Below are 288,358 nucleotides of genomic sequence, written 5' to 3' on the forward strand. Positions count from 1 at the left end.
GAGCAGAGGGAGGCCAGAGCAGAGGGGAGTCTGGGAGGAAAGGCACTCAAGTGAAAAATGAACCGAGCCAAACAGGATTGAGAAAGAGAGAGAGAGAGACATGCAGGGGAAGGGGGTGAAGGGGCCATATTATAAAACACAAGACAAATGTCCCCACTGGCAGCAGGGTTAGGGAAAGAGGGAGAGGGAAGAAATGAGGGGGGGCAAGGGAGGAAAAAGAAAGAGAGAATAAAGACACTGCCTTGTGGCCAGCGCTATCCTAGTGGGATCAGGGATGCACATGTAGTCAGAAAAATAATTCTCAGTTTAACAAAGCAAGAAGAGGGGGGCGGGAGTGGAGGAAAGCTACAGATCCAAATGGAAAGTGCCCCAGGGTGTCCAATCTGCTGGGTTTAAAAAAAAAAAAAAAATCATTTTGCCTCATCCCCCCTCCTTCCCTCACCGGGGAGCCAGCTCCTTCCCCGTCCCCCCAGCCGCCACCACCAAAAGGAGTGGGACTGGGGAGAGAGCAGAAGGTCTGTTTAGAATTTCACATCCCTTCCATCCTGCTCCCTCAGTGCTAAACTTTCAAGACAAAAATCATAAAACGAGGTGCTTTGTTGGTGAGGCAGATTCAGAGATCTTCCTGTTAGGAACAAGAAAGGGAAGAGAGAGACAGAGAGTGAGACAGAGAGATAGCTAGATGGAGGGCTGGCTTTGTGCTTGCAACAAGCCACTAAAGGTGCATTTTTAATTAAATTTATACAAAATGTGTCAGTTTTATCTCTATGTTTCAAACCTGACTCTTTTCTATCAAAGTAAAGTATTGATCTTCACTGCCCCGAAGCTACCTGACTGAATTAAACAGAATAAATAGAAGAAGGACTGAAAGGGCTTAGAAACAACTGCAGAGAGGCGAATGTTTAATGGCTCCACAGTCATTTGCTGCAATTAAAAAACAAAACCGTTTAGAGGGACTGTTAACACCTTGAAGTCTGAAAATCCTCACTTCAAAAAAGCCCCAAAACAGCTTCCAGGCAAAACATTTTAATTGCCATAAATACTTCCAACCTCAGCCATCACTGGTGCGTGTGCACGATGTACAGATAGACAAACAGATCCCTGGGCCCAACAGGACGGAATTCACTCAACTGGTGAGATACAAGTGTGCTCTATATGGCACAGAGACACCTCCAGCCAAGGAAAGGTGTGTATCCAGTATGACCCAGATACATACTCACTTTATGTAAGCAAAAAGCCCCATTTATCTGAGAAGTTAAGCATGGACATTTTAGACCCACCCACATATTCCAGGTCTGTTTGCCTAATGTGATGTTGCCCATACTGAACATTATTCTCCAAACTGGTCACACACAGTTGCATGTCATGCAAGTCATAGGCGTCTTGCAAAGCTCTTTCTGTGCCTGGCTTATGTCACAAGAAGCTGTCACAGACTTTGCGCGACGACCGGTCCCACTTGATCAAGAACTAAGTGTGCTGGGGCTGGGGTACCTTGTCACAAGAGCCTACAGCCCCTGGGACAGACAGGACCCACAATTCCATTAAAGGCTCTTGACCATCATGTGACTGAAAAAAGAAAAAAAACAAAACAAAACAAAACACATTTGCTTGGTTAATCTTAAGGCAATGTGGTACTGTGTGACTCACCAAAGCCCTTCTCAGCATGAGCGCAGCAGAAGAGGACCATGAAGTAAGGATGGGAAATCTCCATGCGGAGAAGGACTTTGGTAAGTCCTGCTGAGATCAGGACTCACGAAGAGCTTCATTTTAGGGACTCTGTAGAAGGAGACATCAGCAGGCTGAAGAGCCCTACCAGCTTCAGACTTCCAGAGTTTGCACTGCAAGATAGTTTGGCACATTCACAACTCATCTGTTTCCCTGGGTATTTCTGGGATGAGGGGAGCGGGTTTATGGTAGGAAGCTGTTTTTGCAGGAGGTGGTTACAGTTTCCTATCTCAGTGGGGGTACTACCAGCTGGGCAGTGTGCTGTGCTGTTCCGGGGGAAGGTGTTTTCTACAAAGACTGAGAAGTTTTACTTCATGTTTTTGAAAATCTGGAAGGAGCTCTATAGCCTGAAACGAGCTTGTGGTTCAAAATCAAAACAAACAAATATACTGGCCTTGTGCATAATTTCAGTGAGTTAGTGAAGTAACGTGGCTGCAGCACTGCATAGGTGCTTGGAGGGGCTGGATTCAGTTCCTAGCTGTGTCACAGTCTCACTGGGGGACCCCGGAGAACTTGCATTGTCAGCCCATGACTTTGGTCCCTACATATGAAATGAAGAGCATCCAGTCCCCTTCACACAGGGTCTTAAGTCTTAGGCACCATGAGTTTGAAAGTGAGTAAGAGTATCTCTATGGGGCATAAAGCAATACAGAGGGGCAATACCAGAGATGGCTTTAAAAGAGCTATCTCAGATCCCTGAAGAAGAGGAGAAGCCACAGCACTCAGCTGGGCAAATCCAGGCTGCTTCTCACCTTCTGAATTAGACCGAGTTTGCTGTCTGGACCAGCTTTGAGTGAGCCCAGGTATAGCTACAATAGCCTGAACTATTATCACCTATTTATTTAGCAGGTTGATTCACCAAGCCACACAACCATCTGTATGCGTAACCCCACAGGCCACAGGGAGGCACAAGCTTGACTCCAGTTTGGCTTTGGAGCTCGAAGCGCAGAGAAGGTTGCTTGACTTGGATCAAATTCTTTGGCAGTTTCCCAAGGCACTTTTCTGGCTTTGTGAGTAGTTCTGTTGATCAGGGTAATGATCAAAGCAAGACTTCAGCCTATCACATGGACTGCAAGTACATCTTTTTTGGCTGATTCGAAATGTCCCACAACACCAAAAACGGTGTCCCTCATCATTTCAGGGCCAAAAACCATCCTGAGAATTTTCCTTACTTGGATCTGAAGGGGGGGGTGTGTGATTTTTGCTGAAGGAGCAGGGTCAGATAATAAAAGCTCTGACCAGTTATTAGTGCGTCAGTTTAGGCAAGTGAACCCTGCATTTTCTCATCTTTCAAACATTTTGTTCAACATTAAGTAATGATGAAAAGATTTTCTGTGAGCAGCAGGACATTTCACATGGAAGCAACAGCATGAATATCACCATGCACAATTCTTGCCTGTGATTGTTACAGAATCATGTTTTTAAAGGATCTGCTAAGCCATGCACATGGGTTTGTATTGTGGCAGCTCCCTCACCAACATCCAGGCTTCAGGTTAACATTCATCCCAGTCAGCTGAAATGCTCAAAAGCACAGAAGCACAGGGATAGAAGCCAGCATGGCTCTGCTTGACAGGATTTCAGAGCTACACTCTCGCTTGAGCATCAGGAAGTTCTGCCCTATACCCTTCCTGGGCCTGCAGTCTCTCAGGGGTGAAACAGCCCTACAAATCTGAGCCAGTTGCCATATTCTGTAGCAGAGGGTACATACGCATTCAGTCAATGCTGCAACTTGTGCATCTGAAATGAACCGTTTGGGAACCAAAGAATATGCATTTTTAGCGCTAAGGTTGAATACTCCTGCTGCTTATGGCCAAGCTCCTGCTGCTTCACTTCAGAGCATTTTCCTTTGTTACGGACCCTTGATTAACACTTTCTAAGCACTTCAGCCCACACTCCAGTCACTTTACAGATTGCAATGAATGCAGATTTGAGTTTATGTGTTCATAAAAGTGTGAATTAGCACAACAATTTTCCCGCAGCCTATTTGCACAGCCCTTCCTCCAGTGACCTGTCCCTTCAGACAACACAAATATTTCAACTCAAGCGAACTGCCTGGCGAGGCGTTTTTAAGAGACTAGAACAAGATCTGTGGCCCCAGGAAGCAACGCCTGTGGGAGCACAAAGCGGGAGCATTGCTGTGAAGCCCAGCACTTGCATCCCTTGGCAACATTAGAAAGTGCTGAGAAGCCAAGTCCTTTAGCCCCTGTAGAACTACAGTAATCCCAGCAGCACTGGCAGTGCCCCCCGTGCAGGCTCTGAGCCTGGCGTCACTATTGCCACCCATGCTAAGCAGAGAGGGGCGAGCAGACCTCCCTGCCAGTCTTGCCACTGGTGTAGCAGTGCCTCTCGCCTGCAGTACAGACGTAGTCGCACAGCCCTGCACCAATGCACTGGGTCAGACACAAAGGCCCCAAGACGAGCACCTCAGAGCACCCCAGTGCTGTGCTTCTCTGCACACGTAAGAGATTAAGACATCTCTTCCAGCCTCTACTCCGACATCCCATATCTTCAGGCTGTGGAAAACACTGTCACCCAGTAATCTGCCCCTTTTCCTGCTCTGTCCATATCACTGGTGTGATCAGTCCTATCTCTGCATGGAGGAGGGGCTGGCTGACCAAATTTCTTTAATTAAAAGAAAAAGGATCAGGTTTATTCCAGATAAGCAGGCAGAATTAAAATAGACAGAAAGAATAGACAAGGGGCAGCTGTCAGCACTCCAGTGATCCACCGTGATTATTAATAACGATAAGCAGAAGAGGGCTAATAAAAGGATAATGAAGTGGTCCTGAAAGTGACAGGAGATGGAGTCCGATAAGAGGGCCCGTGGCCTGGAGCTGCTCTGGCCTCAGCAAGGTCTGCGCACAGCAGCCTGCTTGGGGCAGGCTCAGGTAGAGGGGCACTAGGAGGAAAGGTTTCATCTCCCCAGGGACCATGGCAGAGAGATTAATGGGCTCAGGAGCTCTGGATGTCCATGTCATGCAGCATTCATGACTAAATCAATCAGGATGCTTCCCAGGCTGTGGCCACAAGGAGTGTGGGCTGTCCCCCCAGATAAAGCACGGCCCTGGGAGGACAGGTCTCGCCAGGGCGGCCAGTCGTGGAGCCCTCATGGTGCCTCGCAGCTGGGACCCTGCCTTGGCCCTCACTCAGCACTGCACAGTCCCAGCACAGCCTGGGACAGGGACGCCACATTTTGAAAGGGAGCACAAGCAGGAGAAGCTGCTGAGGTGTTGCTGGGAGAGCACAGAAGCAGAGTGGGACATCTCTGCCCTGTGTGGCAATCACCCACTGCTTCAGTCTCTCCTGGTTCTGTCAGCTCTCCAGGCCAGGAAAGTGCCCCATATCCCAGGCAGTTGTCCAAAAAGGTGGAAGGATGTGGCTGAAGAAAGAGCAGTCAGTGGAGTGTTGGCTCTGAGTGCCCTTTCCCAAGGGAAAGCTCACACACAGAGCTTGGAGCACAGGCAAAGACTGCTTTAGCCTAGAAACAACGCAGTGCAGCCAGCTGTACTAGCTGGATACTCAAGGGGAAATAAGGTGTGGGAAGTTATTTCCTGGGAGCCATTAAAGAGAGAATGAAATCCCACCTAACAGCAAATACAACCTCTGTCCTCTATGTCAAGAAGAGGATCAAATAATCTGTAGAGATGCAGTAGAAAAGAAGGAAGAGGGAGACTGAGGAGTCAGAGCCTCACAGCAAGCCACAGAACAAGTCAGATGGCTGGAGAAGGGAGGACTTGGTCAGGGAATGCTGTGGGAGGAATTAAGGCTGTTTGGGACAAACTAGGTTAGTTTCTATTTGAATTGGTCTCTTTTCTATCCAAACTTCCCCTTCTCCCTCCCAAGCCTAGAGCATGTCTCCTTCTTCAAAGGGAAGAAGACTCTGGCCACGGGCTGTGACACGCTCAGCCACAAGCAGGCAGCGAGCGAGGCCCAAGAGAGGAGTGGGGAACATGGGCTCTGGCTCGCGCTGCCTGGCGCTGTGCTCCCGCCACTCCGGGTCACTGCGGCAGATGCTGGGAGCATATGCCATGAATTAATTCCACTTTCCCTGAGACGCTCTGGCGAGAGGAACAGTGGTGCCTTTCCAACTTATTAACATAGGAGCTCCCCCCCACCTCCCATCACTTTGTCACACTTAATAAAACAGCCAGCCAGAGTCCCTGTAAGAGGCTCTTTAATGGAAGGTTGTTGGGTCTGGCTTTTTTTTTTCAGCTTTTATTTTCTACATTTTTTCCAGTGCTGTGTATGCTGTCTCTGCGCCGACACCCCATCACCACCAAGAAACCATACTCTAGTAAAACATCGCCACCAGGAAAGCCTATAATCCACCAAGAAAGCCTATAAATATTGTATCTGTTATTATAAGCAAAACCAGAGATTCCTAAAACTGATAGGACCTAGAATTAACTTTGCCTTTGTGCACTTCTTTGTCTGTGATGAGGCTGGAGTAGCCTACCGAGGCAGGAGTAACCTACCGAGCCTGAGCCTGCAAGAGGCTATCTGCGGGTAGATATTTACACTCATCAAGAATCCCAGCAAGTCCTCGGGCAGACACTCCAGATCAGCTCACTGACAACACGGATTTGCACCTCTCCCTCAGCAGCGTATGAACAGAGAAGGACAAAGAGCAAGCAGGACACGAGACAGCCTGCATTGAATTGCCATCTTCAAATTGAAGATGGGAAACACTCACCAGATATATATGAAAGCCAGGTTTCAATCAGGCACTTGAGGTTCCTCATTTCTAACCCTGATTCTGCCACAGATTTGCTTTGTGGCCCCAGGCACACCACTGTACCTTACTTTATCCCTCTGTGATACAGCTCTGTGGAGATTGACAAGGATCTTGGCTAGGCACAGCCTGAAGGGCTGATCTGAATTCACTATTCTGAGAACCGCTCTCACTTCTCACCTCACCTGAGGATCAACCAGAGGTGTAGACTTTTGCAGGCTACAAGAAAATATTTGCACCTGCCGTTTCTTCCTTTACATGCTCTTTCCACGGGACTTTTCAGAAATGAAGGTTCCTGAGGCAGCTGTGTCACAGCCAATACACACCAGTGCATCATCACGAGTCAAGAGCTGGCCTGGGCACGCAAAAGCAACTCATCATTTCTTTTTAGCAAGGAGAGTAACAGGAGTGGGTTCTCCTCTGACAGCACCAAGACTTGAGAGAGGAGAAGCAACTGATCTCAGTCACCTTCCCAGCACTACAACCAAAACATGACTGTGGAAGGAAGGTGGGTAGGAACAGCTTGCTGGAGGAAGGCCAGGAGCCAGACACTCACCTCCCCTCCTCCAGCTGGGGCAGGAATTGAAAAGACATGGAAACAAGTCTCAGTCTATTAAGTTTATTGAAGGAAATTAAAGAGACAACTTGATCACAGTGCACATAAATACTGAGGCAAGGAGAAAATATCTGACAGCACAGCTTAACTGAGAAGGTGAAAGCATAAGCAGGCTCAGGGAACAGAAGATGAAACTCAAAAATTGAGTGTAGAAATAAAGCAGATTTTGAACCATAAGGGCAATTATCTATTAGAAAAACTAACCAGGGAAGACTTTCAAATACATTGCCTGCCTTTGTAAAAGACAGGGGAAGCTCAGCCACATCTCACTGGACTCTGGCATGACCTGTATTATAGCAGGTCAGACTAAGTGATCAAAGCCACCTCTTCTCACCTTAAAATAGATGAGGCTGTGATTTTTTACAAGCCCTGCTCTCAAACTCTGCCTGGGTATTTGCTGGGCTCCCAAGGTCCTAGAGTGGGCACAGGCCTGGCCTGCACACACGTGCCTCCCACCCCAGAGCATCTCTACCCAAGGACCCAGGCCAGAGAGGGGTAGCCAACAGCACCCAGCCCCAAGCACACTCCTCTGCAAGATTTTATGCAGCTTTAGAGCAGCTCCTCCAGCACAGTGTGACCAGAGCTCATCAGCAAAGGCCTCATTCAACTCCCACTATGCTCCTCCTCCGCTCTGTTCTCTCCTGGCTCTCCACCAGCACCTGCTCTGGCCTGACTCTCCTCCAAATTTTATGCGTACTCTGTTCCCAAATCATTCAACCTCATTGCTCCTCTTGCCTCTACCCTGCCTCTCCCACAAACCCCACTCTTGATCCTGGCCCTGTCCCCCCCCCCCCCCCCCCCCACTGCCTCAAATAGCCCTCCCCAAGCCCTCCCCCCTTCCTATCTCTCACCATCTCCAGGAGCTTCTCCAGGGTCCAATCTTCCTCCTCCTCTTGTTTCAAGGGGTGCTTTCCTCTTCCTCTTGACTCTTGAAGGGCCCATGTGGCCTCTGATGAGCTGAGCACCACTGCACAGCCCAGCTCCACTTATTCCTCCCCTCTGGGAGAGGAGCCAGACAGGAGTGCTCTGCCCACCCAGGATGATCAGAGCAGCTCTTGGAGGCAGAAGATGGCTCTGCAAGCCTTCCTGGAGACAGCCCAGGATTGTTGGTGCAGCACACAGTGCTTGAGGAGCAATAGGCTTGGCATGACTCCTGCCCAGAGCACTCAGTGGCTACTACTGCTTAGTTATCCACTCTTAGTGCTCCACAGCCAGCAATGCCACCTCCCCAAGCCCCAAAAGAAAACACAACACATAATATGCCACATATGACATGCCGTACTTCAGGCTGGGCAGCCAGAGACACTGGATTCATAGTTCGCCCACTCTTGTACCTCAGGCCTGGGCATCTTCAGGTTTTGCGGTCACTGAAAACTGATTGATTTGCACTGGGTGACTGTGGTTTTATAAGGTGAGTCAAAATGCAAGGCGACACAAGGCCTTCTATGCTTGGTGACAGTGACTGAAGGGAGAAAGGTGAGCTCACCTCTCAGCCTCCCTTTCTCTCTGTGCTCATGTTATTTTCCTGCCCGCCTCCTCAACAAACCAGAGTCAAGTGCAGCATTGTAGTAGGAAGACAGTTACTTCGCTGGTAGGGACATGGTGCAGAGACTCAAGTTTCAGTGAGGTTCAGTGGTAGTCTGTTCTGGGCCGCTCCTGCAACCACCAAAGATCTGTCCTCTCATTCTCAGGGCACGAAAAGTTATGTTCACTTCATGCTTCAAAATGACTAGAGTTTCACTGGAAGCAGATACCACTGAGTAAGTGAATACCAGGCAAGCAGCTTATAGGGGCAGTATGGATTAGAGCTTCAGATCAAGTAGAAGGGAGAGAAACCACACTAAATAGTCCTACAGTTTGCAATTGAGAGGAGAGTGTGCCTCCACTTTCTCTGTGATCTTTGAGGGATGAACTGAGCAAATCCATGTCCTGTCCCATCCTCTCCTCCATTTACCACCTTCTTCCTCTCAGGCTGGCTTGGGTTTGTCTGATTTACTAAACTATTTTAGTTTCCTGAATTTAATTGTTTTTAAATGCAGGAAGCATTCTAAATTCTCTTTGGCCAAGAACCATAGGTGTCCCAGAAAAATAGACACTAGCTCAGCTGGGAAGTTTCTGTTCATACCAAAACAGGTTTCTCTGCTCAGAGAAAGACTTTGGGATTATCCTCCACACACTGGCCTCCCAAGCGTCTGTCTCATCTAGTTTTCTAGTTATAGGGGAGATTTCTCGGTTGTAAAAAACTTAGTATTTCCTTGAGACAGATGAGCTTCCCCTTATCTTGGTGGCCCCCCACACAACTGCTTCTCTCTTGTTGGTAGAATTGTTTGGCATATCAACTCTGATCTGAAATTTTGGAGAGCACTGAATTCACAGCAAGTTATTTGACCCGTCCTGCTGTCAGTAGAAGAATGGGAATGCAGTGCTCTAGTAGACCAACCAAACAAGCCAAGAAAAGCAGCACAGCAAGCCTTCCTCCCAGCACTTGCACTGCCCCCCAGAAGTATCTAGCAAGATTCTTCAGCGGGACAAGGCTTTGAAGGACATTGGCTTAGAAGTAATGTTACTGTTTCCTGCAAATAATGTCCACGGTTCTATGGGGACAATGCATTAAAAGCTAAATGGATTTTTCTTTAGATGATAATAAGAGTGGGTTACTTGGTTCCAAGGAGACACCCACCAGGGAGTTACCTTGTTTCAGAGCAGCAGGCTCTATTCTTTCACATGCGTGGAATAAACAGTATTTTCTTTGCAAACTACCTATTGCCTGAAGCTATCTCTGTTCAGGCTGTGATCTCATCTGATTGCAAAAGCTAAGCGGGGTTAGGCCTGGTCAGAATTTAGCTGGGAAACCTTAAGGGAAAAAAGAGGTGCTATAAGAAGTGGTGTTGGCAGTTTAATAGGTGATGCTGCTTCCTCTGAGTCAAAGCAGAAGTAGTGTTCCAGGAGAGAGGTTAAACTAGCAGGGGATGACTGGAGGCTGCTGGATGAAATATAAAATGGGTATTCTGACAACTTGTGGCACCTGTTGTGAGGAAGATGGTAATCTTGAAGTTGTAGGCAAGCAAATTGTATCAGCCTAAACTTCTCTGATAGCCACCACTAAAAACCACACTCCATTGTAAGATGGTCCACTCCAGAGAGGCTGCATTTCTGTAGAGGAAAGATCGACCATTGCAGTTATCTGTAAAGGTGCTAGTGAGGTGGAAGTGACTGTTCATAGGTAACAATTTTATTGTGTTTAGAATTCTTAATCTCTGTTGAGAACAAAGATTCTTAGTACAATATACCCAAAACTTCTCCCGAGCCAGTTTTCCTATGAAGCAAGTTTCTATTTATTTTCATGTCTGAAATAAATTCTCAAATACAAACAAGTGAATAGAAAAATAAAGGGCTAAACTATTTACAGGGGATGCATGTATGAGATGTCTGATGTGCCAGTGCTCTAGGGCAGACCAAGGTGGTCCTCTCTCTCAGAATGTCCCAGGTCCCACTCAGTCACTAGTTCTGAGGACACCTCTGTGAAGAGACGGTCCCAATCCCAGCTGACATCATCCTACCAAGAGGAAAAAGACAAACATGCTGAAATGTTACTGGTGACACCCAAAGGTCTCTGAACGATGTCAAATATTCAAGACGAACAGCAAAGAGACAAACTAAATGGCAACTGCCCTGGCCAAGGAAGTCCCAGATTCAGTTGGCTAAAACAGGAATCCTAGCCAGAATGAAATGTGAATCCCTACTACAATTCAAACATGCTGACAGAATTATTCATGTTACAAAATTCCAGAAAGGACAGACTTTTTGATACTTGTTAATCTTAGGTACTTCCAAGCAGGGCGTAAAGAGGAGCCATAAAAATCTTCCACCCTGCTGCACTTCTGCTGAAGCATCTGCAATTCTGAGCTGCAGAAATCCTTTGTTGCAAGTCCTGAGCTCCTGCCTGCCCAGTTGTATTGAGGTTATTCTGTCCTGCTTTAAGACATTCCTCTGCCCAAACCACAAATGCTTTCTGCCTTTCTCCTTCTGTACCATCCTGTAGAACCACCTGGAGCTCATGGTGGCTACCAAAAGACAATACACAACAGGGCACTGTTTCTGCAGGGATCTGTGACAGTGCTAGGCCCTTCACATTTTCCTTACTAGCTCTTTCATACTGAAGGGTGTCAATCATAGTGATGCCATAATCTCACACAAAGAAAGCCCTATATATCTTTAAAATAATCTGCTGGGGAAATCAAACCTCCATCAGCTTAGACAAGCTCCTCCTCACCTCTCTCCTCCACTCCACTGACAAAGGCTTAGTTTCCAAGTACAGTGCAAGACACATAAGAAGCTTTTGCCTTGTTGGTGTTCCCACAAAAGAAAGACTCACCTCTCGTAGTTCATGCTCTGGAGCCAAAACTTTGGTGAGAAGCTTCAAGTCAACCTCTCCATCCTATGAACGCACACACAGTTACAGTCTTACAGACAGTGAGGAAGTGGACACCATAATTTCACTAGGTAGGTCTTGCTAGAGACAGGCACATTTGCCTCATAAGGGACATATACTTTGTCCAGGACAAAAGCAAGAGCCTCCTCTGAGCAGCAGATACCATACCCACACTATTTACAGACACAAACAAGCACGAAAGCCACACTGCAGAGAGGAACAGACTTGCAGGCAGACTGCAAGTTGTTTGGATGATAGGGCTGTGTATTTTGTGCAGCTGAGTATCACTGTAATGGGACGATGGGAGCCTGGAAGGAGGGGGAGCCACATCGGTCGCCCCATAGCAACATCCACTTACCAGAGTCTGGAAGGCAGCATACTTCATCAGATCTTTGTCCAGGTCATGATAGGTCAGCACTCGGTTTACCTGCACACTGCAACCAGAAAGGATCAAAGTACAAGCCTGGGTAAGTGTGGAAGCACACCTGAGAAGAAGGGCAGCATGAACAGTAGCCTGGTGACACCTGTCTCAAGTGTCCACGTCACCCATGTGGATTCTTGAGATGGATGTCGCCAGACAGAAGCACATCTAATTCAGCAAATGAACAGTCATTCACAAACGTGTGTGCCAGACTGAGCAAGTGCATAAAATTAGGATGCAGAGCAACCACAGACTCCTTCAGAGAAGCCAGCATGCTGGAGAGAAGATCCACAGACCAGCTGCAAGAGCCAGAAAGAAAACAGGAATGTAGTGAATATTCAAATAGCCCCAGTGCCACAGCAAAACAGCCTCTGAGACCCCCACCACACAAGCTACAGAATAGTCGGGACTTTGTGATTTCCACGTCTGAGTCACAGCTATCATATACAATTTCTTAAAATGTAATCTTCAAAGAGAAACGCGGCATAGGGGGATAATATACTGTCGTGCCTCGCTTCCCTTCACAGGTGATGCAATACTATAGGAAAGACCTATATTAATTTAATTTCTGTTTGTGTTTGTCCATGAAAATCGCTTGTCTTTTCTATTGCACAGAGACTATGGATACAGAAGGATTAGACAGGATTATAAAAAAGAGAGAAAACAGAGAAATTAACTCTGCTGAGAGACAAAGTAATTTTAAATTTACTACTATAAAGTGTCGTTCATTTTTGTTAACAGCTATTTAATCACAATAACTACTCCATACTTGTGTGAGAGGCATCTGTGGTCAGGAGTAAGGTATCCCACCTCTCCAAATAAGGGTCAACAGAAATCCAAGCCTGTGATCCTGGCAATAGGCCCAACAGAAGAGAGAAGATTTTCCTGATATGTTTAAGATAAAACCACCAAAACTTTCATTTCTTAGAACTCGCTGGTCTCCCCTGAGCTAACCCCAAGACTACTCTTATAGGATTCAAACAGGATTGTACTTGGCAAATTAACTAGGCACTCGAGTAAGACAGGTACCCTGTAGAGGGCAAGGCAGCCTACGACCATGCATAATCAAAGTGTGTGTGACAGTGCAAGTGTACTGGAGGCATTTGAGGTTACACAGGCAACCTTAAATGAAGTAATTACTCACTTTTGCGAGTTTGATTTTGCAACATCAAATACGTGACTCTAATGTTTTATATACAGAGAGAATATGCAGTAATTGCTTTCTCTGTGTAACAGCAAACAAGAAGTTTGCACTTTTCAGCTTGGAGCCCTGCTGCTACAATACACAGCACCAAATCCTGCTGAACGGCACTGCTGCTGACATCCAGAAAGCATGAGGTAAGATGGAGTTTAATTTCACCAACAATTTTGCACTGCTCATGAGAGCCTCGAGAGCACCTGGCAGTGCTCTTACCTGGGAGGAGCTGCCACTTGCATGGCCAGATCTTCCTCCTGGACTTCCTCCAAGTCAGGGATCACAGGAATGTCTGCAACAAGAGAAAACAGCAGCAGTAAGTGCGGAGTGTTGTGCTCTCCTCTCACTAGAGACAAAGGGTCCCTTGCTTCACAGATATGAAACAGCCAGTTTCTTATTAGAGGAAAACACAGAGTTATTTAGCAATGATTAAAAATACATTGTTTAATATTAAAACAGCAATAAAGCTTTGAAGCTTGAGGTCAAAAAAAATCTTGCAAGAGGAGCAGATTTGGGCTGGGCAGGATTCCATAGGCCATGAACCATGCATTTGAACACGACCTTGAAGGTGAAAGAAGCTGGTTGCACTAAACCCTGCTGCCTACCTGCCATCACCCTAAGACTGGCAATATTTGCTTCTTATGAGATGTGCATCATTTGCTCAGCTCAGCCACCAGTCACCTAGACCCTGTTAGAAATGAAATGTGGGGCAGAAACTAAGAGAAGCCATGTAAAACTACACACTGAAGGAGCTGCTGGTGGGGTCTCAGGCTGTGTAGAGGCCTGTGACCTTCCTGATAGCTGAGGAAGGAAGTGCTGGTGGTCTAGCAGATATAAAGACTGGATGCAGGGAAGATGCATCTAGTTCTAATGTCACAAAACTTCTCATGATTTCCAGTGTGACCCTGGAATGCCTGATGTCTAGGTCACTGGGTATTCCCAGCACAAAGACTACGGCTACTCCACAAAAAAAATGGAGGAGAGGAGGAAGGACTGGGTGTACACTGAATCCTGCTAAAGGAGCAAGGTCTGAGAGCACTCTATGCTTTTTGATTTGACAAAGTAATGCAAACAGTTAGAGATGGAGAGAGCAAAAGAGGAGAGAGGAAGAGAAGGGAAAGTAACTGGAGATGCAAAGCAAGGGCAGCGTACACTAGCACAGAGCGCCTTTAAAGATTCAAGGCCACAAAGGTTCTCCAGAGACCCTGAGCCCTCAGGCCGTGGAGAAGCTGGTGTTTTGGCTCTGGGAAGAGTTTACAAAAAGCCATGACTCTGTCTCCAACCTCAAATCCTTTCACGCTATCTCCAAGAGCTTCTACAATTCCAGAGCATTCAAACCCAGGAACAAGTGGCGTCTTAGAAGGGTCGTCCATATGCCCTGTTACACCATCAAATCAATAAAGTTCAAACCACAGGCTTCGACGCGGATCTTCAACTCCCACTGAAACCACTTGCACAGTGTGGAACAGAGCTGGCCCTGGAGCGAGCAGGCTGCTCCCAGCTCTTTCAGCAGTGCGGCCATGCTACTGTTGGACGGCAGCAGGCGGCTGGGCCTGGCTTTGCCCCTTTTGCAGCCCAGGCTGAGATGAATATTCAGAAGCTGGAAAGACGTTCCCACCCATGGCGCTCAGGGCTCCGGGCAGGGTCTTTCTGAAAAGACCCTTGTCCGGCCGCCTGTCAGAGCTCCGCAGGCCCTCGGCTGCCTGTCCACCGCGCAGCCCCCCGGCCGGCCAGCCGGCGGGGCGGGAGGCAGCCCTCGCCCAGCTGCGGCAGGGCACGGGTCAGCCCGGGCCTTGGCGCGGTGGCCGATCAGACCTGGCCACACAGTGGGATCTCTCGCTAATTGGTCTGCCTGGCGGAAGGCTGAGCGGGACACGGGCTGCCGCGAGAGCCTGGCCACTGCAAAAGGCAGTGACAGCTTGGCCGGCCTCAGCAGAGCTGTGCCTTCCAGCTCCCCAGCCGCCCAAGGAGCAGGTGCCTGCAGAGGCTCTCCAGCTACAGCAAAAAAAAAACTTCCCAAAGACATTTAAAGGAGAACTGCAGCAGCAGGCCTCAGGCCATCCCTTAGATGGAGAAGGGGGCATTTGGGGCAGATCTCTCCCCACTCTGCTTGTAGAGACAACACACAGTAGAAGATGCCATCCCGCTGGCTCTTATCTGCAGGGGCTACCAGCTTTCGGTAAAGCTTGTAGCAAAATGCAATTACGGGACAAAAGTATCTCCCATGGACAGACAGGCTGACCTGTGGAGGCAGCTGGCAAAACCTGCTCAGTGACAAGGTGGGGGAAGGCCCCTGTAGATAAGCAATAAAGACCAAGGAGGGAATGGACTGGTGAGACTGGTCCAAGGGGAGGAATGAAGCACTCTGCAGAGGTGTCCTGTTAAGTCCAGGCAAACAAGCATGGGAATGAGAAACAGTCTAATCTCTCCTGAGCTAATTTATCCTTTTCAGCAAGAGACTATGAACGTTGCTCAGCAAACACAACTAAATGAAGAACTACCTGGGAACAGAGCTGCCCTCACCCATGGAGCAGCACTGCCTGTAGCAGGAGAAGGTCAGATCCTTATCCTCTTTTGACAGTAGAAATGTAGAAGTGTTCACAGTAAACTGAATTTCTTCACTCAGTGCTCATTTTGGCAGCTATTTCTGGGGTCTCCTCTTCCCAGTTTCCTTTTGCTTTTGTTGATCTCTTTCTGCACTAGAAAAAACTGTAAACTTAGGGCCTGGCTCAGTGATGTCCCTTCCATTTTGCAGGTTCCTGAAGACTCCTGAATTCTCCAGTCTTTATTTTATCTCATCGCCATTGAATTCCATGGAGAGATTCCCAAACCCCTTGCAGAGTGCTACCTCTACTCTGTATTAGCAAAGTCCAGGCAATCATGTAGAAATTCTTTCTAAAAGAAATTCAAGGCTCCGATATTTTATAGATGCTTTGAAAGTATTTCAGACAGAAGAGCTGGAAATGCTCTGGGGGCTCCTGGCAGCCCCTCCAACAAAGGCCAGAGCATGCTTGTTCTTACTGCAAAGTGTGGATGATGTGTCCATTTCTAGGCAGAAGCAATGCCCTTTAGGACTGCCAGAGACTGCCAGGAAACAGAACAAAAATGTCACAAATTATAAGAAAATATCAGCTCCCCAGGCTAACTGCTATCAGTGGCAAATCAGCCCTGAAATATTTGGGTCTTTAATTCATTTGTTACTCATAATTTCCTCTTCCCTCTGCCAATTCCCATGGTGCCACCTCTCCACAATCCCTCCCTCTCCCCTCTCTGAACAGTTTGCAAAGTGTCTCAGTTCTCACTTTATCACCAAGGAGCCAACCTTTCCCCTCACTCAGTCTCCAGCCCCCTAATTGTTTTTGTTGCTCTTCTTAGGTCTCACATCTTTTTTTCTAGTAAGCTCTGGTAACACAGCCAAGTCATGGCACTATGTCAACTGCAAGGGGAAGAAGCACGTGGGCTATTGTGCTGCAAGAGTGTAGGCTTACGCTCTAATTTTAATATTGCCGTTAGCTGCAGAGAGGCTACTTACATATAACATTAGCACATGCAGAAATGTTTGCGGTGCCATGTCCTCCCAGTCTCGCACTGCAGCTTTTTCCAATTATGAGGTTACAATACAAACCCCCACTCTGTGTGCTTTGCTCTGTAAGACACATTTTTCCCCTCCTGTTCAGTGTCAGGGCTTCAGATCATTTTCCATAATACTGTAGTTTTGGTGCAGAATCTTGACATACACTTTACTGTCAGGGCTCTCATGCCTGAATTCAGTGCCCATGCAGGTAAACCTTAGAAATGACTGCATAATGCACCTACGTGTTAAGGAGCTGCCTGTGTGCAAAAGGAAACAAATACCAGGTCACTGCAATAAAGTGAACAAATGGCCTGTGCATTAAAAAACATTTCGCAGCTGAGAAGAAAGGGTAGCTTCAAAACATGGAAACAAAAAATTATCTTCTGCAGTCTAGTTATAGGTTTGGGGGAAGGGATTGCTTTTGGGGGGGGGGGGTGCATAACTCAGCTGCATTTTGGAGGAGAGAGCAGCTTCCATATTTTCTTTAATATCAACCAATTTTAATCAAAACTGTAGGTGAATCTCAGAAGCAACATGAAAATCTTACAGCTTCAGCTGTTCTCCCACTTTCACAGCCCTTCCTGCAGACTTTGAAATCGGAATAAAGTGATATGATACTAATAGTAAGAAACATTAAAATAAAAGTTGAGTTCCTCGTAAAAAATATTAAAAAGGGGAACAAATTGAGTACAAACCATCTTACCAACCTCAGTCTCTCAGCTGGCCTCTGAATACTGTTCTGCAAGGTTCTGTTACCTATGCCACCTCCCTCAACCAGTCTCCCACAGGCAGAACTCCTCTGAATCTCCATTTCATACTGCAGGTAACGCTCCCAGAGCGAGTGCTAAAAATGACACTCACTCTTCCCCTGAAAGCGAGTCTCCAGCTTTCACTTTAGCTGACGGGAGGGGAGAACAGGTAGACACACACATCAGGTGTGTTTACAAGCAGAAGAAATGAGTATATGCAGTAGAAGATGGAGAGGCGAACATAAAAATCCAGGAATGGATGAGGCTTCTCTTTACGTATCAAAATGACTGGGAACAGAGTAACGCAAAGCCTTTCCCCATGGATTTCTCAGCCCATAAAGAAACAAGATGCCGGCTTTAGAAACTGTTCATGGTAGGGATGTGAAACACTGAGTAAGCACCAAATGCTAGATGACAAGTGTAAACTCCCCTCCGTCTCCCAGATGATGGTGAACGAGAGCGAACAAAGAATGAAAGCAAAATGAGTGTATCCATGCAGAAGTTATGGTGGGGTAGGAGATACCAGTACCAAATGTTGGCTAACAGGAGACTTACAATATACTGCACCAAACTGATTGCCTCAGAACATCTAAGTCCCAGCATATAAATAATAATACTGTTTTCATTACAATAGCTGGATTGAACTAGGTCTTACACAAAAAGAGCTTCATGGCTAAGTTACAGCAAGACGCCAATAGCATAAGGCAGAAGTGTGTGCATGGCAGGAGGAAAAGACAGAGGGGAAAGACTGAGGGTGACCCATGCTACATGCAGACAGCTAAACAATAAGCAAGGAACAGCAGATTTTCAAGTCATAAACAAAGGTGGCCTTTATGTGTTCATATTAGAGTACATGCAGTAACCATCACCTTTTTTACCTCTTAGCAAATAACTTACAGCTGAGAAAGACAACCACAGAAAGCAACAAGCAGGTGGTGAAAGAACCTGCACCACCTTAATACCCAGTTGATCCTGCAAGTTGTTGAGTTGCACTTCCCCTCCCAGGCAGAGATGATTTTTGGTTTAGCAGCAACACCTGCAGGCTGGGTCCCTTAAAATCCTGTAAGCTCACAGTAAGATCCGGTCCTAGCCCCAAAGAACTAAGTTCTCTGTTAAATACAAGACAGCACATAAGTGGGGACAGACAGAATCTGTTTGAGGTCAGGCAATGAATCAGTGGCAGAGCTGGATCTAGAAACCATGTCCCAGGTCAGGCCTGCAGTTAGCAGTGTGGTTGCCACTTTCTCCCTGAGCTGCTTTAAGACTCTCCCAAGCCAACACCCTGACACCCAAAAAAATGACTCCATCTCACGTAGTCTGATTTGCCTTCTCCAACTGGGTAAGCGTTTCGAAAAGGCCAGTTCAGAATGGACCCTCTTGCAGTGGGGACTGTGCTGCCCTCCCTGTCCACACACCACCATATCAAGAGAACACAAACAAACACAAAGGGTGTTGGCTTCTGGAGCCGGCAGTCTTCCGCCACTAAGCAGCCATAAGAATGAAACTAACTTTAAGTTGCTTGCTCATAAATTGTAAAACTGAAATAATTACAATATCTCTGCTGCTGCAAAACTTTGTTTTACCGAATGCTTTACCTTCTGCATCACGTTTGGGGAATTTTAAACAGGCAAATGGAAGAAGGTCTGATTGAAGATGAAGTTAAGTGAAAGAAATTGGTCTCATTTAGCACATGACAGGATTCATCTGTGTTCCCAAGTCCACTGAGGTAGCATCATGGGCGTTTCATATTCATGAGCTGCTGCGACACTGTGTCCCCTCATTTACAAAGCACCGTGTTCAGCAAATTCTGTCCCTGTGGACACTCCGTGCATTTCATGGTCTTGTCAGAGAGACATCAAACACTTCAGTAACCAAATACCAGAAAATGGCTTTAATTAGCGCATCTCAATGCAATAAATAATTTTTCTCTCTAAGTGAAAAATGGAGAATTAAAAAAAAAAAAAGAAAAAAGTGGAAAGCAACAGGCAAAAAAAAAAATCTTCAAAAAAACATAAGGAACAAGGGACACAGACAGCTTCTGCTGAACACACAAACAAGCCTGAAGCCTCTTGGAAGCTTTCTCAGGAGAGCAGCAGGCAAATGGAGAGGATAAAGAACACTTCTTTGGATGCCTGGACATTAATTTCACAGGGATGCCTTTCCCTGACTGAAATTGCCCTACTAGTAGGCCAATACGGAGCAGCGTACCTGCCTGATCAGCCAGCAGGGAGATAAAAACAGTAGAGTGAGAAGCAGGCAGGGCACTGCCTCAAAAGCTGAGACAAGCAGAAGAGAACCTGAATGTCCTATGTCCCAAAGCACCCTTTTGAGATGAGAATGGCAACAGCACAACCTGGCCAAGCCGATGGGAAAAGTCACCCAGTTAGCGGGTGCCAGAGGATTCATAGGATCTAGGGGAGGGAAGCCATGCAGCAGATTCAGTACTGACCATCCAGTCTTGCCTTAAAAAGATTATGCATTTGCCTTGCATCAGACAAAATAATTTTTTCTTCAGCCACCAAGCTCTGATGATACTGTCAACTGGGAGGTCGGGTGGTCCATGAGACACTCTGCTCGCTTCGATAGCATTGTGCTTTCACAGGCTGCTTGGCGTGGCATGGCTTCTTCCTCACCTAAGAGCTTGCTGGGGACAGGCATCAGGCATATTTGCTACTTCCCAAGGCCGCTACTGACATAAAGCCTCTGCCTAGTTTCAACCCCACAGAACAGCCCTGTCAGGTGAGTCGCTGGGCTCAGTGCAGGGCTTCAACAGGCAGTAATCCATGGCTTGTATTGTGCAAGAAGTGAGAGCAGATACTGATGGCTTTAAAGATGAAGTATCTCTTAATGCATAGGTTTGTTCAGCAGCAGCAGAAGACAGGAGAGACTGGAGGCCAGGGTCAGGACCTGGAGTCCAGCAAACTCCTGAGGTTACCAGCATTTAGAGTGGTAACACACCTCCTAGCCTTACCCACAGCCCCCTGACAGAGCATTATGCCTATTCTCCTTTTCAGTAACTTGTTTTCCTCTTTTCAAAGGCTGTTCCCTGTTCCTTTGCAGTATTCCCCTGCTGAAACACACTCAGAAGGCGGTGGGGCAGCAGATGAGAAGGCATAAGGTGCTATGGGAGGGTCTGGTGAACTCAGAAACACAAAACTCTCCTCAACAATGCTGGAGATGAGTGTTTTTCCATTAGAGCATTACTGTGGCAGGGAAAGCAGCTTCTCAGGATGCTCCTGTGGAAGTATGTTCAGGAGCAGGCGTGTCTGATTCTATTTCATCCTCTTCATGTTACGCTTGAAAAACAAGACAAACTACATTTCTTTTATGCTAAATCCTTAGGTTTTTATTTTTTCTTATATATATTTATTAAAAAAATGCCTCTTTGATCGGCAGCACCCATGACACTTCCACATCCAGCAACTCCTCAGAAGCCTCCCTCCCTCCACACAAGGCCACCGCTGCTGACAGACAGCCGGGTTTGATCAGAGCCACTCAGAATCGGATTTTCATAAGACAGATGAGGAATCTTACTGCTGCTCTCTCTCATATCAGATGAGAAACTGAGGGGGAGGGGGGACGGGTCCTGAGGGAACAACACTACAATCAAGGGCTACGTGGTTCTTTCTCTGTCCCTCCACTGCTGCAATTTTCAAAGGAGTTTGCCTCAGGCAGTTTTAAATGATGGTGTCTCAATTCTGTAATCATCTTTCAAGAGCTTTTTCTTAAAGGGTATTTTAGGTAAACCTAGTCCGTCAACTACACTTATGGACTCAGCAATCACAGACCCAATAGAACTGTGTATCTACCATATTGTAAAATTTAGTGATGGAAGATGCTTACCCAGTCCATCATTTTCAGCCCCCAATAAGCTGTGTGTGCTCCCTTGCAATTAAGCTGCCCACCGCCGCTTGGCCAGTGGTCTACTGCTTCAAACAGGACTTCAGACATATCCCTTGGGACGTATTCTCTGCTCCCCCCAGCCCACTCTGGCTGTCAGGAGGGAGCTTTCCTTGAACACCAGAGGCTCTAGATCACAATGCCAGCAGTCACTGGAGGAGTTCAAACTGGCCTGGACAAACAGCTCAGTGGAAACCATCAGGCTGGGCTGAGTCCGCCCCTCACTGACCTCGCGCAGAGATTCGGGGTAGTGCATTAGGGGAGCAGCCAAGGGGAGGACTGCAGTGTGCTGACAGAGCCACACACGAAATCACAGTGCAGAATCCCAGAAACTCAGCAGTCACTGTCACTCTCTGCCCCGGGCCCCTCTCTTCAGCCCATTCACACAACTTCCAAAACACCATGTTTTTCACTCCATCTCCATTTTCACTGATGTTCAGAACTTCTCATCCATTTAGCTCTCCCCAAACCACTCCACCACTGCCTCCTGAGCCTCTGAAATACCCACTGGCCATATTTCTGACTGTTCCTGCAAATTCTCACCTCTCTTACCCTCATGCTTAGCCAACGCAGCTGTCCTTACAGCTCACAGCCCCTGGAATCCACCAGCACTTGGAACGTTCTGTAAAAACAGCAGCTCACCAGGGAAGCAAACGGCAAACTTTATCAGGAATAATAAAGCCAACAATAACCCACACTGTGTTCTATTCTCAGCTCTGTTTGGAGCCATTTCATCATCAGTGTGTATTTGCATGCAGCTCAAGAAGTGTTTTATATTTTATGGCTGTGAATTCCAGGTGCCAAATATCCCGTGAGGGCTGTCTCGCACCTGACCGACAGACATTGCTCCTCAGAAGGATGTGGGGACCATGGCATATGCCCACTTCCTCTGCTGTGCATAGAGCCTAGACTCCCATCCTGTTCAAATGCAAAGGAGCTGCTGGCACACGCCAGAAGGGTAAGAAGTCCTTCTAGAGGTTTGACATTTTATAGAGAGGTCTAATCGTCAGCTCTGCTTACTTGAGGAGGCTTCCCAGCAGGCAGGAAGGGGTTTTGCCTTGAGGGCACAGATCTAGTGACTGTCTCCTGGCAGCTTTCCTCACCTGCAGGTCAGGTTTGGGTTGTCTGTGCAGCATAGTCAGGCTTTCATTTCAATCAGCTGTCTCATTCACACACACTACCTGCTTTAAAATAACAAGCCGTTGTTCCTGCAGACAGAGAATCACACATCACATCTCAGTCCTCCAAGCAAAGCCCCGTTCTGGAGCTATGCATCCCAATGGTAAGAGAGAAGGGGGGAAGGGACTGCTGAAGATGGGGCAATAGTCTATGGGGGAAGAATACCTGGGAGAGAGATGACAACTTTAGCTAACAAGCCCCTGTAGAGTACTGAGGAGAAAAATCCAAGGGCAATGTAGTGAGGAAACAGGCATCTGGGGGAGTGCAGAACTCATGGACAAGAAAAGAAAAAGAAAAAGAAACTTTTAGCCAAAAGGACAAAGCAGTTTGCTGATGGAGAGGGCGGGGGGGGGGGGGAGTGGAGGGCCGGTGCCAGCATTTCTCACCCCAACAGGAAACAGCCCTTTGTAGCTGCATGCCCGAAAGAGACACAAAAGCAAAGTAAAGTCAAATGAAATACCCAAGCAAAGTCGAAGCAGAGACTCTACTGCCCTGCTGGAGGAAGGAGCAAAGGGAGGGGAAAGCCCTTCAATGTGAACTTGGTTGTTCTGTCTTCCCTCCCACCTCACGACAAAGAATAGTCTGTACTTGGAAGAAGCTTTTGGCTGCTATAGAAAAGGACACAGCATTTTGCAGATAGCACTTTTAAAATTCCACTGGTAGTCTCACATCTCCCATCTCATGCAGTTTCCGTGCCATACAGAGCTCAGTCACTGCTGCCCATTTCCCCTGTTGACATGGACAGAAAATTGAGCAATTACCCTTAAACTCCTCTCTCTCAGATTGACCAGATTGCTACATACACAGCATTAAGCCCCCAATTGCCTCTGGCCAAAAGTGACTCAACTAGGCCTGTCCTTCAGGAATTAAACACTTTTGTGTTGCTTGTGAAGGTTCATTATTCCCCACGTTGTGATGCATTAAATCCTGCTAAAGCAGGTTTCACACCATGCAGAGGAGCTGGGCTCCCCCATGACAAGGTTCAGCTGGACACACATCCACCTAGCAAAGGTGTGTTAATCCATTTGCTATGCCTGTAGCATGTACCAGTGTGTGTTCAGGAGGATGGGCACTAAGCTCATAGCAGGTGCTGCAGAAAACCCCACTATCCATCAAGTAGACACTCCAGAGCTATTTCTGGAGAGATTGCACTTTTTCAAAACAGTCTTTCCAGCCTGGAGTTTTACTGGAGCAAATGGTGCTTTTAGTCAAACACAAGTCTTTGCTTTCTTGTAATTCAAAACTAGCTCCTCTTTAAAGTGGCTCTCTTGTCCTGGACTAGCCTCTATGAAGAAGAAATATGGATTAGAGAAAATGAATTCTGAGCACGACCTGAGCCAAGGTACTTCACTGCTGTATTTCAGTGGTTCATATCACGCAGCATGGATGACTTGCACCTTCTGGGTTTCCCTGTGCAACTGTAAGGAATGGCTGAAATTGCAGATGGTTCACACATGTCTCTGTCTGGTCCACCCACTTACAAACTCCCATATCACTTCAGTCTTTCCACACAGCCTGAGAAGCAACTGTCCTTCTCTCCCAAACTCCCATACTGATGAGGAATTAGGTCCTATTTCATGCACAGGGTGACTGGCCAAGAGCAGTGAGAGAATTCTACTTTCATTTCTGAAACTACAAGGCGCGTCAAGCCTGAAAGTCTTCGCTTGGCTGTACAACCTTCTCTCCATTCTCTACATGCCAAACTAGGCTCCCTCCAGGCCCTATGCTTTTTCAGCACTTTCTCCAATGAACTCCAAATTCTGAGGCTCTGGGTGTTAGTGGTGCATAAACAATCACAACTGAGCACATTTCAAACACACAAGAACACCTTTTTAAGGGCATATGGTTTTGTCCTTCATTCTTCTAATGAAAAGGTTGGATGGGGGACAAACAATGTTAATGGAATGGTACAGCTCAGCTTTCTAATAGGTTAAAGGAAAGTGATCCAAACGTATTGGTTGACAGCAGCAATCATTACGCAACTGTGCCTGTTCATATTAAGGTGTACAAGCTAACACATTATGCAGCACACAATAACCGTGACCCATCCTTGGGGATCCATACACCAATGTCTTGATTTTTGTATGTTTAGAATCTGAGCTTTACTGTTAAGGACACAAGCTCAAGTGCAGTTCTGTGCAAAGGGGAGGCTGATACAGCTCAACTTACTGCACAGCCACAGCAAGTTATTCCCTGCCTTCTACACTGGGCAGTTATTTGTATCTCTCTACTTATTCAAAAAAGTAATTTTATTCAAGTTCTGGAGTTTGTTTATATGTCACTTTTCTTCACTGCAATTGTTGAGCCCACAAGGAAAACTCCTCTCCCAGAATAGTTTGCTTAATCTCACTGTAGAAATACGACCACAAGCATGCAACGCACTGATCCATTTAGAGATTTTCCATATGCAAATCAGACCCACAACCCAGTGTATTTGACCATACCAGAAACTGCCTGCGTAGGAACCATAATCAGATTGGTGGGAACTTTCTTCTAACACATAGATTTAATCCAAAACTGAACTTTGGTTTGCAAACAATCCAAATTCAACTGTTAACCACAGGTTAGGCACAGATAAGTAAGTAAACTGTATTAGGACATGCCGTGTCTTCACACCACATTTTGCATCAATTCTACTCTATTTATTACCCAAGGTGTTGGAGCACTAAAAGTCACATGCTACAAACATGTGGCAACCTTTTTTATGCCTGGTTAGCAAAGACAGTTACTGTACTCTGAATACAAGACCAAAGTTCAACAGGAAGGACAGCACATATGCAAACAGTCAAAGAGCTGTTCAGAACAGACTATCAGCCTCAGTGACATACGCTAAAATTTAAGAAGCCCAAGAAACTTCCCAGGGGGAAAATTAAGTCTATTCTGAAGATGCCAATGCTATAAAGGTGCCACTTCTGGCAGTCATATGTTGCAATGCTTAATCTGTCTGGAAGACCCAAATAAGTCTTCATTTAATCTCATTAACCATACTGATGTCTGATCCTTTGTGACTCCTGGTAATTCTTCTGATGCTTGCTGATATTTTACAAGTGCAACTTTTTACACACTGTATAAAATTCTCAGCCCTTGAAAGCTGACGTAGCTCCTAGAGACTTTAATGAATTTCTGTGCTCCCCACAGTTCTCTAGTGCTTGTCCTGAAATTCATACTGTGGATTTTTCCTGAGATTTCTCTTGCCTCATCCAGCCTTAGAAGAGCAGGTGATATACACTATAAAGAAAACTAGTGCTAAGTGAGGAGTCCAGTAGATTTCACAGCAGCCTGTTCAGAGATGGGATGGGATGGGATTACCCACCAGTGCCTATGTTTAGCTTATGATCTATGATCTTGGGTTAAGGCAAGCGGGTTTCTTAATTTAAGAATTCCTTCACAACAGAGACCCCAGGAGAGTAGTACAGGCACTCGTCCTGATGGGAACAAGACAAGGATCTTACCATAAAACATAAGAGAGGCTTAAAGTAGAGCATACGATCACCTAAACTAGGGGACAGCAGTGACTTCTTTGCCTGCTCTTAACATTTTATTGCTCTTCTAGCTCCCTCTTTGCCCCAGTCCACTATTCTCCATGTGGAGATAATCACAGCATGTCCTCAACACTTTCCTTCTTCCCAAAGCTTCATAATTCTCTAATTAATGAAGATGCAGAGTTAGACTGCAGTTTCACTTCCCCACCCTCCTCTCCATCTCCTTTGCTTTCTCTCCCTCATTCAGCAGCTAGGGAGATGTAAGCAGCTCCCGCATTTGTTTACCCTCAGGGTGCTTCATTTTCTTGCAATTTCTTACAAAATGCCTCTGCTCACTTTATTGGAGAACACCCAGACATGCATGAAGGCACTTCTTGCAGTCTAGTAGGTGATACCTTACCTCCTCCATCATCTGATGCCTCCAGGCTCTGCTGTCTGAGACGATGGCTGCAGAAAAACACAAGGAAGAAGGAATTTAAATTGCAAGCCCAGAATTGCAATTGTTGTGTCCCCTTCCTCCCCACAAGCCTCATGGCCTGTCAAGGGAAGAGTTCCCAGGTACATTTAGCTGGCCAACAGACCTTCTTCCATACCCCTCCGTGCTGGACTCAGAAGAAATCTCAGCTTACAGTGCTTAAGCAAGATGCCTTGTACCTGAGACAAATCCCTAGGCTGCAGACAGTAAGGCCTGGGGTGGGTCTGGGAGGAAAGTGGATGTTTTCTACTTTTCCTTCTTTCTGTCTTATGGGAGTGGCAGAGCCATTACCTACTCCATAATCAGGGAACTACGGAGGGACCAGCCCGGCCCTATCCCAGGACACAACATGAATTCATGCCAGGCTCTGCACCATTCCCAAGTTTCAGATCTTGGTGTGCTGGTGCTTAGAGTCTCATGTCCCTTCTCCATGAGATCAGATGTAAAAGTTGTGGAGGAAGTCTCAGCAACAATGGGAACTTACTCTTCTACTTCTTCTGCATGTTTTCTTCCTGACCTGCAAGACAAGAAAAAGTTTATGCTTAGAAAAGGCTAGAGAAAATTTAAAACCTGAACTTTTCCTTCTATCACTGTTATTGTGCAAAAGATATTCCTACACCAGGTCCAAGATAACACATCATACCTTTAAAGAGTTCTGAGTGACCATTAAACCAGTGTATCAAAAAGTCCCTGAGTGCATCAGACCGACGCAGAACCATTTGGGTCCAAAAAGACAGCCATGCCCAGATACAGCAAGAACCATACTCCCTGGTTTTTAGCTTCCCAGGTACTTTTTCAGCCCCTCTGCCATCAGCTGCAGGTAAAGCTTGCCTTACCTGAGTAGAGAGGTTGGCACACTAAGGAGTGAAGAAGATGCTATACTTTGTCTGCCTACCCCAGAGAGATCAACAGGTCCTTCCTCCCCCTGGTCGTGCATAAAGATTATCTGGTCGCCTTGGAGGTGAGGAGCTCCACCTGAGCTGGCCAAGTTCAGGTCAGACATGCTGTTGCTGCAGTAAATCAGGGTTGATCTGGCTGAGTTAACAGGAGTTCATAATGATAACGGGGCGGGGGAGGCACTGGCAAGTGGCAGCTCCCTTGCTCTCCACCCCAGCAAGCCCAGAAGTAATTCAGTCCCGATTAGGGACGCTTGTTCAATATTCAAAATGTAAAACATGGAGGTTGCTGAACCAGCACTTTGAAAAGTTAATTAAATGCCAGGTTTCTTTTTAGCAGATACTCCATCACTCGCTGATTGCTTTGGCCATTTTGCAGAGTGAAGTTTCATCTCTATGTGTCGGGAATAAATATTCTCCCCTCCCTTGAAGCCAGGGTGCCATAACAAAGAATACATGGATCTCTCCCCTACCATACGCACTGTCCCAGGACACACCAAGATGTAAGAGAAGTTGCTTCATTGCCTTGCACCGCTCCTTTCAAAGCACTTCTATGAGATGGGACAGGCGTCTCCTTATCTGCTCTCTGTTCTAGCAGGTTATGGTCCTCATCTATCTCTCCTGTGAGTAATCTACACTTCTAAAAGCAAGGAGCAGGGCACAAAGGATGTTTAGCTATGAGGAGAAGGCGGCCTCCTTGTCTCCACCACTCTCCCTGGAGCCTGCAGTCTGTGCGAAGCTAAAGATTACACTGAATCAGTGATCTGAGCCCAGTAATACCCACTGCTATAACCAGAACTGCAGCTGTGTAGGTGACATCTGCACCTGGGCTTTCAGCTGTATCTGCACCCTTCTGTTCATCAGAAGAGGCAGAAGTGCAATGAAGCTGGGGAACTTAGGAAAGAGCTCTTCCAGTGAGGAGTAATTGTCCAGCTCCATCCTTCTCCACAGTTTAGAATCTGAGAAGACAGAGATGGAAAGGTGATGCAAGATTTATCCTACTTTATCCCTCCCTTCTGCCTTCACAGAACTGCTTCCACGCTGTGTCTTCACAACCTTGCCCACACTGAGCTGAAACATCCCAAATGATGGCTATGCACAGTGAGATGGTTTCCTGAAGGTTCAGTCTAACCTCTTCTTAGCATGATCCCATCACTCTTGATAATTGTCCAGCCCCAAATAACACTCTGTTCCTTCAGTACTGACACTCCTTACATCTTTGCCCAACTCCTGTCTCCAGGCAGGAGTGAAACACTCCACATGTTTGTACTTCCCAGGAGAGGGTCACTCCTGCTACACTCATAAGCAATTTCTGTTTCTTTTTTTCCTGAGCTCCCTGTCATGACAGATATGCTGGTGGCCCACAGGGAAGGCAGTCATATGTTAGTCCTAGAGGCAGAAACTACTTCACTCGTGTTCTGAGACAAAGCTTTCTCAACTTTTCCGTGTTATGTTAGAAAAGGACTTATTCAGGGCAACAAGCAAATACTTCATTATGAAATAGCTGCACTATATTGGAAAAAATAGTAATTTGGGGAGCAATTCATAAACCGTGAGGGGAGAACAGTACTGACCCCTTTAGTCCGAGAGCCCAGGTGTTAGAGCACTCTCCTCTCAAACAAGATAGTTTTCCCCTTTCCCTAGGACAAGCTGAAGTCCCACAGCCAGCCCCCCAGGAGAACGCCCTAGTCCCTATGCACAGGGTCCAAAGGTGGCAGTAAGTGGTGGCAGTAGGTGATGCCAGTCTCTCATGCTGACTGTATGGCTGTTTATACAGAGCACTTAAATACCAACAGCACTAGAGCAGGAGCTAGAAATGACTGATGTTCTGTTTAGGTGAGACATCTGCTTCCAGTCACCTCTACTAGATATGTTTGTTAATACATGATTTGGAATAGCATTATTTGATGAAACTGGCATTTCGAACCAGCTGATAAGCTCATAGGTAGAGAATTATCCTGCAAATATAGTATGAAACTTCCGAGGCATAGGAAGGAATTGCATGTTTTACACTCTCTGTGGCCTTAATGATTGAGCTATTAGCTAAAGAAGACACAATCAACCTACTATTTCCTTTCTTTTTTTGTAAGGCTTCCTTTCAGTTTGTTTGATGACAAATTACTTTTTCATTCCTTGTTTCAGATTGGGGAAAAAAAAATAATCACAAAATATTTTTGATTTGTTCCTGACTAATCTTTTGCTTTTTCAGACCAATTGTGTTACCTAGATCTATCTAACAAAGTGACCCTGAGAGAAAAGCCAAGTTTTGCTTTGTGTCCTAAGGTTAAAAACTTTCAAGGCAGTAAGGGAAGTCATTAATAGATCCTCAGAAGGTGCCCTACCTTCAACCCTGTCCATTCCATAAGCTTAGCCGTGGGCTAAGCTATACATGGAGATCCTATTCCTGCAGAACCAGTCACCTGCTTGTCTCTTTGCTCTCCAGGTGCTATGGGAAGCCCCGCAGGCATTCTTCATGCGTTGTGGAGTACCCCTTCCTGAGAACTGCCTCCACTTATCAATGCCAGTTGCAACACGTCGAGAGCAACATGTCACCCTTCAAGAATAGCAGGCCTGGGTACACAGCATTCTCTTCATTCACCACATGGGCACAGCTTTCTAGTGGTGAGTGAAAGCAGACATGGAAGAAACCAGACTGTAAACTCAAGCCAGCATAGACAGATTTCCTACTCTTTTCTTATGTTCTCAGCAATAAGGAGTGCACTGCCCTGGTTTGTTTGCTCCAGTAGGAGCACAACCCAGGGAGAGTAGCAGCAAGATGAGCAATTGTATATGAACTATAGATACACTCACTCAAGGAAGGGCAAACAAAACAATACAATCCCGAGGGCAGTGCTCAGAAATGCGTTCAGTTTGCTGTATTATACACCAGCCACCCCCAGATTTTGTGAGACAGTGCTACCTCTGTTTCTTTCATTTCTTCTGATAAGCCCATCGCACCTGAAGGGCCCAAGAACAGGGCCTGACCTCATCACCTGGACAGCACCATTTAAACTCCCTTTCACTGCAAGGCTGGCTGTGTTCCCAAACATAACCAAAATCCCAGAATATTTCCTCTGGCTTTGGCCAATTGCTGACCCCCTCTCTGTTTCAGGGTGTTGAATAGCTGAGGAACCAGGCAGAAGACCCCAGCAGACCCCATGTGACCCTATGCTATTTAACTCCTAGTAAAGAATACCTATTTCTCTCCTAGCTGTGTCCTGGGGCAGAGGACATAGGTCTGATCCTGCTCCTGAGTGCTGTCTTTGCTCAGTCCTGGCCAGCAGGAATCCTCCCTCCACATTAATGAGAGGGGGTTAAACCTCAAAACCGAGGCTTTCCCCCCCACACCCCTACTGTACAGCTGAGCTGCCTTGGAGTCGCCTGAAACTTTGTGCTGAAGGGTGAAAGGCAGTTCTAATGTAGACATCATTTCTGTTAAACTGTTTCTTTCCCATTTAATGGACTACCACGGAGATCTAAATGGAGATAAAGTAGCAGGGCTCAGAGAACAGCCAGGATGCTATCTTTATGCAGCATGACAATGTGCAGTGGTTAATTAGACACCGTTAACCTATTTTAGCAGGGGACGTAACCGGGATGAATGGGGGGAAATGTCCTTGAAATCTTTTAATGTCCACAGCTCACGGGAGCTCTAGACACACTTGCGTCCTGCACCGCGCCGCAGCCAGGTACCAGCGGGCCGGTGTGCAGGACCCGAGGCTCTCCCCTGCGAGCCCCGGGAGGGGTGAGGGCGGGCCACACAGCCAAGGAAAAGGGAAGCGACCACGGTGGCTGGTCAAAACGAGCATCGAGGGGGCTGGACAGGGATGCCCTGGCCCAGCGCGGCGGGGGCGGCAGCCGAAGGGGGGCCAGGAGGGCGGGCAGCCCCCTCGCCCGGCCCGGTGGCCCTCTGCCCGGACGGGCAGCTCTCCGCTGGGCGCCGCTTTGCTCCCCGCGGCGCTCGGGGCTGGGCGCCGCCGGGCCGGGCCGGGCCGGGCCGGGCCGGACCGCGCTCCCCGGAGGCCGCCCGCCGGCGCCGCCGCATCGCCGGGCCGCGTCCGCCCTCTGCCGGGCCCTGGCGGCGTGGCGCCCGCCCGGGCCCCCCGCGCCGGTCCGCCGGGACTCCGCCGGGCGGGGAGGGAGGCGAGCGCCGGGGCTTCGATGCGAGCGCTTGCAAGCGGTGGCACCGGCCAGCTAGAGGGGCGGCGGGCTGTCCCCGGAGGGCGGGCCGCGGAGGTAGCTCGGGTCGTTCACAGGGCCCTGGCAGAGGGGGCAGGATTCCACCGGCCTGCCAGCGCCTTTCCCGGCAGGTCTCAACCGCTGCTTCTTACGAATCGCGTGGAACCAGAAAGCTGCTTCAAGCCGCCCTCTTGCTAAAAGAATTAAATGGGGGAAAAAACCCGGAACAGTCCTGATGTTCAGAGGTACATTTTGTTTCGAGAGCGCAGAGGGATCAAAGGGAGAGCAGAGAGATGGGCTGCCTGTGCAGGGAGCTAGCCGCTGGCCAGCGTTCTGCCTCTGTGCTTCCATCCAAACCCATACCCACCCCAGCACCGAAGGCTTGGCTCAGCCCACAGGGAGACATGAAGCCTTTTGCGTCTAGGGCACAGACTGTAATTCAGGTCTAGGCCTGAGGGAGGAGGGAAAAGAAAAAAAAAAAAAAAAAAAAAAAAAGATAAAAAAGGACATTGTACTCTCTTGCTCTAGTATTTTTTTAGTGCCCATCACCACAGCCAGTGGGCAGCAAGCTACGAGTTGCAGCTTGTTCAATAGCCTAAGGCACAACTAAGTTACACATCCAATATGATGCACAAGTGCTAACTGATCAGTTCTCCTGGCTCTCCAAGCGTGGGTCTTGGTCATTGCTTGTTTGCTGAGGCACAGGAAGAGAAAAAACACTCATCAAAGCTGTATATAAACTAGAACTGCAGCCCGTGCTGGGAAGCGCTACCACAAGGTGTCTTCTCACCTATTCCATTGCACCTTCCTTGGGGCTCTCATCAGTTGTTTAAGCTTCCACCCCCTCTCCCTGGACAGTGGCAGCCTGGAAAAGCCAGATTTGCCTTGATTAAATCAGGGAGTTCAATCTTCCCATCTCCTAAAAATCAAGGCAAGTTTTGCCACAGATTTCAGCAGAGCGAGGACTACTATTGAGCCTTTACTTCTATCATCGAGTGTCACCTCACAGCCCTCCACTTCCAAGCCCTGGGGCACATGGCTATCTATATCTTCACAATGGGGTTTTGGGCAGACGCATCTTTTTAAACTGTAATGGTCCCACCATCCACTTTTTGGCCCCTCACAGGCTCCCTGGACCACATGTTTAACACACTGCTCTTGAGCACAGCACCAGAGGAAGAAGGGCGCAGCGATGAGCAGGCAGCAGTGGGACGGGAGCTGACAGACCCTGCAGCTAGCCAGCTCCAGCTGAAAAGGGCTTGTGAGGCACTAATCAATCTCTAGCAGAAGTGCTGCTGTTTCTCCTCACATCCTAATACATGGGCTTCCTTAACAGAAACAACAAAGGAGGAAAGCTCTGGCAAGCAGGACTTTAGGAACTGGCACGAAAGAACAAGCTGAAACAGAGAGTTCATGGGGGTCACGGAACCTCAGCCTACTCACTGCATCATCCCCATGACAGATGTTCCCAGGGTTTCCCTGCTCACTCACTGGTAGAGAGCTGACCGGCAGAGCTGTTCAGAGCTCCCACTGAGCAACAGAAAAAACAACAACACTCGATACAAATTCCTGCTGCGTGGGAAAACAGCACTGCAGTTTCTAGAGGTATCCACCACACATCTTTGGTCCCTGAGAACAGGGGCTCCTATCCAAGTGATCACATCTTCAGTCTCCAGTAAGCACCAGGGCCAACTCTCACACCAAGTGGCTCTTGAGGTTACAGGAGCATTTTGGTTTCCACTTAAAGGGAAAAGCACACTTCTGATCCTCACAGTTACATGGAAGAACTGACAGCTAAAGAAGACAGAACGAGAATACAAAGAAAAAGTACCTAAGGTTTTTTTGTTTTTTCGAATCCCACAACAGAGAACAAACTCATGATTCTGAAGTACCAGGCTGAAGACTTTTTACTTGCGATTGGCCTCACTGAAAACATTTAAATGAAAAACACTAGAAAGGACTAGATGTTTATTACTGAACAGCACCTTGTGCTGTCATCTGAGAGCAACAGCTTCTGAAAGAAGATCTTTTAAGAACTTGGATCAAAAACTTGAGAACAGTAGAGAGGTTATATGGGGAGGGGGACCAGGGGAAGGGGAAATAGGGCCAAGCAAGCAGATCAGGTCATCTTAGGTCTCTTTCCACAGATAAACTGCATTAAGCTAGACTTCACAGCCAATTTAGAGGTGACCTACAAAGGCCAGAGAAGTTTTTAGCCTTGGCTTTGACAGATACAAAAGAGTTGCAAGTTGCATATGTTCTTCAAGAGGGTTTTGCTTTTTTAAACTAGAAACATTTGGGACAGCAAAGATAGCATCCCCCTGAATTTGCTGGTAAATTCCTTGGAGATGCAGAGAACTAAGGAAGGAAGATGCTTTGTCCTCAATCAAAAAAAAAAAAAAAAAAAATCAAAGAGACTTCACCCTAAGCATGCTCTGCCACCTCAGCAGCTTACGTGGACTGTTACCAAAAATGTCACGCTCCTGTTCTGTTTTTGTCATGCAGGCTTCATTTTCTAGGGAAGCAAGAGGCTACAACCCTGCCAGTTCTTCTGTTGCCCAGTATCTTTCAGGAAAAAGAAGTGTCTACGTTTAGCCTGTACCCAGGGCTAAAGTATATAAACTATAACAGTCACTCTATCACCTGATGACCCTTCAACAGCCAGGGAGGGGAAGTGAGAAAAAGGAAAGCAGACTTGTGGGTAGAAATGAAACAGTTAATGAAACACCACCAATACCAACAGAGATATACGCAGCCAAAGGAATTTCCAGTCACTACAATCAACAGGAGAGCAGTCCTTGGGAGGAGCCAGACGAGCAACAAGAGGAACCCCAGCAGAAACCCGAGAGGAGCTCCCTCTCCTCAGCAAACCTTCCCCCTTTCTAATGACCGTGAAGTTCTGGTATGGGCTACACCTGTAGGTAACTGAGCTCAGCTGCCCTGGCTGACTTGAAACTGCTAATGGCCTGCCTAGCGTGTCCAGACAAACTAGGACAAGAAGTCAAAGAAAACTTCATTAACGGAGGAAAAAATAAACAGAAATCTAGCTTATATATTAAAAAAAAAAAGGAAAAAGCAAAAGCCCAGCTCTTTTTCCAGGCTCCTCTGGGCACTGCAAAGACACAGGAATGGACACAAGTCTAGCACTTCCCCTCTGCAGGAAGCCCCTGCAAGTCACACTAAGCAGGATTAAAAGCAAAAAAAACCCCTCACCACAGCCACAGTACTGATTCTCAGGTGATGCTTCTGTCTTTTAGGGACTTTGCTTTTTCTGCCGGTTATCTTAATGAGTCTAAACAGAAACACCAAGGAGACCTCACCCCAGCAATGACATGGAGGGACAAGAGGACAAGAGCCTGTTAGCATTCCTGCAACATTCGGCTTATTAAAAAAAATGAAAAAAAAAAAAAGTGGGGCGGGGGAGAGAGAGGAAAAAAAACCCGCCCCGGGCCTGCACATTGCAGCTTACCGCCATCTTGATGTCCTTGATGCGTGCCGATGGCATGGAGGCGGCTGGCACCAGATCAGCCCAAGAGTAGGAATGAGAGGCCAATGGAGATTTATGTGAGGAGAGTGAGATGGACAAGGTAAAATTGTCAGGAGGAGTTGTTAGAAAGTAAAATATATTGTGACAATTCCACTCCTGCCGTTCATCAATAAACTGACAGATCATTTAGTGTCAATTAGGAGTGATAGATGGACAAGTCCCCATGATCCTGGGCCAAAATTAATGGCTGGGAGGGAGAGGGTGATTGAAAATGACGGCTGACATTGAGAGGAAAGTCCTGAAGGTCCCCAAGGGGCCATTACTTGCCTCATTCCCTTGCAGATCAATGCAGGGACAAACCCAAAAACAGACACTTCAAGACAAAACTTAATCAGACTTCCTTTTCTTTCTTCTTCTAAGTTGTGCCCCCTCACTTGGCAGCCTTGATCCTTTGTGCCAATACTCCTCACATCATTGAGGACACTCACAGATGGCTGCAAGATGTGGAGTGAGGCTGTCGCCTTCCCCACAGCCAGAAGCCTGGCTCTGCTCCTAACATGGCAGTGTCACAGGGAAGCCCAGCCTGAGATTTACCTCAACACTGCTGGACTGGGAGTAGAGGGCAGAAACAATGACACAAGCTTCCCCCTACCATGTAAGATAGAGAAACTCATAAGCAATTTACTACTCCCACTTGCAAGCCAGGGATGGCTAGAGGTTCTATAAACCAGGCATTCTCAGGGGTCATTTAGTGCAGATACAACACAGGATAGTTTAAGCCCATATTTTTGAAACAGGAAGTTTTTAACTTTACTTACCTCCAGAGACCTTGAATCATAAACCCCCTTAATCTCTTAAATAACTTTCCTCCAGCTCCAGGGTGCAATCTCACCATTGCCCACCCTCCAGAGCCCTAAATGATATCTGCACAGAGGCTGGTTTACCCTGCTCTAAAGGTCACCTCGACTGCATCCCCTTCCTTCCTACAGTCCCTTAACATTTCCTTCTTGTTAAATGCACTCCTAGACACTGTACTACCACTTCTGTTCCAAAATACTTCAGCATGGTCATTTTCCTAAGCCAGCCTTGATTATTCCATATTTGTATGACCAAGGAGTCAGGAAGGAGAAATTTCAGTTGTAGCTGGAGCACCTGTTGCTAAACTGCCACGGTCCCTGTAGAAAAAAAGAGGCACACATGCAGTCACTGGAAGGGAGTGGAAGGCAGCACTTGCGTTTGCTTGCAGGGCCATCTGAACAAACTGTGTTTATTTCACAACCACCCTAGCTGCTGCCTGCAGAACTGTATGAATTTTAAGGGACTGCTTGTGAGACCAAAGGGATCAAGGACCCAAGTAAACTGGAAGTGCCCCAAGAAGCATAGAAATAGATACTAATAGAGTGGGGGGGGGGGGGGGGGGGTGTGGGTGTGGAATGAAGAAATTCTATAAGGAAAGTCAGACAGATGAGATCAGCAGAAGCTGGAATTAAATGAATCCTGGAAGAACCTCTTTTTTTTCAAATCCTCACCAGTATGCAAAACTGAATACCCTCTTCCCATTGGCAGGCACTTTGTGTTTCTTCCTTCTGATGCATGAGATAACCTGACAATAAACCTCTGCTTTGCTTGTCTCAAGTGTCAACACTGATGTCATTAAGGACATCAGCACAGCATTCAGAATGGCACTTGGGCTCCATCCAGTGGTTAGAGAGCTGCTTCTGTAGCAAAACCAGCTGTAATTACTATTATTTATGTAATCTCAGCAGGGTACTAGGCCCCAAGCGGCTGCCTAGGTTCCTGGCTGGTCCCCTTTCCTCTAATACTGGGGCTAGAATATTGCTGGGGGAGCAATGGGACTGCCGCTTCTCATAGAGAGTGATTCTTCTCTCTGAGTACAAATTTCAATAAATACAGCAGATTCAGGTGCAGAAGTCCCCGTCAGTAAGGAAAAAAGACTGCAGAGGACCAGTCTGAGGGTTTGCTCAGACACTCACTTTCAGTCCTCAACATTCATTATCCAGATTTAAAAAATAGGACTCCCAGCAACAACAGCTGTTCCACAGAGATACTAGGGGTCCAAAGTAATCTTCCCATGCCTGACTTTTGAAAACTTATCAGCATTTTGATAGTTCTTGGGAATTTAAATATCTGACACTTGTTAATGCTATGCTCATGATAAAATACTTTATCCTACTTGCATACCATCTGTGTGAATTAATTTCAAAACTAATTACACGTTGGAAGACTTTAAGGGCCTTCCTCCTCTTCCTATCTTGCAACAGTCTTAGACAGCAGTAGTCTGATGGAAAGAATCAGCAAGATGGTGAGAATATTTGCAAGTTTTCGTAGGTATGACAAGAGCTGGGCAGGTAAGGGACTAAGAGGGAGCAGTAAAGGTAGAAAAACAGATTGCAAATTAAATTCTAGTCTAACGTGCCAAATAGAAACACAAAGAACAATTTCAAGTGATCACTTTACATTGGTAAGACTCTAAACTAGGAATACAGCAGAAAAGAGTTTTAGTATCCCTGCAGGAAAAGCAGCAAGTGTGCAGCTGCAACTGGCTGAATCTGTCAGAATGAAAAGCTTAGATCTCAAATGGGGAGAGAATAACACATAAACAGCTACAAGACCATTTCACAAGTGGCTGCAGTATCACATCTGACCTGCAATATATTTACACAACATAGAAAATCTAATTGCAACCACTCTGTTCATCCTTCCTTTCTAAGTAAAAAAACAAAACAAAACAAAACAAAACAAACCCACAGATTTTAACACTGTCAGTTCTGAAAACCAAATTACTTAAAGCAGCACAATTCCCAAGTGTAGGCTCAGTTACAATGGCATAAAAGTGCTTATAACTATATCAGATATATCAATAGAAGCATGTTATTCTAACTACATCTACACTAGTGAAACTGGAGCAAGTTAACTTGATGGGCTTCCAAACCGAGTCAAATTGCTTGAAAAGCTGTGGGGAGATAGAGCCTGAGAAAACAGAAACAACAAAGCTACAGCAACATTGGTATGACATCAGCCGATGACTCAGACTTTTCACATGAAGGCTTTACTCTGGGATATGTCACAAAGACAGCCCTACAGGCCAACATCTCAGACTTTTTTAAGGGATAGAAGGAGAGAGATCAGCTTGGGAAGAATATACAGCTGAAGGAAAGAAAAGACAGGAACTAGTTGTACAAAATCCTTGTACCTCATATGACTAAAGAAAGTCAGAACAAACATCCCCTTCATTATATTTATTCAATAAGAGCTCTTAATACAAATTAAAAGAATACTGTCAGATATGACATGATATCATATGCATGACAGAGCAGGGGGCACACCTTCATCTCATGCCCCATTGTGCAGGGTCTCAGAGGTAGAAAGGTCTGCAGCCCTCCAGCTCCTGTTCTGCTTCTTCAGCTGAATTGCGTCCAACCTCGCAGGAGCATCTGCTCCAGACACCTGCTGTATCTGTAAACCATGCAATTGGGATGCTGGAGAAGCACCACTGATAGCTACTGCTCCAAATCCATCAGATGAGGCTAATGTCAAACAATGGAAAACATCCTAAAGTGGCACATGACACAGTGCTGTTACATCAGGAACCTGTATGCTGTCCTTCAGGGCACATTAGGCACAGCCCTGAATAACTGTATTACCTCCAATCCAGTCCTTCACCTCGCCAACAATTACATAATTTATTTTTCCTAAACAATGCAATTCACCCTTGTTCTCTGCTGTCACATTTCCATAAAACTTCTGCTTGGTCCTACAAAGATCCAGGATCATTGGTGCCATTTTTTTATAACCCTGAGGTGGATGCATCTTTGCAAAGGCAACTTCTAGCTGCAGACAGCCTATGAAAAATAATACCATTATCAGAGTTAAACTGGAAACAAACAGAAGGAGTTCAGACTGAGATCTTTATTCCTGTGCTTTACTCCAGTCTCCAGATTTTCAGCTGATTTATTCTTCAGAGACAAACAGGATGATTATTTTCCCAGAAACATACTGTTTGCCAGAAAGGCTACCCCAGAATATAAACCACCTTCTTCACCTCCCAAGAAATACTGACTGTATAACAGGTTTCTGGATGTCCTCTCCCATTCTCAGAGTTCCAGGAAAGAAAATACACAATTTTTCCATAAATCAGATTGCCTCCGAAGTATATGTCCAGATATACACACTCTTATTATAGGCCTCAATGTATACAAGCAATCTCACACCACTCCATGACTGAATAGGAAATACAACAGCATAACTTTACAGCTTGAAAAGTAACAAATCGCTTGAAACCAAGTCATCTCCTCCCAGTCTGAACTGTTCTTTAGTTTTCATAACCATTCTATTACCATGTCCAGATATTTCCTTTCCCTTAGGTGTCCTTCATAAGCATCAGGCTTCTCAACAATCAGTATACTTTTTTCCTCCCGTCTCTTCTTGCTGACCATCTCCATCCATCTCCATTATACCATAACCCTATACACACATAAACATTGACAAATTTCACCTTTACTGTCAAGGCTGATCACTAAAACCCAAACTGTTCATTGCATTCTTGTCAGTGGGGTGCTGTCACGTGTCACTCTCCTGGAAAGGACGCAACCAGTCAAATCCTCCCCCCTGCCCCAGCTCCTGCATTTAACATGCTTATTATGTTCTGGACTTCCAGCTGCTGTACTGGGTAAGGAATACACTGCCTCTAGCAGACAGTGACATGTACACAGTTCTGAGCCCCACCAGGCCAGTTTATAAAGAGCATTAGCCAGCGGAATCAAGCAAGAGCAATACTTCAGATAGACTGAAGGAGTTACAATGGTATCTGAAACATATCTACAAGATCCAAGAAACCTGTTCCAATGCCTGTGCAGCAAACACAACTAGTGGTGTTCACTTAATCCATGCCTAAGCCCCTTTCAATAAGGAAAGAGGTGAGGACTCACTTGGTAGGTGCCAGTACAGGATCATCTGCCCAGCCTCCTTGCCGGCGTGGGGGTTTAGGTGGTGGACCCTTTAATAAAGAGAAGAGACGTTACAGCCAGCTCCAGTCAAGACAAAGTTAAGCCAATTGAGACACCGGGTCCACACATACTAATGTAACCCTTTACCAAATAACAGATGGAGAGATAGTGTTTAAAGTTTATTCATAAAATAAAAGGAAGACAAATATTGCAGGATAGGTTTTTAAGTGTCTCCATAAGCAAAAGATGTACCACTCTTATCAGTATCTTGACAAGTTTCAGCTCTGTGTGCCTTTGATTTCTCCAGGACACGCAGTACAGTAGCAGACTGATCCACAGAGGATGCGCTCTCCTGTCAAAATATGGTTCACTGGGAACTCATTCATTACTGCTGCCCACACTTCAGTGGGAGGTATTACATCACATCTTTCCTAGGGTACAAGTCATCTTGTTTTAGATGAGGAATTGTTCCTAAAAAGTGTCTGCTTTTGCCTGCTGCCTAGAACAGGAGGTTAGATGCCAAGTTCAGACACAGTCAGCTATACCAAACACCTCTAAAGTTAGCTGAAATGAATCCCACCACGGCCGCCACTGAAATGCTAAAGGGGAAGTTCATGTGGAGCTTAAAGACACCCCCAGCTATTTTCTTGCATTGTCTTGTGTGGCATTCTTGTCACGCAGCAAGAGAAAACAGGAATGGGGCTTACAATGGGAAATTTCAAATAACGGGGCCATGAATTCCTACGTGTGGGAGCTGCCCATTGCCTTTTGCAGTTTTGGGCTCAGTTCCCTTGCCTGAAGCACCTCGTACAGCAGTGCCTTCAGTGTTTTGCATGACAAGCAGTGGTGAAAGCAGAGTGGCAAGGTGAGCCCAGGGGATGAATTTCAATTTATATAGCTCCCAACTGATGGTGCCCAGCGAGGGAAGATGGGGTACGGGACCTGTGAAGGGACTGTCATGAGAGAGGACGATTGGGTAGAAGATGTCCTGAAACAGGGAAAAACGGTAACTGCAAAGGAGTCTAAGCTGGAGCAATGGTGGGGGCATAGGTGGCTCCCACAGCTTTTATTAAGAAAGGGAACGGGCTGGGTGACTCCTGAGGATTTTTGATTTGACAGAGGGGACCTTGCATGTGTGGTGGGGTCAACCCTGAGCCAAAGCCAAATTACCTCTTGCTACAGATGAGGAAGGGGTTGAGCTAACCCCTAATGGTAGGGGTCTCCCGTGTTTATTTCTTGAAGCAGAAGCATTGTTTGTGAGTGTGGGAAATGAAGAGACCCTGCCAGGGGCAGCCGCTGCCTGCTGCAGGGAGGGGGCACGACCCTGCATAGCTCCCTGATAGGAGCAAAAATAGTCATCCTCCAAAAATAAACAGGGAGCAGGAATGAGGCAGGAGCTGCAGTCCCAAAATACCAGCTTTCTTCAGCAAAGGGAGCACAGGAGGGCAGAGGGACAGGCAGGGAGCGTGAAACGCAGGAAATAGCCTCCTTATATGGGCTCATCCGCAGGGGACAGAGCTCAGTCGACTGGAATGACCATGTCACAGAATGTGAAGCCTTCAGGGGCCCAAGTGAATGGAGTTTTCTGATCTTTAAATGATTCCCCCAGATTCTTAACATGCCAAACCAGAGAAGAGGCTACAGTGCCAAAAAAGGAGCATTTTGAATTCAGTTGATCTGGACACACCCAGAGCCCAGGAAAAATGGTAAAAACACACCAGATATGGGCGTGCATGCCCACATAAACATCCCTATTCCCATTACACACACCCCTACCTCAAAAACACACTCCCTCCCACACAGGTCCTTCCCACACAAACAACGCTCCTCCCCTCACGCCATCCCTCTGATAGCCAGGAGGCCATGTTCCCGACACACAGCCTCACAACTCCTCGCAAAGGTGCACAGAGTTACACAAACATCACCAAAGAACCTGGGCCATAAGGCTGCGGGGAAATGCAGCATCCCCAAGGCATTCCAATGCACCTGCAATCTAATTCCCTCCTCATCAAAACTAGATCAAACTACAGATCAAAGATATCTCAAGGGGGGCACTCCAGATCAAAGGGTGATGAGAATGACTGCCCCAGTCTTTCCTCAGGGCATGACTCCATGGCATCTAGGGGTTTGATTCCAATGTCGTATGAATGTTATAACATCTTCCCATTGATCATACACACCAGGCAACCCCGAATGTCTGTCAGACCCTGACAAACACCTCACATATACCTACAGGTCTTTTATCCCTCTTGCAATAAATCAGGTAGTGCTTTTTGAACTGCCTAGAGGAACACTAGCAACAAGAAAGGCAATGTTAACTGTCAGCTGAGGATAAATAGCTTTTGTTAGTTGCCTGGAAAGTGTCGTAATAAGGTCACATGCCACATGCACTTTTGTCAAGTAAATAAACTTACCTTCATATACTTTCACATTTCCAAAAGCTCAGCATAATTTACAATTGAGAATGCAATGTTGTGCATTGCCATAATACGGTGACAGGTAGGAATGTTGGAGCTGCAAGCAAGAGCTTGAGGCAGAAAGTGGGAAGAACATCAACCCCAGAGGAAACAGAGCAGAAACAGAGGACATTGTTCTGTAGTGGAGCAAACGTGCCCCTGAACACACCTTTTTGGTGAAAAAGACTGGGGGCTTTAAATGATCAGAACTTGGGTTATATCTTGGGCAAGATTTTTATGTATGTTCCCAAACGCAAAGCTAAGCTATACACCCGAACGGTTTGGTGTTCAAAACACTGAGATTCCACCAGCTTCTGACGACAGTATTCTCTCTCAGCTCTTGCTGCTCAGTCTCTTTCACAGCACTAACTAACCACTTGCTTGCTGTGGTTTGCCTTTCCACTTCTGTTTTGTCAGTTATTTATTTCCAGAAGATTCTCTCTACGTTAGTTTCTGCAGATCATCTATTCTTTCAAGGAACATTGTCATGGTCTAAGCTTTTTTTTTTTTCCCTCAGAAATTCAGTTCACCATTTTTATGATGGCACTTTTGCTGTATTTCTAAGGCCACCTTCCTTACCAACACTTTCATACTACCACCATAATCAGTATTTTATCTCTTCCTTTGAAAAATGACTGGCCTGAATTCCATCTCTTTTGCATTAAAGTAGAAACTCTACCTTCTTCTTTATCTGTAGTCAGGCCCTTTCTTATCAGACAGATGTAGCATTCTAATTTGGCTTCCCCATTAAGGCAGAAATTTCCAGGCTACTTGTCAGATCATGTCTGCAGTTTTGAAGGTGCTAGTTGGATGATGCTTCCCTCATGGAAGCAACTACCCTGTGTGTCTCTGGATCCTGAGGGTCCAGCAAAGTTTCTTTTAGGACCTACCACAACACAGGCATATTACAGACATGTTGGGTCCCTCAGATTCTCAGGAGGGTCTGGAAATATGGATTAATTTACCTTCATGAACATGACAACTCCTTTGAAACAGCAAGCACTCTGTGCAGGGAAACAGGGACTCAAATGACATTGACAGTGTGCAACAGAGGACACACAATTTTTCTGTCATGTAATACATCTCCTAAGATGTGTGGGATCTATGTTCTGCCCCATATACAAACACTGTGAGATTTTATACAGTATGTAGGTGCATTGTTTTAATCCAGTATTGACCATGGAATGAGGTATGGCCAGTCTAGAGTTTCCTCTATTCCAGCAAGTTGCCTGAGGCTCCCCTGACTGAACTGAAAGCAAATTTCCACAAACAAGCCTGATGAATTAGTTTTGACTGCTGCCAATTAAGGAGCTGTAAGTCAAATAGCCCCACTGCTTCCAAGGAGCCACATAACACTTACAGAACATATATGATATCAAAAAGGGCTCCATTCCCAGATCTACGCAAGCCTCGGCTTTTCGCAAAGAAAAAACTCATCGCTGTTAGCCCTCTTTATCGTGTCCACAGACGGTTCAAGTCATGCATCTGATTTTAATGAATACCCTCCAAGGACTTCTGCATGTTTTAAACATCTAGCAGAAAATACTGGATTTCCATTTCATCCAGAAACTGTCCTTCTTCATGGTCACTGACCTTCCTTTACTAGGGAAAGCGCTATCGAGACAGAAAAAGTTCTTGGGGGGCTTCAAATATTCTGTTACCTATTGCAGCCAGTAAAGAAGCAGCTCATATTGTTAAACAGTTATCTAGAATTTCTTCCCTAAAACAGCGGTCAGCTATCTAGTCAGCTTACACGTGCACCTGCTAGGACTCTCCCCTGCATGAAAACAGCGAAGCAACACACAACAATCTGATTCTCTGAACAAGGGGTTACACCAGGTAGAATCCTTTCACAACCCATAGTTACAGGGAAGTGCCCCTCCAGCCCTCCTAGGTATGAGTATCTCTCAAACAGTTTGATACTACCTTGTGCTACATACTGTCAGACATGCTCCCATCCTTCTCCACCGCTCCTACAGTTCTTTTGTTGCCTTCAGCTGGGTCACGCTTTTCTACTCAAAGCATGAAATAAATGTGTGCAAAAGGATTTTTGATGGGATTGTCCCTAGTTGAGGGACATCAAACCTACATCAAGGTAGCCAAGCAGGGAGGATACTACTAGAAAGGCTGGGAAACATGGCTGACTAGAAATGCTATTTCAGTAGATGTCATCAAAAGGCTAGTAGATAAGCTCAGAAAGCTGAAAATAACTGCCCTGCTGGCCAGCCACTCGGGGTGCACGGGAGAGAGGCAGCACTGCAAGGCCTTGGGGAGCTCCAGGCCACGCAGTGCTGGGGCTCACACTGGGGAAGTTGGCCTAATTAGGGAACAAAAGTTCAGCTGCATTTTTGAGATTCCTCCTGGAGAATCTGGCCAACTTCCAGCTGAGCGGTCCCCAGGAACAGGCTGGGAGCCCAGCATTTCTACAAGCAACCAGAAGACCACTGGAAAAAAGAAGCAATCTCTGTAAAATGGAAGCAGGTAAAAAAGCCAGTGCTTCCTTGGATGCTGGTTCCCTTTGGTGGAGGGTGTTTACTAGCACAATGCAAGAATCCAAACAGATGACAGAAACTCTGGGACATGGAGGGACAAATTCAGCTCAGCCCAGGACAAACATGCAAATGGGAGGGCATTCACAATGCGCAACAGCTACAGGAAATTCTGCCTCAGAGAACCCTCCCAGGTTCTCAGAGATGCCAGTTGCTTCAAGAGCTATCTACTGCCAGTCCTCCCCACTCCCAATTGCATGCCTAAGAAGGCAAAACCCTGGAAACAAGCCATATACAAAATGCAGCTAGCCCACGGTGAGGGCTTTTCTACAAGCTGAAGATCACAGGGGAGAACAGGATGCTAGAGAAAAACAATGCAGCCAGACTGTAAGGTCTTTGGGAATAGGAATTTTTGTTCCAGGCACACACCAACACTCTCTAGATCTTACTGCAATGCAAGTTATAGATACAAAAAGGGCTATAAGGGACAGCATCACAATTATACATGACTTCTTAGGTCATGAACTCTCTGAACTAGAGTGGCTGGACAGTGCCTAAACCACTGTGACTGTTTTTACAAAACCAAGGTCCACCAGTAAGCACCCAGATGAATGCAGCCAGTGCTGGGCTCCTCAGTCGCATGTTTCTGTTTCAGGGTATGTGGGGAAGCGCACTTGGCGGGAGGCTGCTGTGCAGATCCAGACCAGACAATGGAATGAGAGTTTGGAGCTGGGTGCCAACCGCTGTGTGAGGGTAAGAACTGGGTCAGGAAAATACCGCTCTGATTAAAGGCCCTGATCATATCAAGCCCCAGGCCATGTCTACACCACAGGTGCAGACACACCTGCAAGCAAGATCTGTGTGAGTCAGCTTGAGTCTGGAAACGGTTTAGCTTTACATGCTTCTGGTAACCAAGCTGGTACCTCCCCAGGTAGAGCGCAGGGGATCTCTGCATCACTCTGCACTATATTTTAGGATGCAAATGCACTCACTCAAACAAACCCACTGAACTGGGCAGCCTAGCAATGTAAGTCCACAATTGACTTCACATTTCAGGTACTTAATTTTTTATGATAGTTGTTCTTCCAAGAACCATTAACTGAAAACAATTGTTCCTGACATGTTGTCTTAACCTAAAAAGTAACAACCCATTTTTCCACCCAAATTGTTTTAAAAGCACTAGTTCCCAGTGCTTCAGAAGGACTTCGTTGCCTCCTCTGGAAAGGTCAGGTCCTCAAATCCTCTTTCCAATTGTTGCCTTAAAGGATGTCATCACTCAAACTTTGAGTGATATAGAACCACAGAGGTCAGAATCCACCTAGCTAAGAGTCAGAAATCAGGTGCTCTCCCTCCTTTAGTCCATGAAGGACCTTGAGACTACCTATGGCGTATCTACTAAACCACAACTAGAGAACAAGGTCTCGGCTGGACTCATTAGGACTGGAACAGATGCCTTCCTACTCAAATGTTGTTGCCTTCAGTTAGGAAGTCCTTCCCTGCAGACCAAAAATTCTTTCAGTTCCATTTGCAAAGCAGAGTGGCTTCAGGAGAAAGGACTGAGAGCCTTCCCAGACCCAGAATAGCTCACAGCTTTGTCATTACAGATAATATTCTCTAGGAAGGTGGGAAACTTTACTTGATACATCTTTCAGGAGGAGGAAGAGGACAATAAAATCAGTATCTTCCAGCTTGGAAAGGAAATGGTGGGTTTAATTTAGAGTTTCTGTATAAAGCACGTGGCTTCAACATCAAAATGGTCACCTCCATCCCTGGAGGTCCCCAAAGGCAAGGAAAAGCCCTGCTCCACTGCTGCAGGCTACAAAACACAGAAGGCTACTGCAGGGATGACATGGGCTCTCAGTGGCCTCAGAATAGGACCAGAACTCCACAGAAGGACTGGGTTTCAGACACACTGCAGTCCCCAGCCACTCTTTACCACCTTAATAGATCCACAGGCCCATCCTGAGACTGTCTACATACTACACAAGCACCTAATTACAGGCTGTGGATTTTGCTATGAGGATGAGGCAACCCCCTGTCAATCTGTGTTTAGGGAATCCCCACAGTTCTCCTGCATAAAGCTCTAGCCCTGCTTTCAGACAGGGACCAAAGCAAACTAGAGGAGGGACTACTCCAAGGCCCCAAAGCAAACCTGTGGCAAAGCCAGGAAGAAAACCCAGCAAAATCTTGGCTCACAACCACGTTCATACTCCTCCTGCCTATTCTGCCTCCACAAATTAACTGAGATATTAGGATACACCCTTTATTATACCATTGATCAGCCTTACAGCCTTTGGCTAAATGTCCCAGGCAGCCTTGGAAGGTGCAGCCAAATGAGTGATTCAACTGGCAGAAATTCAGATCCAAGACGAGTGGTTTGCCAGGGGATGCAAAACAAGTCTCAGAGCAGGCAGATGGCAGGAGGGCAGGACTTTAGCAGGTCCGTTCACATCGACAGCCCAGATGGGGCTGGTTTTGCTCGCATTCGGGCAGCCACAAAGTATCTTCAGCGCAGCAAGAGGAAAGGGACCAAATCCAGGAAGAGTTCAGATTGTAACACTCAGCACAGCCCAAAGGGAGTTCAAAGAAGGGTTACATGAGGCATCAGGGGGATGAAGGGGCCAACTTCGGACAAATGATTCAAGAAGCCAAGTATTTCAGCTTGGCGAGGCCATAACTAAGGGAGGGATATACTGCAACAAGTTTTGGATCACACTTTTATAATATAAAGTTCCACTAATAATTGGTTTGGAAGAGACTTATGATACAATTAACAGAAGTTTGTAAGCATATAGTAATAAGTTACAAGCAGCTTACTGATCAGTTAGATTTCTCAATGCTCGGTTAACCATTTTGTTACCCTTCACAGGCATTTACAAATGGAAAAATACTATAAAGTGCGACTGTGATGCCTAAGAGCACAAGCCTGAATAAAAGGAGCAGGAATTATACAAACAAGAGGGGTTTCAAAGCAGGGATCACATCATACTAAGGAAAATCTCCTTGCCAGGCACCATTGCATAACATCCCTGAAGCAACAATTGCTCATGTGGAAGAGTCACATCAGTTTAGTTATTTTAATGAAATTTAGCAGCCAGGAGCAAGAAGGCGCCTGTGGCATGTGACCAGCCACCACTCAGTACAGCAGACCTTGGGAATCAATCATTCAGGGCACTGTATGGAGGTGGAATTAGTTCCAGTGAAATGACTGCCAGGACTGGTTCCAGGAGAGAGGGGGGTGGGGGGCAGTTTAGATCAATTATCAGGAAAAATTTCTATTGGGTAACAAGTCCCCAAAACTATACCCATCAGTGGGACGTCTTTTTGCCTGGTAAATGGAAAAGTGCTCTGGGCATAGTCCTGAACCATCCATCACTGACGAATAAACCCAGTGGATCTTTCCTACAATATCATCTCTAGCATTACCAAGAGAAAACTGAGCTAGTTGGAGTAGTCTTGACACCTTGTGATGAGCATACCCTTCTGAGGCCAGAGTTAATGAGATGGGTAATACGGGTTTCTTTTTTGGGCTTTAAATTTCACAAATTAATCTACTGTGCTACCACTGCTGGGCTAGCGCTTCAGCAGAAGGAATTAAGAGTACGGGAGAGGATGGTTTAATTGTCTAACATACACAGAGAGCAACTCCACCCAGGAAAAATTGGGCAACACCAATTCTGTGGTTGGGATGAGTGCTAACTGCAAGACAGTTAGCCCACAGACTTTAACAGAAACAGGCACTAGTTCTCAGGTTGTTCTGAACAGCACCACTCCGGCTTCTAAGGCTTCTAAGGCAAAATGAATGCTGAGATGTATTTTAGCTTGATGAGAAAGTGCGTGTGTATTCCTCTTCTCTGTATAACAGGAGCCTGGTAAGAAGCACTACTCCATCCTATTGACCACAGATATTAGCATTCCAGCACTAGTGCAATAAAAAGGAAAGTCTTGTAGAAAATACAAAGGCACGCATCCTTGTTACTACTGGCTGGCCTTCTCCTTTGGGGCACCAGCAAGACTTCTTAATCCCTGAGGACAAGTTTTCATGTTATGGGAGCAAGCTAACTATACTAGACAGCAAATCTAGGCTCAGTCAGGTTGTGTACTCTACCAGCTAATTGCTGCCCTGACTTTTAAATGAAAATAGAGTATCTTTCCAATGTCCACATATACATCTGTGACCTCAGAACAAGATGCAGCAGCTGATAAGAGCATCTGTTACAAAGATAATAAAAAAATCTGTCAGCAGTAAGAACAGAGGATGCAGGAAAGGCACTGCATCTGAGGCAAACTTTGTCTTATTCTCCAATACAAGAGTACCCTCTTAAGGTAGCCTCCAGACACATGAATAGATTAGTCCTACTAGTCCCCTTCGGAGAAGCCACCATCTACCTAGAAAGCCTCCAGTCTTACACGGTCAACCTCTTCCTCAGGGTCTTCATCCTAGGAGGACCAGGAGGGAAAAAGAGAGAAAGAAGTTAAAAGGAAGAAGTATGGAAGCCTGTACAACATAGCTTGAAGACTGACATGAACAGCTGTCCTGCAGCACATGCTTTACATCCTTATTCACCTGAACAAAGTGCAAAGTTGATTCCACCATTGTAAGATTTTTATCCACAGTCATTTATGCATATACCAACTGTGATACTACAAAGCAGGTCTGTCTGCAATGGCAGGAAAGTCTACCAGCAATCAGACCTTGAAAAGCACACTAAAGGAAAAAAACTACAAATGACAGCAAGAATAGAACAGACTTAGGTCATTCTCCCTACAGCATGAGAAAACCCAAATTATTCAGGTGTGTAGGATACTAGAAAGATTTGCATGGATAGCCTCTGCAACCATGCCAGAGACCAGAAATGATGCTGGATCGGTCACACTAGGGGTTATACACTGTAGCAGGCTGCAGCCCTTTTTTCAGGAGCTACTGTTTCTCAAGGCAACCTCAGATCCTCCACTGGGAGCAGGAGCCATAGCAGTCAGCATAAGATAGGCCTAGCTGACAACAGTGCTAGCTTTAGTAAATGAACTTTAGCTAACCTACAGTGTAAGGGAGTAGCTTGGTTATGGGGTAGACAAGTAACTCAAGGAAAGCAGCCTGTTAATCACTGTGAAAGCTGCAAACTGGTCGAGAACCTTTCTGGTGAGCAGACTGCCAGCACGAGCAGTGGCAACAACCAGTTGTCAGGCACCAAATGCAAGAAGGAGAACCCGGTAATCTCTATGCTATCCTAGAAATGACAGCACTCAGAATCACTCAGGGAGACAATCTAGGGGATCCCATGACCCTGCATCAGGCGTATGCACAGGATGGCTGGAAACACTACACTAACCCACCTGGCATTTCTTCTAGACTGCATCATCTCTCCTGTGGAACAGGGAAGCCATGTGACTCATAAATTTCATGATTAAAGTGGTTTGGCATCTGAGCTCACTTAGTGTCTGTGCTATCATCTGGTCTTATGGTCTGACCATGACAGGAGCAGAGGGAAGCTACATGCAGGTTAGGGCAGCTGCAGCACAGAAGTGTCCATATCAGTGATCAGCGTAAATGAAAACAGATTTGCCCAGCTGGTAAAATCTGTTGGAAGCATGTATCCGAAGGCCAGGGACCTACTTGTTCTCACACCCGACAGCAGAAAGGCTTCTGCAGGGTCCAACACGACCTAAGCTTCTCTGGATGTGTGGAGCCCAAGTGGTACAGGACTCACAGTAGCACGGAAGGAAATCCAGCTGGACAACACATGTTGGAAAAGCATTTAAATAACCAGTTCTTTGATCAACCTTCCACGTGGATTTCACCCTCAGCAATTGATTTGCAGTTGTTTATTCACTTGCGTTAGATAACCAAGTCCTATTTAAACAATGCCTGGATGTCAGCCTAAAGAATCCCTGCCAGGAATGTTTGTAAGCTGGGTGGTGGAAGTCCAAATAGCTGCTTTGCAAAATTCACCTGTGAGAACATCGTTCCAATATGGGGTGGAGGTGGCCCAAGCTTTTGTCTGTCTACATGAACCTATCCTGAATAAGGTATTTTTTACAGCATAGAAATACTCACTTTTTAATTGTCACCCAAGGACCAAAACTATATAGACAAGCTTACAAATACCAGGTAGGACTGCAAGAGAAGAACATACTTTCAGAAGTGAAAGCAGAGCCTTTCCCCAGGTTTTGGTGAAATGTGGGGAAGAGAACCAGCAGGGAACTTGGATGATTTTTGGGCAAACCCTATTATAAAGTGATCTTCTCCTACCTGTGTGGAGATATTTTCAACATAGCCTGGAGAGGCCTCATCCTTTAGGCTGACATATTGTCTATTAAAGCAGTCTCCACAAAGCGCTGCCAGAGAGACACCAACAACATCACATTGAGATTGTGAAAGCTAGAAACCAGGGAAGTCTTGAACGTGGTCCCAAGGGAATCCTGTCACTGTAGGATGAAGAGAAAACAGACTGTGGAAGCAGGATAACATTACGATATTTTTGCATACTGATTTCTTAGGGAACAGTAAATAGTTCACTCTTGCTGAGAGGAGACACAGAAAAAGAAAAAATTGCTGATATATTTTTAAAAAAGGCTTTTCCCGTCAGCTTTCCAAATCAATCTTCTCAAGAGCTCCAAACCTGGCCAAACAGCTTCTTTTGGTGGATGTCATCAAGCCAGCATTCAGGCTGCTGGATGCAGTGATGGAAAGCCAGGAAAAAGGTTTACTTTTATTCTATAAAAGCGTACAGAAGTCCTGGTAGGATGGGACAGCAAAGATCTTCAACAGATCTCATTATACGATCTGCCCCTCCCATTATACAAATAACATGACCAGCTTGAGTTTGTCCCATTGTCAGAAATAGCATCAAGATGAGTAAAAAGTAACACATCAAGCCAGGGGCTTGGAAAGGCCTCTCTCCCAACGGAAAAATGGATACATCAGCCCTCTGAAAATGAATGTTTGAAACGTGGAGCTCTGGCATGCAGCAAGCAGATTTATCTCTAGGAATTCCCATTTACAGCATATTCCCCTGGGTGCCCAAGAAGTGCCTGCCGATCTGCCAAGGAGCTCTAAAGGCCAGCAACACGCACAGCCACTGCTGCAGGAGGATGCTGACTGCACCAATTACAGTAAATAATCATGTTCCTTCTTGCCTCATGAAGTAATACATAGCTGCAGTGTTGTTAGTACTTGTACTTCTGAAAAGGCAGGAATGCTCTACATGTCAGATGGCAGAGCGTGAGCTTTGCGACCCTTAGTGAGCCCCTTGAGGAGACGGAGGTCTAAATTTGAAGGTAACGGAACTTCCACATAGGAATGGGAATTATCCAACAGAGATTTGGGCAGAGGAATTACAGATACACCGCTGTAGTTGAGGAACTTACTATGGGCAAGGCACTGAAAAGATACTAAGATACCATACTGTTTTCATAGAGCTTGGGGGCAGTGTGTTAGGCTATAAGGCACAAGAGATTGCAGTTGTGCCCTAGGGTACGAGGTTTTAACAACACATTTGTGAGAGCAGACACACAGCTGAGGAGATGTACCATTGTCTGGAGTCTCTTTGGAAGACAGAGTCCAGGTCAAGGAGAGAGCAGCAGTAATGTGCTAAGATCTACGCTCCAAGTCAGATGATTTGCCGATTGACTTCAAAACAAAGATCTTTTTAATTATGTTAAATGAGTTGTTCACCCCTTGTGGATTTTCTTGTAACAAGCCTAAATGTTGAAACATGGATAGACAGGCACTTTTTGCTTCCCTCAAGCAAGCTGCTCTGACTGGAAAACACTTCCTGGATGGTTCTCAGTGTCACAAAAAGACCAGAACAATAGTACAAATGGTATGTTTATACCAGACACTTGAGCTGGGTGGAAACCGGGTGGATTGACATGGAATTTAAAAAAAAAAAAAAAAAAAAAAAAAGTCAAGGTGAATCCTAAAAAAGTTTTAAAACTCTGAGGAACTGCTGAAAGCAGACTCACCATCCTGAACGTGAAACTGCACATGACGGTGTGAATATGGCAAAGGTTTAAGACAAACGCCTTTGTCTTCAAAAGCAGCAATAAAACCTCCTATGATGAAACTGTTTACATGGGGCCTCCTCCACTACTCCCAGTTCCAGAAAAAAGTACTGTCTGTTTTTTTGGTTTTTTTTTTAATTTTGTATTTCTTTTGGGAAGGTTCCTTAAAAAGGTTTCAAGATGACTAGGTGGCTGAATGAGACATTGATTGTAACAGCTGACCCCAACACTTGGAGGCAAGCCAAGGCCAAGCTTGAAGGCAAGAAAAGTCATAGGTGATTGCCAATCTAGGGTGAAGGAAAAAACAGTGTTAGTTCTATCAAATGCTCGCTTTGGTATCAAATACAATCACATATAAGAGCTCTCCAATTCTGGAACAAAGGAAAAGGCTGAGGCTTATTTATAGTGGATTTTGCCTCTTCTCCAGTAGCTCCAAGGTTTTCAGTTAATAGCAACATTTAGCAACAAAGAACTGTCTGAAGGGAGACTATTGACACAAACGTTTCTTCCTGGTGGTTAAGATCCAGTAATAACATATTTGAATCTTGTAAGGCGTGGAAGGCCTCACCCTTCTGCTGCTGAAAAGCTCGCTGCTTTCAGAGAAGACTGTAACTATTTCTTAGTCCTCTCCACGGGTGCCCAAGGACTGGAAACTTTATGATCTCTTCCCAGCTATTTTAACGGCTACAATGCGAGACACACGAAGTACAACTGCAGTAAGTTACAGTCAGGCAGCTGTACCCCTACATCACGCCCTGGTCTTTCTAACCAGGGAATCAGTCCATGAACTAGGATGGCCAGTTCCAGTTAGACAACATGACAGCAAGCCACCCTAATCTGGATGCTAACCAACAATTACACCCACTTAAACCACCAGCTGGTTTCTTTAAGATTTTCTTTACCTATGAGGCATTTTGATTATTTCTGGTTATTGCAATTTCTTAAACTACGCCCTCTGCAAACTCCCTCACAGAATCCCTCCTGAACTTCCACATAGGAATGGGAATTATCCAACAGAGATTTGGGCAGATACACCGCTGTAGTTGAGGAACTTACTACGGGCAAGGCACTGAAAAGATACTAAGATACCATACTGTTTTCATAGAGCTTGGGGGCATACCTGGGGAGGGGAGAACGCATAGGTGGGAGATGATTCTTTGTTACGCCTGTCAAAGGAAAGGGCATACTTTCTCCAAAAAAAAAAAAAGGCTATTCTATGAGGTGTTACTGTAAGTTAAGCCATGACAGTGTATTTTCAACAGTATTGCAGGGACTCCAAGGAAATATCCCCCACAAAACCATTTTGGCACAGATGGCTGGGACACAACCACTAACAGCAGAGTTTTGTCACGGCACAGAGGATCAGGGAGTAGCCACTCCCAAGACAGAAGGTCCCATGGCTCCAAGTACAATAGCTTGAAGCACAGTTGGTGCCAGGGAAGATGACAGGGCAAAGTGGGTTTGCAATTTAAAGAAGCCAAGAATATGGTATGCTGGAGACCACGACTGGCATTGCAAAAAGCTAAGTATCACCTCATTTAAACAAGTACCACTGTCAATAAGGTAGAAGTCTGATGATGCTTTTGTCCACGTGAAGGTGTCAGAGAGCAAAATCTGTATGTCATTTCTTGACAGGTGCTCCTTCCAGCAGGAGATGCCTGTGGAGAAGCCATGCTAACATCTGAGAGCAAACTTCCAGGTAGAATTGGAGCATTCTGCAGTGCTAAGCAAGAAAGTGAATTGAAAGGGTTCAGATTTAATCTTTCTGGGTATTAGAGGACGTTGCCTCACTCTCCTATGAAAGAGTGGTTCCAGCCCGTCTTCTGCTTTTTGAAGATGTACTGACAGAACAAACCCTGAACAAAACTTTTTCTCCAAAGCCAAGCTGGAACTGAGTTTGCATATTGCTACCCACAAGACAAAGCTGGCTCCTAGCATGACCTTTGCAGCCTGTGCATGGAGGAAAGGAAAAAGATTGTCACTCTAAAAACTTGATACTGACCATCTCCGATACCGTACTCTGGCTCTAGCAAAAGCAAGTGCAAAAGTAAGGCATCCATTTACCTGTACTCTGTCTTGCTATCATAGATGTTGGCAAAACTGGTCACAAAATGATGTGCCTGCTCGTATTTTAATTTCCATTGAGGATATGCAAGTACAGAAGGGAGAGGGCCCAAGTCCCATTTGATGCTACTCTCCATACCTCACACGTGACAAACCATAGGCCCAGGCATGACCTCATGTGAAAACTACACATCATGCAGAGGTCAACACCAGAAAAGGGACAGGGCAGTCACGTGGGTCCCAACTCTAAGGACAAACTTCAAAGGACAGAGCACACCATGCTGGAAGGACTCTCAGAAGAAACGAAGAACCCTCCACTGGAGACACCAGCAGGATTACAGACAGGTTCTCCTGACAGGACACCCACCTCTCCAAGAGAAGCAGACAGGGAATTCTTCCTGCTGAGACTTTCGGCTGGGAAGAAGTCCTGGCGGGCTCGACGGCCCATCTTTAGGACCTGTAGTGCAGGGGGAAACGTGAAGGAGCGGAGGGCACACGGTTACTGACAAAAGCTGCTTCAGAGCAGGGGGCAAAACATAAGCAACAGCTCCGCGGTTACCCGTGCCCTGCGGCGACACGTCCCCTAAGCAGAGCAAAAGCACCACCAGCTGCGGGCGTTAACCCTGCAGCCGCCCCCCAGCCCGCCGCCGGTGCGGGCTCCCACCCGCGGGCTCCTCAGCCCTTCCCGTTGCACAGCGCCTCACAGGAGCCCAACCCCGCGGCGGTACCCACGGAGGGCCCGAGCAGGCCTCCCGGGGGACGGGCGACGCCATCTCCCCGCTGCCGCCGCCGCCCTCGAGCCCAGCCCCAAGGCTCCCCCGGCCGCGCTCCTCCCGCTCGCCCGCGAAGGGACAGCGGCCGAAGGCCCCGGAGCCCCTGCTCAGAGAGGCGGGGGCCCGCCCCGGCTCCGGCTCCGGCTCCGGCTCCGGCCCCGGCCCCGGCCCCGGCCCCGGCCCCGGCCCCGGCCCCGACGCGGCCGCTCCCGCCCCGCGCCCGTGAACGGCCAGCTCGCCCCGTGGGCGGCAGGGCGGCCTCTCCGCCGCCCCAGGCCCGCTCACCCCGGCGACGCCCCCGCGCCGCGGCGCCTCCGCTCGCTCCGGCTCGGCCTCCATCCGCCGCCGCCGCCGCCGCCGCCGGTGCTTCCGGCAGACAGCCCGCCCCCGCGGGCCCGGCACCCGCCGCCCGCCGCCCCCCGCCCGCGGCGGCCGCGCCGCCGACCCCCGCCGCGCCGCGGACCTGGCCTGCGCCGAGTCCGTCCCGCTTGTCGCTGCGTCCGCCCCGAGTGCCGGTCCCGCGGAGCCCGGCCTGCCCCTCCGGCGACCCCGCGGCCCCTACGCGCCCGGCGTCTGCCCTGCCCGGCCCCTTCCCCTGGCAGCCCCGCCGGGGCCGCCCCGCCGCCGGGGGCCCGGCCCGGGAGCAGCCGGCAGGCCGCAGGCCTCGCAACGGCTGGCTCGATGCAGGCTGGGTGTTCTGCCAAACTCGGCGACGAACTTCAGTGCTGGGTGCTCCTGGGTAGCCGTGTAAATACCCAGCCCCGTTAGCAGTCTTAAAACCTTGGCCTGACTAACGGTGGCAGCGGTGCTACAACACGTCATGTAAGTACTCTTTTATCGGTTTTTCATTTCGCGTGCGGTAGGGGCAGGTTGAAAGGAGCCTGCCACTCCGCCTTCTCCAGCTCTTTACTGTAGAGATTTTCCCACTAAGGCAGACAATCCCGGCCCTGGAGATCTGTCTCCTCATAGCGGGTTTTGCCAAGTCTCCCGATCACTTCTGATGCTCTTCCCGACTCTCTCTAGCTCTCTAACACTGCTCTCCGGCCAGAGCGGCCGGTCCCCAGGGTGCCTGGTGGAGGCAGTCCCAAGGATTAAATACAACTGCCATGACCGTTACACGCTGCCTCTGAGGCGTGAGTTGTGCAGAGGTTGCCACTGAGCTGCATCAAACAACCCCTGGTCCCTTTCTTGGCTGGACAGATGTATAGATTAATTGTACATAGGTCTGTTTTTTACCTCCACATGTTAAATAAACATTATATTCTCCAGTGCTTTGTCTATGTGCCTGTATTTTTCTGTCACCTCTGACATTCCTCACAATCCTCACCCATCCTCATTAGTCTAAATACTTGTCATCCATTTATTCTGCTGCTACAATCAAGAACTCTACCACACCACAAACTATACCGTTAACACTTTGCCATGATGAAAACTGACTATGTAACCCTGAAGTTTTAAGCCTTCCAGGACCACCTTTTACTAAAGGCACCAGATCTCACTCCGTACCTGCTTAGCTTTAGTAGAAGCTCATGGTCTGGCTGAAGAACTTTAAGAAGTCTAAATAAATTGGGTCAAATAATTCTCCTTTTTTCCATTCCTTACTGACATTTTCAAGTAGTTGCGCTGTGACTGTGATGATCTAAGGATTAAGTGAAATAAGGTTTGTGGGCAGAGGTAATAACTTTTTATTAGACCAACAGATATAGCTGGAAAAAAACATACAAGAAGTGTTTCTGTGCCTGAAAGCTTGTCTGTTTTTTCCAGCTGTATCAATTGGTCTAATAAAAGATATTATCTCCCTTTACAAACCTTGACATGTTCAAGGAATTCAATGTGAGACGTGATTTTCCTTTTTTGAAGCCAGGCTGGTTAGGCTCTATGAATTTATGATCTTCCAGATACTTTGTTCTTCTCTTTTAATTACAGATTCAAGTATTCATGAGGCAGTAAGGGCAGTTTTCACCTAGGCCCATGCTTCACCCCAGGGCCAGGGGAATATGGCCCTGCATTTCCCAATTCCCACCCACTCCTCCGCAGAGCTGCTGCAACACTGCAGCTACGCAGATACCAGGAGACGGAGGGGACTGTAGCCCCCAGGTTGCAGTAGCTACTGCAGGATGTCCAAGTGCAAGCGAACACTTACAGCTGACCTTCTTGGTCAGAAAAAGAGCATCCAAAGAGGAGCATGATGGCGTGCAGAGCAACGTCTGCTAAAGCAGGAGGGCATCCTCGGGGAGGAGCGCGTTGCCAACAGATCACGAAGCAGCAGGACCCATGTGTTCGCTCGTCTGGAACTGACCCCCCAAGCCTCACGATTCCCCCGGGCGCCCATCCCAGACACCACCCCAGCAGCACACCCCCACTCCCCCCAAGACAGGCTGTGCTGCTCACTGCCCACCTCAGTGACAGGACTCTCAGGCCGATTGAAGGAGGGTGGAGTCCACGTGCGGGAAATAAAAAAATTTAAGCACTTGGGGAATCAAGCCTTGCCTCAGAACTTCGACTTCTGACTTCAGAGATTCTCGATGAGGCAGCAGATGTGCAAAAAGAATGAACCCTAAAATCAGTCCTGCCTTGAGTCCCCATGGACTCCTTCCCTCTTTGGAATGGGGTTTGTCACCCACCTTGACACATTTTTGCCTCCTTGGGGAGGGCAACAGGGGAGAAAGAGTTTTCATCCATCGTTTCATTCATCGGTGTGGCTAAAGTGGATCTCGCTTGTTTTAAACATGGGGGTTCACCTTTTCTGAACAGCCTAATTCTCCTCTGCCCTACTGGTGACACTGCAGGCAGCACTGATCCCGGGCCTAGAGCAGCCCCGCTCAACCGAGAAGGGGACAGTTAACAGGACACACGTCCGGTGCTGCTGTGGCTGTCTAAAGCCGTTTTCTGTGCCTGCTTCCTGTCCAGTTCAGGTCCCGGTGCCAGGGTTTCTCTTTCCCAGCGTACGGTTTCAGGTGTACCCTCAGCTCTCGGTCTGTCGTACTTGTTCAGTTCTGTCCTCACTATAAATCACACTGCCACCACCCCCTCTCATCTGAACAGCAAGTAAGAACCACGCAAGCATTCCTTTCACGGACAAGTTCTCACACCTAGGCATGGACTCTCTCCATCTGGTTTCAACCCAAACCCGATCAGGCAGAATAGGACTAACAGTCCCCCACCAGTGCTGTTTGCTGTTGATTACTCCTCGACTGGACCTGTGAATAGAGCTTGTGTCTGGTCCTGCTTCTACCCGAGAGAAAGCTGGGAGAGTCTGGGAAAGCAATCACACTTGAGCACTCCCACATGCTTCTGGTCCTAGACCACCTCTAGAGCGAGGGCACACACACATACAGCTACAGCTATGGTGGGAAGCCCACACGGCAGCTCTCTGTGGGAGAGAACAATGACCACCTTATTCAGAGTGGCCAAAGGTTTTGTTAAGCAGCTCCCTGGCAGCAGTAGGATTTATGGGATGCAGGGCAATTCCAGTAGCAACCAGTGACACAGCGCTGTGCCTTTCTTCCTCACCCAGTCCTCGCGTCAGGCAGCCAGCCAGGCTCCCGATTTCGACGTGGGCCAAGTCACTGAAAACATTACGCTTCCACTGGGAAGCGAAGCAGTTGGCGAAGACTGCTGCCGTAGTCTGCTCCATTCTAGCAGCACGCTGGCAGCTCCAAGCACCTCAGTTTGATTTTTCTGCATTGTTTTTTTTAATTCATGCACCTCAAAGAATTTACCCCATCTCTAAGGGTTTTTGGAGTAGGGAAACAACTGCAAGTATTCTGTTATTTGTGCAGGTTCCAAGACAAAACCTCCTAACAATTGCAAAAGTTTCAACAAAAGGTTCCTCCCTCTGGAAGGTGGAAGGGGCTTTGACAGGCAGAAAAGGGCCACGCATTTGCCTGACTTGATCTCCATGAGAACTGACGCTGTTTGGGTTACATCAGCCCCAGCTCAGACTGTCAAACCCCAGTCAGCGTTGCCAAGGGTGAAATACTTCCTGCAATACTCGCACATTCAGTAGCCCTGTTGGGCTCCCCCTCAGCCCAGCTGGGCTCCAGCACGTCCAGGATGTGCGGCCTGCGAGCGACCGCCACTCACAGCCACCACCAGCAGTTCCAGCGCACGTCGGGCCACGGAGTTTCCCCACCTCTTCTCAGCCCAGAGAGAGCAACACCCAGAGCAGAACCTGAGTGGCCGGTACTGTAACTGGCACCACACCTACATCCTCCTTCTCTGCTATTACCTCCAAGCGGTAAGTCCCCACTGTCAGCTCACAACAGAAGAGTCTGCTCTCGGCCATTAACAACATAACCTTACACTTTGTACTACTGCATTTCATCCCATTTCTGCTGTCTCAGCCATCAAAATTACCTACCCCCTCCTACAGGATACCCCAGTCCTGTATTGACAATGCCTCCCAACTTTGGACAAGCAGCCAATTTCATCAGCACATCCATTTTGGTGCGCCAAGATCATGAATGAAATCTGGGCCTGGGACCAGCCGTTGGGGAGCTCCTTTAGTAATCTCTTATAATTCCTGTACTTATCTCCATCTTAATAACTCGCCATGCGGCACTGCAGCAAATGGACCACTGAAGTCCAAAGCAATCAGTTCTACTGCATTGAGTGTGACTTCCAACCCAATGCGGGGTAGAGGAGGTCCAGAGCGGGAAAGCATCCAGAATTCGTTTCAGAAGTGCCTGGGGAGCTCTAGAAACATCCATCCCAATCTACATCAAAATACTCCACCAGTAGTTAACAGCAGCTGTAAGCTGCACCTTACTCCAAGTTGTGATTTGCCTGATGTCACCTTAGAGCCAATTAGATCTCGTTACACCTTTGTCTGCTCCATCAAGGAACTCAAATTCCTCTTCCCCAGGAAAAGCACACACAAACTGCGAGCAGCTCACCCTCTGGTCCCCACAGAGAACCGGCTCACCAGGCATCCAGCACCCCCAGCTGCCCCATGGATTTCCTCTGAACCTCTTCCACGCTCAGTGTCTTCGGGTGAGCCACTGGCCTCTGAGCTGGCAGTGTTCTCCCAGCCCCAGAGCACGAAGACCCCAGCAGCTGCTGCCGCAGAGAGCTCTGCCCAGCTCGCCCACAGCCCTCCAGCAGCCGTCCCTGCTGCATCTGGGTTGGGAAGGCATGGAGCCGCCATCCCACCCCAGACTCCAGGTATCTCAACAGCTCATGGGAGTTTGGCCCCTTCTCTGCGGGCCCCCAGGAGAAGGGCTGGGTGGTGGGGTGGGGAGTCCCTGCATAGCTGGGGTAGGGTCCAAATGAGGGCAAGACAAGCGGGTTTGCTCCAGAGGTCAGGAGCCCCCCGGGGCTTCAATGCAGCAGGCACAGGCCCAGCCCGGGGCAGGGAGGAGGGAGGCTGGTGTGGCGGGTGGCCGTGGTCAGGGTGTGCCCCAGGAGAGGAGTCCGCACGGGCCCAGGTCACGGGTCTGAACCCCAGCTGGGGCCGGTGTTTTGTCTCCCGCGGGTGGCCCTGGCCCCTTTCGAAGGCAGCTGGTGCCCGAAGCAGCCCCTTCCCCTCAGCCAGGGCTGCCGTGCCGGGGGACCCCTCTGCTCCCCAGTGGCCACCTGCCTTCAGGGCCTCAGGGCGTCACCCCGCCTGCCCGCCACCTTCCCGCGGCCTCGCCAGCCCCGCAGCCGGCCTGGGCCCCGCCGGGGCTGCCGCAGCCCCTCGCCCAGCCCCTCCCTCCCTCCCTCGGAAAGAAACTGCATCAGGAAAGTATTCGGGGTATTTTTAGCCGCTTTTAATGCGATTTCGCAGCTGGAAGCGGGAGGGGCCTCCCTGCGCCGCCCGCCAGCGCGCGGCAGACCACCGCGAAGGGCTCGGCCGCCGCCGCCCCGCGCCCGCCGCTACCCGGGCGGCGCCAGCAGGGGGCGCCCGCGCCCCGCCGCCGCGGTGGTGCGGCGGCCACGTCGGAGGGCGCGCGGGGCCGCCCCGCCGCGGAGGGGCCCGGCCCCGGGGCGCGAGGGGTCCGGCGCCGCCGGCCGCGCGGGGGGCGGCGGCTGGGCCCGGCGGGCGGCGGCGGCGGCGGAGAGAGAGAGAGAGAGAGAGAGAGAGAGAGAGAGAGAGAGAGAGAGAGAGAGGGAGGGAGGGAGGGAGGGCGGGCGGGCGGGCGGGCAGCGGTGGCTGCGCGGCTGCTGAAGCCATTAGCGCGGTGCTGCGGGCGAAGGCCGGGCTTGGAGCTCCCTCCCCCGCCCGAGCCCCGTCCCGGGGACGTCATGGGAGGGAGGTATAAAATTTCAGCGGCGAGGCCGAGGGAGAGGCAGTGTGCGCGGGAGGGGCGGCGCGGCGCTGGGCCGGGCCGGTGCGGTGCGGTGCGCGGCCGGGGCACGGCGGCCAGCGGAGCCCGCGGGGGCAGCGGGCGGCTCGGCGGCGCTGCTCCCGGCTGGGCGGGGAGCGCCGCGCTCCCGGCCGCCGGGGGCCGGGAACCGGGCGATGTAGGGCGCGGGGCCCGGCGGGGGCATGAATGGTGCAGCGAGAGGGGCGGGCGGCGCGCTCCCCCCGCGGCGGCGGGGCGGCGCGGGCCGCTGACACGTGCGGCGGCGCGGCGCGGCGGGGCGCCCCCGGCTCCGCGGGACGCGGGGCGGCGCATGGGGAAGGAGCCCGGCGCGGCGAGGCACGGCGCCTGCCGCTTCTCCTTGCGGAGCGCTGCCAGCTCTTCCTGGAAGTCCTGAGTCGCGCACGGCGCAGTGAGTTCATGCACCTCCTCGCCAAGCCTCAGCCTGCGGGATCTGGGGAGGCTGCCGCCAGCACACCGCCCGGTCCCCCGCGCCCGCTCGCCGCCGCCCGGGGGTCTCTCCCGGGGGCCCCCGCCGCCGCCCCCTCGCACATGAAGATGTACGTGCAAAGGGCTCTGGTGCTGCTCTCCCTCCTGAGCTTCGCCACCGTGAGCCTCTCGCTGTCCTCCTGCACCACCTTGGACCTGGACCATATCAAGAAGAAGAGGGTGGAAGCCATCCGGGGGCAGATCCTGAGCAAGCTGCGGCTCACCAGCCCCCCGGAGACCGTGGGGCCGGCCCATGTGCCCTACCAGATCCTGGCCCTCTATAACAGCACCCGGGAGCTGCTGGAGGAGATGGAGGAGGAGAAGGAGGAGAGCTGCTCTCAGGACAACACCGAGTCCGAATACTATGCCAAAGAGATCCATAAATTTGACATGATCCAGGGCCTCCCCGAGCACAGTAAGTGCTGGGCTCCCCCGTGCCGGCGGAGGGGCCGCGCCCGCGGGGCAGGCTGCCCGGGACCCCGGCGGCGGAGGAGGGGCGGCCGGCCGGGGCCCGGGGCCGCCGCGGGAGGGGCAGCTTTGCTGGTGGGGCGGGGGCGCGGCGGCGGGAGGGGGCCGCGGCGGCGGGTGGTGGTGGTCGCGTCTCCGGCTGCTTGTGCGCGCTGGGGCGCGGTGGCGATGGGGGGCAGGGGGCGCACGGCGCTGTCCCGGGGCCGGGGGAGCGGCGGGGCGGCGAGCGCTGGGAGCAGGCGGAGAACGGCGCGGGGCTTGGCGGCGAGCGGCCCCGCCGCAGGTGGAGAAGGTGGGCGCTGGCAGCGGTGGGGTGCGGGGTCCGGGAGCAGCGGCGGCCCAGGCCCCGGGCGGGAGCAGCGAGCCAAGCCCGTGTCCAGAGCCGTGACATCTGGGGGAAGGCGGGGAGGGGAGAAGGGAAGGCGTGAGGTGGGAGGGCGAGCAGCGGGAGGGCAGGCAGCTCGGGTCCCGGGGTGCGCGCTGCGCGCCGGGCTGGGAGAGGGCGCAGGGTCTGTGTTTGGGTGACGGGCAGGTAGACGGGCTCCTCCCCGCTGAAGCTCCAGCGCCTGCCGCAGAGATACGGGCAACCTGTTCGGTTTGTGCGGCACCCGCACTGGCTGTAGAGAAGGTGCGGAGGCACTTGCCGAGGAGACTGCTGCCTGGAGGGCACTGTCGAGGGTGTTACTCGCATAGCGTGAGGCTTCAGAGAGCGAGTAGAAGATAACGGGGATGCTAAGCAGGTGCAGAGCAGACAGTGGTGTGAAGGGGACCCCCAAGGGAACAGAGGCATTGAGGAAGCGTGACAGATGTTGTGCAGGTGTGGAGCAGATGATGAGCAGGCCCAGATGCGGACACTAAACAGATTCAGGTGCAGAAGCTGAGCAGATGCAGATGCAAAGACAGACACTGAGCAGACATGAACCCCAAGCAGATTGCAGATGCTGAGCACATGTAGGGACAAGCAATCATTTTGGGCTGTGCCTAGGATTCCTTAGGACTGGAAGATGTTGGTGGGCATGCAGTCATACCACCATCAAGGGTGTCCTCCTGTGATGTAGTGCAGCGTAGTCTTGGGGACACAATTTGAATGCCAGCAGTTCTGAGGAGGAGCTGTGACTTGGTGCAGGCAGCCTCAGAATGCGGTTACGCTGCCAGGTTTATGTTAATCTTGACATATGATGAGCTGGAATAAGAGCTACAGTGTGGTAACGCAACAAATTTCACTTAATCTGTAGCAGACTGCACTCCATATGGTTATATGATTAGCTCTTAGCTCAGGAGACACCAAGACTCACGGAACACAAAGTACACAGGGTATAGCAGCTTACCCGTATTTCAACATCTTTGTTCTACTGAAGTGTTGTTTGTGAAATTCTAAAAATGTATGGGGAAACCAAGCATCTGTGCAAAATAGTACAGCCACACTATGAACTGTGTGTTTTGGGGAAGGAAACTGGGAAAGCGTAACAGTGGGAAATGAAGTCAGAGGAGTGGATTTGGATAAAGTAGAGGGGAAGGAGGAATGAAGACGTATGGTGCACAAGAAGGAGCAGTGAGGAGGGACTGTGGGTTGGGGAAAATTCCTATGGAGGTGAATGAACCTGTCGCATGTTCCCATAGGATGCGGGCAAGGTGCTGAGCAGCAGGTTCAAAAGACCAAGTAGTGCTGAGACTGAATTCCCAGGAGTGGGCAGTGTAGATGCCACCACCCAGAGAAAGAGGAAACTTTGGAATAGCGTCACACTGGGAGAGACTACCACCAGACAGGCCATGGTGTCAAGAGGCGCGCTCCTTTTGAAACCTGGGGAGTTTCTTTCATTGCTTACACCATGGCTGAATTTGGCCCTGTGTCTTCAGAAGTGGCTGATGTTCAACTTTCCCATGACTCTGTCACTGTGCCAGGTGGTGATCTCAGAGCATGCTCTGAGCCAAAGCCAGTCTCCTCTCGGGGGGAAGGGGAGGACTGCTCCATTGAGGGAACTGCGAGGATGATACAGACGAGTCTGAAATGTGTGCGCACGCACACTCACACGCACACGAACTGTTCTAGCTCCGAACTATTAGTCAAGCAGCTCGTTGGCTCAGAGAACTCCTCCTTCTCGAATCTAAAGGCCCAAAAGTGAGGAGAGCTGGGGAGCAAAAATAGCAGTGGGGAGAGCCCCATCCTTCTAGGAAAGAAGGAAGGATATTCAGGACCAGATTCCCATCCCTACTGTGAGCTGTTTGGTGACTCACGGAATGGTCTTTCTCCTGTGCCTGTCAGGCACATTGCCTGAATTATAAGGGACTTTCTTTCAGAGAATAACTCACTCTTGACCAGCCATTCACTCCAGGGATCTCCTAAAACTCATGGGGGTTCAGACCCCCCTTAAGCACTGACTTGGTTAGATTCAAGCTCAGAGAGCATCTGCAACAGTCCTGCAAATGGCTTTGCTTACTCTCCTGAGGAAAAATAGATGCCATTTTCCAAGCCAGCTTGAGAGACACGGCGATTAAAGCCATGGGTCGCTGGGGCCAGGCATCTCTTCCCTCCAAACCTGCTGTGTGCACTGTTCCAGAAGGATATCCTTTTTTTTTCTCCAAAGTTACGCAGCTTTGGCATGAAACACCTTGAAGTACCAGTGGTATAATACAGAGTGAGGCAATACCTGCTCACAGACAGCTTGTCCTTCCTTGACATCAAATCCTAACTGCACAGCCATCAGCCTTCTTTGGGCTTGCCAGAAACAGCAGCTATGTAGGATCAGCAGCACATGGAGAACCTGCACCTCGCTGAGAGCAGTGATAGGAAGAGGGAAACTCCCAAAAGAACCTGCTCTCTGTATCACATTGACCATGCTAAGAGGCTACTGGTCTTATTGTTTGTGCAGTCAACAGCTCTGGGCTGTCTGGGCTCCACAGTAGTAGCAGGCTCCGATCTTGAGGATATATCATGTCACACATAGCCTGGCATGAGTGCACAGGGTGTCACAGGTTCCCTGTCTCCAGGCTTGGTTACAGCCACTGAGTGTTGTGGACTGGAAGAGCTTGCAGGAATATTGCCTCCGGGCTTTGTTCCATGCTGGTAGGTGGACATGTCCAGATTCCAGTGTGATTAACACACCTGAGCTGGGACTGGAAAAAATCAGTTCCCTGAAAAAATCACCTCACCCCCTTTGCCTGTGACCTCTTGCAAAAAGTACTTTGCCCCAAAGCAGTCAGCTTTCTGAGGGCGAGACCTGTATCCTGGAGACCCTGCTATGAGAAGCAGGCTCCAGCCTCGCAGTGAAACACAGAATGCAACACGATCTCTCCATCACAGAGGGCTTGTTCCCAGTGTACAAAGGGAACATGAAACTTCTTCTTAGGGAAGATAGCTGTTACTGTTTCCACTAGGAAGGTTTCCCAAGACACCAGCACCTTGCTAGTAAAGTAGGTAGGTAGAAGGTGGTGTGGGGACAGCAGGCGAAATAACAGTAGATACAGTAATCCCGTACCACCATGGATGCCTAACTTAGCCAGAAATCTTAAAAAGATGATAAACAATACATTATTTTGTCTCTCACTTGCACTGTGCTGTAGGACCAGATCTGCAGTCTCTAAATAGATTGTCGGATAAAGCACTACTGTTGGAAACAGATACTGGGCTAGACTGACCATTGGTCTGATCTAGAAAGGCATTTCTGATGATTACTGGGACAGCCCTCGTGGACAGGCAGTCAGGTCTGAAATGGAAGGGCAGGCTGTTAACAGCACTATTAATAGCGCTAGGAGTGCAAAACAGCTTAAGGGGGTATTAAAACACAGTATCTGCCTAGGTCTAGGACACAGAACAATTATCAGTGTTAGTCTTCAGCTAGGAAGATGCCTTTGGGCATTTAATGAGATCCCAGAGCTTGGGTTTTTTGCTGTGCTTTTCTGTGGCTTAAAACCTAGAACTGGTCACAGTGGTGGAGTCCCCACAGTGGGTGTCCTTGTGTGGCTCGGTGTACTCTTTGCACTGCAGGGCTGTTGCGTGAGCATACCTGCTCATGGCTGCAATGGGGTCTGGTCTCCTGGGACTAACAAACGTCCATGTCTTCAATAGCAGCCAGAGCCTTTCCTGTATGTTCCATTCAGTAGTACAAATGACACAACCCCCTCCAATTAAAGCCCATCTGATCATTACCTTACTGAGTAAAACTTCAGCACCCTAAGAACGCATCCTTGTGAACTGGCAGGCTCCTGCGTGCTGAATCTGAGTGTAGCACAAGAGGAAGACCTTCATCTTCATGGAGATGACTCTGGAAGTGTATCAGTGTTGCTCAAAACAGAATTTGGCATGGGAGGTGAACTTCTGTGCTCAGGTGCTGTTTCACACTGGCCCATCTTCAGAAGCTGTTTTCCTGGGGAGATAGTGGTAGTGTTGTGAAGAGAGGAACTGACTCCAGGAATCTAACCTGAAAGTTCCTTCAACTAGGGCTTCTAGCTTGTTTGTCACAGGCTGGAACTGCGGTGGGAACAGGCAATTTTATCGTTTTTCTTTGTTTCTTTTTTGTTGTTGTTTTAAAACAATTTAAATATTAGCTTAAATAAGAGTCCTGTGTTGCATTGGACAACAGTCAGAGGTCATATGAGAGGCTCTGTAGGGCTGTAGACAAACCTGCACATGGGCGTAGAGCAGGAGCTGCTGTGTCTTGTCTGCAGGAAGCCTTAATGATGCTAGAGCCTTGAAGGCTAACAGAGGTCAGTAGGAGAGGAACAACAGTGACAACAAAGACTTTTCCATGGGACCAAAAGGGTCCAACTGAAGAGAGGCATGTTTTCTTTTGAGGACTCTGTTTTGGCCCTCATAGCTTTTATCTGCTCTCCTTTGGGCATCTGTGAAATGGACTTTTCTGTTCAGCAGGCACACATGGAGGCAGAGAATTGCTGTGTTATTTCCTGCCCATGTGTCTGATCTCTGCAGGCCTCAGCACTATTACTCTGTCCTTGAAGAACTCTGTGTCTAGTACTATTCATTAATTCCTTCTCCAGAACATGAGTGAGAACTACACACTGTCACTGCCCCAAAAAGTCTTTCACGCCTCATGCTTTATGGACACTTGGCTGGCTTTCATTCTAGGAGACAATGTCAAGGTTTGTAAAACTAAGATTCAGTGGCAATGGGATCACCTTCTCTGTGGCTTCATGTCTCCAGCAAGAGCAGAGTCACACCATCATCATTATTGAGAATGGGCCCCTCTAGCTGCAAATCAGGTTGCCGCAGTGCCTTGGCTGGCGTTGTCATTTGGGATGCAGCAGACTCGTGAGCAGAGTTAGAAGAGATGATATTAAAAATACTGTGGTTGATCTCTACTGATTCTCTGGCTTGTAGTATTGAAGTAACGGTGGCAGTATTGGGAAGATTTTGCAAAACGCTGCAATGTAGACTGAATTTGAGTGAATTCATCCTCTGTTATCTTTAGCTAGATAGCCATGCTTCACAGGTGGTAAGATGTTTGAAAGACAGGCTTCTACTGCAAAGCTGTTTCTCAAACAATATTTATTTGAGATCCCGCCCCTCTGACCTGTGGTTCTGTCTTTCCATCTTTCTTTCTCCTTAGATGAGTTGGGCATTTGTCCAAAAGGCATCACCTCCAACGTGTTCCGCTTTAACGTGTCCTCGGCAGAGAAGAACAGCACGAACTTGTTCCGGGCCGAGTTTCGGGTGCTGCGTGTGCCCAACCCGAGCTCGAAACGCAGCGAACAGCGCATTGAGCTCTTCCAGGTGAGTATTCTGGAGCCAAGGCTCCTTAATGGTTGCCTCAATTGATATGTGTAGGGCCACAGAAGAGAGAAAGAAATCCCATGCTGTACCCCAGGCTTCTTCCAGCATATGCAGTGATACAGTCACCTTTCTTTCCTTTTACAGTGTGGTGTTGTCCTTTCCCCACTCACATTGGCTGGCTGCTCTGGGCACCCTGGCATGGTGCCCACTGTAGCTCCTTGCTGCACTGAGAAGGGGGTTGGAAGGGGAGCCCCTCACCAGTGGAGCAGCCCTGACCCTTCTGTCACATCTGCATGCCTAGGTCCATTGGCAGTTTTGTTCCCTCGACTATCGCAGTACAGTTGGTGCTAATCCAATGGGTGGAGCTCTCTGTCCTGTCACAGATTTACTGGAAAAATAATGCTTGCTTTCAGTGTTCTCTTCAGCAGTAGCTCCTCAGGTGCACAACTCATGGCACCATTAATTCAGGTACTTAGCTGGTGTTTGGTTTTAAACCATGGACTCCCCTGGCAGAATAAGGTCTGGTTTCAGGTTTGGAAGTGGTCTTGGGCTGGGCTGGACCACCCAGTCCAATGGTACAGTTTGGCATCCAGGCAGCACATTCCCACAGCCTGGTGTCTGTCCACTTTGCAGTGAGAGTGCAGCTAAAATTGCCCTGTGACTGGTAGCTCTTGAGGACTTCCTGGAATTCAGCTTCAAAGGTCAGAGTGATTCTTCACCAGATGACACAACTGACAAGGAAGCAATCCCAGAGCTTCTCCACAGGTTCAGTGCTCTGTGGAGTGAACCTGGGGTCCTGCAGGAAAGAACACCTTGCACAGGCTGTTGGTGTTTGTCTGGAAGCAGGAAGACATGTCAGGGCAGGGGGAGAGGTCTCCAAACCTGATCAGCCCTGGTGTGTTTTGATAGAAGTTGAAGAGTGTAGGACACATGAAAATGCCATGCTCAATAGGCTTGCTGGGCAAGGGACCTGTGGCAAGATGCTCTATTGCCCACTACTGGTTCTGTTCTGAAATCCAGACCCACATCCCACAAGTGTCTAAAGAAACAAACCCGCCCTTTAGATCAATTGCTGTGTGCTTCTGCCTCTGGATACGTGCCCCAAAACAAGAATGAATTGAGAGAGGTGGGCTGCTTAGGACACAGAAATAAGCGTTGTGTAGATCTCTGGAGTTTGGGTTGGTTGTGAAGCATGTCCTTCTCACATGTGCCCAGGTATTCCTGGTCTCTCACTTGGGAGGACCAACCTTCTGAATTAGTTTTTAGCAAGCTGTGGAAGGAAAAAGACCCAAGGCTATCCCTTCCGTATGCGAGGCACTGGCTGATTCTCTCTACCACTCCTTCCGACACAGATCCTTCGGCCGGATGAGCACATAGCAAAGCAGCGCTACCTCAGTGGCAGGAATGTGCAGACACGGGGCTCCCCTGAGTGGCTGTCCTTCGATGTCACCGAGACTGTCCGTGAGTGGCTTCTGCACAGAGGTAGGGGTCTTAGCTGGACTGGGTGTCAAGGCATCCATAGAAACGTGGATCAATGTTGACAGGAATCTCTCTCTGCTCCCCTTTTTTCCAGGAGCTTGGCTCACATAGAGGACAGCTTCTTTCAGTCTGAGAACAAGCCTTTCCCCAGAGAGCTACCTCAGTGCGTGACGTTTGCTAGATTCCTAGCTCTGTCCTGGAGTCCCCACTGTGTAGCTCTGTGGGCAGAGTCAGAATGAGAATTCATCCTCTGGAGGAGGAAATTGTTTTCACTGACAGATGCTGGAACTTCTTTTGGTTCTTCAATTCTAAGCCCAGAGGGGACTCCTCTGCTTGTTTAAACTATAATCTGTAATACATAGAAAATGAGGATTGCTCTGGTTTAATTTTCATGTGGACTAGAGCAAATCTAGTAGGGAAAAAACCCCAGCAAGGATCCTCATTTCTTTAGCTGTTTACAGCTTGGCAGGTATAAAGGTGAGGAAATACCAGAGGCTGACACACCTAGACAGATAGAGGCTTTAGCACTGCAGAAAACATACCTCTGCCACCACTGGGCAGCCCAAAGGATAGTTATGGGGCAGTTCCCAGCAAGAACACTGACCCCATTCACAGCTGGAGCATAGGCACCGTGACTCACAGCTGGATTGGCCCCACAGATAGAAGCTAGGTGCCATTGAAAACTGGAATGCAGGTACTGGCAAGCAGCCGCTTACTGGAAGGGTAAGCTGTAGGCTTGTAGGCTGAGCTGATCCTTTTTCAAGCAACCTAAGTTGTGTTCTGATGGCTGGAGTTCAGGGCTGGAACTGCAGCAAGCTCTGGGCAGGCACACTAGCTGACAAGACATCACAGAGTATGCAGTGCTTAGGAAAAAAGGTGCTAGGCACCCTGTCAATGCCCCAGGGAGCCAGATGTTTTAATTCATGACACAACATAAAAAAGGAGCTTTCATAAGAGTGTTATGTTCCCTTAAGTCAGGCCCACACAGCATGACTGGTCCAGGAAGTTATTATGAAAATAGACTTGCCTCTGGAAAGTCTGTGTGACTTAGACTGCTAGCAGTTCAACAAAACAGGAGGTTGCAGCTGCTGAGAAAAATGCTTCCAGTGAAATTACTTGTCCATATCTAGCTCACTCATTTTCAGATCTCTCCTTCAGACACTAACCAGAAGCCAGATAGTAGGCAGGTACTGAGGATGGCAAAACTGATTTAACACAGACACTGCAAGCCAGCTCTTCAAAATACTTGTTTTCCAGTGGAGCTCCTTGAAGCTCAAAAATGCTTTTGGATGCTGGATAGCCCAAGAAACATAAGCAGGAGCACCCTTCTCACCTACCCAGGAAGCTCCTTTTAGCAAGAGCATGGCTTTTGACACAGGTGAAGCCACAAGATTTTGCTTCCCATTCTCCTTTCCAAGGCAGCTTCTGTTCCCCAACTCTGATAGCACCCCTGACTTTGAGACCGACCCTCAGTGAAACTTCCCTGAGCCACGAGCTGTCCCAGCTGAGGAAGACTGTTTCTCACAGAGTCATCTTCTTTGCAGAGTCCAACCTCGGCCTGGAAATTAGCATACACTGTCCTTGCCATACTTTTCAGCCCAACGGGGACATCTTGGAGAATTTGCACGAGGTCTTGGAGATCAAGTTCAAAGGTGATAAAAGAGCTTGGTTAGGGGAGGCTGTTGGGGAAGGGAAAGTCTTGACTATCTAAAGAAAAAAAAATGAGTTCTTGCTTTGCATATTTGAGCATTTTACGTTGCATAACATTTGTCTTAAAGCATACACATCTGGATTTGCGTGTTGATTATATGAGTATATCCACTTTGTACGTAGGTTAGAAATGGAAAAAAGTAAATGTAGGCTGGGTGGGTTTGCATGAGTGTCTGCAGAAAGGAATAATTTTTATTTCAATGTCTCTCTCGGAAGTTCAGCTTGATGCCTTCTCAGATTTCCATGGAGGCTCTGCTTTCCAGTTAGGGTGACTGAAATACAAGTCAGGCATCCTGTGTGAGGTGGCCCAGAGAGTCAGTGGCTTGGCTGGCCTAAGAACTAGGAACCTCCTGGCTTGCAGCCCTGGGCTGCAGCCACTGACCCCCACAGGCTCCATTTCTGAGGCTCTTCTGCAGAGTGCCAATGATCTGACATCTTCTTTAAACCATTCATCTTCCTGCCTGTCCTGGGACTGAAGCCAGGAGTGAGTGGGATGGATTAATGGCCCCACCAGCAGTTTGCAAATGGTAAAACAGGTGGCCCGTAAGCCTCTATTTCAGACCTGCAGCAGTCAGATTCACCGGGAGTAAAGGGGTCCCTGTGAGAGAAGAAGTCCCAAAGTGAGTGGATGTGGTGCCTGAATCCCTTTCACCCTGGTTCAAGGGCAGGCATGAGAGTGTTAAATGTACTGAAAAGTCTTGTTGCATCATCCACTTCCACACTGATGTCATCTTTGTGGATCCTCTTTTTCTCTGAAGGCATTGACAGTGAGGATGACTATGGCCGTGGGGACTTGGGGCGCCTGAAAAAGCAGAAAGACTTGCATAATCCCCACCTCATCTTGATGATGTTACCCCCACATCGGCTGGAGAGCCCAGCATTGGGAGGCCAGAGAAAGAAACGGGCCCTGGATACCAACTACTGTTTCCGGTAAGTGAGAATCCTGCCTGGGGTGACCAGGTCCCATGCCTGAGATGGGCAAGCCTGGAAAGACTCCGTGCCACCGGAAAAGGGGGTTGTGGGTCACCATGGTGCCACAGGAGCCACATGAGGAGCACAGCTCAGCCAGCTGCTCCTTGTGGCATCCAAGCGGAGGATGCTGGCCAGCTCAGCAGGGTCACTGTGTGCTTCTGGCTGAGGGGCTGGCTAGAGGGAGACTTGCAAGCGGCTTCCTGGAGCACAGCCTGGGCAGGGACCGACAGCAGCCCCCTGCTAGCTCTAGGTGCTGGAGAGCAGCCAGGTGCTGCTGTGCGTGAGCAGGGTGCTGCCTCCCTGGGCCAGTGGCTAAGCTGCCTGCCAGCAGGCATGACCAGTGCCAGGCTGCTGAGCTGCCCACCACTGCTCGCCTGTGCCGCTGCTCTGCACTTGACACAGGCACTGCTGGTATTTCCTTCTGCTCGGGAAGCTGCATCACGCAATCACATATAAGGCCTCTCTTTAGATTCACTGTGTTCCGATGCTGTGTTTCAGGAACCTGGAGGAGAACTGCTGTGTGCGTCCTCTGTACATCGACTTCCGACAGGACCTTGGCTGGAAATGGGTCCACGAGCCTAAGGGCTACTTTGCTAACTTTTGTTCGGGCCCTTGTCCGTACCTCCGCAGCGCAGACACCACTCACAGCACGGTACATCTAGTATATTATCCTACCAGGGCTTGTGGCTGTGACTGCCTAAGTCTGATCGTATCTGGTCTCTTCAAAGCAGCAAAAGCAGTTCAGATCAATTCTTGTAAGAAACTGTCCAAGAGAACTGCAGAAAAAGTTCAGCAGGGAAAATGTGCATCCTTTGGAGTCAATACTGAGTCCATGCTTCCAGCCAAATGTCGAGGAGAAGGATGCTGCTGTCTCTTGGATGAGATGTGAAACAGCAGGACTGATGGTTTTAGGGACTGAATTGTTCACATCAAATGTCAAATCTGGTAATTAGCTTCTCTTTAAATTTCTCCTGCAGTTTGCACTGGACAGAGGATTTTTCTACACTCTGTGCCAGGTTGTCATGCAAAACTCTTGTGGCGTGGCACACAGCTGCCATCTGCTACACAGGGGCAGCTGTAGCCTGAAAGTGAAGGGAAATGCATGTCCAGAGGTAAACACAGCCATGCAGTAAGCCCTCCTTTCTGCACAGGCCTCCTTTCCAGCTGTATAAATCCCACCTGGCCTATGGCAGGGAGACCTACTAGGCAGCGAGATTCATGAGTAAAAACTGGCAGAAAGCAAGTGTCTTTAGGTAACTTATGCATAGCCTCTGTTTAACAGGAGTACACTAGGCAGTCTTTGGGAAGAATACTACCCAAGCCATGCTACTGTCTAGAGTGGAAGAAAATAAAAGCAACAGAAAAGCACAGGCATGGGAGAAGTACCAAGGGGAGAAGACAGACTAAGGAGCAGGCAGTCCATTGCTGAAGCAAGGAAAGCCAGAGGAAAACCCTGTGCTTCTGTCCACAGAAGAGAAAAGGTGGTAATCCAGGCAATGTAACAGTTCACTAGCAACTTAGCTTCAAGTTTCACTAAAAATGTTACTGGAAAAAGCAGATTCAGCTGAAGAGTAGATAACTAGGCAAAGATGATATTACAGAAAAGATGCTAACATTTTCTGGACAGCTTGAGAGTTCACAGCAGCAAAGCTTGCGGAAGCTCAAGGACTAATGTCAGTGGGAACAGTCGATCTATGGAAATGAAGGAACCAACAGATGCTGGGCATTAAGCACAAGACAAAGCAAGGGAATGAACAGCTTTGAAAGGGTAATGGGCATGTAGCTTTACCATCTGGTTGTCCTGAGAAGCTCTCTAGTAGATAACTGGACTGAATCAGGGTGGGAGAAGGGAGATTTTAGAGTAGTCCCTAATGTTCTTTTCTTGAGCAAGAAAGAAATGATCAAGCGTTAAGGTCAGCTGAGTGATCCAAAACCCTTTAGAACAATATAGCTGCTGACAGCTTGCCAGCACCACCCAGGAAAAACATGGTGAAAAGAAAATTTCTCACCAGTCTGTTTAACCTACTGTCTCTGTTGAGTAGAGCACCCCCAGAGCATGTGGTAGCCCTGTGGTACAGCCAGGGGTACTTTGCTTAGTACAACTGTGATTACATGGATCTGGATGATAGAACAGGATGTTTCCTTAGCACCTCTCATCCCTGAAGACTGTAAAGTAGTTAAAAGACCATGTGCCAGACCCTGTCGTTTATGCCAGATAAGCACTAATGAGACCACAGTAGTGCAGGTGAGATCACGTTTTGGCCCCACAACTCAAGAAGTTGCTTACCACTGAGAAGCAGCCACCTCTGGCAAGAAACATGGCAACTGTTCTGTAGCGGTTACATGGCTGAAGTGTGCAGTCATCTGTGGGCTGGGGCCAGCTGGGAAGAGGAATCCAGTGGGGTCCCACAGGACATGCTCCTGGCTCCAGCTTTATAGTGTAATGACTTGGAGGATGAAGTGGAGGGAGAAAGCATCAGACAGTTCAAAGCTAGGAGGGAACTGTGGATACTTGAGAGGATTGGCATCCATCCAGTGCTATCTAGAGATGTTGGTTGAAATAAGCAGCGCTGATGTTCTTTCTTCTGGTTTCTCTAATGGAACCCAAGACAGCATGGCCACAGGCTATTACACCCAGCATTGTTAAAAGCAAAAATTGTGACACTACCCACCATGCCAAATTAGAGATGAACTAGAGACAACTACTTGCACTCCCTCAATCCTTAGTCATCAGCCACAGAGCAAGGCTACTACAATTGAAAAAAAAAAAAAAAAAGTCTTAAAGAGTCAGGCCAGGGCAGGTGAGACCTTTTAGAAGCAGGCCATGATCAGGAAGTGACAGGTGAGTATTACTTGCCTCAGGGAAATACTCTCTGATGAGCACAGTCCAAACACCTAGAGACCTGTTGGCTTTGCAGTCTCTTCCTGTCCTCAACCAACTTAAACGTATTCCTGACTTTGTCACCACATTTACTTTGTTTCTGCAGGTGCTGGGCTTATACAACACGCTGAACCCTGAGGCATCCGCTTCGCCCTGCTGTGTCCCCCAGGACCTGGAGCCGCTTACTATCTTGTACTATGTTGGGAGGACCCCCAAGGTGGAGCAGCTCTCCAACATGGTGGTGAAATCCTGCAAGTGCAGCTGAAAGGCACCCTGGCCCGCCCAAAGCCAAGAGAGAAACTGTCAGCACCCACTCTCCTGCTCCCAGGCTAACACAAAAGCAACTGGGGGTCAGAGACTACGCATGCTGAGGGCCGAGTGCCAAACCCTGTGGCTTAGGGTCTGGCAGCCCTTGGGGATCTCTTCTGGAACATTTCTTGGTCTTGTTGGCAGTGTCATGTTCCTTCTGGGAGTTACTTTGGTGACACGAAGGCCACACTCTCCAAAATGGCTGGACAGTTGGTGCGGAAGAGAAGGATAGGGTGGAGGAACTGCTGTGTATTTGAATGCTGGGTGGTTGAGCTGGGAAAGCGAAGAAATGAGAAAGAGCAAATGAAAGGGGGAATGGAAATGGGGAGATGTTTTCTATTCTAGCTTTAGCTATCTTAGGACCTCAGCCCTCCCCACTGTCCTGAACAATTAAAGGTTTCCCCTGTAGGAGGAAACCCTGAAAGTCTCTCTAGGGTAAGAAAATGCACCAAGAAGGGAAGCTGCTGAGAGAAGAAATGCTCAGAGATAGACTTTTGTTCCTCAGAGCTGTGATCCAGGAGTCCTGCAACTGAAACTATGCCTGCCAGACCTGTAAGTTCAGTTGGCAGATCCTGGCTATTGGTTTCTAAATACAAACTGCAAGGCTCCCAGCCAGCCTGCTGAGGGTGGGCACATACAAGGAAAGAGGGTGCCAAGTCCATTTTCAGAGGGACTGATGTCTCCATTCAGCTCTTTTCCCTTCCTGGAGTTTCTGAGAGATGGTTTCTGAGTCAGGGCAGGAGCAACATCTGTGGGTACCTGAATATTGGGCCCATTCATTTGTGAGCTGATACACCCCGAGGACCTCTTGTCTGTTGTGGTTGGTGAGGTGCTTTGGAGTGTTCTGCACGATGACCTGAATGTGGCCCAGGCCTCACCTGCCATGATCTAAAAAATAGTAATCTCAAAAACATTGTAAAAAATAAATGTTTGGGGAGGGAGATGATCTTTTTTTCACCAGCAAGTTGTTTGTTGGAGGGTTAGATGGTTTGCTGTATTTAAACTGCTACTGCTGTGGCATACTCAGTCAGTCTAAAATCTTTCCCCTTTCCAATGTGTCTCTTCAAAGGAATAGACAGAATTTAGGTCAGCCAGAGCACCCCAGAATGGAAGTTCCTTGGTACCCTCAAACCATGCCTGGTGTATATGTGCCCTGTCGCACCTTAGTCCTTCAGACATGTCCATCACCTCTGGCATCTGGTTTTGATAGACTGATATAAAGGTCCCCTTCAAATGTAAACCACTTCCAACAATACTGTTTAAATAACCAGGGCAGTGCAGTTGCCACAATTGACAAATGTCCTATGCCCGTTTGAATATACATGGTCTGTCAGTACAAACTTGTACACAAAGGTAAATAACACCCCCCTCCTCCTGATTTACCATGAACGTTGCAGATGCTCATAAAAACCTCACAGATGTTGCCCAGGCAATAAATCCATGTACTCTTTTAAAAGTGTGGGCTTTTTAAGCCATAGATACTCCCACAGGTAAAAATCTCTGCTGTTTGCATGCCACATGAGACTCAGAGGCTGCCCCTCTGGCTCTCCAAACCACAACCACTTAAAGTCATGTTCTAGAGACCACAGAGTTTCCTCCCTGTCCCAGTTCCTGGTCCCCAGCAACTGAGTATAAAACGACACCTAGCTCGTTTATCACTGGTGGCCAGGGCTCTTTGTGATCAGGTCAGAATTCAGCTCTTCCTTCAAGCCCTTCACAACAGTGGCTGCTTCCATATACCTCACATGAGGCTGCCGTAACATGTAATCTCAAACATCTTAATAAACTGTAAACAACCCTTCCTGCACCATCACCACCTGGCTAGAGCTTAGCAAGCGTGGGTCAGTGGAGGGAGCCTGCCAACCTGTATGACCTTTTGGCTGGGGCACACATACTCTGGTAGAGGCACGCCCCAACGCTTAGTTTTATTCCTTTCATCTCTCTGGGGCTCCTTGACCTGTCATCGGTGTGATAATGAAAGGTGCAGCTCTGATTGCTCCTGCAGCACTGCTGTGTTAGTGTGCTCTGTACAGCCCTCCAGGCCCATGCTTTCTCCTCCACCCACCCAAGGAGGGAGCAAATAAATGTGTTACCACTACACTACCAAGCTGATAGGCCAGAAATTTAGTGGCTGCAATGGGGGTGGGGGGAAATCCAGATGCCAATTGGTGTAGGAATTCTCTCTAATCTCCTTTTAGCAGCAGCCCTGGGGAGGTTTTGGTTTACAAGCTGCAGTCTGTTCTTTGGTCATTGTTCCTCCTGAGCCCTGGGCTGGCTCTGCTGCCCATCCAATTGAAGGGCTTCCTCGCTAGTAAAGGGGGAAAAAAAAAAACCAACCCCAAACCCAAGGAGAGGGAGCTGCAAAGAGCAGAGCTAGAACACTTGCACAGCTCACAGTCCTACGTGGCACATGGAGCACGTCAGAACCACCCACGGATTAACCCTGGCAAGGGCCTTGAGGTGGGTCTGTCTTGCTAGCCCTTGTTCACTGCTGCTCCTCAGTGGCAGCAAGGGGTGGCTGAAGGACCAAGCCATTTGTTTCCTTGGAAAGGAGGCAAAATAGCAATGGCAAATCAGGGGGAAAGAGTCTTGGCGTCTCCAGCCAGTGGGGACACAGGTAATCTCATGAGTACCGTAATCCTTGAAGTCAAACAGGCACATTTCAGTTACTGCTTCTCTGTCCAGCCTTCCGTTTCCCTAGCAACATTTGAGAATTAGATTTGTGAGACAGGATCTGAATTCATTTTCTTAAGTTAAAATAGCTTTTCTAGAGGTGTTTTAGCCGTAACTCAGCAACAAACTACACTATCTACGTGGGGTTAATAACAGATTGAATACACTCCTGGGCACAGGCTTACCAAAACGTTTCAGGACACTTGTGTGAGAAGGCAGAGGGCAGTTCTCTATATGCTCTGTTACTAGCTGGCAAATTGAGGAAGACAATGGGAAAGAAAAAGTGGGATCTTCGCTGCCAACACTGAATACAGCTCCCAACAGTTCCCTTTTGTTATTCAAAGGAACAAAGAAAAGCTGATGAAAACAATCCCAGCACACTTTCTGTCTCTCTAACAAAGATCAATGGTTAGAAAGTGAAAAAACCCTTTCTGCATTGCCATAAGGCAGATCCTACACACATGATCAAACGACCATCTGTGTCTCCCTGCTTCTCTGGGGCATGCTCTATTATAGCATGCAAGAGGCTTAGTCCTGAACCTGAAAACCTTGTTTTTCAGGCTGTAGTCCATTATAGAGCTCTGCAAGGAACACTGCTTCAGTAAGTACAAGAATGTACACTGATATTTCAGCAAAGAATAGTCTTTGCAGACTGAATAAGTCTTTGTTCCCTGGTCTTTGGGCTGGATGGTATCTAGCTATCTCACTGCACTTACAAAAAGTAGTAGCAAACCCTGGTTACCACTATGTGAACTGGCATATGCTGCTTTGTGTTTCACCTTTCCATAACCAACAGACATCAATACACACAGTAAATGAGACGGACTGTGTCCAAAAGTAATAAATATTTACAAGTGACAAACATACCTGTCCACTCCTCTGGCAACATCATAGCTCTGTTCTGCTCTGTCCTGTGATGTCTCATGTCTCTCTTCGTTGTAGCTACCAAATTTCCATTCTCTCAGTTCACAGATCCTTATCTTCCTGTGCTGCTCTGAAGCTTTCCTTACCTATGACTAGAGTGTCTTCATCAGAGCAGAAATACAGGTCTCCAGGCTCAGAGTACTTTGTAAATGAAATCACTACAGCCATCCCATGACAGAAGAGGATCCATTGCAATGTCTTATGAGGCAGACATCTTCAACATGGTCCGGGGTCCAATGCAGGGCAGGTTCAGTACCGCAGGATGAGCAGGATGCAGCTCTAGGGCTGGCTCCATTGTGCAGAAAAGGTTTCTTACCCACTACAAGTGTGCCTAGTGGCATGCAAAACATCAGCTGTATAGTACTGGGTTGGTAGTAATAGGTGACTGAAAGGCAATGAAATCAATCAAGAAAATACAGTTTTCAATACGTATGGAGCCAACAGTAGAAGTGCAAAATAATAGATGGTTGTATGGGCTGCCTATAACCTACATTAATTATGGTTTAGAGTAACAGCAGAAAGCTGGATACAGTGCAAGGAGGAAAACATGCCTTCTAATTCTTTAAAAATAACATCTATTAAATTTTTTTTTTTTTACATTCAAAATCACTAGAATATATCAGTCAAAAGCTGTATAAAATTAACAACTAACATGCATACTATGGTGTTTACTAAGAACACCTGGACTTTCAGGTCTCTGCTTTACCAATATTTTCTTTTGCATACAGGGTAGTTCTTTAAGCCCTGGTTCATTTTTGATGCAGCTCCAGAAGGGGTAGATGGAAGCAACTAAGCTCAGTGTCTTTCATCCTCTCTTGAAGAGCAGATGCTCTGTACGAATGAGAGATCCTTTATCATGCAACAAGTCAACATAAAAGAGATGAGACAGTTTTAGTCATTGGGAAATAGATTATCTTAGAAATTAATTCAGATACATCAACAAGAAATACAGCAAATGAAAATTGCTGATTAATGGTTGCCATTCTCTTCTCTAAATGACAGTAATGCATTTGAGATGCCACTTATGGCCATAATTTCAGAAAGAATAAGGTACAGTATTTTACATGTCATAGTGTGTTTCCTGGAAAGACTAATTTCAAAGATTACAGACCTCAGTTACTCGCCTGCTTTTAGAACATCCTTATCTAGGGCTAGGTTGCATAGGGAAGATGGCAGAGATGGTCTGAAGGCGTTCAACCAAGCAGCTGGGCCTTTTCCAGTACTGGGCTATGATTTCATGGAAAATACACTTGGGGATAACGACCTTTGTATCTAGTACAGAATAGAGGTTTCTTTACAGCTGTGGTTTGTGGCAAAAAAACCCCACACATTATTGGTTTCCCACATCCTGCAGATTTAGTGAACAGCTTTCCGGCAGAAACTCTGTCCCCTGTGGTATATGCTGGCACTGTTGAATTATACCAATGAAGACCAGTCTTTCAAGCGGTATCTTCTGAAGACAAAGATTTATTTCTCCCCCTTTCAGGGGGGTAGTGGTCATTCCACTTAGTTGGCTAGGCAAGATGATACCTCATTGCTGACCACAGAGACCAATGCAAGAAATAATTACATGCAGGGCTTATGCATGTTGCAGAAAGCAAAGGTGACTTCCTTTTCTGGTCTGCCAACACTCAGACGTTTCTCACGAGCTGTTTACAGATATTCATTCATCACATACAGAATTCAGCATGAGGCATTATAATAATATATCATGGCCAGTGCATGTACGTCACTTGATGAAAGAAGCCAGCTGGGTCACATCAAACCAGAGATTTCCTGACATTCTTCAGGAAGGATTTCTTTTTTCTCCTGAAGTTATCCTCCTCTTCAGGAAACAGACAAAACAAAGATTTGCTGTGCAGCCAGGGGCAAATCTTACAGGATTTGTGCAATGCATGTAGTGTAATGTCTGGGGAATGTCTTGGTAACCATGCTCTGGACCTTTCTTGAAACAAAAATTTATGGTCTTTTGAAGTGCTGAAACCCTCTTGCAGGTAGACTAGATGCTTGGGAAATCTCCACTGTTTTCAAGGATTTGTAATAAACTCCACTTGTGAGGGAAAGCAGCAGCAGACAGTCTGACTCCCAAAAAGAGTCTCTGGAAGACATCCAGCTTGCAAGAAGCTGCCTTGTGTGACACAATTTGACATCTGCCCACTCAAAGGACACTTGCTACGAAATCTCTAACTGTACTTCAGGATCTGAAGATCTCACTTGGGCACTACCATGCTAAAAGTACTTTATTGTGCTAATCTGAAGAACTGGAAAAAACCAAACAGAACAGACAACAAAGAGAAACAAAACAAAAGAGATGGCAAAAAAATCTCAGGGAAGTATGATGTGGCAGCAGTTACAATGTGCCGACTACACATTTTAAATTGTCTTTCATTTTTATCAATTTTACCTCCCTCAGGCAAGCCATCATTCAAAAGACCTAAGAAACTTGCAGAGCCACAATTTGGCAGGAAGAGCCATCAATCTTTATTCTTACGTTTTTCAGAGACATTTTCAGTAGACGTATGGAGACAGGAGATTTTTAAGTCTGTGGAGAAGAAAAAGTATTCCTAGCTGATATCGTAGCCAAAATGTATTCCACATTGAATTTCTGGAATTAGAAATGGTGGAGAAAACACACTTTCAGGAGGGAAGACAAGCCCAATTTGAATGGGGGAAGCATCATGCAACTGGAAGTCTAAGTACTGTAACTAGTGGCACTAATGGGATGCCTACTACTTCACTTGCCCTCCCAGTAGATTCACAGCTGTCCATCTGCACACCTTGAAGAATGGCATAGACATGTATTAAATATATCTGACACAGCATGACCTTTTCAGAAAGTCATATAAATAAGGCAAAACCACTTGAAAAACATGAGGTGAATCCTGTAGAGTAATTACTGGAAACAGTGAGGAAAAATCCCTTGTCATTTTTGTTCCCCAATTTCAGAAAAAAACAGATTTTATAATAGAATGAAAGAGCGATGACAGTCAAGCACTTGCACTTGGCAGTAGAGAAACTTTTCAAAGATCTCTTCCTGACTTGACATGGTAGTACTCAAGACATAGGGATTAGATCAATAACCCCAAAACATTATTTTGAGAAGATTTTATGACTTTTGAACATAACTATACTAAGTTCAGTAACTTGTCTCCTCTTAGTCTAGTGGAAGGAGACTACACTTTACCATTGCTATAACTATGGTGAGATGAGATTTTCTAAAATACTCTTGCAGAGACACTAATGTTCTGGGGTTGTCTTCTGTTGCACATTCCAGCACACCAGTAGGCAAAAGGCCAAATACAAGACTGAACTTGCTTATAGAGATAACAGCACCTCTTCCACCTGTCCCAAACAAATGATAAAAATTCTGGTAATAAAAGATGCATTTTTTTTAACAGTGCCCAAATTCTTAACAATTGTATCAATTTTTTTTAAGGCAAATTCAATTTTTTTGTCTGATAGGTCCGATAAAGAAGCCATTCGTTTTCAAAAAATGTAGGATTCCTCAAACTTATTGTGTGTGCTGTAGGCGTGGACTTGTAGAGAAGAGGCCCTGTCAAGTATACTCTTTTCCCTAGGGAATCACTATGATTCACTGAATACTACTGGCAACGGCTTCACACCAGGGTCTCCACAGTGCTCAGTGATTCTTTCCTTTAAATTGGAAACAGCAGTGAAAACTCTTTTTCAATGTGAGCCAGTAAAATCCTTTTTCGGTAAGGTAACAGACAGAGCAGACTCCTCAGGGCAAATTTGGTGTCCTGTTTGTCACCTTTAGTTCAGTGGAGTTTGTCCTGTCTGTTAAAACTGCACAGAAGGGCTGTTTCAAAACTCAGAATCTAACAATTTTGAAGAAGATCAGCTCGCATTTCCTAACTACTCATCTCTAAGGCAGCAGGGAAACTTAATCTCATTCTTTGGAAAAAGACAGTAGGGTTCTAAAGCAGGAAGAAAGCAGTTACCAGGTACTGTATATCTTTAAGATGTGCTGTGGTTGTGCACACATTTGCCCTGAAGGTGCTTTGCACTCAAGCCTTTTGGAAGACAAAGATGGTGAGAAGTGAAATGTGTATGAACAAGATAACTTAAGAGCTTCAGTTAGTGGTAAATATTTTCTTTTCCATAGTTAAGCGATTAACCATTTACAAACATCATATTATGGATGACTTCTATACAGCAACCTATACTCCCCCAAAATCACAACTGTCTAGAGATGGATCTTGGTGTCCTTTATGCTCTTGTAAGAGCTCCATCATTCTGAAACCCTATGCAATATATAGTGCCCACCCAGGTGAAGGTGTAAACAAGCTGCATATGACAACTTGGCAGAAGTCAGCAATGGACACTTTTCTTAGAGAACCCATCACCACAGAGTGAATTCTGGTGGCACATGCCTGTCATGAAAGGCAGCTTTGCCTTCGCTGTTCTGGTAGGCTGTACTGCAACTGTCAAAATAAAACGTCCATACAAAGTCAGACTACAAGACCATCTAGCCCACCTCTTGTCTCTGAACATGGTCAACAGCACATGCCTGATAGACAAGCTAAAAATTGGAAAAGCCCATTGTGATACTTCCCCAGAATAGTCACTGGAAAAGTCTTAGAAACTTCTTGCTTGTTTTTAGTTTTAATATTTAATATGGCCTCATAGATTACTCTTTCATGGATCTGTCTACTTGTCTTTTCATACCACACATAATTTTTTGTATTCAAAATATCTTGTGACAAGCAGTTCCATAGGTCAATTACATACTGTGGGAAAAAAAAAAAAAAATTGCAGCACCTTCCCCCTTTTTTTTTTTTCCCTTTGAATCTGTTATCTGTTAGTTTCATTTGATGCTCCTACTTCTTCTAGTGGGCAAGACTGTGAACAATTACTCTCTTTTCACCTTCTGCCTTACACTCCTCCTTGACCATCTCTTTTCCAATTAACCACTTTCTGCATGAAGAGAACTATGAACATTAAGTTTTGTGGTCTTGGTAGAACCAATGTCAAGGACTGTTTCACCAACCTGATTCTATAAAAATAAGGTAAGGTCCTCCTGATGTTTGGCATAAACAGCGATGTCTTAGCTCTAGAAACATGAGGTTCTAGAAAGAAGAAAAGTAGGTCAAGTCCCAGGTTTAAGTAAAGCTCAGAAGCTTCTTTTGGAAGAAACTCTTAAGAGATCCATAGGAATAATGTGTCCAGAAAGGAAACAGTATGAAGAGGATCAATCAGCCAGTTACTTACTGCAACCAAAAAAAATCCAACTATTTTAACATCAGCAAATAACCCATTCAGATTCAAACAGCGAGCCCAGGATTATCATGAGCAGCAAATGTAGGACTGACTGGGGAAAACAATCCTTGGCAGTTTGATCAAGTAAACCTTAACAAAAATAAGTCAGGAGCCAGACTACTTTTGTTTCCAGCAAATAATTACTTGAACTGTTGTATTAGTACAAGGTACAGGACTGAAAGAATGCAAGCTGAGAATCCAGTCTGTTCTGTAAACTCATCTACAAGTCGATGATCTCCTTCACGGGTAAAGAAGAGAAATAGTCCAGCATTGCCAGCCATTCAACTCCAGGCAGACGGAGACTATCCATATTGTGGTATGAGGAAGAGGCACAGCATTGAGATTCCTACTAGTAAACAAAGGTCTTGATACCAAAACCTCCTGCCACAGTGTGGAACCAGTATGTATGTCGACCTTCCAGGCATCATAACAAGGAGCACTTCCAACAAACCATGATTATCCAAAAGCATACCTAGTCTTGAGAATGGAAATTTCAGTATGTCTCACTGGCATCCAAGACTAAGTGGTCTATCTAGTGTCGCAACATGATCTCCCGCTGATGGCACTCATCCACTTGTGAGGCTAAGATGAACCATGCAAAAGTGAACTTAATACTTCACGTACTGATGCAAGTCAGCTGCTTTTGGAGAGGAGAGAATCTAATATCCCTCCCTTAATTTTTATGTTGTGGTATGCACATTACCTAAACATAGCACAAAACACTTGTATGAACTCTGCATTACCTCAGCCTCCAGGACCCTGATGTGCACCGTATTCCTTTAGAGACTAACAAGCCTGATTCTCAGTCATTGGAACAGGCTCCTTAACTTAGAAGTGATGCAAACATCACAGAGTAGGAGAGAAGAAGAGGACCCCTTGGTTTCATTATCCAGTCTCACAACTGAAGTAGAAGCTGAATGATTGTTGGGGCTTTCTATTGGTAATTTTCTTTTCTCACAGTAATCAAAGGCACTTTTGTTGAAACTCTTTGATGAATGCAGGGAAGTAAATGTCATAAAAGCAGAGACAAACTAATCCCCACTTGAGGAGCATGCATGTAATTGTACTCCCCTCATGTGCAACTACTATAAATCCAAAACGATCTTTCTCCTTCCCTCCCTCATACTAGAAAACACTTCCTGTAAAATGCCTTCTCTCCAAGATGTGTGGTAAACAGTTCTATGCCTCCCCACCGAATCTCTTAACTAAAGCACTCTCCGAGAGGTTATTAAAAGGAACAGACATGGAAGCAGCAGAGCTGCAAAGAGACAAAATACATATATTATCCTTCAGTACACAGTATCCGCCATGCACAGACATATATGGACTCCAGGATGAAGCATACAGGGAGATGGGGAAAAAAAAAAAAAAAGAGGCTGGAATTGCAAGATTTGTTCCTGATTCTCTACCGCACATGCTCCCAAGGTAGCAGCATTTGTGCTCACAGCTGGGATCAGCAGATGCCCAAAGCAAAGGAATACTTCTATCTCCTTTGATGCTCTGGCTGCCCTAACATATCCTGAGGCTGAAGAGGAGTTCAAGGTCTAGGTGTTCGGCCTGAGGTAAAGGCCCAGTGTTGATATCTCTGGGGTTTTTTTATTTCTTGGAAGCAGAAGAAAAATTTTCCAGGGACAAAGGATGCAAGACTTCACTGCTCCTAAAGCTGACAAAATTAATCCCTTTGACTGCAATGTGCATTTCTCCGAGTATTTCAAAAATCTTAAGAGACAAGATATCCAATCTACTGCTACTAAGTCATCACAGTTACAGATGTGGTGTTGGCTACATCTAACATGCAATGCAAAGGTTCAGAAAACATGCTGGCTATAACTGAGTACAAATCATTATCCCAAAATGAGTGGGTGAGAGACTAGCAAAGCTGACAAAACAATTAACCTATGTTCCTAATAAGCCAGCACTAATTTGTAACTTGCCAGACAAAGATGTAAGAATGCTGTTTCTGCCAATGATCCTCTGAAGACAATCACCTTTCCTGGGCTAACTATTCATTTAAATCGCTATCCTCCAAAACTCTCTGTAGCTTTCAGTGGTGGCTGTGACAACCTGAACTAGAAACTAGAGAACAAAAACAGAGATGAGAGTTCCACAAGGATCTATATCCTATAGCTACTCGATCCTGCACACGAAAGGCAGTAGAATAAAGGAAATTCAGATTCCCTGGGAGGAAGAAAGGAATGGAATCCATTATTTACTGAAGCTAAATCTTACAGGGAAATAGCCCCTCCAACAGTTCTGGAACAGAGCTGGCAGGTATAGCCAATATTACACATAGCAGAGCAGGCTATGTCTTGAAGGTCTTGAAGCCCAAGCTGCTGAAGATGCGCAGAAGTCTGAAGTAACAATTTCTGCAACTAAATTTTCACTAATCACGAGCTAACAACTCAACAAACCAGTAGAAACCTCTATCTCTGAGACCCATGGGTGTAATTCAATGATTACAGACAGAAGGGACATGATCTGAAAGTAACTTCACAGGATTTTACAAATCTATTGGTCACTGCTGATATTGATGTCAGCACAGGCAGCAGACAAATGCTGTGGAGATTCTTGAAGAACACAGCTGAAAATGCAGAGAAGGGGAACGGGATCATGACTGTCTAGGAAATGAAAGATAAGCCAGTGAAGTAAGAAAGGCAACAGCTACACCAGACAACTCCATTTTGGACAAATGAAATATTCAATATCTGTCATATGCATGAGTGGAACAGAAATAGAAATATGCATGTTCTGTCCTATGAATTCATGCCTGGAGCACATGATAGTGAAGATAATGGGGTATAAACATAATTATTTCATCTTCTCACAATTTATATGGTCTTGAATGACAGAAAGTATGCACAATCCAAGAATGAACATGAACACAATAATTTCAAGAGAAAACACTTTCCCCCTCTGACACTGTTTCTTCTGTCAGCCACTTGGGTTGATCATTATCTACTTGCCAACACATGAGAATGATCTCTTAACACTGACTATACAGGTTAGAAATGACAAGGGAGCTGTTGCGTAAGAAAACAGACCAAACAGGCTATTAGAATCCAATCTTTGAGGGCTCTGACACAAATAACAGGAGATTTTGCACCGTTTTAGAATTACAATCATAACACTTCCTGTTTGACAAGGCAGGAGCTGCAAAATACTGAGTTTTCCTTTAACCTGGCGCTAACGAAGCCAGAGCTGAAGCTGCTTCCTGTTCGTTTTAAGGATGGGTGGATCTTCTCTCCAATACATTTTCCAGCTGCTGATGTTTTCTAACACAAGCAAATTAATTTTCATAGCATTAAGCAAATTTTAACTGGAGTGCTTCACCAAGCCACTATTGCAACTGATAGGAGCCACCTGGGCCTTAGGGTTCAAGCTTGGGTCTGAAAACATCAGCCAATTTAAAGTTTATAATGCCTAAACAAACAGAAATCAAAATACAAAAATAAGCCACACAGAACATAAGCATCCAACAGTGAAACATAAAGACAGATTTAAAATCTTGTCCAACGTAATGACAGCAAATATTTTGGGGGTGTGAATTAATAACTGAAATCATAACCAAAACAAACAAATGAAATTACTTTATTCAAACCAATCATTTCTATGGCTCTGTGCCAAAATTCAAGATGGCAACCAACATGGATGTCTCCAGTCATATGTTCTAATATTTTTCTCTGCTGATGGTTGCCGTGTGATGACAGCAGATAATCTTGGCTGTTACCAGACTAGGACAGACTGAAATGGCTGAGCAAATGAGACTTTATGTTCAAACTTGGACCTTAGGAAGAATAATACAGACAGCTGGAGGACCTCTGTCTTATAGAAAGACCTCACAGTTAGTGATCAGAAGAGGTGGGAGGAAGGGACCCCAAGACTCAGCAGCAGAACTCTCAAGGGCAATCATTCACCTCAGCTTGCAGGTGTATCACCAGCTTCCACAGATGTTCAGGTACTCTTCTCAGTGGATTGTCCTCTCACCAGGGCCTCCTCTTCACTCCTTCCTGCATGTTATGGGAGCATGGCGGTATGAAGTCACTGCTGCTTTTTCCTTTGCTCCATACTTGAAGCAACAGCCTGGATTCCTCACCTGGTGTTCATTGCTAGTCCTTCTCTGCAAGCAGAGGCTGGAAAAAGCACAAAGCAAAAGATTTTGAGTAATCATGGGGGACTGTTTTGTGGGTGAAACCGCTGTACTGCTCTGCAAATCCCAGCCATCACCAGAAACCTGGATCTCCCTATCACACAACCTCTCCCTACAGTAACAGATGAGATCACAGATCAGTTTGACAAAACCTAACTGAATAAGCTACTGTGTTAAAAAGTACTCTTGGTATTCCTCTCAAGCCCCAGAATACCTTCTTCATTCTTCGCCTCTGACTCATCTGACTATTCTCTTCACACGCTCCTCCAGCAGCTCTAAATCCTTCTCCCATATCAGTATGCTTTGTCTCTTTCTTTGTGTCTTTTACTCATTCTCTTGCATGGGACCCTACTTCCCAGCTCCCAAAGATGCTGAGGACCTTGGTGCAAGAGACATGGGGATGTGAAAAGGTTGATCTTTAAAAGCAATGAAATGGGGATATGGAAATTTTTTTTCATCCCATTATCATAGATATAGATTTTAATTCTACATACTGGGACATTTTCCTACTTAGGTACGTTATGGGAAAAAGTCAAGGCCATCTTCACTTCTTTTACTTAAAAATCCTTAGACAGTCCTTTAAAAAGAAAAATCCAAAACACTTAGAAATGTACCAAGTTTATTTTGGATAGTTTGCATTCTATAGCTAATCTAGTAGGTAAAGCTTGTTCTGTGTATTTAGCACATCAGGTTGCTCCTAAATGTGAGTGATATTTGTTGAGAGCCATTTATTAAAAATATTGCTATATTTTTAAAAATAAGCTCTCCTTGAAATCCCAGCGTTGAGCCAAACATCACACAGCACAGAGGATCTGGAAAGATGTTTAGAAAGCAGAATTGCCAGCTATGCCACTGCACAGCAAGTTTGGAACCTGAATTAGGAACCAAACTGTCAACCATGTGTGCTAAGATAGGATACCAGTCCAGAAACCTATACCTCGGCAATATTCTGAAATTAAGGAAACAAAGGCACATGAGAGATGAAGCCAACTTCATCCTCATCTCATCTGTTTTGAAGAGACATTTGAGCTTTTCCTACAGAAATGCACAGTACAGTTTGTCTTTTCTCAGAAACTTAATTAAAATAACTTTGTGTGAGTTCCAGTTGTACGGCTGCCTTGAGGACTCAACACAGAGAGGGGCACTCGTATGTCTACAAGTAAATATGTAGGTTCCGACCATGAGTGCAGCTCATGGCCAATTAAATCATTTCATAAATATTAATATATGTAATTCTATGAAGTTTTATCATTTCAAAGCTACTGGTGAGCATTCCACCTCCTTCTGGTTGAGTAGGTCGAGGTTCTGATTGAGTAGGAGGGACAGAAAAACAACTAATTCCTGACAGTAGCCAACATTGAGGGTTCATTCGCCCTAGTGATAAAGAGTCACAGTGAATCACCACATACAACACAATGAATCTCCTTTATTCTTTGCCTGCCAGGAGGTGTTAAAGTATCTGCCTGTATGTCTGTCCACATGTTTACACACTATTATGTCATCCACGACTGTACCTCAAAAACTTTTAACACTTTTGTACTTAGAACAGTTACACAGGGGGAAGAAAAAGATTACCTTCATTTTATGGATATGTTTGTGTGTCACAAGGAAATCAGAGGAGAGGCATAGCATCATTTACGGGATACCTGCACACCAAAATTCAGTGCCATATAGACTTTCCCAGCACAGATGTACACAGCCTTGGTCAGACACCAACACCTAATCTACTTTGCTTCCAAGCTGCAGGAATGAGACAGAAGAGAGCACTAGGATGACAGTACTGGGTCAGGGACCCCTGCTAACTTTTTTTAGAGCTTGTTTGGGCTGTTTCATCACACCCACAGCAAGTCTAAGGCAGAAAGGAGAAGCATGTTGAAGCCTCCTGACTCTAGTGCTTCCTTTTTCCCTGAAAAGCTCTGATAATCCTAGAAATTCAGATTTTTTTATCCCAGAGCAGAAAGACTTTCTAATCCTAGAGTGATGCCCAGCATTCTCTTGATAATATATAGTGCAACTAAGAAAGGCAATAAATAGATGGAGTTTATTTATATCCATGGATGACTGACACTAGCAAGCCAGGACAGCTGACAACAGAAGGCCAGCCTTCCCTCCCCCATCTTTTGGGCACAATTTCAAGTTGGCTTCCTGGACTGGGCAGGCAAGGGAAAGCAGCAGTTCCAAGTCATTAAAATTTACTGGGGTGGGGCTGGGGCGGGGGTGGGAGGTCCATGACTCAAACAGTACACACCACTGTATTTGAGTGAAGTCCCCCTCCGTGAAAAGAGCAGTGAGCAGCCTCATCAACAAGTGGCAAAATAGTAGTGGAAGCCAGCATGAGCCTTCCTGCTCCCCATGTTACAGAGAAGACACTGGGTGGGCTCCTCACTGACTGCTAATGCCCTTCTGTACTTAATAGCCTGCATTCTGATTTCTCTTATTCAGCTCCCTACTCCCTGGTTTGTTGTGGCTCTCTCTTCTCTGGCTCTTCCCCACATTTCATTTCATTTCATTTCATTTCATTTCATTTCATTTCATTTCATTTCATTTCATAACTTCAGACACTCCTTTTACCCTATTCACACACATTTTGGCTTCTATTTTTAGTCTCAATAAAATAATGCCAGATTAAAACAAAATCCAATTTGGATGGGCAAAGTCATCCTCTCTATAGGTAGCTTAATGCCAAAGGGCCAGATGTGAGAGAGAAGTAGCCAAGATATTATATAAACTCTCCCCAGTCTCTGCACACCTGATCTTGAATGACATTTCCAACACAGCAAGGAAATACAGGCAGTTTGCCATCACCTAACTACTGAGAACAAGCAATGCTCAGCCTCCAGGCAGGCAAAAATGCCAACTGCCTGAAGTCATTACTTATCCTACTTTGGAGTTTTCTTTGAGTCTGTCAGAAGTGATGGCTCCTAAAATTCAAGCTGGATTCTAGTTCTTAAACAGGGAAGCCAAATTCTAGTGGGTGTCCTTTCCTTTTTCTCCTGCTTTCCCAGTGGTCCTGAGACTTGGAATGTCCTTTCAATGGCACGAGACCAGTATCAACAGGAAAAAGCTCCTTCTTTTCATAAAAGAAAGGCAAAAGGTTGACTAAAGGTGTGAGAGGCAGGCTGCTCTCACAAGTTAAGGGATAAATGTAATTTCTGATTATTAGAAGTGAACACTGACCCTCAGCTCTAGCTGAGAGGCAATGGTTTAGACGTGATCTTCTTAACATCATCTGAGAAGGGCCAGGAACGCTGCTTGTGGCAGAGCTTTACACTCTGCTGGGATTTAATGAGACTTACATACAGTTTTCTGAGAACTTGAGAAACTCAAACATAGTCATGCCCTGTTGGTAATTTGTATCTCTTTTAAAGGCACTGGTTAGAGACATCAATATTTCCTCATTGCCAGTCATAAGGTAATAGTTCTCTGCTCCTTCGGAGTACCAAGAGATGAGGCAAGGAGAAGACCTTTCTTCACCCTTCCTTCCTTTCTGGTACTACAGGCTTATCTGTCATTATCTGACCCAAGAGAGATGCAACAACCATAGCAGGGAGAGAAATCTTTTCGCCCTCCTGTTTGCCCTCTTTATGAAACTGTGAAAGTCAGCAGGTGAGAGAGAGATGATCCAGGATGTTCTCGTGATGCATGGAAGAACAATAGCTTTAGGAAGATAATTCTAACAATAAATGTGAAACCAAATATCCTCCATTGTAACTGATTCTTTGCCCTCCCAAAAAAGGGAGGCACAATAGTAAGATTCACCTGAAGCTCCACTATTTTCCAAAATACAGTAAAATGGACTGATTCTGTTTCTCAGTAACCCTTTCTCTGCATGGAGATGACACTACAGAAAGATGCTGACAGAATGTTATTACTGCTGTTGACAAAGGCTGTACACAGGGTGAAAGGCTGCACTGGACAAGTTTCATGCAAGGTGCTGGATATCACATTGCTGTTCCCTTTCAGTGACCCACACAGAGGTTCTCAGCCAGACAGGTGGTTCTGGAAGGATTTATGTGGAAGAGCTCATCATTACCCCATTCCTGGACTAGGATAAGTAATGAGGTGACATCAGAAGTTGCTCTTTTGTGTCATAAGGTATCTTGTGCCTGAGTAGCCAAAGTAGTCTGAGGTAGAGGTTACTCGAGGTGCCCATTTGAAGGTCACCTTTCAAAGTCAAGGCCACTTGTGCAGTCAGTCACAGGAACAAGAGAGAACCAGGCGGGTGGCAAATGAAGATGAATTAACAGGATTAGTGGGAGGGAGGAGGCGTACCAGCAATGTGCTGTGCAGAAACCTGAGTGATTCCTTTTCCCAGCTGCTCTTGATGAAGGATTTGGACAGTGTGGTGAGACCAGCTGAAATCATAGCCAAGGTTTCTTTTGGGAATGTGGTAACAACATAAAAATAAATGCATTGGTGTTCAACAATCTATTGCCTTTCGAGGCTGCAGGGGAGCCTGGCAGAAGCTGAGGAAGCCTGGACAAGGCTGGGCAGCTGGGAATTCCACCCTCCTGTAGCAAATGGCTGGGAGTCTGACACAGCCCATGCACAGTGGCAACAGTATATATCCCATCCCATCCCCACCCTTTACGCTCCAAGGGAGTTGAGAGACACTACATAAAAGAATCTCCAAATCCCAGGCATTTTCTTTGTTTAGATCTGGCAAACAATACAAAGTGATTGTATGCATCTTGTTTAAATGCCTGTTGTGCTTACTTGCCTTTTTTTTTTTTTTTTCTTTTGCTGGTGCAGGACAATTCTGAAGCTTATACTTTTGCATATCTGTTAAAAGAATCTCTTGTTTTCTTTCCTTAAGCTTATATAAAAGAGGCTGCATTTCAGGAATAATGTTAGTTCAAGCAGTGGATAGATATTAGCCAGTCACAGCTTAGCACCTCCAATGTTAACTCTAATTTCAGGTCTCCAATAACAAGAGATACATGACCTTCTTACAAAGGACCACACAATAACGTGGATATAAAAAACCCTGTATATTTCTACCTGTCTACCTGTATATTTCTTGTAAAATGAAAAAAAAACCCTGGAGCATGCTAGATGCAAAGCAGAGTAAGTGCAAAAATGCTCCTTACTATCATTAGTTTGCAAGCAGGCTCCATTCATTGTTCTGTCCTGGACCACACTGCTTGCACATTCATCTTATTTGGATGGCGTTCAGACACTGCTCTCCACCTTAGCCTAAAGAAGGAAATCACTAGAAAACTAAGAACAGCAGCCTGACTTCTACATGGATTAGATCCAAACAAGCTTATTAATCCCCATATTCTTCAACTAGTCTCTTGGCAGTTCAGGATCCAGTTTTAAGCCCTTACAGATGATGACACTTTTTTCAAAGAGTTGCATACCTTTGGGACTTGGCATTCATGCAGATACAGGGGCCAGGTGAATGTCCAAAGTAAACAGACATCTGTGCATCATCCTGCAACTAAACTCAGATACAGACCTGGGAATCACAGGCAATAAAATCAAATCTATACCACCTAGCTCAAGAAGTTTCCTCCCTAGCTTCAGATTGTGTTTTGACATTCACCTTCTGTATGAAGTATTCTCAAGAGAACTAGAATACAAATAAATTAGTTTTGGACTCATGCTTTTAAACCAGACTAGGTAGAGATCTGAGACTTTGCACACATTAGCAGCCTTCACTGCTGTCAAACTCCAATAGTATATTACTAACTTTCACCTCCCCTCATCAGCAACTGTAATGCTTTTTTTCTTCTCCCAGCACACGCAGGGGAAAACCCATGTGAACACTACTAATGTTAACATTAGCACAATAAAACTGCATCACTGTTAATCAGTCTGAGTAAGAAAAGCTGAAAGTCCTGTCAAGTCTGGAGCCAGGCATTGGTCTTGCCCAGTTTTAATCAGGATTCATATTTGTTTGTAATATAGGTTATTAGCACATTATATTTTTGCCATAGCGAAACAGAACCCCAGAGGCATTCTGCCTTCTGAAGCTTTTAAAATGAAAATTTCACAAACTCTCAAGAAGTTGGCAGCAAATGAGAGAAGCACAAAGACAGAAGACAGATTTCACTCATAGTTGCTGCTACCGTTACAAATCAAACCAAACCAAATAAAATCAGCTGGGGTCATCACCTTGTGCATCCACTCCACAACTGCACTGAGGGGTTAACTATACTTTCAGATTGTTTCTGTCTCCAGGCTCTTGCAGACAAGAGTCTAGCTCAGGAGAAAAGAAGCTGCCTGCAACTATGCTATTATATCTTCACAGTGCGTTCTTTATCCTCTATTCTCCCCCAAACCTGCTTTGTGTTAGCATTTTCAAAAAGGAAGGATAATAAATATACTAAATTTCTAACTATGAGGTCTTCCACATAGCTACAGAACTTCCTTGGTATTTCTTGCCAGGTGTTCAAAAGCTAAATTCTGGTGGAAAAATGACACCTTTTTTACCTAGAACTTCACTTTCTTGAGAAAAATAATTCATGCGCTATTCACCTAATGCCACTAGAGAGGAATAGAAAATAAGGCAGTAAAACGTCTCCATATACCTTACATTGCTAATATATACAGTTAAAAAAGTGACCAGCCTGTAGGTTCCTTCCTTCATCATCTGAACTCGCCATATCAAACACAGCCTCACGAAGACAACCTGGAACTGAACAACTCACCATTCTACTTAGCTTAGCTGTTACTCAGCAAGCTATAGTCTGAAGAAGACTTGGAAAAGATAATTCATTTCTTAGTTCACAATCACCCTATATCACTAATACTAATTGAATTGCTAAAAATCCATGAAGCAGGAAACAATCAGTGTAATGCTGAGGGACCCTCAAAGTAATACAAAATAAAAAAAACAATATGATAATGGCTGTATTTTCAGAATGTCTGATAACCCACTAGCGGCTGGGTGTTCAATTTCAGTGAAAAATCAGGTCAGAAACATTTCGCATGTTCCCTAGAGGTAGTAATTCTTAGTATTTCTTTAATAGAATAAATCCTGTTAAACTTTCAGTAACTTTGACAGGAAACTGTCTGTTCAGACACTGCAAGTACCACTCAAATGATAGCTTGCAGATTTAGCTTCCTGTCTGTAGATACGAGAATCTCTGCCTTCTCTCTCATTAGGCCAGTGGCACACAGCTCGTACACAACTTCTGCTTCTCCATGAAATGAGGATGAGAGGCTGCCACACCTTCATTGTAGTGGTGGCTTGTTTCAGAATCCTGAGCTGCTTTGCAGAAATGCTGACTCTTATTCTCCCTTTTCTTTCATCTCAAGGGATCTGTCCTCAAGAGCTTGAGCCCACTGCACAACAATATCTACAGCTTGTATTCTCTTACAGTTGCACTACTAACCACCAGTGAACTGTTTTTCTGGACAATCCAGTTAAAAGTTTCTATACTGCCTCACTCCCTCTTCCTTTGAGCATCATTCTTACTTTTGGTTAGATCATTTGTGACACCTTTATGCTTCTTCTCTGCAGAGCCACACAGCTAGTCTCAGATAGGCTGTTACAGGAGAAGGTCTATTCAAGCTTCTCAGACATTTTTGAACATTTTTGTGCGTGTTTTTACAGAGGTTCTGCCTGGTTCCTCTATTATCTCTGCAACTTTTCACAGCCTTCTATCTTTAAATGCTTGCAGTTTATTCTGTAATCTGCTTTATGACTTGTGTCTCCAAGCCCTCTAGTTGGTATCTAGGATAGTAAATACATGTGAAACAGTAACCCCAAATAAGCTGCTGATGCGGGAAATCAGGGCCCTAGTGTAAGTAATCAATGGAGAGAGTGAAGAAGAAAAACAGCTGTTCCTGCAGGAAGGACCAGAGTAGTTTCTGTGACACACAGACTGGGCACAGCAGCCTCTGATGCATACCAGTGGCTTGGTGCAAAGCTGAAGAAAATATCATTCCTTGGTTTCCAAGGACAAACATTTTGCTCTAGTTAGTTCAAACACTGCAATATTTAGCACTTTTCTTGGAGCTATATACCTCTTCTAGTAACAAGGAAGCTGTGAGTGACCCACCCACCACAGTTCTGCTAGCCTACCCCTAGCCAAACTAGGGTTCTACCTAAGCACTCACACTCTTAGCTAAATGGCAGGCTAAACCCTTTGTTTCAGCTTCAGAGAGGATAAGTTTAGTACAGTGGAGCTTGTCTAGTCCTATAGAAGGAAACATGAGCTGAAGTTCTCAGTTCTCACTGGATTAACAAGTATTCCCAGAAAGGGGACCACTCTGAACTTTGTAGTTGTTATCTAGCCTATATTCTTCCTGCAGCTCTGGCTGTTGCCTTCCATCATTAATATCATCAACAATCCTCATGCATGCTCTGCATAAAAATTTACAGAAAGAGGGAAGAATAAAAAAATGCTACCTACAGTTACCACAGACACATGTTAACAACAACGGTACTGAGAGGAGATGGAGAGAATCTCTTGCAGATATTAAAATTACAGGGCGGCAACTGTGAAAGTGTTCTTAAAAATGTGAAAAAGAAGGCAGAATTCAGCACACAAGCACCTTCATGTAAGTCCACTCAGCCAATCAGTTTGGTCTAATACATTGAGAACTCTATTTTTACATTAAATTGTAAATTTATGTGTAACTGTGCTTTATATATGTACTAAAACTCAACTTGAACTGTACAGTAGACCAAAGCTTTTACCTCTACTATACATGTACTGCAGTGTTGATATAACTTTTTTTTATGTTGATAATCCCATTATATTCCATTCCTACACTGTCATGTTCCAGTGTGCTCTAGGGTCTTTTTCATTGACTGTGGCTATTTAGACTATGAAATTTCTGGTAGGATAACTGGAGTTTTTGGCAGGTGGCAAAGTGTGGGAGGCAGTTTGGATCTGTATAAGTACATTAGCTGAATGTTTGGGCTAGAGGATCAGCAGTAAAATCCCTGACATTAATAATGGAAATGTCACCTTTAAGTTTCAGTGCTAAATATCCAAGAGATTAATTGGGCAGTTCACCCCTATGCAAACTTTTTTTTTCAGCCTGTGAAAACACAGAGATCACTGCATTAGTGATACTCAAGTCATGTTTTCAGGGTTTTCACAGCAAAACAAAAGGTCAGAAACATAATCTTTTTAAAGCATTCTAGACCATAATTTGTCTGTATATTCCATCACAGCACCATCACAAATTACTGTGGGCCATGGGTAATACGGGTTCATCAAGACTACATTCTACTGCTAATAGGTCTGCATCAATCAAAAGTGGATTGGGTCCTCAGTTACTGAGACCTTAACAGCAGATAAACCAGTTTGAATTAATTACCCTCTAGGGAACGATGAAGATTTGATTCTGTAAGTCTCAGTGATTTTCCTTTGGGAACTTTCACCTCTCTGATTGACTGCACTATGCAGCTGATTCACAAGTCTCAACTATGTCTTTCTGAACTAAGGGGCTTTTCTGCAAGACTCAAGAAAAATGTAAAGAATGTCCTGGCCCTTTATTACCGGCCAAGATTAAACAACAGAGAATCTTTGAGCCAAAGCCTAAAGCAAAGAGGAGCCATTTTAGCCAAGTTTTTTTTTTTCCCAGCCACATTTTTAGGGATCTTCCTCTTCCAACTCTATGAAACTCAGCCTTTGCTCCCTTCTGTTTAGTCTTTTTAATCCCAGGAGGAATAAATTCCCTGCACAGCTGAACCCAGACTGTTACCTAGGAACCACTACATGCAGAGTAGGCAGCTGTGTTTCTTCTTGCTGAGAAAGTTTTTTCCCTGCCAGTTCTTGAGAAAGATGAAAGTATCCCAGCATGCCCACCCCCACTTTCCTGGTCTTCAGCACCGGCACTCACCTGTAGAATTTGTCCCTGGCTCACATGATGCAGGACTGTGAAAGTTGTTCTGGAATCCGTTCAGTTGCCTTTCAGTGGAAGTCACCCTAACAGGTAAAAGCATCAAATTAGACAGATATAAGAAGGGATACACCAAAGAAAACCAAAAGTCTCAAACAAAAGAAAAAAGACAATTTTCCTAGTTTACATAATCTCACTGGGATTGTAGCTATGTAGCTGTGCCTGAACATGGTATGAAAAAGGCAGTGACAGGAACCGACTCCAAAAAGGCAGAGCAAGACAGACAAACACTCAAGCCACCAGCAAGGCTTCAATGTGCCTAAACCACTTAGTTGTCCCAAGTGCCTTGAAAGATGATTCTGGAGGAAAACAGAGATAGTAAATGGTATTTGACCACCAAAGCACAACTCAACTAGTAATGCTGTGGTCATCTTATTCCAGTGATATTGAAGTAAAATGATTAAGCAACCTTAGATCAGAAATGTGAACACTGGCAAAAACATGCTACATTAAAAGTTAAGTCCTTGCATCTTGTCTCAGCATCATTTAGGCAAGATTCCTCACTTGTCTTGGAAACTGAGACCCATGGGATGCATTTCATCTCCAGTAGTCCAGTGCTAATCCTCAAGCAGACACTTTACAGAAATCCTCCTGCAGTTATCTCAGCATTTGAGTTACAGCAAAACTATATTCTGTGGAGTACAACTGTGCTTCCTTTAACTGTTACAAAGATTCATTACCAAACTGAGACCATGCCCTCCTACAAAAAAAAAAAAAAAAAAAAAAATGGGGCTACTCACAAGGTGAGGTCAAGCTATACAGCTGCAACGATCTATTCTGTCCTTAAAATCTATACAATTGATCCATCTGTTCCTGGTTTGGCCTCTCCTCCCTTATCTCTCCTTGCCTTCCTTCCTGCCCAACTCTGTTCTGATCACTCCAGACCTCTGCTGTGCAGTCCTCTCTCTCTGCCAGAGTTGTTCTTCGCTCATTCAGCTCTGCCGTGTTACACAGTTACTGTGAGCTCTTCCCGAGAAGAGCACTATAATCTCCAATCCCCATGTGATGCTCTGATGACTAACAGACCCAGGCACATGTGTGCAGTTTCTACAGCTTTGACTGAAACCTTTTGCTTTCAGATTTCAAAGACAGCAAGTTGCCAGTAATCCAGGTGCTCCTGGCAGCTAAAAGGCCAGTGAGGGACTCCTGTATTTTATCTCAGCTGGATTTTAGTGAAATAAATTGGAGTCCATACAGGAAGGGAGAGGGATGCAGATATGGCATTTGCAAAACACAACTCCTTACTTCAGTCAGCCATAATTTGAAATGCTATTGTCAAATGAGGTGCCTGTTTCTATGTTTATTGTCTCTTGGGGAGAATTTTGGATCTGTACTTATGGTTTCTTTTGCTGCTGATACTGCATGATCCTTCTGGGAGCTGAGAATCCAGATGGATCTGTATGCTCCTTACATAGAGATTCCATGCTCATAATTAGCTTGTCCACTTTGTTAATGCAGCACAACTGACGGCCAAATTCAGCTCACCCTTCTGTAGGTAGAATGCAATAGTAGTAGTTGAAAACACCATCAAGAATGCCAGCAAATACAACAAAAAAAAAAAAGCCAAAACAGGGAACAGTCACAGCTCTACATTCAAGTGTGGTTTATGTTTAGAGAATCTCTTTCTCTCTACAGACTTGTCGTCCTTTTCTGCCTACCCACAGTCTACCTTGATTCTTGCAGTTGCAACTGTCACCTCCACACAGCTCATTCTCAGATCTGCTTCCAGGTCATTGATCTCCCACCACACTAAACTCGCCCCTCAAGTTCTCTCTGCTGTCCTGATGGAACCTCCAGTACCAGAATATATTCACTACTTAAACTGAGTTAATCCCTTTCCACTTTCTTCTCCTTGGGTTGGCTGAAACCCTACTGCCTTTCTCAGTTTCCTGCTTTTAATGTCTGTGTTGGTTTTGCTTCCACTTTTCCAGTTCAATCAACATTGTTATGTTTTCCATTTCTTCTTCTTCAATACTAACAAAAACACAGTCCCCACAGTCCCCTCCACTTAAATATCTGTCATTTCCCTTTTCTATCTCTTATACAGCTAACCCCTCCTTGAAACTGATACCAACTTTGTTCATTTAGGCACTAAACCAGCCCTAAGCTGCCCAGCCTTGGAATGCAAATTTGGAGGATGCTCTTGTTCCACAGGTGACAAAGAAATACTTTCTTGACTAAATTTTGAACACTTTTGTTTTAACAGCCTATTCCTGGGATGCTATGAACGCATCTAACGGTCCAGGGGGGGACAGAACTGACACTAACAAATTCACATCACAAAAAGTCCAGGTTTGACAAGAGGACAGCAACATATGTGAAGACCCAGAGCCAGGAAGGCTTGTTCCTCTTTGTTGCTCTTGGACAGGGTATCTCCGCATGTGTATCTGTGTGTATGATCTGAGGCTAGCCAAGGGCTAAGAGCTACAGGCTTAGCGAGCCCAGCTGTGTCAGGGTGTTAAATCAAGGCATGTCTCTCAGATGCACTGCTTTAGCTGCCAAAAATGTCTAAGGGTCATGCAGCCTGATTAACCCAATACTCAGGAGCTAAAAAAACAAGTGTGCCGCAGTACAGCAGTAGCAAAAAAGCAACAGGGGTTCCAGTAACAGTTACATGCTTGCTCTCCTGCTGCCTGTCCTCTTTTCAGTGGGCCCTCCGTATGTGTGATGTACCCAGCTCACTTAAGACACTTCACGCATGACTATGAATAAGCACGCATGGGCAAGACAGGATACAAACCAGAACCACAGTGTTTTACAGGGCTTGCTTCTGTGGCCATCATCCTACACTTGGCACATTTGCCAGGCTTGGCCAGCCTGTCCTAGAACAGCTGGCTACTGCTGTATCCAGTTGCAGTCAGGACTCCTCCCTGCTGTGGGATGGATTTCCTGAACCCTGGAGAAATGCATCACCTCTACCCTATTTCTATAGTAGTTACAGTAGAGCAGAACTTTGGCTCTTCTGCTGCTGGCACCATGCAAAGCAAATATACAAAAGAAGAACAAGGTAGAAAGATTTTATGCTGCAGTGTTGGGACTTGAAGGGAGTATTTATTTCTAAAGGTTTCCTGAATAAAGTTGTTGGAAATTACATTCACAGAGAAGTTCAGTACAAGAAATTATGCCATGTTGATCGACATCCCCAATAGTTTGTGATATTCCAGTCTATTGCTAGTAAACTTGGTGATCTTCTTGGCTTTCTCTCTCCCTGGTAATATCTTGAACTATGTGGTCCATTTCTCTACCTGACATTTCCTCTCTCTATATACAGTGGTCTAACATTGACAGCTGAATTTTTCTGAGATCCTTTCTTTGACTGACAGTTCTGTTCACAGGCTGTTCAAGGCCTTGCTCCACTTGATGCTGTCATAACTAGAGAGCAGGTTTCTGAAAAGTTACTATAGGAATGACAGCACAGAAATTTGTACTTATTGTGACTTGTCATTCCTAAAAGCAGAAAGATTTTCTGTCTGCCACCTGTACCAGTTCACTCTGGGTTCTGACAGTTGAGCTAATGTATTTTTCTACTTTGCATGCTGTTGTCTGTAATATGAAGATTCAGTACACCAAATGCTGCTCCAGAGACATCTGCTTCATTCCACAGCTTATGAATACTGTATCTGTGATCTCAGACTCAAAATGTTGCGCTCAGCTATCAGCAGGTCTCTGCATGGTTCACAGACCATGCCACCAATAGTAGTGGCAACATGAATAGCGGAAAGGACCCAGTCTGACTCTTGGAAAGAAAGAAGAGATTGCTGTGTTAGCTGTTCAAAAACTATCTTCCTACTTGTGATATGAGCACATTTGATCAAAACTATGGAGCCCCATGAGACCATTTTATGGGGCTACATTTCAGTGTAGAGCTACATATCAAACCATTTGTCCCAGTTAATCTTTTTCCACACCCTAATATGGGCCTCAGTTTTCCACTCTGTTAGCTTAAGCAAGGAGTCCTCTTTGGACACAATCCATTATAAAGTCAACCTACCACCTTTTACAAGTTGAGAGACTGAGAAAAAAAGAGAGGCCAAAAACTGAAAAAAGACTGAATTGTCTGTCTCTTCCATTACTTTTTTCCTTTATGTTTTAATCAGGGAAGTGTGCAAGTTACTAGATAGTTTTTGAATTAGTCAGTAATGTTAATCTGTAGCATCTCATTCTGTTTGTAGTTGAGTTTTCTACTACTTATTCTTTTCTTCCTCTTCTGGAAGCCACGTGTGCTGGCTGGGAGAGAATTGATAACGCATGCAAGGAAGAGATAGGTCAAAGAGACAAAAGTTGATTTTAGTTTGTCTTCACAGTCCAGTCTCTGCAGAAATTCTACAAACAACTTTAAAAAGATGATTTTTATTAAGATGTTAAACAAAAGCCAGGCAGTGCAAGAGCAGACAGAGAAATAAGGTCTGGCTTACTGAAATAGATGAGGGGGGGGGGGGGGGGGGGGAAAAGAAAAAAAAAAAAGAGACATGAGAGCTTTAACAACAGAATGGAATTAGTTTCAGTGAGTCTTGTGGAAATAATATATAGCACTGAGATCTTCTTTGAGGAAAGAGATCAGGATATAAGTCAACAAGTATTATGGGTGAGAGTAGGCAGCAAATCAAAAGTGACCTGATGGAGAAATGGCCAAAAAGCCAAAATTAGATTATATGTTATGGAGAGGGATATTTGCCATGTCATAACCTAAGGATATGGTAGTCCCCCACTGGAAAAGTACAATTCTGGGTGCCACAATGCAAGCACTCTAACAAAATGAAGAAAATACAGTCAATTCAAGACAATTAAGGACTTGGCAGGTGGAACTACTATCTGAGGTTAACAAAACCTCAACAAGTCTAAGCAACACCAGGAAACTCCAAGAAGTAGAAGAATATTCAAAAGATGAAAAGTATTTGCAAGGGAGAGCATTTAGGGTGGTTCAGGAAGGAGGAACAAGGTACAACAGGATGAAACAAAGGAAAAATTCAGATTGCATATCAGGAGAAACTTTCTGATAATAATATTATCTAGATTCTTAAATAGTCTTTTATAGCACATGGTGGCGTTTCTGCCACTGGAGTTTTTTGAAAGCAGACTACACACAGTGTCCGAGAATACTTTGTACAGAATAACCAGGGACTGTAAAGAACAGACTGGAGCATGAAAGACATCTTTTTCTTTTCTAATCTATATTCCTTTGACACAGAGGCTTCTCTCCATTCACCATTCACTCTGCTCTGTGGATGCATCTCTGGTCATTTCCTGACAACAATGAATGGATTAAATTAGACTGAGACATAGCAGTTTCTAAACGATGAACTCTCAGTATGCTGGAATATAGCTGGGCATTGCTGTTTTCCATGTAAGTGAAAAAATGTTACTGCAAGATCCCATGAATGGCAAGAATGGGTTTGGAGCCTTGTGCTGGAGACTGAAAGGCAACTTGGAAAGTATTTCCGGAGTGGCTCCTTGCAGCCTTCAATACTTGGATTAGTTTTCTGAAATTCTGAAGGAATCTTTTGCTTTTTTTCCCCCTTCTGTGCATTTTTGGTGCTGAACTTTTTCCGGTTTTCCCACACTCCTGCCTGTCACAGAGCAGAAACCACAAAAATGCAGCAAAGTAAAGTCTGTCCAAGGAGCTGCAATTCCATCTCACAAGGATAAACATTTCCTCTGCCAAAAAGTGAGCACAGCACACCGGCATCTTCAAATACACATCCTTGCTGCCCAGCAGAGAAACCCACTGACATAGCCTGTCACCTGTACTAACAAAAGCTACCCAACATAAAAGAAATCAGAGAGCAAACCCACCAGCATATACCTGCCAGACCTGATGCTCACATCTGCATTTGCTGAGTTGACAAAGTCTACTAACATCTTGTTTTCTTTTTAAATAGTTTTGGGGGATTAATTCAGTGTGCTATCTCTTAAGATAGCAAGAGTACAGGCAGGAAATACACAAGCTTCCCCAAAGCAGTTCTGTCGAAGCTCTTTAAATATGCCTTGCAGTTCCAGATTTGATCCACACACACTGACAGTGCCCTAGCGTCTTCGTCAGGTGTCTTTCATCAGTAATCTCTTACTAAAATGTCTTTCTTTAAACAGGAAGAAAACACAGAATCAGGAGACCTCACAGGAACCTGCTCTGAAAGCTTTACAACTCTTCTGGCTGTATGGCAAGTATAAGAGAGGAAGTTATGAATGCAATTTTTGCCCTTCAGTGTTCAGGGATGAAACAAGTCTAAGGATACATGAGGAAAAATCTGATGAAGGATTTAGTCTAAAGCAGTTCTGTCATTTAAGAGGAAATAAACAGAGAGGTGAGGAAGATACAAAGAAAGGTAAAGTATAACAAGAAAACCCAGAAGTCTTGCTCACATTCTCTCATAATGCACAAAAGAGAAGACACACCAAGAAATGGAAAGGAAGGAAACTTACAATCAGTAAGCAACATTTCATGGTGAATTTTTTGTTGTTTTTAAAGGTAACACACGTCAAATCCATCTACCTTCGAATGGCAAGCACTATATAACTAAAAGCTTAGTAAAAGTTAAAAGAAGGATTTCTACAGATAATGAGGAAAGCTATTGTTACATTAGGCACAATATAAACACTTTAAATGAAATAAACACTTGTGCTTGAAGGCATAAGTCAGTCATTGTGTGTTAAATTTATGGGGAAACTTGGCTCAAGGGCAGATTAGCTTGTTAAGGATATTGGGGGTTTGGGGGGTTTTTTTGGCAGCCTCTTCTGACCCACCAGATTCTAGTCCCCATCAAAGATTAAACATGGAAGGAGTGACTCAAGTGCCTAAACACAGATGTCTCGTACCATACTTTGTACTCTCAAGTTATTTGAGACATCTGCATGGGACAGCAGATACAACACAAGATCTGCAAAAGACTTGTGCTCATCTGGAGTAGCAGCTGGAGGTCAGGCAGAATAGCCCTAGGCATCTAAAATGTCACTAGCAACCTGTGTTAAGGTAACTGAATCCCACTCTGGATCAGATATTTCTCCAATTCAATCTGGCAGTTCCTATGTCCTTATGTTTCTATGATTTCACGGTCTTACCTACCTTACCATTGTGAAACACTGCAACATAGTTCACACCTATTTCAGTACACACAGCTCAGGTTATTCTGAGATTTATCTTGGACAGCATAGCCAAAAAGATCTATGTCAGAGTGGCATGTAGACAGGTTCTTCAATATTCCTTCTTGGGGGAACCAGTGCCAACTCCCTGTTGTGGATGGAAAGAGATAAAACTTACTTGGAAATCCTCTGGGCTGCAGCCTTTCTGACCACTGCCTGTCTGTGGTTTGCTGGAGGCTTTGGAACCAGCAGAGAAGGCATACCCTGGGATGGCATCACTTTATGCAAACTGGTTGCCTTCTGGATACTAGAAGTGGCACTTGATGTCTTGCGGGCATCAGAGCCAGCTGGCATAGATACATGGCTGGTGCTCGATTGGGAGTAGTTGGCAAAGACAGCCTGGTAAAAAACAAAAACAAAAACAAAGAAAAAACCCACAGTAATTGGTGATTACCTCCCTGAATATTGTTGAGAGCTGACGGAGGTGGGTGACATTTTTGTGAGGGATAATACCTGCCTGGTGAAGGCAACCCCACGACTCCCAGGACAGTCCCACGCATAAAAAGAAGAGTTAAGTGGTCAAGTCAGTGAAGTAGTTTGTAGAGCTGAATTTTATCCCCTTGGAAGCTGGGACTAGCTTCTAGGAAGGCAGACAAGCTCTTTACTGCCACAGAATGGTACTGTTCTGGATTAAAAAACAAGAGGTCCTATCCTCAATCTAATCTTGTAGTGGGCTCCCATCCACAAAGAATTAAAGCCTTTATTGCTTTGACTGACTTTCTGCATTTATCTTGCTAAATTATTCTTTGTGTGGGAGATAGGATTGAGACACAGTTCTAGGAAAGAAAAAGGTTATGGGGAAGGCTTTACAATGCCAGTTCTTCAGTCTAACCCTGTAAGTGCTTGGAATAACAGAAAGGCTCTAACGTACCTTCTCTGGAAAAGGGACTTTAGGTCAGCAGTTGACAAAAAGGAAATCCCCAGTAATACCAGGAAACAGAAAATATTTCTATTCCTGTAGCAGGTGGGAGAGTAACTATGTTGGAGTTTTGTCACAGGGAACAAAAGAATCTGCATGTTACGAGACACTGGAGAACTGAGCAGTGGACTGGCAAAGCAGGGAGTGGGAAATGGTTCCCTACGGGAGCTCTGCAAACTGCTCAACTCTTTTCAGAAAGGAGTAACCTGCTGGGAGTTCTGCCTTGTCTTTCCTCGAAGTCAGTCAGATTCCCAGGGCAAAGAGGCAATACCGTAACTGCAGTTTGGCAGCTAGAGGCCACTGATAGGAGATGAGGGGAATAGCTGAGCAGTCGCCAGTCACCTCAGCATGACCCTGGGAGCAGTGCCCTTCATTGCGTTTGTCCTCAGTTTCTTCTCTGGTGAAAAACACACAAAGCCACAGCGAGCGGGCTCCAGGCTCCAGAGAAAACCACAGTCTGAGCGCTGGCTGAGTCTCAGCGCACAGACAGGAAAAGCCCCTCTCCCCCGCAATTCTCTGGCAAATGGCAGGGCAGTGGTGTGTGGGAAGGTGTTTCTGACAGGCAGAGCTCTAGGGAGAAAAGGAAGCGCAGGAGCCAAAAAGGCCTGTTTCCTAACTACAGCTCACTAACAAGATGGCCTTGAGCTCCCAATCCTTCTTAACCTCTCCCTTCCCTGAAGCTCTATCTTGATCACAGCTTTCAGATTTTGAGTAAGTAGTTGGTACAAGTGCAGAAGTCTGGAAAATAGCAGTCACACCCCACCTCCCCCCAGCAAAACAAACTACAATGGAACTCAGTTTAGTCTCTTGCATCTTCAAGTCTGAACATCATGGAGCTGGGATGGAGACCCTCAAGTCACTGCACCCCTTTCTTATTCAGGGGTGACATTTCATTATGCTGTTTGATATTATGTATATTTCCTGTAAGTTCTTTTTCTTGTTATTAAAATCACTAAGATCCTAGAGTCCACAAAGCATAGTCTTAACCTCTTCCCTGTGTTAACATGAATTGTCAAGGAGGTCCATTACTCTGAAGAAACAGCAAGCATGGATGCTCAAACAAAGTCTGCTCAGCAAAAGCTGGGCTGAGACCTGCCTAGAGAAAATGTTTTTCTTGGGGGTAATGGACTTCCAAAAAGGTCTTTGTCTCTACACTGTGCTGAGATTCTGGCTGCTTTCCAGGCAAGGATGGGGAGACTGGAAGCTGACATGGACCATGACTTCTGGATTCAGCTACAAAGCATACTGCCCTGCTGTGAACTCCATGGGGACAGGACAGGAAACCAGGAGAAGCTACCGTGCAAATAAAGAGGGCAGCTGGGGAGAGCAGAGCCTGACCACACAAAGGAAGGGTTGGGAAGACATTTCAGCACATCCAAAAAGTAAGAGACAGACCTTATCACTCAGGATTCTGAAGGCTCAGGGTCTAGGGAGAGCAGGAGCCTAAACAAACCCTGACAGAGGCAGTCCTGAAGCAGGTAGCACTCTACAGCTATTGTGGCTGCAAGTGAAAAACTTTGAACCACCCTTCCCAGGCTGGCACATTTAACTTGGTATTGAGGAGACACTTGCTTCCCTGACAAGTTTTTATGGCTACAAATCTGAAAAACACTTAGAACACTATGAGACTTTTTAGTTAAAAATCATGTAAAGCATTAGCGCATAATTCTCTGGGGAAGCAGGACAGCATTAACCCTGTCTTCCGCATGATGAATGTTAGCACTGACAAAGTGATTTTCCCTAAACCACAAACTGAAGCAATATAAAAAGCTACGTTGAGAGGTCAGACAAGATGCTGACTCCCAATTCCATGTTTGCCTCATTATATGACACCTCTCCTTGCCTCCACATCTGCACATGAACACCATACACAAAGTGCTATCTGTACAAAATTAGTAGTTTTTAATTAGAAAATCTCAACATGTACAGCTTGTTAGTAAGGACGATGGACATCTAAGAGTATTAGCCAGTAGCAGCTGAGCTCAGGCTGCTCATGATTAAAAGCAGGGAGGTACTGTAGTACTTTGAAGAAAAACAGATATATTCATGATCTTCAAAAACAGAAAGAATGTTCCTGGCACTTACCATTCCTGTATCTAACACCCATCCCTAGCACACTAACAGAACAAGTGTTGCAAGCAAAAACATGTTCATTCTGTGACCAGAGGAGGTAATGAAGCTCATTTCCTGTGAATCTGACTTGGGGCTGAATCTTACACTATCTAATATAAAGCGTGCCCCAAATTATGCCTCCCTTCATCGGTTTGGACCATTCTTGGGTTGATTTTCTGCTGTGTAATTAGGAGTGGCCTCATGCTGCAGCCTTTGCCTTAATGGGAACAGTAGTTGAATCCCCTTTTCAAATATATAGCTCTATTTTCATGAAATTAATATGAAACACAGCTTTGAGATTCCTGTCTCAAAGTCATTCAGTTTAAATTTGATCAGCAAGTCTGAAAATGCTGAGAGACTCAGCGGTGTATGATAACTGACAGACAGATGCACACACACGTGTATTACATAAAGATCTGTGCAGCTAGTTCCAAATCACTAGTGCTGGAAACTGAGATGTTTATAAGCAATAAACAATGACAAGAATTTATGTTAAAAAAAGAAGGGAAAAAAAAAAAGCAAACCCAACAAAATAAAACCCATCACTTTTACAAAAGCAACCGCATATTAGATGACACTGCAAAAAACACAAAGAATTAAAAGGCTTGGAAGACCTTTGGAGTCATATAAATTGTTTAGTGGAGATTGTTTTGAACACATATTAATGCATTCAGTTAAATCAGTTTGGATACAACACTCAGCTGAGTTGAAAAGTCACAAAGTGGTAATAAAGAACAGTCTCAAAACGTACTATTAACTGCCATAGTGTGAAAACTGCAGTAAGAGGAACATCTTGGGGTTATCAAGAAATTTAAAGACCAGCAGCAAATTCATGGTATGCACAGACTGTCCTGAAGCATGTCTTCCTTGCTAAATTCTTCAGAACAAGACTAAAATATACTAAAATAAGCTGACTTGGTGCCATCTCTTTTGTCTCTCTTTTGGTACTGGGAGCTCTCTGAAGCAAGGATTGGGCCATAGCATTGTACTGGAAAGATACTTAGTAAATCTGGGCCTTAACATAATCCTAATAATAGTGACAGGATGAGAAACATGGGGACAAAATTTCAGCTGGTATAAATCAGCACAGGCTACTACTTTCAGAATAGTTGTTCTGAAAGACTGAAACTTTGACTCATCAGTATCACAAGACTCAAATAGGAAAAATAGCAGTTAGCACATTCAGTGGTAAAACAAACTGAGGGAGAAAGCTGCAAAACAAGAATGAACAGGAGACTGAAGGGAAAGAGAAACTGCAAATCTGACAGCAGTCCAATATATAATAGTTTAGAAAACAGTTTAATGATGTTTAAGGCTGCATTCAAAGAGGCCCTGTGTCCTCAGGCAGGAATAATGTAGTTCGAGGAATACTATTCTGAATATGCAACATTCCCAGTCAGATCTAAATAAACTATGGGGATTTCAGAAGAGTCACATACATTAAATAAAAATTTTGCTGAACTTCACAAAATGAGGAATATTTCAGAGAACATACCATTTTTAAATGATTGATAGGAGAATTATTTAAGATTAACTTAGCCTAATGTTTTATAGCATAAAATCTACTTAAACTTCTGATTGAAAATGAGATCACAACTGACCACACAACTCATTAATATGATTTATGTCTCATATAATATGAGTTTTTTTGATATCAGCAGGACTGATGGGGATCAATCCACTATATGACTGTACTTTTCTTGTTTTAATTTAGCTTTTTTCCCATGTGAAATGTTTGGCATAAAATTCTAAACCCAGTAGATGCTAGGCTAAGCAGACAGAACATAGCCACACAGAGGAGGAACCTCCCTAACAGCTAATGGCATCTTTCCAGTACAGGAAACAATTAGAGAATAAACAATGATGGTATATTAACTGCCTTGCCAACTGCAGCAGTGATACTAACATCTAGGTCATAACATGTCACATGAAGTCTCATTTGAACATTAAAAATACTGCTATAAGCTTGTTTTTCTTGTCTTTTGGTTTTATTTTGTAATTCTTGTTCCTTGATTTTGTTGGTATCAGATTTAAGCTTCTTGTCTCCACTTTCAAACTCCTTTCTATTTTTTTCCTCTTTTCTCAGGCTCTGTATTGTCTCTGTTCTTGGGCCCTATCACTGTATCTAGTTGCTTGTTAGATTCTCATCCAGTTTGTCGTCTTTCTTTTTGTCCGGGGAATGAATTACCTATTCTGGTATCAAAAACCTATTTCCACCATACTACACTGCATGAACTAACTTCCACATACAATGAGTGAAAATTGTTGATTATTATTCCTCTTCCTCCACCTACACAATATTTGCTACTCTGCAAACTGTTAAATGCCTGAAGGAGAAATCATCATTCTTAAGTGTCTGGAAAGTGCTCAACCAAGAGCGGGCGCTGCCACAAAGAAGTACGCAATAAGCCTTCATGATAAGATACATCCACTGCATGGCAGAGAGGAGTATTCCTATTACACAAATACTTGACTAGAAACTTCCATGCCTTCCAACGCATCCATCTTCTCTCCAACATATCAAACTGGTTAATGTACAGGCATGTTCTCCTGTGTTATTAATGATGGTGCTTCTGTTACTTGTTCACATGCTATCCATACACATATGACTAGTCCATTTGTCACAGAGAGAAGGAAAAACTGGCATCTACTCATATTGTATGGTTATGCCATGCTCAGGGTGTGCCTTGAGATATATTAATAAATGCACTTCAGCTACTGACAAATGGCTAGCCTGCCTTCCAATTGTAACAAGAACTTGAACAATCAGATGAAACAAGCCTGGAGATATCCTGCATGCATTCGCCAAAGTAGAGAGATCGTGACACTCTTTCAGGTTGACAGGCCTTCTGTTTCTGGGGATATATTTCTTCTGTTGAGAGGAGTCTGAGGAACTTGAATGTAGCAGGCAAGACAATGAAGAATGGAGTAGATCTCAATAGGTGGGAAGGAACAGAAGGGAAAGAGCAGGCAACGGGAGATAAGTGGCTTAGATGACACTGACTAGGAAATGGGATAAAGCCATGTAGACTAGGATAAGCTACATCAACTGTGGGGGAAAAGAGAGGATGAATGATGGCAAGCATGAAAAGGTGGGATGGAAGTCAAAGCAGTGTGAATAGGAAGGAGATGTAGGGCAGGGAGTGTGTAAGCAGCAGAAAAGAGAAGGCAGTTCTTGGAAAGGCCAAGTCAAAGGACCGAAGCCTAAGAAGCTGACTAGCAGAAGGAAGAGGTCAGTTACAGGAAGCTAGAGAGGGAGCAGGGGATAGACAGATGAAGATGAAAGTAGTGCAGTGACTGGGAGGACATCAAAGGATTGGTGCAACTGTGACTGGAAGTGGAGGTCAGGCAGGCTCCATGCAATGCCTAGTGGGAGAAGGAGTGTCCCAGAAACAATAATTTTATTAAGATGTGGTTTTCACTACAGACAGTCTGAAAGCCCCCATGTGCCAGCAAGTACCTTTCTTTGTTAATGGCAACTGCAGTGCAGCCTGAGCCCTGCAGCATGGCAATGGCCTCGATACTGCAAGTCCAAACTGCTTGGCTCAGAAGGAGAAGGGAGGGAGAGAAAGGAGGGGGACGTTGTGGGGGTGAAAGGAGGTTTAACAAAGAATCACTTTAACAGAAACTCCTGAGTAATGGCTCTGCCCTAGGCCAAGAATAACATCAGCTCAATGTCAGCAATTAGAAGAGGGCTCAGCCAGGCCCCATGGCCAGCTCCAGCGTCCTCACAGGCTCAAGCCAGCTTACAGCCCTCTCCTGAGCTCATGAGCAGCCACAGCTGCCCACTCAGAGCCCCCTGGATGGAGATGAAAGGAAGACCTCCTGCTCAGAGCGGGAGCAAGAAGACTGTAGGTGAGGGAATTTGGGGATGGAAACTGTGTAGTTAGTACACTGCTAAGTGTAGGCCTTGAAAGAAGGAGTGCAAGCAGCAAAGGCAGAAGGGCCTCTCCTTCAAGATGCTCCCAGAAAAGGATGAGGGCAATTTGCCTATAACCTATTCTCAGAGACCCTGACTAGTGACTCATCTGCTTCACAGGAGAGAGAGAGAGAGTGGGTGTTCAGACCTCTGTGTGTTAGCTCAGTTCATGATTTTCTTGGAGTCCAGTCCTGCCAGACTGCCCAGAAAACAGCTCCTTCCTAACAGAGACCAATCTCTTTTGACCGAAGGTTTGTTCACCCAAAGACTTCCTTCCCTTTAGCAGAGAAGCCTTTTGGACATCATTCAGAAGAAAGAATACACATCTCTCTCCCTAATAACAATGAAGATTCACCAGGCAAGATGGAAATGCTGTTCCAGATACAGTGGTCCACCCTTGGCATCTAGGTGTCATCCAGAACATCAGTAACACAAACACTTTTTCAGATTTCCTGTAGCTCTTGGACATACAGCCCATCTTTTCTCTTTCCATTGTAACAGAGGAGACATGTATCCCTCAGACAATTCTGTGCAAAGGAGATCTTAAATGTAGGAATAACAAAATGTGTAGGAGGCCTGGAGAAGATTTTCAGGGTTGCAGAGAAAACTTGCATCTGGCATCAGGGTCAGAGGTCTGCTCCTGCACACTGAAGGCTCTTAAAATAAATTAATACATTTCTTCAAAAGAATGAAGATTCTCCTAAATAATTTTTGAGTCCCCTGAGACATCCAGGAGGAGGAGAATTTAGTTAAGAGGAAACCTTGGGGGTCTGTTTGCCACAGAGGACACAGTTGCCAACACAGTTTCAAGACCCTATGTTTATAAATGTCGAAATACAACAGTGACCCAGCTTGAAGCACTACTCAAGAACAACTCAAGTCAAAACAGGAACATACCATCAGTGACGAGATGAAGTGACAAAGAACTGTGGAGACTGTAGACTGTTCTAAGGCTGTCTGAGGCACTATAAGGGGGTGCCCTGAACTGGTGCAGAAAAGGAAGCAGCAGCATGCCAGTAGTCAGATGGACGAGGATGCCAATGCAGTGGAAGAAGCCACTGGGAACTGCAGGATCAAATTGCCATCAAAATCACTGCAGGTAACATTAGTTTTGTTGCAACCCACTTGAAAAGCTATTCCTGCACAAAAGCTGTGCCATATGTACTGGCTCTGGGATGGTTCTGCACATCTAAGACTCAGACAGCACTGCTACATCCCAGGTAGGATTTTTTCTTAGTTACCTGGTGCCGGCCTTGGCTTTGCTCCAACAGCTGTCGTGATTGAAGCTTCTGCTGCTGAAGTTGCTGCACAGCAAAATGGAGCTGATAGTTGGGATGGGCCAGGGGACTCTGTGTCACCTTGTTGCACACACCGTTCTCCATCTCTCCTTCCCAGGCAAAGTGGTGATTCTCTGGAGCCCTGAGAAAAGAAGAGCCATCATGCTTTCACCACTCTGCATGTAAGGACTCCTGCTTAAAAGGCACACTGCTTCCTATAAATCCCTTTAATACTCAACCAGATATGAATTTGTATTAAGTGACTCCAGCAAGCACAACACCAACTAGAGGTGCTATGTGCCAACTGCCATCTTGCTAAGGAGTTTCTTGAATTCCAGGCTGGGACTATATTACTAGCCGTAACACCATGCTTGAGGAAAACAAAGGAAAAGAGAAGAAAAACTCTAAACTGAAGCATGTCTGTGGCTGATTAGAATTGAAGAGAGGCAGAGTTGCAGCAGGAAAAGAGCTAAGGATTCCCATCACTAATGAGATAATTCTTTACTCAGATTTGTAGAGATTTTGTTAATACACTAACACAAGGCTTATGCCGAGCACACACATGCTGCAGTGAGAGTGGAATAGAAGACAGACAGGCAGTACAATATCCACAGAGAGGATAAAGGACTGGTAGGGTGAGGTTGCATCTAGGGCACATATTGACTCCATACAGTTACAATCCAAAAAGACCTGAGGGGACTGAAGCTAGGCTCATTTCTTCCATCAGAGTAATACAAGCCTTTCACAGAGGAGAAAAGGCCTCCTGCAAAGAGGCAGGAGCTCTTACAACCCAGGCTTATACAGTGGGAGTTCAGCTGTGGCCTGCAACATGATAAGTATCAACAGGAACTCACTGGCTTGCTTTGAAGTTTGTAACCCTTGGCAAGAAGGCAGCACCAACACACTTCTACACAAGGCCGAGGGGCTTTGCACAGAGCAGGTGGCAGACTGACAGGACCACAAGGTGTCCTGGAGAGGCTACAATGGCCCAGCAACTCACACATCCTGTGCTCACAAGACAGGATGCCATATGACCCACTGAATCCTGACACTCTAGCTAATAAACCTTCAAGCCTCAATGCTTGAGCTTCCCAAGTTTCTGCTGATCTCTGTCATATTTCTCTCAGCCACTCTTTCCAAATATTTCCTTTGGATTCCCAGCGCAGACTTCCCTTGTATTTCCTATGCATGGCATAAGTAACTGGGATGTAGAAGATACTTGGTGTCTTTTACATTTTATGCCATGATTCAAAGTATAGGTCATGGTTTTGCAAGGGCATTAACTGCAATCTCCTTGCTTCAGGATCCTCTCAACACAACCTAGATTCTTCGAACATCACAGCTTCCCTTGAAGGTGTTGCACCTTCCCTCATAAACTTCATCATCACAGCAAACCCTTAAATATCCAGAAGGATGTTTCAAACAAGAGTAGAAGCAACTGCCAGCGCTACAACCCTTCCTCAAAAAATAACCTAATGCATCCCTTTCAAAGCAAATTGAGGACAACGACTCAAAACACTTAAAGGGTCACTTTCCATACTCAGCTCCTCAGCAGCAGAGGAGTAAGACAACCCAGTGGAAAAGGAGTTCAGCTGCCAGCACCTTCACCCTGCATCCTCTGGGCCTCCTCCTGCCTGGAGCACCACTACCACTTTTGCTCTTATGGACCACTGGTAGGTAGCCTTCTCTAGATTTCTCTGTTCAAGGGATCCCACCCATGCTTCCTCAGTCCTTTGCTTCCATTGTACCCCAGCACAACACTGGATAAATGACTCTTATTCCCTGCTTCCTTTTGTACAAGATTCTCAGTCTTTCAGTTATTTTCCTTTCACCAGTGCTTGGAAAAGTGACAACTGTTAATGTTGCTGACAGTACTCAGGCCTTTAAACCCACATTGCATAGGTCCAAATCTGGCTTTGTGGTTAAACTTGGGAGAGCTGCTCCCCTCTTCTGAACCTGCCTTCCCCCTTCTGCCTCAGTAATGGGGTCATGATCCTCTACTACTATGGTTTTACTTGCAGTTGCTCAGGTCCGGATCCACGGACGCATGTGTGCAGCTGGCCTCCCAGCACTGTCCCCTGACAGGCACAGGATGCCACAAAAGGCATAACTTAAAAGGACATGACAAGGCACAAGGAATCTTTGAAACAATTCCTATCTGTCTCCTGTCCAATCCCACCAGCTCACCACATGGGTTATTAGTAGGTTGCTGTCACCTGAACTCAACTCCCATCCCAAGGGTAGTATCTGCTCCTTCCACTGCATAGATACAGACTCCACCATCCATTCTGATGTTAAAGCTCATTGGACTTTTCCCTTGTGTGAAGCAGCTGGAGTTTCTGTTACTTCCCACAGTAAAGTCAGGTCATGCTGACAGCTAAAAAGCACAAAAGACTCTGCTGGGACTGGGATGCACTGTTTGGGAGACAGCTAGGGGTTACTGCAGACCAGTCCTTGAAACAAACATCAACTGCACCAGATACAAAGCTGACGAGCATTCAGGAGCTCCAAAGTCATGTTAGTGCTCAGTAAGCAGCCTGATTAATACCTCATCAATACTACTGAAAGAGTATGATCTTCAATACCTCTGTTTTGAACTAAACAACAATTATATTTGTCCATTTGCCTAGAGTAACTTCTTCACATCAGCAATTACGCAGCTGAGAAAATTTGCTATGTTCATTCAAAATGCTCCTAAATAAAGTAAGCCAATGTATGGTAGATGACATTCAATTTAATAACTATGAAGTCATGTACCCAGGGAAACACCACCCTAGTTTTATGCAGTGATGGACTTTGAACCAGTTATTCTATTCAGAAAGGAGACCTTATAACTACAGCTATAATGGATTTTTCTATGAAAACATCACTAAAATACTCTCAAAAAGCAAACTCAGTGTTAGGAATTATTAGGAAAGTCATAAGGAACAAAACCAAGGACACTACTATGCTACAATATAAAGCAAAATTGCATCCATCCCTTGCATACTGAGGATATAGTTCTAACCCCGACCCTCCTCCCTTCTCAAGAAGCATATAGTAGAACTGGAAAAAGTACAAAGAAATGTTGTAGAGATGATCAAAAATATGGAACAGCTTCTATTTTGAGGAATGACTAAACAAATGAGGACTCTTCAGCTTGGAAAAAGGACAACTGAAAGGAAATATAAAAAATATCTATAAAATCATGAGCTTCAGGGAGAAGGAGAATAGGGAACAATTACTCACCTCTCATGATAAAAGACACAGGAAAAAACAAATTAAGTCATCAGGTGGGCAGGTTAAAACAAAAGGAGGTAGTTTTTCTCGTAACACCTAATTAAACTGTGGATGCTCTTCTTACTATGGGAAGCTACGGATACCAAAAATTTACAAGGGTTCAAAAATGACTAGACAAACTCACAGAAGCAAGTGCCACTAACACTATTCATATACAAAGATACCATCTCCTGGCCAGAAAAATCACTGATTACCAAGTCCCACAGAGTATTGGAGAAGTATCACCATTCCATAACATCACCTAGTGCTCTTCCCACACAATCGTCCATGGGCATCTGGTCTGCAAAAATGGAGCTAGTATTTTTTATGCATCAGGAGTCTGAAACTAAACCTGTCTCAGGTCTCCATCAGGAGTTAGAGAATTCAGTCAGGCACTCTTAGGTATTCATTCAAGTTAATATGATTAATTCTAGAAACTAATATCTGTTCCAGCTTCTTTATTACCTACCTCCAGCTCAGAACCTGCAATGCATAAAACTTATCCTTTGATCCAAAAGAATGCTTGGGAAGCTAAAGATTGAGTGATTTGTTCTAAAACATAAAAGTCAAGATGAAATGAAGGAGATAAAATTGATGCAAAGGAAAACTCCACTAAAGCTGGAGCTGCTGATAGCCAAACTGGCTTTGTGCCACAGAGACGATGTACAGCGACTGCAGTCTGTAGTACTGCGAGGGCCACTAATTGAATGGTGAAACTCTAGTATCATTTCCTTGATCCTCATTTCTTTTGTTTTGAGATATCTGGCAAAAGATTAACTATTATGGAAATACAAATACTGAAGACTGATGGTCCAATTTTTAAAAATACACTGGGATTGCTGCCTTGCGCCAACCTTTGTCCACTTCAATGAACTCTCAGATGCTTTCATTGGTTTCTAACCTGTTTTAATCCACTTGTTCTGTTTTAACCAATATATGACCTATAGCCCAAAATACATTTTTTAGGTTATAATATTGCCCAGATAAGCTTGGTTGAAACTACCCTGTTTAAACTACTCAGGAAAACACTGTTGAAACTATATTATTAAATCCTTAGCAAGAACTAAATTTAAAGAACCAAATGAAACCACAAAAAACTTTGGCTAGCATTTTCTTGCAACATAGACAGGCTTATACACAACTCCATGCAGTTCCAATACCTTCTCTCCACACGATGCAGCACAACAGCACTTACTTTTTTTTTTTTTTAGGGACTATAATGAAAACTGTTGCTTGCTTGATTTTATTCTCATGGCCTGCAGAATCCTTCTGGACTGAATACGCTCCTGTTAGCCTCCATGGGTTTTGCTTCTTTATAGATAGAAATCAATATAAATTAATTTAAGATAACTTTAACCTTTTATAATACAACATTAAATATTTGACAACAGAAAGCCTGCATAATTTGCAAGTCTTAGGATCACTTTTGTAGAGAGATGTTTCATCTGCAGTTTTGGAAAGTCTCTATATAACATGTTATTAAGTTGCTGATATTACATCCAAGGCTAAGCTTGCTCTGGTACAGGAGAACAGGGCTTAGGATCTGACACTCAATATGCTGAGGCTGGAGACACGCTCCGGCTCTGAATCTGTTTGCCACACTCACAGGAATGCATCATGGTGCAGCTCCTATTCTCAGTCTCTGCCTGTCAGATGATTTATCGAAGCATGACAGCACCTCTGCATCCTTCCTGAAGTTAGCTCTTCTGCTTAAGGAATTCTACAACAGGCTCAGCACAGTAATGAAGGCTGGAAAAAAGCTGTAGAGGACCTCACACCTCAATAGATACTACAGAGTTCACGTGGTAGAGAGACTATACAAATACCCCAAACTGAAGTAAAAGCTTTTTCACAACTCACACCATTTTAGGCAAAGCCAAAAATAACCAGAAAAAACCCAACTTCCCCCAATGGAAATGAGGATCGTAGAGTTAGTACTCACAGACCTGCTTTTTTTTCAATTCAGGATTATTGCTTGAACACTAACACTTGATTGAATACTCATTTGCTCCTATGTACACATGACAGACTTAGGTATAGATGCACACACACGTAAATGGGAAATAGAAATTCCTGCCTCTGCCACCAGAAGAGATTGGTTTTCATTCTGTCAGCCAGGCTGGTTGTGAGCAATCTTCTCACAGCTTGCTCAGGATTATTTATGAGTTGCTTAGTTTAGAGACCTGGCCAGGATTCAGGCCTTCACTATGTACAGGAAATCTCAGCCTTGGCATTATGGCCCATCCTTTGTAAGCAAGATTCTGTCCTTCCAGCAGCTCTTAGGGCTACTCAGTATTTTTGGCAAGAAATTCACTGTGTTCTTTTCTTTCAACTGCAGTTTTCATAAACCCTCTTTATGGTTTATGGCCAGAATTCCCTCTTCCTCTTCACTGACAGCATAAGACCTCTCTGCTGCAGCTTTCTGCATCACAAAAGATATAGGTTTGTTTCTGAGACTAATTTCAACAGATCTCCATGCTATTATGATTGCAACCCAGCCTAAAAGTGCTAGAAAACGATGCACTCATCTCCAGGTTTTCTGGTTCCAAATTCCCTTTCTGCTCTAGTTCTCTTTTCCAATTCATTAGCTCTTTTCCACTGTAAGCAAGCCTTATGCAATCAATTCTCTACACCTGCACCAGGAACTAATGCTAGTCCACTAAAATACTAAATACTAATAAAATAGGAATACATTTATTCATTGACTACAGAAAAAGAAGTCTGAATGAAATCCAGCCTCTGTACAGAAGGGATGTCGTTATCAGCTCCTACCAGAAAGGACAAGGCGGTTGCCTTCTGTTCTCACTTGAAACAGATTTGAAGGGAATACCAAGGACTGAAGCTGCAGACAAGCCCAGAACACAGAATACCACTCGCCGAGAACCTCATAGTTACAAAAAGCTACCTGACAAACAGCAAGTCCATACTAAAAGAATGACACTAGTAACTACTAGTGATAGCCCACACTTCCAGCATCCACCATTCCCAAGTAACTCATTCAAATATCTGACAAAGTGGGGTCTACTACAACACAACTACTGCTAGGATGAGTAATACTGGACAATAAAAGACAACAGCAGAGGACAGGGCAAAGAAAAATCTTTACTAAAGTGAAATCACAAGTAAATAATCAGGGGAAGGGAAGGCAATGAAGGAGAAGTGATTCAGAGTGTAACTTCTTAATGTATAATTTGGAAGCTTCCAATGTTCTCAAAAAAAATTTAAGGATTTTTAAGTATCATAAATACTACACACAGGCCTTTCATTTATATTTCAACGGAAGCCTTCTTCCAATGGCACAGCTGGGCACATGTTTGATACCAGCTGCCATGTGGCAGGCAACACCACCAGTTCATGAAGTATACTTGTGTTCCCCATATATCACTTACTAAGCAGGCACTTTTGAAACGTTTGAAAAGTGCCTATATCCTATTGAAAGGCAATGCAAACTAGGCTCAAATTACTCATGAAAATGAAGCTTCAGCATTCTTGAAGAATATTCCTTTATGTTTAACCCTGCCTAGTTTGTGAGAACTGATAGGATCACAGCAGGAGCCAGTATAGCTGGGGGTATAGCAAACTGAAAAAAAGAATTATCCTCCTTTTAAACGAGGAAACAAGCTGACAGTGAAAGTATTTTGCATCCTTTCCTGTAAAGGCTGGAACTAAGGATGAATAAGGGCCACTGTTGGCAATAAGAGAACCCAGTGCATTTATAAATCAGTGCTCCCACCTTGCCATGGAATGCAAGACAATTTTGGGCAGCAGTTTCTTTCCCACAGGGCATTCAGGTGATATGACAAGTCCAGGAAGCTTTCAGTACAAAGCCTTGGTGGGCACCAGCTGCTAGAAAGCAGTTGGCATAGTAACTAATGATTCTGTCTAGTGTGGCAGCTCCCAGCATCCTGCTGACTTATGTTCAGGCACTCAGAAAAACACAGAACATTTTCTTTGGCACACTACATGCTTCTTCCATCCCTAACAATAGGCCCTAGATTGGGGCTGGCTATGGAGCAATGATAAACATAGTGGGACAAAGCCCAGGACGCTGGGGGCCTGGCTGGGATGCAGGACTGTCGGGCCTCTCACAGCGCAGCTTGCCTCAAGGCCTTTCTTTGTCTTTTCTCCCTTTTTCCCTCCCCTCAGCTTCAAAAGCAATAAATTAAAAATTGAAAAACAGAGCAACAAGTCTTTGAAAATGGTTTGCTCCTGGCCTCTGCTGTTATCAGGAGCATCTATGAAAGAGTGACTTTGGTCCAGTTTAGTCAGCAAGAGTCTACATTTTAGCACGGTCTGTAGCTCTGATTGCTGGAACATGCAAGCCCCCAAAACATCCAGCAGCAGCAGCTATGTTACAAAGGTAAAGAAAGGTAGCTTTCCAAAAAATCAGGGACGAACAAAGCACTTTTAATATTCCTAAAAGAGCTCTGCCTGGGACTTTGGAGATCTTCTGAGGCACAGGGAGCTGTCCAGAACTCGCCACAGTGCAGGTACTCGGAAACAGGGAAGGGGCAGGAAGCAGCTGGCCTGTATAAAATGACAATGCCATCACCTGGCCTGCAATCTGCTTTTGAGCTCTGCAAGAGAAGCCACAGAAAAGCTTTTAAAGTTAATGAGCAGCCTGTCAAGGGTGCACCGGCACAATAAATGTGTGGAACGACATTTTGGGTACAAATCCAGTTCAAAGCGACAATTTCCCTTGGTAAAGGTGTTGCAGAGATGTAGGAAAGTTTCTGTCCCCCCCCATCAATCAGACTTTCTCTCCTTAGTGATGAGGCACAGATGCAGGCATCTTGTAATAGTTTCAGCCCTAGTTCTTCAGCTCCTCGCATTCTCAGCAGCTCAAGCTACTTTTACCTACACAAGAAGCTCTTATCATCAGTATCTTTGTGCCATAAGACTACAGAAGATGTACAAGGTCCACGTGAAAAGCTTTGGGACTGAGTTGGTTTAGGCAAAGAACATGAAAAGTTCTGTGTATTTTACTACAATTTCCAGATCTATTCACAGGTTAACTGTAACAGCTACCAGAAGCACAATTCAAGCATCCCAAGACATTTTCATGTGCATAATTACTAGCAAATGTCAGGAGTCTCCCTCTGCTATTCTCACAATTCCCCCTTTCAACTGAGAGAGTTGACGTTGTTACAATAATTTTATTCAAAAACAAAGATGTGAACTAAAGCATCCAACTCGGCTCCTTGTGGTGCAAGATTAGCACATTTCAGTGGCTGGAGGAGTCCATGTGTTGCACTCTCAGCTGCACAACTCCACAGGCAGGTATACATTCCGTGTCAAGAATTTTCCCTGCAATTCCCAATTGAAGTTGTATTTTTTCTGTTTTATTGCATGACCTTCCTCTTACTTCAGGCCTAAACCTTCAACTACTAGAGCTATGTCTCCTTCGAGCTTAGCCAGCCTTGGCACATTTAACTCCCTTCTCTTTTTCCTTAACTCAGTTCCTTCTGGCCTTTGGTTGTATACTGCTTTTCTCTGAACTTTTTCCACTGTATCAGTATTTGGGACTAGGCAAGTGATCAAAACTGAGCACATTATTCCAGATGTGCATGCACAACAGCTATACTGGGAAAGGCCACTGCCTTCTTGCTCCTTCACTTTATTCTACACATACTATCAAAGTTCATGGGCTTCCTTCTGTTCTGGTATATGCTGCTATAAAATTTATTTCCTGCTCCCTGGCTTCTGAAAATTATTCCTGCTATTTTCCTGCCATTGAGAAACTTCAGTTTTGGAGCAAAAAATATTTTCTTACAAAAAAGGCAATGTAGGGCCTACTCAATTCTGCTGCAGATCAGGAATTCAGTGTATTTTAGGTCCTGGGTCTCCACATACAGGCAAGGTTGTAAGTGTAGCAGGTTAGAAATGAGGTGCATCAAAACAGTCCTGCGACAGTCTACCAGGGGAAGGGCAGGGTGAGATTAAGGAGCACTGGAAAACCTCTGCAAGCAAGGCCTAATCTACCTCAACTATTCCCGGATTTAGCTGGCATTATCAACATCTTACTTCCAGGAGCACTAAACTTGCCAGTCTTAGCAAATGAAATGAAATATTTACCCTTCAGTGGAGCCAATTTTTGTTGGGCCCCTTGTAGCATCCTTGGCTTCAGGTCAGTTACAAAATACTGTCAGTGTCTCTGATCTGGGGAATACTTGGCAGGTAAACAACAGTGGTGGGTTTTTTTCCTTCTCTTTACACATGGCAGCTTTGAAATTCACTAGTAGAAAGGCTAAATCAAGAAGAAAACTAAGAGCCAGCTGGCTGCAAAGTTCAATGCCTTCATCCTACTGTGGCTCATCAGGTCACTGGAGAAGCAAGAAAGGCAACTGATCATAACTCCTCCATGTGATCTAGATTAACAAAATCCCATAGCCTTTCTACCCTCAATTAGTGCAAACACAGGGGTGAGCTCTACTGAGTGGAAGGTGGTTCTGGCTTCACATTTCCTGTACATACTTCCACACCTGCAAACACAGTCAGAGCCTGCAAAAATATTTTAACAGCAAGACATACATACAGTGAGACTAGCACAGAAACCTGGTATCATTTTGCTCTCATAAGAGAGTCCTCAGGAAGGTTACCTGCTTAAATCTGACATACGATTGCCTCAACAGTGTTGTGTCATGTCATGTGTGTGTCCCAATTTTAAAGTATTAATTAACTAATTTCAGATAGAGCAGGTGGACTCTGACCAAAGTTACTTCACTGTACTGTCTAGTTCTGCTTTGATTAAGATAAGTCATTCAGACTTAGAGAACATGTTAAAAGCCACCTTAAATTTGATCACTTGTCCTAGTCCAGGTCATTTCTGGGGTGAATATACACACTCCACAGAATTCAAAGTACCAGAAACTTAGATACCATACTGCACCACTTAGAGAGATGGGAAAGGTATTCCTCACAGAAGCTCCACTGTAAAATCCTAGCATGGTTCAAGTGGATCAACACAAAACATGACTTCTACTGACATTCTTCTATTTTTCCTCTATTAATGTAGGCAAGTCTATTGAAAACCAAACTGGAAAAGATTAATGGGCTCTATTTATTCCTAGCCATATTTTTTTTTAGTGCTTTATCCAAGCAGATTTTGTGTGGATGGCAGCAGTACCATATGAGGATGAAAACAGTAAATGGGCACTGCTATCTGTCTAGAATACGCTTATGACTGGGTCTGTAATTAAAGTCACTAACCTCTCCTGGAAACCCATATTCCCTACCTCTCTCCAGAGAGGCAAGGGTTAAGTCAGGACCAGTAAGTTAGCCATGCACCCTATAATGCCTCTTTTGAAAAGCCGCTCACACAGTTTACAGGGAAAGAGTGAGAGTGCAGCTGCTGTCCCAGCCAACATTTGGTTCCTATTACAGTGAATAAATCTCCCCCTCCCCCTTTTCTTTTCTTTTTTTTTTTCCTTCTCTTTTTTATATTAAAAGTCCATCAAACACATTTTTTTCTCCTTAATATTTTCCATTAAGTTTGCTCCTGTGTAGGCTTTCCCAGAGTGTGGTGCTCTTCCCTATATGTGCTCAAGCAGCAGCTGCAAGGTCCCACTGAATAAGAGAATGGGGAATGAAGAAGGCAGCTCAGGCCCCTTGTTCAAATCTCAAGAGGCAAATGAAAAGTTACAGTTGGGCTAAACTGGTGAAATCTAGAGCACTTGAGAAGAATAAACAAACAAACAAAAACCAGGCTGTTGAGTTTTGTAGGGTTAGGATTCATGAGATGGAGGAGAGTACTCCAAGCACCCTGCCCCTGCCACTATCAGTCTCTCAAAAGACAGAGCACAGGATGGTGTTACGCTGCAGGGCCTTAAGGGTTCCTCCAGGGCTGTGCTGTCTAGGTCTCATACCACTTGAGACCCAAACGACTTTTTTTAGTTTGCTGTATGACCACAGAGTAGAGATGTCCTAACTTTTTTTGTTGTCTAAATATTCAATATCAAGTACACAAAGAACCCTCTAAAGAATATGACAAGCCTCTAGATTCTACAAAATCTGCAGTGAAGTTCATGAAATCAGTCAACTTTGCTTGACATCCAGTACACATATCATCTTGTTATATGGTAGACAAAGACTCACTGATGAGTGTCTCAGAGAAGACTTGATAAATCTGACAGCTGAGATGGTCTCTCTATGGGGACAAAGCATGCTGAAGTATACAGTTCCCTGACATCATGCCAATGAATTTCAAGGCCAAGAATTATACCCAGATAACAGAACTCCATAAAAGAAGCAACACTTGTACATTTATAATCTATACACCTAAGGGGAAGGCCAGAATCTGTTCTGCACTTCCAGAGCAAAGATGTACAAATTCACCTAACAGGGGATTGTGGAAAGCTAGCTGGGCTACAGTCACATTAGGAGAAATGCTCCAGGTAAAAGTAGTAGATTAGCAACACGGCACCAGCAAGATGCATCTGCTGCTACCATTCAGTAACACAACTAAAGCTGTATAACATTTAGCTGATGAAATACAGTAAAATAAGAAAAAAAATACAAAATAAGAACTAAAGGTCACTTCTCTGGGTCCTTGCTGTGAGGCTGTATGCTTGTGGTTAACAGTCTCATGTTTCTGGATAATTCCCCAAGCATTGATACAAGGGTAGAGTAAAGGTCCTCAAGAGACCTTTTTCCTTAAACAATTGAAATTTATCAACATAGCTCTAATGTAATGAAACTAAAGGAGTTTCCCAATAAAAAGAAGATACTTACACAGTCCCCCAAGCCAGATGGCACTTACATGCTGGCCAAAAAGGCATCTCTAGCATTCTTATCTTCCCCATGTTATAAACTTGATTCTGTTGTTTCTGTTCTCCTTGTCCCTCAAGTGGATTTAGATAAGGTAACGAGACATGACAAGAAATAGACTGGATTTGAGAGTGATCTCTCACCTGTTAAAGAGAACGTTGTCTCTCCTCAAGTTACTTTGGCAGTTTTCTTATGCTGAAGTTAAAGGAGAAAATGTTTTACCTCCACCTCCTGTACAAAGATCAACTCAACTGCTGTGGCTCCCTGAACATTTAACAGTGGGTTAGAGAAAGAATAGGAAGAGGTGACTGTGTCTACACACACTTTCTGAAGACTGTAAAAAAGCAATTACATAAAATATAATTGGGGAGTGGTGGTGGAATATGCTCAGATCCATAAAGAGAGAATACTAACATGAATACTGCAATACTATTGCAGAAGCTGACACAGTAATTGTACATGCTGCATAGCCAAGACCATCCTATCACACACATTACAGGAAAAAAAAAGGCTACTGATACAGAGACCACAGACAGATACTACACACAAACCATGACATTTCAGCCATCCTAAGAGCAGCATAGCACATTGGCACCAAAGCAATCCCAGGGTTGTGGTGCTAGCTGTTTTACAGCTAGCTTTTCTGGAATCCCTGCAAGCCTCGTGATGGCCACACAACATTGTATTTGTACTGTAGAAGGTAAAAGTGCTATTTTTCACCTTACTCCACTGGTCACCCAACTTCCTTAGAGGTAACAGAAGATGCTTTCTGGAACTGCTTATTTCAACTGAGGCAACACAATTTCCTAGCAATTCTCTTCTCAAGCTAAAACTGACAGAAGGTTTCCAGGTCTGTAGTGTTCCTTCTAAGAATCTTCCAGAGACACTCTACTTGCAGAAAACAACTTTCCAGAAAAGAATTCTGCCCTAAAAATCCACAATGTATTTTTCAAATAAATTTGCTGTATTTTGTTGATAGCTGAAATATATAGCCCAAAAAAATAACTTCACAACAGAATGGCAGGTTTGATTTTGAATTACATGTTATCAATTCTTAATATGCAAAGGGAAAATATTTTAGAATAATCTACAGACAGCACTGGAACGAAAAAAAAAAAAAAATCCAAAACCACAGTGCACCTCTTTCTCAAAACTTCCTATGCATCTGTCCCCCTTCTACTGCCTCCAGAAACTGGTGATGACATACCAGGGCTGGATTATAAACAACTGCAAAAAAAGCATGGAAAGACTTATTTTTATAAAGCCTCACCTGGAGAAGCAAGCTCTTCAAGTACTGCAGAGCAAGAACCTCTCCACTTTTTGGCACTTTGTCCTCCAAGGATTAATACCACAGAAACTTGTTTCCTTGCCAGAAGAGATTATTCCAGTTTACGACAATTTTGGCCTCCTTGCTGGTCTTTTGTTTTAAGTTATACAGAATACAGACCCCATTCCACTCCTGTTATTCCATAAATTCCCACCTCCTATTGGGATTATCTGCCTCTTTGCCTGAAAGCAGAGCTGAGCCTGCAGCATTTCCAGTAACACAGTGTTTCAACAAGAAAAATCACAGAGGAGTTCACATTACTATAAAGAAGTTCAATATTCAGTGAAATAAACCGAGTTACAGCATCTTATTTCTGGCAGAGAAGAGCTAAGTGAGTAAAGGGGAAAATCCCAGCTAACTGCCTCCAGCAGATACAGCAGTGAGTGGTGTCTGTTCCCGCTTTAACAGATGCTTTATGTGAAGCCTTTGTTTAGCTACCACATTCCTCTGTTCCTCTCTTATTGGAAAGGTGATCTGGTCCCTCTAGTCTCATGAGGCAAGGAGTTCTGGGGCATAACAGATGTAAATTTCTGTTTTATGTGGCCATTGCAGAACAAAAGATTAAAATGACAATGATTATTTTGGGAGAGGACATAAAGCAAAAAGAGAGGTGTGGAAGCAGTAGTTAGAAAGGCAAAGAAAATCAAAGAGAAATAAATTTATTACTCTAATAGGCCCAAGCAAGTGCAAGGTGCTCTGCTGACACACAGCACAAGGCCCTATAACTCAAAGGGTAATATAATATATTAAATATATTAAAATACAATAAAGTAACACTATTGCTAATGCCCACGCTCTTGGTTTAATTAATTTTCTTTTATTTCCCTCTCTCCATCCTGGCACTGTAAAGAAGAATACAACACACGAAGGCTGGGGGCAGAAGTGCTGCACAGGGCTGAGGCAGCATACCTGGCAGCTGCTAAAACAGAACTTCAAAGTCTCAGCTCCCTTTGAAAACCCATCAGGCAAGAACCACTCCCCCCTTCAGCTTCTTTAGGAGCTGGTACACTTAACCACTTCAGCATGTTTGGCAGTTCTGCACCCAATTCCAAAGCAGGTGGTGGAGCGGAAAATTGTGGGAGAGCCCCAAATCACTCAGTTGTCTCCCTCTTTCCCCAGCAGGCAGCAACGCACATGCTGACCAAGCAGGCCAGCTGACAGACCACAATTAAGCACAGAGAAGAGGGAATTTCTGATTACACCTCTGAAACTACGGAAAATGCCCAGGCTTACCTCAATAAACTGGGTCAACGATACCTTTCTCCAGGAAACTGCTAAATGTGATGACAGATAAAGTCTGTCATTAGAGGAAGATGAGTAAAAAGGATGTTCAGACAATTATACTGTAGAGTATAAAGAGCTGGCACACTCTAAAAAGTCAGTTCCCAGACTTGTCTAGGATTTGTTGAAAGATCCCTCTCTGTCAGACCCTGTCTGCAAAAGATGCTCAAGTTGCACAAAACTTACTTGGATCACCTAGAGCCTAAAAGTCTTTCACATGAGATTTCTCTATCTGCCTACAACTGCAGGCCAGGAGGTAGAGACTGAAAGCACTGGTTTTATTCGCATCGCAGCACCTAGAGAAAAGCTTTCAGACTCTGTCCATTTGAACTGGCATCCATATTTGCGATGTTTCCTCCTCCAGTGCGGACAGAAGAGTCTATGATGCAGTTGTGCCAGCTCTGCTGGTCATCCCAACCACATACCATACGCGCCTTTTTCCCTCAGAGTTTGAGAAGAATAGCAATCTAGGGATGGTGCTGTTTCCTTAGGGATGCAACTTTGCTCGATTCCGTAATGACTGATTTTGGGTAAGCTTTTCAATTGCTTCTGGACTGTATATGAATGTTGAATATTTCTAATGACTCTGGAAACCAAAAGCCAAGAGCAGGTATCTTCAGAGGAAGTGCAATAGCTTTCATAGGAATTTGTGGTTAAAGATGAAAAAAGTTATGCAATCCTATATTCCAGTCCAACCCAATCCCTTTTTCCAGAGCCAAAATGGAATTGTTTCCTACAGCGTACAGAGAAAATTGTATAATTAGTCAGAAGCTCCCAGACTCAGGAACACAGATGGGAACCATGGAATCACTACCTCAGGAATTTCACCAAGTGATTGCATGTACTGCTAGCATGAGCACATCAAAGATGCAGCTGCAGATGCTAAACCCTTATAAGGACAGACTAAAATATCCCAGCCACTTAGTGGAATAATGTCCCTTCAAGAGTCCCTTCCTAGCATAGATAAGGCACGTCAAGACAGGACAATAACAATAGTATCCAGTGTCTGATTAAGAAATCTCCATTATAGGCCACTTCTTCATACTTGATGCCTTTCGTGATGTTTCAGCAAGTGTTCTAAATAGAGTAACTTTTCTCACAAAGGCCACAACTGATACATTTCACAGAAAATGAGACTGTAGAAATAAGAGTCCAAACATGGCCTCCAGATGGCTTGAGCTGAACATAGTAACATTTGCAAAGAGGTTAACCTTCATGTTGTGTGCTGTGTTTATGGTTCTCTAGAGACAAGTTGGAGTATAAGACAGTAAGCAAGCTCTCGCATAAAGGCAAATACCAGACATCAAAAAAACCCTGAAGGTAAACAAGAGCAGTTGTTAGCTAGGTTTGCCACCTAACAATATACACCATAAACACCAGAATGAGATTTTGATGAACACGATGCAAACAACCATGCATTCTGTAGCAACAAGCAGAACAATTCACAATCTATGAAGTTACGTGATATCAGCAATTTACATAATTTCAGAGTGAGACATACAAATGACAAAATATCCAGCACCACAGTTCTCTCTCTTTTCACAGAAATGCTACTCAGTAACACAGCCCTAATATCAACACTCACATATTCAGGTTCTGCAATGCTTTAGAGATCATAATTTGTCAATAAAGAATTTGTTCTTGTTAGAAAATACCAATAAAGAAAACAACTGCACTACATGAATCATATTCTGTACAGCACATATACCCCAAAACAACCCAGAAATTCAGGCATAACTTGCATTCTCTTTACATAGATAGTAGAAGATAACTTTCACATTTAAATAATTTGGTTTAGCATCAGCAGCAGGAAAGTGGACTTTCAGAAACAAATGAAAACATGACTCTGACCTTCCAAAAATCAAAATCATTTATACAAACGATATCCTGAACAGAAGGATAAAATATTTAAATAACTAAAAATGGATTGGATCCAAGTTTCTTGAAATATACCAGAATAATCCAATTATTAAAACTGAGCTTTCAAAATTATTTTACCAGTACCTGTTATGTTATTTAATTGATAATTTCAGATATATTATATGCATTCATTTATAGAAATTAAAATAAAAAATTAAAGTATTTGTGAACTTTAATAGATAACAGAGAAAGTTATTGTTCCTGTGGATTTTTAATGAAATTAATTCCACTTTAAAACACAGCTCCTTCTTGAGGGTTTTCAAATTTGAAGAAAGATTAGCAAGCTCTAAATATACAAAGCCAAAGTCTATGAAAGGCAGTTGTTCCAAAAAATCTTAATAGGCAGCCTTTGTTGGAACTGTTCATAAGGGATAAGCTCTAAACTTCCTTAATTTTTTTTTTTTTTTTTTTGGAAAGGAATTTTGAAAACAGAAGGCTAGGGGGATCGCTGTCAGTAGGAACCAAAATCTCACTCTCTTGGAGAATATTCTGGAGATATTATAGGGAGTTCTGTATTAGAAAAGGATGTGTTTATCAACACACCTCATCTTAAGAGCAGCAAAGTCTCTGAAGAATTACATTTTGGGCTCTCTCAGTTTCAAGAGCCTGTGCTCTATATACACTGTTCTCCTTGTTGATTTCTTCACAACAGAGGAATCATAGAATCATAGAATAGTTTAGGTTGGAAGGGATCTTAAAGACCATCTCTTTCCACTCCCCCTGACATGGGCAGGGACACTTTTCACTAGACCAGGTTGCTCAAAGCCCCATCCAACCTGGCCTTGAACCCTGCCAGGGCAGGGGCAGCCACAGCTTCTCTGGGCAATCTGTTCCGGTGCCTCACCGCCCTCACAGTGAAGAATTTCTTCTAATCTAAATCTCCCCTCTTTCAGTCTGAAACCATTACCCCTCGTCTTATCGCTACACTCCCTAATAAAAGAGTGTGTGTCCCTGCCCCCTGGCCCCTTAAATACTAGAAGGCCACTATAAGGTCCCCCCAGAGCTTTCTCTTCTCCAGGCTGAACATCAACTCTCTCAGCCTGTCCTCATAGAGGAGGGGGCTCCAGCCCCCTGATCATCTTTGAGGCCCTCCTCTGGACTGGCTCCAACTGGTCCATGTCCTTTCATGCTGGGGGCCCCAGAGCTGAATGCAGCACTCCAGGTGGGGTCTCACCAGAGCAAAGTAGAGGGGCAGAATCATCTCCCTCAACCTGCTGGTCACACTTCTTTTGATGCAGCCCAGAATGAGATTGGTTTTCTGGGCCGCAAGTCCACGTTGCTGGCTCAGATGGTGTTCTTTGCCATGTTGACTGCCCCAGTAGGAAAGCCTTTAACTGCTGTTCAAACTATCATCCACCAGAAGATATTTACAGAGAAGCCAAAATCTTTAGCATCATGAGACTGTCCAAGAATGTCACACCCAAGTGTTTTCTAGTGGGGCTGAAATCAGAAATATATTGAACAGAACAACCTTTCTAACAAGTTATTTCAAGTTTTTTCTAACACCAGATTGAGATCTTTTAGGGAACAGCCATGGGAAGTAGAAGTCACTACACTGTAAGCAGTATGTTGTCCTTAACGAGCACTTGAAAGTTCTCATTCAAAATCCAGAATTATTGTTTATAAGTGACAGAAGCCATAAATCCTAGATACTTATCCATCAGTACCATAAAAGACCAACACAGGTGTCAAACCTGAGCTTCTGACTAATGTAAAGAAGATTATTCCATTTATGCTGTTCTGTGGCTAAAATCTCAGAACAGAAAAATCCCCAAAAATTCTGTATTAGTTGTAAGAATAGATGTGGATCTGAAAGTTCAAACAGTTTCTAAGAACGTCAAGCCTTCGCTGGTATGACTGTAACCTCCTTGAGGATCTACACTCAGACACCAGCAGCAAGAAACAGAATTCTTAAACTTACTAATTTCAAGTCTGAGCATCTGCAGCTTTTCAAAATGTTAAGTGAAGATGACACCTCTTTACTCATCAGCATCTTTATCCTGGTATCAAAAAAGAAACAGATGGTCCAGGCTTGAGATTTCCTCCTCCTCTTCATATAGTCTACCAAACTGAAAGTTTTCAGAGCTGAATTTCGAAGAAAACTCAATTTTCAACACCGAAGACATTGACAGCCCAACTTGGCCACATTCTTCACAGAGAAGATTATAGGGTTTTTTCAGCCACAAGCAAATAAAGAATTCTTTATGCATACAAAAGGTTAAGACCACATAAGCCACAGCCCTTTTGCTCCAAAGGGTGACTCTTGCCCAGGCTCAGCATCCCTGACAGACAGCTGCCAAGTAGCATGTGCAGCACTGCCAGATAACAATCTACTTAGACTAACTTTTCAGTCAAGTCCTATGTGCCAGATAGCAGAAAGAAAGGGCAGTGGAAGACATTTACTGAGCCAGATGCAATCTGAAATTCAAGCAAAGCAGCCATGCAACATCATGGATACCAGCAGCTGGAACATAAACAGTGTCTTTGATAAGGCTCTTTCACTTTGAAATTCCTTTTACTGAAGGTTGTCTCAGGGCCAGTTTTCAGTAGACTTGGATCAGCCAGGCTGCCTTGGCCTCTCCCCACCTGGTTTGCTGTGGACAGTAATTGGATGAGAAATGTTAATAAAAGTTCAGTGAGTGCAACAGGAGAGTGTCTGGAAACTGGTATCTTTAAGCACTACCCAGCTCTTTTGCCCAATGCCCCCCCTCCCCCCCTTTTTTTTTAAAAAGAGGATATTCATCTTTCAACTATTGTTACAGAATGAAACCCTAGAAATAACTGCTTATTATTTCTCTGGATACACTGGTATTTCCATCCTGACATTGCAGAGCCTACCCTAACAGTGCATTTAAAAATCTTTGCAATTATTCTGGACAATCAAATAACCAGATTTTTTGAGCCACCAAAATGCTTTCTTGCTCATTACCAAACAAGTCCTCTTACCCAGAGCATTTTGGTCAAACTACTCACTGGTTGATAGTATACAGTGTTAGGTAAAGAGTAAGAAAGTACTACTTAACCACAAATATCTCGCTGACTATTACAATTCACACTATTCCCTAAACAAAAAGCTGGCATTCCACAGGGGAGTTCTGGTTGCCCCATCTACTTCTGATTACACAATATATGTACACTTCAAAAACCTATGAGCCAGTGAACAAGATCACCAAGCAAAGCTGTCACCACGTGCACAGGGAAGCTGAAATACTCCCTGACTTTTTCCTCCACCTTTTTCAAAGGAGGTTTTTGTTAAACACTGGAGCCCTGCATGGCTCACAAACAGCTGCTGCTTGATACCTGCAAGCCAGAGGAGCCCTGGAGAATAACAGGTTGTCATGGAGCCAACAGCATACAATTCACAAACTCTTGTGTCAGCTACAAAACTCTCCCAGTCTGAACTGTGGGGAAAATTAGGTGACAAAGCAGGATCTTCATAGGAAAGGCTGACTAACACTTTCAGGGTTAGGAAAGGTGTTCCTTTGTGCTTTTGGCAGGGAATTCTCATTTATATCACAGGACAAAACACCCAAAAGAGTGCCATGCTCATCCTGAGCAAGCCAAGCTAAAGCATGACCTTGGGCTGGATGGAAAATGCGAATGTGCATTGGTGGTGGAAACTTCACTGTACAATGGAAGGTCGCCCCAGAACAAAGCCTAGCAGGATGGCCCCTTTTGCTACCTTCTGCTCTGGCATTTGTACCTGGTCACTGAAACTCTTCACTCATCTGAGCTTGACTCCAGGCCCTTTGGCTGCTGACTTCACAGAGTTGTCCAGGAATTGCTCCATATGAGGGCTGCCTTCTGGAAAGGCTTCCCACACATATCTCAGGTCACACCCTGCTCCCAACATCTGACAGGTTTACCGAGCAAAATAATCCTAATTCAATTTCTCTCTCAGCTGTACAACACCAATGTCTTCAACACAGCTGGTCAAGACCTTTTCTCTCACCAGTAACCCAGCTTCCTTTCTAACACTACCCTCCAGACACTTCAATTTTCTTGAAGTTAAAAGGTATAGGGCAGACCTGGAAATCTCAAAAATACTCACAATGAGTTCAACCTCAGGACAGCCCCAGAGAGCGTGAGGCAAATGAAGGAAAAGTTGCTAACCTGTCTTGTTCTTCATAACCCTGGCTTACGAAGGGGATTTCCATTCTTACAAAGCAGCATTGTGGTAGGGAGGATAGAAATCTCAGAGCTGCATGTTCTCTAAGTGCCTCACTGTGACACACATGAATAGAACAGTTCAAAGATGGGCCCATTCATTCCCTCTGTTCCTAGGCCAGATGGACCTGCCCTAAGACCAATGCCAGAAAGGACGTTCTTCTGGGAAATTTCCCAATGCCCTTCTCAGCTGCACAACTGTGAACTAATTCCAACAGCTATGGCATGCTAGCACGGCTTTAATTTCTACCTCACTACCTGCAAGACCAATCAACGGATAAAACTTGAGATCCTTGTGTGGGGAAGAGCCAGGGATGGATAAAAATATTGCTAAAAAAAATTTAGGAAAGGGGAGAAACCAGACATTCGTGGGATTCCCTGACAGCTCTGTACAGAAGGAAGGGCTGGGCTGGAAAAAACAGGGCCCCAGGTTCCTGCCAAGCTGTCTGAGGCCGGTCCTTTCCAAATAGCTCAAAGAAACAGCCAAGGCTCCCTTGTAACCCTTTCAGAACTCCTCTAGAGGGAAAAGCTGCTCTGACCAGAGCTGCTCCCACAGAGCACCAGACTATGGGGCTCCCCTCATTCCTAGAAGGCTGCAAGCAGCGGTGTCATCTCCCCCATGAGAGCTACTGAAGTGGGAGCTATGGCCACATTAACCCACTCTGGAAAGCAACAATTTTAATGGTAATTGGGAGGAAAGGGAGATCTGCTGGTCACTTTGCAACGTGAAGTATCAGAACCTACACAGGCTCTTTCAAAGAGATCAAGATCAGGGGCAGCTGGAGGGGAGGTCGTGAGTCAAATAGTGCAAGACATTAAAAGATTTCAATTTGTTCTATACTGAATTAGATGCTTATTAGAACAGAAGGCAGCATGTGACTTCCGTCACAGCCAACAAAATCCACTGGTGGCAGCTGAAAGCAGGAAAAGGAGAGTTCACTGGTGAGGAAGGGGGGAAAAAAAAAATTGCATCAGCAGGAACCACCTATACCTGTTGCTCAGTTTTACATTTACTGCAATAATCAAAGAAAAACAACTGCATATTAACGAAAAATTCAGTGTTTAGCATGGTCAGAAGCCAGCAAGATATTAGTATATATACGTTACGACTTAGAAAATAAAGATACAACAGTATTACTCACATAAACCCAACGTTTTACTCCTACTTGATGTACTGTTTTCATTTCTTGTCATCTCTATAAAGGCAGCCAGACAATTATTAGAGGACTGGGAAGATTTCCATTTAGAACTTAAAAAGAATGGGACTGTTTAGTTTAGGAGAGACAAATAAGAAGGGAGATGATAGAAACATAGAGAATAAATAGCACAGAAAATAAATCAAGCATTTCTGTTTGCCTTCATGTAATACGGGTGCAGAGACTTTTGGCAAATTTGGGAAAAAGAAATTAAAAAAGGAAACTTTTGCATAATATGTAATTCACCTGTGGAACTCACTGCTACAGCTCAATAAGACTACAGTTTTACAGAAAGTAAAAATATATGATTAATGACAACACCCACACTAGACTATATGCAACAGAAAGTATTGCGAGAACTACAAGCCAGCTGTTAACAGTTGGAGGGTAAAAGTAAGTGTCCCTCCCAGACAGGGAATTTCACTGCTGCCCATCAGAATGTTTTCTGTGCTTCTACTGAAGATGGTGGTGGTAGCGGCTTCGAAGCACAGGATGGGAGAACTAGACAGATGAGCAGCCCAGTTCAGGATGGCAAATCCTATGTTTACACTAGGGTAAGGTCTGTTTGTGGAGGCAGCTGAAATGAGAAAACCCAAAAACATTACGCAGTATTGCCTTGGGGGAAGGTATGAAATCTCTGTTACTTCCCTCCACCTACCAACACAGGCTGCTTGCTGGGAATAATGGGAAAGGTCCTCATATCTTCTCTGAAAGGAACTCATGCAGTCAAAGACAAACCTGCCCCCCTGAAATTTTGAGAGCTATTTGCAAAAACCATGATCGCCCAAGGCCAGCAGACACAGGTAATGCAGACATTGTGCCCCCTGTGCTCAGCTAGGGCCATCCCAAGGGAGGCACCAGGCTGCAGCTCCAGCAGAGCCTCCCAGAAGCAGCTGAGCCGAGAGGCCACACTCGCATAAGTCTGCTGGTGCCCCGCGAGGCCCTGCTGCGAGGCCCCAGCTCTTGCCTCCAGCTCACAGCCCCAGCACTGGCTCCTACGGTCTCCCTGCACGTGGCCCAAACCCCCTTCCCCTCTGGAAAGGGTCCTGCGATTAATCTCACTTATTACCTCGGAAAAGTAACAGCGCGGCGGCTGCCAGCCAAGTCCGACTCAACAGTGTCTGGGGAGCCGAGGCTGCAGGGCCAGGCCTCAGACTGTCTGGGCAAGTCACGAGCTTTCCGCCTTTCCTCTCCCGGAGGCTCCAGACAGGCAGAGCCAAGGCCTAGCTGTGGGAAGCAGGGATCCTTCAGGACTGTGCCAACCCATGGTGCTGAGGCTCGGGGCAATTTCCAAGCAGGATAGACAGTAATTGGAACTGCCATCACAAGTTTCTTTAGTGTGACCAAAACATATAGAGAAAAAAATACAAGGCAAGCCATATATTTCTGAAGTTTAAGTCAGCCAATTCACTTCCACAGTTAACAAGTTGTCATCAGTGATCCTGGCAGATGGGGGCAGGGGGCGGGGGGGGGGGGGGGGGGGGGGGGGCGGGAAGTAAAAGGTTGCCAGGGCAGGGGAAGGCTGTTACAGGCACAAATATGCACGGGTAGAGGAAGAACATGCACAAACTAGAGACAGGATGAGTTGCAAGAACATACAGCTACCCAAGGCAGTACTTCTGTTTTTCGCCCGCCCTTCTCTGAGCAGAAGGTAATAATAGACCAAACCCCAAATTCAGGGTTCTCAGATATGCTGCTTCTCAAGGGCCACAGGCAGAATCAGTGTGACAGAGCTACCAAGGAGGTGCAGACAGGGGATTGGTCACAGAAAAATCACTGTACCCACCCTCAATTACTCCTTCTTCTCAAATAAAGAAATTGAATTAATATAGGCATTAAGGTAAAGAGGTAAAAAGAAAAGAGAAGAGGACAAGCAGCATGAGGAGCAAGGAACAGACATGTGGCTATGCTAGCACAAGGCTGGACTCAGCGCTGTTGGTCTGCTGCTGCTCTGGCACTTCTGTGCTGCTTAGCTAGGGAGGTGTTAAGGTCAATGCAGTTTGCTCAAACTGAACTGAAGGCCTATTGTGTAGCCCTCAGTGCCTGCTGCTTTCTCCCTTCATTTCCTCCAGAGGCATCAGTGCAGCACAGTCCCCAAGTTAGCTTGCACCTAGATGTTGTGCAAACAAATTGGCTCCAACCACTTGGCAAGAGTGGCACAGGACAGCAGTCGGGCAGCCTCTGTCTTGCAAGTGGCTGCAAGGAGCTTGAAACAAATTATTTGGAAGAGAATAAAGTCACGATCAACCCTTAAGATGCAGAACTACAACGTATTTCTCTCTACAAAGAGAAATAGATTTATTCTTATAAAAACTTCGTGTTAGCTGCCAAGATCCCTGGGAATTCTCTCCTCCTTACTTCTAGCTGCAAGCCCATGTGTACTTAGCTCTTTCCCACAGCCCCTACTGCAACATCCACGCTGCTTCTGCCACACTAAGCCCACCCTGGCCTAGCTCACGAGTCTTGTAAAAAAGCAAGACTGTCCCATCAACTTCTCACCCTTATATCATGGTGAGAATCAACTTGCACATTAGCACATCTCTTGGCTACTCTAGTATCACTCTTCTCATACCTCTTCAGAGCCTGTCTAGTCAGGTTCCAAGCCAGATTTCTTATTTTACATTTCACACTTTCAGAATTTAAAATAAAAACTCAGGAAACAACAAAGCCACTTTAACCTTGCTTTGATGTCAAGTGCAGCAAGCTGCCCCTTTGACACAAAGGATCAAGACCGGTGAACCACAATTAGCCTGTGATAGTTGTCTGGGGTCTTTCTGGCAAAACTCAAAAGTTCCAGTGGAAATAGAGAAGCCACTTACACCAGCACAGAACAAACTCTCAAAAGAGATCAGAGACTCTTCCACATCTTCACAAGTCCAAAGGATATATACTTAGTACGATCAGAGCAGAACACTTGAAACCTAGAACATGTAGTACAGGTACCCCAGCAGTACATGAAACTGGCATGAAGCAGTAGTAGGCACTAGGTGGGGAAGCAGGATGTAAAGTATCCACTACCCAGTCGAGGGTAAGGAAGGCAAATGATTAAAAAGGTCCTGGTTTGGGAAACAGCAAAAGCAGTGTAAGATTGTCAAGGGATGCGGCATAGGGGTCTTAGTTTGTGAGCTGGGGTGTGCAAAAGCATGGAGTGTACAATCATTTTTCTGTGTAGAATTTTTGAGATACAAACTAATACATATTTGCTATTAGAACAGGCACAGGAAGCTAACATTTTAAGTGGTACTGGATTTCCTGCACAGTTCAGTTGATTTGCACATGAGCAGTAAATACATGCAATGTGACCCAGAAGCACGTGCCATGTGAATGCTTTAACTATGCTGTGAATGGGCATGAAGTCCAATTCCTTCAAAAAGCTGCAGGCTTACTGCACATCAGGCATTTCCAGAATTTCCAGACGAGGCATACTGTTTGGGGTTCCTGAAAGCCTGAGATGCCAAATGTCTGGGCAGCATCTTCTAGTTTCCCACCCCATTCGATACTTCCAGGCAAGGAAAAATAGAAATGAAAAATGCACAAACAAAGCCTGTTTGGGAACCCGGACACATAGCAGGTATGTGCACACAGCCTGTGAAGCCCTGAGCAGCTGCTGCTTTTACTACCACCCACGACACCAGAGCAAATTAAACTTGGAAACCCTTAGAAAATTGAAAAAGTTTGGTTTTATACAATTTAACCCTGTCTAATCTGACAGCCTGCCAACAAAACATCATTTCTCAATGAACCTAAGCACTTTCACTGAAATGATGAGTTAAGAAGTATTTGAGGCATGTCAAGCAATGGGAAGAGGAGAATCCCTTGTTTCTCACCACAGTAGCCCTTCCAGGCTGTTTGGTATAATTTGGAACACCATTCTACCTCTGATTGATGACAGGGAAGCTTGCTTTCCTGCCTGCCCTAACCAGGTTAGATAAATCTATCAGAAGATCCAAGGAAAAAGTATGCTGAGTCCTTTAGAAGAGCTAGGTTGGTCTTGTCTTTACACTTGAGAAAGATGTTATGAAAAGAACAAGAAGCTAACGAAACAGAGGTCTGAGAAAAGACCGACCATTTCACTGCTGAATTCTTGCCAACGGACTGCCCAGATGAGTTCTAAAAGATTAACCTGAGCAAGGATGGCTGCTGTTGAATCCAAATTGCCCACTGAAAACATAGAAATCTGTACCAGTTCAAAAGAAATCTTTCTCACTAGTTTTGGTGCAGGTCTTGGAAACTAAATGACCTGCAGAGCCCAAGTTATTCTTTGAGAATTTCCCTGTCTTTTTCAAAAAAAAAGTGACACAGCAGACGCAGATTCCAGTGCCAGAAATTTCTAGGAAAGTCTACCATCCCCATCGCTAGGGATTATGCAACTATTTGCCAACAGGTACTCTAAAGTTAGCTTAGGTTCTGAATTAACAAGTTTCATTCTTTTAAATGTTTGCTTTTTTACCTTTATTATGCAACCAAGAATGCTTTCAAGAGAATGCTTTTCCAAGAGCACTTCTAGTAAGGTCTTGGCTTCAGTGACTGGAAATTAGTTTCACTGGATAATGAAGAATCACTTTATTTGTTGTCCTTAGATTACAATACTAAAATTATGATAAAAATTACATATGAGAATCTTAAATACTTCTACTACAAAACACGTATCTACGTTTAGTGCCTTTACAGCAGAATGTGAAAGGGTGACAATCCTGCTTGATGGATAGAGTGAGAAGCTGAGATAGAACTGAAACAGAGCACTGAGACAGGGTGAGGGTTAAAGGAGGAGAGAGCAGATTTCACATAGCCTCCATGAGCTACAGAGAGCAACAAAGACAAGGCCGCAGCAAGTGTGGCAGAGGCTGACAGCCATGTTAAGGCAGTCACAAGTAAGCCCATGTACAACTCTGAACACCTCACTTTTTGTGTAGCCCTGCAGGCTTCTTTGTCTGGGGCACAGCAAAAGCCTAAATTATCATTTGCGTGGGAATAGTGCCAATGCTTATAGAAAGTGACCAAAAAAAAAAAATCTCAAAAGGCACAGCAGTGCCTATTTATACAGTATTATTTTAACATATCCAGAACCGTTCTCTGTCTCTGTGTTACAAACTCAAGATCTCCTTTGCCTTTTGGAGAACAGACTACTGATTTGGCACCTCATCTCATACAGCCAAAAGAATTCAAGAAAAGAAGGGAGAACTTCTTTTGAGAAACATTTAGATAAGTCAGTTCTGTGAGAGTAAGAATCAAAGAGGAGGAAGATTTGTCAGTAAGAACAGCCTGAATCCTACAGATTGCATCAAACCAAAATTATCAAACAAATTCAGCAGCACTAAAATGGCTTAGATTTACCACAGAGACATATAAAAACTGTAAGGACTGAATTTCAGAGGCAGACGTTTGAACTGGAGCCAAGCACAAGCCAGATAAGAGACCCATTTACAAAACATTTCCATCCTTGCCGAATTCTACAACGGATAGACCAGAATCTTAACAGAACAAAACAGGAAGCTTTTCTTCAGTCAGTCATCCAGGACTGAGCACAGGCTGACACACGTCAGATGACCCTCTACAAACTGCTTGCTTCAGTGTAACAGATCAAGTATCAAGAAAGGCATTTACAATACAAGATAGTCATCTCCGTATATCGTGACCTGGATATTCCTTTCAGATTTCTCTCATTAAATAAAAGTTCACAGCTCAAGTAATCCAGCACTGCCTCAAGAATCCCTTATTTTCATTTCCAGATTTACATAAAACTTTTAACTCCCAATATTCTGGCCATTCGATATAAGCAGCTATGAAGAGAGAAAGTAATTCAATAAAGAGCCTTAAGACACCTTTCTGTCTCTTGCTCTGGGCATAAAAACAGAGCAACTGAAGTACTGAAAGACCAAATGGTTCATAAAAGGTTTGAAGATGGAATCTTACACCAGCTGTGACCGAACAATTATGAAGTACTTTTGGATTGCTGTACAAAATAAAACAGAATTTCTAAAGGCATTAAACTATGCATACAATGCTAGATGAGACACAGCCCTAGAAGCTGTTCAGAGTGGAGTTCTGGGCATTAAATGGTAGGTTCTCAGATCTACAGGTAATATATAACTGAAATAGTTTCAGAGCAATGTCGTAATGACAGTGACGTCTGCAGAGTTCTGCAACAGAAGATTTTGACCATGAGTAATCCATTTCCAGCTATGTTGTCTGTGAGTCCATGCAAAGGTGCAAGCAGAGTTGAGAAAGTAATGGACGCTCAGGGACAGCCTGCATTCTGCTGGTCTCTCCAGCTATGTAGGAGGGGAAGGCAGTTTACACCTGTTAGATAGGTTCTTTATTTGGATTAGGTAATAGCTTGTCTGGCTGGGCTCCAAGGGCAGAATCACCACCACCTCTCTCAATAACTCTAAACCCCAGAGGCAAACATTGTGCTGGAACAGAAACAGGCTAGGAATTCATTTCTCACATTCCTCCTCTTTAGGCAGGATGAAAAGCAGCGACGGATGAAATAAGAACAATTTTACTCGAGCTTTCCAAATCCCATTCCAATCCTCCTATTGAAGGACCCATTTGGGAAAGGATGAACACTCAGGTCATATGCCTTTGCACTGCCTATCTGCCTCTCTCACCTCCTTCCGTTTTCCAGTAGCATTCAGGCACCAACAACAAGAATATATACAAGTATATAGTGCTTTCCAGTCCTAAACACATGTCTTGGAAAAGCTCTGCCTCATTATTCTATTTCAAAAGACAAAAATGAAGGCTTAGGCAAAGGAATAAATAATATTTACTGAAGTGGCAAAGGAAGAACTCAAATCTCCAGCAGTTATGGGCCTGTATTCAGCCTAGTCTACTGCAGGAAGCTCGCCTTGCTCCTAGCTTCCAGAATACTTGAGGCAAACCTTGCTGCTCTTTCAATCCCAAGAGGAAAGGTTTTACTGTAGAATCACAATCCTCTTCCTCGAGTCCCATGACTATATCAGCCATAAATATAAATTCTAATGTCCAAAATTAATAAGAGCATAAAGAAGCCATCTGAAAAAGAAACTTATAAATGCTGCAAGATGCTGCTCTATCTTTGAACACTCTAAACCTGATATTCAAGGAAACAGTATGAAGATGAGGCCTTAGTAGAGATTTCTGCAGTATCAGGTATAAGTTTCCATTCTGCATGTATGTCTCGACACCAGCAAACCTAAACTTACAGATGCAGGTATGAGAAATTATCCAAGAGAAACAGACATTTCCCTTTCATTTTACATGTTCATCCACATCCTTATTTCACCATGAACCTGACAGCTCTGGAAACACAGCTCTATATTCATAGGCCTAGTTTCTAGGACGGTCCTGAGAAGAACCAGTTCTAGGCCCTTAGATGTAATCTTCTGAGCAAGAAGCCAAACACAAATTACAAATGAGCTCCTGAATGCATTGCACCCTTCTTCAAAAAGCTGGAACAGCAATTTTAACTTACCTGACTGCTGAAGAGACAGATCTTTTGTCAGCTATGTGAGTGTCTGACTGAACAGCCTGCAATGACCCTCTTTTGTTAAGTGGTGACCGGTAGCTCTGTGGGGTAGCTGCATTCCTCTTGCTTATAGCTCCACTTGCCAAGTTCAGGTTTGTTAACTAAAGAGTCAAAAAAAGAAAGGAGAAATCAGAAACAATTAAAAGCCAAGAAAAGAACAAAAGATGTCACTAAGTAAACTGGACAGTGTATTTACTAAGAGAAGTAAGACTGCTAGAGAAGTGAAATCTTCAGATGCAGAAAAACTGTGCTAGTTGCATAAAGCCGGGATAGAGATGACACCAACAGCCACCATGCTTGAGATGAATTCAAGCGCCAGCTTTAAAACGACAACCTTTCCATTCACAGAAGAACATAGGAGGAAAAGGACAAAGATGGGGCAAAAATCGCAAAGAAAGCAAGCAACATCATGTTCCTGTCATGTGAAAAATTAACTCTACATGCACTAATCAAAAGCTAGACGCTCATATTACACCGAGCAGAGACCAGAGCGTCTGCCCAGTCATCATAAGCTGTGTCACTAAGCCAGCCATATGCATCTGTCCTCTCTCTAACCCTCCCTGTGCATATGTACAGGCACAACCCAACAGCATACATACCTTGGATAAATCATTCAAACCCAAACTCTACCACACATGAAAGAAACTTCTCGTGCAACCACTTCCAAACTAGTTAATGATAGCCTAAAATCATATTAGGTGCGTGTTTGTTATATCAAGCTCCAAGAAATTATCCATGTCTTTTTAAGCACATAAAACATATTCCATTGTTTCTTTCTCTGAGCATTCTTCTTATGCTGCCTATCTTCTTGAAAGATCAAGCTCTGCAAGCAGACACTACCTGTTGGTTTATTGAAGAAAGCCTAAATACTAATATAATGGTATCTATTACAGTAGTGTAAGTATTAGTTTAGATTTGAAAAAAAAACAAAACAAAACCAAAACCAAAACCACCAAACATTTTATGAAGGTTACAAAACACTACAAAGGTTGCAAAGCTAAGATTCCCAGTCAGGCATTGACAGAATTATGACTGCCTTTACTTACATGACCAATGCTGCTTTTTTGGAGCACAGAATAGACCTGGTTCTGCACCAAGATTAAGGTCATGTGGCAAGCAAGACTCACCTGTATTGCCCCTTCTCACTTCTGTGGCAACTGGAAGGCATATAACCAATGAGACATGGGACACAGACAGAAAGAAAAGTCCAAAACACTAGCCCTGCATCTGCTCCAGATCTCAAAGGTGAGGCTTATTAAGTCACTTAAGTGTGACTTAAGCATAGCTTGCAATTCCCAGCTTTGAGATCTTAACAATGCTTTTTCACCAGAATTTGTGCACAATTACTGAAACAAGTACATACCAGTTTCACTGCAATACACTACACACATACCTACATTAGACTTGCGCAGGACTGCAGGCTTCATATCCTCAGACTGAACTCTGGAACATGAACTAACATTGCAGCTGGCAACACAGTAGGTTGCCACTCCTTCTGTGGTTTAGCAGTACAAGGCATCTAAGCATTTTGGAAGTTCAGAAATGTTAACTCCTACTTCAAGTTCTGGACAGGATTAAATTATATGGAAAGCAACCGCTTTTGTTTCATCCCTTCTCAGCACTATTGTTTCCCATTTGTGCTCCTTGTCTGTGTGTCATTTTTCTCACCTAGACAGTTCCCAGCTTTCACGTTTCAGGTGTTACTGTCCTTATTCTGCTCAGTCCAGTTTCATTCTTACAGACTTCCAAGCACTTGCCTCTCCACTACTTCTGGCCCCCGAGCCATACCATTTCAGGCCTGGAACTTTCCATGGGAGTACTTATTTGATCTGTCTTCTCACACTTTTGTTCTTAGTTCCTCTTCCAGTTGCTCGCATCCCCTATATACAAGTTGTTCTAGTTTTATTACCTTCCCCAGCGCACTCCTTTTGCCAGCCTCTTTGTTAACTGGTCTCAGAATGCAGACTCCTCCTTGGATCACATTTACTGCACTACCATTCCTTCCATTTCTGTCCTTTCATCTGAATGGTTCTCAGGGTCCTATCCCAAATTATGTCCAGGTCCAAATTTCATAACCTCCTTGTCCTAGCTGTTCACACCTTGGCAGAATTCTCCCTCATTCTGCATTCAAGTCAGACAGGCTCCCAACCCAACATGGAGAGCACTGAGAGCACAGGAGAATGAGGGTGTCAAGCTTCAGTACTGTAGAAGTACAAATACAGAGAAATTCAGTTTAGCATCCTCAGTGTGGAGGGAACTTCCAGGAAACTGAGAAGCTCTAGCAGGTGCTGCTGAGTATATTTCACCTGAAGCTTTTCAGATAGTTATTGTGCACTCAATCTTGGACAAAATTTTAAATTCCAAATTGCCATTCTAAAGCATGAGAGATTCAGAGATTTAAAAGAAAAGTTCTGTAGATATTAAAATGCATAGAATTTTTTTTTAATCCAGCCTTTAATCCAGCCTTTAATCCAGCCTAGAAAACATGAGTCCAAATGGATAAAGTTTCAGAACATTACAAGCAATTTAAAACAAGATCTTATGGTGGGACATATTGGGCAAGCTTAGTAATGGGCAGTGCTACCCATCTTATATGGAAAACAGCATTAAGTGTCATTTTGGTGACCTTACCTCACTCTTAAACATTGGCGTCTTCTGTAGGATTTAATTAAAATTTAAAGCATTTTCATTGTAATAACAGAAAGTTTCAAATTAGGTTAGTTCTGATTGTGCCAGGCACTATACAAATACCTAACAATGACAGTTTCTGGCCACAAAGAGTTTATTGTCTGAAAAGAAGCAAGAATGGCAAATGAGGCAAACACAGAGGCCAACAGGATAAATGAAATAGGGTATATACAATTCTTAGCTTGTCAGCAACAGTGATCACAACTTTGCTAACACATCTAATGTGTGAAATGAAGATGACTTTATCCAATTTTCTCTCCTCATCATCTTGATACCAAGAACCATTTAGTCTGATGAATTACCACCTCACACCCGGTCTATTAACACAGTTTGCTTTCCTCTCTAATACTGAATCACTGTTTATTTGAAAGCTGTGTTTCTAAGCGAAGCAGGTGAGCAAATGCTTAGCATGAGCAGTATGGACATTTCACACATTCCAGATAGACAGGTGTTTAAACTACAGCAGGATTAAATACAGGCAAGGGATTCAGAATAAGGGAGAGAACACGAGCAAGAGTATAAGGTTTGGCTGCAGCCAGCCCACCCAGATGGGTGTTACTCCTTGTTACTCAGTGCCATGCACTGAGACATTTCAGCTGCTATCATTAGCTTGCCAGGATGTTGCCTTGATGAATTGCTGGGGCACCCCCAACACAGCAGAGTGGCTTAATTTTCTAGTCACTAGTGCTCCTGTGCACTTGATGAAACTGTATTCTTCCCTTTATAGAGGCAAATACTTAACAACAAATCAATTGTTACTTTGGCTTAAAAGAAGATAATGTGTAGCACCTGAACCAAAGCAGATACCAAAATCTTCATGAAGAATAGCTTGCAGCTTCAGAAGTTGTGGTAGTGGAAAACAAAACAAACAAACCAACCAATCCACCCACTCACCCCAAAAAAAACCCAAAACCAAGAAAGGGAGGCTAGAGGGGCCCAACAGGGAAGGTAGTTAATTGGTGTGGATCTACAAGAATAAGTTAGTTTTCAAATTGAGTTGTATCAAGATGGATCCAAACTCTCCTGCTTGGTAAAATCCCTGTTTTTCACTAGCAGTGAGGGACTTCAGAATATTTTCATGATGCAGACAGTATGACAGGAGAACTATATGCACTGCACTGCACACTTCAAGCATCCCTATTTTCAAACATCTCTCACATCAATACATTCTCTGTGGAGTCTCTACGAGGCATGATAATACCCAGCTAATACCTCTCACAATAGAATGATTCATAAATTTTTGCCACAATTTTTAAAATGTTGGGGACAGCAAAAAGGTCGTAAGTTGAAAGGAACATGCTGAGTGAAGAACACAATGGGATAGTAAATAACAAAAAGTTCTCATGGAAGGAGAGCCCACTTGATAAACTTCTATTTGTTATCTAACATCAAGAAATAGGTGACAGAAGAACGTGTGGGTTGTCACAGTCACATCAATAAATAGAGCCTTGTGTTAGAAAACTCAACAGCACATATATGTACTGTTATACTTAGTTCGATACAATTCTAATAAGCCAAAAAGACAAATTATTGCACAATGCCAAAATACTCGTTTGTTTGTTTCATTTTTAAACTTTACAAGGTTAAGTTTATGACTGCAATACACTTGTCATCTTGACAGCAGACAGCTTAAAAGAATTGGTCTCTATGGTCTTGCTTTATTCAGAGAAATTTATTTCTGAATAAATTTGAGATTGAAAGAAAGGCCACAACACAGAATGATATCTGAAAGTGCTGGATATAAATGTTGAGGGTTTTGGTTTTGTTAATCTGCTTTATAATTTAAATAGAAGATACTAAATCTCCAAATACAGATAGGAAGAAAGAAAATTCCAGGCTAGAATTTGTTTCTAGTGAATAGCATCCTACAGACAAAGGCCCATTGTATAGTATCTTTAAGAAATCACAAGCAAGAGTCAGAAGAGGATCTTAATATCGTTCATATTTCTGATCTACATTATACTACTCTTTCAATAATTTCCCATTTTCATATTCATGAACCTTTTTTCCTATAATAAAGTGAGTATTTTCATTTTGATCTTGTCTAATGTTTCAAATAAGCTAAAGCAGCAAGTGTTAACAACGGCCAAAAATTTAAAAAAAAAAAAAAAAAAAAAAGAAAGAAAGAAAGAAAAAAAATCAGTGCTGCAGATCAGCCCCCACTGATACCAGTAAAGCATCCTGAAAGCCTGAGAAATTCTCTTGCTAGTTTATAGGAGTCAACCAGGGTGAACAGGAACACATCATCACTAGAAGTTGTTACTCTGCCCCTCCTGGCAGAGTGGAAAAGTGACTTAAATTTTCATTACCAACATCCTGAATAGAGATCCCAAATTTCACTGGTCAACGTGTTACAACACTGAGCAAGCAATGTACTACAAAAATGGCAACTTCACGCTCCTCAGCTTGCAGTTTTAGTAGTTTTCTGCTAGAGGCCAGTATCCTTTTGCCTATAAAGTGCTGGGGACTGGAGATCTAGAAAGTCTAAAGACTGTTTCTCTTACTTGGAGCCACACTTGCATCCTCTCCAGTTCACACATCTCACATTTGCATTTGGATCTTTCTGATTGATGAGGAGGAAAAGGGATCCAGAGTTCAAGCCATATTTCAAAGATCAAGACCAAGAAATACACCAAAAAAACACAAACATCATAGGCCTACTTTATTATCTCTTCCAAAAAAACCTTCAATATGATAAAAAGTTCACAGTCTGAAACAGGGGGAAACCTAATGCCATGGTTTTCAGCACAATTTATCCTATCAACAAGTTTCAAAGATATATATGAACATCAACAGTTCACTGAGAAACCTTTTCCTTTAACACTGGACAGGGATCATGGTAAGACACACATGGTAAGATCACTACTTCTCTACCTTATGTCCAGACCAGAATCTTTAGGTTTTGATGCCTCAGACATGACAATATGACACTGTAGCATAAGCTCAAAGACAGACACATTCCACTAGAAAACTGAAAATGTACAAGATGTCTCATAATTTGTAATATCTTGTCCTTTGCCTTTTCATCTATTTTTTCCCTCTGTGCTCAGTTTGAGTCCTTCAAGACCCTTTAGTCAATCCCTAATTTTCTATTTTATTACTTACCATTCATCCAGTAATGCCATCTTTATCCAATAGCTTGTAAAAGAAGTACTTCTTTTCTTCCATTATCTGGCTTTTGTAGTCACTGTATTTTCACCTGCCAAGACTTCCTCAGACACATATACCCCTAAGGCTTTCAAGATCAGGGAAATATTTGTATTCCAAAGAACAGTGGGGAAGAGTTATCAATTGCCACTGGGAAAAATAAATAAATAAATAAATAATTTTGCTGCATTCTTTCAGTTATATTTTTCTTCTTTCAGCCTTCAGATTACTATGACTAGAAGCTACAACAATATAAACAGTCACTGTTAAGTTGTCCTCTTCCCAGTCTGTGTTGTATTTTCTTGGCTTGACCACAGAGCTCCCCTGCACATGTGATCTAGCACAGGCTAGCGTGACTTGGTCTAACACAGCACCCAGATCTTCCAGTACTATTGGAAACAGTCCATCTGCCTTGTCTTCCTTAATGCACAGAGAGACTGGAATCCAACAGGCCACCCCAGTACAGAAAACATCACAGGATCTTAACCTGTCTCTTTCTTTAAGAGGCAAAGTAAACCGCAAATCACAAATATCTCTCTCTCACACACACACACACACTTTCACTGTCTGAATAGTGGCACAAACATACCTACTACAAATTTCTTGAAGAAACCATGTAATACAAACAGATTTTTCTGGGGCCACCTTTTTGTTACCCAGGCCAGCTTGCTGACCACAGCCCATACTGACACACCTTCATTTTACGTACAGATTTGAATTTGCACAAGCAACCGGCCAGAAGAAGGGAAGAACTGGGGCTAACCAGCTGGGAAGTGTGAAATCTGTGTGTGTACCAAGGCTGATCTGGCCAAAGGCCTGTGACATTCCTTCTCTGCTCATGGAGCTTACCAGCTTACAGGATATACATATGCATACAGAGCACAAGTGTTCCAGTCTCCAGAAAATGTTCCAGACAAAGACCTGCCAGAGACATTCCTGGGAAACCTGACAAACTTGCAAATTCCTTTGTAGTGTCTCCAGCGTATGCATCCATTTAACAATGAAAAAAAACCCAACCCAAGCTAGTGCTGCTGCTGTGGAAGGCTGAACTCCCCTCTTCCTTCTCCTGAAAAAGTCAGGCTTTCATTTAGACACTCTCTGCACCAAAACTTCCCAGTGGGAGTGATTTTGATAAGGCACAGTCCTGCCAAACGTTTGATGATCAGGGTGTAATCTTTCCCATAACATGAGTTCTCGCTGCTTAGCCTGGCCCGTTTGGCAACTCTCTGCAGATCTGCAGATGTTGCTGCATCATAACAAAAACCTCTGCTCCTACTCCCTTTGGAGCCTCAGAGCAGCAGAGGTTCAATTCAAGCACTGCAGAAACTATATTGACATTTTTGCTTCCTATAGCCTCTGCTGAGACCAGTTATATTACTGATGCTACAAATCAGTAGTATTAAAAGTAATTCCAGCTCCTGTGTGAACAGCCTGGGGACGAGGAAGAGATGGGGCCCTCCAGCAGTGCAGAGCTGTGTGAAAGAAGAAAGAAAAATATCCTTCAGACTTCATCTCTTTGCTTCTTGCTCCTCTTCCTAGTTACAGCGAGATGCCTTTTTCCTTTACACTTCCCTTCCTCTCCATCAGTGGAAGAGTAAAAGCCAACCAAATGGTTATATAAGGAAAATAAATCTGATAAAGACTCAGATAAAGCGGGTTGAGTCAAAGCAAGGGACTAACACTGAAAAAACCCTTTGGTGGGGAAAATATACCCATCAAATTTCTGCAAATATTTGCCACACCCTGAGTTTCATGGTCTTTTTGCATTCACCATGTTGTGCCGCTCAGGTCTAGAACTGAAAGAGCTGATACTCACTGGGATCTGTACAGTGTGTTTTGGCATACTGGCAGTTTGCTCCATGGCACTTTTCCTCTGCTGAGGACAAGGCAGGCCAGGGTACCACACTGTGTAATTGAGACAGGTAACTGAGGAGTGGTGTGGGTTCAAATATTGTTGTAGCGAATGTTAAGCTGAAACTCACTGTTTGTAGCATATTATTCCCACAAGGTCATGCTGAGGTGCTGTAAAGTGCCCATTCCAATTCTTCCCCACTCCCTCTCCCCTGTCCTAAGGTTTAGTCAACTCATCTCCTTCTTGCTCATTTCCACCTTGTCTCTGAATGAAAAAGAAAAGTGCCCCATCCTCCTATAGATCTGTCAGCATGCTTGCAGCAATCCTTGCTGCTGGATCTTGGGCACTGACTGGCTGCATAGCAGAGATGGAGGCAGCCCGGTATAGCCCTTGCCTGGGTGGTCTGATGTTATCCCGGTGATTAAACTCCCTAGCTAGAAGAACTGGAGCTATTCCTAATGATAGCTGGGTCCTGAAATCTCACACTCCCCCTCACAGAGAGGGGCAGAGCTCCCACCAGGCTTCCCCTCCTCCTTCTCTTCCTCCTCCTCCCGGTGAAGCTGGCCAATTCAACACATTCTTCAGTTCACCAGGCATTAATAAGTACAAAGTATTACAACCTGATAGACATCAACTGCAGCCCCCTGCACCAGCCAGTGATAGGGACCTCACACAGATCCAGCATTGCAGTAGAAAACCTTTTTACCTTACAGCATATTTCAGAAAGAAGTAGCATGCTATTCACAAAGAAAAAAAAAAACAATATACATATCCAGGACCCAGCCACCTGGCTCTGGATCTACACACACGCTGTGCATTTTAATGTCCTCCCCGTAGAAAGTCCTGCAATACAAGCACACAGAAATGTTTTATGCTAAATGCACGCAAAATAAAGCCTTTAGGATTAACGCCTGGTAAGGAACACAGCAGAGGGAAAATAAGTCCGGATTATTTTGGTCACAGCCTTCGTCCATCTATCCATCAGGAAAGGCCAATGGCTAACGGTAGGTACAGATGAAAAAACCCTCCTAGTTCAGCTGTCCAGAAGTAATATAGTAGCCAGTAAGGTCCCTATATCACAAATCAAGGCAAGACAGACCATTAAGTCCCTATACAACGAAAGGGGCTTACTGAACTGTATCTTTCGGCTTCATACCCCAACTCACCACCACTGTATCTGCCTTGATTCTCCAACACTACTGTTACTATCTTAGGCTCATGCCAGCCAGTGAGCAAATTGAACAAGAAAATTTCAGGACACTTGAAAAATTCAATTGAGTATCATTAACACACTGACAACACTGCAGGTGCACTGCTACACTACACTGACAAAGATATCATCACTTTAAAATAATTAGCAATCGTTTGCATGCCATAACTAGGGAAATGGCTTATTTCAGATACTGACTTCCTCACAAGTGTCTCAGTAACACATTTATCATAAAGGAAATATTTAGCTTGACTACAGTACAGCAATGTAGCAAAGAAAAAATCATAAATATGGAAGCAGCCGCATAGCACACGTTCCTCAGTATTAAAAGACAAAAAGGTCTGTTCAGAGCAATAGCCCAGCAAACTCACAATCCTGCCTGACTTATTTCAGAAGATGGAAGAAATTTGAGTTTCCACGCATCTAACTGAAGCATCTTATTGATAAGAAAAATTAATTTGTTATTTCTCTATGTTAAAATGTACAGATCTATCATTTGCAAAATGCTTGTTATTCTGTCTGAGGTAACTATGGCCTGTTAAGCTTTCTGCCTTAATGGTACCTTGTTGCAGGAAGTTTCAGAAGGTAAGTATATTCTGTGACAATAACTTTCACTTTTATTATCAGTTGTTACTCTGACTTCCAACTAAACTGAATATCCTCTTCTTATTACGAGAAACATGAATAAAATCAACTTTATTTACTTTGTCATCCACTGCTCTGTGTAATTCCTTCATACCTATCTCCTCCCTAAACAAACAAACTTAGTGTTTTCCCTTCCTCATTAAAAATGCGTTTTGCGGTTAATTGTTGTAGTCACTCATCTATGAACGCCAGTTATTTTTCCTGAATTCACTTTAGGAATGGCAACCACAACTGAAAACAGTTTTTCAAGGGAAGGCATGTAATTGATGCCTACGTAAATATATACTATTTCCTGTCCTGATCCTTAAACATGCTAATAATTTTTGTTTGTTGCCTTTACTGCTTGACTTAGAACAGGTATCTCCACTGAGCTTTCCAGAACAAACCTCATTTTTTCTTCCCTAAATGATTAATTTAAAGCTTATTACTTTAAGAGGTTAAAATTATTGCTTGTCATGTAATTAGTTATTTGTAAACAGTGAAGTTCATCTGTCATTGTCTTGCCCAGTTAATGCAGTTGTTAAATTTCTCTGAGCTTTTCTCGTAATAATCCACAAAAGAGTACAGATGTACTGACAAATTACCAGGAGGTAGGCTCAAGTTTAAGTTTAGAGCACACAGGTAACTTCACAGTAATTAGGCATCTGGATGCTTGTAGCCCACATTATACTAAAGGCAGCAAGAAGTTACCTTGTAAAAACTTGAGCTGCACATGCATGTGTTCACGTGGATGAACGCTATAGAGCAGTTAATCTACTGTAAATTCACACCCCATATTACCTTGCAATAAATTGCTTTAATATTCCTTCTTTAGGTAATAATATGCCAGTCATTATGAACCTCATCCTTTCAAATCTTTAATTTTACACTCCATCATGTGCATTCTGTATTCTGCATCTTCACTTATCCACTTGCTGTACAGCAAACTGGCTAGTTATTCTTTCGTTTGCTTTCTGTCTGTTTTTGATCTATAACAAAACTTTACCACTGACCCTACAGATACCTGGCTTGCTTAACAGTCCTTGCTTGCTAAAAGCTTGTCAAAAACTTTTTTGAAAGTTTGAAGAAGAACCAGTACCACTAGATGCTATTTTTCTCAGTTCAAATTCTAATGACATGGGTTGGGAGTTTTGGGGTTTGGTTTTTTTTTGGTTTGAGTTATGTTGTTTATCTGGGTGAATTAAAATTCCATTTTTATTTCGATTTAATGTATACATGCTAGTGGACCAAGACTCGTTGCTTTAAATCACAGGAAACTTTAGGGTCCTTATTACAGATAATCAGGTTTGTTGCCTTTCTGTCCTCTATACCAGCTTTACTATTGACCACACCTTTCAGTAGAAGCTTTTGTCACTTCACTGTTGTGTTTCTGAACTCCTAAATGTATACCATCCAGCCATAGAAGTCTCACAAAATATTTTTTGCCTATCTTTTCTCCTAGGAGCTTAACTTCATCACCTGGAAAGAAAATTTATCTCCTCTATGTCTACTATAGTGAAAAATAATGCAAAGGAAATTACTTAATATCTCTAATGCCCTTATCCTCCAAAATTTGTTTCTACAGACCTAGACTATATCCCCACTGAACTAATAAATTAATCTATCAATAACATATTTAAGGTAATCTGATTTCCTGTGTCATCACCACATGTCTCCCTGGCCAAAAACCACTTCATATCTTCAAGATCTTTCCTCCATATGTACCCCAACCTACAAGCAAGAAGCAGCACATGTTGAAGCTAGTTCCAAGTGAGAAGCCTGTTCACTGGTAATCAGTATATGCATTCTCACCAGCAGCAGCCCAAACAGAACAGGTATGTTGAACTCCACTTGATTTTAGCCCTCAACTGAAACACTCTCATGGCCTTTGCACTTCTATGCACTTAACATTCTCCATGAAACAGGTAAGAACATATTATCTTCAAGACTAATTTAGCTGAAACTTGGGAATTTGGACAGGGGTTTTCTCTTTCTTACTTGTTTTCTTATGACCTTTTGAGCTCAGATAACTCCTTATTATCCTACTCAGACATGAACTTATCAGGTTAATGCTGGAACCTCAAAGGCACACAGGAGTATTGCTTGCTTCCAAACGTATTGGGTAGTTAGAGGAACACCTTGTTATTTTTGCATACACTGAAGTACTATAGTTAGATGGCGAGTACAGCAAAAAAAAAATCAGGCAGTGTTTGAAAGATCTCTTATGGATAGAGATACATAACTCACTGTTTGTCATTACATAAAATCTAATAATAAAGCTGATTTTGAGGTTATCATAAAAATATTTTAAATGTGTAATTTCAAGTAAATAAAACGGAATAAAATCCCTCAGAAGTAAAAACTAACATTCATTGTTAACAGCTATATTTAACAGTAAACAGTCTCTGCAGCAGCTTCACTGTGTCTATTAATTTGTAATGCTAAATATTTATCTTTCATAACCTAACTTGAAATTGCCATAGTCCAGTGTGTCCTTAAGGCAATATCGTTCCTGCACTTACTGTTAAAGATAGTTAGAGAAGTTACCCAAACAGCTGTTCCTTTTCTAGTCTAAGATAGGATAACACTGTTCCTCTTTTCTCTCTATTCATCTCTCATTCCTACAACTGGGCAGTAAGGCATCATACAGTGATGCAGGGGATTAAGTAATGATTCTTATGGGTTCTAGATCAATATTTCCATTGTATACCACTATGAAGGCACCCTTGTTTTCTCCATGTTGCAAGCATGAAGATGCACCGATGAAATTGTGTATGATATAATGAAATTTTTTTTTAAAAAAAATACAGATTAGTGAAAGGCAAAATGTTCTCACACACTTTATTAGATAGTCTGTGAGGACTGAAAACTAACGGTGTACAAGGGAATGAAACAGCACATCAGTAAGGCTTTACCCTCTTACCATCTCCAGCTCCCATACTATAAGAACTGTTCACTTCATGAGTACTCACTGTGAAGTTCCCATCTGGCGTTTCAGAACTGGATGGAGAAGACTGACAAGACAGAAAGCTGATGTAATCACAAAAATCCTGTTTTCTTAAAACGACAGACTTTAAATCTCTTGTTAAAAGTTCATCAGGTACCCTTAAAATTTTCCCTTTGAATGTTGTCAGTTCAGCAGCTAACTAGCTTAGTAAATTGAACTGATTTAATACAGAGGGTAGAATACAAGAGAGAAAATGTGAAACAGGCGCTTTGGGCACGGGCAGGGAACAGTGAAGAACAGCAAGGATTGGGGAAGGACAGAGGTAGACTCCCAATCAGAATGGCAACATCATTCCAAGCACAGCTGTTGAGGCTACATTCCCGGGAAACCCAGAGACCCACTCTAGTACATGGATACCAGAAGCAATTCTCACAAGAATGGGAATGGAAAACAAGCTTCCCAGCTGCTCTTGGAAGGAGGTAATGTATTCAGAGTACCCCCTCCCCCAAGACACAGCTGGGCATAACACAAGGAACCAAGGCACAGACAAAGGCATTCAACTCTCACGTAGAAGTTCTTGCCCTTGGAAAAGAAACACAGTCCACAGCAACAGTAGTACTTTCAAGTCTCTTTCACACACACCCTCCAAATCAATAGTCCTAATCTTGCCATTAAACATAATTAAATGTAAATACCAAGTCCCTTTCATACCAGCCAGGTACTTTCCAACAAGGTAGACTAAATCCAAGCTTTTGGAGTAGCTTTAAAGAATTGTACTATTTTTATTATTTAGGTAAATGATGTTCTCTTCCAGGGGTCGTCTTCATGCCAATTTACTTTAGAGTGCTTTTATTTTAAAAGGATTATTATATTTCAAGTGGCTTAAACAGGAGTGAAAAGGAGGAAAATACCAATTCAGGCTCTCCTGTCTAGAAATGCATAGGAAAGTAGTTCCCTGTTTAACTAAATCACCCTCATAGAAGTCCAATCTCTAACCTTCTCTCAGCTTTCAATCCCCTACTTCTGTTCCAAAGCCACCAGGATTTCATAACCCAGAGTCCAAAACTCCCATTTCAAGTCTTTCCCCCTTTCAACCCATACCAATGGTCTTTGACTTCTCACTTCTCTCCAGCTGTTTACTAAATCCTCTCTCACATGTTCCTCTCTCTTCTGCCCCTATCTTCCCCTCTCCTGGTTCAGACCAAATCCTTATCTGCCCAAATCATATCCACGCAATGCTCCCAAATAGCGCCACCAACATCCACCCTTCTGCAAAGCACTTTCCAAACTGCCAGCCTACTCTGTAACGCCTGCACTTCTCCTATTCACTCAATCCCCCTGCTTCAAATCCAAATCCATATCTAGTGGCTCAATGCCAGGGGTCCTGGTTCCAGGTCCCTCAACAATGAGCCCAACCCTTGCTTGACTCCTCCAGTTTTGCCTGTACAGGCACTTGCTGCCATACTATTACGCTTTTACTGTATGTTGGTACCTCTTGTCACCCTTCATTGTCATTGCAGCCTTGTCTTCCCACAGAACTAAAACCCTTGGTCCTTGTTGCAAGACAGGCTTTAAAAGTCAGGCTGGATCAAAGATATAATCAGAACAACTCTTAGATGACAGAAGAGTAGAATGTGTCCAGGAGAAAAAAAGAAAAAAAAAAAAGGCACGAGTAGTAGCCATACGCTTTAGCTATGTTCCTTTGGGCCTTGCAGTTACATCTGAACCTTCCAATCACTGTTTCACGTATGATTAAAATAATAGTCTTGGCTTAGAAATCACTATGTGCCATAAATTCAGTACTGAAGAATCAGATTGCCTTAAAAGAAAAAATGCCCTCAACTAAACCATCCAAATTTTCATACTAAGCAAGCTTCAGATTTCATCTCTCTAAAAGTACTATTGCAGAAACACAGCTTAGAGAATCACAGTAGAGAGCAGATGTCTAGAACTGAAAGGATGCAGGCTCAGGAAGGAAACTCATTGTCAGATAGAGCTCAGTCTCTAAACTTTGCATTGACTTGTGAATCTCTTTCTACACGGATCTTTTTTGTGATGACAGAAGACCACTAGGATGCAACTCAACCCATGTCTCTATATTTCACTACATAAGAAAAGCCTTTACAAACACTGTGTAGGTGAATACAAAATATATCGAGGTCACTCAGAAAATCTGCATTGTCTGCTACAGGCTGAGGCCTTTATTGTTTGCTTATCACAAAGAAGGGAATTAGCACCTTCATTCTCCTTCTATACATTTCCCACCTCTTCTGTGGGAGAGTATCTTGAAAGAACCCAGACGCAAAAAGCAATGCAGGCACATTTACCATGACTGACCTTTCCAGAGCTACCATTGTCACAGCCACTTTTCGACTTGGTATACCTTTACTGATTGACTGACTGGTGGCTAAACAGGTTTCAGCCTCCACCATCTACAACTACCAGAATATGCTCCTTTGTCATCCAACACAGCTGTGCTCAGAAAGCTAAACAGCCTCTCCTATGTAGATCTTTGTGAATTCCTCTCTAGATTCCCCCTTCTACACTTTCTAATTTAACTAGAAGTAACTAGCTATGGTAGGAATACAAAAGTTTAAAAATCATCTAATAACTATATAAATGGCAACAAGAGAACAACTTGGATTCTCTAGACAGATCTAAGAAACCACAGCAGTTGAAGCTGAGTAGGAAATGAGTGGTTTTAGGGAGAAAGTCTATGAATTTATTTTTTAAAGTTATTTTCTGAACAGACTGAAATGAAATAGATGCATTTCAATCTTTTTCATAATATCCATTTAGATACTAATTTTTAACCCAAGGAGGCAGTTTCCATCATATATTTTAGCTTTCAACAAATCAGCATTTCCTGACTGAAAATGTTTCACTAGAAATTTTTTTCAACAGTTTTACCAACAAAGTTTAGCTTAAAAAAGCTGAATGCTGATTTCATTAAGCAAAACAGGCTGACACCTCTGAATATTACTGGACAAGCAAACAAGCTTCTCCTGATGTTCCCCATACCACTTCAGACTTTGAAAGATCAAGTTCTATAGGTAGAGTCTGGCCTGATGCAAGATTAGGCCTCAGCATCACTGGTGTATTCAGTGCTCACATTCTCTGCTGAGTCAATCAACAAGAAAGTGCTTTGGTTTTGTGACCTATCTTTCAAAGTCCAAGACCTATCTGCAAAGACCAGAGTGCCTGTGTTAGTTTTGGAACTGCTCAGACTGAATCAAATCCTTGAACTAGATGTAGAAGGGTCCAAAAATCCATTCAGCTTCCTAGAGTTATAAATCCACTCGACCATTTGAAAAAGATGCATTGCCAACCATCTAACCAGATATTCACAATCCAAATACATAACAATAAAATTGAAAGAAGCAAATAGAAGCAAATAGCAGCAGCTATTGCAACTATTAAACATGCCTCAGAAAACTTAGCAAAACAACCCTGTTGAAACACTAAGTCCAAGATCAAAGTATCAGAGTGAAGATATTTAAACTGTTTGTCCCTAGCAAGTAAAGAAGGAAAAAATTAATTTCCAAGGCAAAGTGCCTATCCTGGAGAACCTCCAGTTGGCAGATTAATTAACTGAAGTGTCCAACTGGAACACCTTCGATGAACACAACCATAGCATACTATAAGGAAAAAATGGCTACATGTGTAGCCATTTAGAACGTAACAACTCAAAAAGAAATACAAAACTAAGTGGTACCAGAAGCCAATGTAAATTTGATCTATACCACCATGTTTAGCAAAAGGATTATCCCATGCTAGTAAGCACTTCGTTACGTCTTTACAATGTTATTGGAATACAGAATTTACATCAGAACCCATTCTGCAGACTTCCATTCCCAGCACTGTGATGAAACACTGGAGGAATGAGGAAGCAAATCACATGTAAGCACGAATCTGAGAAGACTTGGTTTTATTGTTTAATAAGACCAAGCACGGATTTGGGGTTTTAGAACATATTTTTTAATCCTCTGCCTAGTCTCGCTTCCTTCTATAAAAGCAATGTTCTTGTCCTCTCACAGAAAAATAAAATTCTGGTTGCTGTAACACTTCAAAACAACAATACGACAGAAATCGATTTTCATGAGATTTACTCCTTCCAGTGTGTCTCAGCCCAGCCCAGTGCTGACACAGAAGCATGTGGCAGACTTTTCTGTTGTCACAGGGACTCTAGCTTCACTGAGTACATACCTGCTGTGTAAGGAGACTGATGTGGCTTGGTGAGGAATACTGACAGGCTGCTTGCTTTTCTGCCAGCTGCTCCAGTTCTGCTGCTACCGTACTGGGGCTGTAACGTTTGCCCTGGGAAGAAGTATCTTCTGCATCTTTGTGCATCCTGGCTGACCCCACACGCTGCCCACTTGGACTGCGACGGCATAAACCTACCAAACAGATATTTGGATCTGCTTAGCGAGCAGTATGTCAGACTCTCTCAGCCTGCTGATCAGAGATACAAAAGCAGGTATGATACTTTCTGCAGATTCTAGGGACAATACAGCCTTCTATTCTGCATGAGTATTGCCTATAGGAGCTTTTGTCAATTCCAGACCTTTATTCTCTTTATCATAATATATCTAGTGGCACCCAATTCCAGAGAATATTATTTGCTGCTGTTACCTAAGTTAAATCTATAAAGTTTTTCCTTAAAAACAAATGGATCCCTTTAAATAAGCTACTCAGCTACTACTATTTATTTTAACGCTAGAAAGGTCATCAATATATATACAGCAACCCTAGTGAACTTGTGCTGACACTGACTTACAACCTAAAGCAAATATATACCATTGCTTTAAAAAAAAAAATTAAAAAAATCAGGACCACAGCTGTTAGACTGTGTGTGGTTCCCAAAACGTTCCTAATAGATTACAGTCTGCATCAATAAACTCCTACAGTTTCTTCTACTCCTCAGATTCCTTACACTCTAAAGTTGCATTGCTCAACTATGTTCTGCCACAGCATTGTAAATGAGAGGTCTCTCAATCTTGTTTTTAAGATACTCTTGGATATGGCAGTGATGAAAAGTCCTAGAGAATGAGACACAGTAAAGAGTCATTCAGATCTTTCTTTTTTGGGGGTCTTGATGCAACTTAAAGTATTGAACAATTATGAGGTTTCATTAAAGGATTTCTCTGCATGATAGAGAAACACAAAACTAAGAACAGCACATAAACTCAGACAGGACTTCTGCTAACCAAAACTACACTAAAATCACTAAAGATAAGAGATCAGTAAAACAATCCAGCGAAACCACACAATACTTCATTTCCCAGCTCTTTTTGAAAAAGTTCAAAGGCTAAGTTCAAAGTTTAAGGCTGAAGAGAGACTTTATCACTCTCTACAACTACCTGAAGGGAAGTGGTAGCAAGGTGGGTGTCAGTCTCCCAGGTAATAAGTAATACAAGAGGAAATTGCCTCAAGTTGTGCCAGGGAAGGTTTAGACTGAATATTAAGAAAAATTTCTTCACCAAAGGGTTGTCAAGCATTGCAACAGGCTGCCCAGAGAAGTGGTTGAGTCACCATCCCTGGAGGTATTTAAAAGATGGGGAAGTACGATGCTTAGGGACATCGTTTAGTGGTGGACTTGGTAGTGTAGGTTTACAGTTGGACTCAATGATCTTAAGGGTCTTTTCCAACCTAAATGACTCTATGATTCCTGTTCACCTGCTCAATAAAAGGGCTTATTTGGCAAACAATGGCTATTTCCTGCACTCCACCCTTCCATAAGAAATTTAGCACTATTCAAGACGACTCATAATTCTGGAAATGTAAAATTTCTGCCTACTCCAGAACAGAGATTACACAATCTCTATACTGAACTAGCAGGTTTTTATGCATCCCAGAACACTCACCTACTTTCGCAGAGGATGGCCGGGACAATCTTTGGCTGTAGATCTGAGCAGCTCTCTGAAAAGATGAGAATGGGCCAATGGTGTAGCTACCAGAATGACAGCGATGTAACCCTGCAAGGCTAGAAGCCTCACTGGACACCGGGTTTGTGAAGACAGAAGAGCTGTCAGGAGCTATGCACTGCAAGGAGGGTAGTGGAGATGGGGACTGAATCCACCTGGGACCAACTGGAGGAGCCAGCAATGGATGGTGACCAGGCATCTGTGAATTTTCAGAGGCTGCAGGCTGAGATGGTGTCCAGAAACTGGTACTTGTCTGGAACGCGGCACCAGAAATGGAGGAAGAAGCACTAGGAGGGCTGCACTGAGGTAATTTCACTTCAGCATTTAAGGAGAAGGTGGGTCCTTCTGGAACTATATAAAGACAATGAGCACACTACGTGAGAGAAAGATGCTTTTCAGGTCCTTCAGATAATAATATCAACACACCAAAGATGCCTCTACTCTGACACACTGAAGCCAAAAGGACCTCATCCACTAGCAAAGACAAGAAGAGGCTCTACGTGAGGAATACTGTTTTTCAAAGCTTGCCATATCTAGATCTTCCCCCACAGAAGAGCAGCTAACTCTTTCACACTGCTCACTCTATAGTATCTCCTCTCGGGTTTAAAAGAAAAACCTGCAGAATCTTCCCCAAAATTAGGCACTTGAATCCCTCAGTTTGAACCCAAAGGTTCCAATCTTTGTTTAAAACAGTATTAAAAACAGTATATGCATTTGTTGTTTTTTTTTTTCTCTTGGTGATGATTTAAGCCAGTTCACTTACAAGTTGATTTAACTTCTTTGCATTTATAGCCTTTTAACGGTCCTTCTGCAGGCAGATCTGCAACTGAACTTTTGGGCTGAATACCTTTTATTATTTTCACCACCTCAGGATGCTCTATAACAAAATCAAGGAGTTAGGAAGTAGAACAATGCAAACTGTGATACCATTACAACAGGACTGAAGAATTTAAACCTTGCTACAATGGACTTTCTTGCTAATATTTACTGTAGACCATGCAACTCTATTGACCCCAATACAGTACAGTAGCATGGACTATTGGGTATGTATGGCTGGTACTGCACTTCCTTCCATGGAATGCCTAATTAGGTGCAAAGACTCTGCTCTCCGACGGGTATGCTCCATGTAGGCAGCACACCTCAACAGGCCTCGATTTCTCTTATCCCTTACTTTGATTTCAGGATTATCTATTCATTTAAAATCTCAGTGTCTTCAGGTTGTACATTCTCATTTCAGTCATGAGCCACCATATTTAGTTCCTCATAAATGCTAGTCCAGACTAATCTCATTTCACTTCAGGCAAAGCAGGTAGGAGTGCAGTTACTCTAGTCTTCACATAAATTGTCAGTTAAGACAAAGAAGATATGCAACCTCAGGAAACCTGAACAACATTCTGGAGGGGTTGTTCTCTTTCCATAGACTGAGGTTAAACTGGGTTTGTCCAGGCAACATCATCTTAGAACTGCCTGCAAAACTTACCCCCTTGAGGCTGTTTCTCTGACTGGTTATTGGTGTTGCTGGGTTTTGTGTTTGTGGAGTTTGTTCCTAGGAAGACACTTGTTGACTTGTTTTTGTGTGTGTAAAAGGTCAGCACTTCCTCCAGGTCACTTTCACTACAACAAAGAGATAAGAATGGATGTAAGTAAGGATTCTAAGCTTTTCTGCATTCATGTAGCAATCAAAGACAAGCAACAATAACGAGACTGGAGGGGAGTGGGAAAAAAGGTGAGGCCAGACAACAATTTTCTCAGTTCTGCAGGGTAAGAGAAGAAGGAAAGGAACATGTCATGGTTAAACCTGAGATTCCCACTGAAATGCCAGTCTCTTACGCAGTAGAAAATACAAGGCATTCAGGAGGCTTCCAAGGATAAATAAACAGTAAGCGAAAACTCCAAATACATTTTTGGGGAGATCAGCTCAACAGGAGAGATTCCATTCACAGCTAAATTTGTGAATCTTCCCCAGGTGCTCTCTAGAACAAGCAGCTATCTTGTTCATGAGACAACTCAGCTCAGCCTCTGTTTTATAGCCATAACCAGTAGTTTCAACTCAGCAGTGGGAGGAGAAGAGGAAAGAGGAGGGAAGAGCTCGCTAATTAGCCAAAACTGGAAGACAAACAAACAGAACAGACAATATTTTTATGAATCTCGCAGAACTTGCATACATTTCTCATTTTCTTTACAAGATGAGAGTTTAACTGCACCAACGTCTTAAGCGTCTGTCGGTCCCAAAGGAGTATCAGTTACTTGTCCATTCATACTACAGCTTGTGCCAGCTGTAATTCTAACAGGTTTGATATCTAACATGCTTTCCTTTTGCTTTATAGAGTTGCCTCAGCATTAGTGAATGGGTATATGGCAGAGCAAACACCAAAAGCAAGAAGTGTAGTGCCAGTAACACTACAAGAAAACATAACACAGGAATATAAATTTGCATAGCAGCAGTGATAATCCTTCAAAACGTCCCTTGCACATCACACTTGTGCTACTCTTCAGTAGTCCGAGCTGTGGTAAAAGCAACGTCTAAAGCTGATCTCACTGGAGTTCGGACCTTCAGGGCATGCTGCAAAGTTCACCTTTTCTCCCAAACCAGTGAGAACAGAGGTGAAGAGGAAATGTAAGAATAAAAAGTTGGTGGTGGAAATGTGCTTTTAAGTGAATTTACCAGCATAAGTATATACATTTACATTGCACTGAGCATGTTTAGAAGCAATGGTTGTAGCACATGTATAACTAATCACAACGCTACCTGTGCGATATCAAAGTTAGAGTCAATGCAACAACCCCAAATATTAAGTGGGAACATTTATTAACCATTTTCTCCAGTGTTGTATTCACTGCACTGCAGAACAACACTCAAAGAGGAAATCTATCCCCTTTGCTTTGCTTCAAATGACTAGCTCACCAATTTAAGCTTCAAGCACAGTGCAAAGTAGTGTTAGATACCAGAGTTTTCAAACATACCTGATACTCCATAAGAAGCAGAATGATCACCACTAGAAATTGTCTGATTGTTGGCAAACTGGATTTTGCTTTTCTTTATCACTTAGGCAGATGATCCAGCAAAAATCTCCAGCCCCAGCCTAGACTGTGCATCAGGCCATGATGGCACAGTAACCAACAACATGGAAACAGAAGAGTATGCTGTTCTGCCCTTAACAGCTATCTCTTACCATTTCTGGCAAAAAGCAAAATGACCTGCCCTAGAGGGCAACAGTCATTTTAGTGGCCAGAGATGTCAGAGAACCAAGAGCATGCCGTGTGCCCATGTAATCTGCACTTCTAGTGAAGTAGACGCTATGGTATATGGTAGTCCGATATCTTGAGTATCATTCTTTTATAGAACTCTATCTGAAAAGCAGCAAAGACTGCTGCTGACCCACACAACATCCTTGTCTCTAAATTGCAGAGAAATGGATTTGACAGATGGACCACTCGGTGGATGAGGAATTGGCTGGATGGTCACACTCAAAGAGTCACAGCCAACGGCTTCATGCCTGAATGGAGACCAGTGGCATTCTCAAGGGTCAGTATCGGGACCGGTGCTGTTTAACATCTTTGTCAGCAATATGGACAGTGGGATTGAGGGCACTCTCAGCAAGTTTGGAGAAGGACTTCGGGGTGCTGGTGGATGAAAAACTGAATATGAGCCAGCAATTTTCAGTCGCAGCCCAGAAAGCCAGTCGCATCCTGGGCTGCATCAAAAGAAATGTGATCAGCAGGTCAAGGGAGGTGATTCTTGCCCTCTACTCTGCTCTAGTGAGACCCCACCTGGAGTGCTGTGTTCAGCTCTAGGGCCCCCAGCACAAGAAAGACACAGGCCTGCTTGAGTGGGTCCAGAGAAGCGCCATGAAGACAATCAGGGGGCTGGAGCACCTCCCCTGTGAGGACAGGCTGAGAGAGTTGGGGTTGTTCAGCCTGGAGAAGAGAAGGCTCCAGGGAGACCTTAGAGCGGCCTTGCAGTGCTCAAAGGGCATCTACAGAAAAGGTGGGGAAGGACTCTTCATCGGGGAGTGTAGTGATAGGACAAAGGGTAATGGTTTCAAACTGAAAGAAGGTAGATTTAGATTAGATATTAGGAAGAAATTGTTTACTGTGAGGGTGGTGAGGCACTGAACTGGTTGCCCAGAGAAGCTGTGGCTGCCCCCTCCCTAGCAGCATTCAAGACCAGGCTGGATGGGGCTTTGAGTGACCTCTAGTCTAGTGGAAGGCGTCCCTGCCCATGGCAGGGGGGTTGGAACTAGATGGTCTTTAAGGTTCCTTCCAATCCAAACCATTCTATGATTTTTCTTGGAGCCTGCAAATCTGTTGCAGTAATAGCTCCATCAATATTAGCAAAGTGTAAAATTCATTGTTTTTCATGAGACTATAGCATCAAAAGAGACTATGACACCTCCTGAACTTAGTTAAGAAGCCTCAGCTATCACCCACTTCTAATCAGTCACTAAGAGTGCTATCCAAACAGAGAAAAATAAAGCAGTTTTGTAATTGATCACAAAAAAGAAGCAGTCAACCTTCCCAGAGAAGACAGAAGGGCATTAAAAAGGTAAGTGAACTCTACCTGTCCAGACATTGACAGGGTTCTTTACCATATAGGCATGTCATACATGGGTCAAATAAAGCAGTCAAAAAGAATCAGGTTTTATGCTCAAGAATCAGAGACTTTGAGGACATAATTTCAGCTCACTGAATAATTTCAGACCTCTCCATAGTCAGTTAGCTATAATACCATTGTTTTTCACACAATGCTACAGGCCATAAAGAGTATTTACTTATTTTCAAAATACGTTTCCTACCAGCCTCTTGTAAGTTTAAGGTACGTAAAGTTCAGAGCATGCACAGTTAGAAAATGCTGTTTTCCCATTGTGAAAGTAACTGCACTGAACTGCCTTAGCAAGCCAAATAAGAGGCTAAGATGAAGACAGGGAGCCTGACTCACTTCCTTCCTCATCTCAGAAAGTCCAGTCCTGGAGGGTTCCTGAAGAGATGCAGCAAGCACGAGATTTGTTCCTGAGAACAGAAACTTGAGACCCAGAGCCAAAACAACTGTTCAACCACAGCAGCTCAAGGCCATCTGAGCAGCATCTCTAGTTTCTTTCTCCTTCCAAGGTACTGCTGCATTTGCTCCAGCATGACAGGAAAGGAGACCATCAGCTCACCAGCATCACTTTGAAATTTACACGGACCAGGGCAACCACTGCTGTACTTTGGGAATCTATCTAACAAAATCTACCTGGTCAAAACATCTATTGTAGATCCTGATGCTGATGCTACAAGTGTTTGATTGCTGGAAAGGAGAAAAGAGAATAGACAAGTTCTGTCCCCCAGCAAGAGCAGGAGCTACAGTCAATAAAGGTATCTAGAGGCCTTTAGATCAATCAGATCATCCTTAGAACAATCCCATCACCTTCTGGGCTGGGAGCTCTTTATCAAAGGGAATAAAATCCATTCCTACCTTGCTCTGGAAATAAAGTTCTGAAAACCTTCAGGATTCACTCCCTCCTCCTCCTCTTCCTGTTTCTTTTTTGATTGCTTCTGAACCATCTGCTCTGTTTCCTGTTAATAAACAGTATCAGTAAGTATCTCTATGTAGTTACTTTATGTTCTATGGCATAGCTATAGCTCACAAAAGACAAAAAACAATTCTATGGGATCTAAGAAAAAAAGAACATTAACTCCAAAGAGCCAAATTACAAGCATTTTACTATGTTCAACAGAATGGATAGAGAGGCCCAGAGACAGCATGCTAAGCATACTAAACTCCTCATTTCTCCACTTGAAATAACTTATTAGAAGAGATCTGCTGAGAAGAGATCAAGTCTTCACAAAGATGTGCTGCTCCTTCAAATATACTCTTTGCTGGTACATAAGGAAGTATGGAGGAAAATAAAACAAACCACCAAACCAAGAAACAATTCTTTACAGATATTAGGTCCCCTTTCTACTTTTGCTCTTTCTGTCACAAGTTCCTAAAAATAGCTTTTATTTGAGCATCTGTCCCAAAAGGAGATACTCAGCAAGAAAGGAAGACAAGAATATAAAATTATATTAAAGAAACTCAGTCAAGGAGGTCTGCTGAAAGCATCCACATTTCCTGCTGTAAACTAGGAGTTCTCCTCTTGAACTAATTTCTTTTGTCCTGTAGCAAATTGCTGAAGGCTTATCTACATACCAAAAATACACTGCTTTAGCAAAAGCAAAGAAAGTAAAACAGTACAGCCCATGGCAAATACGCATTTACACACTAAAATATACTGGAATAAAAGATGGTAAGCATTTGTATGTGAGAATAGAAGCAAGCTCTCAGATATAAACAATCTTTCTATTTTACACCAGTAGAACCTGTTAACACTAGAGGTTGTACTGACACAAACATTTTTGTTAATTTAAAAATCCCACAGGCCTGTCTGAAATACCAATACCAGCATACAAGCTTTACCTGACCAGACTTGACCTCCACTTCATGGCTTCCTACTAGTACTCTGACCATTCCCAGGACAAAAGGCTCAGATACATCTTTTGAAAGATAATTCAAGAGGGGGGAGAAAAAGCCACTCTGGGACATGTCTCTGCCCCTTCACTACTGAAGTAAAAGTCTGGCCAATATGCAATCTCTTTTACTTGGTTTGCTGGAGGTAGTATTTTTTTATTCTGTGTCATTACAGAAGATACATAATGGCTAGTAGGAGTCCTCTACTAAATCTGAAGTTACAAGTCAGTGAAAGAAGTCTGTATGTTGGAATCAGACATCAAAAAACCTCATAGCCCAAGAGTCTCTCAGTGGCTTAAACGTGTACGTCCTAAAACCTCAAGTGATCTGTTCTCACTTGTTTTAACTGAGAAAATATGTTTATGCACTGAACTATTACCAGTTACACAGCTTTATTTTGTGAATTTACTCAAGAGTTAGCAGAAAATCCTGATGCTTAAACACAATTTGAGTGGAAATTATACCCAAAGCAGCTGTGTTCTTCACTTACCACAGAGCCACCCAAGTGTTTTGTGGTTACTCCTAACACAGTAATTCAGTGAGCATTAGGCATACAAGGCACTCCCTAGAACAGATTTGGTTCAATACCAACCTTGCTTTGACAGATCAAGTTACCAGATGTCAGTTCTGACAAGGTAATGTAAGTGAACATCCTCTGCTAATGAGTAAGAGCTTAGAGGCCTGTGTGCACAGCAGCCCCTGAAAGCAAAATTTAAGCTACTCTTGTTCTAACACTAAAGAAATGCTAGGGGGCAAAGGAAAGGGGAACCTGTTCTTGCAAAACGAGGATTAGTATGAAACCACTATGCTAAGAACAGCATGTTCCACATCTAAAAAGGTTAAAATTATTTAAATTAGGACCTACTTTTCTTATCACTGAGCATGCAGAGTCCCATATTACAGACAGGTAACAGTCCCTCAGTATACCAAACAAAGAGTAAAATAACTTTCTTTTTTTTTTTAATACAGAACAGTATGAAATACCTATCTCTAAAGAAGCATCATAAAAATAGGGAGAAATGGGAAGAGGCACTAAAAAGCACTAGAAATCAGACAAGCCAAAGAGAAAGGAAACTGCCAGTTAAATTCCACTTCACTTCAACGCTTCTTTTTACTTCTAAGCACATGATTACTGGACTGCATATATAATGTAGTAACACTGTTGTCTGACAATTTGAACAGACAAACTACCATTACTGGATGCATGACTGCAAACAGACCATGTAAAATACAGAACAGAGCCTTTAAAACAGCCTATCTTGACTATGACAGCAGCCAGCAGGAGATACTTTAGAAGAAGAGAACAGAAACAAAAAGTGCTACCAAAAGAAGATTCAAGAAAGAACTAGTCACCTTGTTATAACAGATTATAAACTCGCCCAGCTGGTGAGCCAGGATACGACGACGATCATTTAGTCCTAAACAACGGCTGGGGAGTAGCATCCTCAAGGACTGCTGAAGATTGCTGGCAGCTCGCTTCAGAAAGCGTACCACAAGCTCCTGCAAGCAAGAGAGATGGAGTTAGCAACGGACCACGTGCAAGATGTGGGGAGAACAGAAGTACTACAGCAGCTAATGGCTGGCAAGAACTAAACACACTGTCCTGAGCAAATGAGCTGAAAACTGGCAGGCAAAAGCATTCTGCAATGTACATTTTTAATATCGCCTTACAAATTCAAGGCAGCGGGGAGAAGAACGATGGTGTGACTTGCTTGAGGTGGGTCAGAATTGGGAACACTTGAGGAGCGTTTATCTGAAAAGCATGGGAGAGGCAAAAGCAGCTAAAAGCAGCAACAACACAGAATAACCTATGAAGTCCAATACCCTAGGAGAACATTTCCAAAAAACAACCTGCAATGTGTTAAAGGCAGCCTGTGATGAAGCATACTGACGTAAGACCCTCTCAATGCTATCACAAGGAAGGGGATCTTGGTCAGGTATCTCCACTACAGCGATGTAGGCCCATTTCATCACTTTTCATATATGTATACTATTGCCACAGCCTCTCCACAGCAACAGACAACTACATCTACAGCCATGTAATTCCAATCCCCCACCATGTCTGTTTAACCTCTGGTGGGGGAAAACATATGGCAAGGCAGATCCCAAGGCAAGATGCATTCTGTGGCTGTTTTGAACCCTTTCTGTCTCCCCCCTGGATTTGCTTTTGGTTAGGAGCTCTGCTAACACATAAATGAGCAGCCTCACAGCCAAACTATTGGATTTCACAGCTCGCCTCCCACTGCCATTACTCCAGGCTGGTTTGATCTGTTATTTTAAATGTTATTTTTCACAGTACAGCGGACATAGTGACTCTCAAAAAGCCAGTTTTAATTTCTACTTGGAAAGAGCAGGGGCAACATTTTCCACTGAGTCAACTGATTGTTCCTGACACACAATTTTATCTCTGAACTGCATTGGCTGTTTCCCTGCAACATGCGTTCAGCAAGAATACATTTGGATTTGCAGAAAGCTCAAGAGCCTACTGTACAAAGCTCTTTTAGGAAGGTTTGTGAGGGGATCTGGGCTTGCTGCACTCTTTATAATGTACAAACATCAAATATAGGGCCTTAAAATACTGCCTAGGAAAATTCATCACGTGGTTTAAAAAAAAAAAAAAACAAAAAACAACCACACCACAACAAACTAACACCTATGCTAGAAAGTAACTCCTCAGTGGCTTTTACTTTTTTTTTTTTTTTTCTGTCTAGAATGCAAGGAAGATTCCTAAGCGCCTGCAAAGAGTAAAACAGTACACATGAGAAAAAGCTTAACTGGGTACCTGTTCTATTTGAGTAGCTGTATGCTTTGTTTAACACGGCAGAAACTGGATACTGCCAAGTAATCTTAAAGAATCTTAGAGAGAAGAATTCAAAAGCCAGTAAGCTCAGAGACCGGTGAAGGAGAACCAGCGAAAGATCTGAGCAGCTTGAATGTCAACCACACTCTAGTCATTAAGAGCTGTCTACTCTATCGCTGCTCAGATGTCAGTCAGCAGTCCTACCTTGTTTGTATCTTAAACATACAGCACTGGCAGCTGGACAAAGACAAACAATCATAATCTCAGTTGGACTTCAGTTCTTCCAAGGATGAGAACCAGCCTCAAATCTCTCAAGGCAGATTTTAGCTTGGCTTCTCAGTCTGGCCAACATAAAGCTTCTTACCATTTGCTCATCCTCTTTGGCAGCCCAGGCAGGATTCTGGATCTGGTCACCAGCCCCCTTCATCAGTCGCAACTGAACGTGCTGTAGATAGGCAGAGAAAGCCCTGCGAGCTTGCACTTTGCTGTGGACCAAAAGAATCAGTCAGCTATCTTCAGAGAAGTAATGATAAGAGTTACAGCAGTCAGGCACAGGTTATGGGCCAAAGTACGATCAGCAAGGACCTCCTAGGTGCACAAATGTTGAAGCTCAATGGGAGGAGGTCCCCTTCACCCCACCAGTATTTTCAAGGAGACCTTCAGTTCACCAAGATGGGGTAGGTATTGCAGGAGATACAAAAGACAGCAGACACCCTCTAAGTTCTACGATCATATTTAAAAATGGAATGCTTTCCTTGCCTTTTCACAGACTTAGCTACTCTCCTCCAAAAGCCAGTAACATGAACATCAGCAAAACTGTGTATTTTTAAACCAAATTCAAGGCTCTCTTGGGCCTCTGTCTTCACAAGCATTTTGAACACCACAACAACAGATCATAAAATAAATAAAGGGCTTCATACTGGTGACAGAGTTGTAACAAAGGCCCTGCAATTCCCATTGGAAATTAAAGAATTAAATCTGTGAAAGTAAGCTCTTCCCCTGCTGGCCCAAGGACACAAGCCAAATTTCATTGAGCAAGGCACCACTGAAGAATGAAAGAACATCAGCAAAATCTGCTGTGCAGCTGTCTGAACATGTCGGGAAGCTGCAAGCATGAACTGAGTAGAGGACCTGGGTAGGACCAGGAGGGACACATTGCTTCTCATTCCTTCACAATGGCAGTCACTCTATCATAGGCATCTGTTGTGAGAGAAATTGCTGAAAGCTTTGCCTAATGCTGTTCATAGTCATCTTGGCCTAAACCTCTCCAACATTCTGCTCTCCCACTCTCCCCTCTTCCTCACAGTTTTCCCCATAGTTGCTACAAGCTGTCCTTTGAATTGCCAAGCATGATTTCCTTCTCACAAGGCTGCAGAAGCAGACGGGCTTTAGCGTCCTTGACAGATTCCCCTTCTATCACAATGTCCTAATCTCTTCTACAGAACTATCAAGTTTCATCTTAAAACAAACTATAGTTTTCAACCTATTACTGTCCTGGACTATTATTCCCATTACTGTTCTGGAATATTATTCCAGAATTAGGAACCTTCTTTTACTACCCAGCCTAGCTTCATTCATGAGCAGTTTATTTTTACTTTTTCCTCCTCCAACATTGTCCTGTATCTTAAATAATTTCATCCCTAATGGGTCTCCTACCTTGAATGTATTTATTAACAGCAATTACATCCTTTCATAGTTTTCCTTTTATCAGTGTGAACTACCCAGATCTTTCAGTGTCTTCTAACAAAGCACCCACACTGGCGACATGATGAGACTAGCAGCTCATCTCCACCTGTTTCAGTCACAATTTACCTTCCATGAACATGGGTGATGACAACTGTACACAATATTCCACATCAAGTCTCAGAAGTATCTCAAGTGATAAACCCTACATGACATTTTGTGTTTTCATGCACACATGAGCTAGAGCTTCGCAAATCTCCTGTGATCAACAAACATGCAACATGTTTTTCCTTATAATTAATTTCCAGTTGATGAACACACAATTGATAGAATTTCTGCTGTAATTTATTAGTTGTTAAAAGCACACCCCTGCACTTTGTACTACTGAATTTCATCCTAGTTATATTATTCCTCTCCTCAAGGTCATACAGTTCTTCCCACATTTATTCCACTACTTTTCTCTCATAGTGATAACTCCCAAATCTTTTCCATCAGCAAATTTCATTAGCACATTTCTACATTCTATGTCATTCTTTAATTGATTATTAAAATCAGCTTCAGACTGATTCCTGAGGAATCGCACTATTTTTTCTCTACCTGTTCTCTGCTTCTTAGGAATATTCTCAGATACTTACACGGTCCTCATGACTCCGCATACCTGAGTCCCTGAAATTTCATTTAAAAATCAGTCCAGAAATTCAGTCTTCCTTGTTTATACGTCTGTAAATTTCATGAACACTTTGTTACAGTGTTACACAGAAATCATTCAACATAGTAGCACTTAACAGAAATCAATGCATCAATTTAGATAAGAACTGAAGTTAAAATAAAGTGCATTAAAGTACCCATGCATCTGCTTAATCATTTGCTTTTGATGCTTCCAGAAGACCACGCCAGGCCCAAAACTGGGGCTAAGCAAATTATGAGTCCACAGGAGTCTCAAACTAACATCTTCTGTGGGTAGTCGTACCAGTACTGCAGTAACTAAAACATGATAAAAACACCTGGTTACAATTCCTGTCTTCCAGTGAACTCCAGAATGCATAGCAGGCCTCGTAACACCTCTGAGCTCTGTATGCTGCTAGTCAAAACACCCACCTTCTCTTCCCACATGTGTGGAACATCAGGAGAACACTTTGAACCCTGACTGAGAACTAATACTCTATACATGAGGCCACCATATATCAGAAGAGGCTCTCCCCTGAGGGCTGTGTAGAGCTGTCAGCTTTGTTTTCGGTGTAACTCAAACACCTCATGACCAGGAGCTCAAGATTTGTGCTAGCAGGAATTAAGGACCCCCCCCATTAACAACACCAGCACAGTAATGCAATTCTTTGCCTGCACCTGATACTTCTATGATTACAAAACAGAAACCTGAAGAAGGTCCTTGTATAACACCACCTCTCCTCCAGTGCGTGGAATATTGAAACCTGAGGCCTTAAATGCTGGAACAAGTAACTCGCTTTCCTTTTTACTTCCCTGAGAACGGCACAGTTGCGGGAACATGTTTTATTTGACTATCACCTCTTCACCAGTAACACCCAATAGGTAGAAGGCAGAGAACTTGCTTCATCGGGCCAACTAAAGGAGAGAGAGAAGCCCTACTGCTTACAAAAACTGACTGGAACCGGCCTGGTTTCTTTTGGATGAAAATTTCATTACTCCAGCTCCTCTGCCTGCTGACCCCACAAGCAAAGCTTTCATCAATGACAGATCAGATGGGGCCAAGCCCAGCACAATCCTGGAACATGAGGTCACCACAAGCCTTACACACTTCTGTGGGGAATCCCAACAGTACTGGGTGCTGAGCAAAATTCTGCCAGGAACGCAGGACAGAGCTTATGTTCTTGGCAGGAGTCAGTTCTATATATAGGTAGATGACAGCATTGCTATGTTCATCCTCAAAACAGGTTTCAGAATCTTCCCTGTCATGACAGCAAATGTCCTTGCCACAAGAAGACATCAGAACAATCCCCAAATCTATCTGATAATTCATAAATCCTCTCAGAAACTAAACTAAGAAAGCAACAATGAGCAACCATTATTTTATACACCTTTGGACATTTTTCACAGAAAACATAATGCTGCTTCTCATCTAGAAGATGTAAAATCCTCCTACACAGATACATATGATCACTCATTCTTTTTGCTCTTCCTGTCCATCTGCTAATAGACAGTTTTACTACCCACATTTAAGGGAAGGACCGCGCTTCTAAACATCTAGTAGGACACTGGTTGATGTTATTCTATAGAATCTCCTCCAGCACCTCACTTTTTTTGAGGCAATAGAGCCATGCCTCAGAACATATCTACTCCACACTGTCATACTCAACAGCAGACAATGAGATGTTTCAGTAACTTGTCACTCTCAAATGACCTCCTATCTAGCTCTCAGGAGGAGATGACCTTGAGCAGAGATTATTATTAGAGGTAAAGATTCTATCACCAGAAATAAAAGCACAAAAATGAGAAAACTAATTTTATGGACAGGCAGCAGTGAGGTGTTCCTACCCAACCTTTCTTGGATAGTTTAACGCATGTTTGTACCAACTTCTTTGGAAATGCAAAGAATAAAAAGACAAATTTTAGAATTCAATAGGAGGCATCCTGAACTAAGACAGAGAGGCATTTTAGCAGTTTGCATCGACCAAACAACAGCTTACATCACCAGATTAAAGAATAGCAATGGATAATATAGCTTATGCTTTATACTGATCCAACAGGTCAGGCATCTAGGTAAACTGTCAGTCTTCACAACTATCTCTCCCTTCTATGCCAACTAGTTGTTAAGGCAGCCCACAGTTAGACAAAAATCCAGGCCCCTTTCTCTAGGGTCCTCTCACCTCCTCACATTCATTCATAATGTGGCACTAAGTGTACATCCTTGATATTTTAACCAATATTAGCTGCTAGTCAAAAGGTAATATGCAGAAATCTCTCACCTCAGGTTCCCATGCTTTTGAAGAATCTGCAGCAAGTTAAACTGTGATTCTGAGTCTGTTTTTTGAAGAAACAGCTTTCTTCCCTCTCCACTTTTCTTGTCAAGTTTTTTTGGCAACGTCTCCTTACAAGTTGTTTTCACCAAGTCAGAAAGCTTTGGCTTGCTTTTCACCTGGGTGTCCGAAAGAGAGCCAACAGTTCTATCTAGCTCTTCACCTTCATCTGCATCCACTTCCTCTTCCTCCTCACCTTCTGTGTCTGACTTGAGGGAGAGCTTTGTTGGTTCTGATGTCTCTGTAGTAGAGGAAAAATCACCTATGCTGGTTAAGAAAAAAGGAAGTGGGGAGGACTGTCCTGCTACTTACACCCTTTGGTTTACTTCTAAACTCTTTCCTGCTAGAAGGACATAACACCACCATTTTAGAACAGCATCCTGAGTATCACTGCCTTTTATTATTCTTTCTGTCTTTCTACTTGTATATCAAACAGTTGAGAAACCCATTTTCCCAATACCAGAGAAGATAGACCAAGATTCTTGTCTTGACTTTAAAAATGAAAAACACACAAACCCAAGGGCATTTTCCTATATTTTTATCCTGATTCTTATATATACACTGATATATATATAGATATAGATAGATAGATAGATACACACTCACACTTGTATCACAGAATGTTAGGGGTTGGGAGGGACCTCGAAAGATCATCTAGTCCACCCCCCCTGCCACAGCAGGACCACCTGTAGTATATACTCATTTTTTGTATTTTTGTGTGTCATAAAAACCAAAGCTACAAATTCTAAACTTCCACATGTGCCAATAAAGATCACCTACCTTAACAGCGCACCAAAAATAATTTTATAACATACAACCTCTCCCATTGCAGTCATTATCACATAGCTACTAGAAAGAGTTTAGATAATGGCTTCCACTTGTGAGGACCATTCACTTCTGTACCCTTTTAAGTTTTGCCCACATCAGCCTGGATAAGAAGGATTTTTCTTTCCAAGAGCTTAGAGTCACTGCTGTATAGAAGAACCAGCCTGAAAGGTCCCCAGTTTTCATCTTTCTCTGAATAGCTGGAGGACTATAAAGGCACACATACTGTTGAATTCTTGTACCCAAAATACAACTGCAAGCTCATCTTCAAGAAAATATTTATTACTTTTAGTCATATACATGGGGATGTGGAATGGTGGGAATGAAATTCTAGGCACTGAGAAGGCAGGAAGCTCAAAACAGGAATGAAATGAAAACTATTAATACTTGAAATGAAAGCTATTCATGTCTACCTGTGAATCCCTTTAGGGACTACAAAGGCCAGAACAACCACATTCACACACATTTCAACTGAAAAAGTCCTTGCTTGCTTGTTTTTGACTAGCTGTTCATCTAAGATTCTAGCCATGCATACCTGATGATCTTGTCCGTGCTGCTCTAGCCTTGGCGTGACATCGCCGGCGTTTCCGTAACTCCAGTGAAACAAGCTTTCTCTCATAAAAAAGAACATGAGAGTCTACAGCTTCCAGCCTCATATCCAGCCTTCCACTAAGACCTGCTCTGGGAAGTATAATACAGAGACACACTCAATCTCCCTTTATACTTTTCTCTCTGATGATATAAGAGACTTAGTAGATTAAATTTTTTCAATAAATATTTTTCCTGACAAAGGGAAGAAATATTTATGATCAGTCTAACTTTGCTCTATTTAAAGCCTGCAAATGTTTGAAGGGAGTCTTTCAGGTACTTTCTAGAACATTGTCTCCCAAAATGCTCTTATCTAGTGTCATGCTTTCGTGGCTAAGCAGTACCTGTCCATCATGCAGCAGCTAAAGGCTGAATTAATAGGGAAAATTGAATTGCAAGAGTACAAAACAATGGATGGGAGTAGGAAGACAGAACATGGACCTGAGTCCAGTCTTCACATAAACAGTTTGTTCTTCACTGTTCGGTCAGACAAGAATTTTAACACAATCTAAGTGAAAAATTACAGCCTTTCTACAGGTGCTGCCTAAATCAAGGGAGAAGGAGCCCTGCCAGATTCCTTAAGGGAGAGAAATACAGAAACTTTCTTCCAGTGCACAAAGATCCAGCAAAGTGCTCTTTATGATGTAAGTGGGAACATCCACAGAAAATTCCTGTTGCTCCATTTATCTTTTAGACCTAGCATATGGGTATATGAAGTCCAAAACCCTCATGCATTATGGAATCTTTTGAGAGAGCTCAATGATGAGGCTTATCAATACGGCAGGAATGCCAAAGGAGGAAGCCTAAGAGGAGCAATTCTAAGGTCCAGTCCAACAAAACTTAAGGTCCCCACATGCTGGGATACTCTTTGATCACTGTATTTACTTCTCTAAAATTAGTTTGATGGATTTCAGGTAGAAAAGGTGTTGACCCAGGACTTGGGAGATGAAGCTGTAGAAATCTAAATTTAGAATAAATCTTACAAAGTACAAGCTATTTAATTAAGAAGCCAATTACCGGGATGTCCCAGTGATGAAGTCTCTTTTCATCTTGCCCCTACAAAGGGAAAACCAGCAAAAATTACCTTCCATTCTGGATCATCAACTGGATTAAAAAGCCTCCCAGGTCTTTTATACGTACAATGAAAAGGCCAAATTTACAGAATTCTTTGTGACTTTTATATTAAAGGAGAAAAAAAAAAAAAAAGGCTCCAAAAGCAGAACTCTCTCTGAGCAGCTATTCTACAACTGATGCTTGCATCTGTCTGGCTTGAATTAAAGAAGGTGTCATTTGGACCAACCCTCTAGACACATCCTTGAAAGTGCACAGCAAAAAAATTTTAAAAATTGTACTGTGCTGATGCAGGAGAAGCTTCTGTAAATATTGTCTCCTCAGCCAGCAACCTTATCCTTACTCTGTAGCTATTGTGGATCTCAACTTTGGATAAGAAAAACTGCTGAGAGGGAAGGTTGTTAAACATACAGTGAAAGACAGTGCATATAAATCTCAATGAAAGTTCAGCTAGCAGCATGAACTGTCATTTCCACCCAAGCACAACCCAGAGAAAAAGACATCAAATCCTGTTTGCATGAGATCAAGAGATAGGGATATGAAGCCTTTGGAGTAAGTTTCAGTGCTTACTTTACATGAGAACGAACTCTAAAATTGAAACAAAAGGTAAGCAAGGACCATCTATAATCCCTTCATAGAAAAACCTCGGTGCTTGAAGGTTTTTCATGTCTATAGTCATGTTTTTACTCCAGTGACTCCCATGCCTTTTGTGTATTGTCCTTTTTGTCCTTGGATTCAGAAAATGTAAAATGTAAAAATGTGAGAAGCTTCCACAGTCACTGGCACACTAGAGAGAGACATGCAACTATTACCACCCCTGTAAATCACAGACTAGTGTTTAGAACACTGAATAAGTGAGAATCAACCCTTTTCATACTGTTTGTGTCCCTTGCCTCCCTCCCAAATAGAAAAGCTTTCTACCTGTCCTGAAACAGACGCGTAGCCAGCATGTAGTTCATTGATGTCTTGTGCTCCAAAAAGGACCTAAAAAACCAAAACACAGGATGTATCAAGATAGAGCTCAAGACAATGGAAGGCAGCATAATACATAAATAAATGATCTATCAAAAAAATCCCAGAAGTGAACTGAGACAATACGCTGTACCATGACAGAAAAGAGGAAAGGAGTAAAGGAGGAGAGCTATCACTTCTCAGATGAAATACCTGGTGAGGCAAGAGACACAGAGAAACATTACAGACTGGGGGGAAAAAAATTAGAAAAGCATAATGTAGTATCACTCACAGGATGAGTCCTATATTGCATTTATGGCCTAATGACAGAGTTCACAGTATGTGCAGCTCTAGGATGTAAAAGCAGATAGCAGGGATGGATTATCTGAAGTGAAGACATTTTTATTCTGACTAAAAAGCAGCATCAGAAACAATGCTTGATAGCCTTCCATGAGGTGTCATTAGGCAAAGCAGCAGCAGTTAAAAACAAAGATTCAGAAAAAAAGCATCCTCAACACTAAAATAAACTCTACCAAAAACCCTCAGTATGGTTTTAGGGTTTATTCCAATTGCTAAGCTGGGTGATTTACATATACCTAACACAGAATATCTCTCAGCACAGAGCATCAGTGCAACACTGAGCCAGCCTACTGGATTCTTATTCTTACCCATAAAGGTCCCATGTTAATGGGGTAGGGAATATCCGGATGAAGCCTCCTCTCCGTTCATTCTCCTCCCTCACTCGACGAAGAACTTTTATCTTAGAACGAAAAGAGGAAAAAAAAAAAAAAGCCAGCAAAATAGACCCAATGAAAAATAAACCCTACAAAAATCTCTGAGTTTCAGAGGACAAGACTATTACTGCTGTCACGGGAGCGGGCTGGGTACATATGATATCCTAAAGTAATTTTATCTTGCGTTTAAATTCTGAAGGACTCACTGCTGGGAGCACATACATATGCCTGGCATGACTGAGGGCAAGGGCAGTACCAGCAGCAAAACTCAGCAGTTCTGTTCCAAAAATTGTACTTCTGTCATGTTTTTCATACACATGCACATGCTTTTTGCTGAGCAAATAACCCCACATATTGCATGAAAGCCAAGGTAAAGAAAAGATATTTAATGGCCTACTTACCTCCTCCATGGAGAGACCTAGCACAGAGCTGCCTTGCCTTCCTGTTGCTTTTTCCCTGCCTGAGGGCATTGGGGTTTTAATTTCAGCATCACTGGCAGACAGAGGACGGGTACGCTGTAGAGACAGTGTGAAAAGAGATTGTTCCTTTTTCCTCTCTCAACTTACTTTTTTTAAAAAAAGAAAAAAAAAAAAAAGTTACATTCAGATTCCAGGACCCCCTTCCCAGCAGAATCCACACTCCAGAGCACTACAGCCAGAATTCACAATTCCATACTCTAGCTGTTGAAAAGTGCACACCCCAGCAGGCACTGTGAATATTCATATTCCTAGTCATTAGCAGAGTAGGACTCACAATTCAGGCATCAGCACCAGTATTTACACCCCTTGCCCCTTCCAGAAAAACATGAGGCATACCCAAAAGCACCAAAGCCAGGATTTCATGCAGAAAAATCTTCACCCAAGGGGCACTAGAGCCAGCATTCACGCTCACAGGCCCAAATGCACTTGGATTCACACTGCAATGGTACCAGAACCACAATTCTCTGTTCCAGTTGTGTTGCTACACTAGAAGAACAGAACTGTAATTCACTGAGGAGAGAAAGTTGCAGGGAAAGAGGGAAAAATTCAGTTCACCACCTGTTATTCTTTTGTTACTATACTGCTGGATCTCAGCTTGCTACTTAACGGATAGATGCTGTATACATACGCAGATACATCCTGCAAACTTGCATACATATGCAAATTTAAAAAATAAGAAAAGAAATAATTTGCAGACAGTCTCTCCAAGATCATTCTTAATCTGATGGGTAGTCATGATCAATTCTAACAAAGGACAGGAATTCAAAGTGTCTTCAAATTAGCAGGATTATGAAATATCAAAATCCCAGCAAGACAGAAATCTTTGAACGTGTTCTCAAGCACATTTTAATTGGTCTTAGGCCCAGTTCAGACAAGCTACCTCTAAAAACAGTATTGAAAGAGTCTAGCTGAGAAGGTCTCATGTCTTTATACAAAATTCAAATTTTCTTTTAGCACTATACTGAGCAAAGAATGCACAGAGAGCCTTCTTAATCTAGAAAGAAGAGAAAAACATGACAGAAACCTTAAGATGGATAAGCCCAGGGGAATATCCCATACTGCTCAGATACAAATAAAACTCATGGCAAGACCAGGTTCTATCTTTATTTGTAAGGACTATTGGAATTTAATTCCATTCTCTCTGTTTCATTAGAAACTGTAAGTGCCTATTCAGAATCTGCAGATGAAGCAATTGCAAAAGCAACAGGCATTGCACTAGAATGGGTTACACCGCAGTGACTGGCACAGAAAGATCCAAAGAGAAAACAGACATGGCAGGTGCCAGCTGAAACATTTTCTTAAGCCTAATGAAAACAGATTAAATAAAACAAGAGAAAATGAGACAATCTGGATGAGAAGGTAGGAGACAAGCATTTGCAGAAGAAATAATCTTGTCAGTAGTCAAACAGGTTTGCTTGGTGCTGTAGATTGTATTAATTTGAAAGGCTTTTAGTCTTTCTTCCTACACTTTCCTCCATTTCAAAAGCACAGCTCAACAGCTTTGCCTAATAACTTCCTGTAAAATCTCCTGGTAGGTAACTTCCTCTTAAAAAACATTTCCTGACAATACTATAACAATCATCATGTAAGAACTGCTGCTCAAAGAGAATAATACACAAAAGTTTTCATCCTATCAGATGATCTCCTTTACTAAGGAAATACTTCAATGAAATCATCTCCGTTGTCTCAATACAAAGGAGATTATTTCATTGATTACAAACAGAAAACATATGCCTATGCATTGGCTGCTCTGGCTCCTACAGCTAGTGGAGCTCTGACTCCTACCTGAGAATAAACTACACTACTGTCAAAATGGTAGAGGAAAACTAACTTTACTGAACTTCCTGCACAAACACCTTCTTCAGTGTTTCACTGCAGAATTCTCTCTGGCTGTAGCACAGAAATGTCTCCAACTTCACAAAGACGCTGTTTCCTCTTTGACCCACTTTATCTTTAAAAGTATAGATAAATCCAACCACTTTGTTTTATCTCCGAATTCTGCAAGCATCTCTGTTTCCCAAGTCATGATTCTAATTATATTACGCACTGACAGCAGTTGGCACAAAGATCCTTCCTATTCTCTATGAAACCTCATTTTTCAATAAGACTCTTTTCTCTTAGCCTCAGCTAAACTTACACAGAATGACACAAATGGCAGTGCACAGAATGAATTAGGCTCTCAAGACGACTCCATTTGTCCTACCTTCCTTCCTGCTGGGAAACTTCAAAAAAAAGTGAGAATCATCACTATTATGTTCATGCAGGAAGCCCAACAGCAAAATAAAAAAGCCTACCATGTTCCCACCCAGCCAGGTGCTTAAAACTGTAAACTAACATTGGTTCGTCCATATGGCATGCAAGGAGCGTGCTAAATGTGACATTTAGAAAGGAGGATCAGTCTGACTTACACTAACTATAGTTCTACATTTTTCCATTATCTTTAAGAAATGCTTCTTACCTCTGTATCTACTGTGACCCACTTCACACTCAAATTTTTGCAGTTCCCTTCAGATGACTGTCTCACAGAAAATAATTACTTCTATTCTGGGGCCACCTGGATTTTGTCAATACATATTCACCTGTGCTATCCTTTTCATTCAGATTTATTCCATCCCCTGTAGTACACAAGACAAAAATTCCTCCTTCTCCTTCCTTTTAGTGTGACACTCCTATTTGCTGCTGCTTTCACCAGCTCTTCCTTTGTTTGCACGCGTTCCTTTTCAATGCCCTACCAAATCCAGAACACTATGCTGCCACTGTCTTCATTTGACCATCAGTGACAACTTTATCTTTAAACATCTATATCAAATTTCTTTAAAATGCAGTTCAGAAATACTTGTACACTTCAAAATTGAGGGATTTGACCCAGCTGACCTTGACTCTCAGCACACCTCATCTATTCTTTTTTTAAGCTGCTAGAACTGATGTAAATGTTTTTCCAACATTTGCTCTTGCCACATGGAAACCTATGGTACACCTGTACCTATCCATCTCCTCTTTTCCTGTTGACTCTCCCCACCTCAGGCTACTTAGCTGCAAAATATATTTTGGCACCAATTGCACCAAAAGTATTGTACAAGGTAACGTTTGAAATTGCATGCCTTATATCGGTGAAGGGAGCTGAAGGGTACTTACCAATCTGGTGTTTGCTGTTTGTGACTGCACAGACACAGGACGCTGCAAGAGACACACAGAAAATAAAACCCATGTGTTCTCCAAGACACTATCATCCCTGCCCGAGTTGCAGAGGAGTGGTAAGTAACCTCAAGCAAAAGGGTATAACCAAAGTCCAGAGACAGAGCTAACAGCCTCTGTCATCTCAGTTCAGATCTTCCTCATATCCTCCACGAATGTACCTTGTCCCCATTCCAAATGCAGCACTATTCCTAACCTCAGATGTGCTCAGCTATGCAGAATGCATCTGGACACATAATTTTCAAAGGCACACAAAAAAGAGCTCTGCAGAATGGATGAACGAACTCAACTCTCATGACCAAAATTCATATTTTTGTAAGATAAGAGTTACCCAGAGGAAAATATTTAATAGCTATGTATTAAAGAGAAACAGATGCTGTCAAGTGGAATTGTTCATAAAACAGAGGGAGTAAAAAAAAATAAAAATTGAAAAATCCTGAAATTCCAGAAGCCATTTCATTTAAATACCTCAACAATATTCCAGTTCTTGTGGAGAAACAAGATGCTATTTAACATTCCAAAACAGGTGTAGAAACATCATCAGAATGTCAAAAAGTACCCTGTATTACTTACCTGGCATCAGGCCTACAAGCAAACTACCAGTTTAATGACATGGGTAGGTTCAAAAGAAAACTATTATCATAGAGGCTTAATTTTTCTTGCCTTTGGTGGTATTCAGGCTGCCTTCCTCCTCTCCAATGCTTAAGAGGAGCAAATGGTGTAAGAAGGATTCTCAAGAGACCTATCTATTATTTCTAGCTGTACTACTGCCAAGTTCTTCTCTACAGTTGGTCTATACAAAACAGGTTGAGGTCCCTTTATTGCTTATGATTAATTGAAAGAGCTCCAACCCAAATCAACAATAAGTTACAAAGGAAGCAGCTAAACTGTTCATTTCCCTAGGGGGAGAAATGCTCAGAGAGTCAAACCAAAGAAATTGCACAAGGAACTTGCAGTCCAGTCTGCTGAAATTCAAAAAACAGAGTAACTATCTCATGACAAAGAACGCCAAGATCAGCATTTCTTTCCCAAGAAGCAGCTTTTACAATGATTAAAGGTGACCTGTATGAACAATCAAAACTTAAGACACCATGAAGGAGTTAAGAAAAACAAGAGAGGTTCAAAGTATCCTTTACAACTGAGAATGGGAACAGAAGTATCAATGATTAAACAATCTGAGATAAAAAGCATTCAGCAAAGAGCAGGCCAAAATATCCTTGACCCATGGAAAGATCTACACACCTATTTAGCCATGGGATTTCCATTTAGGTACTTAAGAAAAACATGCTATAAAACTTTATCACTGGATTAGAAGCCCGTTCCTGGTAAATATAGGTAAGGGGGGCACCTGTCCCAAAAGATAATTTAATCCCATCTCATAATCACTGCTCTGTCCGATGAATCTTTGCACATTTCAACTGTCCAGGCCTTACACTTATTTGTGGTTTTTTAAGCAAAATAAGTTTAAAGTCTCTTTAAAACTCAGTGCTTCCCAACAGCTCAATTTTCAGAGACTGTCTTGTATAATTTTTTTCAGATAAAAGACATCAGGATCTGGTCACATTACTTTAAGAGAGAAGGTTACTTCTTCTGGAATGGTTCCTAATTTATCTGATGTACCTTTCATCTGCCACAAAGAGCACCTTTACGGTCAGAGGTAACTGTTCAAAACCCTATCTGTTAAATTTGCCTTAGAAGCTTTGGACTCAGTCGCACATCCTATAGATACTCAAATCTCACCTTACCAGCTACTCACCTCTCTCCCAGTGACTCAAGACTCCAAGTTTTACAAGAAGCAAAATGTTGCAATTTCTGTGAGTTTTCCCTATACCAAGATGGACTGTGTATTGGTAATCTGTCACTGAATAAATACAACTTTTTATTTCCCAATTGCACTTGAGCTACGTAGCCATTTTGCAAGTCCCTCACATGGAGCATACGCATCAGCTGCGGAGAGTATCAGGATACACTGCCTATTTGCCTGAGGAGAAATGCATTTGAAAGTCCAAACGACATAGGGTATCTCCCCGCCTTTTGCAAGTGCTCCACTTCCACAGATATTTATGACATTCATCTTGTAGCCAAAAAGACATAGAGAACAACTGCCCTTCAGCATTATGGTGCTAGGAAAGCGCTATCTCAGCAGAAGAGGTAACGGACAGTGACAGCAAGCCACATGAGGTCTCATTCCAGGACCCACGGGAAAGGAAGGGAGAGATTCCAGGAGTGAATGGGAAAGAAGCCTTAAATTTCAAATGCAAAAAGGTCTTTCTGCCTAGAAAGAGGTCTTGGAGAAATTCATAAAGCTCCAGGGTTCTGGAAGCTTGTCGCCCACAACAGAACAAAAGTGTCTGAACAGCCCATAGCTCAGATGTATCCCAAGTCTCTTCTGTAGTTATGCTAGAAATCCAGGTAACCTTACTCACTCACTGGCGCTCTCACCTGTGAGTCAAATTCAATGAGAATGATGTTCCTGCTATCCTCCTCAGTTCTGGCTTGTTGAAGTCACTTACCTGCAGCTTCTGGTATGGATTTCTCCTGACAGATTCAGATGAATGATAAATGGCCCGGCTTGACCGCTGTCCTGGATCCTGACACACAAAGCCTAGGGGCATCAGGAGCCACATGAGAACTTTAAGACAGGCAAACCCTGAAATATAAACCTAGCCTTCCTGTTAATGTTCTCAGTTCATACTGAGATCTTCCAGTCCCTGTCCAAGGACCAAAAAGAATGCTTTTCTTTTTTACACCTTGCTTTGTTTAATCCCAAATGGTATATTACGCTACATTTTTTTTACTAAAACTTGAACTTGCTTCAAAACCAAGTACTTAAATCAGTCAGATTAATACTGAATAGCAGCACAGAGATAGGCTCCATTTCTTAAACAGCTGAGCAGGCTACCTGAATACAATTCTGCCTCTTCTAGTATTAGGGGTAAGTTGCACCAAGATGTACTAGGGATGCATAAAAGGTGCTGTGCGCTAGACAATCATGCAGCTTTCACAATCATGACTCCACTTCTAAGATAGCCTAACCCGAGCCCACACATTCAACCTAAAAAAAAAAAAATGCATGAATACTGATTCTGAGAGCTAAATAGAAGTCACCTGCTAAAGAGAAAGAGCACTGTCTTCAACTAATAAACTTGGGACTCTTAATACCACATAAGCATCATAAACAGCCAGACTATTCTGAAGCTGAAATGTTCACATATAACTTCCCAGTACTAAATACAGTTGCTCTCCTTCACTAGAGTTCTTCTCTGTAATACTCATCTAATAACATAAAGCTCATAAGTCTACCTTTTCTTGGTCTTAAATGAGGGAAAGGTTGAAGGAGCTTTTTGTTACACTCACCTACAAGAGTGAACATATCTGAGAGCATGCTAGCTTTGATCTTCAGGTCCAAAGGAGCATCACTATCCCCACATGCAACAAAGGACAATAGGAATTAATTATTTGTCTGGCATTAAATGAGAGGAATGCATCAATATCCAAGATATCTTCCAATATAGTTTCTTTGTATTGGTCCTTAACACAGAAACAATCAACATGGGAGGAAAATTAGGTGATTTTCACACACATGGGTAAAGACAAAACAGCAACAGATTAATCTGTTTCTGTTTATCCTTTTTCACAGCTTTGGTCTTTTAATGCAGCAACATACAGCCTTGTTTAGCTCTGCTTAGCTAAAAATATTTTCTTTGAATGTATCTATGCTACGTTTCATAGAATAGACAGAGGTTGCTGTCGTAGAATTCTTAAAAACCACGATTATCTATGCCTCTTCCACATAAAATCATAACATCAGATTGGTTAGTTCTAATGGATGGGAATAAATTATTAGGGAAGGTGATAGATATAAAGAGATCAGACAGCAGGGACAGATGAAAAGCATCCATAATTTTATCCAGCTGGGGGGGGGGTCGGGCGGAGATCAATGAATACAGTTCAGATCAGACACGCAAATTTTGATTCCTTGGGAACAGAGAAATCAGCCATGTTCTACAGCACAGTGACAGATGCCAACAGCTTGGACAAAGAAAACTGCAATTATAACAAAGTAGAGCAAAGGATGCAGATGGGAGTTAAGAGTTTTAAGTAGTAAAGGATGCAAATAATTCAGTGTGTATGTATATGAGCACAAACCCCCAAACCAAGAAATTAAATGTTGTGGAAACACTCCGGTTGCATCTGAAAACAAAATGAGTACTATGGAAGTTAGGGTTATGAACAGTGTGTGAAAAGACTTCTATTCAGGATAAAGAAGGAAAAAAAACCCACCAATAACAATCATCAAGAGGAAGGTCAGACTGATGGTCTGACTATTCCAGGAACATGTGACTTAAAGCTTATTTATACTGTCATAACTGAAGTGTTACTCACAGTACTACAAAAGTGTATTGTGCATCTGTGCTCCTGTAAAGTTAAGCAGTAGTCCAGAAAACACACATAGTTGGAGATCTACAACAATAAATCCTCAAGGTTCATTTGAGTATGAAGGTCAGCATAAGTGTCAAGATAACACTCGTTCTTTAGATTTTAGCTAAAGAGTACTAGACCAAAAGTTGAGCCCAAGCATACATCTATGTACTCAAGTCAAGCATAATGCCTGAACTCTGCTTGGACTCCAGAATCTTAAAGTTTCTACTCAGCAAGCAGATTGAAACCCCACACAATAGTCTGGAGAGTAAACCCCATACAATAGTCTGGAGAGTTTCAAAATTTGTCTAGATGGGAGATTATGAAGTGTTAACAATGATGACTGACTGTGGAGGAGAAATAATTAAAAAGAAAATGGAATCCCAACTGGGTTCTTTCAAAACCTACTGCTGCAATGAGTTTGTTTATGCTAAGGGAAAAGCAAAGGACTATCCTCTCTGCCAGCTAGTAGTGGAACAAATACTCTGCAGGCATCATGAAATCATGCCCTCCTAGGACCACAAGTTTCAAGGACAATCATCTCCAGCAACTGTCCCAGCCTCATATTAAACTGGGAATCACTTACCAGGCCAATGATGGGGATAGGTTCACTTCCAAGAGCCAGGGCTTGAGAGTGTCATCAATAAGGACATCAAAACCATATAGCTCTAAAAACACAGACAACACTGTAAGTTTACCTTACTGCCACTTCAAACATTCAGGAAAGGTCCAACACGAGTCTCTATCAGGTCATTTCTATCTATACAATTTATGTTAAATCCAGTGAACTCTCTAGGGCTGAACAAATAATAGCATTCCACAAGTGGGAAATTTCACTTCGTCAGAATCAAGATTAAATATATTCTGTTTGGGGGGGAAAGAGGGAAGCAGAAAACGAGTCTTAGGAAAGTATTATATGGAAAAATAAACTCTTTGCTGTCCACAAACTGCAGTTCATGCAGAACTCTACTACTTGTTTTCACATAGAATTGACACAAGCAGAGCAGGTCCAATCTACTTTTTCCATTGGATCCTGGAAACAACAGAACTTCATTCTCCTTTTCACTTTTTAATCCCTATATTCATTGTTCCAGTCCACTACAGAAAAACTTGCTTCTTTCAAGCACCAGCTTCTTTTCAATTATTCCTGTACAGTTTTCTGCAACATCCCCACAGGAGTACAAGTCATCTCTTCTGCAGCTCCATCTACATGGACAACCTCCCATAACTCTCTATCTTATTGACAGCTTGCCATTTTGCAGCAAACCACTATAGAGATATTTTTTCCCTTAGTTTCTAAAACATTCATAACATATTACATCTGCTAAATGTGTTCTGCTCTACACAGATCAGATTGAAGCCAGCTTCTCATTCCAAGACTGATTTTACTATTTCATTCTATACACACGTTCTCTCCAGTTTGGAAAGAGTTGCAAGAAGGATGCTACACAAGGACAGCTGTAAATCAGAAGTTGGCGTTAATGCAATTCCCTCTTCCCGCATTAAGAAATACAGTTAATGATCAGGGCAACTTATGCACATTTTTTTCAAAACACCACAGAACAGGGTATTGGCAGAGAAGAAGGATTTCCATGGAATTAACCAGTTCCCTAGCGCCTGGAGTGAAAGCAGGAGAATCTCTTTGCCGTACTGCTTTCCTTAAATTCTGGCCTTGGCCTTTCGTCGCCTGCCTGACATTGATGCTGGCTTCAGGGAACCGGACTGCTTGACAAGATCTTCCTATGCAGACAGCTGTGCAAAAGCTCATGTAGCTTATAACGGGACGTTAATGAGCTGGGGGGGGGGACTTGGAAGAGGAGGAAATGGCAGCAGAGTGAGTATTGCCTGCTCACTTTTCTAGACTGTGTAGCCAGACATTAAGTGGGAAGCAAAACAGCAGAGAGTTAAGGAGTTGGTTCACTCTAAAGAAATGAGGCTGAATCTACATTTGGCTCTCTTGCTCCCCAGACGGGAAAGGCTGCAGTAGAGGGAAAAGGAGGAGGTGGGGATTGTAAGTGTAAACATTAGCAAAGCATTTTAACCAGGAGAAACTTCTGATGATTTTAATACATTATTTCAAAATACAGTCTCAGGTTTGGTGAAGACCTGTGACTCTCAAAGGCATAGCAAACTCCAGTGGACAGGCAGCTCACACACGAGGCAGAGAAGCAATGAGTGGGCCTGTGGCAGCTGCTGATCTGCGACCTCCCAATCCCAGTCAGGAAGCAGAGCATTTTGTTTTGACTACTGAGGCTGTTGCTTCTTTTGCTGCTGACCATTCCCTCCCTCTGCCCCTCAAAGGACCTTTGCTAGTATTTTGGCTCCTCTGACTTCGTCCTCTTCTCCCACACTTTTCTCCCTTCCAAACCACTTGCTCGTTAAACCTCCCTCTTTCCCACCCAGTTACTTACTCCATCCACTTTTGCAAATACATATGGGAAACCTCTTGACCTTAGCTAGCCCTGATCATGCTGCAGGCGCTTTACACTCCTTTCCCTTGTGTCTGCCTTATTAGGACAATAAGCTCTTTGGGGTATCCCTGTTGACTCCATTCCACTGTTAGACACAGACATCTAATGCCATCTGCAATGCCTTAGGGTCTCCTCAGAAGACTCCACTGCTGCTCCATAATGCCCCAAGTCTCATGTATTCTAGGTCATACCTACAACGCCTAGACAGGTGTCCCTGTCACCTCAGGGCATCAGGAGCTATGCAATATCCATTTTCTGGCAGCAGAATCAAGCCTCACAGGTTCCCCCACAGGGCTTAGCACAAAGGGGTTCTCATGTCTGCCTGGGATACTAGGGCACAAACAGGAGACAAATTACCTGTGGTTTCAATTATCCTAGACATATCCTCTTGGCACTCTGCCACATTTGGAAAACGTACTACCTAGATTAAACACAGAAGTATCCTTTCTACTGTTTTACATTTGTAAAAATAAATACATAGGCAGCACAAAGATGTACAGTCCCACGAGCACAGCAAGATCAGAAGTATATCCTCCGCAATTACCAACTTAAGTAAGACCGCCATTTCCCTCCATAGAGAGAGTAAAGAAAACAGAATGACTGAAAGAGAAACACATGCCTCAGGCTGTGGCAATGGTAGGTTTATGACAACCGACCTTGCACCACTGTTGTTATTAAGGGAAGAATAGAAGAAACTAAGATAACAAGTTTCCACAGTGCCTTCCCTTGCCCCCCCCTCCTCTTGCCACTACAACGCACAAAACCACATTTGACTCTCACAGTTTGCTAAAGAGATTGGAATTATATCAGGAGGTACCAGCTGTTGCCAAGACTGAGCAAGAACAGCATCTCCCCTCCGACCCCCACAGAGAAGTCACTGCTGATCGAGTTTCCCATCCTCCCAAGAGAAGGGTTAGCTTCAGACTAACTAAAGCCTAACAGCCAGAGATTTCTTTTGTTTTGCCAATGTCATTACTTAAGACTAAGAAGGAAGGCTAGAAACGTGGTCTCAAGCTTTTTGGTTCTGGTAAACTACCACGTATTCCAAGTTTGGCTTATCATCCTGTCAAAGACAGGATTTGCTGTGCTCTGTAAGTCTAGAAACTAAGTCACAAGTGACAGCCTGGTAGCGCAAGCAATGTTTTCCTGATTTTGCATAGAATGAATAAGCTCAGTTCCTAGAGGGTCACTGTTATTCCGGTCTTTGTTTTCAGCTTGTTCACTGGGGAAAAAGAAAAAGCTTTACTGCAAAATACATATTCTGCAATTGAATGGAGGCAACCTGAGGTTATGAAAGGACACATATACACTGAAAAAAAGAGCTGCATAGTATGCAACTCTTCTGCTTTTGCAATAAAAAACAATCATCTCATTTTAAGCAGGAGCATATTTACAGACATTCCTAATGAAAGGAACCACACCTGTGCCAGTGAAATTCAAGTCTTCCCTTCTTCCTTCCTACTTTTTCTGTGCTTCACATAAAGGTATCCTGCAGATCATGCTTATAGACAACATGTATCAAGGAGCTTCAGTTAGAAAAGATAACTGTGCTACAATTTCATCCAAAGGAGCAACCAGTCAGTGCAAGGGAGAAAAACTTCTAAGAGTATAGTGATGGACGTACTGCGTTGTCGTACATATTGCCAAACTTGAGGCTTCAGAGACTACATAATATTTTGTAGATGAACTCCATCGCTTTATCCGTCAATGAACTCTATCACTTTATCTAGTGACGGTACAGTACCTGCTTCAAATCTGGTAGAACACATTTTCACAGCTATGAGGATATGAACAAATCCACATCTTGGGGGCTATCACAGTCAGGTCCCAAATCATTCCTGTTACTTTACAAGAGGCCAGCATAACAGTTTAGGCTTTCATAAGCAAAAGGCCACACTGTGTCACATCAAGCAATAGAACAGAAGACTCTGGACACCAAAGGCTTTGGGGGAAGTACTGGTGCTGTAATCTCATGCAGGTATTTGCCTTGCACTCCAAATAATAAAGCTTAACTCCCTTTTTTAGGGAACTTTATTTTAATAGAGAAAGGCTTTATCTCTCAGTGCTATTACAGGAAAGGACCCAGCAACAGGGGACAGAATTATTCCACATGTTGATGTTCTTGTCTACTTCACGAGATGCAGCCTGCACCTGCCAGAGTTTGTCATACTAGTTCATTCAAATACATAGTTACCTCGCTGAGGGGCATTTTCTCCACAATAAGCAACAAGAGAGAGTCCATCACTTTAAGATTACTTCTCAACCTTTTTTTCCTTCTACTGAAGCCTGGAGGACACTTAGTCACATTCCCAATAAAAAGTGGATTAATTTCAGGGTGCCTACATAGAATCATAGACTATCTTGAGTTGGAAGGGACCCATAAGGATCATCAAGTCCAACTCCCTGCTTCTTGCAGGACTACCTAAAACTAAATCATATGGCTAAGAGAATCATCCAGACTCTCCTTGAACTCTGACAGGCCTGGTGCCCTGACCACTTCCCCGGGGAGCCTGTTCCAGTGACCAACCACCCTCTCTGTGAAGAGTCTTTTCCTAATGTCCCATCTGAACTTGCCCAACACGGCTTCATTCCATTTCCTTGTGTCCTATCACTGGTCATCAGAAAGAGAAGATCCACACCTACCCCTCCACTGCCCCCCTTAGGAAGCTGTAGACTGCAATGAGGTTACCCCTCAGCCTTCTCCAAGCTGAACAAGCCAAGTGACCTCAGCTGCTCCTCCTAAGTCTTGCCCTTGAGACCTTTCACCATCTTGGTTGCCCTCCTGCATAAACCACTACTTTCTTTGAAGAGAAGATTACAGTTGAGCTCATTACCTGTACCAAAACTAGGCTCAGAATCATCCTTCTGCTTTAAAGTCAGAAAAGCTAATAAGGCCACCTTCAAGGCTAACATCAAAGAACAGGAGTCTTGGTGCAAATTGGGCTACCTTCATAATCCTCATCCTACAGAGTCAATAAGTTATCACCCATGAAGGAGAAAGTCCTTCAACCCAGAGTGTGAGATCATACTGAGTGAAGAGGTTAACATCCCAATAACCACCTTTGGACATCACTTAACTTCCCTTATGGGAAGTGGACACAAGTCCACTGATAATAAATTGACAATGCTGGTCATTTTGGCTGTTTTTTGAAAGACTTATTTCTTCCTAGGTCTGCCCCAGCACCCCGAGAAAGAAAATTGTGCTACCAAGCTGAGAACAGCTTCCTAAAGAAACCAGAAAGCTTCTGCAGCAACAAGGATCCTGACTTTCAACAATCACCTAGGTACAATTTAGAGCTATGAATTGACAAGTAAGGAAAACAGTGCAGGGACAGACCCCTACTCCTACAGGAGCTATCACTAGAAGACCTGTCCCTTGCACTTGTTTTACCCTTCAGGCTCAGCTGACAGTTTGTTAAATTCTGAAGATATAGTTACATTACAAACCTACCTTGGCACACTGATCATCAAAAGACCTGTCCTGAAAGGTACAGGGCTCCTGAATCTGATGGTAGCCAGAGGACTCTCAGGACAACCTTTTTCAGATTCAAAATGGCATCTTGACATACTGGCTTTAAAGCAGTGTCTGACAGTAAAGGTATAAAAATAGAACCAATTAAGCTTTGCAAAAAAAAGTTAAGTGTAGGGAATACCTGTTCTGCTTTTCCCTGACATGTCATCTATGAAACCAGAAATATAGATACAAAGATATAGGATATATGTATGTTATTTGCATGGCTGACCTAAGTCTCTAAGCAGGGACTCACTTATACTCATGTCAAGCAAGTCTGCACAGAAATTTCTTAAGAATCTCAAATTTTTAGTGTTCCATAAAAATTTATTATGAAGCAGGCCAACACTGTTCAATGCTATAAAAGGCTACCATTCCCCCAAACAGGTCAACTGCTACTACTAAGAAATTTAAATGCTCATGAAGAACAGCAACATCAATGATTGAGAACTGGTGATTAGATACCAATGAAGACTTTTTTAAGCATTTAGCTCCAGGTCAGCACCACTCAAGTAGTACAATAATTTACTGTTTGCTTTATACCATCTTAACGTAGACGTGATTAGAAGCATAAGCCTGACCAACTCAGCCTTAGGACACAGGAGCAGCTAAGTAAGAAACTCACTGCTTTGGTGGGATCAACATGCCTATTATCCTATCCTGTCCTGCCTTCTTGATTGCAGAAGAGCTCAACAGTGTCATTACTGGGTTGAACAGAGCTGGGACTTAAACAGGGGACTTAAATCTATTGCTTCTTCAGGCTCACGTTTCAGTGAGTGCAAAAAACACTGCTACACTGGATGCTGGCAAAAATATATGCTCCACCTAGTCGCCTTCATCTCATCCCCTACTAAATCATCCTACACAAAGATTTTTTCAAACAGTCTGAAAGCAGGCCTCACTGCCTTTTCTAGCCTACCCAGAAGTGCTTACTCCAGGAGGGAAAACAATGCAGTCTTTAATTGGCTTGAGCATATGTATCCCTATCATACCTCCTGCTCCTACACTGAGACGTCACATCCCTCAAATTCAGTGCAAAACCCAGTTTCTGTTAAAGAATGCTGCAGAAACAACCAACACCACCACTGGTGAACAGCTTCAGGCAGTGCAGTGGTTCAGAGTCCTGCAGCACGCCCTCCTCTGGAGCTACTGGTTAAGACAATTTTTACTTGCAGCTTAATTATGCATGAGGAATTATTAGCTAATCATAAAGAACAAAATAGAGGCTTGAGATTACATTGTTAATAACAATACATGAACAAGGCTGCAACACAATTATGTAGTACTTACACTACTTTCTGTGATGTACTTCACAGGAACAAAACTACTGAGCATCCCAAGTCCTCTGAGAACTGATTATTACTAGAATGCAGTAAACAGCTCACATGACATGGCCAAAAGGGGACTCACTACAATCTTTCCACAAGTTGTCACCAGCACTCCGCTTTGACACTAGAAAAAGAATCATCCTGACCTACCACTCTCACTTTCTAGACAAGCATGGGTAGCTGGAACCATACAGACTGTCTTACCAGTCTTATTTTAGAATATGAAGAAGCCATGAATCGAGACTCTTCCCTTAAGTCTAGAAAACAAGTCTATTACATTAAAAAAAAATATTTACTTGAGAAAGGAATGAAGGACCACATCAGTGCTAAACTGTTACAGAAATAAAGAGGGCAACCCAACCTAGACAAAGTACTTGTGATTTAATTTTTAGCAAGAAAGTGGCAATTGTGCTGAAGTCCTATTCCCTAGAACAGCATTACAAAGACTAGAGTAGAACACACATTAAGTTAGTCATATTTTTCTAGAAGCTTTCCAAACAAGGCCTACCTCTGTAACTGAATCTCAGATTCAGGTTTGTGAAGTCTGAGATATTTTTCAAATTATCAGTCTTTCTCAGGACACACATGCAGTTTCATTGTTCACAGCCCAGAATGAAAAAAAAAGGCTCTTGGGAGCCTCTGCATGCTGCGTTGAAATCTTCATTCTCAGTTTTCTCCCTCATGTTAACAGCTATGAACTCAGCCATTCCAAAATTTTCCAGCTAGAAAAACTGTCTTTTTTACAACAGGGTTAAAAGTGGCACAACCAAAGAGTGTCAGAACAAGACACATGGATGAAGAATGAACCATACAACATGACAAGGGCAGTTCAAATCCTTGGGACAAGGACCACCACTTAATTGTGGGGGAAGGTGGCAGAAAGTACTGAGCTCTGGAAATGCCTCAGGCTCCCTAGGGAAGCAGTGTGGCTCCTACTTAAGCTCTCTTTCCTGGGAAGCTCTTAATTTATGTTTACACTGAAATAAATGGAACAAAACAGTTTATTTGTGGGGGAGCATCTGAGAGGGTGGTTAGTGCAGCCCTGGGGAGGCAGCAGGAAGTGGGATAACCTCAGAGCCAGGCCCAGCAGAAAGTACACGAGGAACATTAGTTTCCACATACACAGCTCAGAGGAATCTAGAGACACAACTGAGGGAGGAAAAGGGAGAAGCCAAAAAAAAAAAAAAAAAAAGAGGCAGTGAAAAGTTTTGTGTTGTGCTTTTCTTTTAATCCAGTTGATATTTCTGGAATAGCTGATAAACTGCTACTTCACTAAAACTATTATCTAACTCATAATTCCCCATGTGTGCCAAGGTTCTCTACCTTTGAACACAGGCATCAGAGTCAGTCAGAAGAAGCTAAGGCCAGAGAGTTAGCTAGCTTGGCAGGTAACTAAACAGCACATCAGCCATGGCTTCTCCTTGATTCTTGACTATCTCATCATCCCCGAATATCCAAAGATGACAGCATTTACGTTAGTGTTGAAAGCTGCAGAATCGTCAATACCCAAGTGCAACGCAAGAACCACACAAATGGATTTGCCTGTCACAGCTTGTTTAAATGTAAGTCCTAATACCTAAACACAGGATAGCTTAAGCCAAGCTTGGTCTTTTATTTAAGCACTGACTGAGACTAATTCTAGACTCATTTCCCCTGCTCTGAGACTCCATCTTTGTGCGTGTATCCACATGAGCAAAGGGCTGCTAAGAGCAGAAGGAGGCCTCTTTAGGGAAGGTTGGGAAGCAGCCACTGGAAAGCAGGAGAAGGCACACTGTGGTACCAGCCGCTGCTTTCTGGACCTCATCCCAGCATCTGCTGGCAGCAAGTTCTCAAAACCCTTTGCCAGAACATAGCTCTGCATCCAGCTTCTGCCAGAAATAGGCTTTGACGCCACCATGCGGTACTCTCACACAAGCACAAGCCCAGAAGCTACCACCTTCATTCCAGGCACTGCATTACACATTCCTTCACAGTCCTCAGATGCATGTAGGACAATAATTCAGAACTACATTGGGCTAGATGGCTCAATAGAAAATATTACATGCTATAAAGGGATGTTTAATCATCCACAGCCATCCTTTGCAAGGGCACTAGTGGGTCAGTAACTTTCCAGCAGTTCCCCAGTTCCCTTTCAAGTCCCTTTTGATCATCCCATTTTCTAGTATGAGATTCTAATGAATTGCACAGGGGCAACTTTGATTCAATGTCCCCTGCCCTCACACATGCCTATACTGAGAAAAACAAACAGTATCTGGCCTCCTTGCAACAGGGAATGAACATTGCTCTGTAGATTTAGAAAGTTGGAAGTTTCAAACAGTACTCAACAGCCAATCAACAAAGATGCCCCCCCCAGTGCCTTACCAAAGCAGCTGCCACGATGTGACAGAAAAGTTTTGCAAGCTGTGGCAATGGCCAGCTCAGCAGAAACTACAGTCTTGATAATCAGGTCCTCCACGTTGGCCATCAGTGCTGCAAGGAGTGGAGAAGGAAAAAAAAAAAAAAAAAAAAAAGAAGTAGATTGAGAAGTAGCACGCAATACCTAGGAAAGCATGAGAATATGCATATGGACAGATACCTTTGTGAATCAAAGCACGTGAGAGCCTACAGATGACAAAGCAATGATGTTTGGAAATCCATGCAAGCATAAGTATATAGATAAATGGGTAGGTATCTTAGTGCAAAAATACTCACAAATGAGAATGATAAAAGTGAGCATATGTACAGTGCAAGTAAGCAGAAACATGTGGCAAGTATATCAGCACAAGTCAGCTGGAGTCTGATCACCGCCCACTCAGTATTAGGAAGGATTAAACAAGAGTGGGTTAGTGAGATAAGCCTATAAACTACAGAGAATAAGCCATAGCCACTGAGACATAAAAATTTTTCTTGTTGACTTTTATGAGATAACTGTCTTGAGATGTTGCACCTTCCTCTAAAGCAGCTGTTCCTATAGCATGATTCACAAATCATTTCAAACTGGTATGACTGGTGACAGCTCCCAGTCCTGCTGACCTACAGATAATCTGCAGTTTCAGTAAGGAATCTCTCTCCAGCTCCTGTATGAGCCTGTAAACAGAGCTCAAGAACAGGAATCTGAGCTGACAGAGGGAGCAAAAGACAAGAAAAGATGCACATTAGATGTAGACCTGGATTCTACATTGGGCTTGCGATGAGTCATGCAATAGAAATAACACCACACTTAGTTTCTGTTTTCAAGGACAAGCAATAGAAAACCGAGGGGAGGAGGTAGTGAACAAACACCAGAATCCTAGTCCGAAAACTTGGTAGGGATGATAGAACAGCCTTCCCCACCCCTCAAAGGAAGCACAAGCAAACACACAAGACCTCCAGAAAACCCACACAGACATTTGGCAATTCCTGTCCCAAAGAACATCTAGTACAAACCACTCGACTAGAGTTTGATTTAGGCCTACAATTACTATTTCTCCTGTTCAGATGATGGCATGCAGGGACTTGAATAATTAGAGAGAAGCATGCAAATAAATTCAGATATGAACTTCTGTGACAGAAGACGACTAAGTGGATGCAACACAGCATGGGAATATTTAAGTGCACAAACATCCCAGAGCACAAAAATCTTGCCAGCCCAGACAAGGCCAGCAGTTTCCAGACAGCATTCTGCCTCCCTATGACCAGAACCAGATGCATCAGAGAAAGGTGCAAGAAGCCTTATAACAGAGTTAGAGAAATTGCATTACTCATCAGGTTACTAATAATTAAGACTGCATGTTTTATACTTTAGGTTGAGGTGGGGTGTGGAAATCTATCAATATAAATAACTATATGTACACAGCTTATGGAAAACATATGGTGCAAGCCATGCACGCATATGATAGGGAAAAAGTCTACTTCCACCTGAAAGCCAGATTCAAACTCGTTCCTCCAACACCTAAGTGTTCCCTGGCAATATTTGCAATATGGGCATAGCTGCTATCAGTAGTGTTATTGATGCCTCAGTATCACAGGTAATTTATCCCTTAAAGGATCTACCTGGATTCTGCTCTGCAGATGCATTTACTCCCAGCAGACCTGGCAAAGGTGTGGAAGAGGGAGCTGTTTTATATGAAACACAGACTGAAATGAAAACACCCAGCAAAAACCTGAGCCATGGAAAGATGACACCACATCCAAGAGTCACTCAAACTGGCACAGTTCTCCAGAGGCTGGTCACTCATCAGACTGAACAGGCCATGGGAGCAGTAGAGGGAGGGAAGCTTTTAGAACGAATGGAATGACCTTAAGAAATGGGAAATGTAGGTAAAAATATTAAGAAACATGCCCTGAGAAAGTCTCAGAATATTATTTGCAAAAGGGAAGGGGCAGGCCTCATCTCTGGGGACAGAGAATAAATGCACAGCTCTAGTGAGTAAGCTGTAAGGAACAATGCTTCCCTCCACACTGCTCTGGTGCTAAATGGGACTCACTGGGGCTCTTCCCTGACTTCTTAAGATTCGCACTGGTGAGATGATTAAGATCCAACACAGAAATAAAAAAACAAGATCTGTACTGACCTGCAGTATCTTTCCCCTCTTGTTTTAAGTACCTCAGCATTGCACTCATGCTCCACTTGTTTCCATAATCCTCTACTTCAGGATCATCACAGCTAAAAACAATCGAAAGAAACAAGTTGACATCCCTGGTCTACCTCTATGGACTTGGACCAGCCTTAGATCAACTTAGGTAAATTTACCCAACCTCTAGAGATCAAGTTCCATTTTCCAGCCAAGTACCTGACGTAATCTCCACTCTTCTTGTTGACACTGTAGTTGGTCAGATGCATGAACTGGTTTTTAATGTTCTTGGATGCCTGATCATACCTCACTGTTGCAAACCTGCAAAGAGGGATAAAGATTCACAGTATTTCTTGAACAAGTGATTCACAGTATTTCTTGAACAAGTGACACAGTTGCTAAATATGACTTAATACATGGACAACTCAAACAAGAGCTACAGAGAGAATGCAAGTAAATTAGACGTCATCAAACGCAACCTCTCCTCACAAACAATACAAATTATTCTCAAGGGCCTCATCCAGGTGCATTTAGTCTTTTTCAGTGTTTTAGAGCAGGGAGCTCCATTTGTCCTCCTGGGAGTTTTCACAGCCTAGTAGTGTGCACACCATACTAGGCACATTTTTTCTCAACTGCTTAGATTTGTGGCATTCTGGCCAACCCTCAGGCATTCTGGACAAACAGGCCACTTTGCCTTACACAGTTAGTGTCACAGTCCCTTCAATTCCACAACAGGACCTCCATGAAGAGATCCACTGTCCTTGGAAATGTACACATTCAGAGCAAGTATACTACATATGCATACCACAGTCAGTATTTCCTGAAGTCTCATACAAGGACAGCTCAGTTCTTGTGTACTCCAAGGATGCCTTAGGAAAGGCTGAGGGTGGGAACAGATTTCTATCACCACACAGCCTACAACTGCCAATCCTCTTTCTCAAGGCACATCCAGGAAGCCAGGTACAACCTGCAGGCCAGACCAATTTGTCCAAGGCAGCATCTGTTCCAAGGTGCTGTCACTCTCAGGGACTACACAGTCCTTCTAGATCTCAAAGACATCACCTAGCTGTGTACAAGGAAAGGGACTGCAGCAAAGATGGCGATCAGGACCAAGACACTACTACAAGCTTATCTAGTCTCTGTATGAGCCCCATTATGGCCAACAATACCACAGTTAAATCAGCCTGTTTATTACGGGTAACCTCCTAATTAAAAGGCATTACCTGAACTGTAACCAAGTACCCCATCACCACTCCCTTAGCCATGCATTTCCATCACAGATGCTTGTGTTGAAACGAATCAAAGAATTGATCTAACCGAAAAATAGATCAGGACTTTGGTCTGCAGGTGTTTGAGGGATTTGTTTTGTTTTGTGTTGAGGGGGAGACAGAGGGAACAGGATGTGAAAGGAAAAAGGGTGCAGACGGACAAAGGTAGATCAGCTCCCTGATCAGCTACAAAGTTGTATATTGATAGGATCACACACACACCCCCTGCCTCCCTCCAGTGGCAACACAGACTTAAGCTATCCACACTCTCTTTCCTCAGCTATCCACTTTAATTTTACCTGCACAATACCAGCACAAGAGTGTCTGTCCGGTTCAGCAAGCCATCTAAAACTGTCTTTTTTGCTAAGCTACTCATCAAATCAGATCAGATCACTGCATGGGTACAGAAATGCTCGCGGTGACACAATACAGTGGACACCATGAGCCCCTGAATAAGCACAGGAATACAGCACAAAATTGCACTGAAGCACATTAAACAGTAATCTTATCAATAGCACACCTCTTATCAATAGCACACCTCTTATCAATAGCACACCTCTCTTAGTTGCACGATCAGCCTTTGAGGATCGAAGGACGCACGGCAGCTGAAAGCTCATTACCTGCTCAGTTGCACACTCCAGCCACTCTACTTGATATGCTCCACAAATTATGTAGCCACAGGCAAGTCAGATCACTTCACAGATCTGACTGAACAGCCACTTGAGCAAATACAGAAAGATACCAATTAACTTTCAACCTGATGCAGGTACACCCTCTGTCAGACATAACAAAGGAGAGCATTAAGATGCAGAGTCAGGACAGAAAGAGAGCAGTGACTCCATTTTAGGAGCAGGTCACAAAACAACTTTAAAAAAAAATAAAAATCAAACATTAAGCAGAGCATAATGCTATTCGTGGTGACATCTGCAAAATCCTACATCCAGACAAGGACATGCCATCAAATTAAATATAATGTAATAGAATAGTTCCAGTTGGAAGGGACCTACAACAATCATCTAGTCCAACTGCAATCATTTTCATATTCTGCATGTAATCAACTCCTGTTTCAACATATATTTTATGCCTCAGACTTTGGAAAAAATAAATAAAACAAAAGATAGAGGGCAGAATCCAGGGCATCTGGTTGGCAGAATGATCAGTATAAGCCGCTGCATACCACCACAGCTCATAACAGCAAGCATGTTCCAGTTCAAAAAACCAAACCAAACAAAAAAAAAAAAAAAAAAGAGAGAAAAAACACCTTCTTCACTCTGACCATCCTCCTATACCACAGTAGCTTAAGACGCCAATGTCTCAAGAGGCAGAGGGGAGTAAGAAAGGGTAAAGGGGAAGCTGGACATATGATATCTGAAGCAGCCCTGGCAAGAGGGAAAGTAAGTACCAAGGAAAGCAGGGATAGTTGCAAGAAAAGGAGAGTAGATTTGGGTGAAGCCTCAAAGCAGGAAGAGGGAGGCAGTGCTCAAGAAAAATGGAAGAGGGAGAGAGGAAGGGGAATTTAGAGCATCTGGCCGTGCAACAAAGCTAATCCATAAAAGAATGCATCCCCACTTTGCTTTATTAATAGTCATCTCTCTCCATCCATCCCCTATTAGCTTCCATACTTGATAAAAGGTGAACTATACAAAGACATCTAACAAGTTACACAAAGATAAAAATTCTTCCTTTAGAAGGAGCTACCAGGAAAAAAAAAAATAAATCTAATTTCTCAGTGAAAACAAAGCCAGTGCTGCCCTCACTTGGTAGCCATTTTGATAGATATATATCTCTCTTCACAAGAACTATACCAGCAAATCCATGAAGATGCTCATCAGATTAAACCTATCCTTAAATACACAGGTGGGAGCAGGGGGGGACCCAAGCCAACAAGCCTCCATGATGTAATTAACTCTAAGCAGCAAGGTTAAAAAAAAGTGAAAAATATTTTGCACCATGTTTTTCTGAGCTTTAACGACATGAAGTCAGAACAGCTGGCAAAAGAAGAGTTTGGAAGTTTGGATCCTGTTTCCACATATTTCCACAGCTTAAAGTATTTTAATTTCTTTTCAGTTTAACTGTAAGGTTCCTGGATTTAGCACTTCTGTTCTGAAAATAGTGACAACAGCTCTATCATGTATTTTGTTCTTTATTATTATTTTATCTCCACCTTAACAACTATTTATTGACAGCATACTGAAAGCATTTCTTGGTAATACACTTTCAGCCAGACCCTGGAAGATACTGAGAACAAGCAGCAAGCTATTTCATGTCATGGCTCCCTCAATACTTTGAAGCAGAGGGCAATTAGGTTCACCATGCTTAGCAGCTGATTTTTTAATTATGCATATATTCAGAAATATGAAGATATGAACCCCTGGCAGATGTAGACAATACTTTTAAATGACAGCATTTCTTTACCTTGCAAACGCTTGCATTAGCTTCCTTCTATAGAGATTGTCCTTAATAATTAAGTGCTCTGAGCTTGATGCCCAGATTGCCATGGGAACTGCTATTCAGAAGGGATTTCAATGTGTTCTAGAGCTCTCAGTACATAAACTTTCTCTTCTACTAGGATGCTATCCTCTTAAGGGATACCATGGGCCAGTTCAGCAATGCATCAAGAAAAATACAAAACATTAAATGACACAAATTGACCACCACAAAAAAAACAGGCTTTAAACAGTCAAATCAAATGCCAGCTTAATGCATTCTCCAAGAGCTGGTTTGACAGCCTTACTAGCCCCATGCTAAGTGCAAGTCTCCAAATGGAAAATCCAAGTTATTTCTAGAATCTCTATCAATAGCCTCTGGATGCTGGCTATTGCCAGTCTTGTAGTTGTTATCTGTCACCAGAGTGGCCCACACCCCTTACACTGTGTCTTGCACTTGCTTGGGATGGAAAAATGTTACTAGCACTGAAATACCAGTTAGTTACCTTCAGTACTCCACAGTTCTACAGCTTTTCATACTATACTTCACTGTACCTTTCTTCCCCTGTAGTAAGAAGGCTACTCACCCACCACACTTGTTCTCTCCAGGAAACACAAAAGACTTGCATGCAACAATGTCTTGCTTCAACAGAAATTTACAGGTTATTTCAGGAGACACTAAGGTCATAGGAACAGGCCTTACAGTAAGAGTGGAAAGTAGGAAAACTTCAACAATTGTAAGTGTTCTAGGTGTTAATCTGAGATTAGAACAAACTCTTGAGAAATCTTACAATCTTTTAGAGGATGATTGCATTTCAGGGCCCCCTCCTTTCCCATTTTTTTGAGGGGGCCCCGCTCTTCTTCCAACTTCATTTCCAGGGCCCTGCTCTTCTTCCCTGATTTCATTTCGCGGCCCGGGTCTTTTTCTAAATAAACTTCATAGAACTGCACTTTTTACTGTTTAATTCTGGGGCCTGATCTCTTTCCGACTTCTTTCCAGGTCCCTGCTCTCTTTTGAAACAAATTCAGGGCCCCCATTCTTTTTCCAAATAAATTTAGTGGCCCTGGGCTTCTTCTGATTTCATTCTGGGACCCACAGTTTTTCCGACATCATTTCAGGGTCCACAGTTTTTCCAAATAATTTTCAGACCCTGCTCTCCTTCCAACTTTATTACAGGTCCCCATTCTTTTTCTGAATAAATTTCATTTGGGGCCCCTGCTCTTCTTCCAACTTCTTTCCGGGGGCCCTGCTCCAGAAGTCCAATACATGACTCTGCTGACCTAAGGCCCATCCCTACTAAATACAGGTTATTCCACGGGGAGTGGGCTGGAAATTGCTGTAAAAGGAACCTACTCAACATCAGCACTTCCTAAGTTCTACTCAATATTATTTTAGGGGTTAAACAAAAAAAAGCTTTTGGGTCAATATCTTCCTGAAAAATTGCATTGAACAATAGAGACTACTTCGGCTAGGGCAAACCAGTTACTCAGTACTTCTGGCACAAATCAAGCAACGATAGCTGAAGGCTTTGTTACACACCTTTAGGTACATACCCTTCATATCTCCTTTAAAGGAAACTTTTTCTTCCCTCTTCCACATGGAAAGTGAAATGCAAGTTACCCATGCTGGATCCATAATCCCTTTCTTCTCCTCAGTGCTGAAGCCTCAAATTCCACTCTAGATCATGTCATGACAAGTCTAGCTGTGCCAAGCAAAACTAGGCCTAAGGAGGTATTTAGTCTCATCACAAATGTGTATTATACCAGTCTGTGTAAGATCATTTACATCTTACAGTTTCCCATTAGCACTCCTTTTCTGGAAGTGGTCACCAACTTTACTGAAACAGTCAGGTTCCTCTTCTACTTGGAATACACAAAGCGTAACATTGGAGGGGAACATTACCTTTCAGACAGGCTAAGAAAAAGCGACAAAGAAAACGAAGAGAACAACGCAGAAGGGGTCACCCTGACTACACTTCAGAGACCACCTACCTTCAGAAAGCAAACTTAAAACATGGAAGTCACCATAGTGCACCATAAGCACTAGCAGAGGTCCTGAAAACAGATTCCGTTGTTCTGCTGGTGGGTTTCCGCTTAGATAGCTTCAATGCCACCTTTGATTCGAGGCCTTGATCTTACCTCTCAGTTCTCTGCTACAAATTGCTTCCACTCTTAAGTAGTGTGGGGTTTTTTTCTTAATTAAAGAATAAAACCCAGCTTCCACTCAGAAAGGTTAAAGCATTCCCCCCTCCCCACACAGCTAAAGTTTTGTCCCAGCTTTAAACCAAACCATTACACTGAGGCAATAAAGGGGTCTCTCCTGGCACTTAACTCGCATTGTTAAATGAAAGGCAAAAAAAGCTAAGACGAAGCCAGAATCCAGTAGCTCCAGGTTCCTGCAAATCCAGGGTATGGGAAAAATCCAAATCGCTAAAGCTAAAGGTCACTAGTGCCATCTGGAGGCCACACAGAACAGCCCACCTAAAGTTTTCTGCTTTCAGAAACTCACACCTGAATGTTGTCCTCCAAGGAGAGCTTGCCAGCACTTGCTACACAAACATATCAACTCTACAGCCATAGAATAAGTGAAAAGTTTAAGAGTAATTCAAGATATTGGTTGCAATAAATTTATACCTATCATGTGAAAGCATTCGACGACAAGTCTTGCTACAAGCCTTTAGCTGTAGCTGACACTACAGCTGAAATTGCTCAGTGGGCAGCTGAAGTTCAGTAACAGAACTAGAGTTACCCTTCAGAATCAGGACTGTCCTTGGACCAGAGATAACATCTCATTATTCCCTCTACACCAGTCCCACAGTTGTACTAGTATAGCTGACTGTATCAGAGAGCAGCATTAAGATAACCTCGTGCCACAGTGTCCATATATACTAGCTACGTGTCACAGACAGCTGTATGATGGGGTGCAATTTGAAGGAAAAGATAACTACCATTAGTAATACTATGCTGTCCTGTACATATATATTCCACTTGTCATGTATATGGACACCATGTGCTCTAGATTTGATTACAGTTTAAACAAACTGAATCTGAACACATACAAGTGTTAAGGATTTTAGAACACTGAAAAGTGATTTGCAAGTATTACTGCCGTGTGGGATCTTACCAAGATGGAGAGTCCAAAACTGTTGAGATTGATGCTTCTGGATGGATACCCAGAAAGAAAACCTAAGTTATTTGTTTGAGGTTGACCACAACACTGTTTCAAGCTCTAGAGCTGAATATTCTGAATGCCAAAAGGACAAAGAAATTCAGCCAGTCAGCATGCAGGTTATCAAGTAGGGACACTGGCTCAAACTCAAAGAAATCAGATCATTGCTTCAAGAGACCTTTTACCAAGGATAGCCCAGGTGATCTACAGTCTTGCTACCAATAGGAGCTTCTGAACTATTATCTTCCAGAAAAATATTTCCAGGCACATAAAGGGTAAAACGATTATTTGGAACAGCAAGCAGAAATTTTCTGAGAGCAAATCACATCTGATAGCTCCTGATTGCCTTCTAGGATGACAAGAACGGTTCTGGGGACAAAGGGAGAGCAGTGGATGGCATAGCTCAAGACCTGAGTGCTCAAATGGTCCCTGTAAAGCTAGAGGAATGGGTTAACAGAACCCTCATGAACTTTAGCAAAACCAAATGCAAAAGTCTTGCACCTGGGAAGAATAACCCCGTTCAGCAGTATAGGCTGGGTGGATAGGAACCAGCTCTGCAGAATAGACAAGCAGTCCTGGTGGGCAATAAGCTGCACATGAATTAGCAGTTTGCCTTTGCAATAATGAAGGCTGACTACCCGCTGGGCTGTATCAAGAGTGTAGCCAGCAGGTCGAGGGAAGTGATTAGTACCTCTTACTTGTGAGTGCTCAGCAAGCACTGGACATACATCTGGAACTTCATGTCCGGTTATAAGCCCCGCAGCACAAGTAGAAGTTTTGACTAAGTGGTGCAAGTCTGACAGGGAGCTATTAAAATAGACTGAAAAACATGATGTAGAAGGAGAAGCTGAGGAGAAAAGGATTGTTTAGCTTGCAGATAAGAAGACTAAGAAGAGATCTAACTGCTGTGTTCAACTCCTTAATGCATGGCTGTAAAGCCAGAGTCAGACTTTTCTCAAAGGTGCACAGCAGAAGGACAACAAGGAACAGTCAAACTGCAACACGGGAAGTTCTGATTAGATACAAGAAACACACACACATTCACAGTGAGGATGGTCAAATATTGGAACAGGTTGTCAGGAAAGACTATGGAATCTCCGCTATTGGAAGATACTCAAAATTTCATGGTATGAGGCCATACAGGATCTGCCCAAACTTTGAAGACCGTCTTGAGAAGGAGGTTGGACTAAAAACCTCCAGACTTTCCTTCCCACCTAAATAATCTGATGATTCTAACTTAAGGGATTCACTAGATCTGTCTGACCAGTGTATTTCAAAAGAATATACTTGTTTCCTTCCTCATTTCCTTCACTAGACCTCTAATACAACTAGAATTGTTAGAAGAATTAAAAAAAAGCATACACATCTACACACACACTTTCCCTCAAGCAAAACATGTTACTCTACCGTCAGAGACAAATCATGGAATTGGCACACTTGCCCCCAAACAGAGTAGAACACTTGTCTCTCACATAGACAGAATTTTCCAGAAGTAAACTCCTTTGTTACAATAAGATCAGCAGAACTACCTTTAAGACATTAATGATGGTGCAAATCCTATTTTGGAGGTCTGCTATGCACTGCCCATTTTCAGAACATCCTAGTAATCTACTCATATATTCACAGTAAGTTATCTTGTTTCCCTCTTCACTTTCCAAGAACATGCAATATTAGCAACTAACTGTTCCCAAGAAAAAAGCCTTGCGTGCCAGGCATGTTTAAGGCTCCTTTTCCAAAGTCAATATAGCTGTTAAGTTTTCCACCGACCAAGGTGAGCTACCCGCTCCTGCCCTCATTTCAGGAGACAATCTGTTCATATGATCTTTGCAGGCAGAGGCGCATCACAACACACCTGAAGGGGATCTGTTCATCAATTTAAAGGAGGATATTTCTTGTGGGATCATAATTAATATATTTTTTTGGATTCAGTATCTCCCTAAGTCAGAGCTATGCAGGCTTGAACCCTAGAGATATTCTTTCTGGGTACGTCAGATGCGCTTATAAGACAGATTCAGCATTGCTTAAAACCGTTGCAGAAGACAGTCCTACAACGATCTTTTCTCAAACACCACTACAGTTAAGTTTCTGGTCTGCTGGAAATTCAGAAGGGTGATTATTTCAAATTTATTAGTTACTATAGACAGGTATTTAGCTAAACTACTGTTATGAAGAGAAACACGTATTTTGGGTAGAGAAGTGTTCCTCCTGGGAATCTTAAGTATCACTCATGACTTACACGCAACATAAAATTGGCACCTTGCAGGGCAAGAACAGTGAATTTGTCTAAACCCACTTACTCAATACTGTAGAACACACAAATACTGACCTAAAATTCAGAAGAGCAGTTGAAAGTATTAAAACAAAGGCCAATACAGCCAACAACAGGTCTCCAACTGCTTTTGTCTTTAGGATTAAACAGAAGTTGAGAAAGTTTAGATTCCCTTCATCTCGGAGGATGCAGAAGGGGCAGAACACCACAAGAGTCCAAAGAGGTTTCAAGAAGAACCCAACCTTGAGAATGAACATGCCAACGATGGTGTGTGTGGCCAGTCAACCCTCAAGAGCTGAAAAGTTGCTTTATTACATATGTAATAAAGCCTCTCACTAAAGATCCAATAATCTATACAAAGAAAACTGATGGGACACAGCGTGACGAAGTATCATACACCTAAACTCTGCAGAACTCTCTAACTGGCACTTCCCTTATTTGCTATTGTGTCAGGAGCACAGAGGCAATCCAAGACATCTCTGGATCACCCGGCGCAGGTACAGTGAGAAAGAAGCAGCCTCCCTTACCTGGCCAATCCTTCCTCATAGAGATAGATGACAAGTGGATCATAGGATGTAACCAGAACATAGAGGCGCACATCGAATTTGAAATCTGAAATACAGTTGTCAAGAGTCAGTGACTGCAAATACCTTTCAGACATTATATCCAGTTGAGGAATTTCAACAGACCCGAAGAGCAATAAACAAGTATCTGCTGCTGACAGAACTGCCTGAAGCTTTCCCAGTTGAAAAGCTTCCAGATTTCAAGGAATTCTCTAGTTACATTTTCCTGGTACTAGAGGAAGATATACCACTCCATTATACAACTGAACTCCTGCAAAGGTCCTCAGGTGTGGGGCTGGGGGAAGAGAGGAAAAGCAATTCCTAAGCACACTCACCATCTATGAGCAGGGGGTTGCTGATATAACGAGAAACCAGGATGTTGTCTTCCAGTACAATCTGGTTTGGCTATAGAAGAAGAGAGAATCCAAGAGTGAAAACACAGGAGGCTTAAGGAATAAGAAGATAACTAGATCAAACCCACCATTTTTTCCAGCCTTTCCCTCCTAAAGCCATGCTGTACCAACAACTATGTCTGGGGACAGAGGAAATAAAAATGAAATGAAAACACACCACTCTAAGCCTAATCACTTAAGGTAAATCCTAACCAGAAGCCTCAGAATGATAACATCACCAAAAAACCTACCCATTGAATCTTCCAGTTAAGTGCTCCTTCGAGTAGAATATAGATTTAACAATCACATGGCAATGATGTAAAATAGGCAGGGAAAACACGCATATAAGAAACAACTGTCATTGTTTGCTTCTCAAGTGTTTAACCAAACCCATGGAGCAGGGGTTTAGAAGACACTGAAAGGAGTATGTAACTACAGTTGGTGAGGATGTCACAAGTGAAGCAAATGACTCTACAACTTGTGGTCTTTATAGCTAGATCCGGGGCTGGCATCCAACCTTTTTGATTAAATACCTTCTACTGAGGTTCAGTTCACAGCAGGGGCTACTGTACCAGGAAGACACTACCCTTGTACCTCAGAACAGAAATCTCCATCTATGACAAATATACATCTCAAAGTCACAGGATCTATTGAAAATCTTTTACTTTTGCTGTATGCAAGTCTCTCTCTTGTAACCAGTTTTAACTACTCATACAAACAGTTTCTTGCAAAACATTTTCTTGCCTTCAGTTTGCAAAAGAGCCAAGAGAACTCCGTCATCCTGCCTTTATTCAAGTTTGCATGTATTCAGCCACATCACCAGCATCATGAGCAGGAAGCCAAGGCATATAGAGTGCATATATACAATACGAGGGAAGAAGCTCAACTTCCCTCAGCACGTAACACAAAAGTGACAGCCTGTTTTATTATGGATGAGAGAAATTCAAAGGTTTGTTATTTTGTTAGGGTTTTTTGTTGTTGTTTTTAAACACTTTTGTGACAACATTCTAGAAGACACTCCCCTAATGGCATCGCACTGAAGGAAACTGAAGTCTTTGGGCCAAACTAGCTGAAGTGTTTCTGGAACAGATATACACAAAGGGAGATTGGTCCCAGAAGGGTCTTTTCCCCAGTTCATGGCCAACTGCCATATAAGCCTGAGCTCGTTCCTCTCTTTCAAGCAAGAAAAAGCTGAGTGCAGCTCTGGAAATACTTACCTCATACACTTGGCGAATTGCTCCCTTACTTTATGGGAAACGATCCAAGTAGAGAACAGATGAGGCAGCATGACCCCTTCAGTGCAGGGGAGGCTAAAGGGGTTTGAGCAAGTGAAAAAAAAATGACTCACCAGTCAGTTTTGCTGCTGAGAATATTTATTGGAATCCCCTCATGTGTTTGGCTCCTGCCCAGATGTATTTGTTACCTACAACAACCTAACTCCCTGCAAAGCCCAAAAAGGGCAAAAGACACTATATCCAGCACACTGAATTCAAAGAACCATCCCTATTAAACCTCAGTTAGTGCACACTGGCATTTAGGTAACACAGTTCAGACTGACACACATCCTACCGTATTACACAAGGTTTCATTTTAACTGGTCTTTTCCAGTGGGAAGAGGGAGACAAGGGGACAGTTTGAGGACTGTTCAGGTCACCCAGGGAAACAACTAAGGACACTTCTGGGAATCTTCCCAAGGCCAGCCTACTGTCAGCCACAAGGAGAACAAGAAGCAGCAGAGCTTCCCAAACTGTTTCAGAGAGCATAAACTTGCTCCTAATAATCTAAGATTTTAATGTAGGTTGCAAGATAAGCACAGCATACAAAGCAATAGATTGCTTTTGGTTACACAGCATAGTCCAGGGCAGCCTTTGCCAGCTGCTCAGGACTGTTGAGCTGCTCACCAATGTATGGCTGAAATCCAGAGCAGGGCCAGTGCGCGGTTAGATGTTTCCATGCCCCTTGTCTGGAAGCTGGCATAGTTTTGCAGACAGTGTTACTGAAGAGCAGTCCTTTTGCTGAACACTTACGTTGTTTATCAGGTAGACACCTCGACCCCTGGAGGAGGCCACGGGCTTCACTATCCATAGGCCTCTGTCCTTAGAATAGGTATCTGGTTAAAATAAAACAGCACAAGTCTGAAACATCTTCCATTTTTGCCTATTTACAGAGGAGCAAGAATCAAGAATGTTGCCTACAGTAAAAGCTTTAAAGAACTTCATGAGGAGATCAAATTCTTCTTCTTTTGATGTCCTATTTTACCCCTGGGGACTCACTGCAATTATGATGGCCACTTCCTGAAGCCACTCCGGTTGGTCCGATAGATTCATTTCTCTGCCCTGTGCCTCCACTTTTCTCTTCAGTACTCCCAGATATTAGTTGGGGATATTGTGAAGTTGATCATCAACAACACTGTGCACACAAAAAAACCTGAAGCCTTAAGCCCACATCAGCTTTTTGAGGACTTACACAGGCATGGAGTAAACAGCAGAGTAGAAATTACATAAAGAAATCATGTGGGCTTTTTCCACTATCTTTCCAGCTTCCTCTAATCTTATTGCCTTAACCACTGGCACGATCAACAGGCTAGAACATTAAAAGTCATTCCCTTCCCCACATCCAGTTATTTCGCTTTAGGTCTGGGCACCATCACCCATTCACTTACTGCAGAAGTCTTGGTACTCTGCTGGGAGGATGAAGGTCTGAGGTAAGATATGGAATGTCTTGAATCCATGGGCCAGCTGCATACGACTGACATTCTTGTATAGTCTGTCCTTTCGTGTCAGTTCATATGACCTGAAATCGCAAAACAAGAGACTGTATCTATTTTTTCCCCACACATAAAAAAAAAAAACCCACATTACAGCAGCCCTTCATGCTAGTTACTAAAGCGTCTGTAGCCCTGTCAGATGTCTAAACCCTAACCTGCAACTACTCTTCAGTTTTACTGTCTCTGTCCTATGGCCATATTAATATCCATCCTCATTCGTAGCACCTCTTGCAATTCCCAAGATGGACTGAAGTAAAGCAAATTGTTATAATGGTGTTTGTAAACTTTAGCAGGTGACATATGATTGTCTCTAACAAAGAGCCCAAAGCCCCAAATACTTTACTTATACCACCAAAGAAAAAAAAAAATTAAAACCCCAGTATTTTGGCTACAGACAAGCGCTTCAACTCACATACTATCATACTATTTCCCCAAAACCCCAAAGACTGTTTAGAATTAAGACAGCATGTGGCACAGGCCCAGTGCATTGGGACTTTACAGTATCATGTACACTCTCTCTTTTACAGCTATCTATGTTCAGATTTTTGAAACCATCACAGAAGATATTCAGCAAAACATGATATCAAGGCCTTACCTAGGGAAATGATTGACTTTCTGAATATCTGCAAGGGAACGCAGCAAGTAGGGCTTCAAGTGTGATCCTGTCCACATGAGATTATAATCGCTGCTGTTAGGGTGCACCTAAAAAGCAACATAAAAACACCACACACAAAAACCACAGAACTAATTAAAAACGCCATCACTTGTCCTACAGACTGTGACCTTATGTCTACGAAACCAAAGAAATTCTAGTTTAAGACAATTTCCTCTATCCATCTCCAACGTTAGGGCAACTCTAGCCAGACTCATGTCCTAAGCTACTGTACAGTGATACTACTGGGAAATAACCATGTCATAGTTTTCTAAACAAACTTGTGGTTTTGTTCTTTTTATAGACGTTTAAACCCAATCTGTAGAGCATTTTAGATTTCTTCAGGAAACTTGTGAGACCAATTCCTTAACTTCATGTAATTCAGAAGAAAATCCACCATACAGCTCTCCAACTGTCACTAGCTGCATATAGGACATTATTTAGAGCCAGACACGTGCTAGAAAAGAAACGCAAAACACTACATCAATGCTTCTGTGAGCTTGCAAAGGCTGAGATTAAATTCTTCACATCTTCCCAAGGGTGTGAGATGATGCTTTAAAAGCAAGAAGAGAAAAGGCATATGACTCAATTTCAGCACCTCTTTTTACCTAATTTTGCAGGCTTAAGGCTAAAGGGCACTCCTTTGAGAGAACAAAATCACAACGTATTTCCTGTCTGACTGGCAGAGTATGTAAAAACAAAACAAACCAAAAATCTCAAGGGGGTCCACAGCAACTTCCTGGTTCTAACCCTGCCGAGTAAAAGAAAAACAACCAGCCAACTACAAAACAAAACACAAAAAAAAACCCAAACATAATAATCTTCATCATCACCACCTCCCAGCCCAGGACATAATCGGATCTGAAGTTCCTTGCACTCACCTCATGGAATCCATGGGCAGTCAGAATGCTTCGAACCAGACGGCTGTCTGTTCTCACAATCTTATAGGACAAGTGATAGCGCTCTGTTAAGAGGGCATGAGACACATTATTAGAGTCTGCACCTAGAAGAATAAACCAAAGTTATCTATGCCAGTAAAGAAGAGAAAAGAGCACCATAGGACTCAGCACAGTGCAGCTGTGCTTAATCCACAGTAGAGCATCCACACAGTAGCAGCAAATAACAGGCAAAGGGAGATAAGAAATGCCTGTCCATCTCTTGGGGCATTAACTCCAATGAAGGCATTAAACTGACTTACACCAATCCTTAGGTATAATATTGCTGTATCACTGATACAATACAATGATTGTATCAAAATAAAACAGAGAACATCCTAACAAACGCGCAGGTTTGGTGGATTTTCTTTTTTTATATATAAACAGTTCTTTATATAGACTGCTTTATAACACTACAAACATGATTTCAGCTCTTTCTTCTCTATTTAACATTGGTATTCCCGGCTAAAAGCGATCATGCCACATGGCCCTCATTGACATGGCTAGCTTATATGATCACTTTTTAGATCTTGAAAAGCCAAAATAAAACATCGAATTTTTGTCAACATCTCATTCACCTGTACTGATCTTCCCATAAATAACTGCAAAAAATAGTAGGAAAAAAGTAAATATGACAAGGAAGGCAAAAAAAAAAAAAAAAAAAAGGAGAAAAATCACTATCCAAGTAGAAAGTCATAAAAACAAAAGCAGTAAGCTGCATTGGAGGTATAAGATAAACAGAAAGCAAGTAAATAAACTAGAGTCTAGTTGTCATACAAAAGGATGTGGAAATTCATAAAAGAGTTCAAAGAAAGTAGAGGCAGAAATTGCAAAGCTAGAATACAGAATCACTTGGAAAAGGTACTTTACAAATTGGTTCAAAGTGAGAATAGAAAGATTAGATTAAACCTCAGGAAATATGTTCTACCAATAAAAATATGTCTAAAAAAAAGTAGGTAGTATCACAATCTGGGACCGGACAAAGCTTAAGGAAATTTACTAAGTTGCACTATTCTGCAGTAGACTTGCTAAACCACAAAAAGCCTCTACCTCCTAAGAAAAAGCCGAAGAGACACCATACTCCAGTTAGGATACAAGTTACAATTACTGTCAGCTTCTGCCACCATTCAAGTTTGGGTTTAACTCAGATGAAAAGGATCAAGAGTTTCCACACATTAATCGCCTTCTCCACCCCTTACCCCAATGAGCCTGAAGCATTTCTGCTTGGATAAGATACTAGAAATGAGGGCACCAATTACCTAAGAAAGGGAGAGGCAAGAGAAGAAAGAAATGTCAGCATCTCCACAAAAAGAAGCTGAATAGATTTTAGCTTTTCTCCAACTCAGCACATCCAGAATGAGCTCCCAGCTGTACACACCCACAAGTACTAACTCTCGCAGTCCACAGTGACTGTTTATAACAACTGCCTCTTATTTAGAGGCTTTCCTTTATTTAACACTGCATAGGTTTGGTCTCCCAACTCAAGTGCTGCCAGAGCAGCAATCATTTCGCTTACAGCCTTACTCACAGTTGCGAGGCTGTAAATGCAGAGATTTGTTACTACAGCTTACTGTTCTCACCACCATGGAGCTGGCTGCTCTATTTCTCAGTGAAACCCTCTCAAAACTCACTGCAGTGATTGATTTTAACTTCTTAGCTACAGAGTAGTGAGTTCATATTCTGGTTATAAGTTCTAGCATGGCCTCCAAGTTTGATTTGCAAGCAGACATTCCAACTGAAAACACATCAGGACTCAATGGAGGGACAAATATAGACACTCGTCACGACCCAAAGACGTGATAAACATTCACCAACTGATCAAGCATTTCTAAACATCTCAGTGCTCAGAGACAAGAGGGAATTGTACTTTCCTTCCCACCATGTCCTCTTCCCCACCACAAAGAGAAGGGAACATCCAGGTAAGAGACTTCCACCTCATGCCTTCAGACCAAAAGCTGTTGCACCCACCTCCAATTAGGCGGAGGTAGCTGTCGTTGGTCAGAATAGCTTCAGCATGAAACACCAAGACAGGGATCCGCCTGCAGCCACCACCAGTCCACTTGATACATGGATGATCCCTGAAATGGCAAGACAGTCAGTACAAGCCACCACTGAGCCTCATACATACACCAGTTGGTTACAACGAGGATGCAGCAGTTCTCGATGCTTGCCCACGCTTGCCCACCTAGCCTGCAGGCAGGACACAACCAAACACACTGTGGGAAAATAAAGGAAGATTGGCAAGGAGGATTATAAACATGCCCAAGGGACTTGCAGCTGGGGTGTAGAAAAATACATAGATCATTCTAATTGTTGTCTATCCTTGTGCGTTTGACAGGTAGAACATCTGTGTTCAGATAACATAGGCCTGTGACAGACTTAGACGCACCCTATCAAACATGCTTGAGATTCCTGCCCTGCTGTGGGAAAGATCAAAGCACAGTGGTAAACTACGCCAGTGCAAACCCCTGAAAAACAGGCAGAAACAGGCGATATGCTAGCAAGGACCGAGCTCAGTGGTGCCTGTGTCCCCACTTGTGTGCCTCTGCGTGGGTGCTGCTTCGTCGACCCCCAGTTGGGGAGGTAACAAAAATATAAACTTACGCTTTGCGTTTCAGCCATGGTTTTGCAGTTGTTTCTGCACCCTGCCTGTGCTGACTCACACACACCCGCTAGGCACCCTTGGTACTCAGCTACAAAGGGAATCTTCCAGATCATCCTCTTCTTGGGTTGGTCTTGCCAGCTTAAGTCAGAGTTCTGTTTAATTTGTATTTATTTTACTGAGTGTAATTTGTGAGAAAACCCATGAACTTTCACAGGTACACTTCTCTATATTTATAGCCTGAAAACAGAATATAATTCAAGATTAACCATAATTGCTGGTATCCACATAACCAGACCTTACGATGAGGGCTCCAGTCTCCAGTTTAAGAACTGCAAATCAGCGTATGCTGCCTGGTTGTACTCCTGGACTCTGAAGTGCACAAGAAGGCGCTCATGAAGGGTTTGAGAGACTGGAACAGGCTTGGCTCAACACAACGGATAAACTTGTGTGTTCTTCCTTTATAATTTCTGCCAGATGCAGTGGAATGCAAGCCCAGAATTCAACAGCAATGCCCCCAGCCAGCTACTCAAACTACAGGTTCTGAGATACAGTGATCAGTTCTGTCCAAAAAAACAAGACTATGTGGGGAACTATCATGTCCTGAGAGGAATTAAGGACACACACATGAAAAAAAAAATTAAGATCCGTTACATAAAATCCTAAGATCATAGAAAGAAAACCTGTCAACCTCTCTAAGCAAATAAAGCTCAGACTGCTTATTACTCACTGCAGAAGGAAATGGAACCATGAAAAAGTTAACAGAAAACAGAGATTGGGTGGTTGGCGACACACTTCTCTATCTACACAGACAAGAAGAAATATAAAAGCTGGCAGAGATACACAGAAGCATTCGTCTATAGAATATGCAAGATCATTGTCTGCCAAAGGTTTGTAGACACTACAGAAGACAAAACACTTCCTACACTTGGAATACTGGACAGAGATAAAAGGGCAACTTTCTGATGCTAGGACAAGTAAGTACCAAGTTATTACCATTATCACCCAGACAAATTAACTTCACAGCACTCCCATCTGCTTCTACCACCTCTAAAGAAAAACAAACAAACACAAAAAATCAACTACTGTAGTGCAATTAGCTGGAACAGACCCCAAAAAGCTTCCAGAATTTGCACTACAGGCCAAAGCCTTACATAAGTGGGAAACGAGCTGAGGCAACAGGAGGGGAGTTTATGCTAAGCCTGTCCTGATTTGCAATAAGGCTCAATCCTCCAGACGACAGTCATTCATTCCAGCATGACCCCTGGTCACTTCATGCAGACACACTGTTACAGTTGTACTCTAGGTGAAGGCAGTTCTGGACCTTTCAGTCCATGGGGGTCTGGCAAATCTGAGACAACTACTTGGTATGAAGCAACATTCCTCTAAACATCTTAAGTCAATGCAGTTTGCAACTGGTCTCAGTCACAATATGCACCCAAAAGAAAACAAAAGTAGGTCCAGCTAAAACAGAAAAGGGATTCCACTCTGGGAAAGAACAAGGAAGCAACTCCTTCAGAAGCAAAGATAAAAGAAGTTACTAAACAAGGACAAAAAAAAATGCACTAGTAAGTAATAAGAACTCTAGAAGTTGAGTTCTCAAAAGACAGATTTTAAAAAAGGGCATAAAATGCTGCATATCAGCCTACTGCACAGTAGATTTCTGTTGTTTGCCACAAAGTAAAAACTAAAAAAATACAAAAACCTAAACAAGCAAAAAAAAAAGAAAAAAAAAAAAGACATTCATTTCCTTCATATTCTTAAACGTCATCAAGGAAGTTGACACCTTAGGAACATGAGACAGGAAGAGATCAATGAAACTACAGACTTTAGAGTAGCCAAGGAAGGGCGACACCCCCAACCCTGATGAATATGGGGGTCCTCTAGGCTACAAATGTAGGTAGCCTGCCCACAGGCTTGAAGCCAAACCAACCATTTTCCCACTTTACAGGTAGAAGGAGGGTAAGGAATGCAACTGCCTTTTCAGATTAGTACAAATCCCGCAGGAAGCACAGGGAGATAGAAACAGCTAAGAGGGTGTTTTCCTACTTACTCCAGCCCATCTACAACATCTTCTTCCTCCTCTGAGGACGAGCCAGTTTCCTCCAGACCTCGAGCCATCCCAACCGGCATTTCCCCTGGCAGTTTTCATAGAGCCCACTCTCAGTAGCCTCTCAGACTCCCTCCTACAGATTCAAGGGATCTTGCAAGAGCAGTTACCTGCAATAAGGATTAAAAGCACGAATGCACAGCTGAGCAGGGCAGCAGGAGAAATGAGGTAACTTAACTCCCACCTCCTGTCAATACATATTTCTCACAGGACTATCAACGTGCTTGTCTAAGTCACCTCCTAGCCAGAGGAGTGTAGGAAGCAGCATCACCTTCTAGCAGATTATTCCCCATCTGCCCGTGAGAGTCACTCAGGCTCCTACCGCTGAAACGCGGCCCTGCCCTGCCTCCGGCCGCAGAACCGCACCGGGCTGGCCAGGCCCGGCCCGGCCCGGCCCAGCGGAAAACGCCTGCTTTTCGCCGGCGCCAAGGCTCCGCCGCCGCCCGGGCTCAGCCGGACACCGTAACGCCCCCACCGGCCCAGGAACAGCCCTCCAGCCCAGCCGCGCCTGGAGCGGCGGCTGGGGCCCGGCCTACCCCCCGGCGGCAGAGCCCAGAGGCCTGCGGCGGCCCCAGGAGAAGCAAGAGCGGCGGGGAGCACCGGAGGGGCCGCGACTGGCGCCCAGGGCCGCCGGCCAACCACCCCCCGCCCAAAGACAGCAGCTCCCGCAGCCCTCCGCTCCCCATACCTGCTCCCGCGTGGCCCCGGCCGGCGGGGCGGACAGAGGCCAGCGGGCACGTCTGCCCGGCGACCGCCGCCCCTCCCGCCGCTTCCCCGTTACTACAACAACCGGCGGGCGACAGCCCCGCCTCCACTGCGCAGCCGCAATAGTCCGGCCGCGCGCCGGGTCTTCTCGCCGCCCACCGCTTCCACCTCCACCCGCACGGCGAGCGGGGCCAAGAAAGCGCGGGACCGCCTCCTGGCGCAGAGAGGGATTCGATTGGCGGTGGAGGCCCTTACGTCAGCGTGGTGTGTGGATGGAGCGGCGCGCCCGCGGCTAATGGGAGCGCGAGGCGGTGGTGCACGCTGCGTGAGGGGGCACGGTGAGAGAGCGCCGCCGGTACCGGGAGACGTGACCGGTCCTTGCGGGCAGGTGCCGTGCCGGCCGGGAGGATGAGCCGGTTCCTGAACGTGCTGCGCAGCTGGCTGGTGATGGTGTCGGTCGTCGCCGCTGGGAACACCCTGCAGAGCTTCCACGACCACAGTTTCCTCTCGGAGAAGCTGTACGCCGCCAGCCCCGGTCTCGGTAAGGGCCGTGCCGGCCGCCGCGAGGCCTGGGGATCGCCTTCCAGCCGTGAGCCTTCCTCGGGGCCCTGCCTCAGCGGCTGCTCTCGAGCCCGAGAGCTGTCGGCTGCCCCGGCGCGCGTGTGTGTGTCCCCCCCCGGCGGGGATGGGGGGTGGCAAGTGGGGTTGTGCGTGGTCTCCATGTTCCCCTCCCTTCTTTGCGCAGTGAACGGGCTCCAGGCTCGGACCTTTGGCATCTGGACCCTGCTGTCATCAGTGATCCGCTGTCTCTGCGCCATCGACATCCGCAATAGGACGTACGTAAAGGAGCGCCGGAGAAATCCTTCGGTTTTCGTGCTAGTCGCCACCTGAGCAGCTCGCTTGAGGGGCAGCGCAGAGGGGTGGGGTGGGGGAATCAAAAGCTGTTGCTGAACTGTCTATAGGTTTGAAAGCGTTTCTCTGAAAAAGCTTAGAGAGCACTGCGGGATTTGTGCCTTAACCGCTGCTCCCTTCTGCCTCTGCGGGGACAGCCTGCATGTTTGAGTTCTGTTTCTTAGCTCAGGCAGAAATTGGTAGATCTGAGGACTTATGTCATGCATTTCCAAGCTGCAGCTTAGAAAGCATCTTCTGATGGTGTTGCTGCCCTGTTGACATTAAGCAATTGCTCATGCTGTGGTCTGACTGATGCTTGGTGCTTCTTTCCCTAGGACAGCTCAGCTAAAGATCGTGGCAGGTTGAGGCCCCTTGCAGTGGTCTTAACCCACTGCCTTCTTCCATAAACTCTTACCTGGGGCTGAGGCAAGGCCTGAGGTGCAGCCTGATGCTGTGGTGGGAGGCACGCCGTTTCTCCCTGTGGTTTCTGAGAGGGATTTCCAAGTAGGCTGACTCTGGGTCTGTGCTAGACAAAACCTGTGTTGGAAGTTGCTAGAACTCAAATCTGTTATCGCTGCTTCCCCCAGCCTTGCAACAGAAGTCGCTGTTCACCTGGCAGCATGTCCTTGGATTGCCTAGGCTTGTCAATGGTAGAGGGTGCGGGGGCTCAATTATCTGTTTTTAGGGTGTGGTGGCAATGCCAATTAGGATGAAGTCAGTTGTTTCTTAGGAATTTTTTTATCTTGCATCTGTTGGACCTGCTCCCTTTCCACAGCTGTAGCCCCTAGGGGGTTGAAGAGCACAGGTGGGAAGATGTGTTGAGTGATGCAGGCTGGAGTCAGCCAAGTCCTGTCACCCTAGTACTTGGCTCATCCAGTGCTCACCCTCTTTTTGTGTGTGCACATGCTTCTTGCTTCACCGGTGCCCTACCCTTGCTCTCCCCTCTTCACCTGCCTTCAGCCCAGATAATGCCTGTGCCTTTCAATGCACCATTGAACACACTGCCCCCTTCTCCTCTCAGCTATTGCCCAGGGAGCTTTTGCACCTCACTAGGCGAGGGAACAAGTGCCCTCTGTGCTGCCACAGTGAGGACAGACAGGGCAGCATGCAGGTTTGCCTCCTTTCCACTCAACCGTGCTCGTGCCCATACTATGGGCTATATAACCTGCTTCTTTCTGCTCTCCAACAGCCTCTATTACATCACGCTCTTCACCTTCTCTTTGGCCCTTGTTCACTTCCTCTCCGAGGTCTTCATTTACCACACTGCAGCCTTGACAATTGGAATTATGGCACCCCTCATGGTAGCAAGTAAGTAGAGCTCTGCATCCTCCCCCCACAAACTCTTCTTAGAGCTGTGACCCCATAGAAAAACTCTGCATGGGGCTATAAGCTAAGGACAGGGAGGGGAAGGTGGGAGGGAATGCCTCATCCCCTGTCCAGCATTTTCTACACAACTCATCCTGTATCTCCATGACAGGTTTCTCTATCTTGGGGATGTTGATTGGGCTGCAGTACCTGGAGGTAGAAGCACTGCCACAAAACAAGAAGAAAAACTGAAGCTGATGGCCCTGTGTAGGTCAGCGTTGTCTCCTGTCTTCACTGCCAAACTTTCACTAAAGCTCGGCTGAATTTCTACAGGACACCAGTCCTACTGGTAGGTCGATATTGGACTCTTTCAATCATTCTTCATTACCAAGTCTTTTTTCTTGTCCAGGCAGCTTTAAACTGACTGATGTCAAAGACCAGGTCCCAGAGGAGTTTGTCAAAGCTTGCAGGGGGCAGTTGGTGACTGCCTTCCTGGAGGATAGCAGGCAATGTCTCAGGTGTGCCCAGGGCACTAAGTCCCAGAGTACCAGTCGGGAGGAGGTGTAGAGCTACCCAGGATCTACTGAACACTGCGGACCAGAAAACAAGAATGTGTGCTGCCTCTGGCACTGCTGTGTAACTTGCATGTGTGTGTTTCTCAGGGGCCATTTCTAATAAATGACAGAAAACTGCAGGGTATCATGTCTGTCTTTCTCCTACACAGCAGCAGGTAGAGGACACACAACTTCAGAGCGAACAGCAGTTTCTACTGTATGTTGCAGGATAAATCATCTCTCTTTACAGTAAAACCACCTTTCCCTGACTCCTTCCCACAAAGTTCCAGGTCTGACTGCTCACATCACACACACATCAAGAGTTGTTGCAGCTCTTGCTTCTGCAGCATACTAGCAACAGCAAACTGCATGCATCTGTGAGCAAGGACTGAGCTATCTTTGCAGTGAGGTATTGCTACAGAAGATGAAGAAAATGGGAACAGGTAGCTTAGACCTAGATGAAATAATGCCTAAAGCAGATGGGCAGTGCACAGAAGGTAGGGAGGAACAAGCAGGAGCTCGTAGCTGGGAAGACAGTGTATGTGCAGAAGAAAGAAAGGAAAAACACAGAAGGGAGGAAAGCACTGGGCAGAAAGATTTTTCCATTCTGCAGAACATTTTGGGCTATTAAAAGAGCCAGATGTAGACTGTTTCAACCATTTAATCTGAATGTGTCCAGTTTCATCGTACACTTTAAGTGTTTTCATTTGATATAAAAACTTTTATTGAAAAGCCATTTTAGACCCCCATCCTCAATCCCAAACTATCAAAGATAGGACTTGAATTTTTTAATGTGTCAAAAGACTGCATGATTTCACACAAAAAATGTTTTATCAAAAACAGTGTGTCAGAGAGGAATTCCACACAGTTGTGGGTCTTGTCCCCTCCCCCCCACCTAATATATGCATAATTGCATGATTTAAGGAGTATAAGGACACTTGCTGTCTCCACCAGTGGAGGGATGCTGGTAAGGAAGGAGAAGGGGATATAAGGATTCACACTTGTGTTTTAGAAGATAAACAGCAGCATAGAGAGGGGCAGTGTCTATGAGACACAAATGCTGGTAAGAGGGCTGCTTCTCCTGTTCTCTGTTACAAAGTGGGAAACTTCCACACTGGAGCAGATCTGGATTCCTATCATACTCAAAAACCCTGCCTGTGGCTGTGAAAAGCAACACAGCCTGGGCTGGTTATCTCAATGTAACACTTCACGAAAGTCTTTATGTAGTGTTGAAACATGCAAAAGGTACCTTATCATTAAGGAGGAAGGCACAGCCCTCAGCCCAGGGAGCTTCTGGTTTGATTCATGCCTATTGCTAGCATAGTGATGAGCTAAGCTTGGGCTGTAGCTTCAGCATCAGCTGCAGAACTAGTCCTCGCTTCCAGGTATCCCTCAATTACTCCTAATATATAGGAGCATCAGGGCAACCTCAGTGACTTCTGAACAGAGGTTTATCCACAGGCTAGGAGTGCTTCATCTGGGACAGCCACATAATAAAACCAGAGCCAGCAACAGCAGATGCACTGCTTTGCACTTGTGGGTGATGTGCTGAGGCCTCTACCGTCACCTGTGCAACATAGAGCATCATGGGCACCAAGGCAGAGCAATCCCTCTTGCTGAGAGCCAGCTGAAAGCTCTTCCAGGGCTGTTCCAGCTTCTGCATTTCATGTCACAGCTTGCCTGCAAGAGGAGATACAGCCACGTGCAGGGTGCCACCCTCATGTGTCAAGGGTAGCCTGAACCATGGCTTTTCTCAGCATGTCTGCTTTCTCTTTTCCAAGCATACATGGTGGGATGGGGGTGTGTTTTCCCAACTTTTCCTCCCAAGAAGCAAAGTCTCCAAAACAGCAAGGTGCAGTAGTATAACTGAAGAGAGTGACTCCCTTCTTGTTTCGCTCTTTTACACTCTCCACAAGCAGTTCACTGGGCTCCTGTCCTGAGGCTGCCCCCCATTGCCATGGTGCACATGTAACAGGAGGACAGTGTAGGTAGCAAAGAGTGGAATGAGGGGGGCCGTATCTACCAGATCTGCCACTTCTCCATTTCACAGCTTTGATTCCTCAAGGACTATGGGATCAGCGCAGGCTTCTGGCATCACTTTCTATGAGTCAAATGGAGAAAAACAACATGGTTAGGGTCCTGGGTGGCCAGACCCAGGCTTCAGAGAGACCAGCTGGCCAGAGGCTGGCTAATTTGTAGCTCCCTGCTAATGTGCAGAAATCCCCAATGAAGAATCACCGTCCTCAGAGAGTGCACCTCGTTCCCTCCTCCTTCTCCAGGCCCTTCTACTGCACAGACAAGGGGCACTGGGGCAGCAGGGCAGAGCAAGGGACTCACTTCCCTTAAGCTACTTGCTGTAGTCCTCAGACCACAGTTAGTTCACAGAAGCTGTACAGGCCCAGGTATCAGCCCCAGAGCCAGCTCACTAAAGACATTTCACTGTGACACATTATCAGCCTCAAAGCGGTGAAGGTGCTGAGCCAGTTCCCTGGGCAAGGGAGGGAACTGGGAACTCCTCCTTCATGTCATGGGGCAGTGCAGTGTCTGTGCAAGCACCAGAGAGAACCTGCATCTTGTGCACCCTCAGGAGGCTCAGCACAGCAACTAGCTCCTCTCTGTCCTTACTCTGGCACATCTGAGGGCCTTTTCAACCCGCAGACAGATTGCTGGTTCTGCTCATCTTCAAGTCTTTTCATCCCCACCCCCTATTCAGGGCTGGCACCCTCTGCCCTGCTTCTTCCCTGTCCCCAGTTTGGACTTATAGCTGGGACAGTTCCACAGAGTGGTACAGATAAGGCCCTCAAAGTTCCTTACTCATATCTTAAAGAGCCATAAGAAATAAGAGGCAAACATACACAAGTTTTTCTGCGTAAATCCTATAAAAGAATTAGCCTGATTACTTGAATCATCCTACAATTTTTTCCCTTAAGATGGAAGGAGCTTTAGAGTCATTTCCCAGAGGAAAAACAAGGACAACTGAAACTGCTGCCCAATTACCACACTATCTTGAGCTGTATAAAACAGCCAAACTTTCACAATTCCAGTGCAGCCTTCCCGGGTAGACCTTGATGAGCTCCTGTCTGAGCCCTTCTGGGGTATGTTAGGATTAGACCTGAGATTTCTCCTTCCCCCAGGGGATTTCAGATACCTCTCCACATTCTGACTCTGCTTACAGTGAGACACCCCAGTTGTCACTGATTCAGTAGACGGCATGCAGACTTGTAAGGGTGAGTGTGGTGTGTCTCACAGCCTGCTCTGAGTTAACTCACTGTAGGGCAAGACTGACGTCTGAGGCAGGAGACAGAGGTGCACAGGAAAGAGGTTCACATCCCCAATGCAGTTCAAGAGAAGTCCAGGCAGCATGGAAGCAAGAGATTTGAAACACTTTCATTTTGAGTAGCTTCTTACACAAACTGCAGGTGAAAAGGTTTTATAGAGGTCAGCAGCAGTATCCCAAAGCATCAGGAAAGCTTCAAACAGTTGCCTGGAAGCAAAAGCCAGGAAGTGCAAAGAGGGAACTCCTACCTGCAGGAGGGGAAGGGAGTGTATGAAGTAGTGCCAGAGGTACAAGTAAGGGGAAAGCTGAATTCAGGCTTGGGAACCCCCACCAGAATAGATCATGGAAGCACTCCAGCAACTCTGTACAGGCTCCTCAAGCACCTCTGGGGTCTGACCACCACTCACCTGCTGTGGAGCTACAGGAACAGAGGTTTAGGAGATCAGCCAGCCAGCAGAGCTCCACCACCTTGGGAAAGGAAGGCTGTTCTCACAGCTGGGAGTCACAGTACTGGAACTGGACATGCAGAGGCTTGTGCCTGGCTTTGGGATAGGAGGATTGCTTGCCACAGTAAGCACAGAAAGGGAGCAGGGAAGTTTGAGAAGCAAGGTGTGGGGTACACTCTGCTTGTGTGCCTACTATGCAAAATTCCAGCAGTGTTTTTTTTATTGGCAGTATTTCCCTGGAGAGTAAGCATGCTACAGCTTGCAAGGGACTCCAGTAAGCTACTGAAGGTGGATGCTTGCCCTAATGTCCTAAGCCAGCCTCTAAATCTCACTGGCCTTGGGAGGAAAAAGCAACATGCTTTTGGGTGTTCCACTGAGATCCATCAGATGCATTTTTGCATCCAGGCAACATACAACGAGTAAAAAAAGGTACTTGGACCTGATAGAGTCCTGACTTATCCAGGACGTTGTTTGCGAACACAACAGAATTTCAGTCCCGTTTTAAACAAATCCCTTGCTGTGGCTGTACACCTAGAGCAGGTCACTGGTCATCCAAAATCATCCACTTATCAGTGCTCAGCCCTGCTGGTAGCATAACACTCCAGACAAGTGTTTTTAATTTTATTACAGTTCAAAAACCAGGACAAAGTCTGAAACCACTTTACTCCCTACTATCAAAAATAGGTTCTTCATACACACACACACAAAATTAATCTATCACTATATAAGCCTGGCACAGTAGTCTCAAGTGCCCTGAACACAGTAATCAAACTTGCAAGTTTGAAAGACGCCCAGCAAAGCCCAGTTTGAATGAAAACACAGTCCTGCCATTTTGGAATCCTGCAGTCTGTATGATATGCTTTCTTAAAAACCCACACAAGCTTGAAAGTATTTCCAAAGAAATGTTGCCTAAGACTTTTTCTTGAACAATTCACTCCTGAGTCAAAACAAACTATGGAAAAATCAGCAAAGATGCTTATTTCATAATGCGAAGAAACAATGCAGGAAGGTTTGCATGGATGCTGGAAACCAGGAGCAGATGAATACAGGCTGTATGTGTATGCTGAATCCACTGACACTACCCTGAAACCTTAAAGCACAATGTTAGAATGGGTCAGATCCCCTTACAACAAAGGCAGCCCACAAAGAGACTCATTATCATGTAAAATGAACATTTTATCCAAGTGTCCAAAGATAAAGAAAGCTAACCCTGCTGGTGCTCTGGTAACTGAGGCAGACAGAAGTGGGAGGACTGTTGGAACCACACTACAGCTTTATTAATAGAGGACGAGGTGTCCACAATGTCATTAGGCTAACTTAGTTCCCACTACAAGTTCTACTAATTGCAACATCTGTTTAATTATAACCATAAGCAGATAAGGGCACCGATAGAAGACAAACTGCTTGTGAACACAACGCAGGTCCTGCAGGAAGAAGGGAAAACATCCTGCAGCGTGGACACAGTGGCCAACAGCTCTGACAGGTGGCTGCTGAAAGGCTGTGATTCCTGGACAGTCAAGGCTGATAAACACTGGCTCTTGTCACTGAAGGTATGGCTATACATTACCCTGCAAAGTCAACAGCTCAGCCAGATTCTAGGCTTTCCATTTCATCACCAGAAGCCACTACTAGGTGAAAATGGAAGCTCTTTCCCTGTGAAAATCAGTGCGTTCCTTAATACACTGAGAAATCAGGCTGTTCCACAGTCCTACTCTGCAAAGACACTCAACAGCTGAACATCCATCTAAAGGTTTTTGACAGTTTTCCATCAGATCATTTCTATTTCTTCACCAGGAAGAATCACATCTCGTTAGGCCAATACTCTGGATGATGGGCCCCCAGAGAAAACAATAAGCCAGCTGCCCACCTCCACCATGGGACTGCACCTCTATTGGGTCAAGACAGGGGCAGACCCACTGTCAACAAAAGGGCTACACAGCCAATGGTATAGTGTTTCAGTGGGAAGTGTGAGGCCTGCATAGCTCCACAGCTCTGCATCCCCTGGAATCTGACACATCTGACTGTGTGTCAGTGTTCTGCTTGCAACAGCCATAGAATCATTTAGGTTGGAAAAGACCTTTAAGATCATAGAATCCAACCATTAGCCTAACACTGCCAAGTCAACCACTAAACCACGTCACTAAGCACCACATTATACCTCTTTTAAATACCTCCAGGGGTAATGATGAAACCACTTCCCTGGGCAGCCTGTTCCAATGCTTGACAACCCTTTCAGTCAAGAAATTTTTCCCAATATCCACTCTAAACCTTCCCTGGCACAACTTAAGGCCGTTTCCTCTTGTCCTCTTGCTTGTTACTTGGGAAAGAGAGACCAACACCCACCTCACCACAACCTCCTTTCAGGCAGTTGTAGAGAGCAATACGGTCTCCCCTCAGCCTCCTTCTCTCCAGACTGAACAACCCCAGTTCCCTCAGCCATTCCTCACATGACCTGTTCTCCAGACCCTTCACCAGCTTCGTTGCCCTTCTCTGGACACACTCCAGCACCTCAATGTCCTTCTTGCAGTGAGGGGCCCAAAACTGCACACAGTATTCGAGGTGCAGCCACACCAGTACCGAGTACAGGGGCACGATCACTTCCCTACTCCTGCTGGCCACACTATTGCTGACACAGGCCAGGATGCTGTTGGCCTTCTTGGCCACCTGGGCACACTGCTGGCTCATGTTCAGACGGCTGTCATCCAACAGCCGCAGGTCCTTTTCTGCCAGGCAGCTTTCCAGACACTCCTCCCCAAGCACTGCATGGGGTGGTTGTGACCTAAGTGCAGAACTAGGCACTTCTCTCTGTTGAACCTCATACAATTTGCATCAGCCCATCAATCCAGCCTGTCCAAATCCCTCTGCAGAGCCCTCCTACCCTCAAGCAGATGAACACACCCACCCAGCTTGGAGTCATCTGCAAACTTACTGAGGGAGCACTCGATCTCCTTGTCCAGATCATCAGTAAAGATATTAAACAGAACTGGCCCCAGTACTGAGCCCTGGTGAACACTTGTGACTGGCCACCAACTGGACTTAACTCCATTCACCACCACTGTTTGGGCCCAGCCATCCAGCCAGTTTTTTACCCAAAGAAGAATACACCTATCCAAACCATAAGCAGCCAGTTTCTCCAGGAGAATGCTGTGGGAAATTGTATTGAAGGCTTTACTAAAGTCCAGGGAAACAACATCCACAGCCTTTCCCTCATCCATAAAGCAGGTCATGTTGTCATAGAAGGTTAGTTAAGCAGGATGTGCCTTTCATAAACCCATGCTGACTGGGCCTGATCACCTGGTTGTCCTGTGCATGCCATGTGATGGCACTCAAGATTATCTGTTCCATAACCTTCTCTGGCATCGAGGTCAGACTGACAGGCCTGTAGTTCCCCAGATCCTCCTTCCAGCCCTTCTTGTAGACGGGTGTCACATTTGCTAACCTCCAGTCAACTGAGACCTTCCCAGTTAGCGAGGACCACTGGTAAGTGATTGAAAGGGGCTTGGTGAGCACTTCTGCCAGTTCCATCAGTATACTTGAGTGGATCCCATCCAGCCCCATAGACTTGTGTGTGTCCAAGTGGTGTAGCAGGTCGCTAGCCACTTCCCCTTGGATTATGGGGGTTTCATTCTCCTCTCTGTCCCTGTCTTCCAGCTCAGGGGGCTGGGTACCCAGAAAACAACTGGTTGTACTGTCAAAGACTGAGGCAAAGAAGGCATTAAGTACCTCAGCCTTTTCCTCATCCTCTGTCACTGTTTCCCCCTGCATCCAATAAAGGATATTCTCCTTAACCCTCTTTTTGTTGCTAATGTATTTATAGAAACATTTTTTATTGTCTTTTACAGCAGTAGCCATATTAAGTTCTAGTTGGGCTTTGGCTCTTCAAACTTTCTCCCTGTATAACCTCATGACATCCTTGTAGACCTCCTGAGTGGCCTGCCCCTCCTTGCAAAGGTCATAAACTCTCGGGTTTTTCCCCCGAGTTCCAGCCAAAGCTCCCTGTTCAGCCAGGCCGGTCTTCTTCCCTGCTGGCTTGTCTTTTGGCACATAGGGACGGCCTGCTCCTGCAACTTTAAGATTTCCTTCTTGAATAAAGTCCAGCCTTCCTGGAATCCTTTGCCCTTCAGGACTGCCTCCCAAGGGACTCTCTCAAGCGGTCTCCTAAACAGGCCAAAGTCTGCCCTCTGGAAGTCCAAGGTGTCAGTTCTGCTGACCCTCGCTCCTTAACTTCTCCAAGAATCAAAAACTCTATCATTTTGCGATCGCTACACCCAAGATGGCCTCCAACGATCACATCACCCACAAGTCCTCCTCTGTTTGTGAACAACAGGTCCAGCAGGGCACCTTCCCTAGCTGGCTCACTCACCAGCTGCATCAGGGAGTTACCTTCCACACACTCCAGGAACCTCCTGGACTGTTTCCTCTCTCTGCTGTGTTGTATTCCAGCAGACATCTGGTAAGCTGAAGTCCCCCACGAGAACAAGGGCTAGCAATTGTGAGACTTCTCCCAGCTGCTTACAGAATATTTCATCTGCCTTTTAATCCTGGTTGGGTGGTCTATAACAGCCTCCTACAATGACATCTGCCTTGTTGGCCTTCCCCCTGACTCCTACCCATAAACACTCAACCCTATTGTCACCACAGAATCATAGAACGGTTTGGGTTGGAAGGGACTTTAAAGACCATCTAGTTCCAAGACCCCTGTCATGGGCAGGGACACCTTCCACTAGACCAGGTTGCTCAAAGCCTCATCCAACCTGCCCTTGAACACTGCCAGGGAGGGGGCAGCCACAGCTTCTCTGGGCAATCTGTTCCAGTGCCTCACCACCCTCACAGTAAAGAATTTCTTCTTTATATCTAATCTAAACCCACCTTCTTTCAGGTTGAAACCATTACCCTTCATCCTATCACCACACTCCCTGGTAAAGAGTTCCTCCCTATCTTTCCTGCAGGCCCCATCATTAAGCTCTAAACAATCAAAACACTCCTTAACATACAGGGCTACCCCACCACCTCTCCTTCCTTTGCTCATCCCTTCTAAACAGTTTATAGCCATCCATTGCAGTGCTCCAGTTGTGTGAGTTGTCCCACCATGTTTCCATGATGGCAACTATATCCTAGTTTTCCTGCCACACAATGGCTTCCCAGCTCCTCCTGTTTGTTGCCTATGCTACGTGCATTGGTGTAGATGCACTTCATTTGGGTTGCTGATCCTGCCACCTTTCTCGGGGGAGAGGCCCTAATTCCTATGTGACCATTCTCAGGCACTTCCATGGCTTTTAACACATCAATAACTCTTGCATCTTTACTGCTGCATGAATCTCCATCCGCTACCTCCACTGAGATAGCAGACCAAAGGACCTCTCTACCATGCTGTCTCTTAAATGTTGGTGTGCTGCCCCCAGGCTTATCTCTAGTGAGCCTGGTTTTATCCCTTCAACCCTCCAAATCTAGTTTAAAGGTCTTTCAATGAGCCCTGCTAACTGCTGTACAAAGATCCTTTTCCCCCTTTGAGACAGGTACACCCTGTCCATTGCCAGCAAGCCTGGCATCGTGTAAACTGACCCATTATCAAAAAAAACCCAAATTCTGCCAGTGACACAGGGCTCGGAGCCAGGTATTGATCTGCTGGCTTTTCCTGTTTCTTCCCTCATCATTCCCTGCAACTGGCAGGATAAAGAACCCTACTTGTGCTCCTGATCTTTTAACCAACTGTCCCAAGGCCCTGAAGTCTCTCGATTGCCCTTAACTCTTGTTGCAACTTCATCACTGCCTACCTGAAAAAAATCAATATTGGATAATAATCTGAGGGCTGTACCAGGGTAGGAAGGTTTCTCTTCAGATCTTTAACCTAGGCCCCAGGGAGGCAGCAGACTTCCCCAAAAAGTGGGTCCGGTCTGCATTCTGTTCCCTTCAGAAGGGAGTCCTCTATGACAATGACGCATCTTTTTTTCTTTATGGAAGCAGTTTTAACACAGGGCATAAACAGCAACATGCCTGAGCCTTACAGTGTCTATTTTGCAACTGAGATGTCCATGGTAACACTGGCAATTGTACCAAGCTAGGTCTTCTGACAAAGGCAATGACATAAACTTCAGTCATCAAAAAAGTATCAGCATGCACCAAGCAGGCTTGCCCAGCTGATGCAGCTACAGCTTCTCAACTACTTGGTCCCAAATCAACACCACACATGTACTCTGCGAAAACTGCCACAGAGTGCAGCATGGAGACAGCTTCAGAAGCACTCAGCCTGGAGTCAAATCTTTCCCTGACCATGGGACTCTTCCTCATGCTTGCATCAAAGCTTGGAAGCTTCACACTTCCTGATCACATGCTCTAGTCTTAGCAGGATTAAGGCTGTTTTCCCCAACGGATTCACTCTGCTTTTGCCTGTTAGTCCTGTTGGCTGTGGCACTGATACACACCGTCAATGAACACCTTGAAAAGCAAAGGGTATCATGGTTAACTTTGCAGATCAACCAGACAGTGCAAAGCAGAGGACAGCAAGTAAAGCGTTACACTCCAAGCAACAGCTGTGAAAATGCCAAGGGCCATTGAGATTCACAGATCAGCAAACACAGAGCTTTACAATTTTCAGGCATTGTTATATCAAAAGGCACCAATCCAATGACTCTGTTATTGCTACATGTTTTTAAACTTCCTTCTTGAAGTTGGCCATGCACCCTGGCTGTGATCAAAGCCAACTATTCTACAGAGATCCTGGTATCACTTCCAGCCGAGAATCCAGACTATAAAATGTCAAAGAGTCTCCAAATGCCTGCATCTCCTCTCCACAATAACTTACTGACAATTCAGTTCTCCATCTGATCCAGCACCAGGCTTTGCCTTGCTGCGCTAGTTGAATCCCTATGCTCCTATCTGACTTGAGTCTGGTGGGATCTCCACTCTGTTCTTGAAAGCTGTCTTGTCTTTCCTCTCAGGTTGGTACCTGAGAAGGCCAGAAAGATTGTTGGTAATCTACAGCCATTGCTGTCACTCCAGAAGTGCCATTGGCTTGGTGCCTGTGACATCCATGAGTGTTCACAGAAGTAAATTAGTGTGATTCTCCTACCTTTGTGTGTGAGCTAGTGAGCAGGAATGGAAATTGATGGGGTTAGGGTTACAAGCTACAGTCCCATAATCCATGATCTGATTGCTGCCTTGGAGTCTCTGTAACAACAGCCACAAGTCACCATCCCAGAAGAGATGGAGGCAAGTAGGGAGGGAAATTAAAGGTGTGAAAAATAAAAAAGAGGAACAGGCAAAGGAAGAAACCAGTAAAATCACCCAAGCATGTGTAAGGCAGCTGTGCCACGTAGAAAAGCTCCAGTACCTGACTCAGAACTCTCCACAAAGGCCAAGCCCAGCTGGCTGCTCCCCTGACTGAAGCATCCATGTTAGCACACAACACCAGGTTCAGCCTACCTTCAGCTGGTCGAGCACCTTAAGCTTTAGAAGTACCCAGGTGAGCTCAGCCATGTGGAGGCCACATTTGGGGGTGTGGTGGGGTGTCCATCATGACTTCCTCAGAGCATGACTCCTCAGGTGGAAGGAGCTGCCAGTGAAGTTTTTGACTTACTGAGATCTGTTCCCTCACACACATCCCTCTGGTTCTTACTGCTGTCACTTCTGGAGGCTTTTAAGATTATAGAAATGACACCTGTACCACATTTGCTCTGGTCTCAACACCCTCCCCACTCCAGCAGTAAGCTCTTACAATTGTATTTATATTAAAAAGATTGATAGTAAAAATGGCTTAAGCAAAAGTGTACAATTCATACGGTGAGAGAAGGTCTGACAAAGGGAAAGGACCTTACTACTACTAGGCATCATGTCTGCTGCCAAAGGACCTTGATATTTCCTAGGCCTTCCGTATACATGTTATGAATTAACTCACAGTGCCACCAGCACCTCTCATACAATGCTGCTGCCTCAGGGCTTGCAGAGGATGGTTTGGGCTTACAGTTCATCTTCTGCTTTTGACCTCAGCCCTGTTAATCAAGGGATATAAACAGTTTGGTGTGTATCAAAACAGACTGGTCTTTACCCCAGCTCAGCTTCACTAAGTGTGTTCCAGTTAGCCCCATTCATGCCAGGATTTTGGGACAGTAGTTGTCTTCTAGCTTGGTCTTATAGGCCATGATGGGCACCCACTGCTAAAATTAGCCAAAGTTGTAAGCCTCAGAGCAGAAAAAAAGCAGGAATTCTTTTTAAGTTATGAGGGGGGACTCCTTTACCCAAACTAAGTAAATTGTACAGCCTTTTCCCCCCCATATGTAGTCTAGAATTACATGTCCAAGAACTACTCAGGGCATCATCAATTCCTTTTACTTAACCTACCCTCTGCATTTGTGTTCAGATAGTTCAGTAAAAATAAATTTTTTAAAAAAAAAGCACATATTTTGTAATTGAAAATCCACCTTCCTGAGCAGCTGGTTGGAGCAGAGCTGGTTCTTGGACCTTCTGATCTCTCTCCAGATTGGACTCGTTAGATTATCTGGAGGAAGGCAGCGCCACCTTCTGAAAAGGGCTGACTTGAGCCAGCAGAGAACTGAGCTTATGCACTTTGCTAGTCTTGGTCACTGATGGCTTCATGAGCGTTGAGTGGATGTCTCTGCTAACATCCTAGAAGAGGAAGCCACAGCAATAAAGAAAAGAGCCTCAAACAACCACCACTCCCCTCCCTTTCCCTGCAGGGAGAGCTTCGAAGGGTATCAACTGCAATTAGTTCACCAGAGGCCCTCTCCCACATGCAAACAGCTGCATTTATTGCACAGCATGCCACAGGGACATCATATCCTGAGCTCTGGTGCACACATATGAATTAGCAGCCCTGTCTGCAGCACTGCACAAAGTGTGGGGAGCCAGGCTGCTCAAGCCCTCATCTGGGCTTTGTCACCTAGCTTCTTCCAGTCCCATACACTGGACCCCACTTGCCAGCTGAGGACAGGGAATAAGAGGAATAACCTGCTTCCGTAGGGGCCTGGAATAATGGTTACCCAGATCTAAACAAGGGCAAAGCACTGGAGGGCTCAGCGCATTGTCAGGGCAGAGAAGCGAGCATAGTGCTGCCCTACGTCCGTCCCTAGCCATTATGAAGATGTGTGAAGCCCTAGATCCCAGAGGACCAGGGCCTACAGATTCTGCATGACATTAACAGCAAGCAAACAGAGGCCCCAGCAGCTGGTAGAGCTGGAATTACAGCCACTTGTCTGAAAATGCCAACAAGGAGCTTCCCCACAGGCTGGGCAAGAAGTGGCGGGATAAGAGAAGAGAATCGCAGCTGCAATCGCAACTCAGAAAGGACCAGCACTGCTCCTAGAAAGGAGAGAGGTTGGATATTGTCCTAAGCTAATAGCAGGGGCACAGCAGGGATTGAAGAGGGGTTTACTCACTGTCTGTTCATTATCCAAATTGGCCTGCTGTCTTCGGAGATCAGCCTTAATGAATGCTGGGACAGAGGAAGGAAGAAAGATGTGAAGGCAGTTAAGTCACCATGCAGAGCCCAAACCAATTTCCCCAGGACTCAAAGGGGCAGCAGAGACCCCAGAGGAGACAGGAACGTGTTACGGTGAGCAAGGGAAACCACTCTCCTGGATGAGGCAGAGAGCACTTCTGAAACAGGCAGGATAGAGACTCCTTATTGCAGCATGTAGAAGGTGCATCTTTGAGACCTCAACCAGCAGCCAGGGCAAGAAACCTTGGATCTTCTTTGTAACACAGACCAGATGCTTAAAGAAGCACAGCAGCATAGCTATGGGACTGCTGCGTGGGTCTTGTCCTTTCCTGCAGGCACCACTACACACAAAAGCCCTCCAATTCATACGCCAAGCCCAAGGGGAAGAGTCACAACAGAGGAACACTGAAAAATTTAATTACCTGTCACAATGGTCCCCAGGAGCAGGAAGGAACAAAGAAACAGGTTTCCTGCCTTTGTCCCAAAGCGATCCATGATTTGCCCTTCGCTGATGGTGAAGGCAATACCAAAAATCTACAAACAAAAACAAAGGCAGTGTCAAGCTGTACTGTTATTATAAAGAAGCCTAAACAGCTTTCCAGCTTTACCAAAGTATCAGAGCGTACAGGCCAGCCAAGCTCTTGGCCTAGTGAGGCTAAAGTTTACTTATAAACACATCCAGAGGCACATCCTTGCAGCTGATGGACAGACAGGTGACTTTTAAGGCTGGAATCCCATCTCTCACTGGAGAAGAGCCAGGTCCTACGCTGCTGGGAGCAATGTTGGAAAAGGCAAAGATGACTTGCATCCTGATGGATTTTCCCAAGCAGAAACAGAATGGGTGCCACTAGAGAAATGCCATGAGGAACGTCATTCAAAAAGCCAGGTCCCAGGGTGCTTAGATTACAATAATCATGGACAAGAAATAGGAGTCAAGTCTGGGAACTACAACTTAATCTCTCTGCCTATAAGGAGGCAAGCAAAGGGAAAACAACAGACCTACCTGTGCTGAGACATTAAGGAGCCCTGATGATGTTCCTTCTGATTCTGGGTATGTTAACTCTGCAGCAAACTCAAAGCCCAGGGGAAGGTATCCTGTCATGAAAAACCTGTAAAGAAACACACAGAAAGGAAGACTCAGCAACTTCTAGAAGGGAGACTCAGGAGGCACAGTGTACCCATACCCCTTTTGGGATGCTTCACTGACTGCACCAGATGTTTCCCCTAGCATTGTCACAGCCCAAGCAGCTGTCCAGATTCCCTCACTACAGCATAAATCTTCCTCCTACCCAGAAATACCTTTGCCCGTAGCCTCAAGGCACAGAGCCAGGCCAGCAGGGAGCTGCTGGTTGCTACAAGAACAAGGCATTAAAAGCAGCATCTCCCACAAATAACTCTAAGGGGCATCATCCCCAGCATGGTCAAACAGCCACCCAGGCCCACATGATTTTCATTCCTGCCCATTGGTCATCCATGGGGTTGTGGTACCACTCACTTCCCAAACGCTTTCACTTGATTACCCAGAACATTTAAGGAAGCTGCAGCTGAGCAGGGCCATGCTAATATCCCTGACTCTAATGAAACACAAACAAGAGGGATGGGAAGAATAGATAATTTTGTCCATAAACCGCGAGGAGCCACACACAGGCTATAGCTCACCCCAATCCCTCCTGCGCCGTGAGCTCTGCCTCTCTGCTTATCCCCTAGCAGCTCACATGTAGAGGAAAGCAGCCTGCACATGAACTTACCCCAGCATGCCTGCAGTCACAAAGACCACCCAGAGGTGGCCTAGGCTCAGAGTGAAGGTATAGGTTATCAATCCCACCAGAGACATGATATAGACGACCAGTGTTGTCAGTCTGCAAGGAAAAGCAGAGTCAGGGTTTTATTTAATCCAGTCCTCCTACCCTTTTTTTGCCCACAGATCTTGGTATAGTTTGCAGCACATAGTTTAAAAAAATAATACATTTTAAAAAGTTGCACAGCTCTGACACCCTTACCTCAGAGAGAGGAACTGGACCAGCAGAGAGGACCAAAGGGCCTGTACACACAGCAGGGCACGAGGAGAAGAGCGAGCATGACCTAGGAGATTTCACATCCCTACCTCATGGCCGAGGGCTTTGCTCCCTGTGGGGTCCAGGTATCACATCTGTAAGGAGGCACCTATGAGGCAGCCAAGAAGTTCAGATCCTACCATGGGCTGACAGGTCCCTGGTCATGCACTGTACATGCCTCTTGAGGGGGAGAATAAGAGCCAAATAAAGAGATCACTAATCTTTCTTGGGCACCCTCTGTATTATAACCAGTCGGACACACTCATAAGCAGGAGCCGAGGGGATTGAGCACTCCCAAGCAGGAAAGCAAAGGGAAGAGCTGACAACACCACTACAGTGTTATGGGCCTGTATTTTTCAGTGCTACCCAAAGCACCTTTCATTGCTGCTCCTTTCTGTGTTTAAACTGCCTACTATACTTGGAGAGGTGATGTGCAAGCCAGATCGCTCTGGCTTAAGCCTCACCCTTAAGCCACAGAAGCATTTAACAGGACTAGTGCCAGTTCCACGGCAAACAGCAGCTGAGCCATGAGCTCTCATTTCTGGGCAGAGCAGATGAAGAGACCCCATGCCCAGGAAGCATGCCAGGCAGATCCTGGGAACAGCCAGACCTGCAGTCTGGCCACACCGAGGAATGTCAGCAGGCTCAGTACTGCAAGACACACGCAGCCGCTCAAGCCAGCTTTACCAGAACTGAAATGTTAGCAATTGTCATCCCTGACTAGACACCAAGGAAACACCTCCCACATCCAAAAAACAAGGCTCTTTCTAGTACAGGAGGTAGCAAGTAGTTCTTCATAGCACCTAGTTTTGGGAAGGAAGGAAGAAAGAAAAGATAAATCCTTTACCTGACTGAAATTCCGCCAGGATCTTGAAAGCAGAACAGAATTCTACTACAGAAACTAAACCACAAACTATTTTCACTTTTTTTTTTTCCTTTTTGATGCAAATGACCACTGTCAAAAATCCAGCCCCAATCAGACAGCCAGTATTATATTGTATAACAAAATGTTTCCAGTAAACTGAATTACTATAGATAAAACCAGAATGTTCCAGCTAAGGTTGTGTCTTCCCTCATTGCTACAATGACTGAAAGTCAGTGAGGCTCATGCTCATATGTCAATTCTTATACAAATACAGGCTTGAGAAGCTAATTTCAGATTTCAACTGTCAATCCATGCTTACAAAGGTTCACCAGACACATTTAATGTATTGAGAGGCTAAACAACATTTTTCTGTGACAAGTAATTTTGTTTTGTATCAAAGGGGTAGGCAAATCCTTTAACCTCCAATGCTGTACCGCTTCTAGAATAAGTTCTTTCCAGTGCTTTCATGGAGGAAAAAAGTAATCTGTGAAGGCAGCATAAAGGGGCTGCTTACTTCTGCTATAACCTATTCAAGAGAGCTGCTATGGCCAGCATACAGCCTGGAGGCCGCAGAAGGAGAAGAGCTGAACGACTGCCAGAGGAGTTAAAGAACAACCCCAGAAAGTTGAAAGAGAAGCAGGGAAAAGCCTTTTCCTGCTCCATACAGGTTCCTCAGATCTCCCATGAATTCTTATGCTTCCTATCCCTTGACAAGCAGCCGTGGAGGAAAAGTGCTAACTAGGAAAGGGGCTCAAGGCTAGAATTACAGCTCCCTGGGCTGCACAGACCAAGTTTGAACTATGTGCTCCTTCCAAAAACAGATATCTCCAAACTACACAGCCGTCTGTGCTAAAATACAGCGCAGGCCTCCAGGAGGTGTCTGTGGCCCTAAGAAGCTTAGTCTCTGCCAACAGGGACACTTGGCACATGAGGTTTTAAAATTTTTTTTCTCCCCACAGTCAGTTCTGGTCTTGACACAGAGCTCTTCAGATAGTGCCACAAAATCCCACACAGTTTCCTAGGCCGATGGTTCAAGTATTCTAAGGAGTTTGTATCTGATTCACTGTTGTGACAGTTGTCAACAGTTGCACTTTGCCCCTAATCTCCAGGCAGAAGTGATGAATGAGTTAGCGACCAGATGTGGTCAGGACTTTATTTCACATTGATGCTATGTCATTAGTCAAGCTGCAAAGAAGTTCCCAGAACACGCAGCCCCCCACTGAGAACTAGAGCAGGCAAGCTCGTAGAAGCAGGCAGCTCTTGAGGGTGTTCTCTGTTGGAACTGCAGAACGAAGTGGGGGACAAAATGGAGAAAACTGTTCAATCTTGCCGGGGGTACTTCATCTACTGCACATTAACTGGCTCTAGGAGACTATAAGCATCCAGACCCTTGTGAAAGAACGAGACCGCAGGCTTGAGTACTGTGGAAGCGCCCTGAAGCCATGCACTGAGCGGCTGCCTGCTCGCCACAGTCTCTAACTGGGACTTGAACAGACAGCCCTGAATGCAACTCCTGCTGCAGGAAACAGCAACAAGCGCACAAGCAGGCTTCTGCTAAACCAGACTTTAGCAAGACCCTGCTCCTATGACCATACCACTGACGACAAAAGAGACTTAGTGCCCAGCAGTCCAAGCAAGACCCAAAATTTTGAAAAGGGTTTCATTGAGACACAAGTAGACACTGGTGTATAGGGAAACAATGAAACCCCTGGAGAAAAACACAGAGGCAGAGCATTTCTCAGGAAGTGGCCTTTGTCACCATGTTCACTAGAGGACAAGAAGAATGCTCTGTGGCCCTAGGGGCACCAGGGCATGGATGAATGCCCAGTTTTGCTCGCTAAGTATCCTATCATAGCCATAAATATCCTATGGGAGAGAAAAACACAAAGGAGTAGAAGCAGAATCACACAGGACATTTGCACAGCATTCTGGTGTTTTTAGCAACCTGTTCCCAGGATGGCCCTACAAGGATTCATAATTATCATTGTCTGGAACAGGTACCACCAAGCTCCTTAACAGGCTGACTAGTGCGGTGAGTGCAGCCTGGAAGTTACACATCCTAGTGCAGCACCTTAGCACAACTGGGGTTAACCTACCTGGGTGCTCTGGGCTGTGGCGAGGAAGCCCAACGCACCAATGTGGAAGCAGTGCTGCAGAGGCACCAGCTGCCAAGTCTCTGCAGCAGAGCCAGAGGGAGATCTGTGAAGGAGCTAACACACTTGTCACTTATGTGAACCTAAGCTGCCCTGACATTCATCTGCCCTCCCAGCCACACTCCCTACCCTTCTGAAGAGGCAGATTAAAGAGCTTACACAAGAGACTGTGAGAAAAGAGAGACCTTGGGGGAAAAAAGCCAGCCAGGGCCAGCACCAGAAGGGAACAGGACTGAAATGGAGAGCACAACTCCTTCTGTTCAGCCAACGCCAGATGAAACCCTAGAGTAAGGAACAGGCATGGCCTGACCCAGCCCAACAGTGTCTCACAAGGTCACTTGGACAAGAAAAGCCAAAGGGACAGGACCAGACTCACAGGGGACTGGAGCTGCAAAACCACTAGAGTCAAGCAACATCTGAAACAACAAATGAACAAGGGGTGGGGGAGGGAGGCCACAGCCACGTGCCACAGCTTTAGCTGCTTACTGGGATGTTGTGTGCAGCTCCAGAGCACTCTGCTGTATGGACTGGGAGGACGGATGGCCTCCACAGGCTTTGCCATGAGGACGGCACATTCCAGGCTGTGCTAGAACCTGAACAAAGGCCTTGTCCCTATACTCCCATAAGGATCTCACTGATGATGACACTGAGGTGTCAGATGCTGGAGAAGGGAAGAATTGGAGAGGACTGGTTTGGTTTTCATCACCTCCTCATACCTCAGCACTCAGTTTCATGCCACTTTCTTCCTGTATGAATGTCACAAAACAAAAAAGGACAGCCTTGGTGATCAGGACATTATGAAGGCATATCCACTACACAAGCAAGGACTAACCTGGAAAAGGGCTACAACAAGAAGACCCCAATTGCAGGCCAGGCTGGTCTGAGAGAGCATTCACCTTTCAGTGGAAGAGACCCAAGCACCCCATTCTCCAATATACAAGTCTTTCCTCCCTCTCCCAAACTTTAACGCACCTTTGGGCCTGTACAGATCTAAGTTTAAAATACCACTTGGGGTCCTCTGCCTAGGCAGTGGAGAGAGATGGATATTTATGACATCTTGCCTCACAGAGGTGTAGTGATGACAGCAGAGAGGGCTGTCTGGAACCAGCTGGACCCAGGGCCATGTGAACACTGCCCCTGAATGCAAAGCATGGCCAAAGAGAAGTGCTGATTAATGCAGTCCCCAAATCCCTGATTCTGAGCCAGACTCCCCTACAAACACCAATATGCCCAGCAGTCTCCAGGTGTCACAACCCCTTCTCCCTCTGGGCCAGTAACCTGAAAGATGTATAGAGTCCCGTTTAACTTTACGTCAAAACATGTTCTTTCGAAGAGATAGACTGTTCTCAACAAGCCATCCCACCAGAGGCAGCCCCAGTTCTGGGACCGCTCACTCATCACAACGTACCTCATGTATTTGTATGGGCCAAATCTGTGCCTGCTAATTCCAAAAATAAGAACAGAACAGGGGCTGCTGCAGGGACTTACCTGACAAGTGAAAGCAAGAATGCAAGGCCATTTTGTGCCTGAGCATGACAGATGGGGAAAGCCTGACTTAGCACAGCCTCACCCTTTCAAGGAACTGCTGATGGGACAATAAAGATCAAACACACATGTAGAGCTCTGCAATTCTTTCTGTTACTAACCTCCCCCTGCTCCCCTCAATCACAGCTGGATCCCATTCATTTGCTTCCCTCTCTCTCCAAGCTGACTAAAAAAAAAAAGGACTTGACATCTTTCCTTCCTGATTTTCACATGCTTACCATTTCATTCCTGACACTATCTGAGCAGCAGAGGGAAGGGGGAGGGTACCTACCTAGAACATCTGGCATCTCGACAGTTTTTTTAAATAGACTTTTAAATGGGGCTAAATAAAGACTATGTAGCACTCAAAAATTCTGCTAGTTCCACAAAAATCCACTTTGTGGGCTGCAACGGAGAAAAAATTTTTAGCAGTGCTTCTCCTCACCTAAGGCTAAATCTATCCCCAGATAGTCCCTGGGGTCTGTAGAACAAATTCCATGGGTGGCATAGCCCTATTTTTCTGCACTCTCAGCCAGCTCTGCCCACCTATGTGGTCCCTCCGATCAAGCAAAGACCATGAAAGAAATCCAGGATTTATTTTTTTCCCCTCTTTCATTCTGCCTAATTTCAAGTCCCAGCTCTGCCTCATAAGCCACAAAGCTCTTCAGCCTTCATGCTACAACCTAGCTCCACTTTGGGAGAATCAGGAAGACCATCCAGCCTAGCAGTGCCTTACCACTAGCCCCAGGGCTGGAAAGAGACACCAGTTACATTGCACAGTTAGCTAGTGCAGTTCCTAACAGCTGTGCTTCTATTTCCCAGGACTGACAAATGCGAACTACTCAGTGGCACACAACGATCTAGAAACAGCAACAAGCGACCTGCCAGTCTCTGTATTAGTCATCTGATCCTCTTTGCCAGCACCCCCAGAAGTCCTCAGCCACCATTCTTTCTTGTTAGAGACGCCCATTTCCTCTCAATTTCTGATCCCTGCACTTGACAGCTAGGGACAGAGGCCACTTCAGAAACCGCAAGCTCACAGCTAGCCAGATTCATCTAAGCTGCCCACAGTGAGAATGTGCTTTTCTGGCCCAAGATACCAGGTAGGATAATGGCAGTGGGACTTCCCTGAAAAAAAGGCTGCTGAAAAGTCACCTTCAGCTCATCACCAGCATATTGCCACTAAAGCCCCCTCTCACCCAACCTGCTCAGACAGCAGGTTATAACAGTTCTCAATGCTAGCAGGGAAACTGAAAAGCTGATTATGTAGACCTCACCATAAGGCAGGAGAGGCACTCTCCATCCCCTGGGACACAGTCTGTCAGTGAGATCTGAGTTCCTGAAGGACTGGGAGCTGCAGGACGCCCAAAGACCCTTAGCTGTCCCTTTGCAGATGGCAGTAAGCTGACCAGATCTGCCTTCCAGCCCACCAGGCAGCAAACCTAGAATTGACCCATAACCCCAATACCCCTTATGCCTGCCCTAAATACAGTGAATTGCCCTTCCACAATGCCTCTGGGCACTGGATTCAATGTGCCTTTCATTAAGCCAGACAAAGAGTCACAGAAGCTGGTTTGTAAGGGCTGAGAAATGGTCTGGTACAGTCTTGATTCTGCTTGTGCCAAGAACTCTCTCATCACTGACAAAGCAGCTGCTGGCCCATCTCATCTTCTCCCTATGCCCCCCTAAGGACCACCAGGGCCAGACCTTGTATGGGACCAGTACAGACTAATACATAGCTCCAAACTTCACTTTAAACTGATTTTTTTCCTGTAAACCCTCCCGATGATTCAATCCCTGGACTGCCAAGTTGCAACTGCACAGGGTTGCTACTTGCACAGTATCAGGGAAGAGCACGGTCACTAGGGGCACAGAGGCAAACAAGGGACTTACTTGTATGTTTTGGTTCTGTCCAACCAGATGCCGGAGATCAGAGCCCCAACCATCCCCGACAGTACAATGGTGAGTCCAATCCTGCCAGCATTCACCTCCTCCCCCTGTGGTGAGACACACACACACTCTCACGCCAATGCAGGAGCCAAGTCATAGTCAACAAGAAGCAAAGTGCAGAGAACCCAAAAAGGAAGAAACACCAAAGTTAGTGTCCCACACACCTCTTCTGCTGGTAACACACTAACCAGAACTAGCCTTTGCAAGAACGCTTTCAGGACCACTACGAGCCAATGCATTGCCCTATTCTGGCCCATGAAGGAAAGTGGTTTGGCGCTTCTCTCTGAGCCAGCCCAGAGAAAAAGGCGAGCACTGGCCAGCGTGAACAGACACTCTCAGAGGAGTCAGCATAAACCCTATGAAGCTTGCTGTCTGGTGTTGGGAATTGGGCCAGATTGACCAGGAAATATTGGGACCCACTATAAGGCAGTGCAGAAAGGAGCTCTCTGGCACTCAGCCCCAGCAATAAGCTCTACAGTAGCTCAGCTACTGAGGCACCTCGCCCTTCTGTCACCAGAACATGAGTGTGGGTAGCCTTCCCGTACTGGTAGAAATCACTCATGAACAGGGCGGAGGCAATTGCTGGAAGGATTCCTTGGAAAAAAATGCTGTCATTTAGGGTGTAAAGGGGCTGCCTTTGCTAGAGCTCATCAGCTTTTGCGTGGGATGGTGTAAAGAACTAAAGGAACCGATGCTCTCCTGCCAGCCAGCCAATTCATGCTAGAGCCAGCCAGAAGTGCTGTAGCACTGCATTTCTCACAGACGCTCCTTTAGCAGCCAGCAATGGACAACAGCAAGCATCAGAGGGCCATGAGGGTTGGATGCACTTACTGGGTAGTGATGGATCACCATGCGGTTCAGCAGAGTGGACAGGGCGTAGAAGCAACCTGTATTCAGACCTGAGAGGGGAGATAAAAATGCAGCACATTCAGAGCCTGCTACTCTCCTGCTGGGTAATGAAAAGGTAGAAATGCAGAGAGAGGTATCTTTGGGAGCAGCGATCCATAACAAGGCTGTCAAGCTTCAGGAGAGCCAGCCAGACTGGCTAGACATATGTTACTGCAAGACCAAGACACGCAGACCAAGGACAGCCAGATCTCAGCATGCAGGAGGAAGCACTCTGTAGTTTCAGGATGGTTCTTACCTTAGCAGCTAGAGGAAGGGCTGTGCGCATTTCTGGTACTGAAAGGTCTTGCCAGTCCTTCATAGGGTCTCAACCCTTCCTCATAGCCAGATCCCATCTTTAGCACTGGAGTTTTCTCCTCCCCGAGTCAAGGTAAAATACTAGAAAAACACCTGCCTCAGTACCACACCTTTACCAAGGACCTGGAATTCAATTAACACCAATGCCATTGACCTGTGCAGTTTCCTCCCAGAAAAGAGCTTGATAGCACTCTCCCTGCTGAGAGCCAGTAAAAAAACATCCTCTCCAAGCCAAGAAATACCAGAAGGCAAGTAGGAGCAGAGCCAATGGTGAAGCACAGACAACACTTCCCCCAGGCACCTGCTCTGTGTGTCTGCATGGGAAAAGTCTTGCATTTTAAAAGATATCACTGAAGCCTGAAAAAAAACCCACTGTGAAAGTAATTGTCTTTCTGAAAGGGAAGTTAGGTTAACTGTTACGAGCATCAGCCACCTGGTGAAGGTTTCTCAGTATCACCCAAGGTGAGAATGGAAACCGTTGGGGTGATACTGGTCAAGCTCCATTCAGCACTCTGCTCCAGCTTACATGCAACTCTGAGTTAAACGCCTTCCTAAAGGGCACAAAAACCAAGAGCTTTGCTTATAGTAGACAAGATCATCCACACAGGCACTGGACCAGCAGTATTGCAACGGCTACACTCTCACCTTGGGCGATACTGAGAAACCTTCCCCAGGTGGATGAGGTCTGTAACAGCCAACGCAACTTTCTTCTCAGAAAGTCATTTACATTTGCAGTTAGTTTCTCTTCAAGGCTTCAGTGATCTTGACGGGGGGAGGGATGGGGATACAGATTTCACCACTGCAGTTCACACGTCTATAGGCTCCATAAGGAGGCATGGGTTTAAAAATCTCTGGCACAGATGCCTGAAATCCTGCCAGAACACCTACATGTCAAGTTCCCACTTCCTACTTGTCCTCTTTCAGCCTCAGCTAAAAGCAGAAACACCACAGTACACAATACAGAAGTGCAGTCTAGCAGGCAGAGTTTTGACAAAGGGAACAAAACCCTGAGCTCCCCTAATCCTGAAGCCCTCCAGCTCCCCCAACCCTGAAGAACTCAGCGATCCTGCACCTAGCCCACTCCTCCACTGGGACACTGGATACCCATTGCCCTACACAGCTGATGAAGCACTCTGAGCAGCCACAAGATTGGCAGCTGGAAGAGACATCACACTTCCTTCACACAGGAGAACAACATTAAGCAGAGCTCACTCTACAGCTCAGTGGCACAGAAAACAGATGAAGAATCTTATGCAAGTTAAGCCAATTGCCTGCAACAATGCCCCCTGCTCCAAAAGCATGTGTCAGGAGGTTACAGGAAAGCCTAGTAAGCAGAGTCACATGTTCTTTAGACAGGAGGAATCCACCCAATCCTTTCCAAGAGTTACTCAGAAAGGCTGGAAGCCAGCAGGGCCAACAGCCAGAGAGGGGAAAGAACCATTGGAGATCTCACAGCAAGGAGGCGCCCTCCAGCCTTGAAAACTGGCTCTTTGCAACACTTAGCTATGACAAAGCAGCCCACAAGAGCCTAATTTGGCTTCATCTGATCTCCACCTCTGGAGCACCCTGCTCACTAGGAGACAACACAAACTGCAGTGCCAGGACATGGAAGTATGGCAGATCAGGACAGTCCCTTTACCCACTACTGCTTCACTTCCAAGCTGGGCATAAACATAGACCAGTCATTTGCATATGTCTACTTCTCACCCAGCCAAGAGGGCACCAGCCTTGTGGGGACAGCCAGACACTGCTCTGGTAGCTGATGCTGTCATTACACCAGCTTTACAGCAGCTCTGTGATGCATGGAATTTCCAAGAGAGAGAAGAGCCCCTGCTCCCAAGGCGGGCAGAAAGCAACATAGAGTTGGCAGCAACACTTGGCACCAGGGTCAGGCAAAATACTCTAAGGATCAAGATAATGTGCCAAATGCGCATTTGTGAGGGCTCACAAAAGTTGTAGGCATTTCACATGTCTCAGTTGCTCAGTGAAGTTTCTCTGTGAATTACAGCTGTTTGAATGCCCATAAAACAGGCAAGGGTTGTTTCCAAAGGGGCAGTACCTATCTGCCCATGCAGATGAGGAAAACCAGAACTAGTAGTAGCTAGGAGCAGCACATTTGAAGGTCCAGCCCCACCTGATTCATTAGCTAGTTACCATGGTTTGCTTGTAATGTGCTGTAAATGAACATTTTTGAGACCTCACAGTGTCTCCTCTATTTTACAGAGGCCAGAAAGGGGAAGTTTATTGCCTATGGCTCCAAAAGGAACCCTTATTAAGACTCAGACTAGAATCCAAGTCTTCTTTAGCTAAGCACCCTATTGCTTACATGCCAGACTATTGGTCTCCCTCTTCTTTACCTTCGTCATCCTCCAGGACAACGGCTCCTTACACAGATCTCGCTGCCTTGCCTCCTCTTTGCTGCCCCATCACCTTTCCAAATGCTGATTCTTTGGGGCTGTCTCATCACTCCCACTTCACCAGCCCTTCCCACATTTTTCCTGCCTGCTGCCTCCCAGTAGAAACATGCTCTCCAGTGCAGAGCCCAACCCAATAAACTCAAGAGTTTCTTAATGCCCACTCCATGTTATGCCTCAGCTTTACAGAAGCAGCATCAGCAGCCTATGAGATAAGGCTGTCTGAAGGTCTTCCTAAAAATCAGTTCACTAGCACTAACATAGCCGCAGTGCCACCAATGTTTCCAGCACTGCAAGTCTTACCACAGGAAAGAAGTTGGCAGCTGCTGCTAATATCAAGACCTTAGAGGTCTGCAGACCAGTTCTGACCTGGCATCGTCTAAGGACCCCCATTCTTTCTACAGCAAGTGGAGATGAACAAGCAGCAGGTTTCCCCCTCTCTCCCCTGACACTATGCTAATACAAAAGAGAAGCTGCAAGTATCTTCATGTTAGCTAGGGAGGATGACTCAGTTGCACTTCTGTGGCTGCAGATGTCTTAAATCTTGGCCAACACAACTTTTGACTTGACTAGGAAAAACTGTCCCCATTTTAAAGCCAGACTAGTTAAAAAAAAAGTTTCACTGCATAGTTCCTCTCTCTGAGTAACAGTCAAGCTGGAGATTGACATGAGGCTGACACAGAGAGGAACAGAATAAATGCACAGACCAACAGGAAAAGAGACTGAATTATGAGCCACTGAACAGCCTTTCTACATTGTTTGTAACTGCCAGGAGGGAATTATCCCAGGCAGGTCAGATTATAAACACGCGGTTCGTACCAAGAGCCCTCCTCTCTCCTCTAGGACTTGTTTACACTTATTAGAACAAATGCTTTCCCCTTTCTATTCCCTGAAGGGTAAGTGCAAACTGAGCACGACACAATCCAAATTTTACACACGATCTGCCTGACAGTTTTTCCTGTCTTCACTTTCTGACTTTCTGAGAGGACATCACGTAATATGGGGGGGGGGGGGGGGGGGGGAAGAAAAAACCCAGGAGCTGCAATGCAAACCAGCAGAACTGAAGGGCAACCCAAGAGGGGCATTTCTAGAAGACTACTGCACTGAGAAGGGAGAAGAGATTACAACAACCCCAAAGACCATTAGCACCCTCAGCAGGTACGAAGCCACCATCTCACTCTCTCCCACCTCACTACGCATCCACTAGCTCCTTTAGGCACAACTGCTGGCAGCACAGCATAACTTCAAGCAGCAAACCCAGTGTGCAAGGACAGATGGCAAAAGATGTTCTCCAGTCCTTCCTTCCATTTGCTTCACAGGGACTGCCAAGGAAGCTGATGCAGTCTGCACATCTGCATGCTCCACATGTCCTCCACTGGGATGCCTGGTAGCCACACTCTCGCCTTGAGAAATGACTTTCACTCAGTGCTGTGACTTGCATTCAGACACAGCTCCATATATTTCTTAGGTAAGCATTTAGATTAGTTCATTGCAAGTAACTAGCCGACTAGGAAAAAAAAAAAAAAAAAAACAGGATAAGGAAATCCCCTGAAGGCAAAACAGTCGAAGACTGGTAGAACAGTAGTGGGGGCATATTGTCCTCTGTGTGATTGCCTTGCTTTTGTTCTTCCCTAGCCATTTGCTTGTAACCACAGCTGAATATTACTGGGCTAGAAGGACTTCTGGTCTGTGGCAGCACAGCTATCCTTATGCTCCCCTAAACAACCCAGGCAACTTAGTGCCTCAGCAGAGCATGGAGAGGGAGGGAGAAGCTAAGCTAAGCATTTGTAGCAGTGATAACTGCACAGAAGAAAGGCCAGACCTTACCGTAAGTGACCATAAGCAGCAAAAAGTTGGCATTGCGGAGCAGACGGAGGATTGATTGCACGTAGGAATACTCCTCTGTTGGTCTCGACTGGATCAAGGCCTGAGCTCGGCTCGGAGGGTGCGGGGGCTTCTCCTTGAAGACTGAAATGAGACACAAAGTACACCTGTTTGTAACGGCGCAATCAGGGAGCCTGAGCACACACTGTGGGTAAAGCCATTTGAGGGATGGCAGACAGGTTAACAAAATCAAGTGTACAAAACGCACCATCATCCTTAAGCTTCGATCTCCATGCGTGAACTTATCCAGAAACAGGAGAGAACAGGATGCCTTCAACAATAACTCCTGCCACTGGGGAAACACCTTGCCTTCAATTAGCTTTTTGTGTAGGCAGTGTCTGCCAGCAACAAAAGAGATCTCAGGACTAATGTCTCCAGAAGGACGGCCAGCCAGCTGCAAAAGTGTTGCAGAGTTACAAACGCAAAAGTGAAAAGCCAGCTGGCAGAGGTGGCCTGGTGCCCTGCAGTGCCCAGGGAGCAACGACATATGCCAGGTTTTATTTCAGGCCTGGCAATTCTTAGGCTGGCCAAGGCATCTGCTGTCCTTAACTAGCATCCAGAAATCCTGGTCAAAGGCAATACTGCTGCACCAGGTGCCAGACAGCCATTTTTGTACCTTGTCCATTCCCTGTCCCAATTTCTTTAAAGCCTACATCTGATTCAACCACCAGGCAACACAAACAAGCTGGCAAGAGCAGCCTATTAAAAAAAAAAAAAAAAAAATTACATGGAGTTCAGCAGACCAGTTCTGCTCTCCAGTGAGCAAAATAAAGATCTGGCTTCCGCTTCACATGTTAAGCAGGGGAATTGCACCTCTGCTGTCCTGCTACTGCCCTTAATGCTTCCTTCTCTCCACTCATAACTGGTTACATTTTTTTTCTCCTGGGAATAGCTTGTTCCTGTGATGCCATATAACCTGCCTCTTTCTCCCTACCCTTAAGAGGTAGTCAGGTCTGAGACATAACCCATGGCCCAGCACCTTGTTTGCAGGCAAGGTGACTGTGAAGCTTGGAAGATTTCTGTTGGTTTTTAAAGGACTTACTCATGCCAGGGTTTTATCACGCAGGCAATCAAAGGATGAAATTAACGATTTGGCAGGCTTACCCAACCTTTTGTACTCCCTTCTGCATGTGCTGTTCATCAAGGGCTTGAAGCAGCAAGATATGGTATTGCATGACCCTGTCAGCTGCATGCTAGGACACATCCCCAGATGACCTCCCCAGCCCATTTCCTAGCACACAGTCCCCTCACACACACAAGCTGATCTCAGTCCCACATTCCCACCTCCTTACCTATGATGACCAGGATGAACAGGGCTGTTGCCACGCCTGCAGTCATGAAGAACATGATGCTGATGTGGTAGGCCAGCTTTTCCACATCCTCCACGTTAGGAACCAGAACTGGAGGGACCAGAAACCCCACAGCAATGCCGAGCTGAGCAGGAGAGAGAGGGGATACACAGAGGTGTGACATGGAACCAGAACACTGCCACCACCCCACAGCTCAGCCTCCTGATGTCCAGTAAGAAGCCTAATCCAATTTCACAACAAAGGTGAAAATCTTCTTTATCACTCAACAATCAAGAGATAAAAGCCAGCTGTCCATTGCAATCAGGCCACAAGAGAGGTCCCCCCACTACACTCACAACTGTCAGGATATTCAAGGCAAGATTTTACAATAGAATTGAGCAGAATGAATACCTGCCTCCATCAAAGTGGAGGTCTTGCTTCCCCTGCCCTCCTCCATGCATGTATGTTCCTGTCCACACACACATCCCATTCCTTATCTTGCACCTGCTCTGGTGCTGGCCTGATCACCTGGTTATCCACTTTTCCTCATTAAAAATGCAGAAAACAAGACTGTCAAAACCTGCCACAATTCTTTGCTGGGTTAATGAGTTGGACTCTCCCAAGACAAGGCTCACCCTATGACCACTAGGAGAAACTAGAAAACATCAAGGTTGAGAGTGAAGGAAGGGCTGACAACATGCATCCTGAACATTGAGGCTATGTGATGAGAGTGGGCAACTGCCCCTGGATAAAATCCTTGGCTCTGAAAGGCTACAGGAAGAAACCACTGCAGCTCTGTCCTCTACTGTGCCAAAAGCCCCACAGGTTCAGCTGAGGAGCTCTTGCAGTAGCAGCACATACTTTCGTGAGGACATTAGGACTTTTAACTCCACAGCTATTTCTCCAGGACAGCAACAAGGAGCTGGTAGCAGTGCAGGCTTTGCCACACTGCTAAGTGGGACTGACAGCAGCACAGACCTTCAGTGTCACCCTCAAATGGGGTGGGGAGAAGAAATAGCTACTTTGGTGCTTAGGAGCACACTCTTCACAAAGTGGAAGCCAAAGTACACTCAGCACATTCATGAGTACTCTAAACACAAGAGCCTACAAAAGCCACTTTTCCCCCCCTTTGTGTTTCACTGTTTGTGGCTTCATTTCAATCACCATTTGGTTCCCAAGTACTGTGTATTAACCTGTTGCCCTGGCCCTTCCCAGCACTTTCAGCCCTCTCAGACATCAGAAAGAGAGTCATGTTCAAGCTCAGTTCTTGCTGGCTCTCAAGGCTCTGCACACTCACCCTTGTTTGGGGCAAAACCAATTTTTTGTTTAGCAACATCCTCATTTTTGCTGTTTCCTGATTTAAGCTATGTTTGTTGTTGTGGACAGGGACAAGGTACACACAAGAGCCTCCAACAGATGGAAAGACTAAGAAAGCATCCAATAAAGTGAGTAGCTGCATGGCCACGCATCCATTCTCATCCTTGCTTGAAACAGAGATTTCCAATCTCTTTTGCAGGCTGTACCATTTGCCTGGAGACAGGAAAGCGCTAACAGTACCAGAACAGTGCTAAATGAACTAATACAGACTAGCAGCATAAAAAAATCCCACCCACAGTGGTTATTCATGCTACACCAATACAGCCTCTATAGAGCCACTGGCCTCATCACACATAAGAGAGGAGGTAGGAGTATGCAAAACATGGAAATGAGGCTTTAGCCAAATTAAGCCCATTGCATTTACCATTTCCTTATAGGAAACATTAGATCAGTTAGCACCACCATGACCAGTTGTCCCAGGATAATGGGCTGGAGAGGATACTGTTTATGCCTCACTGATGACTGAACAGCAGCAAGACAGCACCACTAGCCATCTACTGCCCTACAGAAGGATTCTGCAGTGCTCAACATCTTCATAGTCTCTGGAAAGGGTCTATTACTCTACAGGTATGGAAAGCAAGGACTAAGAAAGACGAGGACTATGCTGCCCATAAACCATATCCAAGCATGTCAGCATACAAGTAGAACGACCCAGGAGCCCTGTAACTCAGACAAGAGCTCAGACATGTTGCCTGGGCTGCCTTCTAGCAAAAACTCCTTGTGCTTTCTGCATGCTTTCTCTGTTGTATGTCCATGTTTCTGGGATGCCAATGGACTCAGTTTGGAAGACCCACTCACTGGCCAGGATCAAGATCACAGAACAAATACATTTCAGGTGCCATATCAGGTAGTTGGGATAAAAACCAGCTTGTGGTGTTCAGCTTCAGAAAACTCTCCACAAACTCCCTCCTCCATCCAGCTGGTGTATTTTTGAGACTGGAAGAATGCTTATGTTTCAAACAGAGCTATCTGCTAGATTCAGACACCCTATTTAGCTTACAAACAAGTAACTTTCAACCATGTCTGGCCAAGCTTCTGTGTCAAACAGTGCCCTCCACTGGGACCTGGAATAGCCTGGGTCAGGATCAGCAACAGGCATCTGTACTTTGTTCATTCTTGGTGCTGGGACATCACAGACAGCCAGTGGGAAGAGTCACCAAGAGATTACAGATGTGTCCCACCGGTTGAGGGCACTGTCAGGAATGAGAACATTTGGGGGCTGGTTAAAAAGGCTGAAGACAGACACAAGTTGTGCTGTTCCAGATAAGTTGTCAAGGACTGAAAAAGCTTAGGAGGAAACTTAAGAGACCATTAGAAAGGTTGAACCTTCCTAATACCCACACAGCACAGGCAGCCTCTGACACAGGACTAAACTTGCCAGAGCTCAACTTTGTTCAGACATGGCCTATCCCCAGCCTCTCATCACAGTGAGTCAGGTCTGCTCTCCTCCTCTGCACTGCCTGCTGACCCCCGAGACTCACTACCAGCAAGCACAACCTAGAGGTTTCAAGCTCTGATCTTCATTAAATTGCATGCCTCCCCCTTCTCTGCACAAGGGAAACAAGACTGCGGTTGCACAGAAAAGGCAACTGCACCAAACACAGATGCTCATAGAGATCACTCCTAGAGGGCAGAAGCCTGTTTGTCTCTGGAGCACATTTATTTTGCCCTGCTCATGGCCAAAGTGCAGGCCTGTGGCTCCAGCATGCCTGCTCAGCCCCGGACACCGCCACACTGGGCTTCACTCCTATCTCCTTAGCATTCCCAATGGTTCAAGCTTCGAGGAAAAGACTCTCTCAACGTTGCTCCTTTCCATTCGAGGGAAGAGTCCTACTAGCTCTTACATACCAGGTCTCACGTGTGCCCCTTCACCCTTTACCAAATAAGGTCTATAAACACCTTTCTGGAAATTGCTCCTTTGTCTTATCAGTTTAATTCTTGGAAGAACTGGGCTAGATTCCTGTACTAGGTACTTCTTGGCTTCCTGCTCTCTGCAATCACATGCTAGCTAGTTCCACAAGCTGCTGAACCACAGCAAAACAAGAACAGGAAAGGAGGACAGATCCATGCTTTATTCTGACCTCTGACATAAGTTTCTCCAGGACCACAATCAAAATTCACTCTTTTCAGGTCTCCCTCTAGCTTCTCCTTCCTGAAAAAGGATCCATCTGATTTACCTAGCAGAGAAGGTATTGAGAAACTGTTTACAAATTGTTCAGAAGTCCTACCATCATTGCTTACCCAGTTGGACACAGACTTACTCAGCCTTCCTGAACACTGCTGTTGTCTTTTCAAAAGACCTGAACAATTTTTCTAACCATATATGGATGTTTTGTCTTCTCTTTTCCCCTCCCAAAAAAGGAACCACCTTTATCCATTAGGAGTTTGTTAAACCTTTGAGAAGGACTAGGTGGTAGAATGAAAAAAAAAAAAAAATCCCAGCAATCATATCAATAGGAGCTACATTATATATTTCAGAAGTTATTAATTAATAACTGATGTTATTAATCCTGTGAAGATGAGGCCTCTTGACTAAAACTGAAGATTTCCTGGAGTATACTCACAGACCTGGATTATTCATACCATATTTAGCAACAAAAATAAGCTCTTAACAACACAACGAGTATTATGAAGCACACAGTTTACCTTTCACAAGATTTTTAGCCTGGTTCTCAGCAGGCCAGTGCCCACATCACCATCAGACCAACAGACAACACCATAACTGGTTAACCAGAAAATTTAAAGCTGCCTTAGCAAAGGAAAAATAACTTTTCTCTCTTCTCCACACCTCTCACATCAGGGCTGGGAAAATAAAGCAATGTAAAAAGAAGGTTGGTTCTTCAACAGCCTGTGCTACCCTCCTTACAGAGACTATCAGTCATTAGGGTTCATAGTACAGCCCCTCTCACCAGCACACAAATTAGCATCTCCAGCCTTTGTACAGGCAGAAAGGTCTCCAAGACCTATATAGATAGGCTCTAGTACCCAAAATTCAGCATATCATTCAGGATCCCCACACCCAAAACACATAACACTGTCCTGATCTCAAAAAATCTCTCCTCAGGCACCAGGAGGTTGGCACTTTATTTTAAGGTGGCTTTGGGGTAATTTTTAAACAGAATACCAGGGAAGTCAACAACTACAGCAGAGTACACTGCTAAGATGACTTATTCTTAAAGGCTGATGAAGGATAGAAGGAATGTATTTCCTACCCAAATTTTGTCAACAACAAACAACATCATATTCAAGATTCAAGCGTATACAAGAACAGGCAAGAAACCCAAGATTGTATAAATGTACCCAAAGTCTTGAAATGGAAAAGGGGATGTCTGATTTAAGTTTAGCTGTTTGTATACTAAGAGTCTGCTGAAGGAAGATAATCAGTGCAGTATCAGCATAAAAACTGTCAATGAATGCTCAATGGAGAAGTGGGTGTCCACCTTAAAGAAAACTAAGAGTCAGCAACAGGAATACATAAGCCCTACGAAATGTCATCGGTAAGCACAAATATTGACAGAGGAGACCACCAAACCCAAAGGTCAATTCAAGTGTCAAAAGACAGAAAGAGAGAGACGGTGCAAAGGCAGAAAAAAATACAGCAGTGAGAAATTTCGACAATGCCCTTGCAGGCTAAATAAGCATCATGACAGGGATGATGCAGAGACTGCATTTTTGGATTCCATAAATGCTCTTTTCTGAGGAGAACCTATAAGAGGCAGCACAATTTGTGATTTAGACCTAGAGCAGCACAGTGTGACCACAATCAATATTACAGAACAGTTCTGCACTGCACTCAAATGCAGCTTCCTTGCAGCAGCAACAAAAAATAACACCCTCCAAAACACTATGGCAATATTTAACTCGCATGAGGGAGCTGCCTAAAAGGAAAGAAGCTTGTTAAAAGGAAATTAAAAAGAAAAGGCAAGAAATCAAATGCTTGTAAGTGTCATAAAGACTGTGTAAAGACACTGCATCAGAGGCTCAGTGTAAGCCTAGAAAATATTAGTAAAGGATTTTAGAACAGAATAAAGGAACCACAGTTAAGTGTAAAAAAAAAAAAAAAAAAAGCCAACAACCAACCAACACACCCACCCACCACCCAACTCAAAATCTGAACATTATTCCTTTGAGCAAAGAAAGAGAGACAGCAAACTGGACCAAGCTAAATTAAAACCATAATTAGGCCAAAAAAGGCTGCAGAACAACTTTACAAACTAAGTCAAGACTCTTCAAGCACAGCAAAATCAGGAAGCCTGCCAGAAAGTCTGAAGGGCCAAAAGATGATCACTGTGGAAGGAGAACATTCGAGAAACTTAACGAAGTCTTGCACCAGCATTCACAACATTATATTCATGGAAGGTTTTCATATCAACAGAACCTCTTCACATGGCAAAAATCTGAAGCATTACCAGTGGAAGATCTTAATCAATTTATTTCAACTCATTTCTCCTACGAGGCGTCAGGACCAGACGGTATTCATCCAGGAGTTCAAAAGAACAAGTCAACAGAAAACCCACTACTTGCACACAAACACAGCAAACTACTAACTCTGCTCTGTTACCAAATAATTCACATCAGGAATGGAGGAAGGGAAAAACAAAGTGATTTTTTTTTTAAGAGGCCTGGCACAGGCAGGAGACCCAGGAAACCCCAGGGCCAGCAGCCCACCAGTTTGGTCAAATGGGCAGGAACTGTAGCAATCAAAAGATTGAAGTTTACATGTTGATAAACACCAATACAACACACTTTCCAGACACTATGATTTCAACATAATCCTAGCAAGTTCCCAAGCCAAGACTTTGGAGAGTTAGGAGGATACACTCCTTTTTCACTGTCTTTCCCTTAAGCACTTGTCACTGACTGGCCTGGGGCTGCCTGACAAGATTGGCCTCACCTAGGCCAGATGCTCCTCTGTTCTGAGGCATTGTACCTTTCCAAAGGAAAGGCTTTTGTGAAAACAAAAAAAACAAAAAAACAAAAAAAACCACACAATAAAGGGCTTCACCTGCTCTAAGCAAAGAGAGCTCATTGCATTTGTCAACACACCATTGGAGCTACTCTACCTTTCCACTCCCAGAAGAGTGACTTTTAACAGGGCTCACATTCATTTTGATCTGGGAATCAATCTTTCATATAGACCATCCACAACACCACCACTCCAGATCAGCCTGGAGAATAGAAATAGGAGAATCTAACTACCCACTGCAGACCTCTTTTTGAGGGATGTTTGCGAAACTCTATCGAACTCAATGTTTTAAAGCATGAATAAAACCAACATTTCACCCATACCAAAGATTTCCCTCCTAGCAGCCCCACACTGAGCCACTCACACAGTGCCACTGCCAGAAGACTTCTGAGGGTCACACCAACCCAGTTCCCTCCAAGGCCATACCTCCATTTCTAATGGAGCCTCCTCCACTGCCTCCAAAAGCAGGGGAGCAGGAAAGATTTGTTTAACTGCTGAAGAGACACAGTCTCAGTCTTGAACCATTTACTTACAATGCACAGCACTACCCCTAATCCTCAACATCCACATCAACAGAGGAATATGGAGGTGAGGAATCCTCTAGAAAACCAGAGGAATTACCTGCTTTGGAAGACTGATATTTCAGTTGTTTCAACAACTCAGCCCTGCTGTACATACTGATTTATCTAGTTTCTGACATATATGTTTAAGCCTGTAGGGCTTCACATTTTCAAGATGTTCTTCAGACACAATAGTAGAAATAGGTTTGGGGTTTTGTTTCAGGTTGTTTGAAATTATACTTGATTCTAACAGAACTGGCTTCAGATACTGAGAGCTTAAAACCAAATCCTGTAAGACTACCCAAATGAATAGTGAGAACTGACCCAACAATATTATCACCAGGGAAGCCAAGGTTCTCGGTGAAAAGTCAACAAAGCAAGCCTACACACTTGTCTCTCCAAAAATCTTACAGACAAAACACACAAGCCAAGTACAGCAACATCCATGCTGTTCAGTTACAGATGAGACTAGATCAGGACATCACATAGTTATCCTGTAGGGCAAACCAGTGCAAAGATGCAGAACGTAACTGGTAGTGGCAAAAGGACACATCTGACAGGTGGGAGGAGGGGAAAGTTGCACGGTTTGCTGGATCTGAACAATGCGCCTCTTGTTGCAGTAGGAAAGCCCTTATGAAGGGGAACAGAAAGGCTCTCCTCACTACGTTGCTTTTACATGTACGAGAGGGGAACTTTGAACCAAGCTCAGTTCATACAGTACCCGTCCCAGATAGTTCTGCCAACATAATTAAATGAATCAGACCTGGATGTCCATTTACCCAGGGAACCCCTTTGAGGAGGTACCTATTCCAAAGCCCTGGGCAACACAGCCTCTTCCTCTACTCTTGTCTGTGTGACAAAGCTCTGGCCTGCGGTACTCCCTCCTTTTCCAACTACAGGTGCCTCCCATGCTATAACCATGACATTTCACAGGAGCAGCTAAACTCTCTGACTCTATAATTCACGTATTGCAATCTGCAGAGAGCCAACAGCCACCCCCTTCTCACACCCTGTGACTCATACTGCACATCAGCTTCCTAATCCTTTGCTATCAGCACAGGTCCCAGCTGCCTTTCTATAAAAAAGGCTACAGTAGAATTGATGATACCCAACTGAAGAGCTAGGTAAAGCAGAAGCTGGCAGGTCCTGCCTAGTAAGCTTTTGCATGGATTGCTGTCCAGAACATGCTTCTTCCATAACACTGGCAGCAAAACCAAAAAAGACTGTTCAAATCCAGCTAGTCAGGAACTCAACTACATAACAGCAAACCAGAGATCAGTCATCTATCTTGCAGTGTTTTAAGAAGCAGAAAGGCCAAGTTGTGAAAGGAAAAATTATAATCCAGGCCTTGTGATAAGATAGGGCTTAGGCTCTTCTTTACTCTGTCACTGATGTGAGAGATAACTTTTTTTTTCTCTCTCCAAACTGCAGTTGCACAACCAAAGCTCTTCTGGAAGCAAAGCAAACTCCCTTCCTCATCACACTTCTGCTTCTGTGGCATCATCTCATACTGCTTAATATGATGCAATACCATATGATGAAGCTTACTTCTCTATGCAAGTCATTCAGGGCCTCTCAGCCTTGAATGTACCTTCTCCCAGTTTACTGGGAAAGAAATGCAACACAGCAAAATGACAGCAGTAGATAAGAAAAAGTAAAGCAGAAGAGGGGTTTCAGCTCTGACAGCTACCTCAGCTGCTGCTGGAATCCTCAGTCAGGATATAATACTTTGGTCAAGGACCTACTACAGTCACCTAACATAGCCAAACCCAGGGGATCCTGCAGGGCAAGTCCTGAGGGTGCCATAGGGCAGCCCTTCCCAGCAAAAACACTGCAGTCATTCATCTAACTGCCATGCAACCTCCTCATAACCCAAAAGCTGACTGCTTCTGTGACGGAGAAGGGGAAACTGCCTTTGGTGCACAGCTGGGAAGGGAGCACCAGATAAAATGGGTAGAAAAATTTCATTTCAGGCTCCCGTGTTCATTTATAGAAACTTAGGCATTCCTGGGAAAGCCACGTTGCTATTTGGCCAGCACACCCTCCCATACAGCCACATCCAGGATCTTGGAGAGGCGGCCACATAGCACTCTTTGTGACTCAAATGCTCTGATCCACCCTGCCCTTCTTTACAAGGGGGAGAAAGGAGCCAGGACTGCGGAATGGCAACCATTAACTACTGCAACGACTAGCTCCTCTTGGTTCCTTGCTAAAATCTTCTCTATTCTAATAGCTAAAACCCTGGGAGATATAAGGCCAAGCTACAGAGGGATGCGAGGCAGACCACCACCTGCCCCTGTTTCTAACAGGGATCAAATCTCATCTGAAGAGACGGGGAACCTCCAGCAGGGACAGAACAGCCAAAGAGATCTAGAAGTCCACTCGAAGACAGGAATTCCACAGGACGTGCTCCATTTCCACAACACTTCTTAGACTTTCAGATGCCGCCTTCCCTGAAAGGCGAAAGGTACAGAACAGAGTTAGCAGTGAGGCATCAAACAGCAGCACATGCTCAGCACAAACAGCACCGCAGGCTCACCAGCACAAAAGCAATGGCCATTCAGATGTTGCAGACCAGATTATTTGGCAACACCCACCCCACCCGCTACCCCATGCAGACTCTTTCCTCCAGTTCAGAACAAGTGGAAAGGGCCCACTAGGAGCAAAAGAGCACTTCCCCGAGTTGCATTCACAGCTTATCACCCAGTTTGTCCACTTCAAAAGCCATCATCCAGTCACAGCTAGAGTCACTCCCAGCAGTCTGCAGAGAGCACCTAAAAGCTCTGCCCCAGGCAGTTTCTGTTATGGAAGCCCAAAAGCTCCTAAGTTATATGTCAGCTGCATCAGGACAGACTCCACCTGAAGATCAGTAACATGTCGCATCATTTTTCCCCAGAAGCAGAGATTTATATGAAGCTGAAGTTTTCTTTCCTCTCACAACCACATCAACACCTTTTATCAACCCCTGCTAAAAAATGAAGGGGCAAAATTACAGCAGAAAGATCACCTAACATGCCTGCATCATACTCCCAAGCCCATCAGCTGCTGTTTCTCTTTATCAAAACTGCAGAGCCAGGGATAAAGTCGCTTTCAATCAAAAAAGTAACAATACCAGCGGCAAAGCAATACAAAGTCACAACATAAACGTTCTTCCATTTCCCCTGTGCAACACAGTGACACTGCTCCGCTCCCCGATGCAGCTGGTTGCAATTCTTGATGGAGGTGGACATCGGTGCTTGGCATTCAATGATAATAATCATCGTAACAACTCATGACAGAGTTTTCCACCCTGAAGTTCTGTAACTAAGTGATGTGGCAAGGAAAGGAAAATCATACAACTGTAGAGAAATGAGCATAGGGAATAATTTGCCATGCTGGCATACTGCAATTACAAACCCACTGTATTACATCCTTTGCTAACACTCCTTAAAACAGTCTTTAACTGCAGAGTCAGGAAAAAAGGATGCCTCTATTTCTTCCCCCTGCCCAATATCACCAGTGAACAAAATAGCTACTTTTCATTCACTGTGACTGTGCACCTCAGGACCCTTGACTAAGGGAATGAATATGTCCTTCCTATGGAGCACGCCCTGCCTTTAGTCATTGCCATTTCTGACTTCTCCAATTCTCTAAAAGGAAAGTCTGGGCTTACAAAGCAAAGGTTATGTATGTACCAAACTGAGGTCTCATTGCCACGTCCGTTCAACCCCCAGAGCAGTGTGAAGCACCAAAAGTGTAGCCAAAGTTTGCTTTTCACCACCGTTATATTAACACGCTCCTTTTAGGATGATGAGGATACCAGACACACATATAGCACAGGCTGAAAACCTCATTGTTTGGATTTCTTATGCACCCTGTTGAGTAACTCCACCTGAATAATTTTAAAAGTCTGACAGACAAAACGCTCAGTTACTTATTTACTCCTAAACAAGCAGAGTGCTCATGCCAAGTTAAATGCCTTCCACTCTGAAGATTCATTTAAAACACAGAAAAAACAGCCCACTCGCCTGGGTGATAGGAGTGAAGAGGAAAGCTTAGATTCGCTCAGAGAAAGATAAGCGTGTTTTCTCTTGCCGAAAGATGTAAACCAGAGTCTCCTTAATTGCCTAGTGCTGTTCCACAAACTTCAGTTCCTTAAATACCATCTCCAAGCATTCACCTCTTTTTGCCTCAGCAGTACCTAAACAAATACAGAAACCCAGGAATGTGGGGAAAGCAGACCTCAAACCCACTGCACACAAAGTTATCTGTGAGGAAGAACCGTGCATTAGAAACTACCTGAATTGCAAACCATTCAAATCTGAAAGGCAGCCACCCACAGCCTGAACCAAAGATGGTCCAGGGTGGTGCACAGAGTCATGTCTAGGGGAGTACGTTGGGTCTCAAAGCAAGGGGCACAGGTCCAAGCCTAGCAGCTAATGCTGTGTTCTGCTTCCCTCTTCTTCATGTCAGTGTTAGAGCCAGACTCACTTCGCTTGCTTTACATTGCATCAGTATTGGCCTAACTGCTTCATGCAATGGGGATGAGTGGGTGTTCCAGTGCAAGGGTCAAGAAGCTATTTCCCTGATCCTTTCAAAGCTGTGGAAAAATTTCTCTCCTCTGAGCGCCAGCTGGCTACAAGAAAAGACTATCAGAGCTTGAGCAAGTGTGGGTCACTGGCCTCTCTGACCTGCCTCGATACAAGAGTGCCTGGGGAGCTTACCTCGCCCTAGCCTGATGGAAGGTTTGTTTCTTTTCACAACAAAAGTGCTTTTAAAAGGCACGAAAGTGCTCAAGTCCTTTCCGTCCGGGGCTCAGTGATGAGTACGCTTTTCATTAGACAGCTAATCTCCCTTGTCCCATCTAGTTATCGGCAGCAGGAGGATACTGCAGTGTCAAGTCCAGATGCAACTGCAGATCTGAGGTTTGCAGGACACTGCTGAAAGCGCATTTCTCAGTGCCACGCATTCCCTTCCAGCCCATCCATGGTTCTACCGAACCATACTAGACTGGAAATTCGCAGCAGGGAGTAAGAGGGCACTGGAGAAGACCCTGAGCCCAAACACCTCTCAAAGCCAGAATCATACCCAATCCCCATGCTGCCCCCAACTTCGTAGACTTAGGCCACCACCACCAGCCCACCGCCTAACGCAGCTGCATCCCTCTAGGTACCAGCTGTGCTTCCCAGGGGGGAATTTCGTGTAAGCGCCTCTTATCTCCGCTGCTCCAGGCCCCGTTCATCTCTTTCCCCTCCCTCGTTTGTCCCCTTGGCACTCCCGGTCCCCGGCCAGACAGGCGACAGCCCGCCCCATGTGCCCGGCCAGCCGGGGGGGGCGGCCGCCCGTTACCTGGTTCCCAAAGACAGCGATGGAGCAGGCAGTGGAGACCTCGTGGGAGCCAAACCAGACAGAGGCGATGCGTGAGGGCATGCCCAAGATGAAGACCTGGGCCAGGGAGCAGATGACCTGCCCCAGGACGGTGATGGGGAAGAGGTGCGGCTTCAGGCTACCCAGCTTCACCCAGGCGCCCAGGGCGTTGAGGGCCGAGCCGAGCAGGGCGATGAGGCGCAGGCCCCTCTTGTCCAGCAGCCAGGCGACGGGGAAGAGCAGGGGGATGTAGGCGAGCATGTAGCTCATGGAGAGCCAGTCGATGGCAAAGGCGTTCACGCCGTAGAAGTGCACGAAGACGTTGTTGATGCTGCCGTACTGGATCCACTGGAAGGCGTTGCACAGGGAGTAGCTGCTGAAGAGCAGCACCATGGCCCAGCGACGCCGGGACAGCCGCACCTCGGCGGCGGCAGCAGCGGCCTCCCCCCCCACCACCACCGCCGCCACCGCCGCCGCCGCCGCCGCCACCACCCCGGGCGCCCCGGCAGCCTCCTGCCGCACCATGCCGGCAGCGCCGGCCGGCCGCCCGCCCCGGCCCGGCCCGGCCCGGCTTGGCTGGGCTCAGTTCGGCTCGGCTCCCCGCTAGCACCCACCTGGCCAGGAAACCCCGCCCGGCCGTCCCTGCCGAGCTCACTGCCTGCCGCCGCCCCCGGCCCGGCCCGGCCCGACCCGGCCCGGCGCTCCCCGCCCTCCGCCCCGCCCCGCCGCGGGGGCGGGAGGGCGTCCCGCTGCCCGGGAGGGGCACGGCCCCCTGCCAGGCCCCCTGCCCGGCCCCGCCGGGGTACCTGTGGGGCGGCGGCCGCGGCGCGGGCCCTGCAGGAGCGCTGCCCGCGCCGCAGCAGGGGGGCCGCCACCCCCTCCCCACGGCCACCACCCCCCCCGCCATTTCCAGGCCCCGCCGAGCGTCAGCAAGGCCCGGTGCAGGAGAGACCTCGGCCGGCAGGGCATAAGCCGCAGGGATGAACAGGACGCGGACCGACCCAGAGCTGTGTCCTGGGGGGAGGCGGGGCGGGGGGAGGGCAGTGCCTGACCCAGGCAGAGATACCCGGTTGGGCGCCTGGAGGATGAACCAGATTTGGGGTTCATTTGGGTTGGCTTCCGACGGTTTTTGTCATGACATGGCACGCTACGAAATGAAAACATCCAGTGAAGTCAAAATGAAAACATCTCAATGTGACTGAAGCAAAAGAGCCAAAAGTGATGTTTGTTTTTATCCCCGTGGGGAACTTGCACTTAATGAGTCAGCTCTCGTTTTCCCTTTACTTGAGCAACACGCCGCTCTGACAGATTTCTGCCTGGAGATCACTTATGATCTACAGTTCATTTAATTAACATCATGCTATCCTATCTGAATTGTACAAATGTTGCTCAGCGTGAGCTTTAAAATGTGGGCTTGGTTGCATGGTAGTGTTGTTTAGCTCTCTTCCAGCATTAAACATACAGCTCAAAGTTCGCTTGGAAAAATGGGAGCAATGACCTGTCTGTAGGATGTTGTATTCCTGAAACAAAAACTTGGGTCAGAGAATGAAAAAGTGAAGTTTCTCTGGCTTGTATTTACTTTGTGGAATGCTGTCAGGGGTTGCTGACGCTGTTCTCTGAGTTATCCACCTGACTACTGCCAGCAGCAAAGGCAGATGCTCGGCTTTGATGCCTTTATGTTCTTATTTCCCATGCAAGAAAAAAAAAAAAAAAAAAAAAAAGCTTTGGAGAAACTATTCCAAGGAGAGCAAATGTCACCTTAAGTGGTTCTTGCTGTGTATCCTCACAGAGCTCACTTCTCGTCACCAGCTTGGGTTTCCTACTCCCAGCAGAGTGGCAGGAGCACAGCTGGAGCCAAGCAAAGCCAGTGCAGCCTTCCCTATAGGTACTCTGCTGAAAGCACCGCAGGGCAGAGCTGCAAACCTTACTACTCGCCCCCCCTCCTCAGCCTGCAGTTTTGCCAGTGAACCTCCAGCCTCACTGGGATGCTTGTTATCATAGTACAACATAACCATAATTAGTCCTTTTGCATAACAAACAAGAAAGGCAAATTCAGAAGCAAGAGACAGAAAAGAGATTTTCGCTCCTAGTTATTATTAGGTTAGACACCCGAAGTTACTCCAAGCTCTGTACTGAGACAACAGAAAGAACAGAGGAATTTGTTCTAATACATTTGTGATTTAAATGTATCAGGAATGCACTGAGTGATGTCGGTGCAGAGAGTGAAGGGGTAAAATGGGGCAGGAAAAGAACTGTTGCGGTCTGACAGCTGCTTAGTCTGAGAACTCTGAGGATATAACAGTAAAACAGTACAGAAAATTAACTTTGCGGTTCATCAGATTTGAAAAGGTCTTTCATAGAATCATAGAATCATTTTGGTTGGAAAAGACCTTTAAGATCATCAGGTCCAACCACTATCCTAACACTACCAAGCCCACGACTAACCCAAGTCCCTAAGCACCACATCTATAAATCTTTTGAACACCTCCAGGGATGGTGACTCCACCACCTCCCTGGGCAGCCTGTTCCAATGTTTGACCACTCTTTCAGTAAAGAAATTTTTCCTAGTATCCAACCGAAATCTCCCCTGGCACAGCTTGAGGCCATTACCTCTTGTCCTGTCACTAGTTACTTTGGAGAAGCGACCAACACTGGCCTCACTACATCTTCCTTTTAGGTAGTTGTAGAGAGCAGTAAGGTCTCCTCTCAGCCTCCTCTTCAATAGGCTAAACAATTTACAAAAATTTCCACAATATTATAAAGGAATCAGTTACCCAGAGGTAATCACTGTCATTGACCAAAGAGGAGTCGAAAAGCGAAGATCAAGAAAAGAAATAAACAGGAAATTTTTAGCACAGCCAACTGGGTTTGCTCAGAGGAGTGCCATTTATTAATAATCCCAAAAGCAGAGAGAGGAGCAAAATTTGCAGATGGTAAGACATTATTTAAGTTACACAAGACTAACTTAAATATGTCACCTAGATGTTGTATTTAGGTCTGTACGACTTTAGGACTGTAGTTTTAGCTGTTTGTAACTGTTATCTGTATGTGTTATCACAGTCCATGGCATCTTTAATTTGTAAACTTGAATAAATGCAAGACAATGGAGTTAGCTACTGTATGGCAGTCTGCTGTAGTCAAAGGTCTTTGGGAAGCAGAAAGGAAGATATCAGTGACTAACAGGTATTGAACGTGGTTTTCAGGCTTAGGTCAGAGAAAAAGAAAAATCAGAAAGCATATAAAGAAGAAAATAAGGAATTGAGGAGACACTGTCACACACTACAAAAACACTGAGAACAGTTAAATTTCTTTACATGTGACTAAAAAAAAAGACACATAGAAAAATCTTTAGATGTTTGGGAGAGGAATAAGAAACACATGTTGGATCCTTTGCCTCCTGACAGCCTTACTCCAAACTGGAGTCAGAAACGTTCTGTCATCTTGCATTGTGTTCTATTCCCACCTTCAGCTCCTAAATTTCCTTGAAAATGCTCAGTTTTAGCCATCACCACCAAAAAGTCCATAGCAAGCCAGAGCCTGCCAAACAAGGAGCCATTTGCTTGCACTAAGCCAATGTTTTAGTCCTATCAAAAAAGTCAAACAATAAATCAAGAATGACTAAAACACAGACCCTGATGAAAATAAGAGCTGAACGCAGACGGATTAAAGTAGTGCCCAGCCCCTGGTGACTGCAGCCTGTCAAGTGAACACGAGCCAGTCAGGGAAGCAACCCTGGCTCCCCCAAAGCCAATTTAGTGAAGCAGTTTTGTACCTATAGGCCCACACTTCCCAGAACTCCTCTCCTCTGATTTGTTTCTGGCTCTATGAACTGTTCGATCACCCCTTTATATCATTTGCCAATTTCTGGACCAAAATAAAACCGCTGTGCTTTGCATTTCTTACTCTCTCCATTGCTGCATCTGTTTCTACTCAGATGAGCCTCTTTCCCTTCTTGAAGCAACACAGCAGCTGCTTTTGGATTTCCCTCATCAGAGCATCTTTATATAAAAATTTCTTAGCCATGAAAAATTATTTATGTTTCAGGACAATCCCTTGAAGTAGATTTTAAATCTAGAGGGAAATCTCCTTTACATGGAGATTGACACAAGTGCTAAAAAGGTTACAGGATCCTGTAGCCAAAAGAATCTGTGAAGGTTGGAAGACACTAAACCAGAAGCAGAAGCAGGGCTCAAATTAAGTGTAAAGGTACAGGCCATCAGATAGAGCCCAACATCTCTGGCTTCCCTGCTGATCTCAAGAAATCCAACTTCTGATACTCTTGGAATATACTCTGCCTTTATGACCAAGAGTACATGCAATTCCTTTATGTTCTGTTAGGACTGAAGAACATGCCTTGGAACAAGCTTGATTTTCTCAAAGCCCACCCAATAAACATAAATGCTAGGGATGATGCTGGCAATGATAATCCAGCTTTCTAGTGGATGGCAACAGGCTTCAATGACAAGCAGAGCCATAATGCCTGGGTGGTGGAAACTGTTGTGGAGAAGGTACATTAGAAAATTATTGTGAAAGGAATAATTCCTTGATGCCTTTTCTCTCCCACACTAGATCAGAGGTCCAAGGAGTAGATGGACAAAAGGTGAAGGTTGCCAGGGAAAAGTGGGTACTCAGGGATCTACTGGATCTTCCAGCCATGCAGTTGCTGCAGAGACTTCAGAGGATGCTTAGGCTCCCTTTAAATGGGAAGTATCTAAGCTCACAGGATCACAGGACGTCCCTTGTGCTCAAACGCACAGCACTGAGGCATTAGTGCCTCTGAACCTCTTCACTGCACTTCAAAGGCCTAGCTAGTGCAGCTCCTGGGTGGCTCTATCACACTTTGACTAATAGGACCAAGACCTAGGAGAGATGCCAGAAGACCCCCCCAGTCTGTCTCACATAACCTTTCACAACAGACAAAGCAGGGAAGATTACAAGGTCTTGGTGGTGGAGGGAGACTGGTCTATATCGGGTTCAACACCCAAACGGCTTCAGCGGAGGTCTTCAGAAGCCAGGCGGTTGCATCATCAGACCAAATGGCAAGAATTGAATAGCTGGCAGAAGCACTCCCTTCTCCTGGGTCACACCTGGATGCAATGCACAGCTGGAGACACACTGTGCAGAGCAGGCTGGCAAGGGCCGCCAAGCTGGACAAAGGCAGAGTTGTTCCCCTACAGAGCACGGAAAGCTGCGAGCCCTCTGCTGGCACCTATGGCTTTCTACATCCCAGGAGCCACCAGAAAGCTGTACACTTATAAATGCATGGATTAGTTTATTACTGTAGGTTGGATACACAATTATTTTGATACCCTAAACCCTTATGAATCTTCCCTGTCACAGTTCCTGTGTAAACAGTGCAGCATGGAGCCTCTGTGGTACTCAAAATTTTGAAAAATTACCTTCCTCTACACAAAGCATGACAGCTTTGTTGCACAATCTAAATTATCATCTAGAGAAGACTGCAGACCTCAGAGCCACCAAAGCTGTACAGGGGATAACTTTGAGCACCAAACCTATCCTCTTCAGAGTTTAAGACCTTTCACAAGCATAACTCAGGGAAATAATGTTTTGCCCCCCTTCAGCGTATCTCATGTGTAGCTCTCGGAGCACTTCACTGGGGATGTATCGCCTACATCTATTTTACAGGGGAAATGGGGACACAAATTGTTAAGGTGATTTGCCTGTGGCCCTGCCAGGGGCAGGACTGTTGTTCCTGACTGCCAGTCTTGACACCTTCCAACCTCGCTGCAAGGGCTTGCTCAACAGCAGCTTGATCTACCAACTCTTTACACATCTAATCTTCCTGTTCAAAGCCTGGCTTTAACACAGCAATGGGTTTAATTTAACCGTGTCCAGTTCAGGTGGGATGTTTGTATGGATGAATCATGTACATCTGAACTGCAAAGAGTACCTGGGAGGGCATGGATGAAGTGCTAATGTTCACAGCTGCCTTCCTGCAGCAAGAAAAGGGTGTAAAAAGGAGCACATAGCATGGAAAAGCACTTGCACGCGTGGTACTGCAGATGTGCCGGTTGTTGGTTAGTGCAGGTGCCTCGAGACACAGGGTGGTGACACTACCTCTGCATGGCCTTCTGCAAACAGATATCAACTTGCTCTGCCCCGTGCTCTGATCTGGCCGGATGAGAAACAGCTCTAATCCAAAAGCTGTGTAACTGTGGTTAGCCTGCTGCACTGCTCGAGCATCTAAGCCCAGCTCTCAACCTTTGCTTGTGAAAAGCTGTGGAGACAAAGATAGTTGTGGGGAGAGCCATGCATAGGCTCTGTTTGCTCTGTCACTGGAGAAAACCCACCTCACACCTCTGCTGTGCACCAGGCATGCACATGGGACATGGAGATCTCTTCGCTCAGCTCAGAATAAAAGAAGTTAAAAAAGAGCCAGTTAGACTCAAAACTCAGCCACAGTCTAGATTTACATCCCCAGACCAGATCAGGGTCACAGATTAACCCCAAATACCAAAAGCTCGAAGCATATAAGCCCTTCTTACTCAGCATCCTCCAGCCTCCATCTTAGTGAGTCATACCAGTTCATGCCAATGACACAAAAAAGGTTTTCATCTCCTAATGCTCGCAGCTGGCATTAATTAATAATTAAAGAGTGCTGGAAATGCACACGGCTCACTGCTGAACTCAGGCATGTTCTTCTCTTTCCTCCCACTCAGACTGCAGCAAAAAAGACAAACTTGGGACAAGTCCTGGGGACCAGGGCACCAGGCAACATCGCCGTTGTTAGGGGAGCAAAAAGTTGATTGTGTCTTAGGAAAGAGTATAGAACTAGCACAGGAGTTGGGAGGAATGTGTGCTCTCTCTGCATGGATGTCTCTGAAGCAGTAGGACTCAGCAGCTGGTGTCTGCAACCTCAGCTGCAAGAAAAATTATGGTCTTATATAGTAACCTTAACACACCGGTTGTAACCCTGCCCTGGCACGAAATGAATATACATTCTCTGCTGTTTAGTTGGGTAGATTTTTTATTAGCCTAAAAAACTTTGTGTATACACATGATGCTGCCTTACTGCTCAAATCCCCTCCGGATCATTAATTAATAAGGTGGCAGCAGCAGGCAGAAGAAGAAACCAGTCAAAGTGAGCACAGTGCTATTTGCTAGGAGAGAGTGTCATCATTTCATGCCACGCTTTGCTTTTTCTCTTCTCGCCAGCTTTGGATTCATAAAAATACTGTCTCTTAGCAGTGACTCCTGATCTTCTTTGATCTCTGTGTGCTGAAATATTAGCATCCAGACAGCATTCTTGTATGACAAGCGCTGCTTTGGAGACTATGATCATTGTAAAAGGCAAGAGAGAGGGTCTCTTTTGTGGGCTGCTGCCCTGGTTCAGTATGCAGGAGATTATCCTCTTGCTGATGCAGGCTGGCAGCACTAACAGAAGTGACTTCTGAGATGGGATTTGCAAAACAAGTGCATAAATACTTTGAAGCCATAGCAAAGTGGGCAACAGAGCTGCTTAGTTTGTCCTTTGCCAAACTGAAGACACGCCTCTACTTCTGACTCCATGCATACTGTGCTTGGGTTTTACCCCTTCTTCTGTCCCTCAAGACAGAAAATTCACATGTGAATCAATTTAGAGGGAGGGCATCATAGCCCCATACCGTAGGATGAATGCACTTTCCCCTGGACTGGCCAGCTTTGCGTCTCCCCTCCTTGGCATCTGGCACATTGGGAGCCTGCAGCAGAGCTGAGGAGGATGAAGTAGGAAGGGAATACCAGGCATAAAAGATTGCCCTAGACTTCCCATCTGGGGAGATAAGTTAAGCTTGAGTCAGCACCAAATGTCATGTCTTTATTTATCTTACCATAGAAGCAGCCCTGAAATGCTGATACTGAGTGCTTGTAAAGCGCTGAGCCTGTGCTTTTATGAGGATGGAAAGGGAGAAAATTGCTGCACCCTCCGTGTTTTGTGACTTGCTGTCCCTCTGCACAGAGTTGCCATCATGCCTTGATCCATAGGAGGCACTGAGATTCAGTGAAGGCCATAAGGAAAATCTAACTCTCATGTCCCCTGGTTCCCCTCTCTACCCTCTGACTGTATCAAGATGTTTGCCACAGACCCCTGTTTTGTCTGCAGAGACGACACCAGCCAGCAAGTAAGTGTGGAGGCAATGGTCACTAAGGCTTGAAAAGCACCCATGGCAGCTGCCTCCCAGTGCCACACTCCACCTGCCCTCGCTGCTCTCCCAGCCCCAAACCGTTGGTCTTTCCGCTGGCTTTGCCCAGGATGAGTCCACAGCAGAGGCCCTGGGACAAGGCTGCTCAAGTGCTTCTACAAAAGCTTTCCTGGATATCAAAACACTGAAATCCAGTTTGCATCTCAAGTCTCAGTGAAGATGATTACAGCTCATCAGGGCTGCAGCCAGGTCTATGTTTACTTAAGCAAGTAGCTGTTACCCCTTCACCTGTGATGCTTCCCGGTGCTCAGTCCCCACATCCAGCCCAGGGCTGCCTGCACACAGCTCTGCAAGCCTCACGGGAGCTGGGGAAGGTGGGGCACACCAAGCCAAGCTCCCCACACCCTCGCACAGCAGTGGAAACATACTGTGACCAGAAAGCAGAACCGGCCCCTGGCCCAAGCGACAAGATCCTTGGCCACGGAAGACCACAGCCCCACGTTTCTACTTGAACTTAGACGTCCCCTTCAGGCAGCCTTACCCAGACCTTGACATCGCACACATTAACCTTGAGTTAATGCCTCCCAGTGCTTTCCCTAGTCCCTGGCAATAGCCAGGCTAAAACCTTCAAGGCAGCTCTGCGGTAGGGGAGCGCAAAGAGGAGGTCGCCGAGAAGTGCGGCTGCGGGCTGGAGAGCTCAGCCTTTGCCCAGCAGAGGCCAGCACAAACGCAGTGTTTCGGCAGCCTGCATTTGCAGGGAAGAGTCATGTCTCCGCCTGGCCTTCCCCGGCTCGAAAAGAGTCTCTCAGCCTCCTGTGAGCCCTCACCTCTTTACTGCTTTGTGAGAGCTTTCAGTGAGGGACTATGTAGTGCAACAGAAAGGCACTGACACCCTGCTTGGGTAGAGACAATCTGCCACAGGCCCAGCCATCACCAAATTTCTCCACTTGTATGCCCAGAAGCATCCCCTTCCCTTGGAGCAGCAAGCAGCACGATGCTCCTGGAGGCTGGGCATGGCCAGGTAACACTCACACAACACTTCAGAAATGCCAAATGCCGTGAAGTTCAAAAGGAATTGCATTGAGGGTAGGAGCAGGCAATCGAAAGCAATCGGGGTGATTGCCCTGGCCACCACCCTGCCCTTTGCTCCTCATCTAAGCTCATTAACAGTTCAGTTGCTGATAACAGCGATGGCCACACCAGGGGACAGGCACTTGGCTTCTTAGAAATCAAAACTAGTTGTGTGAGGGGTCTTGAGTAGAGACCAGGAGCCTGGGAAAGAGAAGCATGAGAGAGTGGAAGCAAAGAATCTCCTCACGTAGCCTGAACAAGCAGCTCGTGTAGCTCTGCAGGTAGCCTCAGGAAAAGATCTTTTTCTCTGCGGCTAGTTGAAAGGGCTAATGTTGTCACTTGTTGCTTGGGTGATAAGGGCGGTCTCCCAGGGGAACCATTCTTCATAACAAAGAGAGACTGCATCCGAGACACCTAATAATCACCAGAAGCAACTGAGAGGTTAAAACCCACTTGAACCATGCAGATCAACTTCTGTGATCAGGTTTTTGAGGGCAAGACTGGGGCAAAAACAAATCAGATTGGAAGATGCGTCCCTTAGCACCAGCATACACTGTGTTTGACCAGCGGCTGAGCACAACACTGCTTGGAGGCCTTCCAGCTCACAGCCAGCCATGCAGAGGAAAGGCACCTTAACTGATGATGCCAAGAATATTGTTTAGGTTCTGGAGAGGATGTTGTTGCAAACCCATCTCTCAGTCTCACCACTTACCACTTATTTTCGTTCTGAGTTGCAGTAATAAGTCTGAGACATTACCAGTGTGTAGTCTAGCAATTCTGTGGGCATTATGCAGAACCCCACCCAGCCTGCAGGATCTCAGACTTTGAAAGCTCTGCAACAAAACTATTGACTTCGTGTCTGCGTGGGCATACATGATACATATACATCAGGGCAGGACCTTCTCCATCTGCAGCTCTAAAACAAACCTTAGCATTTTATAGCCATGAGAAAACACAAAGGTCACAGCAAGGATGGCAATTTCTTGTTACTGTAGGCAGTACTGTGTTTTAAGTCAGTGCAAGCTTTGCGGGTGCTGTGTTGCACCCTCCAGTGAGGAGCATGAGCCTGCAGTGCCCTGCACAGCAAACCCCAAGCAAGGCAGCAGTAGCTTTTTTCTCGGTTTCTGTGTAACCCAGGAAGCATGGGAGCATCAGAGCCCTAAGAGGCAGCAAATGAAAAGTCTGGGAGCAAACCCACCAGAAGCTGAAGAAGCAGAAGCGAAGCCTGTAAAAACAGGGTCTTCTAGACATGCAGCAAGTTGTCTCTCCCAGGCTTAAAGTGCCAAATCCCAGAGAAAAGCAGTTTGGGAAGGGCCTTTGTAGCCTGGGTGGCTCAAAGCATGGCCTGTGTGGGAAATCGGCAGCTCCGGTTGTTGTACCAATGGATGGAGTGAAACCTACTGGTGTGAGAGAGAGGAGAGATGTGAGATACACTGAAATTGCTCCTGCTGCTTTTTTGTGAACATGGTTAGAATTTTTCTTGCTGCCCGTAGATGTATTCTGCACATCCTGTATGCAGAAACCCAGCTGCCCAGCTGGAATAACCATTGTCCTCCCCTGTGTGTGAGAATCCCCCTCGGGGCAGGAGGCAGAGCTGCACAGACAGCCCCAGTGCAATCACCCATTGCCTCAGCACTGCTTTTGGTGTTCCTGGCCACGGTGCTTCCCATGCTGGCACAGAAGCTGGAGGCAGGATGTTCACAAGCCCCTTAACAGGCCGCAGGAGAAGTCGTGGTGCCACCTGCTCCTCCCCTGATGACAGTTTGCAGAGGCATGGCAGTGTTTGGTTATCATCCCGCTAGCGTGAATCAGAGAGAGAAAACGGGCACAGCACATTGCAGACTTTTCCCAGCCACTCTTGAGGGCTGTGATGATGGGCCAAAACCCATCTGGAAATATGCTGCTTCTCTGTGCCTGAAAGAAGGATATCTACAAACTGGGTCTATTTAGCTCGGTTAAAAGCCTATGTGTCAGCAGCACTGCTTGTGGTACCCTATGCTGAAAAAAATGCAGCTGATGCTCCTTGGAGATGGCAGCAGTCCTGAGCCAGCACTAGCAAGCAGACCTGCACTGGCAGGTGTGCTTCAGCCTTGTGTGTAGAGTGGGGCTGATAGGTGGACTGCTGGCTCAGACTGGTGGGGTGTTAGGTACAGAGACCATCTGTATGGACCGGCTTGTGTTTCCAATAGATCAGACCCAGCAGACCTAATCTACTCTTCAGGTTTCATCTGCTTCAATGCATGAGGTAGTGCAGCAGGCTTTTGTGGAGCTGTGACTGGTGGGGAAGGCAAAACAGAGCAAGCTGCAGCTATGTGCCTTATAGCAGGGTGCCTTGCAGCAAGGGTCCTGCTTCCCCTTGTGTGCTCCAGCAAAGCATTGCCACCCTCTTCCACGCTGTGACATTCCTTCCAAGCTGTGCTGCTGGTTAAGCTGAAGGCTACACCAGCCCACCAAGACCTGCACGTGAGGTGACACAACATGTCTGTGCACCTCCGCACATGCAAGGGGAGCACATGGTGGTCTAGCCACCAGCAGCAGGGAGCGGAGGGGGTCAGCAGGAAAGAGACCTGTGATGCTACGTGGCACTCAGAGTCATAAGCCAGGACCAGCCCTGCAGCAAGGGGGACCCATCTCCCCCAGGGACCCCACCAGCCCACAAACCATTTCTCCTCAGCCTGCTCAGCCCATGCACACAGGCCCCCTTTCTATACGTGGGGGTCCAGCTGCTGGCCCTGGATCAGACACCGGCACTCGCAGGGCTGTTCCCTGGACTCCAAGCTCTCCCCTCCTGCTGCCTGCATCCTCACTGTGTCACACCGGGCCTTAGGAGTGGCTCAGGTCCTGTTTTGGAAACAAAGTTTTAAGCATTTTCAATCTTTATTTTACAAAAATAAACCAGTTTTTCCCTGGTACTCTGTGGCCCCCAACCTTCCCCTCCGTCCCTGCTCCCATTCCTCTCCCTGGAGCTCTGGCTGTTACGTGCCGCAGCCTGCCGCTCACACAGAAGCTGCGGTGCTGCCCGCTCCTGCGAGCATCCCCAAGCAAGCACCAGGGAAGGGGGTTGGTGCCCTTTTGCGAATGCCTTCTCTTCCCAGGATCCAAGCTGGAAACTGCCAGAAGGTGCCTACTGGTGGCTCTGCCATTTCTGCATAGGGAGCAAGTCTTTTAGGCAAGTCACTCAGAGTACACGCTTTGAGAAAGGGTGTCGGTCCGTCCGTCCCTCTCCCTTGGATGGAAAAGCGAGCCCCACAAAGTTGCTCCTCGCTGTTGGTGGAGCCGGCAGGCTGCCATCCCACTGGCTGGCTCAGTGCTGGAAGCGTGGGGAGCTGATGTGGGGCTGGTGGAAGGAGTGTGTGGCATAAAGCACCTCTGGAGGCGGCGGAGGGGATGTCAGGATGGAGCAGAGCGGTTCGTGGGAGCTCAGCATTGAGGCAAAGTGCTTCATCTCCTCTGTCAGCTGCTTGATCTCCCGGCGCAGGGCAGCGTTCTGCCTCTCCAAGTCTTCGCTCTCCTGAGGAGACAAAACCACAGAGGCTTCCTCAGCGCGGGAGCTGCAGGGATGAGCTGAGGCCACGGGGGTCGCGGTCCCGCGCCTCTCTGCCCCGCAGAGTTTCCAAAATTACATGTTTCCGGTAAATTCAGCACAGAGCCGCGCCTGGGCAAATCCCCGTCCTCAGCTGGCCGGGCCGGGCGCGGGTGCGGGCGTGATGCTGGCGGCCCCAGCCACGCTCCCCGGCCCCGGCTTACGAGAAGTGACTGTGGCGTGCTCCCGCCCAGGCTTTCTCGCTCCCTCTCACGCACACGAACGCCGCCCGGCCACTTCCCGGGCCACCCGGCCGGGGGGAGGGCACGCTGAATAACCGCCGTCTTTAACCAGAAAACCACCTGCCACAGGAAACCTGTCATTGCCCTGGAAAGAAAAGACTCACTGCTTCCTGCTAGCAGCCGGGGAAACCAGCGGCACAGTGGGGAGGAGGGGGAGATGCTTGAGTCAGAAGAAAAGAGAAACTGAGGCCTCAGAAGAACTGAATTAATACTGTTATTAATGAGAATAACAACAAAGGGGTTAATAATGATGCTCAGCCTTGTCTCAATGATCCCGAAAGCATCCCAGCCTTTGCTACCTCTGCTGCTCCAAAGGCTGGAGCACACACTGCAGTCACTGACCGACCGTGGAGCCAGCAGCCTGGGAAGGACCAGAGGAGGGAGGAAGGACGTGGCAGAAGGCTCTGCAAACCCAGCTGAGACAGCTAAAGCAGGACACAGTGCTCTGAGGTCCTGGAAAGCTGCACCACCATCTCAGCAAAGCAAACCTGTCCCCCTCGGCTCACCCCTCTGCTGCCACACTGAATTCTGATAGTGCTTGCTCTCTGTGCGCAGGTTGGAACACACCCAGCAGTTACAGAGGCTGTCACACGAGGAGCTCACACAGCAAACGAGCATCTCTCAGATATGACTGAATGCTTTGGAAATCATGACTGACGTCGAAGTCAGGAGCTGACGGGAATCACCCAGGGGCCGGGAGCCCCAGCCTCCTCATGACTCATTCCCTTCAAAACACAAGCTACAAAGCCCTGGGGCAGATGGAGCTGTTGGCTCTTTTCATACCACCATAGCTCAAGCTGAACCATGCTTTTCTGGGCAGAACCACATCAGAGAAGCAAAGTCCCTGATGCAGAGCAGACCAAAGGCAAAGAGCACTCAGGGAATGAACGCAGAGGGGTCATTATCTGCCCAGAATTGGAAAAACATTAGCAAAAATTCACCATCCATCCTCTACTTGCCTCCCTGCCTTTCTCCAGCTGCCTGCCAGGATCCTCTCTGTCTGAACCAAACTGGGTTTAGCCGCTGCTGCTCCCATCTCCATGGGAAGGCAAGGAGCGTGTGCTATCAATGCTAGCTGAGCAGCAGTAATCTCATAAGTAAGTGGTTTGTCATCTGCTCTAAGAAGAGCAGCCCAAATCTTCTTGGTGCACAGCTAGATGGGATTTTCCTGGGGAAGGATCAGAGCCCATATTCACAGAATGGTAGGAATTGGAAGGGACCTCTGGAGATCCTCTAGTCCAACATTTCACCTCTAGGATTATCTTGGAGAGAGCACCAACCCCAAGGAAGGGTGTCTTTTCACCCCTCTCAGGCACAGTCACCCAGAGCCATTGCTGCTGATGGACATAATGCAATCAGCCTAGACCCATGTCAGCTCCAGAAGGATCATCAGCTACTGAAAAAAGAGTGAAAACTCTTTGTCTTAAACCCAGGTCCAACCATGCACTGAGGGCACTATGTAAGGAGGAAGGTTCAGGACTGGCTTCTCAAGAATTCTTCCCAAAAATGGATATCTAGGGGAATATGAAGACCACTAAGTCAAAGGATGTTTTTTTGAACATAAGCCTGACTACCACTTTTCAAAGGGCAGCCAAGCCCAGGGCAGGGATAAAGAGGGTCTCTGCCCACTGCAGGCTGCGTGTTCTGCATCCTGCCCACCAGTGGCACAAAATGCATGGGACTGCACTTACCAAAATGCATAATGCAAAGGAGCCCAGCCCCTGTGCTCCGACACTGACCACACATTCTGCCCAAACACACATAGCCAGAAGTGACCATTCCTCCTGAAAAGCATATGCCTAATTCTTCACACTGAGAAGAGCCGCAGCGGTGCCCACAGTGCCACAGGAGGAGAGTGGGACAGCATTTTGAAACTAAGGGAGGGAAAATCCATGCTAAAACAACAGGAAAAGCCTCCAGGTACTGTACAGTGTTCAGATATAGAAAGGAATACAAGCACTACCATAGAGACATTTAAAAAGACTAGAAAATTATTTATATTTATTTATCTACACTGCGTAGCATCTTAGCGAACAGGCCAAGGGAGATGACCCATTCAGCTCCACATTGCACTATCAACCATACCAATGAATACAAAGCGCCACCATCTCAGCAAAGCATCCTTACGCGCTGTTGCACCACTACGTAAGTGATGGCATGAAGCACAAACACAGGGAGAGCCAGCCTGTGTGAGCCTGTGCTTTCAAAGAGCTTCTGACTGAACCGGTAATTGGTAACATCAGACTGACAGATAAAGATGGATTCAAAACTAGCTACAAAACTAAATGCTTCAGAGGCAGTCATCCTGGGCTGGGTGCTCTGCTGCGAGCGCTGACTCCTACATCCTGCCCTGGCCTCACTTTTCCTGTCCTGCCTCAACTGAGCATCTCCACTCCAAGTCCCCACGGGAAAAGCACATTGTCCCCTATGTGAGCCCTCCACACCAGGGACAGGGAAGGGTGGGAGTGCTCACCAAGTGCAGCGTGTCTGCTTTCTGGGTCTGCCTCAGGCGGCTCTTCTGGGCAGCGATGCGATTCTTCTCCCTCCTTTGGACTTTCCTCATGTCATCAGAAGAGTCCTAAGGAAACAAAGCATGGAAATGACTGGGGCATCCCCTCCCTTGCCCTGCTCCTGCAGGGCAGTAGTTGGGAAGGGGACACAGCAGATAACATCATCGAAACACAGGACACTGGATACACACCCTCAGCACCAGAATAAAGCCATACCTCAGGGAAGTGAGATGCTTTTGGCATCCCCGTTGCCAGAGGGGCAAGTCTGCTACCCTTGGGCATCCTGGCACAGCTGGGAAATGACAACTCTCCCTTCACCAAGGCACAGGCCTGGGATATAGTTTGAGGGACCAGAGTAAGGACCTCTCTCCAGAACAGAGACAATCTGAATTCCTTGTACAGAAAACCTTTCCCTTCCGCATCTCTCTGCAGGGATATGGTACTGCAGACATTCCAGCTCCTTGACTAAACCATCTTTCCAGGGATTCACCCTGTATTTTCCTCCTTTCATCCCTGTAGGTCCCACTCCCTCTCCATCACCCTTCTCCCTCACGCTTTGTTGCAGACCCTTGCAGTGCAATGTGGCCCTTGCTTTGTTTAACCAGACAGACTCAGACCTTTTGGTTTTCCCCTGGATCTCATTTGGCCCAGCTCTCAGATCTCTGTGCTTGCTGTTTTCTGGAGTCCCTTGGTAGCAATGCAATGCTGACTGCAACACTCTGAAGCCCCTTGAGCAGGGGAGAGCACAGGTCTCCAGGCTCCAAGTTATGAGCTTCATGCAGCAGCCATTCTATGCCGAGATCTGGTCCTGCTGCTGCCTGCTGACAGTTGAAACCGTCACACAGACTCTTTCATCTTCTATTTTCATATTGCACTGCCTCTTTTGTGGACTCTCTAACATTCACACCACCACTTCTCCACAGTACTACAAAACTCAGCCACAAAAGTTATCTTCCCAGCCCATCAGTCTGTCCACATCCTCTCCCCCCTCCACCCCGCCCAAGATCTTTTCTTTTCTTTGAACTTAACAGTTTTATCCTTGCCTTCAGCACCCTGCTAATGTCTCAGATATACAGCAGCTCCCATGTCCTGCAGCAAGTCCAGTCCCTATCCTTTGGAAACCCCTGTGCTTTATTCCCTTCTCCACTAGGATGCCTCCCCATCCCTGCTTGCAAGCCCAAAATCATCTGCCCTGATCATCCCTAGGATCTCTGAGCAAAGTCCCAGGTACTTGCCATTGTTGCCAGCGCTGGAGAAATGGCAAATGACAGATATAATAAAGCTTAGCCAGAAAAGGCAGTGGAAATACCTCAGACTCATGTCAGTATCTGCCAGCAAAAGACCTGCCACTAAGGTACACCGTACAACAAAACAGAATCCCTCTGTCAAGCATTACTGAGGCGAAAAACATCTCAGGCAAAACAGAAATGAAAGCAGATCCAAAGTGGCAGGGCTTTTCTGGGTCCCAAGTGCTGTCCGTGGCAGTGGGAAGCAGGCAGGCTGCCCCTGAACCATCCCGGGCCACGGCGAGGAGATGCATGCTCAGGCTCCTCGCCAGAGCACCAACTCTCACACCGGAGCTTCTTCCTGCTGCCTTCCCAGTGTGTATCGCAGGGCCCACCATGCCTGGGGGTCCCGGCCCCCCGTTGCCCCTGGCATAGCCCCAAGTAACGGGGCCTCCTCTGTCCACCCGTACCCAGCTCGGTGGCCAGGGCTCCTGCCGGGGCTCTCGGCTCTGCCCCGCATCCCTCTCCCCACAGCCGTTCCTAGAAAGCCCCGCCATACTGCGCTGTGGAAATGCCAGCAGCGGGTGCCACCCTTCCTTCTGCCCACCCGTGGCCCACTCCAAACGACTCTTCAGCTGGGGAGAGCTGGGGAGGGGTCCCCGCTTTACCTGCTTGCTGGGAGGGGGAGACTGGCTGAAGCTGCTGGAGTCGCTGCTGTCAGAGCTGTGGGGCATGGCTCCAGTAGCTGGCTCCCAGGGCCTCTTCAGCTTCCTCTGTGCTCTTGGTGTGCCTACCTTCTGTCTGGCTTCCCTTCCCTCTACCCTGTCCTCCACTGTCCCTCCCTGAGATGGCCCTTGGCTTCCCCGCTCTCGCCTGTCCCGGAGGCACACTGTCCTCCTGCCACACACTCTGCCACTTTCTCTGCCTCTCCTCTCAGAGCCTCTGCACCTTCCCTTTAGGTCACAGCCTCCTGTGGTTTCTCAGAACCTCGGGGATGCAAGCTGAAAGTCACGTGGCCGGAAACTTTAAGGCGAAGAAAAGTTACAGAAGAAGAAAAAAGAAAAAAAAAAAAAAAAAAGAAGAAGAAAAAAAAAGCACATCTGGGAAAAATGAGCTTCAAAATAGCCTGAAAAACCCCCGAAAAACACCTTCAGGCAGTTGAAAAACAGCGAAATGGGTTTTGTCTGAGACAAATATCAGAGATGGAAAGAAGGAAAAGCCCCGGCTCTGGCTGCGAAACCTGGACCCTCAAAGGAGGGCAGCGCGGAGGATGTGCTGCCGGGAGCCCCAGAAATTCCAGGGGCACCACACGCCACGCCAGCCCTGCGCGGGCAGGAGGTCGGTCCAGCCCCAGGCAGCCTCCACCACCCCAGCTCAGCCAGGGAAGTTCCCAGGCAGCCACCCACCTCCCCACAACCCACCCACCCCCTCCTGCCACCCCCAACACCATTGACGCGGGTCCCAGGGAGGGGAAGGTCACCCTCAGCAGGTGCCATGTAAACGTTGTTTGTGCAGCTGCCTCGCGTGATGAAGCACCAGTCCCACTTAAGAAGAAAAGCTCGGAATCATAGAACATTCGTACCGGTTTTGGTAGGACTGGTATTTTCTATAAGGCAAAGCTCTTTAGCACTTTAAAAACATCCACTGGCCCATAAGGGGAATATCAACCCCAGCACACAAATTAAAGTGCTGTAAACGTAAAGGTCTGTGGACCCAGAAGCTAAACCTGAGACCTAATTCTCACTCCACACCATGGTATGAGCTTGGCTACACCCCAGGGGATGTAAGACTGCCATGCAGGAGTCCTAACTCCCTGCCTGCTCACCTCACACCACAGCTGGCAGTAGAAGATGTGGGACAGGACTATGGGGAGACAAAAGCATTATGGCACGTCGGTGCTTGTTTCCTTGCTGTTCTCCCTCTGCCAGCACCCAACTTGCATATGGCCCGTGCAGACGGCAACAAAGAGAAGCTGCTTTTCATCCCCTTGTTTCTCCCCTGGTCTGTGTGGGACTACTTCCGTCCTTACTACAAGCAGCCCCTGGGACAGCAGTGCTGCAGAAGTACCTTCAGGAGGTGACAGTGCAGGAGTAGGGAGTGCCAAAGCAGGAGCCATTTGCTTTCTGACCTGCTCATGTCACTAAAGCCAGTGGGATGAACCGGGGCCACATGCCAACAGGCTCGCCATCCACAGACGAGACGCACACGCCTTCAGAGCAGCTAAGTTCTCACACATAGTGAGGAGCAGACACAGAAACAGGCATGAACCCATCCACAGCAACCCACCCCTGAGGAAAGCAGCAATTCCCGGTTCCCATTTACTAGTTTTCATTGCATATTGGTGTTTTCGTTGAGTTTCTCCTGCCTCAAGCAGGACCAGTGAGCAAGTCTCAGCATCTGGGTGTCAGCAAAGGCACTTGAGATGCAATTGTCACTAGGGCAAAAGTATTGGCAGCCTTGGGTTTGCAGAGCCTTGTTGCAACACAGAAAGCACACAGGCAGAGGAGCACACGCTTGGAGCACATGCAGACTTGTGTGGGCATCGGTGGCATTTCTTCCCAGCCCTGCCACTCATGGAGCCAACACAGGGGCAAACAAAAGCAAGAACTGCATGGGGCTGGCTGTGGGCTGGGTGGCTCGGGGAAATCACCTGGCCTAGCTCCAGTAGCAAAACTGCTCCATTTTGGCCCTCTTTAGAAACATCCTATGGCACAATGGTGTGCTACCCTTGGCTCTATTGTCTGAACATTTCACAGCCTTGAGTGTATTTTTTCTCCTGCTGTGCTGTAGGGAGATGCTAGGATCCTCCACACTTTCAAACATGGCTGTGAGGGTTCACTTGCTCAGCATTAGGCACCCTGAGGGACCCCATCTCCTGGCAGTGCAGCCCCCCTGTAGGAGGTGGAGCTCCTCTGGCATGGCCAGCTCCAGCAATGGAGCAGCCAAAGGCACCGGTGAGATGAGGGGCTCATAGGGCGTTGAGTTCAGGCCTCCCAAGGCATGGGCTAGCAGCACAACCATTGAAGCATCCATTTGCTCGCTGCATCATTACACTTCCTCTGAACTCTGCAACCCCGCAGGGCACTTCCTTTCCAGGAAGCACGCTGCTGGATTCCCGTTCTCCCGAGGAAACCCACAGTCCTCTGCTGGAGAGTGCATCTCAGAGATTACCAGACCCACTCTGCTCTACAGGCTGCTCAGGGCAGGACGGAGGGAGCTCCTTCCTCAGGGAAAAATACCCTTGTTCCATTATTGGGCAAATAAGCTGAATTCCCTCCTTTTGTATCTAGCGAGGCCAGCGGCTGGAGGGAGGCGATCAGGAAGGCGGCGGGTGCGTTGGCAGGGGGCTGTGCAGGAAAGCTGGGTGTCCCGGCAGGAGCTGAACAGTCAGTGCAGAACTAGCCAGAACACAGCTATGGCAAAGGCTGTTCTTTGATCCACAGAAGGAAAGTTTTGAGCTCCACCCGGAGAGCAATATTGCAGGAGAGGTTTGGACACTTGGTCTTAATTGAGCAGGAGTAAGAGAGCATCCCTCTTCCCTCCTTGCCCAAATGCACTCCTCTCCCTCAAGCTGACTACAATGCTAATGAATTCCTGTAACTTATGAGCAATGAATAAGTGTGCTGTAAATGAGACAGTGTCTCCTGGCAGGAAAGTGGGCAGAGCCTTCACAGCACTCCCCTGGGCTGGGCAGGACCCACGTTGCCTCCTCGCAGGCAGCACCCCATGCCGTTCCTCCAGACAGAGCTGCGATCCCCCATCCCAGAGCAGCAGAAACCACCAGTGTGGCTCCACCAGTGTCTGTGCATAGCTCTCTGGGTGCTGGCCTGGGCACCTGCTGCAGGCACGACATGCAGATATCCTGCTGTCCCTCCCCAGGCTCTCCCCCTCCCTTGCTATCAGGGGGAGCCTCAGGAGCCAGCTTCCTAATCTCTGTGCTCGATTTAGGTGGCTGAATTTACACTGTGAATAACATCCCCTGACTTTCTGTCTGGGATCATTTAGGTTTCTTGATCTTAATCACTGCAGCTGTGAAATTGCCATCAGTGGCACTGGATGAACTCACAAGTGTTAGGTTGCTGTCATACCTGCAGCTTGCCGGAGCAGGGATATTACCAGAGGTTTCTAGGAGAAGGATGGGGCCATCCAGTTCTGTGTTCATCCCTTCTGAATAACAGCAGGCGCTGCTGAAGGGAGTCCTGTTCTCTCCAGGACAGAGTGGCTGCAGGGACTCTGGAGGCTGGGCTTGGTGTGATCTCAACTGCCGGAGAAATGGTTTGAAAGCAGCAAGATGCAGTTCGGCAAGAACAAATGCAAATGTAAAGCAAAGTGAGATGTAGGTAGAAGAAATGGGGAATAACCGACTGGGCAGCAGAATGGCAGGGAAAAATCTGGGGGTTGCAGCGCATCGTAAACTGAATCTTCACCAGCAGTGCGGAGGTGTCACAAAGGGGGTGGGTATTGGCCCAGGGTGCTGGGTGCAAGGCAGAGGAGATGACTGCCCTGCGCTGCCTGTGCAGGGCCAGGACCCATTCAGACACCCAGGTACAAAACAGTACAAGGCATAAATACACAGAAATCTTGCGCTAAGAGAAAGGAGTGAAGAAGTTTGGTCTATTTAGCTGAGAAAAGAGAAGTCTTGAGGGCAGGAGGTGGGTGGGGAGGAAGGAGCTGTCCTTGATATGTTGTAATGGAAAGGGTGGTCAGCTGTTTTCTGTGCAGCCAGCACAGGCTAAGAAGCACTGAGGTCCAGCTGCAGCAGGAAAGGTTCAGGTCTGAGGTTCAAAGCAAGTTGAGGTTAGGATGACCTTGGGATGGGCAGTTCAGGAAAGTTATTCAAGCTGCTTCATACGAAGTGGCTGAGAACAAACCTCTGTTGGAAAAGGTCCAGGTTGAATCCTGCCAATGTAAGATGGGTTAGAGTTACATTCCTAGGGTTTAAATAAGGAAAAATAATAACAATTTTAAAAAGCTACTAAGATGAGCTCCTCAGAGCCCAGAGAGCACATGGCGCATTTCTCAGCCTTAACTGCAGCCAGTCACTTTGCCTCCAAAGCCCAGAAATGTCCCTACGTCCCACCTCTGCAAACAGCTTCCTCAGCACAGGTGGTTGCTAGAGTTTCGTTGTAAACCTGCTGCTCCAGCCCTCTCATCTGCTGCAGGCTTATGGCAGCAATGTTCAAAACTGCATCTCACCCGCCTTGTTTGCATGACCATTCAGTGCATACTGCTATTTAAAAATCCAACCTCGAGCAGCTACCAACTTTGGCCTTCTGTAAACCACTGAGGTTGTTTCTGCTTCACATGTAGCATTTTATGCAAATAGTTTCTTACAATATTTGGACAATTGCAACATTGTCTGATAAGACACAATGCTGATGAAAGATGTTAAGTGAATGGTGGTGTTGAACAAAGTCCTTGCTCTCTACCAGACAAGCTTCTGCCATGTCCCACTCTGTCAGCACGTGTTGGTCCTGTCTGCAATGTGGGCAGTTCCCCACTCAGCTGGCAGGATGGCTTGTCTCCATCACCAGGGCTATTTCATCTCAGCTGAGCGGAGTGAGACAGAGAGGTTGTGGCAGGAGAGCTCAAGAATAGTCATACCAAATTCATCCCACCTAGCAGAGAGCAAATGCCCATCACACAAACGCTTTCAGTCCTTACAGGGCATAATCTGCCAATGTACAGGAAACAGGTAATTTATACCCCAAATATCTGATAAATGACAAGGGCTGTAAGTCAAGCACACAAAAGTATGGAAATCCCAGAATTAGCTCCTTTAAGCAAGCTGCTTTTACACCCTCGTGCCATGGGACGTACTGTGCTCTATAACTGCGTGATTCACAAAGGTTTGTTTCCTGGGATGGCTGCGTTACCTTCATCGCTGTCCTGTGGTCAGAGCCAGCTCCAACATCCTGCTTTCCCATTTCTTCACAGACTCTTTCTAGTGCTTATCACTTCAGCACTGAGCAAGTGCTTCAGGGCTATTAATGAAGATGTTTTCTCAGCCACCTTTTCAGGTGCAGGGGTGGAGTTATCCCTATTTAACAGTTGCAAAACAAGAGACAAAGAGATTTAAGTCATACATACTCATTAATTTTGGACACACAGTTTGAACCAACTAGAACCTAATTTTTCAGTGGTTGTGGCTCTATATAGCTTTTTATTTAACCAAACCCCAGCTCCTGATGTCTGTGACTGCAGCTGCAAACTTCTAGCACTTCTGTAAATCAGCTCCAGCAAATGAGGAAGACATGGCTGCTCCTGTGAAAGCTCTTGCTTACGTGGCTCACTGACTCACAGAGTAACTTCGAGGCAGGGGCAGACACAAACCCAGCTCTCCAGGGAGGCACCAAGTGAGACACTGCTTTCTTTCTGCAGTCCCTTGCTTCACCAACTGGATAGGAGTTTCCCAGTCCTGCTAAGAAAGGAGACGGCCTAGCTGACTAGCTCATGGTTCCCTCCAGCAGAGGTCTGACCTGGGTGCTGAAGAGGACAGTCCAGGGCAAAATGGAGGAGGTGATCATATGCACAAGCTGAAGCTAGGTTGCCCAGGCAAACCCATTTCTGGAAATTTCTAGCTCTTCAGTACTTGGCTTTGCCACTTTATGGGGTTTTTTAATGTAATTAGTAACACCTCTTATGTCGATATTTTAAAAGAAGGAACCTATAGAAAGGAAACTTCAAATGTGCTAGCTTTCCAGATATGGACATAGAGCACCAGGCAGCTGGGGTCCATCTGGCCCCTCTGGAGGGGGAAAGCAAGCCTGGCCAGAGCCTCCCAGCTGAAGGGTTGGCAGGAGGTTGTCAGGGTCTGACCTCTGGCACGTACAGGAGTTTCAGCCTCAAGACACAGATAATTAGAGTTCACTCCAGGCTATTGAAGGGACAAACCACAGTCTCCTTCTCTTGTCCTGTACATATGTACAACATACTGGTTGGGTAATTAGTTGAGCAACCTCTAGTCTGTTCCTGGCAAGGACTTAGCAGCTCATGACCAAGCACTGAGATGTGCGCTTACATGACTCTCCAGGTCAGCAGATCCCAAATCCTGGTGGAGTACATCCACTTAAGGTCAAACTTTCTCTCACTGCTCTCTTCACAGGCTAGCTTCTGGGATCTGGTCAGAAACGGACCAGACCACCCAGCCACGCTGGATACGTATGTGCTTGGGGCATCGAAAAGGCTCAGCTGCCAGACGCCCCCCAGTCAACCAGGGCTTCTTTGCTTCCGCTGCCTGGGCTGAGCCCACCGGTTGAACTATCCAAGCGCATGGACGGGGCGTGTGGAGGGTGCAGATGGTGTCTGACGGTTTGACTCATCTCGGTGGCAGTCTCGTTCGGTAGTGATGGGGAAGGCCCAAAGAGGAAGGGCAGTGACCCGTTTAACCAGAAGGGCTGATCCACCCAAGGGTAAGACTTACTGGTGCTGGTAAGGGGCCGTAGCCCCAGCTTCCTTTGTGCTGCCCACCGTGCGCGTTTCCAGGCTACACAAGGGCAGGAGAGACATGTGGCTGTCCAGCCCTGCCACTGTGGCAGGAGGACCCAACCTTGGGCCTCTGCTAGTGCTGCAGTGAACCCAACTACAGCAAGCAAGCAGCAAAAATTGTGCTCCCAGGGGATGACCACAGCCTGACGGGGTATTTGATGTTCACTGGGCATTGGCTGCAGCCATGCCCCATGGCACAGGGGCAGAGGGTGAATGCATTACTTGTCTCTTAAATTAATACATGACTTTTGAGTGTATTACGTGGCTGCTCCATGACTCCATTCAGAGGAAAATGCTCTTCGACACAACCCATCACCATAAGACATGTTCAAGCCTCCCAAGGATTGAGTATAGCTTATTTAGGGCATGTTCTAGCAGCTAGACTCCAAGACACCCGTCTCAGCATGACATGACTGTGAACAGTGCTCGTGCTAGTACTGTACTCCCACTACAACAGGATCTGC

The 288,358-nt window shown here is 45.1% G+C and overlaps 6 protein-coding genes across 7 annotated transcripts; 2 read left to right on the forward strand and 4 right to left on the reverse strand.

Annotated features, from left to right (window-relative positions):
- Nucleotides 1-10,518: 10,518 nt before the first annotated feature.
- IFT43 (intraflagellar transport 43) lies at nt 10,519-56,134 on the reverse strand. 2 transcript variants are annotated; one of them, XM_086463285.1, is made up of 10 exons: nt 56,081-56,134; nt 55,390-55,479; nt 49,365-49,394; nt 39,992-40,059; nt 26,965-26,997; nt 26,406-26,452; nt 13,341-13,413; nt 11,864-11,939; nt 11,449-11,511; nt 10,519-10,629 (listed from the first exon to the last, which is right to left on the reverse strand). In XM_086463285.1, exons 1-10 carry the CDS (start codon nt 56,132-56,134, stop codon nt 10,519-10,521), a joined length of 645 nt encoding a protein of 214 aa, XP_086319411.1. The 2 variants fall into 2 exon arrangements, with proteins under 2 accessions (XP_086319411.1, XP_086319410.1); XM_086463284.1 differs by lacking the exon at nt 49,365-49,394.
- A 6,137-nt stretch (nt 56,135-62,271) lies between these two features.
- TGFB3 (transforming growth factor beta 3) lies at nt 62,272-76,074 on the forward strand. The gene is made up of 7 exons (XM_086462407.1): nt 62,272-62,986; nt 68,604-68,767; nt 70,120-70,249; nt 71,791-71,898; nt 72,715-72,886; nt 73,427-73,580; nt 75,916-76,074. The coding sequence occupies exons 1-7, from the start codon at nt 62,272-62,274 to the stop codon at nt 76,072-76,074; spliced, it is 1,602 nt and encodes a 533-aa protein (XP_086318533.1).
- A 13,010-nt stretch (nt 76,075-89,084) lies between these two features.
- On the reverse strand, nt 89,085-219,439 carry TTLL5 (tubulin tyrosine ligase like 5). Its single transcript, XM_086463174.1, has 33 exons — nt 219,360-219,439; nt 216,673-216,782; nt 214,651-214,733; nt 213,713-213,819; nt 213,013-213,143; nt 212,378-212,460; nt 210,294-210,363; nt 209,923-210,007; nt 200,483-200,584; nt 200,264-200,355; nt 198,093-198,200; nt 189,008-189,089; nt 187,357-187,418; nt 186,513-186,604; nt 183,940-183,981; nt 180,727-180,840; nt 180,260-180,351; nt 179,562-179,624; nt 178,587-178,625; nt 177,508-177,662; nt 176,106-176,388; nt 171,845-171,965; nt 170,034-170,180; nt 167,646-167,746; nt 163,671-163,804; nt 162,954-163,067; nt 162,131-162,541; nt 160,473-160,663; nt 143,745-143,899; nt 114,338-114,515; nt 106,265-106,485; nt 98,950-99,035; nt 89,085-89,125 (listed from the first exon to the last, which is right to left on the reverse strand). The coding sequence occupies exons 1-33, from the start codon at nt 219,437-219,439 to the stop codon at nt 89,085-89,087; spliced, it is 3,975 nt and encodes a 1,324-aa protein (XP_086319300.1).
- Nucleotides 219,440-220,529: 1,090 nt separating this feature from the next.
- On the forward strand, nt 220,530-222,569 carry ERG28 (ergosterol biosynthesis 28 homolog). Its single transcript, XM_086463303.1, has 4 exons — nt 220,530-220,662; nt 220,867-220,957; nt 222,202-222,320; nt 222,490-222,569. The coding sequence occupies exons 1-4, from the start codon at nt 220,530-220,532 to the stop codon at nt 222,567-222,569; spliced, it is 423 nt and encodes a 140-aa protein (XP_086319429.1).
- Nucleotides 222,570-234,678: 12,109 nt separating this feature from the next.
- On the reverse strand, nt 234,679-264,158 carry FLVCR2 (FLVCR choline and putative heme transporter 2). Its single transcript, XM_086462975.1, has 11 exons — nt 263,616-264,158; nt 251,388-251,529; nt 250,039-250,179; nt 245,426-245,493; nt 244,538-244,641; nt 237,797-237,907; nt 237,052-237,157; nt 236,471-236,582; nt 235,987-236,042; nt 235,109-235,216; nt 234,679-234,747 (listed from the first exon to the last, which is right to left on the reverse strand). Exons 1-11 carry the CDS (start codon nt 264,156-264,158, stop codon nt 234,679-234,681), a joined length of 1,560 nt encoding a protein of 519 aa, XP_086319101.1.
- An 11,819-nt stretch (nt 264,159-275,977) lies between these two features.
- BATF (basic leucine zipper ATF-like transcription factor) lies at nt 275,978-281,140 on the reverse strand. Its single transcript, XM_086463298.1, has 3 exons — nt 281,075-281,140; nt 279,144-279,248; nt 275,978-276,356 (listed from the first exon to the last, which is right to left on the reverse strand). Exons 1-3 carry the CDS (start codon nt 281,138-281,140, stop codon nt 276,150-276,152), a joined length of 378 nt encoding a protein of 125 aa, XP_086319424.1. The 3' UTR covers nt 275,978-276,149.
- Between the last annotated feature and the right edge of the window lie 7,218 nt (nt 281,141-288,358).

The sequence above is a fragment of the Leptosomus discolor genome, chromosome 3 (assembly GCF_034619465.1).
Source record: "Leptosomus discolor isolate bLepDis1 chromosome 3, bLepDis1.hap2, whole genome shotgun sequence".
NCBI classification, from domain to species: Eukaryota; Metazoa; Chordata; class Aves; order Leptosomiformes; family Leptosomidae; genus Leptosomus; species Leptosomus discolor.

What these genes read in the sequence shown, in the direction of transcription:
- IFT43 (XM_086463285.1), bottom strand. Translation starts at nt 56,134, where the DNA reads ATGGAGGCCGAGCCGGAGCGAGCGGAGGCGCCGCGGCGCGGGGGCGTC. An exon ending in GGCGCGGGGGCGTCGCCGGG is followed by an intron (nt 55,480 to 56,080) that starts GTGAGCGGGCCT and finishes CCTGCACTACAG; the next exon opens with GTCCTAAAGATGGGCCGTCG. An exon ending in GGCATCAGATGATGGAGGAG is followed by an intron (nt 13,414 to 26,405) that starts GTAAGGTATCAC and finishes CTCTTGTTGCAG; the next exon opens with ACATTCCTGTGATCCCTGAC.
- TGFB3 (XM_086462407.1), top strand. Translation starts at nt 62,272, where the DNA reads ATGGTGCAGCGAGAGGGGCGGGCGGCGCGCTCCCCCCGCGGCGGCGGG. An exon ending in CTTGGAGATCAAGTTCAAAG is followed by an intron (nt 71,899 to 72,714) that starts GTGATAAAAGAG and finishes TTTTCTCTGAAG; the next exon opens with GCATTGACAGTGAGGATGAC. An exon ending in GATACCAACTACTGTTTCCG is followed by an intron (nt 72,887 to 73,426) that starts GTAAGTGAGAAT and finishes GCTGTGTTTCAG; the next exon opens with GAACCTGGAGGAGAACTGCT.
- TTLL5 (XM_086463174.1), bottom strand. Translation starts at nt 219,439, where the DNA reads ATGCCGGTTGGGATGGCTCGAGGTCTGGAGGAAACTGGCTCGTCCTCA. An exon ending in AGAGTACCAAGACTTCTGCA is followed by an intron (nt 212,461 to 213,012) that starts GTAAGTGAATGG and finishes TATTTTAACCAG; the next exon opens with ATACCTATTCTAAGGACAGA. An exon ending in CAACCCCCTGCTCATAGATG is followed by an intron (nt 210,008 to 210,293) that starts GTGAGTGTGCTT and finishes ACTGTATTTCAG; the next exon opens with ATTTCAAATTCGATGTGCGC.
- ERG28 (XM_086463303.1), top strand. Translation starts at nt 220,530, where the DNA reads ATGAGCCGGTTCCTGAACGTGCTGCGCAGCTGGCTGGTGATGGTGTCG. An exon ending in CGCCGCCAGCCCCGGTCTCG is followed by an intron (nt 220,663 to 220,866) that starts GTAAGGGCCGTG and finishes TTCTTTGCGCAG; the next exon opens with TGAACGGGCTCCAGGCTCGG. An exon ending in ATCGACATCCGCAATAGGAC is followed by an intron (nt 220,958 to 222,201) that starts GTACGTAAAGGA and finishes GCTCTCCAACAG; the next exon opens with CCTCTATTACATCACGCTCT.
- FLVCR2 (XM_086462975.1), bottom strand. Translation starts at nt 264,158, where the DNA reads ATGGTGCGGCAGGAGGCTGCCGGGGCGCCCGGGGTGGTGGCGGCGGCG. An exon ending in GTTCATCCTGGTCATCATAG is followed by an intron (nt 250,180 to 251,387) that starts GTAAGGAGGTGG and finishes GTCTCATTTCAG; the next exon opens with TCTTCAAGGAGAAGCCCCCG. An exon ending in TCCTTAATGTCTCAGCACAG is followed by an intron (nt 236,583 to 237,051) that starts GTAGGTCTGTTG and finishes TTTTGTTTGTAG; the next exon opens with ATTTTTGGTATTGCCTTCAC.
- BATF (XM_086463298.1), bottom strand. Translation starts at nt 281,140, where the DNA reads ATGCCCCACAGCTCTGACAGCAGCGACTCCAGCAGCTTCAGCCAGTCT. An exon ending in CTCCCCCTCCCAGCAAGCAG is followed by an intron (nt 279,249 to 281,074) that starts GTAAAGCGGGGA and finishes TTGTTTCCTTAG; the next exon opens with GACTCTTCTGATGACATGAG. An exon ending in AAGCAGACACGCTGCACTTG is followed by an intron (nt 276,357 to 279,143) that starts GTGAGCACTCCC and finishes TTGTCTCCTCAG; the next exon opens with GAGAGCGAAGACTTGGAGAG.